Genomic DNA, 264,421 nt, shown 5'->3' with positions numbered 1-264,421 from the left:
CTTCCTCAGCGCGATATTCCTGTCCTTGGCTACGTACCAGTCGCTCTACCCTCTTACTCTCTTTGCACCAGCGTTGCTGTTCCTACTGCAGGTAAGCTGGACAGATTCATGCTGTTTAACTAGTCACTGGCACCAATGCTCTGGCCAGCTCTCAATTCTTTCTACCTCCTGTAGCACATTCACACATAAGCACACCATTGAGTAGAGATACACATGCTTATATTTGTGGTAATCCGGTACGCTGGCTTTATTGTAGTTACAGCAGGCACTGTGAATTGCTGAGTACAAAGCTCTATTTACCACTGTGGTGGAGTGCTGCAGGTATGTGTCGCAGGGTCTTCACTGTGTGTTGCTGTTCCTCTCCAGAGGCTGTACATCCCAGTGAACGTGCGCAGCCCCAGTTTCTGGCTCTTCACCCTCCAGTTCGGGGTGATGTACCTGGGCAGCCTGCTGGTCATTACCTGCCTCTCCTTCTTCCTGCTCGGCTCCTGGGATTACATCCCTTCTGTGTACGGCTTCATGTAAGTAAGGCACTCTGCTCCCAGAACAGTACAAGAAAACTTATAAAGCCTGGCAGTCTTCTGATTGAGTTTGAGAGGGGTGCTGGGACTAGAAACCACTGCCGTCATTCGCTTCAGATAAGATCTGATAGAAACGCATTAGAAAGGGATGGGTTTCCTCAAGCTGTGCCCCGCCAGCACTGTGGAATCACCCTGGATTGTGTGGGTTATCCTGGGATTGCGTTTTATAAAGAGGTGGTCTGTGCAATCCACGGGGATTCCCTGGTGCTGTCCAGTGCTTTATAGTAATCCAGCTGGTAGCTGGATATCGCTTGATCAAATAACTGCTCTGTTACGGCAGTTGTTCAGTGCCTGTTATAAGCCTGTCGAACTGGGCTGGATTTCGTTGCGAGAGTCTCTTTGTTTGATCGCAGCCTGTCGGTTCCAGACCTGACCCCCAACATCGGCCTCTTCTGGTACTTCTTCGCAGAGATGTTTGAGCACTTCAGGCTCTTCTTCCTCTGTGTGTTCCAGATCAACGTCTTCTTTTACACCATCCCGCTGGCTGTAAGGTTAAAGTAAGTCTTTCCCATTGCCCGCGGCCCTGCTGAGCTCTCATCTGAAGTATTTGTTAAATGTAGCAATGGTAGTTTATTTGTGATGTATACTTGTATGCAGTTGTCAGAGGAGTAATGTGGTTTTTTTTTTTTTCAAGTGTAAACAATATTTCTACTGTGCCTAGTAATAAACATTGATAAATAATATGTCAGCAGTCATTATAAACAGTTTGCTGTATGCACCCAGCTAACCGCTGCTTTGTTTGTATGGAGCTGTTCTGTATCGGCAGTTTCTTTTAAACAGAATGCTTGTGATTTTCTTTTTCATTTTTACCTCTTTCCCAAGCGTCCTGCTTCAATTGGCTGTAAAAGACTTGCTGAAATACTACCAGGTATTCCTTTCTTTTCTTCCAGGGAGCATCCCATCTTCCTGATGTTCATGCAGATTGCTGTCATTTCCATCTTCAAATCCTACCCCACTGTGGGGGACATCTCTCTCTACATGGCCTTCCTCCCCGTGTGGAGCCACCTGTACAGATGTGAGTAGCGATCAAGAGGAAGCACGTGGTGTTGAGAGATTTTAAACAGAGTTTGTCGCACCGAAGAAAACAGGCAATGCATTGTTTGTGCACCGAAAGACAGTTCAAACAAAGGCATGACAAAATTAGCATTCCAGTGTGGATGGATAGCTAGAACAGGACCACAAAACTGAAGGTTGCTTCTTTTTTTAGAATCCACCATAAAGATCGCATGTTTGAATTACAGTACGTGAAAATGTCTGCCTAGCCTAACTGGCTGAGGAGTGACTCCAGTAATTGTGTGGCATGCATGCATGCAGGCAGCTTGTATGTGGAAGCTGCATTATTTTCATTTTAAACTTGCGTTTGCACATGTGGATGTAGGTCAGGGTGATGAGCTGGCTCTGGTTTCGTGATCAGGCCCGCGACGGTGAAGGTTTTTCATCGTTTCTCTTGTTTTTGTCTCTTCAGTCCTGCGGAATATCTTCGTGGTGTCCTGTGTGCTGATCGCCTGCTCGGTGCTCTTTCCGGTCCTCTGGCACCTCTGGATCTACGCTGGCAGCGCCAACTCCAACTTCTACTACTCCATCACCCTGGTCTTCAATGTGGGGCAGGTGGGTTCGACCATGGGGCCACTGCAATCCGTCTACCGTCCTGTGCATTAGATAAACATGGGCTGTATGAACTGCTTTGTGCTGGAGGAACACAGAACCTGGTTTATCAGCAGTACTGGAGATGGGATGTTTAGACAAATCGTTTACCTTACCCAGTCTGGGAGTGGTGATTTGAGGCCAGAGTAGAGTTCCCTTTATGTTCTGTTGAGCGAAAGAAAGGGACTTGCTTGAAAGTTTATTGGTGGTAGTGTAATTCGTTTTGACCTGAGAATGACACTTGGCAAAGCCCAGGGCGTTGCATTCATCCACTGGGTTTGCTGTTTAATAATTCATAGCCGCTGACTCCTGGACAGAAGTATTGAAAACAAGCAGGGTGCTCTGACAAGCACAGGTCCTATTGCTCCTGGATACAGCTGATGATAGATGCTATCGAACATCATCAGCTGCTGCTAGTGAGGGAAGAGCTGTCAGTGTGGCGGCTGGGTTTTACTTGTATTGTGTCTCGCTTGTGAGTTTTTTTTTAATCTGTATGCATGTACAGGGTGGGGTTGACGTCGGGCCCCATACACTAGGTGAGGGGGGTATTTGTCCTGGAGTGCATGCTGGTACAGTATTGCCCAGCGTGTTGCCTTTACTCTCTGCTCCACGCATTGCTTCATGCTTTCTCTTTGGACCCTCTCTCAACCCCCGTCCTCGCCTCTTCTCTCTCTCTCTCTCTGCAGATCCTGCTGGTGTCAGATTACTTCTACGCCTACCTGCGGCGGGAACACCACCTGACACACGGACTGTACTTGAGGAAGAAGGACGGCACAGAGGCCACCCTGATTCTGAAATAACCCGCGGCGCACACCAGAGACGCACGCTCTTCAGCTCCATTTCTATTTGTTTGTCTTTTTTTTTTATTTTTTAATTCAGAATTGAGGTTTAAAGATTTTGATTTTTGTGCATGGAAATGAAATATCAGTGCAGTCAAAACAAGTGAATTGCTGAATGATGCTGAAGAGCTGTTCTGTTCATTTCCAGTTGGACAGTATTAAAAACAACACAGTGCTGGCTGCAGGACCTCCTGAGGGGGGGGGGGGGATTTTGTTTCTTAACTCCTTTTGTTCTTGCTTCTGCTTTCTTGAGTTGAAACCTTGCGCTCCCCCAGACAGGATAACGCAGCTCTCTATCATAAGAACAGACTCCTCTGATCATTCAAGCTTCGGCACTGCATATAGAGCTGCTGTAATTCAAGCTTCAACCAGCAGGTGTCGCCAAATATGAATGTGTAGGTGGATGCAGTGGGTAAGGAATACTGAAAGCTTTCACTGAGAAGCACAGATCTACAGTTCAAGGAGAATTTGTTCTATTGATTTATTTTCCTGAGCTGTAAAAGATCTGAAAATATAAATCTGGTTAGGGTTAATAAAATCATTTTATTATTATTATTACTATTATTTTTCCAATTGCATGGTGAAGAATAATGTAAAGTTTAAATGCTTCTGGTTTTAGAGATTAAGGATGTTTGCACTACAGTTCTAGAATGTTCGCGGCTTAGAACTAAACCAAAGTTCTGGTTTACGCTGAAAGCATTTTGCTGCAATACCAGTTGCAGTGTAAGTCTTCTGTAAATCAAAATAAGTGCAGACATCTGGGCTGGATCGCACAGTCGGCTGGCATTTGTAACTATTTGCAAGACCAGAAGATGTTCTCACCCCTGGCTGAGCCAGACAGGCAGCAGCAGCAGCAGCAGCTCTGTACAGCTCTAACATATTGGTTCAGTGCCCTGAGAACACAGACTTAGAACCCCGTGTCTGTACATCGCTGTCCAGGTTCTCAGTCATCGCTGTTCATGGTTTTCTGAAGCGTGTAGGATGGCTCGAGGCGTTGCAGGCTCCACGAGCCCTGGAACAAACCTGTTCATCAATCCTGCAGATTGGATTGGATTATTTCAATGATCGCTCAGTTGTTGTTCATATGTACTGACTCTTTCTGTCCCTATTTTTTTTGTTTTTGTTCTCCATTTTTGGTACAAAGGTCTACTGGTTTTTAAATATTTATATATTCAAGACTTTGAAATATGAAAAAAAAATTAAACTAAATGCAAAAAAAAAAAAAAAAAATGGAATGTGGTGTTCTGTTGATTTCTTCACATTTTGAAAATAAGTGTTTTACCGAAGCCCTCCTGAAAATTAAAAGGGTTACAATCATACACCTCTGTGTATTCTGCAGTATGCTGACATAAAAATAAATCTTCCTCTAGCAGGTCATTATAAAAAAGAATATAAACTGATGGTGATGTACTGCCCTACTGTCTTTGTGCAAAGCAAATACTTTTTAGCAAGATTAACCGAGCCGTCGCAGAACAATCTGAAGGGGTCCAGAATCAAAGGTTTTGAAAAACAGTCTGTGTATTGATCAAGGCTGCATTAACATGGTGAAGGGGGTAAAACTGTTTTATTTTCTTTTTCCTAAGCTATAGTGGCTTACATGTGTGCCATTCAGTGCTGTAGAAAGTGTGTTCATCAGAAATTGGCCAGCAATTTTTCATATTTTTCCCCCTTAATATGCAAAGCAGACGTGTTCCCCAGTTCACTTCATCGGTCTACGCTTCCCACGTAGCCCTCTGTGACCTGTCAGCTACTCTGTCCAATCTCGACTTGGCTGCAGTCTATCCTTCAATCAGTCACTCAGTGCTTTGAGTTTAACGGCTTGCTGAATTACCTGGCGTGAGTATAGGGCACGTTTTTTTTTTACAGCCATTAGAGGATAAGATTAGGAATTAAGCAGTTTGGCAAGGCTTTACAGATGGACATCAGGGTTAAAGAAAGACACACACATTGAATTGGCCTAAGAGAAAGGAAAATGAGGGTGAAACTATGAAGTGTTTTTTTTTGTGTTTTTTTTTTAATTGTGTCCAGAGTGTGGTCCGGTCCATGTTTCATCTCCCCTCCTTGCTGGATTCACTGAACTTCAAAAGCTGTCAAACAAATATAGCTACCCGTTCATGGGGGGAAACGCTGATACTTTTCATCACAATGAAAAAAGACCCAAAGCCAATGTCTAAGATTTAACTTTGTGTAATATTATATATAGTTAGAACTTTTGTTTAAACACCCCACCTCCTGCCCCCACATACATAGTTTTTTTTTTTTGGTTAAAAAATAAAAGGAAATACAAATCCAAAAAAATACAAGACAACATTAAAATAAAAAATAAAAACTCATTTCAGTTGGCCCTCTTTCACAGGGTCGAAACCGCATGCAGTGAATATCAAACGAAACCTTTCATTCAAAACTCAAAAACTACAAAGAGAAAGCAGGGTGACAGAATCATATACACATTAAAACACTACTTGGTTCCTAAAGGTCTAGTTATTTTTTTAAGTGCAAAAAAGCTTGTTTATTCCTACATAAAAAGCGGATTACAATAATAATAATAATAGTAATGAGATACACACACTATCCACAGCTTTTAAATGGACTCCTCACACACACACACACTGTAGCACCGAGGGCTGACTGCGCTTGAATGAAAGGTGTTGTGGTGAATCTGTTTTCAAGCAAAAGCTTCACCTTGGTTAAACATGAATGAAAAGGAGAACAATACAAGCAACTTCTCACTCTTTTCTGCAGACAAAAGTCTCCCCAGACATCTATCAGTAGCAACAACCCTACTGCATGATCCCCTGCAGTAGCTGTCCCTCGTACCAAAGCTACAAAACTACCTGCTGGGGAAACGACTGGTTCTCAAGCTAAGATTTAGTGGCCACTATACTGGCTAGATTCCTCACACAGGCTGAACAAAATCTGACCTATGTTAATCTGCCTGTCCCAGATCAGGGAGGTGGGGCTCACTGGAAAAGGCAGGGTTAGCGCTGGTGGTGATGTTCTGGGGTCCTGTTTCGTGGACTGCTTGAGTTCCCGGCTACAATTTGACCGGTAGTACTGGGATTAAACTCTTGGATTAAAAGAGACTAAGGAAATAGAGCACAGTGCCACCTGCTGGAACCATGCAGCATGTAGAAAAGTACAGTATCGTTTTACACATTAACTTGCTAGCAAAGAACAAGAGTCGACAGACACTGATTCCCCGCGACCCGCCTATTTAAAATGTACCCGTTTTTAAATTCTATTTGTGAAGCCATGAGGCCCGATCACAGCCTCACACTTTCAAGGGCCAAGGCCTTGGGCTATTTTGGCAATGACATATAAGGTTGTTGTTACTTTTTTTGTTCACATTTACAACAAGAATCGCAACAGAAAGGCTCATCTACTAATAATATTTAGCAATTAAATACGCTGACCCGAATATCCACGCGAGAAGGCCATTTGCTGGATTTTGTTTTGTCGTTAAACACAGAATGGTACACCACACAGTCACTCGGCACATGTGCATGAACAAAAAACATAATTCCTCAGTTCCGGTTTTACTACACAAGGAGTTCTAAGCTAGAGGGCACATTTCTGTTTGTTGTACGTTTGCTGTTGCTTTCTATCTTTCATCTTCCCGTTGTGCTCGCTGGCTTGATGGCTCATTTGCTCTTGTTTAACAGCCGAAGGTCTCCTGGGAGGCATAGACCATGTAGAGGAAGCCGTCCTCGTCCTTCTCCTGCTCGTAGATCTCCGAGATGGAGGTGGACACGCTCACCATGCTGTGCTGGTTCACCAGCAGAAAGAAGGCCTGCGTGGGGTTCAGCTGCAAGCGGCGGCTGTGGAGAGGAATGGAAACAGGTCAGTCCAGGGGCGGCCAAAGCCCTTCCAGTCCTGGTCTTTGTTCCAACAGTCCAGGGGCGGCCAAAGCCCTTCCAGTCCTGGTCTTTGTTCCAGCCCTTTTCTAAATTGTTTTATGAAACCAACTCAGACCCTAAAATGGCTAACTGTTTAATTGCACCCGTTAAACTGGGAGTAGAGTGGCCCGCCAGGACTGTGATTGGACACTCCTAGGGGTTCACTGGGGTTGAAACAAAAAAAACAACTGTCTGGCCCTGAGGCCTGAGAAGAAGCGCCCAGCTCTGTCTGCAGATCAGGCAGCTTGTCAGCAGAGCGCCAGGGAGCGATGCAGACACGACATGCACTACAGGAAGGGTTACTGACAGGGAAACAAAGCTGCAAGGAGGGCTGGGCTCATTATGAACTGTACATTGATCCCGCACACATCTGCAACACAGACTATATTGGTTTAGACGGATATTCGTTGGTTTAATTAAGGTGAACCTGTCAGAGCTGCACTGCTACAGCCTGTTGTATTCTTATTTCATTGTTTTTGTTTTCTTATTTAAACAGTCGTTTTCTTTTTTTTTTAATCTAAGGAGTCCAAAGTGTTTGTGGTAAAATAAAAAAAGCACATTTCAGAATAAGACGGGTGTTTCTGTATGTAGGGCATCTGTTTTTAAAGAAGTGGGAGGAAGGAGCATGCAGTTTTTATTTTTAGCCTTGGCGCTCTTGGATTCAATGCAAACCACTGGTTGTGGTGTCTGCTTGTGGACCTGCAACACCCATACAATTCCACAGTATGCGCTGGAATTCAGAAACAACATTCCCTTTAAAAGAAGCACTGGACTTTAAAACAAGAGCCTGGTTCTAATCATGTGGATCCGGGTGACGTACCGTAATACACGACCAGAACAGAAGTGAACAATAACATGGGAGGGGGGGGACTAGCATTTGAGCTCCTGGAGAATACCTTTATTTGTAAGTTGCCTGCACAGTATATTTACCAGTCGTACACAAAGGCTTACCGGATGATCTTGACCAGTTCGCTCATGTTCACGTGATCAGGAACCAGGAATTTGGTTTTGTCCAAGACGGGGAGCTGTTTCTCACCCTTGTACCTCTCGATGATTACCTGCAAAGGGAAAACAATGCTGTAGATCAACATGCTTTTATAAGATTGGCATCCTGGGCAGGGAGGCAGGAACACAGTGAGGCTGTGCTGTTGTAAGCTGTTTAGGAGGTTGGAGTCTGCAGCAAAATACACGGTGTACACAGCTCACTAAATTAGGTTTCAGCTGAAACATCTTGCGTCTCTCGGGCACTCTCAAGATAAATGTTTTACATTGCTGCAACCCCCTTGAATTTCTAGCAGTGGCACAGGTTTGTACAAGTGGCTGCTCACTTCAATGTGCGCGTTCGTCTTGAGCGACGAGGGAGAGTTATTAGTGGAAACGCACAAGTCGAAATCGAGGGACCGCAGCCAGACGACTGGCAGCAGGGATTCTGTAATGGGGCTCTTTAACTTTGTCAGTGGAAGGCTGAAATGCATGGCGAGTTTTTCTGTCTGAAACGAAACTGTGAACAAATGGATGCCCCACACACACGTCCTCCGTTTATAGCCGAGTTACAGGAACCCTGAGCTCTCGCAGGTCAGGTAAAAGCCATTGCTGTGGGTACAATCCTTGCACTGTACACAGACTACAAGTGCAAAGGCTGACCATCTACATTTAACATGACTTGTTTTTAAATGTTTAATACTTGGCTGAATTATTAAACAACCCCTATTTCATCATCTTGTACTTTACCTCCGTTATGTAATCTTCACGCCGTTTGTTGACTTACTGTTAAAAGCTTTCCACTTAGCAGCAGTCCTGCTGGCAGGATGTTTTTGATTTTTATTATCTTTATTGAAAGAAACAGAGATCAGCCAAAGGACACGTGTACTCTAATGCATGTTTAATGACCTGAATGTAGGCGTTCATAATGTAATCTTTGAAGATCACCTCTGTGAACTGGAAACAGGTCTTAATCTGGGTGTTCACACGCAGCTTGTTTTCCATACATCTAAATGAGGTCGTCTGAGGAATGGGCCCTTTTCAGTTTATTCAGAATTGGCCAGTTTGCTGGTTGCTTGACTGGTGAAATTCAGCATGGTCTGTGCTGTTCTATTATTTCCTCTTCCCTTCATGATGTCTCTGCTAATTCTCAGAGTTCAGAAACCAGACTCAGTGGTTTTAAGAGCTGCCAGGGCGCCAAGGGAGCCTGTCCAACAACGCAAGCTGCAGATCCACTTTCTGACTAATAGGAATGTAACCGAGTTTCACTGGGGCGGAGTTTTGCAGGTGCAGATCTTACTCAGAAGGACACCGCCACACCTTGCTGCTGATTTTCTGTTCTGGTCACGTCCTTTGTAATCAGAAGGTCTCCTGCCTCCTGACATGTCAGTGCTATTAATCTCTCAAGAACTGCCTATAAGCAGAACCAAGCATGCCCATTAAAACCACGCTGGAAACTTCACACGGATTCTGAACAAGCTCCTAAAAGTGTCTAATGATATGAGCCTGTAGGTTGCTGGGCTGCCAATCCATCTGCTATATTTAACCCTGCTAACATCTGAATTTGAATACTACGACCTGGATTAACAGGAATGGTAACCGGCTGGCCACATTCCTAACTTTGAACCTACAAGAGTTTCACAGCCCCAGTGTCGCACAAACATGTGTTTATTTCCACTCCTCACAGTTCAGTGAGCTGTGCTCATGTCAGGAGTGCTGTTTCACAGGACCCAAGAGGTCCCCTGTGCACCGTTACTGGAGATTTCTTGATTGACTCAAACTCAGGCTTTTGTGAAACCAGACAGAATGCGCGGAGCTGGTTTGGCAGAACAGTCCGGTCCGCTCAACGATCCATTCCAAAAACCTGCTCACATCAAACAAGAAGAATGTCCCGTCAATATAAATAAACATCCCGACCACCTGTTCCTGTTAACTGAGCAGACCTGATGAAGGAAAAGCATTACTTACTGGTATTTTGTTGGGATGCTGGTCTCTGATCTGTTGAACTTCTTTAGAACGCTCAGCTGTTAAGAAAGAGAACACGCGAAACATATTTTAAAAATGATGCAAGAAGAGAATACACATGCATTACCTGAAACAGCTATTCTGTATTGCAGCTTTCTCTACTTCCTCTGTATATTCTTGTTTCCTAATCTGTAGAGGCTCAGCCCGACACATTGGTGCACTTACTGGTAAGCAGGTCTTCAGGAAACCAATGTAGTGATCTTGGCTCGGAGCTTGTGGTGATGCCCCTCTATCAGTAAGAGTATCGTTGCCTGCAAACACTGACAACTAGGCTCTCGTTTGCAAATGTGTTTCCCCAAGTGAAAACTCAAATAATAATACTGCAGGTATACAGTACAGCTTGGCATTTACAGAGGCATAGCTACAGCACTGGAAGATTCTTTAACACTGATTCTGTGGCTAAAGCCATGTCTTAACATGTTTTTAAATTTCCTTTTGGATAGAAAGTGTCCATGCTCATTATCCCGCCTGTATTCCTGCTAGCTGTGTGCACAAGATGTTATCAAGCACAACGTTAAACAAAGCCTGTAACAGAGTGTACATTTTGGAGAGATAATACATTTCCTGCTCCGTTGTGCATTGCATCAGACTTGGTTGGAAAAAGATGAACCCTATTGACCTCTTGATGAAATTCAGGAGTCGTCACATTAGCAGCGGGCCAGACCCAACCAGTCTTCTCAGAACTCTCAATACAGGAACAGCACAGTTCTCTGGAATGCTCAGAGCCTGACCTCCCCCTGTCAGCCTGGCCTATCACAGCTGTGTTTGTGTTCTCTCCTTACTTGAGCAGTCAGCTGACCTCACTATACCATAACAACTTGCCTACAGACCTACAGCTACATAATATTATTAATATCATTTAGTATTACACATTTTGCTACAACCGCTTTTTTTTTTTTTTTTAATTGTTTTTTCTGTAATTCTAAAGCTACAGCAGCTAACTCTCTATCTTGCATCAAAACCTTTTGGCTGGCAGCACACCGACTACAGATTGAAACTTTGTACTGAGAAATTACAGAGATCTTTACTGGCTTTATCATCTAAAACTACCTGTGGGGGGTACCTAACAAGTGTAGTAGCCCATCAGAAATCTCTGCACAGATATTCCCTGATAATTCATAATGCAAGAAAAGAATGAAACAAGTTTCTAAAACTAAGCTTGTGCAGTGTGGCCGGTCAAGCACAGTGAACAGTACTGCATTCAGTGTAAAGATTTACTATATTAATGAATTAGCTTCCAACTAATCTATGATTTAACTGCAGAGCCTTAGAGACGGGTGCGCTAGACAGGGAAGGCTGTGTTAGAGTCCTCCAAAGTCCCATGTATTTTGTGAACTCCCTGACCCAGAGCGGTGGGGCCAGGTTTCATTCCAGATCGGGACAGTCCAGCAGCAGGGTGTTGGACAGTCTCAGAGGGAATCCCTTGCAGGGTCTCTTTCCTTTCCTAATTGAGGTAACAGAGGTGAAGCCCAGCGTAGACAGATTAAACTGCCAGGGTACAATGATGGGACTAACAAGAAGTTATCACACACAAGGGGCTGTAATATATATATGCAAAGCATTCTGACAATCTTAACAACAGCATTTATTATGCAAACCCAAACATGAGGCAAACATTGGCAAAACTACAAGCAAGTTGGGGATACAGCAGGACAAAAGGGCAAACCGACAAGAAAAGCTAATTAACATGCAGCACGGTATCTGTATAACCATGGTTTTATCTACCTGAAAGATCAGCTGTCTTAAATCCGTAACCCACAATTACACTGCTGCATATTTCAATAGCGCACCTGTAGTGTACGCAGAAGAAAATTAGATTGAACAGCACAATAGGTCAAACAGCAGACCTGCGTGTTCCTGAATCAAACATTCATTAGGTTCACTGTACCGTGGCTCACCCTCCATGTTTGTTAGTTTTCCAGATGTCTGTCATTGATACTACACTGTAAGATGAGACACTATTTTGACATGTGCTTCTGTAGCCCTTTCATAAGATAATTTCATAATAAAAACATGCAGTGCACATCAGAGACCCCGAAGGCACACATCTAAAATACTGTTAGTCACAAGAAAACCAGTCAAGTGAAAGTATGACCAGACTCTGCATGCCAAACAATTCATTACTGCTTAAATATAAACATTTAAATACTTAGTAAATGCATGTGTTCTTACACATGCTTACAGTGTTATTATGCATAGTTACAATGCACTTGATAAGTGCATTTTGTTGTAATGTGCTGCTGTATCGGACACATTCAGCAGGCGCAGTTCAGGCATCTTAAGGGAACTCTTTACACTGGCATGTATAGCACACTGGTACTGCAGATAATTGGAGGTATTTCATATCACGCTGCTGTGTCCATGAACACCCCACTGAATAAAACACAACGTTGATTTTTTTCTTTACACTGAATTATAGTCTTTGCTTCCTTTAAACGTTTAATTAAATACTAAATAAAAACCGAATAAGCGGTATTTTCAGCTCTTTGGATGTTGCTCTGGCTATGGGGTTTGTAAAGTTTTTGGTTTTTTTTCAGGACGTGTCATGCAAATTTTACGTGATGACGTTTGTAATCAGCACGATAGGCGGACCAGTCTTTGTTTATTTTATTTATTTATTTTTAAATATGACTGCGGTTCTGGGCCATACGCTTATGTAAAGGAAACAGCGCGTTGTTGTTGTTATTATTATTATTATTATTATTATTGTAACTGTCTACAAAAAAACCGTCATCAACACGTATCTACACTTTAATTCCTTTGTCCGCTGTCTGTTCTTAATTTCTTGTTGAGTAGAAACCGTGTTCCTTGGCAAACAAATGTGTGGCCTCATTTTAATTTGATAAAATGTGCATATTGTAGTGACAGACACGGGAAACATGTAGCAACACCGCGGAATAAACACAATCCGTGTATGTTATTGGGTGACACCCAATTTCGATTTTGCATCAGTACACCGAAGTCAATTATACGTGATTTACAAACACTGTGTTTTAAAATATATATTTTAAATATCCCTTAATATTTTAACAAAACCAGCTGTGATGACATAACCACCTCGTCTGTCCCAGCTCGTGTCCAATTTGTTCAAACCTTTATTTTTGGAAGGCCCATGTAAAATATATACTAACTAGAAAAAAAAAAAGACTTGCTTTTGAGTTATTTCAACAGCTAAACAAAAAATGACACGACCTCTAATATATACAGGCATATCAGCGAGCTGTCTTTCCGTTTTTGGTAAACAAATTATAGTTACATAAAAAATAGGGCAATGTATTAATGTAGAAAATAACAGAACAGCTTACCATAGCTCCTTCTCTGTTTAAAAGGTGTGTCAGACGGCATGTCTGTGTGAGATGTATTCGCTGGACTTGCTCGTTTTGTGACAGTGCGAGACGCTACAGTGTTGATGCGCAGCGCTGTTTCTCTGTTTGGATCTCGATGTACCCGAACAGCTTTCGAGACAATGTAACAACGCAAGGCTGTGACGTCACCGCCAGCCCTGTTAAAGGGGACGCACGGAGGGCTGGTTTGCCGACAATATTTGTCACAACGTTACATTTTTTATTTATTTATTTATTTTGTTTTGAATTTGTTTGTTTTCTGTCTGAACTTTAACATTTAGCTTTTTAAATCAGTTCAATTCATCCTCAACAAGTTAATGTTTTTTTTTTCCCTCTGTGTGTGAAAAGGACCAACTACTACGCTCTCAGTTATTCAAGAGCACCTAATGCTGTTTGTTTCAATTCTGCCCAGTTCAAGTACATTTCAAGATACCCACTGCTTACAAATCAAGCTGTAGTTTCATTGATTTTTATGAGAGCCTCGTTAGCACCACCCAGCCAAAAGTCGATGTTCAATCTTGGTAAGATCTTGGTAGTTTTGACCAATCATAGCCCGTGTCGCTACCAAGAATTGACCAGGAAAAAGCCAATCAGATTTCGTAGAGCTACCAAGAATACTGAGCGTTTTCAACGATGGGAGATTATTGAATCTTGAAGTGTTTTGGTTTATTTCGAAATACAATCAAGTACGTTTCAAGATACCCCCTTACAAATACAGCTGTAGTTTCATTCTTTGCTGTTGCGGATCGAAAATGCTCTCTGCCTAAATTTTACCAGAGCCTCGTTAGCGCAGTAGGTAGCGCGTCAGTCTCATAATCTGAAGGTCGTGAGTTCGATCCTCACACGGGGCAGTGACTTTTTTTTTTTTTTTTTTTTTTTTAAATATATATTTAATTGTCAATTTAAAAATCTTCTATATACAATCTTAACATTATTTTCCGATATATTTGCAGCACCATATAATATTTTTTAAAACCATCTAAAATGTGCATACGTCCTGATGCCTCAGCTTCCCTATAAATAACAAGCCCTGTACGTGCAGGATTATTTTCCACTTTTTCACTCTGTTATCTATTTGTTACTGAACCCGATCCTTTTTTGAAAGCAGTACAATCAAACGTGACTATTTCTAACTATAACCAGGTTGGCTGTGGCGCAGTGTCAGATTCCTGCACACAGCAGCCTGTCCAGTGAAAAAAAACATGGTAACTTTTACATCAAAGTCAAACAGCATTACTTGCTTTAAGAATACTTACAAATGGATATACAGCGCTGAACCTAGCCCAGTTGTAGTCCATTTCTTTCTTTGAAGAAAGTGGTCTCCATTTTATAATTGTACAGAGCTTGTAAGCCCCTACTTTGAGTGCCATTTATCTGTGTCCACAATGTTCTATCCAATGCACGGCCTCTTGAGCCATGCATGGTGTACTGACTTCCCCGATACGGCTCTGTATAATATCATGGCTCTTAGTGGGTTTGAAAAGACTGCAATGCTAACCTGGAGTTTTAGGCAGAAGAGAGTAGAGTCACCCGTACACTGGGGCTGATTAACCTCCTGATAAGAGATTCATACAAGACACAGTGCCTTTCAATGTCTGTGCGCTTTGTGAAACCAAGGAAAGTGACATTACACAGGTCCCTCCGACTCAAAAACATGTTGGTGTGAAGTTCATATATTTATTATTAGTAGTAGCATCATTATGTACAAAAAAATAAAATACAAAAACAAAACAAACAATTCAAATATACACACCTAGTTTTTTTAATGTGGCAAAACAGCATAGCAATTATTGTTTTGTTTATTTAATAAATAAATAAAAAGCCTAACCCCCAATGTTGTTTGCAAAGTTTGTGTATTAAGAAGACTCAAATGAAATGTCATTCCGCATTAACCCTCCCCAGGGTGTTCTTCACATCATCTCTCAAATGGTTTTAATTGTACACACGCGTGCACCAGCAACACGTGGGCTGCTGTATGGAAATGTTTACAAGTGAGTAAAACAAAAAATGACTTGACAAATGGTTTTCTGAAGAGCTGCTTCACAAATGGCTTGTTTTCTCCATGGACTCTTTCAGCGCTAAGGAATGTACATGTGTGGACATGATGACACGAGTTAACTGGTCTGCTGCTTGGAGACGTGGTAGCTTTCCTATACTGCATGAGCGTTCAACAGGTTTGAGTGGTCTTTAGGGAGGGAAAAGAGATTTGCATTTTGATCTGTTTTTGAGTAATTTGCTTCCTATATCCACATTTATTTAGACCCACATTGAATGCAAAGTTGCTAAACACAGTAAAAAAAAAAAAAAAAATGAATAAGCTAAATATGTATAGGTTAAGATTTCTGTGCAATTTTACACGTTCCTAATGCTATCTGTAGTGACATATTTGACTATCTGTTCTGCTTTCGTTGCTGTATAAGAGATGTGAGCAGCTGTGCAATCGCTTGCTGAGATAGGAATGCATCTTCAACACGAGCAAGGAGGGCATGTGGCAACGTCGTTTACTGGCACGCTGTTTAAAAATGGATATGGCCGTCAAATGACAACAAATCTTCTTAGTCTGTGGGATTCTGGATGACAATCAGGAAATATTCTTTATCTGTTTAAAAAGAAAACACATTTTAAATAAATAACATATCATGTATTTATATTACAAAGAAAAAAAAGCAATTCCTTAAAATGTTTAACCAGAAACCATTAACTTTTTATTTTTTTTTAAGGCTCTCATATTGAATAGGGTTCTAGTGTTTGGGACTTCGCGTCAGGAAGCTCTGTTTTTTTAAGGCTCTCATATTGAATAGGGTTCTAGTGTTTGGCACTCTGCGTCAGGAAGCTCCTGCATTACCTGGTGCCACCATAATCTCGTTCTTCTTGGAGCGCAGACGCAGGAACGTCAGGTCGTTCTGGGGGTCCATGTCTCTGACTGTGCTCCGGGCTTTCAGCACCAGCTGGTGGATCAGAGCTGCGTACTGGACAGTGGTGGAATTGTCCAGCGTCGTCTTGATAGGGATACCTGGCAAAACAGGAGGACGAGCAGAGGGGTCACATCTACAAAACAGGGGGAGGTATAAGAAAACCACGTCTAAATAAACTCCTGTTGCTAGGCACCCAGGAAACCACTTCCAGGATGTCTAAGAATCTGGAAGTAGGCTATACTATAATAGTTTGTGATGCGTTTCAGATTCACCCCTCGTGGCTGAAATAATGCCATATGAAGAAATTGAAGGCTTTTAGTCACTGAATTTATTCAGTTTCTTTGAGTGTTTCTAAATCTACCCACGACACTCCCAGAAAAGCAGGTGGGTTTGCACTGACTTTTACACCCCGTGACCTAGCTTTGCTCTCACTGTACCTTCTGCATTGACCACTATGATTCCTTGGACACCCTTCTGGCTTTGAATGCGCTTCAATGTTTCTTCCACTTCCGCCTAGAAAAACAGGAGACAGCACAGAAGCAACACCAGAGTTAATGGAAGAGAAGTCTCATGAATCCACGAATCCCAGCGTGACGCACAATGTCCATGCTCTGCAAAAGCATCAGGTTTATAACACTGGTGCCATTTCAAAAGCAAAAACAGACATGCCCATGATGACAACACTGAACCCTTTCATGCACGAAATGTAGTTTTGGAAACATAATAAAGGTCACCACACATGAAAGGGTGCGTGCACCGTGAGCGAGTCCATGCATAGAGGAGGAAAAGGCGGTTTGTTTTTGTGTTACTAGGGCAACGCAAACACCAACTGAACTTGTCATAAGAAATAAGACTCCTATTGCATAGCAGTTTCAGTCCCAGTGTATAGATAACAACCACTACTGTGTCATATTAAACTGGATCAAACTGCTATGCAATCTGAGTCTTTTTTTCCTTCCCTGCTGAATCCCAATGTTCTGACAGCATTGAAAATACTGCATTAAAATTATAAATAAAGAAAAAAAAAAAAAAAAATATGTGGATCATACACCATAGGACATATTGAACGCTCCAAACACTGTACCCGAGTAAAAACAACACATGCACAAACATCGACACACATTGGCCTATACATGAAAGTCAAGGGCTAGCAAAAATTATTTTATGACGCGTTTTTGTTTGTTGTATTAAAATAGACTGCTCGATCTGTCCTGCATGCACTTGGATTCCTATCACTGCACACGTAATGTCTGACAATATTAAGATGTGCATTTAGTAAAATCGTTATTTACAGACTTATGGTATTGGGCAACTTCATAGAACGAGACTGTATAGGAGTGTTACACTTAAGAATACTCCGCCACAGTGCTGTGCTGCACACAACGTAACTACAACACAAACCAACGCCCCAGAGGAACAACACAGCAAAATTAAGAGACAATTCAGTTTGCCTGACAAATGCACATAAGACCAAGCTCGTTTTTAAACTATAAGAAAACGTCTGTAGGGGGTACTTACCATTTTTTACAGCAATAACTACTTCAAATCAGAGCTTCACATATAGACCCGCAACGCAGATACACCAGACCAGACAGCACACTTCGCACATGCGCAATAGAGGGATGACATCACCAGGAAATGTAACAGACGGAAATATCGCAAAAGCCACGAGATTTCACTGGCAGAGAGTAATAAAAGGGGAGGTCGCGCTACTCTCAGTATGTACAGTATGTGTTTATTCACAGGATTTTACCACAGTTTATACAATGCAGATAAGATATATTTTGGTGGTTAACTGTTTTGAAAGGTTAGCACCAGAGAGCCAACTGGTGCTAAATTATCAAACCCCGCTCTAATCAAAACCCCCTCACAACTTCCCACACCGCACACTCATTTCTCAGTACAAAGCTTATTTCATTCCAAGTTGTGTTTCTTTCTTTTTCAGGTCCCTGACGTTTTTCTGAAGCAGTCACGACCAAAGCAGAATATGCTATTTCATTTCTGTTCGGTAGAAATGTGGAAAACATGCCGGATATGTTTCATATGTATTTAAAAAAGCACCTACTCCACTGTTGCATTGCACAGACCTCATTTGTAAATATGTATCAGATGTTTGTTTGTTATGTGAAACATGCTCATGCAACATTTTTGAAGTATGCTTATAATTCATTGTGTATGACAGGCTCCGTTTGCATTGCGCTGGGGTGAAGACTCAGTAATGTGACATCACATAACCCCCATTCTGTTAGACTTCCATTGGGGCAGCAGTGTGGAGTAGTGGTTAGGGCTCTGGACTCTTGACCAGAGGGTTGTGGGTTTAATTCCAGGTGGAGGACACTGCTGCTGTATCCTTGAGCAAGGTACTTTACCTAGATTGCTCCAGTAAAAACCCAACTGTATAAATGGGGAATTGTATGTAAAAATAATGTGATATCTTGTAACAAGTTGCCCTCGACAGGGGCGTCGGCTAAGAAATAAATAATAATAATAATAACAATTGGCTCCCTGTGACTCAGAGAATAGAGTGGAAGGTGATTTTGCTTACTTGTAAGGCTTTGCATGGCCTGGCACCTTCCTATTTGTCTGCCCTTACACAGCATTATGTCTCAAAGCGAGCACTGCGCTCTGTTGATGCCTGCTCACTTTGTGTACCTGGTATTCGGACACTTACTTTTGGTGCCCGCTCCGTTCGATGTCTCGCTCCTAAACTTTGGCACTCTCTTCAGAGACATTGGGAGCATCCCACAATCTCTCTTTTTAAAATTAGACTGAAGACTTTTTTGTTTAACCAGGCTTATAATTATTTCTTGTTTTTAAGTAGATTTTGTGACATTTTATTATGTATATGGGGCGCTATAGAAAAAAATATATGATAGATTGATTGATAAATACACTATGAAACGAGAAGACCACACTCATCACTTTCACAACCTCTCTCAAAAAGAGAGTCGTCCTCCGTTTCTGTTCTGAAAGAGGTGACAAAGAGTATTTACATCCGTCCAGGAAAGTGTAGGAGGGGAGGTGGGTCGGTTAGACAATGGGGGGGGACTCCGAGGGGGGGGGTATTGAAAAGCTGACACAGGGATGAGAATTGCTGCTGATGGGAATGGTCACAGGGTGTTTACAGCCACAGGATTCATCACCAGAGCGCCTGGTCCTTTTGTAGTCTCTCTTGCACTGATTCACAGCCCAATGTAGACCATCGTGTTGTTTGGCCAAGGAGGCCCAGTATTAGCCAGCAGCCTCTCCAATTGATATACTGTACCTCTCTTTAAAGCTCTGTGCTTTTTCCAGCCAAGTTCATGCAGCTGTCTCTCCTCGCTGTTTTCCCTGCAATCTCAGTGACTGCGTCTTACCTCCACAGTCCAAGAGGATTAAAGATTTCTGCAGCTGTGTGAAGCTTTTGCTTAATGTTTCCTCACAGGGAGCCCATTGACTGGGTATTTATGTTGCATATGTGAGTGTGCTTCACCCTTCATAGACGCTGCTACAACCAAAATAATGTCTCCTGCTGCCCTGCAGACAGAGTCTGCTAACACAGACTCAGCCGAATGGCTTCCAGGGGTTTGGATGACCTTCATACATTCTTGTATTTTCAGTTTTACCTTGTCCTTCATTGGAAGGCTGGTCTCAGTTTATCAGCGAGTAACTATGCATGCTGCTCAGTGTTTGAGAGGCTGTTACAAGGTCAACCTGAATCGCCATTCACTCCCCCACAGAGAGCTGTTCCATTGCAGCGTACTAGCGCATTCTTACACTTAAAGGCAAACCAGCGTTATTATTTTGAAAATAAAGTCTTGCAACTTATTCATTACTGCGTGCATATTCTTTCATGCAAACTCCGGCATGCAACTAAATTCAGTACCAAGGCTCCCATGTTGACTCTAGTTTTGCAGTATTTGGAGGGAGCTGAAATTTAGCTTTAGACACTTTTGGTTTAATTTTGAGGTCACACCGAGATATCATGAAACCAGCACCACAGAGGCTCAGCACTGTTGTTAACACAACACATTCGTAGAGTGTATGTTTGGGAACAATCATTAGAGCCCATGTTAACCTAGAGATTTCAGATGTTTAGATCATGAGACCTGTAGATTGCACCACCCACACAGTCAACACTGTTTATTTGTTTTCATTGTTTAGTCTTGGGGTCTGTCACTTGAACACCATGTGCCAGATCATATGGATGAGGAGCTGTGCAGAGGAACTGCATCCTCATTAGAACCCGTTTAGAACACTCACCAAACAGAATGGCTTTGGAATGCTGAAAGGCACAGACTCGCCATTAACAAAACAGTCAATAAGCTTTTTTTTTTTTTCTCAAACTCTCCAGTTTGTGTCTGTTTATCTAAGTAGCAGTCGGTGTGTTCCACAAAACTCTTGCAAGATCCTGCAGTGTATTTTTTTTAACTATGCAGCTGGCAAAGTGACTGCATGCTAAGTGCAATGCAAGTACATGAGCTGCTGTGCTGTTAGACTTATGATTGATATAACACAGTGCTGGCAGCGTCTGTGCATTTGTTAGCTTTGGGAGTTGGTTTAAATTAAAACGTTTATTGCTGCAGCTTCAGAATATGCCTAGACTGTAAAAGGGTGGTTTTTACAATGCTTAGACCTCCTGAAATGAATTTAAGTAAGGCTGCATTTAATTAAGGCTATCTAATTCAGAAGAAAGCCATGATAAGAGAAGCAGGCAGGCGAGGATCTGCATGGAGTTAATGTGCACATGACCGTCACCAGTGTTTGAAACACAATCTCAGGCATGACTGTACAAGCAGGTTAGAATTCCCCTTTTTATATGATCGTTTAGAGTTGACTGCGGGGGTTTAGGTAATTTACCATGAATAAGGCAGAGCATGAAGTGTTTCAAGCTGTGCTCATCCACATCCTAATATGCAAACTATTTTAAAACACGTTGCATACTGTTAGTGTTACCCTATAGGACAACTCTGCTATATAAACTCACATCCTCTGCTCCACCTCTTAGAGAGGGAGAAATGTACCGACAACCCACTTGTTTCACGTCATTTTATAATCCAAACCATCTTGGAAAGCTTATTTTCACTTCACAATAGCTGGCGAGAGGGCAGACAGGACTGAGTGGAGCAATCACTGGGAGTAACAGATTTTCTTATGCCAAGACAGATAAGGTACAGTTACTTGCTTGCTTGCTTTCATTTCTTTTTTTTCTGTTTCAATATTAATCCCATTTCAATTGATTTTTTTCCATCCGAGTGCTTTCTGAGAACACCAAAGTATGGCGTTTGATTGAAATGCTAATGAATTTAAAACTCAAACAGCTGACGTTTCAAGGAAAGAGGTCTGTTTCCTGTGCATTTGCTACTCTCCTGAGAGGGTAATGTAGTGCTGAACATTTGTTAGAGCTGCAGGGGATGTCTCCTCTTGGTTTGGTGGCTATAGTTTCACTTCTGGGAGAGGAAGATGGGAGACTTCAACATGTAGAATGTAGCCGTTCTTGAAGAAAAGTAAGTCTTGCTCTTTTGAAGCTAGCAGAAGAAACGCTGATGAAGTCCTGTCGTTAACAGGTTTGGTTAAGTCCTGAGGTTTGAAATTAGTAAAGAAATATATAGATTTTTTGCTTAAGGTACTTCTTGGTTAATACACTGCTTTGTTCAGTATCGCTGTGAGCTGTGGATAACGGACTAATGAAGCCTGTAGGAGGCCCTGTGAAGTGAACAGCTCTGTAATCTGTGAGTAACAACTTCTTTCTGTCTGTTTTAAATACTTGATTAGCTGTTCTTGCGTGCAGTGGGATTGGTATAGACTGCCTTATGTCCATACAAGGCAATGTAGCTGGCCTAGTGGGACACTTTTAGGGCCCATTAAAAAGGTACAGGAACATAAAGGGTTAAGGGTGTTGCAGGCATCATGTTAGTACATCTAAACAATTCATACCTGAGATCAAGGATTCCTTTTCATTAACTGTCACACTTCAATTCAATACTTGAGGTTGTTTGTGCTACCAGACAAAGGACATTTGTATTGTTTGATTTTCTTTTACATGTATTTAATTGTTATCGTTTTTGCTGACCCTGAAGACTCCACTGTAGCTCTATCTTGTAGTTGTGCCTCTTACTTTAGCCTGTGGTTTAGCCACCCAGTGCCAGCTCCCTGTCTGCTGCACTGACCACTTCTCAGTTACAACTAAAACAAGGCTGTCCCCCAGCTGGGACTGAAAGATTACCCGGGAGGATCTTGGAAACTCCTCATGAAAACAGGCTCGCCAGCCAGACACTCAATGAGTGATTTCATCTGCAAGAGAGCATGAAGCAGAATTCCTGAGCCCAGCATTCCAACGCTTTCCAGTCTCTACTTTTACAACATGAAGCAGGAGCTGAAAACTCCAGCTTAATAGTCACATTTTGCCCTGATTTATCTTTTAAGTAAAGCTCTTGGGTTGTGAATGGGCTAATTCTACCACCTTGCATGTTAAATCCTGTCCTAATGCAATAGATGAGTGCACAGTTTCTGGTTAAAGTGTGTATTCTGTATATCATACTAAACATATTAAGATGACACTGAAAACTGCTGTTTGTGTTTTTCTCAGTAGTTTTGCTCCATTGACTCTGCTGTTAGCGCCTGGTGGGGTGGCTCACATAAGCTCTTCAGTTTGATTTTCCTCACCAAGTTTGAAAAGCATCTGCAGTAGTTATCACCCATTGTTTTGTGGGACCCCACTGTGCCTCTAAGGATAATTCCATGGCTGGTAGTGACTTTTTTCCTGTGAGAGATGTAGCAGGCTGATTGAAAGCTGTTTAATGTGTTTAAAGAGGCTGTGTGGTCCAGTGGTCAAAGAAAAGGGCTTGTAACCAGGAGGTGCCCGGTTCAAATCCCATCTCAGCCACTGACTCATTGTGTGACCCTGAGCAAGTCATTTAACCTCCTTGTGCTCCGTCTTTCGGGTGAGACGTAATTGTAAGTGACTCTGCAGCTGATGCATAGTTCACACACCCTAGCCTCTGTAAGTCGCCTTGGATAAAGGCGTCTGCTAAATAAACAAATAATAATAATAAATAATAATAATGTGCATGTGTGCTTTCTGAGCCCCAGCTAAAGGATCTACTGCTGCAACAAAACTACAGAAGAGAATTAAACACATGTGCTAACAACATTCAGCCAGCTGCAGCAGCCCACAGTTTAGAAAATCAAGCATGTTTATTTGGAGGTTGTTTTGTAAGCATTTCCTGTCAATTCTCTTGCTGTTTTATCTGCCAGCGCAGCACATATCAAATATCCTTCAAGCAAGCAGCTGGTGTTGTTTGCATGCATATTAACAGCTGTCACAACATGTCGGTGTCCCATGATTGTAGATTTGGGGGATGGGGTAGGAAGAATCCCTCTCTTCTCTCTCTCACAGTCATACAGTAATGAATGTTGATTTAGAAGCTGTATCTATGTTCTGTGATGCTCCAGTTCCTACAAGATATCTCGATCAAACAGTGGTCTTTTTTAAAGTTGTATCATGTTGTATAGTACTGCTCATAACTGACAACTTTAACCTTTTGAAATCCTGCAGCTTTATTTCTGCTTGCTTTACTTGAACCCAGATCCGTGGTGTCAGTGAGTCAAGCTTTCAGACGCAGGAAGCACCACACCCAATCTAGTTTTAACATTTGATAAACGTTAACTGAAGTGTCAATGAACCGCTTTGATATGACCGGTCTATTCTATGTTAGTTAGCAGGTCAGCCTCTTCCTGAAGATGCCCATTCTCACAATAGTGTCACAATATTCTTACCCCCCCAAGCTGAACCTTAACACCCGGGGATATTGGATCTTCCATAAAGATACCCATAGCATTCACCAGAACACAGACTGCTTTTGTTTCAATGTAGAGCCTGGTATATAGTTTACAGATATCTAGCATGAGATCTGGAGGCTGACATGCACTCTGATTAAAGTGAAAGGCTGCAGTGACTGTCCCAATTACAGACATTTCCATCGCCCACACCGGTGCCTCTTGGCCCCACACTTGGATTTGTCACTGTAGCATGTGGGTCCGGTGAGTGTTCTCTAAAGAAAAGGAGCCAGGAAGGTTCAGTCATTCCCGCAATGGCAAATCAAGCCATTTTAGGGAGTACTGCTGTGAAGGCTGACTGTAAAAGGATCTAGCTCAGGAGTGTCCAGCTGAAGGAAAACAGATGCTGGGTTTGAGTAGAGGGTGGGCGAGGAGTTAATGAGTGGTTTAAATCAAGCTGAGACCAGAGTCAGGGGGAGAACTCTAGATGTGACACGTTCTGAGAAAAGTCTTAGTTTCTGGATCTCGCTTTACAACAGCATGACCAGCTCCCAGTAAATAGATTCATTCTGAACAGCTTCATCACTTCACAGACTGTCTGAAGAGAGGAGGGGGTGGGGTCTAACGGAGGTGGGGGGAGGAGCTTCTCAGATCCAGACAGCAGGGCAGCACAGCACACCACTATAGCTTTATTATTCTAGTTAACGTGACACACAGTACAGGAGCGCACTGGATATTCACTTCACCTTCTTTCTAGCTGTGTAAGTACTTATTTTAAGTTTTTGGTTTGTTTTGTTTTGTTTTGTTTTTTTGCATGTTCTTTGCTGTGTGTAAAAGGTTCAAAGAATCTAAAGCTGTTGTTGGTTGCAGAATACTTCCTAATTTTAAATGAACAAAAAATATACACATACTGTTAATGCTTAAGATTATTCAGCCCAAAACTGTAGAATAAGTGGCAGAATTATCCAGCAATTGCTATTACCGGATGCTAGCGTTAACTGGATTAGTTCTAACCCCAATTTAGGTTATCTGAGTTGGGTTTAACATTGTCAAGTAAAAACAAAAACTATTGTGCTATTGAACTGACGGTATTGTTGGCTTTATTTAATGAAGCTCTGCATCACATTCCAGAATAGCAAACTTCATTTTATTCATAAAAAACTCCTTTCCAAATCCGGTAACTTATTTTAAACCTCAGTGATATGGGCCCAGTTTCTTACTAATTTAGAAGTACATGGCATATTGTAACAGAGGCAGTTTCTTTTTGTTTTGTATCCTCTGTGCAGCTTTCTAGCAGTGTGTGTTCGGCTCTTGGCTGTTGAATAATCTCCATTGCATTTCAGCTTCTCACGTATATTTTTAAATGTTTAAATATTAACAAAAAAAAAAAAAACTGTTGCTACTATCTGGTCTTTTCTCTGAATTTTCATAAAGAGTAGTTGCTCAGTTTCGCACCACTCCGCAGTTAACAGATAAGACCATTAACCCAACTGCGTATAGCCACATAGCATTATTATAATATTTTTTGTCCTCTCTGGGTACTTTTTGTGTGTAAAACTGTAATAGGTTTGTGGCTGGGTTACCTAGGCTTGAAGTTACATGTAAACATACCGAAGTACAGTTTACGATCCAGTCTTACTGATGAAGCTCCATGGAGACAGTCCTGCGTTGGCATTTAGTTCCAGCACCCCTATGGCATGGAATAGTCTGGACCAGAGTTTCCAGGATACGATAGTAGATCAGATACATAACCCAAATGAATCAGCTAAACGTAGAACAATGACATGTATTTTAATGAGCAGGTTCCAAGAATGATGGAAGTGTGAATGTTTCTGATCCCAGACTGAATGTATGATGATGTCTTTTAGAGATGTGTTGTTTTTAATGATGTGACATCACTGCTGTCTGTTGCTGGTCATCTTTCCAGGACACTCTTGTAAACGAGGGCTCGTCTCAATGGGTTTGTTCCTGGTTAAAAGATGAATGAATAAATGGTCGCTGGTTCACACTCCGGAACATTTGCAGTAAGAACGTTCTCACCAGCATTATTTGAAAGGATACGTTCTGGGACAGGGAGAGGAGCTCCTGCTTCAGGGCAGGTATTATGTCCATGCAAAATAAGAGCTGTAGAACTCATGCAAGCCCACATGGTGAGAAAGCTTCTGAAACTTCCTAAAATACCCAATTTGTTGACCCCATTTTTCTCTATGTGACGGGGAAGGGATGTCCTAAAAAGATAACGTTGATGTTTAAATAACTTCCTCTTAACAGGAGATCTCCTCTTCCGAGATTTACTATAAAGGGGTGTTGCATTTTTAAAAACTATATTTTCTAAAAACTTAACGAGCTGATTGTGAACTTTGTACCCTGTACTCATCTGTGCACGTCCTTGGTTTGAGATAACAACAGTGATAATGACCATATCCAAACAGCCTAACTGGAAAACAAACTCAACATCCCCATGTCGTGCTTCTACTGCCCAAACTGCAGCATTAAACTAGCTTTAGGTTTGATTTTATTACGACGTTGTTGTTTTAAGGCTAGACCGCCGCATTTCCAGTACACTGCGCTGTATCATTCAGCAATGCCCCCGAAAAAAAAAAGATGAACATTTGTATTGTTTTAATTGGTCACGCTGACAGAAAATGTCACTTGTTGGAAAATAAGTAACAGCTGCCAAATGAAATATTCATAGGGGAATATCGGGTTGATCTCAAAAACAATGATCTCGTGGCTCAAGTGGCTCCACCCTGGAAATCACATCAGCTGAGGCCTGCACTGGAAAAAGATAACAATTCAATCAGGAGCCCATTTCATTTTGAGATTCGAAACAAGATTTACCTTGGCAGCAGGTTCAAACAGACCACTCTTCCTGGATGAGCTGGTCTGTGCAAGCTGGCATGTCTACTGTGTTTAATCAAGGACAGCCTGAACTGGGTTCAGTTCTTTACTCTAGTGAAGGTGTTATCTATTTCTTTTGAATGCTGAAGGCCTTTGCTCCTGTTTTCAAGGCAGGGATGGAAATAAGACTCCCAACTGCATAGCCGTTTCACCCATTCCAGATTGTAATATGGGTTTGATTAGCCCCAGTGTATAGGTAACAAGCTCAGGTGTGTCTCATTGAACACAGTAAAACCAGGAATGGATCAAACTGCTATGCACTTCTGTGTGGTTAAGTTTCTGTTTGCTTTTTTTATTTTCTTTTTTTTAATACAATACAGTAATACACTCTGACTCAAATCTCTTCAACTTTAAGGTGATAATGCTTACCTTTATCCATCATGTGATTTCTTCCTCTAGCTAATCAGCTTGTGGCAGAATAATGTAAATTATCCATTAGAATTTTTTGCACTTTGCAGTTTTGACTCCCCCCTTAAAGGTCATTGATGCAATTCCAACCTTAAGCCATGTGGGGTCGCATGTACACAACAAAGAGAGAAAGGAGAAAGGGGTCTGGTCAAGAAAAACAACCTCATATCCTTTTCCCAAACACAGAGTAATATACAGGGAGGCAAACAATGCATTAAAATCCAGATAATGAGGACTGATCTACTCGTGCAAACCACAAGCACACTGGTGTTCCAAAGCTCATTAGCTTACATTGGGTATGTCTTATATTGATTGGTCCCTTTCTAATGCCACATTCCTCTGCAGCCACTGTCTTCCCCTATCAGGTTAGAGCGTTATAATGGAAGCAGTGCAGTTGAACTGCAGTCTGGGACACTTTGCTGCTAGTTGTTGGACACAATGCAGGCAGAGCCCTTTCATGATAGTCAGCTGCTTTATCTGGATCAGCTGAAAGTCAGCTGGTTGCTCTGAATTATCGCAGGCTGACCTCTTGGCTCTGCAGGTCCTGCAGTAGTCTCTGAGTCTGCAAGCTGCATTCCACGCCTAAGACCAGGGCCTTGGCATGCGGTCCCGGCCACTCCACTGGGGCGCTTGTAATCTCCCTGTCTGTCTCTGTTCTGAAGGCACTTCACTTAGGCTGGCTCCAGTGCTGCAGAGCAGCTCTGTTAAACAGCAGAGGAGCAGGATGTATATTGATTCACATCTCAGAGACGCAGGAGAGGGGTAGGTTTACATGCATTATCGCTCTCTGGTTGGAATGCTGAAAGGCATTAGAATATTAAACTTGTTCAGTTCTGCATGCATGATGTGTTTTCCGACGGGACTCTGTGTTATTTACAACAAATGTTTGATCCATATGTTAAAATAAAGAAGCAGGATAGTAACTTTGTAACTCCCTTTTAATTTGAGATCCCCATACAGACATTGCATCATAGGCAGGGAAGCACGCTTGGAACAGGCTGTACTGTAGCTGAACCACTATAATCTGATGTTTGTTTAATTGATTCCACTTCCACTGTGGTAAACTGACTACCGGGGGCAGATGAGACTTCAGTTAGTCCACATTAAGTGATTTTTTTATGAGAGGAATTAGTAAACTCTAATGAATTGACAAAGTAAATGCATTTGGAATTGGCCTCTAACATTTTTCCATATCTTTGTTTTTTTAGGAGCAAGCAGGAACCTGTGTTTTTTGCCTTTCGATTGAACTCAAGATGATGAAATTCTGAGGAACTGAACCAACGACAAGAAAGAAAAACAACATTTTGCTTTTTTTTTTTTTTTTTTTTTCCATTTCCTTTTTCTTTTGAAACAACATGTGCAGATGTAACAATATCCGCACTAGCCAAGCAGCATGTTTACTGTGCCTTTTTAAAAATACATTGATAAACAAACAGAGCAAGAACGTTATCATAGTCCAAGGTGCCAGACAGATCGAATGAAGCTGCTCTGCATGTTTTTGTTTTTAATCCCAGGCAATGACAATCATTAACTGTTCACTGATTTTTTAACAAAGGGGCTGTTGTTATCACTGGCACTGTTGAAAACACATTTGAAAGGTGGTTTTTGAATACAGGAGAAACACCTTTGCCCTTGACAGCGTGTCCCCTGGTGCATCCCTAGGACTGGCCAGGGGCCCTCGCACCACCATGCACTGCAAGAGGAGAATGTGCTCCGGCCTGGCCATCTTTCTCCTGACCGCGGCTCTCATTGTGGTCTACATGCAAATGAACCACTACAATTTCATAGTGCACACAGACAGCACCCATATTAAAGAACTTTTATCTGAGAGCAACCAAACTTTCACCACAGTCCCCCCAGAGAGCCCCCGAGCCTGCAGCTGCACCAAGTGCATCTCTGAGAAGGGCGTGTCAGACTGGTTCGATAAGCGCTTCAACTCCAGCACACAGCCGCTGCTCACTGCCAAAGATGACAATCTCCCTCAGCCTGCCCTGAGCTGGTGGCTGGTAAGTAGGTTGTGTTTTCACAGGCATCAGATCACTGTAAACCTGCAGTACTTTGGAAGCACCTGGTTGACCAAGCTTTAGTGCCATGTGAAACAGAGTGGAATTCACAACAAAGACAGAGCCAGGCTTATTGAACATTGATGCTGTTCAGTGCTGCTACACTTGTTTAAACAAGTTTCCTAGGAGCCGCTGAAGAAGAAGTGTTATCCAGGCCCCAGCTTGAACAAGCAAGCCATCAGTAATTCTGCGGTAACACTTTACATGAAGTGTCTAACTACTGTGCATTTACATACTTAATTACACACCATTACAATGCTATTCTGCACAGTTACAATGTACTTAATGTGTATATCTTTTTGTACAATATAACCCTAATCCCCCTAACCCTCATGCAATTATGTGCTTACACATAAAGTGTTAAGTTCTTGCTACAGAAACATGAAAGTAGTTTTTTTTTTTTTCTTTTTTCTCCTCTAGGCTTTGCAGCAATCCCACATAGATGTGAAAGTAAATGAAGTGGTAGCTGAGGTGTTTGCTGTGCTGCCTGGGACAGACCAGGACATGACGGGCGACCCATCCCAGTGCAGGAGATGTGCCGTGGTGGGCAACTCGGGAAACTTGCGGGGATCCCTTTACGGCAATTTGATCGATTCCCACGATGTTGTGATGAGGTAGGTTGTGCTGGTTAGGATACAGGAAGGAATGCTGTTAAGATATTAAAGTGGGAAATGCAATGTCTCGCGCATACGTGGTTGAACCTTAAAAAGAGTAAGAAACGGGGTTTTAAAAAAAAATTGATGAACCCCCCCCCGGGATCGCTGCAGCACTCCCCCTCGTCTCACTCTAACTCTGTCACTTCATTCAGGATGAACAAAGCTGTAACCAGCGGGTTTGAGTCGGACGTGGGGCGCAAGACAACGCACCACTTCTTGTACCCAGAGAGTGCCATTGATCTCCCAGCTGACGTCCATCTGGTCCTTGTGCCCTTTAAAACACTGGACCTGCAGTGGATTGCAAGCGCACTTTCAACCGGACAGATAACCAAGTAAGCCAGCAACGAGAGCCAGATACCCAGCTTGAAAATCCTCGCGTCAAGAATACATGCGGGCCACGCTTACATTTGAGCTGCTTCTTGATTCTACACCTACCTCTGCTGAAACCACTTAACCACACTCCACAGGGCTTTGCACAGACTTCTTTTAGAACACATTATCCCACACGCTCTGCAGACCTGTCCGAGATGATTTAGCAGTAACCTTGTCAGGGGGGGTATTTTACTCACACTGACATATTCCACACACAAAGGTGTGAGGGAAATTCCGGTTTGAGGAATCGATAAGGTATAGAACGGTGCAGTTCAGGGCTGATTGTCCGGACTTCGATTCCAAACCTGTCCTGGTGTATGCAGTGCACTACTCAGCCCTCCAGCATAGGTATTTACAGAACGGCACAATATTCCTTTACGGTACAGGGGTTTCTTGATTGGGAATGCCACATTAACAATTCTCAGTAACAATCAGATTATCTGAACAGAAGTGACTTTACAGCGGGGGGCGGGGGACTGGTCCTGAAAACGATAGTGAGGTTTTTACTCTAGTGAATCCTCTTCCTTGCTCGATATGGACACCATCCACTGCAGCCCTTGAAATGTGTTTTGTATTCCCTCTCTAGGACGTACATGGAAGTCAAACAGTTTATCAAGGCTGACAAAGACAAGGTAAGGGGAAGATTTCAGGAAGCGCTTTGGGAGAGCAGTAGCCATGGTCAATTCCAGAAGAGAAAGTCATGCTCTATACACTTCTGCGTTCAATTTGACACCACTGGGCTAGATTCTCAAAGCCATTTACTTCAGATCGTCATTAGCATGATTTGTTTCACATAGTAAAAACTCACCTCATAAGAAACCAAACCAGAAACAGATAACTTGGGCATTTCAGAAATGCCAAAAACGTTTTTGTTTTTTTTTTGGATTTGGAGTAAATAAGCTTTGAGAATCAATCCTGTTGTGTTTGCTTCTTTTGCGCTGCTGAATAATGTGTTCATTAGTTGCTGACAATGAAATAATCCAGGAAGCGAATGGTCTCCCCTTCTGATCTGCAGGTGATGGTAATCAGCCCAGCCTTCTTGAAATATGTCAATAACAAATGGACAGAGCATCATGGGAGATATCCTTCCACCGGCATGCTGGCGGTGATATTTGCACTGCACACCTGTGACGAGGTGAGTCCCAACCAAACCTTAATCTGTTAGGAAATGCAATAGGCATTGCTCATGCTTCCAAAGCAATCCTTCACTGACCCGAGAGAGGGTCCTACCCTGTGGCATCAGTAATGAGTTGGGGTTGGGGTCTGGGAGATTACAGAAGCAGTTCTGAGTAAATGATTACTTTACCGGATTTCATTCTGTGACGGCGTACGCTTGGAACATTAAGCTCACCGCACACCATGCCTGCTTTGTCTCCCTGTGGTAGGTGTCCGTGTTCGGCTACGGCGCCGACGTCAATGGGAACTGGCACCACTACTGGGAAGAAAACAAATACGCCAGCGCTTTCCGGAAAACGGGAGTTCACAGCGCCGACTTTGAGACTGAAACCCTCAGGAAGCTGGTTGAAGAAGGAAAAATCAGACTGTATACTCCAGAACGAACCGCACGTCCAATCAATAAATACATTCAAAAGACATAAGCCAAAACAGCAGGGGAAGTGCAGAACTCCTCATGGACCGTTCTTTCACTACTACAGACTGTAAGCTATGGGAGGACTTGAACCCCAACTGTGGAAAACTGAAGAAATGACTTTTTTTTTTTTTTTTTTTTTTTTTTAAATAAAAATGACAAAATGACTACGCTGCTCTATTTGAAATGAAAGCAAACTCAGCGCTTTCTCTGTAATAGACCCAAAAAGAGGCTTTCTTTGTTTTACTTTCAAAAGACACTTGATCTTCATGGCTGTGTGCATTGTGATTGTGTCAGAGACTACTCTCTCAAGGGGCTGGTTCACACTGCGCTAGCGCTTCTCAACAGCGTGCAGTCCGTACCTGCTTTGTCTGTGAAGACTGGTGGTGCACATGGCTGTTTAAATGCTCAGCATGGACTCTGCTTTGATAAATCCTGTGGTGTAACCCTGTGAGGCAGGGATGGCAGAATGTTTTACTCCCTACACGAGTGAAGAATTTTTCTTATACGCTGACCGCCCAAGAAATGTGATCCCCTTGTCTACAATGTGGGCTAATTTATTTTCGATCACGTGTCATGTGATCCGTTACACCTATACAAGCTGTGTGAGAGTTGTGTGCAACAATCATGAGAAAGCAGAAGGATCCACAGTGAGTTCACACTCTGTCTATCGCCAAGACCACCATGAAAACCACGACTGGAATACACAAACCCGGTCTCAATACGTGACACAAAATCACAGTACCACGTCTTAGTTACAATTATTTAACATATTATCAAACTAGATAACTGGTCATTATACTGCCAAGTACGTCAACACATTATTTTTGATTTTGGTGATCCCCTGAAACGAGCTGTAAAATGACCCTAATGTCATGTGTCTAGCTTATCCTCCCCCCCCCCCCCCCCCCCCCCACATGGGGAAAAGCAAATGTGCTTAAAAGTAAATCAAGACTAGCATTTTTACCACCTTCAGACACATTCTCACCATGAGTGGCTGCGTGGAACCTGTTTCACAATCACCTAGTAATGTTATCTGTAATCAGCACCAAATGGAGGAACCACGCTCCAACTGCAGCTGAAATGACCCAAAAGCATTTCCTCCGAACAGCCCTAATGCTGCCACAGAGGAATCTGCCATGCAGTTCAGAGTGTCGTGTCAGTGAGATATTCAGAGACCCAGGGCGCTGCTGGGGGAAGGAAATAAGTCAGATCTGAACGTTTCCAGGTTCTTTTTTACCCGAATCTTTGAGAAGGTTCATGTATTTACTAACATTAGCATGTGGAGAAAGAAAAGCAATCTTAAAAACCCTTGCAATTCCTTTATAAAAGTCCAACTATCCACTTTGCACATGTCTGTAAATATAATCAGAAGTAATCAAATGTACCTTGAGCAGTTTGTATAGAAATAAAGGCATTCTTTGAAACAGAAGTAACATCAAAAGTGCAATACATTCAAGTACGGTTAATAAAAAAAAAAGTAATTTTTCAGTAATGTCAAACAGTCGTTTATAAATATTTCAGCGAGAGATTCTAGAACGCGTCGAGTCATTCAGCGAGAGATTCTAGAATGTGTCGATTCATTCCAGCATGAAACGTTTCTTCTTGGGTTTTGTGGAAAGGGAAGGGGTGCTATATACGATTAGGACAGTTTGCTTGGCAGGCGGAAGAAGGAAGAGGTGCCAAAATGTAATGCGGGGGAACACCAATTCCCTTCCCTTGATCGCAATCCCAACTTAATAATGAGGTTCTGTGCAGCAGATACGAGTAGCAGCCCACAACAAGCAAGCAGCACATGCGTCTCCCGGCTTCTTGCTCATTTCACTGGGAGAAGTGAATACAGCTACAGCCACCCTTATGGAAGCCAAACAAAACACTGAAATATGAGTATAAAGTGTGAAGGGGGTAGCTACAGTACAAGGGCGGGGATGTGAAAGAATGAAACAGGAAGAGGTGATATTACTTTGGACACACACGCCGGCTACTTCCTGTGTTCCAGCCGATCTGATCAGATTAAATGCGACATTATCAACCAAAATCATCCCATAGGAATGGGCCAGTAGGTACATAAATCTACCCTCTACCCCAAAACCTAATGCCTCCCACTAACATAACCTCTACCCCTAAACCTAACAGTGTTACTATTAAACTAACTGTTACTATTATTTCAGCACCGCTGGTTTAGCGCCCTCTAGCAGCTACGACACCCAGCGTCCATTAAAGCGCTTGATCCAGACCTGCTCTACCTGTTAGGAGGCTAGCAGACACCTACTGGCCCATTCCTATGGGATGCTTTTCCTTGCTAACGTCCCATTCAATCGACTGATTCTCATCAGATCAGGTGTGTGTTCCGAGTGGGAAGTGCGTCAGGAATGAACACCACAAGCGAGTCCCTGTTTACCCGACATTACAAACACTGCACTGGGGAATATATATTTAAACAATGGGAATGTTGAAGTGCTTTGCCGTTTTCTGCTGTGTGGGTAGAGATTGTGTTATAAAGAACTACACACGGTTTGTTCTGCTTTCCCAGGTCTCCAGACTTCACTGCCGCATGGATAGGTCGGTAGCAGCACTTCCCTGCGATACACAGAAATCCCTCTTCTTGTTTCTCATTAAACAGGTGGTAAGAAGTCAAACATGGTGAAGTTTTCTGCGCACTTTGAATTTTTTCTTCCCCTCTGCAAATGAATTTTCTGCACACTCCGAAAGCACTAAAGTGGATTTGGAAACACGAGGCAAAAATGAAACAGCTCTCACCTCTTACAGGTATAAGAGTTTATTAAAAAAGAAAGAGAATGATAATAAACACGAAGAGGGTGCTGTACTGGCACACAAACAAAAAGCAGCGGAAGACTGAATACATTTTACATACCAGACTTCCACCATGTAATACACAAACCCTTATCATCTCAAATAATTCATTACAAAATATATACAAATGAAAAACAAAACGACAGCACAGGGTGACGTCTCTAATACCATGTTCTTCTGAGAAAATATCAGGATTCTTAAAAAAAAACACACAACAGTATATTAGGAAAGAAATGCAGGCAACCCAAATGAAGCTCATGGCATTCTTTCACACGCTGCCTCACAGCAAATACATTTCCTCAAGCCTTATTTTCACCCTGACCTGTTTGTCTAGGGTGCTTTGTTCGATAAAGCATTTTTATTGATTTTTTTTTTTTAAATGAGAACAGCACAGGACTAAATGTGTATGTTCCATTCATAACTTTACAACAGCTTGTCAATCAAATCAGGTATTTATAAAAAAATAACTCAACCACTTACAATAGCAACAAGGACAGCAGAACAAGAGAATTCATGAAACAATAGCAATACCTTGGCACTAACCTTTCCTCGAAGTGGCTGAATTGTTCTATTCAAGTATTCACTGTAAACCAGCAGGGGTGTGTTTGGATGCAGTGATCGGTCCATTTAACCCACGCACACCCAATTATTGCACCTTGGAGAAGCGAAGTATTATTATCATCGTTGATCCTATTACCACCAAACGCTTCTCAGTATTGATTGAGATACTGGAGAGTTGTAGTGGGACTGCAGGCTTGATAAAGGGCAACACTTACAAGGAGTAGCCCTTTGTGCACAGCAGCAAACAAACACAATTCATCATGAAGGCAGTGTGGTCCAGTGGTTAAAGTCCAGGGCTTGTAACCAGAAGGTCACCGGTTCAAATCCCACCTCTGCCACTGACTAACTCACTGTGTGTGACCCTGAGCAAGTCACTTAACCTCCTTGTGCTCCATCCTGCGGGTGAGATGTTAAATCAATGTCCTATTGTAAATGACTCTGCATATAATGCACAGTTCACAGCATACCTCTGTAAAGCGCTTTGTGATGGTGGTCCACTATGAAAGGCGCTATATAAAAATAGACATTATATTATGTTGTTGATGTAAGGGTTGGAGGAGCATTTCAGCGACTGTGAAGCTACCATTAATGCACAACATGATGTCATTTAGCATGTTGCTTAATTAGATTTTTGATTATGCAAAAGCGGATTATCTGAAACTCGCTGCATTATCCAAACAAATGAACCGTCACTACAGTAATCTAATACACTCTCGATTACTGAAATCCCAGAACAAAATGCGAGCCTGGATACTGTCTGCTGCTGTTGCACAATCATTACCGTGTTATTTATTGTGCTCTGTGGTAATGAACACCAGCAACCATTATGTAAGGCTTTGTTACCTAATAGCTTTCCACTTGGTCTTGACACAGGACGGTATTTGAGCTCTAAGGGTTAAACCGATCAATATCAAACAAGAGGGCATCTGCTATAAATGTTTTTTATAAAGCAAAGCTTGTATTGTTAAATTCAAAATGCAAAATGATCCACAGGTCACCCACAGCTTCTCAGATGATCAGCACAACCAATAACAGTTTGGAAAATACAAGGACACACATCTTCCATCACAAACAACTCCCCAGTCTTACTGGAGCACACCCCCAAACCGATACGTACAGCTCTGCACCAAACTCGCCAGCGTGGGCAAAGACCTCAGACACACACCTATCTACCCAAAGAAGCAACCCGCTCGCCTGACTGCGAAACACAGGACAGGACAGGAAAGGACAGGACAGGACAGACTTCAACACACAGCTCAGCACAATGCACTTTTACACATCTCTGCAACAGGTGTGCTATTAATCTCCTTTGTTTGAGCAGAATCTGCTATAACTAAAGAAAGTGACGGATGATACTCTCCAGTGTGTGCTGTTTAACCAGCCCGTGGTCTGGTAGATCGTGCATTGCTCGAACGCTGCTCTATACTGTGTATCTTGTTGCTGTCTTCCATCATAGACAATAACAGTCAAGCCACTGTATGAGTTCTTAACTGGCACATGCAAAATGAATTATTTTGGTCGTAGCCACTGTCCCAAGGTAATTAACAGATACCAGCCCGAACCTGCTTTCTTTGATTGCCTCTAACCTGAGACAGAAAGATCCGATATGCCACTAAACATTTATGACATATCCAGTGCTTGAATAATACAAAATATACATAAACAGTCAAATTGGCTTCACATGCGCCTCTGTAAAACACCTAGCCTCTCAGCTTGTGCCTCTATACTGTGCAAGAGTGCGGTTTCAATGAAAAGTGCTTTGTTACTGCGCAGAGGTGAACATTTACAAAACGAGAGGAGGCCACTCAGCTCATCAGTGCTCGATCGCTTCCTAACAGCTGGTTGATCTCAAAACCTAAGAGATCACAATGATTAGGCAAAGGCAATGCGCACATGTAGCATGGGTTACACTGCACCCAGATTCTTATAGTACTTATTTAACCTGATTAACCATATACTGCTGGCCTGCACATGAGCCATACACGTTGCAAAGACTCAGTATCTCCACGTAGTTGTGCTGCTGCATGTCCTGTACGTTGATCTCTGCCTGGCTTTGGTCACTAGTCAGAGAGGATGTGAACAAACGAGGCCGGGAAGAGCCCTTTCTTCTGAGGCTGCTGCCCCTCGATGTAGCCCATCTGCGGAAACACAAACAGCAGGGATCAGTGGGGTTGCTTTACCATTCGCAGGAGGTGCCACGCTATTTATATTAGAAGGATGAGTTCTCAGTCCTGCCTTACACGCGGAGTGCTTTATAATCCTCTTTCAAGTTCTCCATCAAGCTGATGCATTCACCCCCCTGTGGACAGCAGTCCGACGAGTGGAAAGCATATCCGATGGAGTCATTGAATTGAATACGTTTCTTTTAGTATTTCTAAATGTAGTGCTATGGAGTGTTTAATAGTTATGGTTGAAAGATACTTTAACAAGGCTTCTTTTTTGTTCAGCTCAGACGGAGAGGGGGGTGGGGGGTGGGGGGCTGTGTTTTAAAGCCCAAATTATAACCCAGCAAAATATCCCCCCACGTAAACCAGCCCATAGCATCGGATTACAAGTGCTGACACAGCAGTTCATTCAGAAGAATGCACAGCCTGAGCCATTCTCTGCTCAAGAGGAGTGAACGTATGGGGTCCAGGACATCTGGAAAACATTATCAGCTGGGCCCTCACTGTGGGGTCATTCCTTCATGAGAAAGGGTCTGTTTTTTCATTTGCCAGGATTGGAGTCTGAAAATCGAGCCTGGGTCCCGAGATCAATCCCAGCCCATTCCAAAAAACACAAAAGGTTTTGTTTAGTTTAATTTTAATTTAGGTTTTGTTTACCCGGGAGTCGGCACGCTGGGGTGTTTTTTTTTGGTTGCATGTTTCTGAGTGGGAGTCTGATCCACCACACTTTATACAGAGCAGTCAAACAGTATTCACACTGAGATGAAACCACCCCCTCACCACTCCAGAGGTCCTTTCCTCCGATGGGAAGGGTTTGGGAGGATACCTACCCACCAGTCTGCGTCATCCTCTCCAGTCACCACAATGATCTCTCCTTCCTTGAATGTCAGCTCATCATGATGGTCTGCGATGCAGTCATAGATTGCCTTCACTCTCCGTATCCTGGGCTTGCCCTGCAAATCAAAACAGAGCCGATCACACACGAATCTCAGCTTTACACCCCCACAGTTTAAGAACCCCATTGCATCAGTTACACTGACCTCTGTTCTTGTAGGTCAGTAGGTGGCGCCACATGCTAAGGGATAATAATAATAAAACACCCACAAATCCTGGATCACCGCCTAATAATGGCTTTTTAAGACAAGCCCAAACACACATTACTGCTAAAGAGGGTAGTGATTAGCTTCAACAACAGCTTAGCAGGTGGCCCAGCATTCATGTCAAATGGAGATTCATTGCTTAAAAACATGAAAATCTGCAGCAGTTACTATTCACACAGCGATAGAACTTACTCATGGAAAATAACTCTAACCTTGACCTACCAGCGGGAGAAAGCTTGAGGCAACCACTTAAAAACATGCAAAGAATTCCAAACACCCACTTCAGATCATCTCCCAGTATGACCCCACTGCTGACCAGCACTTCTTACTGCGTGTGCAACAGCAATGCTGTCAGAACTGGGACAGTACGTAGTACTGTGGGACCGAATGAACTATACAGGGGGTAAGCTAAACAGAACGCTGCATTCTGTTTTATTTCACAGTACACGAACATAAAAGCTAAAAACAGGACTCTTATTAGCATGAAAACCCTGTTTTTCACCGGCGTCCTCACAATGCAAGTCACACGCACGCACACACGCACGCTGCTGCTCTATGCACACTGCTGATGAGACTGCGGGTGCTGCCCTACCACTGTCCTCCTGGGGAGCGGGTGGGGAGCGGATCCTTGTGGAGCAGGTTTGGCTCCATTCGCGTCGGAGGTGGAGGACCTTGCCGATGGAGAGTCTGGCTGTAAAGACCTCCCGCTGGGCTGCGGGGGCTGGTAGATCCGAAAGGACGAGTTGCTAAAGGCCTCCGGGTTATTAGGGACTCCTGTGAAGATAAAATCATTCAACTGACAGCACTGAGCGGAATATCTGACATCTATGAACTGAACTGGAGTTATCAGTTTTGAAGCTGCACTGTGTGTGTTAAGAATTAGAATACTAATACTATAATAATATACTACTAATAATATGTAGAGATTGATGAGTGTCCAACAGGATACTCAATCATTTGAAATACTTAATTAAGAAGATAAATAAACTGAAAACTCACTATTTTAATAATGAGCAACAATTTTAATAAATTAGCTATGTGAAGAAGGCGGAAGTTATCAGTTTATCAATTACTCTTCTTCTTCATTATATATATATTTTATATAACACAATGAAGCCATAGTATTTTCTTAACCGGACCCAGAAATGGTAGAATTTGCACAATACTAAGTTACGCTGTCTAGTGCAACTGTTTTTAAACTGGCAGGCAGCAGTACCTTTCTCTGGCAGCTCAGGCAGTGAGTTAAGAGGAAACACCGTGTATTTCGGTGACGCTAACCTGAAAAAAACAACACAAAACAAAGTTATATTATTATGCTGTCTGGCTCACTGTGTGAGGAGGGACTTTAAGATAATATACAGTAGTAGAATACACAGGAATGTCAGTTCAGTGACAGTTTTGACCACTAGAGGGCACAGTACACATAACATCAATTTTTACCTACTGTCCACAACACACACGCATTCTTTAACCACTGGACCACCAAGACGAGCAGAGATTGCCAGATTAGCAAAGATTGGCAGAGATTAGCAGTATCAGAGATTAGCAGAGATGAAAAGTGTCAGAGATTAGCAGAGATGAGCAGTGTCAGAGATTAGCAGAGTCAGAGATTAGCAGAGATCAGCAGATCACAACACACTTACACAGGTTTCTGGTAGCCACTCTCTGGTCCGCTCAGACCTCGAGACACCACAGGGGAGGCGTAATCTAAAAATACAAACACACCCGTTATCTGAACAGCCCTACAACAAGAGCAAGACTGCAGCTATTCCTATCATACATACATACACCCGATACCTGCTGTACCTTTACAGACGGCATGCAGGCTTTTAACAAAGGTGACCTGATTAGGCAAACTTGTAAATGTTAACCACTTGGAACAACCCACCAGAGATCTTCACAATGCCATGAAGCTCAGCTACTGTGCAAAAACGAATGAGAGAGACAGGTTATTCTGGCTGTGTCTCTGCACTCTAGACAACACCAGGTACTGAGTTCCATAGGCAAGGGGCAAGGCAGAGCCGCACTGTGTGTGGAGTAGAACGCCTGGGTCACAAGGAGCTCCCAATTCCAATTCCAATTCCAATTCCAATTCCACTTGAAGCCAATTTAATTGACGAACAGCCAGTGACTGAAATGCAAGTAATTTGTTACTAACACCACTCTGAAGTATAGAGCAGGATATCTAGACAGCCTCGCTGCTCTCACATCACTCTGAACTATAGAGCAGGATATCTAGACAGCCTCGCTGCCCTCACACCACTCTGAACTATAGAGCAGGATATCTAGACAGCCTCGCTGCTCTCACACCACTGAACTATAGAGCAGGATATCTAGACAGCCTCGCTGCCCTCACACCACTCTGAACTATAGAGCAGGATATCTAGACAGCCTCGCTGCTCTCACACCACTCTGAACTATAGAGCAGGATATCTAGACAGCCTCGCTGCCCTCACACCACTCTGAACTATAGAGCAGGATATCTAGACAGCCTCGCTGCCCTCACACCACTCTGAACTATAGAGCAGGATATCTAGACAGCCTCGCTGCTCTCACACCACTCTGAACTATAGAGCAGGATATCTAGACAGCCTCGCTGCCCTCACACCACTCTGAACTATAGAGCAGGATATCTAGACAGCCTCGCTGCTCTCACACCACTCTGAACTATAGAGCAGGATATCTAGACAGCCTCGCTGCCCTCACACCACTCTGAACTATAGAGCAGGATATCTAGACAGCCTCGCTGCCCTCACACCACTCTGAACTATAGAGCAGGATATCTAGACAGCCTCGCTGCTCTCACACCACTCTGAACTATAGAGCAGGATATCTAGACAGCCTCGCTGCCCTCACACCACTCTGAACTATAGAGCAGGATATCTAGACAGCCTCGCTGCTCTCACACCACTCTGAACTATAGAGCAGGATATCTAGACAGCCTCGCTGCCCTCACACCACTCTCCTGGTTCTTTATTCTGTATTCTAACGCATTCGTACTATTGCAGCCCTGCCATGCTGCAGCTCCAAATAAATAAAAACCCCTTTGTTCTTCCAGGGTGTTATAAGTGTCTATTCTGGTCCTCAGACAGTTGCTAGGAAGCTGGATTTAATAAAGTAAGGTCCAGGATCCTGGCAGAGAGCGATGGCACTACACACAGCCCTCTCTGAATTTAATCAACAGCAAACCTCTTGCGCTGACAAAGCATATCCAGAGGGTGTTCAGATGAGAAAGCACAGTATATATGGATATCAAAGAGCTAAAGTGCATACATCTCTGCATTGGGCACTGCAGTACCACCTGTGACCAACTGATGTAACTGCGTTTCCTTGACTTGACTTTTTTTTTAAATTTTTTTTTAACATCGGACACTGGTTAATCCGCACATCCCTCCTTCCCACCGCCCTTCTCCCGTTCAGCAGTGCAGTCCCCAGTACCCAGCCATGCCTGCACCTACCCGGGGAGATGTGGCGCTGGCTCAGGGGGCTGAGTGGCACCTGGGGGCTGGGCTCGGACAGGGTGCGCTTGTGTCTGATGACTAATGGGGGTGGGGGGGTCCTCTTCTTCATGGACATGCTGTTACAGCCAGCTACGGGGGGGCTAATGTGAGGAGGAGGAGGAGGAGGGGGCACGTTGGGAGCTGAAATAAAACAAACAAACAAATAAATTCACACACTGCCGGGACACTTTATTGACAACTGTAATGATTTCTACACGCTGGGGTATTTAACCTGACAGATTGCTGCAGCTTTGCATTGGCTGACTCCACCCTTGAATGAGTGAGGAAACAGCTGGGATCTTCAATACAATGTCCAGACAGTGCAATAAAAACAAGCCAAAAAATGTATATATATAATCCACTGTGTAGATTGTTTACGGCATGAAAACAACTTCCTATTTGTCCAACGTGTGCAGAAACCAAAGAGCAGCTCAGCACCAGACACATGGAGCCAGAAACAGTGTCAGCACAGTGGAGCAGGGAACAGAAGAGGAAAGAAAAGTGAACGGCCAAAGAGAGGAGCTTACAATGCAACTAAAAGTGAACTGTGCAGCAGGCAGCAGGATTCACAAACAGAGCTTCACGGTGGAAAGTGTTGATCAAGAGGGAAAGTGAGGTAAAGCACAGGCAAAGGGCAGAGGGAAATTGTAAAATGGCTGTATGAATGTACAGGATGAGAAGAAGCAGTGCAGGGGGAGAGCACACTGGTGCAGGTGAGTGTGAGTGGAGCTCTGCTGTCAGATTCACAGTGACAGTGTAAGAGAGAGAGAGAGAGAGAGCAGGAGGAGAGTGTGAGAGAGACGCATGTGAGTGAACGGGGTGGAACAGCTACAGTCACAGAGTCCCAGTGTGTGAGAGAGGGGGGGGCACCTCTGATGGAGAGTCGGGGGGGCAGGGGTGGGGCTTTGCAGCCCGGGGGTGTGGTCTGGGAGGAGTCCAGGCTGCGGCTCTGGTTGGTGGGGGTGGCGTAGGTGTCGCGTCGGTGGTCCTGGGGCAGCGCGGCCAGGCGTCTCCCCACCCCGGGGTGACTGGCTCCCCGGTCCTGGGAGGAGCTGCAGGGGGCCTGGTACAGGCTGTAGGGCCGGAAGGAGCGGTCCTTCTTCACAGGCCCTAACTGCAGAGGGAACGGAAAAGATTCAGATGATTACACTTGAAGTTTAACAGCTAAACTCCTCAGCCCCACTTCCGCCCCTCCCCCACCTCAATCCCCCCGTCTCTCCCCCTCCTCCACCTCAATCCCACCCTGTCTCTCCTGCCCTCTTCCACCTCAATCCCACCATCTCTCTCCCCCTCCTCAGTCTCTCTCCCCCTCCTCAGTCTCTCTCCCCTGCCCTCCTCAGTCTCTCTCCCCTGCCCTCCTCAGTCTCTTTCCCCTGCCCTCCTCAGTCTCACCTTCTCATCCAGATCATCGTCACTCTCGTACATGTCCTCCTGACGCAGGCTCCACTCGTACTCCACGTGCACATGCATGTTGAACAGGTTGCACTGCGCTTGGTTAATCTGGAAAGACAGTTTGTCACAGAGATTCTTATTCTGCTCTGAACAGGCAGGAATCCAACTGAGAGACGCACCAGCCCTTCAAGGACAGTATCCTGGGTTAGTTTGTATTTGATAAAGCTTGTGTTGCAGGGACGGTAATAAATGAACCGTCTGTTGATACATAACAGACAATAAGCAGCAGGCAAGCCCCGTCAGTCACAACCACAGAAGACCCAGACGTCTTCAGCTTGCTTACCAGTTCTTCACAGTGAGAGTTTCCTAATCTCCGAGCTACATCCAGTCCAGTCTCTCCTTTTTCATTTTCTATAATAAATAAGCAAATAAATACATGAATGCATACATACATACAAATCTAAAATACTTGTTTTAATCCCCTACCAACCCCACACACGCACACACACACACACACACACACACACACACAAACACACACACCTCACCACATGGTCTGCTAAATATTTTCTTAATGTTGGCACCTCTGCGGGAGGGAGGTGAAATAAAATGCCAAGCATTTCACCAACACATGGCAACAATAAGCATGCTTCCCTGCTTGTGAACCTGGTGGACGTTGCAACTACAAACCCTGCAACAGCTGTCAGAGAGAGAGAGAGACTATTCTGAAGCAGAACTGCACTGCACACACTGGTAAGAACACAGAGCAGGACGTGGAAATGTTTCAATCAATGCAGCATTTACCAAGGAAAAGAAAACTAACAAATAGCACAAGGGAAAGGTGCTGAAACGGGTGAATTATCAAGTTGATTCGCTTTTAAACTATAAGAGTGCAAGCAGCATTGCTACCTCCTAAAGAAGCTGATCAATATGCAGCTAGAATACACAGGAAATCAGATTTAAGCCTAATTTAGGGATTCTTAACGGGACTGCAAACAATCTGTAGAATCTGCAGTAGCTTCAGCCTTGTCAGTCAGAATATCAGGACCAGTAACAGACTGTCTGGCAAAGAGGGGGCCATGAATCATTCCTCAGTCGAACTGAACTCTCTGTTCTAAAGCCTCCGATTGGACGAGACAATCCACAAGGTTTACTACACAGGGCTTGTAAGCGATAACTACATGGAGCTTTGAGCGTACAAGGAGAGAACCGAGGAGATGAAATCTGAGAGAGCGAGTGCAGCCAGGGAGTCTGCTGTCATCCTCTAGCTCTAGCGATGACATGGACTTTCTTGCGTTGTTCCTTACTGATGTGAGTGTTGGCCTTTGCGCGGAGCAGCAGTTTGAGACATTCTGTTTTGTTGTGCAGGCAGCAGTAATGAAGGGCAGTGCTCCCCCGGACAGTCTGCCTATCCAGGTTGTTACTGGAAAACAAAACAGGCATGGTGTTCATCTGAGCTCGCTTGTGTTCGGATATAACATCTTCTCAAACAACTGCAACAGTTCCACTTCCCCTCCAAATCACATTCGCTGCAGGCTTGGCAGCATCAACACATCTCAAACGCAATACAGACAGGAAGGGCTTCGTCAACACATTACGCCAACATACTGTAAGCTCCGGCTTAGCTTTTGTTTCCCCCTCTTCATCTTTTTATAGTTCTGCACAACACTCCTATGAAAATATTACTGCTAAAGCTGAGCCCCTGCACTGGTCAGATCTTCAAACCCACATCCCCGTGGATATGCTCGAACGCTTACCAGTTTTGCACAAGGAAGTCCACCATGTGCAGGGTGGTGCGATCAGACAGCAGCACAGCGAGATGGAGAGCTGTTTCCCCTTGCTCCTGCAGACACAAAGGATGGAGCCATGTGAAGGGGTTATTATGTAGTTCTCCTGGGTTTCTAATGAAGCTGTCCCGCGCTCTCTTACCTGAGCAGGGATAGGAAGGGGGTCACTGAGATCCAGCCCCTCTGCGTACACATGCAGCAGCGTGAACACGTCCTTATTCTTCACACCTCCCAGCAGCTCCTTCCGCAGAGACGTAGGGCTGCCCCCGCCCTTCTTAGCGAACCGTTTCTCCATGTACTTGGCAATGATGAAATCTTTCCGTGCAGTCCTACCCAGATACAGAAATAATTCAGCTCAATTCATTAATACATATACACAAGTATTTGACAGGGCTGTTTGTTTACAGTGCCACGAAGCATCTACCGTAGTTAATGCCGTATTTATTTGAAATCATAAAGTTGAATTGGTTCCCATTTCTCCTGGTCTTGTTCACACCTGCATTATCGCTGTTTATTTTTCCTTCAGATCAGTCACGCTGCAGCTAGCGTGCAAAGACAGGCATTCGTTTTGTGGAAAACAAACCCACAACATCATCAACAACCATAATATCAAGTTATAATGTAAGCATGGGGAAACCATAATGCAACATCACTGTGCAAATGAACTTTTATACAGGTTTAGAAAATCACCGCTCTACCCAAGATTATTGTTTTCCTTAGAAAACTCAAAGCATTCAATTCACTCTGTGGAAAGTGAGTTGCCAGTATATCTTTGGTAATCACTTACATGTTACTTTCTGTAGACGGCTTGCATGCTGGGCTGGGTAGGCTGGCTTCCACAATCTCATTAAACCCAGAGTTTCCAACGTTCTTGGCCAGCTAGAGAAGAATCGATAATGAACAGTGGATGGAGACAGCAGCAAACTCCCCAGGTGCGCATGCTGCCCCTCGCCAGACAAAATATACAGCAGAACACACACTCGGATTTCAAGGGCTGCTTCACACATAATCTGCATTCTCCTAGCATTTCATTGCTTACCTGTTACGTGTGTTCTGTGTAATTCTCTATTGTTGTTCCTCTTAGATCATGGTTTGACACGTTTGCTTTTAACTATTCCTGCGACTGAAAAGACACCTCGAGGCAGATTTTTCTGAAGTGAGGCGGGGAAGCATATTAGCGTTGCGCTGTGCACTGCAGCCTGTGCAACGCTAATATGCTTCCCCGCTTCCTTTAAGAAAATCAGCCTTGAGGAGTCTTTTCAGAAGCAGTAGTTGCATGAACAGTTAATAGTAAACATGGTAAAATGATGTAATTGCCGTTAAATCAGCCACCCCTCGCTCTTGGAATAACTCCAGTACTCCACGACCGCTGTTAGAGTGTCCTCTATTTTCCTTATCGTTAATCCATAAGGATATCATAGCATTTAGTTCACTTGAAGTGGCGTTTGAATTTCTGCCATGTGTCTTTTCATGTAGCCCAGCAGGGATTCCGAGGGTTCAATGCTGTCAGTTATGAAATGATTAGGCAGGAGGGAGACGCACCAGCAGCTCCGAGGTCCCCAGTTTGTCGAGCGCGAGGGACTGGATGCGAGAGAAGTGCACGCCCATCTCCCGGTGGATCCCGGAGCACTCGATACAGGTCAGGATCCCCAGGTTGGTAGAGAGCCAGGTGGGATCTGAGGAGGACAGTCATATAATCAATACCAACAACAGAACAGCCTGAAAGCATGCACTGGATATTATTAATGCAAATGTTAGACCACTTTGTGCTTTGATTCGGCATCTCAACCCTAACCCTAACCTTCTCTTACTATTTTTAATTAATTGCATGCGTGACCTATTCAAGTCACCAATTAAATTAGACTATCACTAATTTGCCTATTTTACTTTTTTTTTCAGTTCCAGTAGTTTGATTTCATCTACACAACAAATCAAAACTACAGCAGCAATGTGGTGCTCTATATATATATCTGAGCTACAATTCTGGTAACATTCTGACAGCAGTCGCAGTGCAGTTGAAGCACAGGGGCAGTGCAATTACTCTGCAGTGTGACTGAGCCACGCTGTCTGTGCCAGATCATCGTACCTCCGCAGCTGCTCTTCCATAAGGAATGCTGCAGCAAGTCTACATTTCCAGCGATGAAGGGGTTAAACGAGCGGGAGACACTGATTCTTCAGGATCTCCGGCTCGCTGCTGCTCCTTTGTTTTCTGTCACGCAGGAAGCAGCAAATTCATTTTCTTTTTGTTTTTGTTTTTTTTAAGAATGTCTAGCATTTCCGTTAATCCGTAATCAGAAATTAATGACTTTACTAATCATTCCTTTTGTTTTCTGGATGCAAACCGTTTCACACACTATACTGTTATTTATGGTTATGTGATTTTAAAATTACAGTTTCTAGTACTGCTGACTATTTGATATTTTCTGATTTCTGACCTCACTGATTTCTCACTGTCTGTCACATAGCCTCTTTCTTTTGCCTCAAATGCATTTCCTCAGAAAGCAAACTCCACCTTCTTACATATTGTTGGACTATTTTTATTTACAAACAGAAATACTATTTATTAGTAGATTATTTTATTTCCTTCATAAGCTATCTAGACAAAAGCTTCAGAAAGAAGTCCTATATCCATTGACACTTGTATTGTAACACTTGAAATGTATTTGCTTACGATTGTAAGTCGCCCTGGATAAGGGCGTCTGCTAAGAAATAAATAATAATAATAATAATTGATAAACCACTCCTCTCAAGATTCTTCTTAGTACCACTATTTATTATCTTAAATGTTCAGCAGCCTCTTCAGTGGTTTACAGCGGGCTTCCCCCATTGCACTGCAATAATCTCTGAATCTAACCAGCCTGCTTGCAAGCTGTTCTACAGGCAGTACCGGAGAGTTCATGCAGAGGACGTAGCGCTGGCAGTAGCCTTAAAGAACTGAACCACTCACATTACACAGCATGCTATCTGATTCCAATCAGGGGAGAAGGGGGTGCTGGGAGATCTCTGAACTCCTTTCTCACCTGAAGCCCCGCAGTCACAGCAGACATGGTTCCCTGGCATGCGCTTGACGTCCTCGATGATGGCCTTGGTTAGATCCTCGATGCTGTTCTCCCCGCTCGGCCTCTTCTCATCCAGGGCCACGTTCAAGGCCTCCTGCTTGCTGTTGGTCAGGACGGAGATCCACCTTCCAGGTTAAACAAAAGAAACAAGAAGGAACGCTGTTAACCAGCTGCGAACCGCTGCTGCCCGTTTCATATTCCCAAAGTCTCTGACGACTTGCGCCTGGGGTTCATAGCATCGTTCAGGGTTTAGCTGGGCCAGTGTGCCGCTGCACAGACCTGTCTCTTCAGTGGAGTGTCACGCGGCACAGGACTGCAGAGAAATCAACCTGGATCAGCCGCTCAGTTTATGAAGGTGCTAAAGAGCTACTGGAGCCATTCAGTTTGCCTGCTCGCGATAGCTAATGTGTGATGCTGTGTAGCAGCCCAGTGAAGTGTTTCTCTTCCAAAGAGAGTTGTGTTCGCTACCTTTTATTAGCATTAGTGTTCGTTTTGATCCAAATCCTGTTGAGGATCATACTCACTTTACTGGTGGTGATCAGGTTCCACTGTGGAACCCATGCATCATCATTCCTTTAGCTATCCTTTCACCTTCTGGTACAGAACCATTGCACTGTCATGGGAGTGCCACCGCTTTGCCAGAGAAGGCCATTCAGTAAGGGCTTGACCAGCTTATGATGCACATCCGAAACTTCAACAGAATGATTGGGAGAGGAGTGGAAACTGTTTCATTTGATCAGAACGTGCAGAAACTGCACACCTCACCACCACATGGGCTTTCCTGCTTACAGAATAACCCGTGTATTAACCTGAATACTTTCAGAGAGGATAAAACAATGAGATTTTACTTACGCGGTACACTCCAGCTCATCCTCCGCTAGAAAGTGATATGTGCGATTATCTACACCAGAAATAATAAGAATATTGTTATTAACAAGGACAATGAACACAACTGTAGTATCAAACAGTTTACCCAGGGAACAGGGCAGGGACGTCAAGGTGTAAAAATCCACTTCTCTAAAAGCTTGTCAATAAAAAACACTTTTCTACCCACAAGGCTCTGTTCTCAGGGTTCTAGGGCAGGTTTCCATGGAAACATTTATCATACTCTTTGCCCTCTGTTTTATAATCCGCCCTTTGCATCCGTTTTAAGGTTGTTAAGGTTGCTAAGGCAACCCTAGCTCGCTAACCAATCATAAATGGTCTCCTTTGGCTTCGGTCCAAGTCTCTCCAGGCAAACAGAAAACAAAATTAAAAAACAGCCAATTAAACACGCCAATGGCTCACAGGCTGGCTTGACTGGTCCCGGGCCACAGCTAGGGTCAACACTGCAAGCCTAATTGCTGCCAATGCTTATATTACAGTATTGTGAGTGCTCAAATCAAACCCACTCCTATAACAATCAGTTTAAAGGGACCGCTCTTAAAATGGTCGTGTTAGAAACATGGTCTTTATAGACATGTGGTCTTTAGAAGGGATTCATCAGTGCGCTCTCTATAGACAGGTGATCTGTAGATAAAGGTGGTCTTTAATACGGAGATAAATCCCCGTACATTTGTTTTATTTTTGCTTTTAAATATAGATTTACCGGGTGCCAGGTTCATGCAAGTTGCATTGCCACGGATTTAAGAGACTGGACTTACGTGAGATGAGATCAAAGCACTTCTTGTCCTCCAGACTTGGTTTCATTTGACAGGTTAGAAGATTTAGCTTAGCAGGGGGTCTGTTTGGCTGAAAAGAAACAGAAAGTGGGATTGTTGGAATTTCTACAAAACATTAAGTTTCAAAACTTGTTATACTTCAATGATATTTTTTATAAAGTTTCTGTGTGTTCCTCAATATTTTTTGTGATAACACAGATTGAACAGAGATTGCCCAGCGGGAGCGGGGGTTGCAAAATGCTAAAGCAGCCCCATCCCAGCATCTCCATATATGTACAGGACTGCAATGCACTGCGTCCCAACATGCGGAATACAAACACCAAACAGATACTGTGTAACACAGAATAATTAAAAGGCAGATCGTGATACAATGGATCAGATTCCCAAGTGAATTCCAAACCAGAATGCAGAACGGAGTTGTGAAGTTTAAATCACGTTTCAGATATTCTGTTTCAGGGTGAGATAGATAAGGTAAACAGTGCAGTGCAGGGAGATGTCCCCTTCATGTTGCTGCCCTGGCATGGGGAGGTGGGCTCTGGAAACCGGTGTGCATGCCCCCTACTGCAATCTGCATAAAGGATCTCCTTCTAATCTGCATGCAGCATTCAGCTGCCAAGGGATTCTCAAGCCGTTTACAGACAAATATGTTTTGAATCCACTAAATGAATGAGTAGCAGGCATTCCCGGTACACGCTCCAGACCCCCAGTGTATAATAACGGGGGCTCCACTGCAGCGCGCTCTCCGTGTCTCTCTCTCAGTTACACACTCACTGTTCCATGTGCTATAGTCAGGTAGCAGTTCTGCACCGCACACTTCCTCTTCTGCCAAACTTTACGCAACCTGCAAATAAACACAAACAAATCCTAATGACTGCCTGAAGAGGCTTGGTTCTGGATAGACAGCAATGTCTGAAGGAGTACAGCGATCTGGGTAACGAACTGGCATCTCAGCCCACTGAACTGAATGGAAAGGCGAGTGCAGGATGTGAACCGCTAACCAGACGGTGAGAAGACTAACTGCTTACCGTTCAACTAAAGAGCAAGCTCTGGTAGTCGAGCGGCAAGTGCGGGTGCTGATGTCAGTATTATTAACTCATCAGCCGCAGGTATTATGAACTAACCTGGAAACTGAGTGAAAGCAGCTGGAAAACGGAGTGATGTACACTGCAAGAAAGCTGTTCTGACTGACAGTTAAGACCATGTGCTACCCCCCTTCAACTTGCGTGTTCATGTGAAGCACAGGGCCGCTTACCCATCACTCTTCTTGTAGAGGCACCCCGACTTCTCCGTGCCATACTGCTTGTTCCCCTGCAGCTGATGCATGCTGTACACAGTCTGCCGGCTCAGGGACTCACAGGAGGAGAAGGGTCGATTAGCGGAGGGAGGGGGACTAGATGTCGCACAGAAGTTAAACCCACAGAGAGAGAGAGAGAGAGAGAAGGCGGAGGGGCTGCAGAGCTCAGATCTGGGCTGTATCTGAGCCAGCACTAGGAGAACGCTTGGAGGAGCCGGGTGGCACAGTGGGCTGTTGCATCAGCAGTTCACCTCTGGAGTCACAGTCAGACTGCTTGTGGTCAAGTGTAATACGTTTGCTGATGTCAGCATCATAGAAGCAGCACACAGAGAGCAGGAGAGGTGCAGAATGCAATGGCAGGGGGTTAGGGTACATTCAGGATCGCTGAGGTGCATGGGCAGAGCTACAGCATGCAGGTACATTTAATCCATACAGTGTACAGATTGACCTTAACAACACAAATGGAATACAAAGATTTAAGACCCAAAGGGACACACACAGACACGCACACACTGTATACAGCACTGCGCACACACACACGCACAGACACACTCTCACACGGAATACAGCACTGTGCACACACACACAGACACACTCTCATACTGTATACAGCACTGTGCGCGCACACACGCACATAGTACTGAAGCTTTTAAATAATTTAAAATGTTTAAACCATTAAAATAGGACCACATTTCAAATTCAACTCACTCTCCTGGACTTTAACATCAGCAGCAGCAGAGGGAAAGCAGATCAGTGAAAAAGAAATGTTTAGACAAAACAAAAAAAACACACAGACAGACAGACAGCAGCTATTTCACTAAACCTCAGCGGTGTATCAGATCCCATGCAATACACAGTAGAACAACCAGACACAATGACATAAGGAATAATATATAAAGTCCTTTCACAGTGTTAAACAAAAGAGCAAGTACAATGTGTGCTGTATTTGTAAATCTAAGTAATGTCGTGCAGGTTTCTAGCAAGCATTCGCGCGGGAACCTTTGCCATCAGTGTGTCCCGTGACTTCACAAGCCTCCGTGAAGTTGCTGTTAATTTTATTTTTAAACTTTTGGAGATCCATTGCATTTTCTGTTTTCACCCTTCGTAATTAACCCTTGATTCAATGAAGAGCTCTGAATTCAAAACCTGGTAAAGTTGCTATTGTGACATCACACTGCTACAAGGTGCCCATTGAAATATGAAAGGTGCGAGCGCTTTGGAGCAGCCACACCTGCAGCACACTGTGTGTATGCCCCGTGGCGCCGGATCCTACCTCTTTCTGGTCGAGCTGCAGTGCTGGTCTCAGCTGGTCCCGGAGAGAACACAACTGCTTCTTCTCCTCGTCCTGCCTCTGCTTGATCTGAGAGAGAGGGAGAGGGGAGGAGGGCACAGGCCTTTGGAATCTCATGAATTATTATTATTCATTCTTGAACTCAGTCTGTTTTTTCTACACCCTACGCATTCTTCCCCCGTTGTGTCAGGAGTTTGTTTGTTGGTTTTGTTTCTGAACTGCGTGGTACTGCACACCCAGGCTGTTTCTACAATTGGTACAAACATTATTTTTGCTCTAGTAGTTAACACTGTTTTTCCTTTGTGCAAGTCTCTTACTAGCCTTACAGTGCCTTATACAAGTTTTCCTCCAGCATACCCCCTTGTGTGCTGAAGTCTGCATCTAAAGACAGCAGCCAAATGAAATGGAACTATTCGTGTTTATTCAAATGTGATTTCAAGGTAGTTTCAAAGAGGAGGCAAAAGGCATGGAAAGTGGTAAGTGATGCGAATCAATAAAAACAACATTTTAATGCGCGGTACAGATCAATAAGCTCTGTCAAAACACAGCATATCAATCTTTTATCAGCTGGCGACACAGCAAATAAAACGGGCGTGTCTTCATTTCAAACTACATGCAATTATTTGTGTTTTATTTTTATCCTGCTTTAAAGTCGAGCTAACGAATGTTTTAAAAGCCTCCTTTAAGTCACTTTTCCTTGCCATGTTTTCAGGACTGTGTGCTTTTATACTTCTTCCCTGTGCTTTTGCTCTTGTACCCCGCAGTAAACTCTGAGACGGGACGTGTAACAGGCCCGTGAATACTCACTCCAGTCAGCTCTGAAAGTAGAACTTCTATGTACAGCTTCAGCTTCTCTGTGGTTGCTAAACATTCCTGAAAGAAACTTAAAAAAAAAACAGAGAGAGAGAGAGAGAGAGAGAGAGAGAGAGAGAGAGAGAGAGAGAGAGGAGAGAGAGAGAGGTTTTATTTTGTGGAATTCATGTTTAACGTTTGATCATCAAAACCAGCCTTCAGGTGTTCCAAGGAACAAGTCTACTGGATACGTGCTCCAGTGAAACTATAGCACAGCTCAATTCAATTTGAAAAACCAAAAAACAAAAGCAAGACTGTTTCAACACTAGAGATAAAGCGCAGAGCGCGATGCTGATTTCAGTATGCTCGTTTTTTAAGATTGTACCACTCAAGTGATGCACAGGTTTCTCTGGAGCGTAATCTGTCATCCGTACATAATAAAGACAGCATTTTATTTCATTCAACAGTCTGGGAAGTGTTTCAAAATCCCTGACTACACCACCAGCGATCCCACCCCCTGGACAGGATCTGCTTGTCTGGCACGTCTTGTCACTCCCTCACTCCAATTCCAAGCATACTGAACTCGCTCGATAAACAGTCTGAGTCAGGAAGCGCAGACCCTCCCTCCCTCAACCCGCATGCCTGCTGGAGCAGGTTTCATTCAGGTCCAGTATCGCTAGAGATAAGGGACTACTTATTTAAAAATGAAAATCTGAATTAAAACAGGAGCTGCAGAGCAACACAAATCCATTGCATTTAACAACTACATGATTTTAACATAATTATCCCTACTGAATTATGGGGAGTGACTGGAAAATCTCTCTATTCCTAGATTTGAATACTTTGGACAATTGCTTACAAAAGGATATGTATGGCAGGCATTAAACTCCCATTTTAAATACTACAGTCTAAACAAACAGTCTGAATGATAAATAAACACTGAACTCTTGTGATATACCCATCATCAAACTGTGTCTTTGTCGATCTATTGTTTCATATTCTTTTATTAAACTTGTTCAAATTAAATTACAACATACGTCCACCAGAGGCAGTATGTGCTGTCTTAGTGTCTCGTAATATTTTAGCAGAGGAAGTGAATACAAATCATAGTGTGTGTTTTTTTTTTTGTTTTTTTTTTCAGCTCAAGGAAACAGAATGAATCTAAGCGATGATATTTACTCACAGTAAACACACTAGCGGCTTTTGTCTGTTAGATTGAAACCACAAAAGAAAACAAAAACTACTTTGTTCATGATTTCAGGACAATGGCAAGAACATTATTATTATTATTATTTATTTCTTAGCTGACGCCCTTATCCAGGGCGACTTACAATTGTTACAAGATATCACATTATTTTTACATACAATTACCCATTTATACAGTTGGGTTTTTACTGGAGCAATCTAGGTAAAGTACCTTGCTCAAGGGTACAGCAGCAGTGTCCCCACCGGGGATTGAACCCACGACCCTCCGGTCAAGAGTCCAGAGCCCTAACCTCTACTTCCACATCATAAACGACAGATAGGGTGCACTTCCCAAAACAAACTAAAAAACAACAAGAGAAACTCAACTGAAGTGGGAAGTAGCTTGTACAAACCGCTAAATCAATACATCAAGATTTTAAAAAGCAGCCTTTTGCTTTAAGATTGGAGTTCCTGATTCCAACGGCAATGGTTCTGTATGAAGGAACACTGGCAGAACACTCTGAACGGTGACATCACAATAGCACCAGAACCAGTGTTCCATGTGTTCCACTGTGTTGCCATGGCGGGTCAGGCTGTGCAGTCTGCTCATTGCTCTCTTATGGCTTGTCCAGCGTATTGCACGTTTCTGTACAGGTCCTTGTGTTTGAAATGCAATCGGCAATGTTTCCTGTCTTCACAGAGCTGCTGCGAAGGTCATGATTGAGACACAAGAGTAAGACAGCAGCGGAGAGAGTGTATGAAGTTTAGCAAAATGAAAATCAATGTCCTTACTTGCACTGGGAGTGATAGTGCTTTATGAGATTCTGCAAGAGGTCCACTCCTTTCTTTGTCTTGATCTCGTTCACTTTGATTAAGTACTGCAATGAAAAAAGACAAGAAAAGAATAGTGTGTGTGTGTATATATACAGAATTGTAGCTAATTACTAAAATAATTTTTCCATAGGACCCAGATTCTCCTTGGATATTGAGCTGTTTGCTGTTTCTGAATTCTCTCTCTCTATATATATATATATACACTGTACACACACACAAGTTAAATGAAAAACTTCAGATGTGTTTTGTTTGTTTGTTTGTTCGTTTTACAAAAAACACATTTGAGATTTCACTGGCTGAGAGCGCGAACAACATGCTTTTGAGACGTGATCATTTAAGCTTTAATATTCATGAGGAGACATGAATCGCTTGTAGATGCACCTGTTCTTGTGCTCAGAGTGCAGAGTGCAGGCGTGCGGATCCTGGACACTGAAGAGTTGAAATGCTGGATTTGCTGAAACCTCGCTCACCTCGCACATCTGCAGCTGGAACATTCTGCGCTCTTTCTCGAGCTCCTCTGCGATCTCCCCGCCGCTCACCTCGGTCCGCACCATGCCGTACTGCTTCGCCAGCTCGCGCTTCTCCTTCTCGATCTTCGTGCTGAAAAACAGCAGGGAGCTAAAACACCAGAACGCAAGCGGCAGAGGACGGGAGCCATGATCACAGAACAAGAGCACTGTGACACACAGCTTTAAATTTGCTGTTAGCGCTTTTTACTGACAGGGTGTCAAGTGGCGAGTGCTGACTGTTAAACTTCACACATATCACTTTGCTAAACCACAGAGAGAGGCACTGGGTTACTAGTTCAAAACAGAAGAGAGAAAAGGGACATAGAGGGACGGACGCATTATGTTTCACGATTATATCATATGATACTCTATGCAAAGTATGGATACAGCATGCATTAAAAATGCTGCCCCAGTACATTAAAGATTGCTTCCTTTTAAATACCACCAGGGTTTTGAGGAAGCAACAGATCCATCTCCAGTCTAGACCCACAGTGCTAGGAGCGCTGTATTCTGCATCAGCCAGTTCCCTGGGTGTGATCTGCTCTATGCACCCCTGAGGCAGCTGTGCCTTTGGCTTCATTGTGATGCACATTACTATGTGCTTTGGAATCAACAGCAGAGGCACCGCCTCCAATCACCCTGTGCTCTGTGCAACACGCCCTGGGTTGCCATGCCTCCCCCCACCCTCGCTTTCTAAAACCAGACCAGCTCTCTGTGATGTGCAAGCCTGCAGGGAGGAGGAGGAGGAGGAGCAAGGTGCTAATCCCCTCGTCAGCTTGTTTGCAGACAACAATCACCCAACCCTCGTCTCCACCGGCTCTCTAATTAAAAACACCAGCCCTGATGTTTACCACCCTGCCTTCATTAGTGTTTGAATGTGGATCTGTATGTGCCAGTGCCAGATTTTAAAGAAGGGACTGCACAATTCTGCTCCTCTCCTGACCGGGGAATTCAAGTTTCCTGTCGCCTCGCCACCCTGCGAGTGTGATCAGCACTTGGACTGGGGGACCTTGGAGAAACACAAGAGCTGTTGGTATGTTTTGTTTAGGATGGATAGTAAACTGTCAGTAAATGCGAGCCACTGGCACACTGTCTTGTTTGAGCGAGGTGTCCGTGGAATCACAGCTCTTTATCAGTCACGCCTGTGGGGAGAGCAGGAACGTGACAGTCACTGAAAATACTGCAGCGCACGTCACGCACAGAAAACTTACAACTTGCTTTCATAATCCTTCCACGATCTGTCAAAAGGCTTTTTCAAATCCTGGAAGAAAGGAGAGAACGCTTCATTAAGGGTATAGCATGGACGTTGTATTTGCATTAACCTCAAAATCATAAAATAAAGACATAATACTTAACCCCTTTTTATGAGCTTTGAGGAAGAGCAGGAGCTGCAGTAATGTGGAGTCCAAGGACAGGTGGCAGGAAGATCTACCACTCTTGAGATTATTGAAATAGACCCCAGTGCGTGCTGTATAATCTAATCTGCAGACAGCAGCCTCTTTAACTGAACAGTATAGTCTCAGTAGTTCCTGCTGAGACAAATCTATCTATTGCATTGCTGGCTCAGGGATATTCTAACAAATGCACCCACTAGAGAAGCCACAGCAACTTCAAGACTAAATCAGGAAGCACCTTCATACTGCCGAGGAGAATGTATTTGCATTCAAGCCAGAAAACAACTTGACTGGGTGGAACAGCTTTCTGAATGTAGGTAACATTTCACTGTGGGTTTTGTTATTAACACTATAGAAATGACCCAGGCATTACTTAGTGATTACAAATCTGATTGGCATGAAGCCATCGTTAATTAATGATCCGCTCCACGATGCACTTATGTTAAACTGTTATCGTGAACAGACGCGCGGTCGAGAATAGGAATAGGTGATGAATGGTTCATTAATTTATATTTTTGGAGCAACTTAATAGAAGGGAATCATACGCAATTACCTTAAAAATGACTATTTCATTCCCGAACAGTAACCCTAGCCCTAGCCCTAGCCCAGCCTTAACCCTAGCTCTAGCTCAAAGCAATGAAGCTCGATTCTCTGTGATCCACTCACCCCTTTCACCTCCTTCAGATCCCCCTTGACCAGCGAATCCAGGAAGAAGTTCAGGTTGTGATACATGCTCTGTAACTGAGAGAGAGTCAGGAATAAGGCTACATCTACATGGAGAGCATGTTCTGCACATGTCCAGCAGGTGACACTCAGGAACACAGAGATTAGTAAGCAATGGATCCAAGAGGCATAAAACAGCCCCCCCTCTCAGTGGCTTTACTCTTCAGTCCCCACACTTGCTGGAGTGTACAGTACGTGCACCAGCAGCCTGCTGACAAAGGCAGCACGATTCAAGCAGATTTGAAATGGTACGAGCCTCACCAGGACAGCCTCCCTCAGTCCTCATTCTTACCAGGTTTTTCATGGGGGTCAGCAGCTCTTTGGAAAACTCTGCAAACTTGTTGAAGCTTGCAGCCAGTTCCTCTTCTCCATTGTTTGTGAAATTAACCGCCAGCTTCTCCATCGACGTGATATAGGTTTCGAGATGGGAGATGTGGTCTAAACAGAAAGCAACAGGTTTGTTGAGCTGGAGGTTTGCCTGTATCCCTGTTTCCCTGCTCTCCCCAGTGCAGCATCGCCAAGAAACAACTACTCAAACTTGACTGGATGATTTTATCTCTTCAAAATCCTTGGCTTGGTTTCAAGACGTCATTATAGACGCCAAATAAAAAATAAATTTGAACATTGCCTTAATACATAGAAAATATATATATTTATTATAGCATCAATGCCATCCACAGCAAGTATGAAGTATGTGTTTGCTGTGGTAACTAGCCCCACAGTGCTTGAATACATTGCATGAATGCCTGCGCCCTTACCTTGACCTGAGGTATGCTTGGCTTTTGCTGCTTTCTTCATCTTCTGCAGTACAGCTCTGTCCGAATCTAAGGCCTGAGAGAAAGAGAGAGAGGAGAGAGAGAGAGAGAGAGAGAGGGAGACATAAATAGCAACCCATTGAACCAAGACTAAAGAAGTTTAAAAGACAACTGAGCGACACACAAGGATCTAGCAGTCCGCCTTAATCTAGATTTGATCAGGTAAAAAAAAAAAGGTTTAAAAGAAGAGTTTAAACTCACGATGATTAACTCTTGCAATGACAAGGTAATAACTCAAAAACGAAGCAGTATGGTTCACTTTGCTTCACTTCACTGCTCTGCCACCTTTTACTACTCAGTGACCTCCCACAGCAGTGAACGGCATTGTTTTAGGGCAGCGGTGTGGGCAACTCTGAACCTTCCCGGCCAGGTCGTTGATCCAATCACGCTCCTAACTGTTTACCAGTTCAACAGCCACCCGGGTCAGAACTCCAGTGCTTCGTTATGCCTGTTAATTGTAGTGGATAATGGCCCTACAGAACTGGGGTTGCAATGCCTGTTGGGTCACAAGGTCACAACCCCCCCACCCACTTAAATCAATTGTGAACAAAACAGTTTCTACAGTACTGCGCTTTACAGCCCTGCACCAAAATCTCACACACCCACCCAGCTCAGTGTAGAGTCTGTGCTAGCTCAGCCCTGCGAGAAGCTACAGCAACACCAACAAGGATTACTAAACTCTCAGAACAAGAGGAGTCTCTGTGCGGCAGCACTCAGCAAGAAGACTCCATAGCCTGGCAGTGTCAGTAAATGGGCAGTCAGCTTCCAATCACCGCAAACAGAAGTGATCCTACTCTTTCATGGTGTAAAACTCAGTGCCCTAATGACTGTTTTTGTCTCCTACAGTGGAAGAAACAACGACCAAAACAACCCGAGTAACAACCAAGTACTATTTGTTTTTTTAGCAAGTGAAACCGGAAGTGGCAGAGGCTGATAGCTGGCAGCTTGCCCTGCAGATTACTGTGTGATGAAAGAGCCTTATAAGGCAATGAATTGCACCTGGTCTTGACAGGGTTTCACTGCATGGTAAATAAGCCACAAAACAGGGAAGCCCACCACGTGAGGGAGAAGAGCACACTGAAAGAAAGACGTAGCAATTACAAAAATGGCATGTCGAGTACAATACATTTACAGCTACAGTACGGGAGCGACTGCAGTGAAGCACTCTGTTCCCCCCACTGCTTTTAAAAGGGTCTGTCTGCAGAGTGTTTTGATCTAGTGCTCGAACACGTCTGCACGCATTGCCTGGTTCAATCAAGGAGGCTGGGAACCACGTGTGAGCGTGCATCCCGACTCACATTATTGAAATACACGCTATCAGCATTCATTAACACACAGCCCCACAGACACTGCTGGTCTCTGGGCTAGAAGCCCAGCTCCTTGTGCCCCGGGTCCAATCCCCTTTACAGGAACACACACAGCTATCCCCTAGGTCCAAATCTAACAAGATCAGGACCCACTATTTCAGAAACTTTCCTTTGAAGATTTCCCCATCACAAAGCATTTGTGTCAAAAATGTACCAACTAATTAGAGATAATAGCGCACAGCCCAGCTTAAATTCAAAAGATAAAAAATGAGAATCTGACTGAAGATGACTGGGGATAACAAATGCAAAAATATCAAGTTTTCAACACCTTGCTCAAGACAGCCTCCCCAAAAACATCAATAACCTCATTCATCAGGGCAGACTGCAGAGTAAAAGAAATCTTTCTTCTGAAGGTGCCCTTCCATTGCAGATGAGACATGATGTTTAATGCAAACCAGCTTAGAGTTTACAGAACTCATCTCCTGAGGATCAGTTTGCAGGAAAGTGGGTTTTGCAATGAATCCAAGTGAACACCTCTATAAATAGCACAGTAAATGCCATGTTTAGGAGTGCCTCCTCAAGTCTCATCTTAGTCAGCTTTATAAACCGCCCTGGACGCTCCCAGTCGGCCGACAGGACTTCCTGTGTTTATGAAACGCACACCAGCTTCACATTAGGATCCCTAATCCTCCTATCTCCCCAACAGCCACGGGAGTGTGATGTGGAATAGCAATGAGGGAATTAAAAGAAAATTCCAGACAAATAAAAAGAAACACGATTAAAATCAATTAGCCATTCTGATTTCCCAGAGAATAGCTTCTTGTTCTACAGAAAAGGGGATTTTTGAATCTATTGACCGTTTCTGTACTCAGTGATCGTGTGTGTGTGTGTTTCTTGCAATAACAGTTGATAATTCTCTAGTTAAGGGTTTAATCTATTTCTAAAAGTGACCCAGTAAAGCTGCAAACATATGCTTCTGCATTAACACTGCTTAAAGACATTTCTTGGTAGTGTGTGTTGACTGTCTATCGCACACTAGGTTTTCAAAATCCCCCAAATTATCCTGAGCACAGTTAATAAAGACACAGTGAAAGCGATGAAAAAAAGGATCCGGCAAACTGAACTGAACTGACGAGCTAGTTCAGCAACCTGCTTGCATTTACAGTCTGCAGTGGTTTTTTTGGGGGGGGTTATGAAACCCTGCTTAGCGCTCCTTTAAAAACATACAGATGTGCTTGTCTGTTGGAAAAATGATACCAGATGACCAAGTGAAAGAAGGCATCCCTGTGCCTACAATACTACCTTTAAATTCTAATCTTCTCAGATTCTCCTACTGATTTCGAGCAGAATCTGCTGCAAGCAGGGTGAGGCTACATGGACGCTGCTTGAATAAATCACATACAGAGTGATAAACAACAAAACCGTTTTTTTCAAATTCTTACAGCTAGAAATATGCACTGGTAACACACCCTTGCTGTTTAAAAATGAAGACAGCCTGTGTGCTTTCTGTAGGACCAGAGGCTGCATGTCCTTGGGGACTGTCAAGGAAGCCACTCACTTTGTACATTTCCTGAATATCCTCTGCGCCTCCTCCAACACCACAGTAAAGACAGACAGGGCTTTTAAAGTGCCTGCGAAGGAGTCATGCAAACCTCATACCACTCTGTCATGGACCTCCCATGTGATGGTATTTCTGAACGGTATGTTACCATGCTTTCCCCATTGTCATACCATGCACTTACACTAGCTTGCCATGTTTATTAATAAGCTTTACCACACCTTGTTATTCTTTACACTGCTTTGCCATGCTTTTATAGTGTTTTATTACCCTTTGCTCTGCTGTTAGAAAGTTCAGCCAGCACTGTGCAAGCTTTGAGTAAAGGAATCTCGCACCACTCAGGACTGGAACTGAATGCGTTGCAGTGTTTACATCACCTCCCAACTTTAATTCGAAATTAAAACCGACACCTTTTAAAAAGAAATTCAGTTTGAATCACATTGTGGGGAAACGAAGGTCAGTATTGTTCTGCATTCTAAACGCGAGGCGCTGCGGATTGTGAATTTCTGCTCTTCTGGCACAGAACCAGGGAGGAACGGAAACTGATCTTCAACACTTACTGTAGCAGCTTCCCAGCTGAAATGAAAGCTGCCCAGGCGAGAAGAGACTCGGCAGAGGCCAGAGCACTCAAACCACTCGTTCAGCCTTATGATCGTTATAACATACTTGCACAATACAACCCTATCCCTATCCCGAACCCAAACCCTTTTCTGATACAATTGTGTACTGACATATATCGTGCATTGAGTACATTGTAACTATGTATAATAACATTGTAATGATGTGTAAGTACACATGTATTTACTGAGTTACTATGATGTAAATACACAGTAATTAGAGACACTTCATGGAAAGTGTGAACACTTTCATTTGAAGTTCATTTAATATTGTAATTACATACAAACTACCAAATAATGAACACATATATTTGTGCAGAATGTGTGCGTTTGTGTTGCGGATGAAGTGTTCTATACACAGTAGTAGACTATGATGTTTTATAAGGGGAAGTACACAAGACACAGTGGAGATGAACAGCAACGAAGGCTGGGTTTGTTGTCAGCCCTGTCACGCCCTGTTACATAGATTTCTGTCTCAAGAGCGCTTCACTCTAGCAAAAGTTAAAAAAAACCTCTATGTCTTGACAACACATCTCTGCTAGGCTGTGAAGAGAAGCAATCTTGAATTGAGCTGCTGCTGCTGCTGGGCTCTGGTGTTTATTTGCTTTCGTTGTAAGGCGTTGCAATAAACTTCACAGCTAGAGGTATCCCCAATTGAAATACAGGAGACACTACTGCACAGGATGTGTTCTCACAGCCCTGCACACGAGCCCAAGATCTAGCACTCAATATTACAACAAATGCAGGTCTTCTTTACATCAACGTAGGACCCTGTGTATTAAGACAGCATGTTACTGTGAATTATAGTGCAGTTTGTCATAACCCTGTTCCTATGGCAATACCACGGTATTTTTGCGTGGTACACTCACACTTTTCCCATGGGCATACTCTGCATTTACCACAGGTTCCCCTGGTTTGCCTTGTTTATTAATATGCTTTATCATACTGTGTTATTCTTTACCATGCTCTATTAAACTTTGCTATGCTTTTACTAATGGTAAATCTTTGTGAGGGATTCTCTTTTAATTTATTGTGAGTCTGTGGACAGGTTATCTGTACAACAAGAAAAAACATCAGAAAAAAAAACAAAAGTTGCTACTTTCAATACTTATTTCGCTATGAATTTACATGAACGTTTTTCACTTTACTGACCAGGGATAGAGTAATTTGTATCCTTTGAAACAATACCAGGATCTTCAATGCCTGATCTCTTTCCAGATATGAACCCCACATCACCTGCCTCCAGTCGCACTCCCCTTCCTCCTAACTCCAAACCGTGCAGAGTTCCAGCGGAGAAAAGGATTTCAAAACATGAACAGCAATCGCAGATTTCACAGCCGATCTGTTAAAGAGGCTTAAAATGTGTTTTTTTTAAGGGATTCCTTCCAAATCTCTGATCGTTTCCTTTGGCTTAACTCATCTGTCGAGTACAAACACAACACTAATAACCAAACACCCTCTCCAGGCTGCTCTTTTCATCTTAGGAACAAAAGGTTGCAAGACTAAGAGAATACTGTGTTTCTAAAGTGACAATGACATTGAATTGCTGTGCTGTTGGTACAGTATAAGTAATAATACATTTGCTGAAGATTTTATTTTGACTAATTGCTACTCAGCAATGCATGTACATGCTGTTACTGGGGTGTTATGTAAGGCCACTTGCAGTTGACTGTAATGCAATTTCTGTTTAGTTTTTTGTTCTAAAAGCTACTGCAGACACAAGCCATTCTCCTTTCCCAGCCTTTTGCCTCTCTGAACTCGGGATGCTTGCCCTTCCACATGGAAACTCTCCACAGACTTCTGGCTGCCCCTCCTGCAAGACAAGGACCTCTGGCCTGTCTTTCCTCTCCAGGTTTCCACTGATTTTCTCACACATGCAAGATCCTTCTGCAGTCTTCACAGTTATTGCGATGCGATAGATTTTATTTTTTACATTCTCCTGCAGCAGCGTCCCTTGCCAAACTGTCAGAGGCAATACAATGGCTCTGTACCAGAGGCAAGGCAATGGGGCATTGACACACGGACAGCGACAAAGATGAGAGCACTGGATACCACAATGGCACCATCTTCATATTCTGACATACAGTACCAATGGTACCACAAGGGCATGTACCATATACATTATAGTGCCATGGTAGCTTCTCATTAGCAATGTGTGACCATATACTGTGCAGTAGGGATTGCTGTGCAATAACTGTCCCTAATCCATTGTGTTGTCATTGCTGTGGTTTGCTAACGGTTCTGCAAGGGTTATTGCATGCATCTGTGTCTCTTCTCTCTTTGGGGTTTTTTTTTTTTTTTGAGAGATAGATAGATATACACAGTTCACGTTTTATACACAAATGAATCATTTTCCACTTAGCTTTGCATTGCTGAAGAGCTGCTCAGCAGCTGGTAATCAAAGACATGAGTTTCAAGCATTTCTGTTCACACTCCCCGAGGACCCTGTTGGGGAATGTTCCCACGGCTCACACAGACATGTGCTATTTTTTAAATTGTATATGCATTTGCCAAAGGTCAGATACTTCACGTTTTTTTGTTTTTTTTTAATGCAACTCCAATGCATAATTTAATTTTTTTTTTCTTTTCCTTGGCTGTGTATATAGCCAACAGCCAATAAATGATGGAACTATTTCATGTATGTGAAACCCATTACATCTCACTCACACACACACACACAAATAATTATACCACTTACAATTTTTTGGTTTAACATCACAACTGTTTCCTAAACAGAAATAAGCAATACAAAACAAACACATCCAGTATTTGTTCAACAGAGCACTAATCAAATCAGCGTGATGTATTGTTAAACTGTAGAGTCTGCTGCGTCATTTACAATAACAATAACCAGAACAGGGCAGCGCTCAATACAGACGCTTGGGCTTTATTAAAAGATTACTGCCGATTCCGATCCAGCGATACTAAGACCATTGTTTTGTGAAATCTTACAACATGAAGGTTTTCGGTAGCCTTCAAAATTGTCCTGTGATCTCTCGCTGAGATTCATGTGAGGAATGTGATTGCTAGTTGCTCTCAGGCTCCTGGAATCACAGGCGGTCTCAGCTGTCACATAGTATTCTGACCTTTAACCAAAGTAGTAAATACAGCTCTACAAGGAACAGGTTCCCTAAGCATCACTAATGAAACAAACAGATTTCACCTTTAGGCGTTCGCAAAAAAAAACCGTCATGCTCTTTTCTATTAATCTACTGGAGTTACCGTAGCTGTAGAAAAGAGTAACGTTATTTATTTATTTTTTTTAACTTTGTGTTTCTGGACCATGTTGAAATCAGTCTAGTAATCCAATAGACTAGACAATCCGACAATTGTGGACCTTAATGGCTTTCTGCGTCTGCTAGTATGTGGAAAATTGACTATCCTTCAAGTTTCGTTTTGTCTTCCTGTCTTTTCTAGATAAGCTATCAAGACATCTTTAATTCTGACACAGCACTTTTATGAATTTCTGCAAAAAAAAAACACACACAAGGCAAGCCCTGCACTCAGCTTTCATCTCTCAACTCCCGAGTGATTCTAACCAGGACACTGTGTAAACTCAGACACGCAGCCGCTTGTGGAAAGTGCACAGGGATTTTGAGGAAGTTGAAAAATAGAAATGATTGTTTGAGTAAAGTCAGAAACCTGGAAAGTGATAGAGAGTCAGATATGGTGCATGGGAATCTGAATGAGCGGAGCGCCCGAACCTCGGGGGCTGTTTAAGAAAGGGGCCAGTTTATTCCAGGTGCGCCTGTCATTCACTCGCTTTAATAAAATGAGATGCTTCACTGTTTCTCAAGAGCACGTTTCACGCTATTATGAAATTATAAATACAACGTTCTGAAGTTACAAATACCTCAAGCCTTTGGTTTTCCATACTGACGACCACTCATAACATTTTCAACAATACCAAAATAACAGAGTATTAGGGCTAGGTAACCAAATGTCTTGAACTCGTCTCTATGGCAATAATAAATGCTACTCGCATCCCAAACAGGTAAAGGAAGCGCAGTGCCTAACGCAGGAGTGCAGAGCATGCTTGTTTAAATTGAAATGCATGCAGGTTACACTGGCATTAACCTTTCCAAGGAAAATATTAAACACTAAAAGCAGTCACTGCATTACAACAGAGGGCAAAAAGAGTTCAGTTCACATTGCACTCAACACACTTTGTATTAAACGCAGACTCACGTTCAAAATGACTATTGTTATCTTTCAATCCTTGGTTTATATAGATTCATTCTCAGAAGGGAATGTATGATCATATTGTGGACTGCTGCTTCTGCTTCTCCATGCGAGCTCCAGGGCAGAGAATAACACCCGTCTTCCTGTTAGTGTGCAGTCTGAGGGGATCGCCTGCAGCGCTGTGGCGTTTAACTGGCTTGCTGTGAACTCTACCAGAAGCAAAGGCTAATTACAGGTCTCAGATTCACAAAGAGAGACCTTCAGCATCAGAACAAGATAAAAAAATGCTAGGATGGGCGGGGAATAAGGGGTCACTGGACTACTCCACTCTTTCAAAGGGGGACAACACGCATTAACTACTTGAGACAATGAATTGAAGACGTTGAAACGTTTGCCATTGAACTGAAGTTTACTTTGGTATTTCTAAATTCAGTGCTATCAAGTGTTTAATATAGATAGATGATCATTGAATTGAAGGCGTAGTTTAACTGTGGGCATGTCGTTCATTTTTGAAAGAATGGTTCACATTGTGAAGTAAAAAGCTTTGAAAATGAAACCCCTCCACATTCTTGAGTGATCATTACATGTGCAATGACTGTCCAGGATTACAGTACACGGCTGGAGCTAATGAGAGGCTGAGAGAGTCAAGTAGCACCTCTTAGTATTCTGGACCTCATGCTGTTCGGGATGTCTGTAAATTAACAGGAGGCCAGTCCTGGCATCTAAAAGCAGGGTATAAAGTGCAGCCTTGAATGCAAGACTCGAGAGAAATCAACAGCCTATAGACTAATGGTACAAACATGTCACGATACACTCTCTAGAGGACAGAGACAGTAGACAGTAGGCTATGTGCCTGGAAGCAGCACACAGTTCAGTCCCAAAGCTCTGAAATGCAAATAAAACAATCAAAATGTAAAACATGGTCATTTATATAGGAGCTCCTGCATGCACAGGGTGCAAACTAAAAAATACCCTGTTACTTCCCTTGAACCTGTCACATACACAGGGCTTCGGTTACAAAACAGCAGAGCGGTTATTACATCCTCAGCACAAACTGCACTCTGCCAGTCGAATCTGAAACAGGAATAGCTCAAGAACTGAGAAGTGGGTTAAATGTGAGTGATGCACACAGTCATAGGAGCTAATCTAGCAGTCATGTGTGGTGTAGTTAAACACGAGTGTCTGCCTTGCGTGATTAAGTATTCAAGGGAAGTATTGGAAACAGAGGCCAGCTCCTCATGTGGTGCTGCAGTTCCATTCCAGTGACTAAGGGCCTGGCTACTGCTGCACCTCACAACACAACCTCTATGTCAGTGTGATCTCTGCAGATAGGTGTTGCAGTAATTGGCTATTAAAGAGGTGCCTATTAGTGCTCTTCAAGGGTTTGGATAAGGCAGCATGCTTAGGGTGCAGAGGCAACGAATCCCAGAACAACCTCAGGCACTCACTTATCAGTAATAAAACGGCAGTGTTTCTATCTGATACCCTACCCCAGGGCCATATTGAGCATGCAGGTAGCGCATAGCTAAAAACTTTACATTCCTAATAAGCAGGACACTTTGAGAGCTCCAGGCACCGCAACACGCTGCCCGTCTTCAACCCGTCACGTTCCTGGCACGCTGCATGCAGTTTAGGTTTTGTGCAAATTGTAATAACGTTTTTTTTTTTTTTAAAGAGGATCCAGGGAAGGCAGTGGAAGAGGTACAGATTGTCTCCAGGGTTGAATTTTGATTCAGCAGAGCGTGAACTCAAATTAAACAAGGCAGCCTGGAGTTCCCCACGTTGTTATGCTCATAATACACATGCTCGATTTGGAAATAAATTTCCATTTTTAACATCGGCAGTTGCAATGGTGCAATACGTTGTACAGAGCACAGCATAGGCTGCGTCCTGCTAAAGTCAGTGTAAAAATGAATTAGCCGGGCACCAAAAGGACTTTCATGGCTGCGCTGTAATTCACTGGTATTGAAATATTGCATCATTTACACCACAGGCATAGCTGGAGTTATGGAGAACTGTGTGTCTTTGTTGTTGATGTTTTGAGCACAGCTGAGACAAAGATAAACTGGGATTAGGAGCTGCAGCCTTTAAGCCTTTAAGAACAGGCTTATAATGTTTCATAAAAAAAATATGCATGTGTGTTAACTGTCTGCCCAGTAACACAGAAGCATTATATTTATTCATCTACATATTGTTATATTTAAAAAACCGTCTGGAATCAAAAGGTTACTGGAAACCTTGATTTGTTATTTATTCATTTCTATTTACACTTTTTTTTTTTAAATGAACACATTCTGTACGTACATGCTTACTGTAATCCCACAGCTTATTTAAGATATCCAAAATAAATCTGCTTGTAACTGTTCTTGACAGATAGAAGCTGTTCCAGCACCACATTGTAATTCAAACACCAAACCGTTCTGTTTCTCCTCCTCTATATAACAGGTGCCTGTCCTAACATGGCACATTTACAAAGATAGGGCACCAAACTCTACTGCCATAAACAGTGTTCTGTTACCAAACCAGCCTGCCCACACAAAGGGCGTGCGACCTAGTCAATGCATTTATAATTGTTGTTTTGTTTGTTTGTTTTAAAGGAAGGGCACGTGAAATGTGACTGCTGTACAACTGGGAGGATGAAGAGAAAAGAAAAACAGTTCATGCAGAACCCTGAAGGAACGCTAGCTCAGTACAAACGATGCACCCTGAGCCGCAGATCAGCAGACAAGCGGAGCACGCTGAGACATACAGAAGAGAAGGCTCGGTTCATGCCACAATATAACAGGCATGCCAGCCGATTTGTTCCTTATCAGAACAGTACTAGCCTCTTTTAATATGCACAGGGAAGTGCATTGGAGTCCTGTGCAATTACAAACACAGCCATGCTTAATGAGCACAAGAGCCAAAATACACAATGACACCAATGACCCTTTTGAGAGGGTGGTCTGAACACTGCCGAGGCTGGGAATGAATTCTTCACAACAATTACAATAAACAAAAGCAGCGAGGCTTTAGTGGTGATCATGCATGTGTTTCCACTGACATCTGGATTCGAACTAGCAGAGGCAGAGCCTAGCGCAGATCCTACTGCTCCTGTTAAAGGTCATGGAACACCTTTAAATTTGGTTCACCAAAAGCTTGCTTTAAAAAAAAAAAAAAAAAACTGAGTGCAATCCATTCTGAGACTCAGCGGTGAAATTTGTACCAATTAGTTCTAGTCTGCGCTAATCAAATTGTCCATTCAGTCATTCAGTAGCTCAGACCCCCTGATCAGAAGAGGAGGCGAGACAGGACAGGACAGTCTGTCTGCCCTCAGGCTCTCTCACCCAGGGAGGGGAGAGAGCTCTGGGGGGGAGGAGGAGGAGAGAGAGACAGAAATAATTATTTCAAGTCCAGAGATTTCTAGAGGCCATTCCCCAGAAGGGCTGAAGTGTCAGAGAGATTGTGATCCACCCATCAGACAATGAGCGCCGATCTCCAGGAGCAACACAGACAATATCACAGTAGATGTTAGCCATTCTTAGGAGTGGCTTCATTTCTTGGCAGAAGAAGACTGATGTGGAGGAGGCTGGTTTACCGTGTGTGTCTCACAAGATGATCACACTACAGCTTTTGCGTGGGATAGACAGGGATGAATTCAACTTTCTGAGCATCGAGGGGGGGGGGGGGGGGGGAACACACTTTTCTATTAGGCACTGTGACTCAGTATTCAAATAAACTGTGTTAAAAAAAAAAACATCCATTGAACTTTCAATGATCTTAATCATTTGAAATCTATGAAGTCCTGCGTGGTCTTCATTGAAGTCAGGACCATAGAAGGGAATCTACTCAGTACAGCGTAACAACCACCTCGACTGCACGCCTTTATCCAAAGGACAGCAATTTTAAATTAATATGCTTTACCATACCTCGCCGGTCTTTACAATGCTTATGTATGCTTTACTACACTTTGCTATGCTTTTACTAAAGGAACCTTCTAGAAGGGTTATTCATGGAATCTGGGATTAACAGCCCTGTTTTTACAAACACCCTGCAGAGATGTGATCAGGTGCTAAGAGTCTGATCAATAATCTGCTCGGGGCTGATCAGACAGGGATCTGTTTAATTGATTACCTGACTGCAGTAATCAGTTCACCAGCAGATTTAGCATGTGGTTTATTGACAGCACAGTATCATATTACCATTTCAACAGTAGCTATTTAAAACTGGGTGGCGTGGCTTTCCGGGCTCCTGGGTGTGTCATCAGATATCAGTTACATTTCATCACTCATCACTTGCCAGCCCCTTTCATTTTGGGGGTATTAGGACAGCGCACCGATGAACCGATTTTATTCTAAGGGCTGATATTAGCCTCAGGCTTGTTATTACAGAATGGAATTTGCGCTCTTGCAGTGTAATTGTCTTGGCACGTTCCGGTACTGCAGACTGTATGTCAAGTGTATTGTCTGTAATAACAAACATAAAACATGTATTTTTTTTTTTTTTTTTTTTAAGATGTTCTTAATGTTAGGGATGCATAAGTTTGTGTAGCTCCATAGCTCCATTGTAAAGAATGCTGACATGCCGATATCAACTGTAGACGCGTACCCCTTAGCAACAGCATCACCAGCAACTGGTTTTTAATTCCCTACTGTAACAGTGACATACACTGGCCAGTCCGTGTAATTTACCGGGATGGCCGGCTGTCTGTGTTCCCATCTATAAGCGACTTGAGGTTTCATTCTGAGGCGCTTTTAACTGAAGACTGCGCTTCCGTGATTCACCAACGCAGTTATACAGTCACGGACTAACTATAGCAGCTGATCAGCGTGTCGTTACGAGAACATACGAGACCAGAGCATTGTAAACACAAAAAAATACGGAAAATACGGAAAAACGTGAAACAAGGCAACATTATTACTAAAGCAAATGAAAACTGACATAAAAATTGCAACGGCTGTTAAACATGACGTAAATCACATTAAAAAAAAAAGTAAAGGAATCTCGCTCAAGCGCGTTCATTTGTATTCCCAGAAACGAGAGACTAGACGAATGGTCAAGCAACTGGCAAGCGTCAAACCGTCCACACAAAGACAACAAACTGGTGTTTGTGATGACTGAAACATGCATGAAAATAACATCAAACAGGAAACAAGATTGCATTTCAAACTACTGGAGATTAAAAAAAAGAGGAAACTGAACCAGCCGCTGAGTTATTAAGAGAATACGTCTACACGCCGTTTAAAATCATTATAACAATAAATCAATCAGGTGCATTCTGTCAGGTTTCCCAGGTCGTCAGATTTAAAACCTCTTACTTGATTCACCTGAATTACACAAAACATACAGTATGAGATCCACACACACACACACACGCAGTAAACACAGAGACTGTGCAACACACACTGCCCAGCTCACAGCGCTGCGATAACAACACAGGACTAACAAAGGCAAGTTGCAGTATACATCGCGCAGGCTGGGAATATGACATTTGTTCCCGTACCTCCTCAATGTTGTTGACTGTGTTCCTGCAGCTTGCCATCTTCGTGGTGAAGGACGAGGTTGTGGGAGACTTGTAATCTTCATGGGTCTCGTCAATGAACTCCCTGACAGAGATCACCTCCGGCATTTTTGCAAATAAATGAGATAGGCAGGCAGCAGCAGCCTTTCCAAAAGTTACAGTGCAATAAATAACACCGCTGCTAATAATAACAATAATAATAAGCAGAGATCATCCGGTGAATTCCTGATCTCTCAGCGCAGGAACGCGCGCTCGCTCGCTCCCTCTGGCAGACCGTTTCATTGAATCAAGCTGGGGAAGGGAGGCTGACTCTCACGAGCGGGGCAGGGGCGCGCATGGTGGTGGGCGTGCATTTTAAACATCCTTATTTTCAAAGAGGAACCGCTGTTATAAAATGTGAACGGTTTGACTCGTCTTCCTTAGAGGTCTGATTTCAAACAGTCAGTCTAACAGAGTATATGCATTGAATGGGGTATTGCAAATCCCTTCAAACATCAAAGCATTTCCATGTTATAAATGCGCGCAGTTGGCAGGTAATAGTCATTGATTTATGGATTTTTATCATGACTATGCTGGACAGCACGTTTGTAAAGTCCGTTCAAAAGCAGCTCCTTCATTCGTCCCAATAGACTCCGTAACCTGTAAACTGATCATCAGAAATTGAACATTTCGCATTTGTGGCTCCTGCATACACATCCTGGGTTTTACTGTCTAGAGCAGGGGACTCAAAACACATTCTTAGTAGAGTTCCTGGATAGATAACTGTTCTGTATGGTTCCTTTGGGTCTTCTCCAGAACTCCCTTTCAATATAAAACCAAATGCTTCTAAATGTTTGAAGATAGGAAAGCGTTATGTTTAATTATGCAGTGCTTCGTCTATATGGAACCCTTAATGGGTTTCTTTGAAACGTTGCACAGAACCTGGACTAGCACAGTCTCACTCTGCCCTGCAAACGCAGACACTGAGCATGTAAAGGCTGGCTGGACTACACTGTAGTCTGTATACTACAGAACACTCCATTGTTGAGCAAAGGTTCTTTATAGAATCTTAACACAGCAAGGGTTCCGGAGAGAACGCTGAGGAACGCCGTGATTCTGCGCAGGACACCCAGAGTGATACGAGAATGCATACTAGTTTTCTTTTACCATTAGAAACTTTTTAGAATGAAGCCTCGTTAACCCCATATGGTGAATACGATCGGATTTAATAGTCTTGCAATGTTGCAAAGCTTTCATGAATACAATCCCAGTATGGAGCACACCGGAGTAATATCTTGTGGGAGTGAAAATATCACAGATTGCTAAACAAGGACTTCCTGTGTTTGTGGGGTTCCTGTGTTTATGAAGGATGTTATCGCCGACACTTTATCATAACAAGTAAACAGAATGTAATTAACATACATCTGTAGCTTGTCTAAGCACAACGCCCGTGCATGCGAGTTATTCCAAACTGTGCATGAATCCCAAATCGAAGTAGGCTCATCTGACACATGAATTTAAACTGACAAATACAGCGTTGTGTGGAAATGCATTTATAAAGACAGAGGAAGTCAGCTTGTGTTACGCAAAGCAAAGGGCAGAGACCGACTGTGAATCAACTGCAGTGACTGAGCGACCGCTGTGAGGGTGTGAGGGAGGGGTTAGCTTCCTCTTTAACCCTTGTGTAAACCAGGAGGAGGTCAGCCCTGCTGAGAGAGGTGATCCTTCAGGGACAGGAAACAGCCCTGATGAGGAACCAGACCCAAGGTCTGCTGTACAACTCGGCCTTGACCTGTCCTTTAAAAATACTGTGCCATGCATGCACCAGATCACAAAACACACACTCAAAGAACGGCCTAATATAAATGAAAAAAGAAATGCCAGTACGATGCAGTGAGTGATCAAATACTGTCTGGCATTCTGATGTTACAGAACACAGCACTTACTTGACTGCATTGAAAACACAAGGATGTAATGGAATGAGGCTTGATAAGCCTCCATCGTCCTAGCACAGCTCTCACTGGCTGTAATCTCCACTGGCTCCTCTCCTTCCAGTGAATCCGCCACTCCGCGTTTGCTTCATGACAACACGCGTGTCTAAAGGACAACACAGTATCTATCCACAAGCCTCGCTGTAACAAAAGAAGCACACACTTTGCATCAAGTTCTAGCGAATTGCAAACAGGCCCACACTGGATTCGAAAGCAAATAAGGTTTTCATAAAGCATGTTTGACCAATCAGGTCCAGAAGAGAGCTGTTGACCTCAAAATGCGAGTTTGCAATAGCCGAAGTGCAGCTCAAGCTGAAACGCAGGCGTTTATTTCAAATTGAAACTATTTCCAATGTATTTATTTTACCTTGAGCTGAGCATCAAGGAGGCTACGCTGTCACTGGAGTTCAAATTGATTTTCATATCACCAGCCCAGCTCATAAAGACAATAAGCACAGTACACTGCAAGGGCTCATCTGAGCTTTCGCATCGTCACTCCACTGTGAATGGCATTTTCATTTCAAGACTATCTGAAAACCGTTAAAGGCACAGACGTACGTCTGACACACACACAGACAGACCGGGATGGCATTTGGATGAACACAGCATTAATAGGGGTCTCACATCGTCAGCAGAATACAAGAGCCTGATAAAAAATGCACGGCCATTCTGCCAGAAAAAAAAGGGATAAAAGAATCACACTTTTAAAAGGTGACATTTTACTCTGCTGTCTGCCTGCAGGAGGCGGCTGCAATTCTAGGTTTTCCTGAATTTCCTGCAGTAATAATGGAACTCCCACATACCTGTTTGGAGAACTCGAATGATAAATAATGATAAATAAATCACTAGAATAATAGATCATGATAGTAATAATGCACTGGACGTGCTTCTGTGTATTAAAGTGCTGCAATGTGCACCAGCAGGGTGCAGTGCAGTACACTTAGAATCAGGCATCTACACACTATACTGTACAGGACCACATGCATTCTATAGGAGCCAGAGATCTGAAGAGTTTGAACTGTATGCAGCAGTATATTTATTGATGAATGCATCCCTGCATCATTCCGTGTGGGTCAACATTAAAAGAGTCTACATACAGAACAACAGCATTAGCATGCTCACACATTTTTATACAAAGGCCAGGCGTCGAGATTGATTGGATTAGCCCCCTCTGTTAGCTACCTGGCTGCCACACAAACGGAAGAGAAGCACATGCATGTTACACCTTGATCTGCATCGTCCTGTGTACAATAATTAGTATTTTTAATTTCTTATCTAATACCTTGATTGCTTTTTTTTTTTTTTTTAAACATGTCTCCATGGTGTAATATAAAGGTGCTACAGCGTACACTCCATATGTCGAATGTAAAAAGTACATTTAAAAAATAGATTGAACCGTTGACTAATCCAACATACAACGTTACAGCTGAATGCGTACAGCATCAGAACGCATTCGATTTCATTAAATTCAAGAACATTTTAACATTTTGTAAAGATGCACTTATATACAAAAAAAAGAACGTTTTGTATGTTCTAGCATTTGATCAACGTTTGTAGTGATTACTATAAGTAACACAGATATTAACAGATAACCCATATTTTACATGTAACCACACACCTTACAGTGCAAATACAGTGCAGTTAGAGAGACACTTAACGCAAAGCGTTACCTAATGGAAGCGTCTGCCACTGAATATCTCCCGGTTGTGTTTGTAAATGCTCAGTGTTTGATAGTGGAGGATGGATCTGAGATAACAGAAGCAGCCCGGTGTCTGTCCGTGCCAGTATCTCTGCTCTTTCTCTTGTGTGAGTGCAGAGGTCAGCGCTTCACCCGTTGATGATCTTCTGGCTGATCTGCCCCGGTAGAGTGTAGAGGATCAGGGCCAGGAACAGAGCCAGGACGACTATGATGAGCAGAGCGATGATATACTTCTTGTATTTCTTCCAGATGAAGAAAACAAAGGTCTTCAACGGGTTGACGAACCAGTTGAAGGACGTCTTAGGTCGACTGGAGGTAAGAGAAGAAAAAAAAAATGTCTACAATTGTTCTGTTGAACTATAATCTAAAAATGCCTACAGATTTTTTTTTTTTTTTTTTACATAAGAGACATGCTGTCATATTTCAATAGCCAGACCATAAGGGTTTGGGTGGTTGCCTCTCTATTTAAACACACGATGAGTACGATCATCTTGTTCTGATGTTCACTCTGATAGCAGGTGGCTCAGAAGGGCAGAGCGTCCGATTGAACCATGCAAGGACAGATGGATGCATCTTGTAGGATGCAGGGCGAGCAGAGCAGTAAAGCAGTGCAGTCTCAGGGGCAGCAACACTTACTTGGGCTTCTCCAACGGCTCCGGCTCCTTGTGTGCCTTTCCTACCGGGTTCTTCTCAGCTTCCTCTACAGTGACCAGCTGCAATTCGGCTTCAACCTTACCCTGCGGAGAAGAGGCGAAGTCTTTACAATGAAATGCATTTATAACTCCAGGTTTAACACGAAATAAAGGGCATTCATAGTTCTTTCTTTTCTTTTTATTTTAACCATCCTTTTTGCTCAACAATTAATAATGACCAGTAATGCTGGATTCTGCATGATCAGCAGTATTGAAGGGCGGTGGGTGTTTTATTTTAAATTTCAGGCACGATAAATAAACACAGCAGGATTAATACAGAGTTAAAGTGCGGTGGTATTTAGATCCGCCGGTGTTTAGATCATTAAAATAGACCCCCCATCATCATAACTGTTGTTCTGTACATTACATACCATCAGGACGAAGGTGTTTCCACTGGCATCCACAAACTGAATCTCATCCGGCTTCATTCGACTCCTCCTGTCCTTCTTCTTCTTCTTCTTCTTTTTCTTCTTTGCCTCCTCCTCGGCCTCTCGCTCCTCCCTCTCGATTTCCTCCTGGCTCTTCAGCTTGATCAGGGGCCACCAGCCCTTCATCCTCTTGCTCCTGAAGATGGAGAAGCGGGGGCTGGCCTTGTCCTTCCCCATCTTCACTGAGCACTGCTCTGAGGTCTTGGCTGCTCTCACCATGTCGTTCAGCTTCAACTCAATGGAACCTGAAAACAGCGTTGGCTGTGTGTTAATCAAGTTAACACCGCAGTCGATTTAACACCAGGGTAGTGAACCAATAGGGGTGCACACCCCATATCCTGTCTCATTATTTCATATACAAGTGTAACAGGGCAAAGGCTGGGTGCGAACCGGCAACCCCGCGCAACGCAAGCCAGAGTCTTAACCACAATGCAAAAGAGCCAGACTCGTCTGCGTTGGTTTTACAGCTTTTAACCTCTCATCTCACCGACAGGACAGGACAGAATCCGTAACGGCAGTGTGTCACAACAGCACTGCCCGTTCCACAAGCAATCCAAGCAAAACAATACGGAATGTGACCCTGGCTGGTGCAATTATTGACGACACAAGGACATTCAACAATTGTTAACCTGAGCAACAAACGAAGATTTCTCAAACGAAAGCTTGTAAAAGCCCCAGCAGAGCGCAGCGCCGCAGAACCCTCACCGAGGAAGTCGTTGGCTCCGATCCGGTCGTAATCCCAGACCTGCAGCACCAGGTAGGCGGGCTGCCGGAACTCTGTCTCATCGATGGAGAAGATGGACTCCTTCTTCTTGAACGTGATCTCTTTCTCCGTGGGGAGGTAGTCAAAGCGGAACACAAACCTCCAGTTGAACATGCCTTCCCCGGTCAGAGAGTTGAAATGAACGTCCGTCTCCTGCTTGTCATCCTCCAGCCCCTTTATCCAGCTGGAAGGGACGAGAGATCCGTGTTTCACGTTCATGTTACTGTCCATGTTTATTTTCAAGATACAACATATACTTGGATTTTAATTCACCCAGAACAATAATCCCATCAAAAGCTTTCAGGTTTTTTTCTGTGCATATACTGACCTGATAGTATACTACCCTTATAAAAGTTTACCACAGTAAATTTGCTCAATAGTTATGCTATGAAATCATCATAGTTTTTTTTTCAATATGCTTTACCATATCTCTATAGGCTTTGCAATGCCTACCTATGCTTAACCATGCTGTCACTATGCTTTATTACACTGTCCTATGATTTTACTATGGGAAACTTTTATAAGGGTCTGTATGCATTGCCTATGTTTACAGTACCCTTTGACATAGATGTCACTGGATAGCGCCCCTGTGAATGGATTCACATCCTCAAGGAAGACATCATCGGTGTTCCAAATGATCACACGCAGCTCATAGCTGAAAAAGAATAAAATCTTCCTTATAGTCCTGATTTTTATACTTAAAAAGGACAGCGGCCAAAGGAAGCCACCTGTAGACATTTATCGGAAGGAAGCATTCAGCTAGACATGTGAAAAAAGCAATATACTTTCTTTCACAAAGAAGCCTCCTAGCTATGAGGTGTGTTTGCATTACCTTATCGGTAGCCGGGGTTTGATATTGACAGGGGGCGGGGCTGGTACATCCACAGGGAACATGTCGATCCACATATGCACATAACCCTTAAAGAAAAAGGAGAAGAAAACATCTCTGAAGTTCATTGCAAAGAACCAGAAGAGGAGTGCAGGTGGAGTCAAGAATGAGCAGATGGAGTGCTGACCTGTGCCAATCCGGGCTTCTCCGAGTTGAGCAGGGACCTGATCTCCACATGCTCAGGGACCAGCTTGCTGCCAAACCCCAGCATCTGCTCCCAATGCTGCAGGACGAACAGGGCTTTGTGTTCCTCCAGCTCGCTGAGATCCTCTTCAGTCTTCTTGTTCTTCTTTAACAGCTCTTGGGGGATCCAAGACAAAGAAACAGGTTCGTTTTGCACTGTCATTTTATTTAAGACACGTGGTCAACTTCCTTGCCTTCAAATGCAAATGAAGGCTGCATTGCAGTGCAGCAGCCAAATGCATTGCTGCACGATGCAGCGCCAGCTGGGATGGGATTGCTGGGTTTAACCCTTCCTTCTCTGGACTCTGTGCGATTTCTGATTACCCTTTAGCATTTCTTCTCTACCACAATGCAAGCTTTCATTCCTGAACCACAGCACCGCCACCTGTAGATTCTGTGTCAGGATGATACAGCCGAGTGCTTTCTGTTGCACCAAAAAAGAAACAAACCTTCTGGAAACGCCTCGGTGGGGATTTTAAAAAGTTGGTTGACGACTTTGACTTCGAATGGCCTGTACTCAGGAGCAGGGACCCCGTTTTTGCGGCACAGGTTGGCTAAGATGACTGTGGGCTTGCGAGCATCCCTCCACTTGTTGTAGCCATCCCTGCAATCGAAGAAGACCAGGCAGCATCAGCAAGGCATGAATTATCACAAGCACCGCTAGGGTGGAACTGGTGCTGACACTAATGTTAACTAAGATTTTGTAGCAAAAGTACATAACGAAGGGATGAACGTGCTGAGAAGGTGGGATGCACCCAGCTTTCCTGTGTATAGATCTAAATGTACAGCAATGTGAACCTGTGTGCTTTTATAGGGAAGGAGAAATCTTTGAAATGACAATAATAAAACAATATCATGTCTGAAAACTTTCATGCACAGATTAAAAGCACACCGAACCTCCTGGTATGGGACGGTACACACTGCATGCAGTTTCTGTAGCGGCACAGCCAGTCTGTTTTATCATGTGATACACGATCCTGTGGCACTCGTGGAAGTCAGAGACAAGGCTGCGAACTCACGTATCATACTGGGACGCCAAGCCGCACAGCGCCCGGTGCTTGCTGTAGAAACGGTTCTCCAGGTCAATCTTCGTCTCTCCAATCAAGTCGTCAGAGCCGATCATGTCGTGATCGAACACCAACAGAGAGAGCTCAGTCTCCAGAGGGAAGGAGACCGTCAACTCAAACACCCTGAGAGGAAGACAAGCAGAGGACACTCAGAGACACAACCTGAGAGAAAGACAAGCAGAGGACACTCAGAGACACACCCAGAGAGGAAGGCAAGCAGAGGACACTCAGAGACACATCCTGAGAGGAAGACAAGCAGAGGACACTCAGAGACACATCCAGAGGGGAAGATAAGCAGAGGACACTCAGAGACACACCCAGAGAGAAAGGCAAGCAGAGGACACTCAGAGACACATCCAGAAGAAAGGCAAGCAGAGGACACTCAGAGACACACCCAGAGAGGAAGACAAGCAGAGGACACACACAGTATCTATTGTAATATGGTGTGTTTATTGTAATACAGTATATATAATTGGTGTGTTTAATCTCCTGTAGAGACAGCAATACTGGAAGCACTCACTCTCCGAAGACTGGGTTCAGTTGCTTTGGTATGTAACGCTCCCTGCTGTCCATATGCTGCTCCCTAATCTTCACAACCACATAGGGGTCCGACTTGCCATTGGGGTCTGTAGGAGCCAGGTTGGTAGCCTAGGGATCGAAATCAAGCCACAATCCAGTACGGGTTTTACATTAAAAGCCATTGGGATCCTGTTCACAAACCTCTGAGGTCACAAAGTATTTTTTGATCAGCAAGAGAAAAAGAAGATCTGAATTAAGCAACCTAGCATTGTGATTCAAGCATTCATTTCCACTGTAAGACTAGTTAACAAGCAACAATAGTAAATAAAGTAGGGTAGTCTAGAGGGTTATAAAATCACCCCAAACCTGAAGGGTGCTCTCTCAGGTGTTCTGCTCCTGGATCTTTGTATAGCTTGTCCCTCACACCTCTGTGAAGGCTTACGCAACTTTATCAGATCAATCCAACAACACAAGCTTTAACAGAAACAAACATCTTGACAAGAAATCTTATCAAAACAGCGAGTGCGCTATGAGCTCACACACACACACACACACACACCCCTACCTGTGCTGTCCTGCCCGCTACACTTACCTTCACCACATAGACTCTCACAAGCACTTTGATGGGCATGTTTTTGGGGGCTCCCTGGATAATCCTGCACTCAGGCTCCTCCTCAGCCTCCTCTTTGGGGTAAATTAAGAAAGAGCCCTGGAGGGACAGGGGTAAGGACAGTGAGCATCACAGAAACAAGAAGGGATTATCAATCAGAAACCAGTATGCTAACTTTCAGAATACAGTCCGGTGCAGCTGCAAGACACATCCTAGCTTCTGTTCTTTTTTTTATATATAAATGAATGCAGTAACCCCACGAGATGCCCTGGGGGTGACAGACGGAGAGACGGAAGGTTTGAAAGGGACGTGGTACCTTGTACTTCCCCATGGTGCGTTCCTCATCGTCTTCATCCTCTTCATCGCAGTTGGCCTTGCCTTTGTAGATGGGGAATGTGTGCAGCCAGTCCATGAAATCCTGGAACTCGTTTTCTAGTTCTGATTTATAGAGCTGTGAAAAAAAAGAGCCGATGTCATGGAGGACAAAAATAATGCTGGAATAAAAAATGAATAAAAGGCTGTCTTATACACGTTCCTCCTTATGCTCCTTATGTTATTACGGGGACAACAGGAGCCATTTTACTACACCGTCTTATACAATCTGTATTCCAGGTTCAATTATCACTGTGTCTTTTTGCTCCCCTAGAACAGTTTGAGATACCTGTAAAAACTAAAAAACATGCTTACTGTAAGGACTGCTATGGACTTCCTCTTTGGTTTCGGGGGCTCTGGTTCAGTATTGGCAGTTAAATCTTCTTCCACTACGTCTAGAGAATCAGCATTTAAATTCTCACCATCTACAACAGAGAGAGTTCAAGACAAGATTACTGAAGGCCTGGAGAAAGTGGCTGCCTGTGTGCATGAGTGAATGTGGTCTGGAGCACGCTGTCCAGCTCCTAACAGAGTCTGGATTACTAATCACAAACGTAATACTGGCAAGAGCAACCAGATCTGTCAGCCATGCTGTAGAGCTGACTGCGGCCAATATGGATCTAAAATCGAAAGGGTTTTCATGTCAAGTCTGACTAAAGAAAATCCTGCAGGATGTCTTTTTTAACGGAAGAACACGGTCAACTAAAACATAATATTAAACAGTATATTTATGTGCAGAAAATAATAAGCAACACATTTTGATTTTTTTTTTTGTGAAACTTGCAAGCCAGCCGCGGAGACGTTACCTGCTTCCTGATGATCTTCATTATCATCATCCTCCTCTGTATTCTGAAGCAGGAAACAAGGAACAGTTTAGTTACAAGACCATAGAGATTTTGCTTTTATTGGATTGGATTGGATTAAAAGGAATAAGACTCACTCGACCAGAATGAAGGGTTTTACCATTGTAAGAAATATGTCTTCAGTGTTTAGTGAACTGCTGTGAAAGGCCTCTTGACAAGAGTATTGTGCAACACTAACACACATGACAGTCCAGAGTCAAGGGACCACATTGGGACTGGGAGGAGGGGTGGGCGGGTGCATCACTGTGGTGTCCTTCTCATTGGTGTAGTCTTCATTACATCAATAGGACTGAATCAGAAGACAGTTGTCCTGGAGATGCGAGTCATGTGACTTAGCTAGCCTATCATGCAAGTTTCCAGTTTGACTCTGCTTTCTATAGGAAACCATTGGTCCTTCTATATCTGCATTCCAGGTATGACTGGTTAGTTCAATAATAACCTTTTTCTCCAGCTCCTCCAGAGAGGCATAGTACTTGGACCACCAGTCGAGCTCCTCCTTCTCAGGCTCCTCCTCTTCCAGCTCCTCCTGTTTTGGGATTTTGAGGGGGACTTTACTCACGGTTTTCTGGGAGAGGAGGCACACAGACATAGCGTAAGCACAGGACTCACCCATATATTACAGACCTGACAGATTCAGAGTGAAATTCGTGCGAGATCACAGCCCTGCAGAATAAACAGTAACCTGTAAAGGAACTGAAATGGTGAGAGGTAAGAGCATCGACATGGGGGACACGTTCAGTGTCTGACGATGTACTTGGCCATGCAAAGCTTTTTGCTAAGGCTATGTTTGAGATTAGGTAGGCGAGTGGCAAGGTCTTGGCATGGATTTCTAGGTGCAAAGGCACGTTTTCAGAGAGGAATCTGAACGGTATGACAACTCAAGGAGGAAGCTAGCCTACACCTAAGCCTTCAGACTGGCTGGAAGACGAGGCCCTGGCTGTGCTGGACCCAGACGGACTGTGTCCCCAGTACTTACTGACACCAGGTTGATGGGGTTGATAGGAATCTTGGAGGCTGCCACAGGAAGGGAGCCCAGGTCCATGTTCTTGACGGTGTTCAGCGGGTTCACTATCTTTTCAGGTTTCTTCTCTGGAGAGAAAAGCATGCAAGCAAGACTTAGTGCTAAAACAATTTCAAGCTCAGGGACAATTTTAAAACCGAGTGATCCTGGGTCACACCGAACACATTTCTAATGTTATAATATTATTCTGACATTGTGGCATATTGATTCTTTCAGACAGAGCTGCCTCCTCATCCCAGCTGCACTCTCCATCCCTCTTGATAGTTTGCTACAGAGATTTAGGGACTGTTCTCTAGGCTCTGCACTCAAACAACTTCCCTGGGACCTCCTGAGACTAGATGGTTGGATTTGCCTTTCTTCTGAATATAATGCAGTGTTCTGAAAGTACGGGATGAGCTGAAAAGCACAAACTAATGCCTGCTGACTTTACAGTCCTTGGATAATTCAAGCCTGCAAATAACACTCTGCAATTACAATGGCTTCGGCTGTACTGCTGCTGATTCAGCTTCCATCCCGCACAGGCTCCTGAATTTCAATGATGCATTGAAACGTGTAATTCATTCCATTGTGGAGTTTTTAAAACCTGCTAATTCACTGTCAGTGTTCTTGAATTTGTTGACTGGGTGGGGGGGGAGCGGGCTTTGTTGGTTAATTGAAAATAAAACAAAAAGAAAAAATATTATTTAAAAATAAAAACGTAATTAAAAAAGGACAGAAACAATCACAGCAGTAATAATATGCAGCTCGAGCGAGTCTGCTAACAAGTGGCAAACGCTTTGTATTGATTTTTTTTTTCTTAAAAAGACTTTATAATAAACATCAGCAGTATTCTATTACATATAACATATGTTTCAAGTGTTCAGCGACTACATCTAATCAAGTTGAGAGCGTCAGTCTGCCATACAAAGAGTGCAAGAGAAAGTACTCTCAGCTTGATCAGAGGCAGCCACTGAACACCAAACACACTGTAAACATTTCTGAAGGCAGCTCTCACCCTTCTGCTCCGGCTCCTCCTCTTCCTCATTCAGCTCCTCCAGGTCTTTGGGTGCGAACTGCATGAGACTCTGCACCACGTGCGTCCCCACCAGCACCATGCGCCCGAAGGCTCGCTGCTCCAGGACGAAGATGGTGAGCGGGGGGTGCAGGTACACCAGCTCAGGGAGCTCCTAAAGGGATAAGGGATATATTCACATTCACCCAGAACGCATCCTTCCTGCAGCCTATGCAAGTAGTCACCATTGTCAAATTGTTGATTCGAAGTACAGTAGATCTATTTTATTTCCTGCTCGTCGTGTGTTTAAAAGTCTTTTGCATTTGTTAATTCTTAAGCATTCTTCCAAGCTAACACACATGTTTCAGTATGGACCTCTATACACATTTAGCCAACACAGAAAAAAAGTAGCATAGCTTGAATGATGACCTGTAACACATTGCCATGGGAGCTTTACTTTCCTAATAAATAAAACTGAGATGAAAAGGGAATGCGCTTGTGCGAATCTTGTTGCTAATTAACAAGGTTCCTGACAGCAGCAGTGAGTCTGTGTGTTTTTACTAATAGCCAGACAGTGTAGGAACGGGACTGGGGTGCAGACTCACCACATCGAAGTGCTGGACGAGCTCAGTAAAGTTGGGGTTCTGCTTGTAATCAGTAATCTCCTCGGAATTGATCATTTTCCCAGCACACTCGATCTTCACCTGAGGCCTCTCCACCTCAAACAGGTTGACACGCTTCAGATCACGCAGCCCCCAGTACAGCACCTGAGGAGCACAGCATGAAGCAGGGACCCGTTGCACAACTGTGACACAGACAGGCAGGCAGGCAGGCACACACACAGGCACACAGACAGTGCAGACTCACCTCAACCCTGAATGGTCTGAGCTTGGGACGAACCCCCTCAGGGATCGGGTAGTAATTCTGATCCACCAGGTAGTCTGGTTCTTTTGGGACGACATCCGCTGAGACACTAGGCTGTTAGAGAGAGTTAAATAGCATGTGCACCTGCGAGGAGCTTTGACTCAGCACAAATAATGTGTCATTAAAATGTGTTTGTAATACTGTTATTCCTTGTTATAAATCACATTTCTAATTTGAAGTCTTTCTTTCTTTCTTATTCCTAGATGATGTATACCAGCTCTGGAAATAAATCCGGCTACACCCCTACACCTCTCCCCTCTGAGCTGCTCCAATGCCAGCCGGTGCTCGTGTCCCTGCTCAGTGCTTGTTAACGGAGGTCAGGTTGAAGGGGCTCTCACCTCCCCGTATCCAGAGTAATCAAGCTCGATGAGTTCAAACGCTGCCAGCAGCTCCCCTGCCCGGGTCTTCCCTTTGGTGATGTCATAGAACTGCAAGGCTGGCTTACTGTAGGGCTCATCGATCAGCTTGACCTCGGGGCCAGCAAAGGCACGGCCGATGAACTCGGGACTGCCCTACAGAAACAGCAGCACAGGGGTTAGGGTTACACAGGTATTTTGGGAAAATACAAATGCATGCGTTTTTATTATGATTCATTATTGTATTACATGTATTAGATTGAACTGGACCCCGTATCTTTTTGAACCGGTTGGTGTTCTTACAATTTTGTCGTAGTCGTAGAGGTTGATGACAATGACAGGCGGGTCTCTCCTCAGATCCTCCTTGCTCCCCTCCATCAGGATCTGATCGAAGAACAGCAGCTCACTCCATGTGGGGGAGAGGGTGCCCTCCAGCATCTAGAGAGGGAGAGAGCAAGAGTAGCAGGGGGTGAGACAGGGCACAGGAACAGCACCTCTCCTGCTGAATCACAGCATCACTGCTGTCCTGCTGAATCACAGCATCACTGCTGTCCTGCTGAATCACAGCATCACTGCTGCTGAATCACAGCATCACTGCTGTCCTGCTGAATCACAGCATCACTGCTGTCCTGCTGAATCACAGCATCACTGCTGTCCTGCTGAATCACAGCATCACTGCTGCTGAATCACAGCATCACTGCTGTCCTGCTGAATCACAGCATCACTGCTGTCCTGCTGAATCACAGCATCACTGCTTTCGTGCTGAATCACAGCATCACTGCTGTCCTGCTGAATCACAGCATCACTGCTGTCCTGCTACACACCTGCACAGCCAGGTTTAGGGGGTCTGAATATTCAGTGTTTTAGGAATCTTGTCCTTCTACCTGCGCTAAGCAGCACAAGCACAGAAACATTTCAAAACCTCTCTCCCCGATGATTGTGTGAGAAGGGAAACCGGAAAATGAATGAAAGGCATGTTTGCAAAATGCAATATAATCTATTTGTTAGCGCAGTTCAGCGCAGTTATTTAATATAAACTCTTATGTATTTCATGCATCTGCTTTGCACCCTTTGTTGCTTAAAATGAAAAGTGAAACCGGCTGCTTCTACATGCATTGCACAGTTAGGAGTGTACAGTGTACTGCGCTTCTTGCCTACCCTGGTAACCTGGCACTGGGTGGAGAACACCACTTTGGCGAAGGGGTCTGACAGGCCGTTGTCGTCCGCAGCCAGGATCCCCCGCGCCTGGTACAAGTGTGCCCTCAACTGGAAATAACGGCTATCTGCAGGGAGAGTTCAGAGAGACACTGCAGATCAAGGGATCCATTCAAACATCTAGACACCTGTTATTACTGTACGGTTTCAATTTCAATGACTAGGCGATGTATATTGATATATAACTAGTAAAGGTTACGGGGTACGCTTAGTAAAAAAAAAAAAACTCAAATCATGCGTCATGGCCCTGTTAACTGAGTGGAGCTCAACAACTTCTATAAAAGCTTACCACAGTATTTTTGAATTTTTACCTTGTTTTTTCCCATGGTTACCTTATGCACTTACCATAGTTTGCCCTGGTTTGCCATGTTTATTAAGATGCTTTACCAAAGCTCGCTGGTCTTTACAAAACCCCTTCTAAAAGTTTCTGACAGTAAAATCACAGCAGAGTGTAAACCATAGGTAAGCATTATAAAGCACAGAAAGGTATGGTAAAGCATATTAAAAAAAAAACATGGCAAACCAGGGTAAATGCTGTAGTTTCACCACTGGAAAAGCATGGGAGGAAAACTGCATAGCCGTGCAAAACCTGTATAAGAGCCACTTTGCTGTGCATTTGCTAAGGGAGTACATGGCTCTCGGTGGAGCAGAGCTTCCTGGGACCCCTCACCATCGCAGCACAGCTTGGACGGGGGCATGTTGGACGGGATGGGGGTGCTGAAGCTGGCCTGCTCGTATAGGGGCTTGAACTCCTCCGGCAGGCTGCTCAGGTTGTTCTTCACATACTTGGTCACCCCGAGCCACATGTACACCTCCAGCTTAGCAAAGACCTCTCCCACAGGGGCCCCGGGGGTCTGTCATCGAGGAGGGGAAAAGAAGGGGTTTGCAATGAGGATCAGAAACATGCATCTTACACTAACCGCACAGCTCTTCCACTGCAGGGCTATTGACCCTCCCGAATGTGTGACAGTAGATGGAGGCCGGTACCTTCAGGTAAAGGGTGTGCAGTTTTCCGCAGTCCTTTCCTCTCTCCTCCTCCACCATCGAGAAGAGGATGGTGTGAGACGGGATGCGGGCGTACGCCACACGCTTGTTGTTGCTCAGCATCCATATGAATACGTCAGGCAGGGTGCTCTGGGGCTGGAGCCAATAGCAACACACAGAGCGTTAGGAAGGGATGGCTGGGAGGAGGCACGCTGACATAATTCATTTATAAATGAATTACAACACTAGATCTATGATCAATATCACTGTTGGCTTATTGCAGTGACTCTTCAACCATGACATGTGTTGTCATGCTGTTCCTGTTATGTAATAATTATCACTGAAGGTGTGGGTTTAGATTTAAACAGGTATGAATGTTAAACATCTATATTGGAGAATATGCTTGGATTATAAGATTGCACGCATGTTATTTAAAAATGCAATAAAAATATGCATTTAAAAAATAATAATAATGCAGTCATCCCGTACGTCCTACCTGTGGTCTCGAAAGTGCAGTTTTGAAAGAAACACGTGTATTTTTTATTTTCTTTTACTTTAAAACAAGGAGACACATCCTACTACAGTAGACTTGGTTAAAGAGTTCTGTTTTTGTAAGCCATGCTTTCAGTTAGTGTTGCACTCGCGTGATCGTTTCATAAAACTAAACCTCAGCCAGCTACTGCAGACAGACCTGCTTTTAATGGCTGCAAGACAATACTTCAGACTGTGCATCACTCCGGCAGTGAAACAGCATTGAAGTCAGTTTACCTCCTTGGCTAGAAAGCGCAGTCTTTTCAGTTTTGTCCTCGTCTCGTTCAGTTTTTCTCTGGTATTCTTTTTGGTGATTCGGTGTCTGATTCTCAGGACCTGTTTGGCCAGCATGATCTGTGGAGACCCAGTACAGACAGGGCATTGGTAGCAATGATTAGAGAGACAGAGTGCACAGAATGGAGCTTTGTACTGAGGGTTCATTCCACCCGGAAACATAGCACATACCATCCCATGTCTGTACTTACAATGCTCTGTTTTAAAAACTTCACTCTGCATTTGTCCAGGTTGTTTGGCCTGGGCATGGTCTTCTTATCTGCATTTAAACTGTACTGCCTGGAATGTGGGACAGAAAGGGAAATGGTTATTGAGTCTCTGAAACTTAATGAGGGAGCACTTCATATCACTCTGAGTCTCTATGCACTGTGCATTTACATAGCAAATACATCCCGGTAACGACAATGTCACTGCATAGAGATAAACCTAACCCTAACCTCCCCCCAACCCTTTTCTGATGCAATTGTGCACTGACATATATATCGTGCACAAAGACTTTTAGTGCATTGTAACTATGCATAATGACATTGGAATTACTGTATGTGTAAGGACCCATGTAATTCCTAAGTGAGACCCTTAATTGAAATTGTTACCCTTAATGACACCCCCTTTTATATATCAGCCCTTTTCTTTTACCATAACAGAAACCCTTAAACACCTGCAGCTTGCCACGAACTCGGCAAGGACCTCTTTGAGACGCTCCTTTGCATGGCTCCTCGGCCGCTTGAGCAGCTTCTCCACATCATCAATCCCGTATTCCTGAGAACACAAGAAAACACGCCATCAGAAGAGCACGGGAGCAAGCGCTGTGCCTGGAAGAACAGATTACTCTCACCCGGACATCTTCCTGGCCTGTGGCAGCATTCAGTCCATTTTCTGGAGACACACAGTAGAGTATTCATTTAAACACAAACACCGAAAGGGTTATCAAATGTTAGCAGAAGATTTCACTTTTGCAAATGCAACAAACTGAATTGACTGAATCCACCCTTTGCTTGCATGTTTTACAGCACTGTAAAGGTGACGTGTGTGCACAAAGCTGTTATCCTTGCTGAGATTCCAAGTGCAGAACTAAGAGATTCATGCGGTCCTAACTGCAGCCGGTGCCCCCCGCGTGTGCCAGCCCAAGCTTACAGGACGGGCGCTGGTACGCTGTGCGCACAGAACATACTGACCAGTCTGTCTGCCATCTTTCCAATCCAGTTGGTATTATAGAGCCGGGCGCTGTGGTCCTCACAGTAGTTCCAGACGTAGAGGCAAGGCTTCTCATGCAGCAGGGGAATGCAACTGAAAGAACTGCAAAGCAGAGCACAGCGGTTAATACAGCATGCGCCAGTCTAAATGGCAGATGGGATTACACTGGGAACTGCCATTGCATTCAGATTACATGTACTGTGTTTTTTACCAGTTAAGCAAGCGTGACAGTAGTAAACTATTCACAACAAAATGAAGGCAACAAATAAACAAGCTTGTCATTCATTGAAGTCTCTTTGGGCCTGATCTAACTATGATGAAGCACGCAGACGACAGATCAGATTGGTCTTGATAAATGCCTCCTGTTAAGAGTCTCCCTCACCGGTCATGCTCAGTTGGCTGTGGCTTCTTGGGCTGAGTGACAGACTTGTCTCTGCTCCTAGGCTCCTCCACGTCTACTTTCTCCAGCTCATCTTCGGAGCTCTCCATCAGCGGCTGCATGTCCTCTTTCAGCTCCTCCTTCGCCGCTGTCTTTTTAGATTTCACAATCACGTCTGCGGCCTTACCGTAGTTACCTGTTAAAAAAAAAACAACACATGGTATCTCTGTATCGCCAAGAAAGCACGTTTCCATCGTCTTTCCTTTTGCACAGGAACGTTTATTGCATTTCTCTTTTTTTATGTTATTAACATTTCAATTCCAGTACCACCAATGCGCTGGAAAGAATGGTTTCCAGTTTTACATTGGCCCGTCTTTATGCACCAGGGGAAGAGAGTGGCCCGTCTGTCTGCTCCTACGCCTTATTGTTTGTAATTGAATCCACCTCTAAGTGAAGTAATAGGCAGAACAAACACTGCATGCTTCCATACCAATAGACAGCTCAAACGTGACTGGCTTGGATCCAATGGAGGGGTCGATCATGGTGGCTTCAAACAGGGAACCAAACAACAGGAACTCCTCCTTTTCACCCACGAAGTTCTGCAGAGAAACAAGCCATTCGCACATTACATACAGCACACAGCGTGCCTGCCCTGCTTTATCAATGCTTAACATTCAAAACCTGGGGGGTTCTCAGTTCAATCTGGGGGTGGGAGGGATTGAGTTTTAGTTATGCTGTTGTCATCTTTTAACAGGGGTGGCCAACCCTGGTCCCGGAGAGCCGCAGGGTCTTCTGGTTTTCATTCTTATTTAACTGAACCAGAATTGTGACTTTCCAAATCTCAATACTTTTCTGCTTCTAGAACTCCAATAACAGAACAAAAAGCATCTGTTTTTGCTTGTTTTGTTATTTAAGAAATAAGTTACACCAAAATACAGAACTGATCATCTAAAAAACAAAATGACCATGGTTATGTCATAGTGGTACTGACAGAAGCTGCATGCATACGGGTCACTCTTGTAAAGGAGATGCTTCAACAAGCTGCAGCAATGAGTATGGGTGAGATGGTTGACCCTGCCCCCTGACCTCAGGCAGCGGGTGGATCTCTTCCATCTCCACGGTGACGGCGCTGGGCAGCTCCATGCTCTCCTCCTGCTCCGCCCCCTCGCTGCTCCCCTGCGGCGCTGTTTCCTCCTTCACTTTCTCCTTGGACTTCTTGCTCTTCTTCTTCTTCAGCTTGAGCTTGCTCAGGGCGCTCTTCATGGCCTTGGCTGCCTTGTTCTCGGTGGGTCCGGGCGAGTTGTACAGCTCCACGGAGAGAGAGAGCAGGATGCGACCCCGGTAGAAGATGCCCTCGCCCAGCCCCTCGTTCAGGTCCCGGTGAATGTCCCGCAGGACCGAGTTCTGGGGGGAGCCATACAGGTTGATCCAGCTGGGTCCGAACGTGGGGTGGAAGCCTGCGGAGCACAGGGAACACCATGAGGGCAGTCACGTCATGCCACAGATTAGGGATTCTCACTGCTTAACTAGTGCACCACGGAATGACACTCTTGCGTCGCTGATCGTCTCTTAGATCTTATGAATATTTCTAGGGGTGTGCTGCTGAGACTCGTACTTGGAACTGCCTTTAAGAAGTATTTACAGACAGGTAATAAATAAATCCATTCATTAATGGGTTGAGTTCAAAACAAGATAGGATCAACATTACAGTATCAATCCGTGGCAATTAACTCAGTGTTTTACCGTTCCTTGTGGGGTTCGATATCTGCTGCAAGTCTAGAAAGTGTGTCGCGAGGGCCACATCGCCGATGTTGGCGTCATCCAGGACCTGCACCTTGATCCTCCGGGCGAGGGGTGGAAACTGCTCGATGAAGGAGATCTGCTCGTTCCACTCCGGGGCGTTGGTGTTGCTCTCCACGGACGTCTCTCCCTGGGACCGACAAACACAAGAGCACAGGTCTAACCACAACGGTGGAAAGGGAGCACAGGAATGCATATCAGAGAGAGGGACATGCAGCTGAAAAGAGGGGGTCTCAACAGAAAAACACTTGGCAGGTCTGTGATCAGTTTCATCAGGGAGAGGCTGTTTGTTAGCAATCAATCGTTTCTGTGAAATGCACTGCAAGAAAAAAACACGCTTCAAAGCAGTTCACAATGGTTCGGAGGTTTGATAAGAATTTAAGAGTGGGTGGATTACGCAGCGGTATGAGGCTCTGCCTAGTAAATAAATACATCTACACTGGGAGGGTGTGAGGGCAGCGTGCAAGGTGTGCAAGGTGAGCACACACAAATACAATTAAAAAACGCACAGCCTTTTAAAAAACATCATCACGTGATGGAATCATTACACATTAAAATATGACAGCGAGCTCCTTCTAAATGGAACACCATAGAAAGAACACAGTTTAGAAAAAAAAACAGTCCAAAGAAATGTAATCCAATGAATAGTCCATTGGGATTCCTATGGAGTTGCACACATTTCTTTTTGAAGCGGAACCAAAAGTGCCAGGATTGGTCTCAATAATATTTTCACACCATAAACATGTGCCCTATTTATAAAGGGTTTGTTTATTAAAGCTTGGTGTCATGTCATAATGACATTGCTTACTAATGCCTCAGTTACATGGCAATAACAGCTGTCTTATATCGTTGCTTATTGTTATGGCCTTTATAGCTTGTTTATAGATGCATTATTGGCTATTTATAACAGATCCTTTAACAAAGGCGTCACCCAAAATTCTCAACAAGGTAAAACCACATGGTAGCACTTGAGTTTAGGGGGACTGTTCTAATAACTAGTTATATGCAATCATAAACATTGGTAAATATCCAATAACCATTAGTTAGGTAAATAATATATATATATATAATATAAATATGAATGTATGTAACCACTAATCAGGAACCCTGATGTAGACTGCTCCTTCATTTTCAGCAGTGGGTGAAGGCACAGTAGGTGTACCTGCTGCCCTGCGAGGGTGACCTGCACGTAGGGGTCGATGAAGACCTTCTTCTCCCCCATGATCTTGGAGAAGCTGCCCATGAACCCTGCGTTCATGCTGGGCAGACCCTCAGCCTTATAGACCTTAACGAGGAACTTGGCCCAGGGTCTCTCCGCCGGCATCCTCTTGGGGAGCATCAGGTTCCTGAGAAGAAAAGAAGAGCAGCTTCAGGATCCAGAGCAGATTTCAAAACAGCAGAGCGGCACTCCCCACTCTCGTGACGTGGCTCCCCACACCCCGACTCCCCACTCACTTCTCGATGTCGTCGTTCTGGCTGCCCGTCGTGGGGATGCTGGCCATGCCCATGCTGTCCCCCTTCGCCACGACGCTGACGGTGCCCTTCACGTAGCCCTTTATGCCGCTCCGCGTGTCTTTGGGATCGGTGAGCACCGCCCACTTCTGGTAGAACCGGTGATCTGAATCGGGACAGAGAGGAGGGGGTGACATGAACAGCTGTGTGTCTGCAACGCAGTGTCTGCGACTGGAGCTTGTGGAGAGTGGGGGGATGTCTGTAATGTTAAACCCAAACAAGACAGACCCACCTCAGCCCTCTCTTTTTGCTACAGTAGGCAACGCATCATACAGTAATATGTGATGGACAGGTTCCAAGACCCTTATAGGAGTTTACATGGTATCTTTGCAGTTTTTCTTTGCATTTACCATACTTTGCAATGCTGGTCAATGCTGGCCCAGGTAAGGGAGCTTCTGCAAACCTGGTCAATGCTGGCCCAGGTAAGGGTGCTTCTGCAAACCTGGTCAATGCTGGACCAGGTAAGGGAGCTTCTGCAAACCTGGTCAATGCTGGACCAGGTAAGGGAGCTTCTGCAAACCTGGTCAATGCTGGACCAGGTAAGGGAGCTTCTGCAAACCTGGTCAATGCTGGACCAGGTAAGGGAGCTTCTGCAAACCTGTTCAATGCTGGACCAGGTAAGGGAGCTTCTGCAAACCTGGTGAATGCTGGACCAGGTAAGGGAGCTTCTGCAAACTTGGTGAATGCTGGACCAGGTAAGGGAGCTTCTGCAAACCTGGTCAATGCTAAACCAGGTAAGGGAGCTTCTGCAAACCTGGTCAATGCTGGCCCAGGTAAGGGAGCTTCTGCAAACCTGGTCAATGCTGGCTCAGGCCCTGGCTGGCAGCTGAGGAGCCTCACACACACTCACCAGGCTGATTGTAGACGGTGCTGATATCTATCTTGAATGTGCCCAACCGGGTGGGAAAGAACGAGAACCTCTTTTTGTACGCAACCTGTTCAGAATAAAAATACATGCGTTTACACAGGGCTCGGGCAACAGCAACCCCAAGAACATGAATCCTGATCACACAGCAAAAATGTATCAATCGCAGTGAAGGTAACAGTAAATGAAGAAAATGAGAATGAGAAACTTACTGAAATTTCAACAACTTTATCAAACAAAACCTCTTGGGGTTCCTGGAACTCGAACATAAAATTCTGAAAGAAAGAGAAAAGATGAGAAAACACAATAGGAGGCGGGTTCAAACACTATAGGGTGCGGGTTCAAGGGTTTCATTTCAAGGTGTCAATTCTTCTGTTCTGTGCTTGGTATCTGCAGTGTTTTCATTGCCTGTAATGGGTTTCTGAATGGGTGTATCCGGTATGGCAGAACTCTGCTTACTTCATTGTAGAAAGGACAGTTTGTTGACTTCTGTGTTGCCGTGTGTTTCTTCTCGTCCCCCACCTTCACGTAAACCAGGGGGTCAATATTCACCCCGATCAGCTTCTGAGCCTCCAGCACATTCACATTGATCTGAGACAAGAAAAACAAAACTACTGCGGGGGAGCAAAGAGTAACAGAACGAGAGAGACAGGGAGAGAGACACAGAGAGAGACAGAGAGAGACAGAGAGAGAGAGAGAGAGAGAGAGAGACAGAGAGAGAGAGACAGAGAGAGACAGATACACACAGAAAGAGAGAGAGAGAGAGAGAGAGACAGAGACAGAGGCAGAGAGAGAGAGAGAGAGACAGAGAGAGGCAGTGACAGAGAGACAGAGAGAGAGAGTGAGAGACAGAGAGAGAGAGACAGAGAGAGAGACAGAGAGAGAGAGACAGAGAGAGAGAGTGAGAGTGAGAGTGAGAGAGCTGATACTGAAATAATCACACGCTTGAACCCTTTTTTATTGACCTCTGCTACCCCAGTGGAGCAGGGGGCTCGCTGCCTTACCTGGAAACTCTGCACTTTGGGTGCGGCTGCCAGTTCAGTCTTTAACAGGAATCGGCAGCGACTGTGAACAGAAAGACCAAGCAGCTAAAAAGCAGGGTAAGCACTGAGTGCACACAAGCAATAGAAATCAGAGCCCCCCTGAATCACTTCAGCCAGCCAGGACATTGCCCCTCATGTACCCTTATAAAAGTTTCCTACAGTAAAAGCATAGCAAAATGTGATGAAGCATAGCAAAAGCATGGCAAAGTATATGTAAACACTGTAAACCCAGAGATGTATGGTAAAGCATATAAAAAAATTGCAAACCATTGTTAACTATGGTAAGTGCCGAGTAGAACCATGGGAAAAGCATGGAAAAACTGTGAATTGTAACAGACTTCAAAAAGACTTGCATACAAAAACAGTATTGTTGGGTTTCCAGTATTGCACAATAATCTATAGCTTGTAGTGCATCACTGCACCTCTTGATGTGTGTGAAGCTGATGTTTGAGAACTCGATTTCTGAGACATCGTAGTCCTCGTCATCATCGTCCTCATCTTCCTCGTCCCCCTCCTCTCCGCTCTTCACCAGGCTCTTCCCCAGCCGTCGAGCCTCGCGGTCCAGCTTGTCAGTGCGCTTCACCTCCCTCGTCCTGCCGGGACAGCCAGGGGGTCAGTAACACTGCAGCTCATTATTTATAATCAGAATCTATACCTATTTATAGCTTCATTAATAGCGGGTTTGTTCATAGGCTGCATATAACGGATCGCAAAGCTAGTGTTAACAAGGAGTTTACATGGATAAGCATGTCTAATAATAATAATAATAATAATAATAATAATAATAATAATAATAATAATCAACGTTCTTAACATCCTTTGTGTATCATGTGTTATTACATATTTAGAGCATATTCTTAATGTAACGTGAATTTCTCCACACAACCCAACGGGACACTTATCAAGCAGCACCACACTTACTTTGGGTCGAAATAGCCGACGTTCTGTATAATAAGTCCAGTCCTGCAGGAGGAGACAGAAGGGACTACATTAGTGGGAGCAGAACTGAATACACCAGGGGGCAGCCCGATGCAGGCAGAGCAGAGTGAGGACAGGGAGGCACTGTGCAGACATACCCGTCATCTTCATCGTGGGAGGAGAGGAAGTCATCTTCCAGCCAGCCCCCCGCTGTGCCTTCCAGCGGCTGGTACCGGATATCCAACTCGATGAAAATCTGGGAGAGAGCAAAACCAGCCTCACTCAGCCGTGTAGCTTCACACAATCACCCTGATATTACTGCAGAAATATCTTACTGTAATCTATCATATACACCTCGTGAATAACACACACCTCGCGTATATGACATGTAGAAATATTCTATGATAGTGCAGAAACTAAAACTAAAAGGGGTCCTTTTTATTTGTAAAAGGTCAAGTTTTACATCCGGACAGCAATTGACAATAGGGTATATAAAACAACAGCAACGATTCAATTAATCTGAAAAGCAATGAATTAGCATGTTTGTAAATATGAGGTAGCAGAGCCTGGATTGCAATCTTAACCAGTAAAGGAAAGAGAAAGACGTTTCAAATCATTTAAAACCATTCCTTCCTTGTTTGATACAATACAAGTAATAATAGACTTGGCGTGAGGGTAAAACAGTTCCAGTTCCTCGTTCCAATGACTAACAGTGGCTCAGTCAGCGTTCACATCAGGGCGGTGTGCAATGGCTCACTCCCCTTTAACAGGATTAATCAACCTGCAGCAAGATCTCTCACGGTATAGAACAGGATGAATCTGAGGCAGAAAATGTAAAGAGTGCCCACCCTCCGCGCTCCACTGCGCTGGAAAGCCTAGCCTGCACACCTGTTTGGGATCTGAATCACAAGCGAAGAATGCTGTTTGACCACTTCTGTGAGAGCGGTACCATGCAGGGGCATTCTGGGTGCTTACAGGAGCCTCTCACACAGAGATTATCTGTCCATCAAGTTCATTTTACATATCTCGGCACTACAGCTTTTACCACTCGTCTCAGTAATACAAAAGGTCAATTTCTTTCAGTTAATCAAGAGGTCTGGAGGGAGCGATGCTGTTTTCCGCACTCTAAGTGTCTGAACCTTCCTTGCTTGTCTGGTGTACTGTCCTTCCCCCCTTTACACTTTTTTGTTGATCTGTTTTGAAGGTGATGTCATGGCTCCAGGATATGGGTTAAGCAACAGCCTCTGTGATGTAAAGAAAGCAAACAGGATCCTGCTGGTGTGCAGACTGAAGCACTGATGTCATGAGGGATTACAGCAGACCCCCTCCTGGCTCCTGGACTCTTTACAGTGACTCCAGGTGTGGGCTGGCAGCTTTGTGAGTCTTACAGCTATTACTTATCAGATCCAGAGTGGTTCAGTTTAACAGGTGGCTCTCAGTGGCCAGTCCTCAAGTACCGCTAACAGTCCAGGGTTTTTTTTTTCAACCTGTTCCCTTCTTTTTTTGGTTTTTATATTCTTCAATGGAGAGGCATATTCTGCCGACTAGGATAACGCACGCTCATAGTGACATGTTATATTAAAAAGTTAAAAAAACAAAAACAGAACAAAAAATGTTAACAAATGAAGCCATCAGGGCAAGTAAATGCCCCTCCTCCCCCTCCCTCACTATTCACTCTCATTTCAAACACGCCCCATCAGAAACAGTAGCGGGACTGATCAAGGACTTGCTCTGATGGCTCCAGCTTGTCACAGCTAGCCTCCCTCACTCACATCGGTCAGACTGTAGTTCTTGTCAGTAAGAGCTTCTCTGAGGACCAGCCTCCCTGCTGACACCAGGTGCTGCAGACTGATCTCCAGCTTCCCCAGGAGCCTGCGGGAGAGGAACATCACAGGGATTACAGTGGGGCGCACTCCCCCAGCACGCAACAGCAGGACTCACTCCCCCAGCACGCAACACCCAGGAGAGGGTAACAGCAGGACTCACTCCCCCAGCACGCAACACCCAGGAGAGGGCAACAGCAGGACTCACTCCCCCAGCACGCAACACCCAGGAGAGGGCAACAGCAGGACTCCCTCCCCCCCAGCATATCACACCCAGGAGAGGGCAACAGCAGGACTCCCTCCCCCAGCATAACACACCCAGGAGAGGGCAACAGCAGGACTCACTCCCCCAGCACGCAACACCCAGGAGAGGGCAACAGCAGGACTCCCTCCCCCCAGCATAACACACCCAGGAGAGGGCAACAGCAGGACTCCCTCCCCCAGCATAACACACCCAGGAGAGGGCAACAGCAGGACTCATTCCCCCAGCACGCAACACCCAGGAGAGTGCAACAGCAGGACTCCCTCCCCCCAGCATAACACACCCAGGTGACAGTAATTGAACCCACTGACAATCCTTTCATTACCACCCATGAAAGGCTTCACCTGGTATACTTGCACAGCAATTTCTGATGCTTTTGCTCATGCTCATTACTATGCATTTACATCACCCTCAGCACAGAGCACAAAGCTACACTTTGCTGTTGTCTGGGTCCCTGTGCCTGCTGCTCCAAACCCACCTGCTGCTGAAGACCTTGCTGCAGTTGTAGACTTTGATGGACAGCATCTCCTCTCGGATGAGCTTCCCATAGTGAGGCCAGGTGAATTGCTAAAGAAAGGAAGGAAGGAATCGAATGTTTAGAGAGGTGTTTATCAAACTGGACCCTCGCACAGTGCGCTTTCACAGTCTGCTGCTTTTGACTCTGAACCTACATCGGAAGATCTCCAGAAGAACACTTTTGTCTGTATTTTTTCACTGTGAACGGTGACACTTTGACAGTGCCTCGTACAACAAATCAATCTGACGGCAAACTAATCAGATGGTGTTTGTGGAGGTTAGGAATGAGGAGAGCGCTTGCAGGAGGGCACTTGTTAAATGAAGCACCCCAGGAATGTGCTGCATTGTAATTTCACTGCCATACATGTACTTACTGTGTTATAACATGTAGTTAGAGACATCACGGAAAGGGTTAATTAGAAGGTCAAGTAGACAAATTCCTATGCCGCTGTAATTCCTTTTTTAAACATATGAACCTGTTTGACTGCAATTCACAATACGATTGTGTGCTGAATAAGAGATCTCACAGCCTCGTGTTGACAGAGATCAGGCTTTCACTAGACCCTGAGCTGAATGCACATACTGTACATCGTGCATGCTGGGTTTCATCTTGCTTTGCCCTGCCTGAGACCGGTGCTGTTTGACCCTGCTGCCTGATCCCCTTGTTTGACAAGGCATTACTGACTGCAGCGTTGAGCTTCCTAGCTGCTCTTCTGAAAGGGATGTGGTCGTTAGGTCAGCACAGCTTGCAAATGCTGAACCCAAACCGCTAAGACTCCTGGGTAGATCCTCCCAGAGAGACCACTTTACCCAGAAATCCTATTTGAAACTGCAGCACCATTTCTAGGGGAGGGTTCGTTTGACTGGGTTTCTTTTGCCTGGCCAGTGTTTGTTCTGTGTAGTGAGATTCTGTGATGGCAGCTCTGACCTTCCCATCCAGAGCTGGGTGGGTTTGTGTGTGTGTGTGTGGGAGGGGGCTCTAATAAAAAGGTTCGGGTACATTTGCATTCCTGTGGTTTATCTTAGCTTTCCTTTGCTGTACTTTCACTAGGCTTTACCACTAAGCTGTAGCCCACGCTTGTACTACACGTTTCCCATTGTCTGTCCCAGGCGACAGGAACGCGTTAGAGTCTTAAATCTATGTTGAGAACTGCCTGACTGTGATGAAACATTCTCAGAAACTCATGTGCCAGCTTCAATAGGACCCTTAAAAACAGCTCAGTGAGTTTCAGTCCAGCCCTCGTCTCTGTATTATTTATTTAAGCACAGGAATGTTACTTGGTAGGAAGGGAAACACCCAAATGGATGACTCAGTGCCCAGCCTGTTACTGTATCAGATATCAGAAACAGAGCCAGGGAGCAGTGGGCAGGATGACTGTGTTCAATACGAGCTGGGCACTGGGAAAGCCCTTTAGTGACCACGGCACTCGGTAGCATTGTGTGTGTGAAAGTATCAGATTCCTCCGAGCAGCATTAGCATGGCCCAGTCAGAGCTGGAACCTGTTAACCTCTGTTATATTAGAATCTCAACAGCTATTCAGAAACACCTCGGACTTCCTCAAGGCATTAATATATTACAACCAGCACTGAGAGCTCTAGCATCTACAGTGTGTTAAAGACCTAAATAAGAACACATTGAACCTTCTAGAACACATGATGCTTCAGCTCCAGTGTTCCAAAAGCATCTGCAATCCTGTCTCCTGCCCACATGTTCAGAGCTGATGCTCAGCCTTGCTTCCAAGTGCCCCAGCTAGTCAATTACAATAATGATCATAACTCTAATCCTCCCTCCCTCGATCCCACAGCAGCTTCAATGCTTGAGGGACCCCGGATAGAGAAATCTTTCAGCTCCATCTCCCTCCCTGTCAGCTCAATGATGCAGGATGCAAATGCATTGTTTTTAAACCTGTTTCAATAGGAAGTAACTTGAAAACACAGGGATGCATATTCAGAGTCACTCAGTTATGAAAATTAGAATGCATGTAAAAGCAGACGAGAGAAGCGCATCTTGATAAGCCATTAAACAATAATCTTTATTATTATTATTATTATTATTATTATTATTATAATCATCAAAGCCTTTACTAACACACGCGTTTTAGAAGTGATAATCAGAACACAATGCAAACGCAAGCTCTGTGTTTACTTTCTTCTATATTCACTTGTTGTTTGTACGATTGTGTTTACATATCTTTTGTTAACACCAATGTATATATTGTAACTAAACTAAAAGGACCGAATCAACCTTCTTCATTGAGCACATTGTTAAATGAGGCTCAATCACTGAATGCTCCATTCAAAGCTATACCTATTGAACAATGGCAGACAGGTTGCCAAGATATGCGTGCCGTTGTTTACCAATGTGTGTTCAATGTTCAGGCGATGTAGTCAAGGTTTAAGTATCACAATTCAACGTGTTCTAACACAGTACAGAACACAAAGAACATTCTATACTGTGGCTCTAGAACCTGCTAATGAAGTCAGTAGAAAACAGCACTGAGACGGATTCTTACCTCGTTGAAAACAGCTTCGTTTTCACATTGCGTTTTCTTTATCTTGTGGGTAAACCCTGAAAACAAATAATGAGTAAAAGTAAGGGGTTACTGCAGGAGTATCAGGTGAATTAAAAAAAACCTCTGGAGTCATGTCCATGGAACTAAAACAGTCTCTCCCTTGAGAAGTCAAGAAACAGCTTTGGGTATACCCAGGGAAAAGAGGAGGAGAACAGTGTTTAACCACCACATCATAAACAATATTACCAATGGGCTTTGTAAACGTAAGGCACATTTGTTTTATGTTCCCCCAAAAAAGTAACTATGGCTGATTTGCCAGTGCTTGTTTCTTTACTCACAGCATTCCAGCAACTAGGAAATTCTACACACCTGCATAGTTTCCATCTGCAAAACAAGGACTTCAACCAACAATAATGCAACAGCTTCTTCTCGCTTGAAGCCATGTTAGTGAACCAGGATGCATTCCCAGTGTGAACAGGGTAAGGGGTTCCCTGAAGCAGCCAGCGTGCTGATCTGTGACAGTCAAGTTCCTGTCCTTTCTGTGGTGCAGTTCAGATTGAACAGGCAGCCCTTCAAAGTGCTTCAGTGCAGGGCATGTAGCAGAGACACAAGGCATGACTGGGGAATGGGATGCTGTCCTACCTTCCAGCCAGGCATTGGGTTTAGGATTGTAATGCTCTGCTCCCAGCTTGCTGTTCCAGGGTTACTGCTGTGGTATGTACGTACTATATTTTATCAGGGAGCTCCCCTAAATCCCTTGCTTAGAAGGACACAGGGTATTAATGCCTGTGTAGCCGTCTGCCACATTCGCTGCTGAGTGACAGGCAGGAGATCGAGATGGAGGTTGAGTGGATAGGCCCCGCAGGGGAACAGGATTCATTTACATATCAACACACTGAACAGCTCACCTGACACTACCAGCAATGGCAGCGCATGGAGCACATACAACACAGTGTACGAAAACTTTGGTAGGATCTACAATCTCTGAACTAATCTCCTCTGTTCAATAATAAACTAACGTTGCTGAAGAGGTTGATCATGGTGGATAAACAGCTAGGGTGGATACCTGACGGATTACTGTACTGGTATCGTGGCTCGCACGATCCCAAGTGAAATACAGGAAGCTGCCAGTCAGCATGCAGCGCAGCTGTCTTAGAAAAGTTTCCTAATGTAAAAACATAAAGTGTAATAAAGGATAGGTACTGTAAATGCATAGTGCAAAATGAATGTGCAAAATGATCTTTTAAAAAGGCACTCGCATGGATTTCTAGAATTCTAGAATTCGATTCTTGAAAAGAACTGTATTTAAAAGATTGCTGTGCCCTTAATACAATAGGGTAATATGCACAGTTCAGAGTCTCTCATTTGTGTGTCTTTGAATCTCACTGTGTGCTTCATGCTCTGCATTCCCAGGGTTTAGGATTGAAAGATGAACGTAAAAGCTTGAGAGATCGGATAACCAGGCCAGCGAGTCCAGAGAAAAGCTTCAGCCACTCAACAAGGATACAGTATTTCTGCTCAGCCCTTAAACTACAGTGTGCTGCAGAATACATGCCAGGACTGACACAGCTGATTATAAATTAGAAGAGCAAGCACAGTGTGATATACAGTTTCCCACTCTCCATTGTGACGAGCACAGCGATTGTGAAAGCCTCCTGTTTGGCTGCTCCGAGAGAACGGGAATGGCTTGGGGGAGAGCGGTGTCTGCTTCTCCACCACTGACACCGTCTCATGTGATCATGTTTCAGGTTTTTCTATTGCTATATATGAGATCCCCAGGCTCCAGGAATTGCAGCTTATAGTCAGCACAATATTCTTGTTTTTCAATAATAATCTGTACAGCACACGCCACTCCACACAGACTCACTGCATTAAAGATAACTTTAAGGATTGTAAAGTCAGTTTTGAATAATTAAGTTCAGAGACCTTGAAACCCTTTCTAAGGTTCTAGATTTTCAAAGCATTGTCTATTCTTAAAAGAACAAAACACATCCTAAAAAACAATATTCCTAAAAAAGATTCCTTGAAACAATCTTTAAAGTTTTGTGAATAGGGCCCTTTCTGTGTTTGAAAAACAAAGTGGGAACAAAGTTTTTGGTTTTTTTATCCTTCTGTCTTATTTAATGTAGTAGCAGCAATTAAAGAATCGCACAGAGACCAGGAGAAGACTTACCTCTGAATATCAGCTCCACTTGTCTGTCATATTTCCCAGGCAAGTTGGAGATCTTCTTCAAGTTGACAGCGATGGACATTTTGCCGGCGTTTACAAACTAGTTTGAATCGATATTTTACCCTCCCAGGCAGTTCTCGGGTGTTTCATGTACTCTCCATTCTTGTTTTACTGAAGGCCCCTGTGAGTTACCTGCGGTCCGGCGTGAGTGTGCTGGTACAGGTGCAGATTCACAGAGGAATCACGCTGCTGCTGTGGCTATGGAGGCTCACTCAGGCACGGGAGCAGCGTTGCCTCTGGCAAGATCGACAGGTTGCACCGATTCAGAAGTCGACTCACCCAGCAGGTTAGGGCACAAGGAACTCCCTATCTGAAGTCTGCTCAAACACTCACACACAGAGCACAAGGAGGGGGGCCCAGGCTGCACACTGCTTCACTGCTTGTGTGGCAGGACCTGTCGCAGGCTAGGCAAACAAAACAAACAGAGCTATTGACTGAGAATAGGGAGGTGTTTGTAATTACCTGTATTAAAATGTACATTTCATTTATAAAAAAAATATATCACTCTGGATCCATTATGAGAAAAGATTGTATTATTTTTATTTAAGGCACATCATTTACATGGCTAAATGAAGGTAGTAGTCAAAGATGAAAAAGTCTAATTATTTTTGCTTGCATTAGCATAGACCTTCTAGCCTTCTCTTTCATACAGGAAAGCAAGCCTGCATCTACACTTGCAATCCATCAGCATTATTACTGACACATTCATCTGCAAAAACTAGCGACCCAGTCTGCAATGCTGCGGAGCAATGCATTCAAGATAAAAAGGCAATGATACTGTGACTTGATTAGTTTAAGAATAAATCTGCCAGGCGGTGAGCAGTCAAATTACAGTTATTTGTTTCCCAGCGAGTGGCTGCAGTGCTGCCTCTGTGACACTTAACAAAAAGTGTCAACAACGAACAGAAATTGTATTTAAAGAAAAACACTTTTATAAGTTCTTGCAAAGAACTTTAAGCATTTCACCCTACTGTCTAGAACTGAAGTCATTGTATTTATCTTGCTCTTAATTGTATTATTACTTGTACTGTGATTATTGAAATGTATTTGTTTACGACTGCAAATCGCTCTGGATAAGGGCGTCTGCTAAGAAATAAATAATAATAATAATAATAATAATAATAATAATAATAATAATAATACTGCTTCCTGCACCAGATGAGCACACACTAGCTTTCTGGATAGTATCCATTGCCATCTACTGGCGCCTTGGTGTCATCACACATGGCATACCCACAGTGAATATGCACAGCATGTGAATGTCATCCCTGTTAGCAACTACAACCAAGTGCGACTGTGCTTTCTATTGTATCTGGGACAGCTCATTCATTCTGACTCACAGCATGTCTGCAGAGATGCCAGAGGAGAATCAAAGCACATTGCTGCAGGTGCTGACCGAGCCTCCTGGTGTTCCTGTATTAAAACCACAAAACGATTACATGAAAGAAAAAGCCAACACACATCTGTACATTGTTTTCTTTTTATTGATACAATACATATATTATTATATATATTTTTATAGCAGCGTTCTGTTGCATTCAAAGCAGGTTGTAAAATTACACTCTACTTTAGCAGGGGGTGGGGATGAAGCTTTCAGAATCAGAAACTTCATTTTATCCCTAATCCCTCCGAAAGGAAGTTCCAAAATATCCCAACCCTAAATCTGCAGAATTTGCAAAGCAGCACGGTCCAGGAATTCAAGAGCAAGTTAGTGCTAGTCATTTATTTCATAGTGCCGGGCACTAATGCTTTGTGTCTCACTACTGTACAAAGTGAATTTGCAACAATGCAGGGTTGGGTAAAAGTACTCAATGGCACGCTTGTACTGGCTACTCATCTGTTGAGAACAACACCACGAAATAACACTGCCTGCGGAAACTGGTTTTTATTTTAAGTTCAACACTGGTTTGGATGCAACAGAAAATGCTTACAATCAAATCATCTGCCTCGCTAAGCCATAGATTAAAGAAAGAAAGAACAGGAGCATATCTACGGCATATTGTGCAAGACATTATATTTGCAAGTGGCACTTAAGCAGAATACCTGCATTTTAAGAACAATGCATATCATTACTATTGTTATAATTTGTGGTGCAAAAACTACTTGATATCAAAGTGTGTTTGTACAGGAGATACAAAACAGAAATCTATGAATTACACTTGTATTCCAAGAATTACATCAGAAAAGCCTTGCCCAGGTGCACAGCTCTCCTTCAGCCACTGCATTGTGTTTATACCACCAGAGCAGAAAAGCTAACATTGTGAGAAAACAGGGACCTGATGCTTTTACAGTGACGCTTTAGAGACTTTTCTGTGGACTCGTAACTTGTGCATCATCTTTTTTATTTTTACTTTCTCTAAAAGGTGAAGTCATTGTAATGCCTTTTAAAAGAGGTGTTCTAGAGCAGTTGCTCCCAAGTTAGATGGCTCCAGTTTGATTTGTTTTCATCCTGTACACCCAGCACGCTAGCAGTACATATTTAAAAACAAGCTCCTACGTTGTTGGAGAGGAACGATCTCAGATAAACCAAGCTGCTATCGCAGTGCTATCCAGGAGAAAAGGGGGTTCAGAACACTTTTAAAAAGGTCTCAAGTGGTACAAACACAATGCAGAGGTTGTTCACATCCAGATCATAAATTCAATAAACGCTTCTTATTATATTTTAACATGATTTTGCAGCCAAAGCCACCTTCACATGCACAGGCTATATTAAACACAGTTTCACCTGTAACAGCAAGTGACGGACAGCCAGGATGGGAACCCTGATCTACATCATTCCAGTAAGGCTTAGCAGTTCACTTTGGTACAAGATACGTCTCTTTAACACACATAATGCTCACATCCTTTATAGAGAAGTGCAAATAACTTGCATGCATAATTCTACAATTAGTTGACATCTGTCACATTGCACAGTTTAAAGAAAAACTAAGGAAACTATAAGCAGGTGCAGACCGGAAGGCATATAGTTTGCAGATACTGGCATCACGGCCAATAGATTACATACATTAAGAAGGTAGGAAAATGATTGTAAGTGCAATTGTTTATAGTGCACGCTAAGCTGATAGTCATTTCTATTATAAGTTCTGTGAAAAAAAAAAAAAAAAACACAACACATGAATACAAGACAGGACAGAAGTTTATATTGTAAACACAGGTCTTTGTTAATAAAATAAGGGCTGGCATTCTTTGAAACTCCAAAGTGTATTTTTCTAGGATTGTAATGATTAAACTACTGGTCTATTCTATTAGATTGGCTTCATCTTTGTTATAATACAATTACAATTTTAAAAAAGTAAAAAAAAAATTAAAAAAAAATTAACTAAAAGAAAATATTGAAAAAAAAAAGTGGCAACTTCCAGAATGAGATTTGGTCTAACAGGGCAGCGCAGCCCCTCCAGCTATGAGGCAGAGCTGAAAGGAAAGCTCCTGCTCCTCTGGCTCAGGGGATCGCCTTCGCCTGAGGCTTCGGGGGCTGCACTGGAGCCAGCCGACGCATCTTGAAGTAGGAAACAGCCTGGCTGGGCACCTCAGCCAACACAGCCTGGGCAAGGGCTTCCTTAGGGGCCTGGGGAGAGGAGAAGCATAGACACCAGTGAGGGGGGTGCACAGCACTCGCTACAGCATTGCTCCAGGACAAACTAAACAAAAAGCACCATTCAAAAAGGGAACCGTTACTGCATTCAGACATCAGATTGCATTTGATGGAAATATCCTGTTCAAAAGAAATCCAATCCACACAGCTGGGTCATTAGAAGTAAAGAGGATGATCATGCCTATTCTTTAAGAGCACACACATTAGCAAGAGTACTTTACAAGGAAATAATTCTCCTTCTGATCCTGCAGAAGCACCAAATAAATTAGCACAATAAGCACTAATCCCCAATATACACTCCCCCATTTTTTATATCCTTTATATCCACACAAATATCACTGCTTTGGCACTCACTCTCTCTCATATATATATATATATATATATATATAAATAAATACACACACACACATATAAAGCCATGTCAAAGGAGTCTGACTAACGCACACTATTCTGGTTTGCTATAGCAGAACAGAGGACACCCTTACCTTCACGAAATCTCTAAAAGGTACAAACTGCACAACATCCCTGGCAGCGCTCTCTCCAGTCAGAGATTTCAGAACACCGTTATCTCCATCCAGGAACTCCATGGCTTTGAAGTCCGCCTCTCCCACCCCAATGATGATGATGGACATGGGCAGCTTGGAGCAGTTCACAATGGCTTGTCTGGTCTGGTCCAGGTCAGTGATCTCCCCGTCAGTGATGATCATCAGAACAAAATATTGCTGCAAGAAATATTTTTTTTATTTAGAGTGAAGGTCAGCTTACGATGACAGGCCAAGGGACTGCCTAAAAGTGGGCAATATACACACACACACACACACACAGATATATGTTTGCATTCCCATATTTGTGAGGACTTCTCATTGACTGTCACTATATTATTATTTACTATTTCTAACTCCAGTCAGACAGAACTCCACACAGGGTGAAACTAAATATTTTGGCACTTTGATGGTAATACCTGCCCACACACACACACACACACGTACGTGTAACACGTTTTATTACAGACAACCCCAGGCAGACAGGAGGGCCATCATTTTCTCTAACTAGTATTTTTGCGACCTGACATGACAAGACACAGCTTGTCAAAGTGCCCACCTAGTCCGCAGTGAAACCGCATGTATGTCTCTTAATAATAATTGCAGAGAGTCGATCAGATGCACTTTGTCACAGTACTCCGGACTCCCACGAGCTCGCCTACAGAACGGAGCACACTCTGAACTTACACCTGCTGTGTTCTGCTGTGCTCCTCCGGACGCAATCCTGGCTACATGGTTTATGATGGGGGAGAAGTTGGTGGGTCCGTACAGCTTCACTTGGGGTAAAGCCGCACGATAGGCTTCCACGATGCCGGTTATGCCTGAAATATACAGCGGATACAGACATTTACATTGCAACAGTTTCTTGTGGCTGTAGTAACACTAGGGATAAAAATAGCATGTTTTAAAATAACACGGGTAAGAATGTACGGCATATTAAATGAATGAAGCCGTTTACCTTGGCAGTAAGGGCTGCTGGGGTTGAAGTTGAGTGCAAATTCATGAGACACCTTGAAGAGAGAGTGGAAGGTATTACTATTTACTGGGAACAGTCCCATCTACCCCATCCCCTGAACACCCCAAGAAGGACGTCTCCTACAGGAGCAAGTCTTACCTGGAAGTTCGGTGGGACCTGGGCTCCAAACCCAAAGGCAGGGAACAGTTTATCTCTGCAAGGCAAAACAGAGGAATATGAGGTTAACAAGACTTGAACTGAACTGTTGCTTAAACACCAGCCTTCTTGGAAATTTTTTTTTTTTTTCGGGTTAAGTCAATCAACTCGAGCTAAAAACTCGCCTTTTCTTGACTAGATTAAAATTCTCAAAAAAAAAAGGAGCAGCAGTGTCAGCTGCATAATTAATTTAAAAATGTAGGTGTTCTTACGTGTCATAATCTTGAATCACCTGTCCCACGGACCAGAGTGCTGTGAGGTACTGGTTCAGCCCGTTGGGACTCATGTAGTGCAGGGAATCTGGGGATTTGGGATCCCCGTTGGACCCAGTGAAGTCAATACCAACCTGGAAGAAAAAGAAAATAGTCAGACACGGATCAAAGCTCCTACGTGAAGCAAATGTTAACTATGCGAATGCCAAAAACAACAACGGCAAGGCAGAACGTACTGTGAAGTTAATTTGGCACCCTCCCATGACGTAATCCAGGAACGAATACTCGGCTTCAATCTGTTTAACAAAAACACACATGTACCATTTTAAACTCATCACAACAAGAACATGCATATTTAAAAAGCACACTGTATAAAACACTTGCTACTCTCTTCCCTGTCGTCTGCCAGTGACAGCAGAGCAGGCATGCCAGTAAAGCTGGTTTCTGGTAAAGACTAGTTACACATTACATACAGGGCTCATCCACAGCATGTGGAGCAGGCTGCTGTACCTCTGAATGATTAGCGCTTAAAGTTAGACAATGTACAGCTGCCTGAGGATGCAAGATCAAGAAATAGTAAGCTTAATGTCTTACCGTACAAGACCTGATCTTCACAACGCCAGAGTTTTTGTAACTTTTCTTCTTCTGTTTCTTCTCAGGGTGAATGCAGTCATATTCAACCTTTACAGAGAGGGGTAAAATAAATATTAAATTAAACCTCCTTAGTAAAAATAAATAAATAAATAAATAAATAAATAAAAACAGGAACACTGGTCTTAAGAGCATTAAGGAAGGCAAGACGATATAATCTTTGAAAGAAGTGGGGCAGAAAGGTAAAGAGGACATTGCAGTGACAGAGTTATCTTTGGTCATAACTGCTCGGGCTGAATTGACATGTGGATGGTTGGTTCTTTAAAACTGTGCAAGGTTCGAGCCCGTTTTTCTGTCTCTAACTCTGAATTGATCATGAAAGTGAATTTTAGGGCACAAATAGTACAGACCCCAACATGGGTAACAAGCAGTACAAATTGAGAATGTCTACGTATTTCTATACAGAAAACTGTGGCAGTTTTACACCTCCAACAGACAGCTGAGCCCAAGAACACAGGCATGACATTTAGTTTATTTTTTTGTGGAGAAAAAAAAAAAAAAATTCAAATCTCACCGGTGAGGAAAGGCTTGCTTTCTGCAGTTCTGCTGCATTAGTTTCAAAATTGCCAATCAGGTCATGAGACCCATCGCTATCATAATCAACGCAACTGACCTGAAAAGGGAAAAGAGAGGATCCAGTGGGAAAGGGGTTAGCACAGGGAGCTTGCTCACCGCTTGGTCTTTCACTGCCAATAGCTGTGCTGCTGTGGTTGTACACTCCCCTATCAAATCAGAACTGGTGTCTTCATCCTTATCGTAACAAGCCACCTGACAGTGAAACAGACACTGCGGTCAGTACAGGTGCACAGTCAGCCCAGTCAGAGGCCGTACGGTCCAAGAGCAGCCGGTTACTCTTCCAGGAGTGCGTGCAGTACTGCTGCACCGTGACTGTGGCTGCGGAATCCACTCCACACTGTATACAGCAGGGTTGAGGTCAATTCCATTTCCAATTCCTTTTTAAAATCAATTCCAATTCTCATTCCATTTTCAATCAATTCCTACACATCCTTGATCAAAATCGCAGGACACCGCAGGAACTGGAGTTGAAAATCAGGAAGTGACCCACCAACCCTAGTATGCAGCAGAACACAATATGCATTAGGCGAGGCAATAGAAACAGACAGACAGACAGACGCATAACTGCAGCAACATTCCACTTTGCTTTAGTGTGCAGTACACCAATCACAGTATTGTAAAATATTTGCTTCACTGTTTTGTGTCGGCTTTTATTTTGTACTTTAGATCCAAAAACATTACATGGCTCATCACTGTTGCTTGAATGTGGCTGGCTATGGCATGTTAATTAATGAAAATAACTCAGTAAACTTTGCATAAAAATGTATATATCTGGACTTAAACTGTGTAATGGCAGTGAAAACCGTATTCCAGATGTTCAGAGTTAGGGTATGGAAGACAGCAACTCATCCTACCTTAATTGGTTTGTTCAAATCGCTATTGCAGAATGTTTGAAGGGAGACCGAGAACTTTTTCCAGGAAGGATTCAGGTTGTTTTTGATCACCTTAAATAAAGTTAGAACATGCTAGAATGAACATGCCTGCTTATGTATCTAAGCATTTCACAATGACATTGCACTTCACACAGACCATCTATAAATATGAATTTTCAGAATAAATTAAATAGCTTTCTTGAAATTCTAAAGTTAGGAGTGTTTCATTCCCTTGCACAAAATGATGATGTCGTTAGCCAAAAGCCCAGCACCAGGAATGTACTGTCCACTTTCAGTTCATTAATAAAATGATTTAAGATAGTATTTCCAAACCTCTGTTCTGTGAACCAGTTGCCACTTGCCATCTTCTCCCTGCTTAGAAAACTCCAGGAATGGATCAGATTTGCCAAAAAGGTCCTACAAAAAAAAAAAAAAAAAAAAAAGAGGGTAAAAATAAAAATAAAACAGAGTCAGGGAATGCAATAGACACAGACTCCATACACCTTTAGGAATAATAATCTAGTAAGTCATGATAAAGCCGATGGTAATTGCACTGCATTTCCCACTTGCACATATCAAGCAGTGTTGCACATTTCTCGTCAGCATGCACACACACACTGCTTCACTGCAGTATAACATGTGAGATACCTTCTTATCCAGGCTGCGAGCCTCCACTTCCAGAACAATTGCCCTGTTATCGTTGATCTCCTCTGCACCAATCTGCAAGCAGAGCACACATCAAAATACAACTTAGAAACAAAAGGACGAGTTTGTTGAATAGCAGCAGCAATACAATCATGGAAACAGTTTACTGGCAGCCACTGATGAAAAAGTGAAAAAGAAGAACTGTAATTTACTTCATAGTAACTTCTGCAAACATGCAATGAATTACAGAACTGCAGGCCTCACTTCACCAGCAAGAGGTTTTCAGCTACTGCTGCTCTTAACCCCTTAAGGTACACAAGGAATTGAGCGCTTGTTCAAACGGTTTCTTCTCAAGCATCACGGAGGAGGACACTCACAATTGAAACCTTGCTTCGTGCGCCTCATTGCAAAAGGAAGGTTAGCATTACTGAAGACTTACAGTGATCATGCCTTTGCCTGCAGGCTTTCCTTTCTTCAGCTCCAGCGGCCTGATGAGTTTCCGACTTGACACAATCTAGAATTGAATACAAATCCCATCAGTACAGGAAACCCACTGAAACATCCAGTCCCAGAGGGTGCCACACCTTCAGTGATAATTATTACATAGAAGGAACAGCACGATAACAAATGCTACATTTTCTTTTAGAAGTCACTGTAGTAAGAGGACAGTAATATATCATATCTAATTCTGAAGGTGATTTATTCTGTTGTGTTGATCGTTTCCATTACTGTACCTGCCCAAGTGTACACTCAAATCCTCCCAGATAGTCATCGTCACCCAGGTCCACAGAGTTGTTGTCTATGTCATAGACTCCGAACTTGAGCTTCTGCACCTTCTCAAAGAAATAATCCACCCGCAGCTTCTTTGAGAACTCAGGACTCTGGCAGTTCTTCACTCTCTCAGTTCGGTCCAGCTGTTGCACAACAATACAATCTTAAAACATGTTGTGGGCTACTTTCAAAGGTCAGATAGATTACACCATACAAGTCCTGCATATCACATGATATGATAGGCACTAAATTGTAATAACCTTGGCAAATGCCAATATTGTTTGCAAGCGAATCATCATGCAAGCCACGCACTGACCACATTAACCAGGTGGTAACGCACAAACATTAGCCAGTGGTGGCTTGCCGCTCTAGTTGAAAGGGGGTAAACAGGATCTCCCATACCTCGACCCACTTATCTTCTCCTGTGCTCTGCAGTAGCACGCACAGCGGGTCTGACTTTGACCCCACATCTTTGTCAATCAGATTTTGACATGAAATCGACAGCTCCACCTTGGTTACACACTGCACCGCCATCTGAAAAACAGAGGAGAGAAAGAAAACGAAAACAAAATTAAAAATGCAGTTCATATTAATCCTGCACAATGCAAGTACAAAGATATTTCGGAGCCTCCCCCTTCACCCTGCCTTAACGCACGTGGTCTTTGAAAGCAGTTACCGTAGCACACTGCAACATGTCCTAAACGCATCAGCAACGCAAATACCTGTTACTGCTTAATAGTAAATAAGGCTTTAAAAAAAAACTAACGAGATCTCCTCACGTTCCTAGAAGTCCATGTAACATGCCCTCACACTGCAGACTCACTCCCTGTCCCAGCTGAACCTTTGCACTCATTTGGCAGCTGTAACACAGACTGTGGCAGGTTCAGTAACTGCCCTCCGGGGCCCATAAATACCCAACCGCACAGGGTGCGAATCTACAGTGCGACAGCAAGTTAAAACAGGTTTCGCTAGAGTCAAAAAGTGAAAACAGCCTCCTGATCCCACAGCCTCCTCCCCAGGCAGTGCTTCCAGACAACCACTGCCTCCTCCCCAGGTAGTGCTTCCAGACAACCACAGCCTCCTCCCCAGGTAGTGCTTCCAGACAACCACAGCCTCCAGGTCATTACTCGAAAGTTTATCCCAAAGTGGTTTTACCTTTATGATTGGGAGTGTTTAAAAAGGAATCTCAGAAAACCTTTTGCACAATCGGTTGTTTGTATCAGTGTAAAACACCCCTCAAAAGGTGCACTTTTATTTAAACACAAAATGGTATTGACCACATACAATACAGTACTAAACAGGCACTAGAGCGCAATTACACAGACACCATTTGAGGGATCTCCCAAGTCTCAGCTGCATTGCCTAGTCAGGAAAAACCTGTTTTTACAGCAAATGGAGGAATAGGCAACCAAAGAGCAAATACAACGACAGACAGGTTGAAATTCCAACAAAGAGCAGGATGCTGTTATTCTCTCTGCCCCCTTAGTTCAGGTCATCTGGACAAAGTTTTCAATTGAAGCACAGGAAAGCCTGAAAAAAAGACATTATTTATTTTGTATTGTGTTTGAATTCCGTTGATCAGCCACAGTCTTTGCACTTTGGTACTGGGCAAGTGAAAGGTATTGATGCAAGTCATGAGAACAGCTAGGGGACCCTCCACCCATCTGAAAGACTGGCGTTTGTAAAGAATACAGATGTATTCTTTCGAAGATAAACGCATTGTACATGGAGATTTTATGATTTGTCAAATCCACACTCTCTCTCTCTCTCTCTCTTTCTGTAAAGAGGAAGTCCAGGAACCACAAGATTAAAAATCAGGTCACAGCAAATTAAGCATATCTTATTTAAAACAGTGTGTGGTACAATACGAAAAGCGTAATCAAATGCCATAGCTTCAGGAGCAAAAAAACCAGGAAAGTGAATCTGGCATCACAATAAAGCAAAGTGATTTCAAACATTGCTTTATTTAATTTTAGTGATCAAACTTAACACCTTAAAATATTCAAAAGTAGTGTGCGATACATTAAAGTACGCTTAATTTGAAAACGGTATGGCTTTTTTTTTTAATCCAACTTAAACTCATGGAAAAGTGGACCATTTCAAACAAAAAAACGAGAAGGTCGGACACATTAATAGTGAAGGAATCCCGACTGCACAGTGCAAAGTTATGAATGGCAACAAACATTGTAGTATTAAACATATGGATGGCGGTTTCCATTACCGACTTTCTCTGTGTTGTCTGACTCATCTCGTAAAGGAGAACCATGCAGTTTGTTTTTTTTTTTTTTTTTTTTTTTTAGCGAGTGGTTTTCGTAACGTATATCAAAGTGTTACAATAATATCTAAATTAATGCACGGTTCTCTCGTTCTCGCAAGGGACGAGGTACAAAAAGTATACATTATTCTTACAGTAACAATAATAAAATACAAATAGCAATTAAACAAGTCGAAAACTAGGAAGGGTTGGACCACAAGAAAGCTGCAGACACGATTAAAACACGTCGCCTTTGCTTTTGGGCAGGATTTGCGGACAGATCTACAAAAACACTAAACCAAAAAACAGTTGAAAATGAAAACAGTCAAGGAATAATTTTTAGGAGATAAGTAGATAAAAAGTTTTGAGGTCGACATTGTCTTCAATCTTTTTTTTTTTTTTTTCTTACGCAATCGTGCAATCTCCACCCTAGATGATGTTCGTTTCTGTCTCCCATTTACTATTACAGACTACAGTACGAGGCTAGTGGCCTGCTAATGCAATTCCTGATCCAAAAACAGAAAATGTAAGGTTAAGGTATTTGTTCGTTTAAAAAAAAAAAAGTTTAAAAACACCACATGCAATCAATAGATCTTACCTGTACAAATGCTTCAAAAATCAAGAAATTCGACAGGAAGGCAAGCTTCAATAAAAGCAGCTACTGACCAGCACAGGCGCAGCAACGCACGATGGATCAGAACTCAACTCTGTGCAGCAGCAGAGCAAAGGGTGTGGCGATCCCGCCCCTGCTTACAGATTCACATCGATTGGCTGCAAACGAACAATAAGAACACTGCTATTCGACCAGTCGGGATGTCAATTAAACTCTGACAGTATCCCTGCACTGCAGCGCCAACCCCCAACTAAGCAGAGTCAGCGAAGACAAGCAGCCTCGCATTCCAAGCCAGATATGAGACTGCAAGCCATTCTCTGATTGCAAAACATCACCCAAACCAGTCTTTACGGCATGCATGCTTTCAAAATACGCTCGCCCATAATGCATTTATTTAAAATAACCAAAAAATCCGCCGTATATGCAGTAACATCTGACACAAATTACAATTACACACAAACAGAACAGAAACATTAACACGAAGTTCGTGAATAGTGAAACTAAGCCGCCTAGTAAGTTCTGAAGACACCTTTGTGTGTAGCGTGTGTTTGTCATCGCCACTGGTACGAAGCAGATTAGTGATTATCACCACATCATTATGCACAGCCAATACAAAGCGTCATACACTAAAACTGGACCATATAACCCCAACATACACAACACATTTATACCAGGAGGTAAGAATTACTGTACCTGCCTTTCTCCACTCTCCAGCAATGGCTGGGTCACGTCGTCCAATGTGTAATGTATTGAACTGTTAACTGTCAAGGAGTCGCCTTGCAAAGCACAAGGGGAAGCGACATCTCGACCCCGCGGGAGAAGCGCAATCACATCTTACACAAAATGCAAAACAGATACAAATTAAAACACACAAAAATGCACAACACAAAACCCAGCTCTCAGCACACATAAATCACACAGACCAGACACGTGGCTTCTGCAGCGGTGCGATCATTTACAGAATCTTTGAGGTCTTCAGTGTGTTTTGCAGCCGCTAGTGCAGGTTACCAGGAGGCGCTTCAAGCACAAGTTAACTGAAGAGGCACAGCTTTGTGTACTGTCTTAAACGAAGAGTTAACCTTGTTCCTACTTGCAACAGGACCAGCACTGAATACATATATATTAAAAAAACACCCAGTGTTAGTGAATTCATATTTTCTAAACAAACCAGCGGACTACAGGGCCCTTTTCATAAGAGTGAGCACATTTCAGCAACTTGCTCATTTTGTTTGTAACTGTAGTAAACCAAACACAAACTGTATATAGCTGAAAACTGTTGGGCAACTGTGCAACAAGCTGCTTAAAAAGCAGCATTTAATACCAGATCGAGGGGTACAAGTCTTTTAAAAGCAGAACCCTGCTCCACTGTTACCAGTTGCAAACTTCCAAAGACATACACGCAAATAGCTGAACACAAACTCTTACATGAGCTAAAGCACGAACATTTATGAAAAATCCAGCCCGATCTGTAGCAAAAGCCTGTAGCACTGGATTCACAGGCACAATCACAATGCCACTTTATTTCTAAGTCACACTTGGTGTTTGGTCATGTTGTCAGGTGCAAAGAAAAAATAAGACTTCATAAACACACCATACAAAATTCCCACTGTTAGGATACACCTCCAAACTGTCTGCCAGATTCCATCAATTACACTGCTACTGTACCTGAGCAAGAGAACACAGAAGCCTTCCTAACAGTCTATTTTAATAGGCACACAGTAAAACTGCGGTAGGACCCCAAGTGGGTATTTACTTAGTAAATGCACAAGGTAACATTGTTTGTCACATCCAGGCTAACGTACAGAACCCACACAGGCTTGGCTGAAGGAGTTTCATTTCCAGTAATTCTTTCAGGTGATAGTCTTCGCTTTAGAGTAAAAAGGCCACAAGTTCAAATCCTGAGATCCCCACTGCACAAGGATGCAACAGTTTAGCCCTCAAGACCACAACATACAAACTTTTTCAAGCAATGAATCGTAAAGGAGATGTTTTCATGCAAATTCAAAAGCAACATCAAGTCAAGTTTGATACAAGCATTTCTGAATTGAAAATCATTGGTTTTACAGCCTTTTTCTTTACTTTGGGCTGCAACTCTAGATTTTTCTAAAGATGCAAGGGTGATGTTTATTCAGGTCCCTCTACGAAGTGGACCCTTGTTCCTGGGGATATTATTCCTCACAATGGAATAACTAGTAGCAGCATTAAATCAATTTTACATCTGGTGTAAGTTGTGGTTTTGTTTTTGTATTATTACAATGTTGATTATACTTTATACAGTATAGCGTATTTAGATGGAATTAAGGACCAAAGGCACTTGTTTTTCTATTCCAGATTATAGGCTTTCTGTTGTTGCAGACCTTACTGTGCAGCATTCTTGCACTAAAATCTGTAGTTTACATTTGACAATTCCTAAATCAATTTTATGAAACCGTTTTCATACGTGCACTGTGGAATAAAGAGTGCTTCCGTTAAACATGAAAATGAGGTTTAATTACGGCTCAGGAAGCTTGCCATCTAGGAGTCAAATATCTTAGAAATGTGTCACGGCTTGGTTTTTATTTGAATGTATTTGAAGTTTAGCTGCTGAACCCTGTACTTTAAATCCAACCACTAAATTGCACCTACATTAAAAAGTATTCTTTAAAACATGGCATGTGTATGTTGTGCCAGGTCCTCTAAGTCTCAAACTACACTCACAACCCGTTCTAACATTAGCCACAGAAGCAAAACTATTCTCATCACCAAATCCAACAGAATGAGCCAGGAACATGTGTCCCTGCCACAAGCTTATTACACTTTTCTGCATTAAAAAACATCTTGTGTGCTCATACACACTGTATAGAGGAGGTCTTGAACAGGTAATATTGTGAGAGTCAAATCAGTGTCTTTAATGTGATTGTTTTACCACACGTGGTTTATAGTACTGCAGACTTGCACAGAGCAGCTTAACTACGCAGCAACACAGTGATAGTTCCATACCCTTTTAAAAACTTCAAACAAAAAGTATTGAGTGGGAGTGCCAAGGCTTTAACCCAAGTTTGTGATTTCAAGTTTCATTTACTAGATGCTGAGAAAGTTCTTCAGGCAAGCAGCCCTTAAAATCAGGTATGGTGATAATTACTCGTCATGTTAGGATAGTGTTTTAGTGAAGTTTATTGCATACAAAAAAATATATACATATCTTTATTTCATTGCCATGAACAGGTTTGTAAATATGTGACAGCCACTACAAAATTGCTGCATCTAAATTCATAACCTTCAGCTGTCAATTACTATTCCAAAGCATGCAGATTCCAAAAACCTGCAGACTGCTCGGAAGGGTTTACGTTCCTTCTTTTCCATAACTCTGGTCTTGGGGAGCAGACCCGCATCCTTACTCACTCAATCTCCTTAACCAGAAATCATGAGTTTTATAACCACCAAGCTTACGTGGAACACTTCCAGAAAAAAATAAAACACTTACCTTGCCCCAAACATACAAAACAGCATCAACGATAAAAGTATCTGGGATCCAGTGTCAAAAGGCAAAACGGACATCCGTTTTTAGGTGGCTCAAATTATAACCGCAGAAGACCCATTAAACCATCAAGGGCTGCTTAAAAGTGGTTGAGAACTGTAATGAGCCAGCAGTGGCAGCGTTAACTATCCCCAAAAACACACTTGCAAACAAACCCAACCCCTTATCAAAGCAGACATGTGTGCATGTGATGGACCTGCATGTTGAAATACCAGGTCAGAAACTTCTCTTCAAACCATTACCAGAACAAAAAGACAGAGCCTTAAGTTTCTGGTCAATTAAAAACAAATGTCTTATTAAAATATGCATGCTATAAACCCCATTAAAAAGTAGATTCAACTTCAAGGACAAATACATATTTATGTATTTCTTTTTTAGATCACAGAAGTATAAGATTTATTTTACACTGTTCATTATTAGTCTGCTGCAGAATTGTGTACTAACTTTGTGCATTGTTTGGGGTTGTCATGAACTCACAGACACCCCCACAATAAAAAATAAAAACACAATCAAATTTATTTTGTATAGCGCCTTTCATGCCAAGGCATCCCAAAGCGCCTGCATGAAACAAATGTGTTACCTTTCAGCAGTGTTGTATGTAAAGCACAAAGCCCCATTGCTTTCTATACTATGCTGATTAAGTTGAAAGTATAGAAAATGCATTTGCCCGTGCCACAATATAAAATAAGAAAATATATTAAATTATGAAGTGGCTGCCGTAACAGTTGACATTACAACTCAAAATCTCAATGTAAATGGTGAAATTACTAGGCTTTGCTTATAAGCGCATTTTACATAATGTTCAAAAATACAAAACACAACAGCAATAGAAAACTAGCAGCTTCCCAAGTAAAACAAAATAGAGCATAAATACAAAAATGTGGTCTTTGATCCATTTATTGTACTCGCAGTACTAAATGTGTGTACAAACCTTGCTGACCAATGTGATTGTATTCCTTGACATCCTCTAATGATCAGATGAAGAAATACAGCAGCACAATGACAAGTAAACATTCGCATTTGGATCATTTCTTTAAGGAATGCAGTTTATTGACAAAGATGTGTATGCTGAACAGTATATACAAATGCAAATAATGAGCAGGAAAGTCATAAGCAAGTCCAAAAAAAATATTCAACCACACTACAGTTACAAAAGCACTCCAAATATGGATCTACATCTTCGCAAAACATGATGCATTTTGATTTGCACGTAGTGTACACAGTTGTAAAATGAAAAAACAATTCCAGGGATCCACCATTTAAAAGGTTCTGAATCAAAGTTAAAAAAAAGAATCTTCAAAAATCTCAAATATTTCTCTGTTTAACATATGAAATGGGAATAAAACACCATTTCAAATTGTATTGAATTTAAACAGATCTGTCTGGATATTATCCAACCAAAAAAAAAAAAAAAAAAAAAAAGAAAACACCATTCTAAATTTTGGGCTTAGCTTTTATTCTTTTACATTTGGACTTGTAACAGGAACCATGTAACAAAAAAATCATCATGAGAGGGAAAAAAAGATTTAAACTAAGTCACATGTTCACAAAACTAACAAAGAGCTCTAATGCAACTCTGGCGTTGTTAGTTTGTTTGTTGCAAACGGCAGGCATGTCAGCACTATTGAATTACAGTACTCTTAATACCTGCTCCAGTACAAAACAAATCAGAAGTGATACAGGAGGAAGAAACAGCAATAAACACAAACACATACACAGATGCCAGTGCCTTTAACAAAGCTATCACATGCTTCTTAACACAAGAAATAAATTCAGCAACAGACTCTACATCAGAATCTACTTTTTTTTTTTTTTTTTTTTCTTTTTACTAAGTTGCCTTAGTACTATACATTATGGGATTTTCCATTCATTTGTTACTCCCTGCACTAATCAAACACAGGAGTTAAATTCACAAGTGTTTAATTTGTCATATTATCTATAAAAAGTGTTAAGTACAACAGGAGCTATTGGCTATGAATTCAAAATCCACAGGTTTTAAAAACAGGTGAAATATGGAACACGTTTTCTTTCAATAACTTAAATGCTGCCTGGTGTTAGTAGAATCTTTAGTATACAACCATTCATTGTATTCCACAGGGTTATCCCTAGAAAACAAAAACACTAAGGCTTTACATCTACCCTAAAATAAGCTTCACTTTTCTTGAGCCAATAGGTCTGTCATTGAGATCTAAGACTGCCGACATTGCTTCATCATGCGATTCAAAAGCAACCATTGCTTCTCCTGTTGCCATCCCTTTATCACTGTACTGCAGGCACACAGAGCCTGGCAATACTTGGTAACCATAAAAGAAATCTAAAATTTCATCAACAGAGACTGTGAACGGCATGTTATGTATCTTAACTACCGTAGGCCTTGAATTGCCAGGCCCGCTACTTAAACCGGGGGGCCCTCTTACATTTTCAGAGCCTGAACCAAAACCTTGTGAACTACCCAAACGACTCTGGCCATTTCCCCGGCCTGGAGGGCCGCTATTTTTTCTAGGTCCATTATCAAAAGGTGGAGGACCCATCATCCCTTCAGGGGCTCCCCCGAAGCCTGGAGGTGCATTGGTATTGCCGGGGGCAGGTCTGAAACCTAGCGGCTCGTGTGCTGGACCAGGCATGTGGCCGCCAACCCCAGGTGGGGGAGGCGGAACCCCCATTGGTCCATCACCTAGTCCTCCTCCTATTGGGGGCAAGGGTGGTGGCAGACCACCAAACCCGTTACCTGGGGCGCTGAACGGGGGATTAAACGGAGGACCATTGTTGATACTCCCTGAATTTCCTCTAATAAAGGAAAAGTCGTCTCCCACACTGGGGAACTGGTGCCCTGAGGGGTTCCCCTGCACTTTGTGCCCCCTCTTAACTTGAGGCGGTGGGTTGTTCTCTATGTCTTTAACGTGTTCACTTGTAACAAGGCGTACAAAAGCGTCTCTTCCATTCAACTTCCTGCGATGTAAACGCTCAGCTTTAAGCGCTTCCTCTTCTGACCTGAACTGCACCACGGCTTGCCCTAACCCTTGACCATTAGCATCTACAAGAACTCTTAAACTGTCTTCTACAAGCTGAATCCCCTCTAAAAACTGTTGCACTTCACTCTTGGAAACATTGTATGGAATATTCGAGATGTGTGCACAAATCTTGGCAGAGTTATCTCCACCACTTTCCAACGAATTACCTTTTTGATCATTCTGCTGCGAGCCTTGCATCCTTTTCCTAATAGAGTCAATCTTTTCAAGCATGCCTTTTTTACTGATGGGGTGAACCTGAATGAAACGGCTCCCCATGTACTGCATGTGGCGACCCAGGGCCAATTTATAGTCAGCTTCATTTCTGAACTCAACAAAGCCTTCTCCTGTTGCTCTGCCATTAGGTCCATAAGCTATGTAAACAGTGTCATCCATAAACTCAATGTTTTTGAAAAATTCAAAAATCTCTCGCTTTTCGGCTTCGTATGGCAGACCTTTCAAATAGACACAGTACTCGTGTTTATGAGGAGAGCGGGATCTTGCCCGGTCCTTCCCTGAAGGAGACTCGGATCTAGAGTGCATGTGATACTGGTCTTGCTCCGGGTGACCACTGCTGTGTTTAGATAGTCCTTGATTTGTGCTGCTCATTCCCGTGCATGAAACCATCCACTGCCTTTCTGTTGCAGGGGAAACCTCAATATAACGCTGACCCATCATTCCTGTGTGGTGTTTCAAAGCTTCATACGTGTCCTGAGGGGAGAAGAACTTTACGAACGCTCTGCCACTCACCCGACCCAGGTGATCTCTCAGAAGATTTACCGCATCCACCGGCAACCCATGGAAAAAATCCCTCACGTCCATCTCTGTGGCAGAGAACGGAATCCCTTGCATATAAACGTACAGTTCATCTGGATTGACCAAGGGAGGCTTCATATGACTGGGAGGATTCATTTGACCCAGGGGGTTTATAGGAGTCATAGGACCTAAAAACATGTGGTTTGGGTTGCTCATGGGCATTGGTGGACCTGAATCACCCATGCCACTGGGCATAGGACCAAGTGGAGGAGGAACCCCTGGATTAAATGGTGGCAAACTAGACATGTGTGTAGGCATGTGCGTCATAGGTGGCACAGGGGGGACTGCTGGTATTGGGGCAACAGGGGGAACTGGAGGCAAAGCGGAAACTGGAGGTGGAACTGGCATTGGGGGGATAGAAGGCATGGGTGGTAGAGATGGCATTGTCGGCAAAGGTGGCATTGGCGGCACAGAGTTCATGGGAGGCATGGCAGTCGCCATGGTGGATCCCATAGTGAGGTTTGGGCTGCTGAAGTTGTTGAAGTTCGGAGGCATGCTTCCCATGCCGGCAGTGGAAAACGTGGGCATGTTTTTGTTACCTACAGCTTCGTGCACCGAGGAGGCTGTGGTTACCACACTAGGAGTGGGGCTGCTAAAACCTTGCATCGCCGGTAAACTACCCCTTCCACTTCCCCCTGTGCTGACAGGTGGCCCTGCCCTACCAGAATTTGTTGGCGGGACTTCCAAGTTTCCAGTTTCAAAACGCCTACGGCTAAGCTCGATCATATTCTGCATTTCTGTCTTGCTACTGAGCAACAGTGAAACTTTTGACCCTTTTATTGCACCACCAGTACGCATCATGCCAAGCCTGGCATCTTCATCAGTGGCAAACACAATAAAAGCCTCACCATGTTCACCCCCTACAATATGTACACCACCATCCGGAATGATCAGTCCAGAGAAGAAATGGCGTATGTCCATGGTCCCCGCCATAATCGGGAGACCTTGCAAACGGATGACCACAGCCATGCTGAGTCGAACCAACACACACCTGCAGACGAAAAAAGGCAACGACTGTATCAGACTACTGCGTTTACTGTAGCCAAGCTTCTTGCAACTTAGCAGCACAAATCACATAAAGAAAATAATAATAATTAAATAATTAAAATGAAGATACCATTTTGGTTTCGTTTCTCCACAAATCAGTTGTGGCATAACATTTTTGGGGCGGTGATGGCTATCAAACAAAGGGAGCTTCTAATAGTTAGAAGCCGTGTCTACTTCATCAGGGATCATAACATGCACCTTGTTCCCAGGTCTGGTAATTACAGAGGTAGCCACCATGATTTGAAGATAATGCTACAACAATATTGGGTTAAGTATATTTCACTGATAGTCGGTAGAATTTATGTAAAAAAAAGTTCAGCAACAGACTTAAATCTTTGTTTACTTCTTACGTTGCAGTTGATAATATTTTAAGTATATAATTGTCACAGAACTATTGTCTTTGCTACCGACAGCCTAACTGACAAACTATAATGCAACTAATTCTGCTGATTATCAAAACAGGGCTGCCGGGAGTGAAACCACTCGGTAAATGTCAGGACCAAGGAGCATGGCACAATTCAGAGTATTTTAAATTTCCATTAAAGACAGAACAAAAAAACTCACCCCCACCTCATTTAAAACTATACACAAATAAATAAATGAAACTACTGCACACCACTTTCTTTTTTTTTCCAACCACACAATAGTGAATGCCCAAAAAGTAGCAAAAAACAAGACATGAAAATAAAAAAAAAATACAAAAAAGTACATTTGCAAATAACATTCAAAACCAAGTAGAAACAATGCATATATTGCTGAAATATTATATATACATATATATATATATACATATATATATATATATATATATATACATATATATACATATATATATATATATATATATATATATATATATATATATATATATATATATATATATATATATATATATATATATATATATAAAAATAGGCAAAACTATTGCAAATTATGAACTGTCAAACACACCCCAGAGGAGCTGTATATGAAATGCACATTATATTTATAAAGATGCATTCTTAGCCAAAACAAAATTCATCCAGCTAAAAATTAGCATTTTTTTAAAATTGAACAAGCAGTAAAAATAACCAGTCTGCAATTGCTCTAAAATCAAGACGTGTAAATGAATTCACAAAGAAATCAATTAAACTGGTTATTAAGGTTTTCCAAAAGGGAAACGTGTTGGTCTTGTATCTCCAAAGCAGCCTTGAACATTTATTTCCAAATGTTTTGGTCGACTTAAATAAACACAAAATAATTTTAAGAAGGAAGCCAAGATACTGTACTGATAATGTCTTGTATTAAAATAAATAAAAATTGGTTGTGAAAACAAAAGACCTGATGATCTTAACTACAAAACACGTGCCTGAACCATTTCAAAAGACTCTTACCTGCAATAATAAGTGGTGTTTCCTTAAAAGTAGTACAGGGTACCCAAGCCAATCCTGAAGGCAAGCAAATAAAACCAACTCTAGACTGTAACAAAAGAATAAATGGAAGCAAAACATGAATTCAAGCAGCAGGCAAAGACAAACAAAACCCTCATGTCATCCATGAAAACGCCTGACCAGCTTCAGTCTGATTTCCACTGTTTCAGTCCTAGCAGCAAACCAGGTCTATCGCACGTTTGTTTTTTTGTTGGCTTTTGTTTTTTTTGGTGAGCTCTAGAACTCTCAAATACCTGAACCCAAAGCATTTGACAATTCTACTGTATTTCCAAGCAAAAATAAATAAAGATCATGCATCCAACAGAACATTAAAAACTGAGAAAACAGTAACTATCAAGTACATGTAATGCAAGGGGAAATCAATTTTAAAATTCATGCTCTAAAAAAAAAAAAAAAAATTTGCTTCAAATCAGACCACCATATATATATATATAGAGCAAGATTCAAATTCAGACAGTGAAGGTGCAAGATTTATTTCTCAGAAACATGTGCTCATTAAATGCTCTGTGTATTTTTAGTATTAAATAGCAATGATTTTTCTTCTGAACAAGAAAAATAAAGGGAGTTACATACAAATGATTTACGCTGTGCTTTCAAGGTTCACACTGGACAAGAAGTTTATATTTCAAGTACAAAGTGTCCTGTTTAAGAAAACATAATAAAATAATCATTGCCTTTGAAACTTTAGCTATTATAGTACAGGTACTAGAACACAATGTAAAATGTAAATAAAGTGATGCTTGTTTTATACAAATGAGAACTTTACTCAGCACCCCATGCAAAAACATCACAAAAAAGATACATTGCACTGTTAAACAAAACAGTATCCCCAGTTCATGGCCAACATACTCTGAACACCTGCATTTCGATTTTGAACTAGGCTACATGAACACAGTTACTGTGAAGCTAAAAGCACTCCATTGCTACCACTGTTTTAATCCTCTGCCTTCAAACATCAATGTGTCACTTGAATTGTCATTTATAGGTAGAGCTCAATGCCTACACACTGTAAAATCAGAAGCCCAAACAGCTGAATTTGCAATTACAAAATAAGCATGCTGAATTAAGTGCATCAAAAAAGTTTCAAACCCTGTTCAGTTTTCGCAGCACAGAGAACCCAACTTGAAGACAATTCACAATGCAAGACAGCACATCATTTCTATTACAAAAAGAATAACCTCAAGTGAATGAGGTCCTTGATTTATGCATTAGTATGTATGGACTTATTAAGTCAAACAAGCCTGTCTTTGCATATTGTGTTTTTTTTATTTACATACTGCTGTAACAGGTGCTCTTCAGGGACAGTTATTCAGACACCTGTTTGTTTCACAAGATCTGTACAGTGAAGCTGAAAAGTTTCAGAAATGACTGATCTGGTGCAAGACAATCTCTCATAGACCAGGTAGCCTGACGATACATCCCCAAACTCCAAAACACATCTTGTATGTAGATTGATACAAGTATGCTGCCAACACACCACTGAACCAATCTGCAATCTGAGGTTATCCTCAGAAGCCAAGAAAAGTGGTGTTTCCCATACCATAAACAACCACATTGCAAAATAACTGCAAGACAAGCAAATCATTCATGAGACATTAAGATGCACAATCGAGACAATGCAAGAATAATTAACAGCACCGATTGTATTAGCCTAAACCATGTTATCCAGTTATTGTTTTGTAAACTGGTATGCGTTTGACATACCTGCAGCAAGACAAGCCAGGTTTAATAAGAACTACGCCATAACAGCCAGGACCTCCACCCACCACCTCCCGGATGCGCATCCAAACCATACCTCGGAGGCATCTTCAATGCACGCTTGTATTTAGCAAAGGTTTGTTTTAACAGCTCAGCAAAATATAACAATACAAATCTTTAATTTGCAACATTAAAACATTTGTTTGCAGATTAAAACAATGAGATAATTGGTTACGCAAATATTAAGACCCATCCTAAAAACAACACATCTGGATCTTTTCAAAACCATCAAAAGTTCAGCTTTGCAATAAATGAAGTAAAAAAAAAAAAAAAAAAAAAACAGCTTTAAAACAGTACTTATTTACCCCAACACTAAAATCTAAAAGCAAGTTCAAAGTTGAGATTCACTGGGAAGGGAAAATGAACCTTATTATTACTATTGGTCTACACAACAGTACACTAATAAAACTCCACAATCCTGCTTCAAATAAACAAAATGTATAGACCAGTCATTTAAAAACCAATCACTTTTATCAAAGTCTTCGCCATAAACAATACATACCAGTGGTATATCCTAAACATGGACTAGATGGGCCATGTTGCTACTGTGTGATGAATGCAGTCTTTGTTTTGGTCCGTTACCACCAGTAATAGCAAAAGCCATATTCCACAAATAAACAACTACCTTCAAACTGGACAAACACACTCAACACATTTCAACGTCTAAAAAACACAACTATTAAGCATTTCCCACCACCAACAGTGCAACAAATAGCGCTGTGATCTGCTGCAAAGATAGCTAGCGATTGTATGGAAAAAGGGCCTACATTAAAACACGGAGCCTATTCTATAACACTACCGCACATCTCCCGTCCTGTCACTTTCCTTTTTTTATTTAATTTGGCCAGCGGAACCTTGCTGTAACAGCCCTTTGTGAATGTTTTTTTTGTTTCTGTTTCTTACCGAAAATATCTGTACACAAACAGATTTTACACAAATAAATGAGCCGGTGTCAGTCGCTCCCCTCCTGTCTGTCTCCCTCTCTCGCTTAAAGTCTGCGGTACAAAATGGCCGCCGTAAACTCAATCTGCACGGCGGACCGGATGACGTAATGCGCACAGGACACGCCCCTCCCTAAACGCTAGTCCGCACTGTGCAAAAGTGTTCTGCTTTACTTCAGAAAATGCATGACACGGAACGCAACAATACTGTACATATGTAATCAATTTATGCATTATGTTTTGGTAAATACTGTACTCACTTAATGTACTTATACAAAGCTACTGTATATCTTGAAGTTGTTTTTGATCCATGCATGCGTGATGTAAGAGAACAAAATACTGATTTGAAATACCTTTGCAATACGTTGCACATGCTTTTTCGCTTTTTTTTAAAATCATTCTTTTCTGGTTTTCTATTATAAATACCATTTTGACTCTCCTTGTTGCTTGACACCAGGTCGGTCAGACTTGAATATATGGCGCTTGGCAGGTGCCTCTGTATCGAGGGCTGTGGTCAGTGCGTCCCTGCCTTCTACAGACACTGTAACAGCACGTACTGTTTTTCTATTAGCTATCGGGGCAGCAGTGTGGAGTAGTGGTTAGGACTCTGGGCTCTTGACCGGAGGGTCGTGGGTTTAATCCTAGGTGGGGGACACTGCTGCTGTACCCTTGAGCAAGGTACTTTACCTAGATTGCTCCAGTAAAAACCCAACTGTATAAATGGATAATTGCATGTAAAATAATGTGTGATAAAAACTTTAACACACGTTTATTCACTCTTTCTCCACCCACACACTCGTGTTTTGTCTTAGCAGCATTACAGTACTTGCTTCTCAAAACACAGAATTGAAAAGACAATGATCACATTACACAAGTAAGCATTATCAATAAGGCAACATGTGACAGCGAACAGGTCAAAAACAACATGCAGGCACACCTCCCAGCCCAAGTAACATTATTTACTGATACCCCCTCTATTTGTGGGGCTGATTTCATGTACAGCTGCTGAACAAACCCTTTGGGACAGAGAAGAAAAACACTGGCTTCCCATGTAACATAGACTGTGTGTAGCACAGATAAATAAAGACATCGACAGACCAGTTAGTTTGCAATATATATTTGAACAAAACAACGACAAAAAAAACTCAAACATGGAAACAAAAACACCTATTTAGCTCACAGAAAGCATACTGTAAGTTTTATAAGGCAGACACATAACAGTGAACCCTTTTCCTGACTATAGGAACGCACACAAAAGCCCTAACAATTCAAGGTTGCATTTCATAGGTGGTCATGAATATAAACTGATGTTTTCAAGTGCCTCATCAATCCAAAACCAATTATACATTCACTTCCTTTAAAAAAAAAAAAGACATGTATGTATGCATATATATATATATATATTTTTATTGCAACCCTGGCTGCCACATCCTGTTGTGTGTGACTGAAGCACTCCATTTGTACATCATCTTTATTGATGCAACAACTCTTCCACCACACACACAAAACCAATAGGCACACATTATTCTCCTCAGGAATGGAAAGACATTATTAATATTATATAAGCTGCACTGCGAATGCCTTCCAGATGGATCTGTACAGTGCATCTCAGTGGTCTGCTGTGCACAGCTCTCAGTATCTGTACTTCAGAACAACCCCCCCTAACATACTGAGTGAACTGGGAATAGATCTAAAGGACTGATGGTGCAAGTCACCCAGTCACACTGCCTCACACCGGAGTGGAGGGGGGCCTTTGGACAGCGAATGGACACGTGAACAAGGAAAAGGTTCTATTGAGATTTTACAGGGTAATTGGTCAGCAGCCTGTTGTGAGTTGGGAGGCAGTCTCTGGTCCACAGCGCAACGTTTCCCATCACCATTGAATCCTGCTTCTTGCATCCTCAGTGCTGGGTCCATTTAATGCTCTTCAAGTCAATTCCCTCTTGCACCATTTCCCACAAAGGACTGGGAAGAAAAGAACAGGTCAGGGAAAACTTTGAGTCACAGAGCAGAACTCTATAGATAAACTGCAGCGGCCTTGGCTGCAGATCACATGGTCTGATTACAGGTATACCGCTACAGTGTGGACGCAGCAGTAACTATCCGTAGCATTGTCTTTGCAGTACGTGCACACGCCAAAGTATAAAAACAAAAACAACAAAGTCCTCAACATTTGAAAATGGTATTTTAACGTACCTCATTTCTCTTAGCCGCTTGACCTGCAGTATGCATTTCTCTGCCGTATAATCCACCTCTTCCTCTGTGGTGAAGCGTCCAATGCCAAACCTGCAATCAACCACAGCAAAGCTAAAGATCATGCTTCGAAAGCAGATGGCCTTGTTGAAGGATTAATGAGATACACAATACAGTCATAAAAAAAATCTACTTTACAAATCTCTGTGGCTTCTTCCACCCTTTACCTGATGGATGAGTGAGCCAGATCTTCATCTGTTCCTATGGCTCGGAGCACGTAAGACGGCTCTAATGAAGCTGATGTGCAGGCACTAAAAAATAAAAAGCAGAGAGAACAACTGTGCTTGCATGAAAGCTAAGCGACAATGTGTTCGGTTGTGAGAACTGGACAAGCTTTCTTACCTGCCTGACGACAGGGCAACATCCTTCAGGGCCATCAGCAGACTTTCCCCTTCCACGTAAGCAAACGACAGATTGATGCAACCTAGGAGACGACAAGAAAGGATTTCAAAACTGAAACTCATAACAAATAAGAAGTGCTAATGAGGTACGCAGGTTTCCAGCAGCTCTGTACGTGGGCTTGAAAAAATAAATCCAAATGTTTAAACATCTCACCTGAATATCTCTTTTCAGGGTCTCCGTTCATTATAACATCTGGGAGCCCCGCCATGATTTTATCAATGAGCCGTTTAGACAGCATAGATACTCGGTGCTCATCGTACTGAAAACAAAAGAAAAGATCTCCTTCAAACTCAAATTTAAAAATCTCCTCTCTCACTAACTTTTCAGTCGTTTGCTTTTGTGTGATTATAAAGTAAATACAAGTGTGCATGTTTTGAAATATTATGTGTTGGATTTTCACAGCATTGTCTGCACTCACGTTGAATATCTGAATTGCTAATGTTCAACGACTGCATCCTTAATTCACTCATTGAGGTCAGGTGTTCATGTATTTAATGTCTAGTCATTGCAAACAGCCTGATGAAGCCAGTCTGGCTGAAACGTCGCTTTGTTTTTGATGAATAAATAAATAAATAATGGAAATGTATTATTTCGTCAACTGATTTTTTTAAACTAATACCAATATAAAGGGTACTGCAGCCCTGTAAAAAACTGTAAAATGACTGCAATCATACAGAAGGGTTCCTTAAAAGCTTAAGAAAAACTCTTACGAGGCAATGAGACTCTGCAAGCTGTTAATCCACTTTATTTTTCAATGGCATTGCAGTGAAATACGATTGGGAGAGGTGCCCCGTTCTGTACCTTCATCTCCTGCCGTGCTATTTCACAGGCCGCTCCGAGGCCGACTGCTAAAGGCGTGGGCACGGTGCCCGAGCGCAGCCCCCTCTCCTGCCCCCCTCCGCTCTGCAGGGGCTCCAGACGCACTCGGGGGCGCCGCCGCACGTACACCGCGCCGACTCCTGCAAGCAAACACACAACGAGAGAACGCTGCTTCATTCTGAATGCTAGACAGCACAATACAGCTGTGTACCAAACGTGAAGACAACATCTCAGTGCGCTGTCTCCGTCCAGCAAGTCACATCACCTCACAGGGATGGCAATCAGACTCCTATTGCATAGCAGGTTCACCCATTCCAGGTTTTACTACGAGCTTGACTAGCCACAGTGCATAGGTAACAAGCTCGGGTGAGTCTTATTAGTAAAAACAGGAATGGATCAAATCGCTGTGCAATGGAAGTCTTATTTCCGGCACTGCCTCAATACTGCAGCTATTTTAGGTCAGAGGTCAACATCAAGGTCATCAATTGCAAGGCAGTGTTTAAGTAACCCTGCAAGCATGACCGTCAGTAAAATCGCACCACGAGAACAAAACGATGTACCTTTCGGACCGTATATTTTGTGACCACTAATAGACATCAGATCAATCTTCATGTCGTTCACATCAAGGGGGATTTTTCCAGCTGCCTGTGCCGCATCCGTGTGGAAGAAAATCTTACGGGACTGGCAAAGATGACCTGTTTGTTTAAAAAAATATATATACAAGTGAACTGGTTTTCATTTGGATGGACACTTATAACCAACATACATACATATATGCATACAAACAAAGCCCCTTTCTGCATACCTATTTCTTTAATGGGCTGTATCACTCCAATCTCGTTGTTGACAGTCATAATAGACACCAGGCTTGTGTCCGGTCGAAAGGACTCCTCCAGTTGCTAATCAAGACACAGTATGAATGACACAGCATTTAAAAATGTAGACCAAGAAATCTGCGTGCACAAGATCAAACTTTTGCCAATTGAAATACACAGAAGGGTTCCTCCCAAAGGCCATGCATTGCTACAGATAAAGTGCTGGTACTTGCCTGCAGATCTACCAGGCCGTTGCTCTTGACTGGCAGGTAAGTGATATGGAACCCCTCAGCCTCCAGTGCCCGGCACGAGTCCAGCACACACTTGTGCTCTGTCTGCGTGGTGATCACGTGCTTCTTTTTGGTTTTGTAAAACCTTCCCACTCCCTAGGTGCAGCGCATTTTAAACAAGACTGCGTTAGAATTTCACAAATCAATCTTCTGATCAGAGTTCTTTCCAGTCATTCATTTAATAACCAATATATGAAGATATGTCTGGGTGTTTTGGTGTTCTTAAATCAGGTCATAATTCTGTTATGAGACGCATTCAATTTTTTTTCTATAGATTTTAATCTCAGCAAAAGGACTCGGGACCATGTGTTTCCAAGCATCATAAATAGTGACTGGAAGGGTAAAGAAACACAGCATCATGACACTCTCTCAATACTGATGCCTCATACCAAAGAATCACCCACTCCACATAGATTGTTCAGTGCAAACCAGTGTGATAATAAACACAGGCATGATTGGACAAAAGACACACTGACACTATTTCTGAAATCTCAGGGATGGAAATAAGACTCCCATTGCACTGCAGTTTGGTCCATTCCTGTTTTTACGAGGAGTTTAATAACACACAGCTGAGCTTGTTACCTCTGCACTGTGGCTAATCAAGCTTGTATTAAAACCTGGAATGGGTGAAACTGCTATGCAACAGGAGTCTCATTTGCATCCCTGAATCTGACAAGGCTTCTTCTGAGACAAGACTTACTTTGATGGAGATGTTGTTGGACTCAGTAGCTCCGCTGGTGAAGATGATCTCCCTGGGATCGGCTCCAATAAGGTCTGCCACTTGCTATGCAGTGAACAGAAAATAAAACCCATGTAAAACATGCAGCCGCACTGTATTTGTTTGGTGTGCATTTGATGCATGTTGCACAAAAAAAAGACTTCTAAAACTAGCATGAAATAAAGCACTCACTTTTCTTGCCAGCTCCACAGCACTTTCACTTTCCCATCCATAGGCATGTGTTCTGGAGTGAGGATTACCGTAGTAATTCACCTGATAGGGTAACATAGCGTCCAGTACTCTGGGGTCCTGGAAATAAAACAGATACCATTACTTACAAGCAAAACACACACACACACACACACACACACACACACACACACACACACACACACCAGGAGTCAGCAAATTACTTTGAGTTCACTAAAGTTATTTGATGTTAGTCTTGTTTTTCAATTCCAATTTCCTTTTATTCAATCCCATCATTGATGAAAATTGCAACCAGCGGCATTCTGTTAAAATGAGCTTCTCGGAGTGGCAACACATTACTTACATTTGTAGTGACTGTTAAAGTCAATGAAATTAGCTTCAAATGAAAGCAGCTGAACAAATCAGAACAATTATTATTGAGTCTCTAAACAACCAACAGCTTTATATAAAAGAAGAACCAGGATCTGACAGGATACTCATCAATCACTCGAGATACTTCATGAAGAAAAGTAATCGATCAAATGCAAAACAGTATTTTAATAATTAGCTACAACGTTTCGGCTGAACGTTTTGTAACAACTTACGTACCATAGGGGTGGTGGCCTGGAAATCCATATACAAGGGGCGAGGCTCATTTTCATTCATTTCTCGACTCCTGATCACTTTTAAATTGAAAAACAAAATAAAACGTTCATGCAGTACACAGACATGCGGTGGACTTCTCAACAAACTACAATAAAGCTAAAGGTAACTTAAGCTTGATTAAAAACTACACAATGAACCACTGAACTCCGGGGTCGCTGTTACAAAACAGAAATATTGTTTATTAGTATGTGACGCACTACAATAACAATGCATTACAAAACCAAACCACTAGGAAGATATACTGAATATAATGAATGTGCGCAGCACAGAAACCGTGTGTAGTAGTATACTCGATGCTATGTCAAGAGAATGCAATGTGAAAAACACATGCACCGTGTATTGCGAGGTCTCTGAACTTCACTACTGCGGTCATTGTCGGTACAGACAGCTATTAGACCACACTTGTGTTTGCAGTTTTCATGATGTTACCTTTTTCTCGTTGCGCAGCTTGCGAGGACAGTCCACATTCCTGAGAGAGAAATACCCTCGACCCCAGCACACGCCGCGCTACACTCCTGCTCAACATTATTATGCAAAAAAACGCAACCTCGATGTTCTGTACTGCTATCCAGACACCTTCTTAACTTTAAGATAGATCGGCGCTCCTTTTGCTCTGCGATTTGACATAAAAATCAACACAAACGCCGCTGTCCGCGGACTGGAAAGTGTCAACAACTAACAAGAGCTCAACTCCGAACTTCACCGGCGGATGTGATGTCACTGAAGCCAGACAGGAGAGAAAAACAACCACACGGGCGAACGTGATCACGTGATTGGTGAACACCCCGCTTCAACACAGTGCACGCAGAGTGAAGGGAAGCATGTAACATGTCTACTGACTGCTGTAAGACTTTCTTTACACGATACACGCCTGGCATCAACCATCAAGTTAAGACTCTCCATATTCCAGGAAATTGATATTTTTTTTTGTGAAAGACCAGCATGCATTTTTGCAAATAATCTATATTATTACTGTGTTTTTGTATTTGTTTACTTATTTTAAATGCATTCATTATTACGCCGTAGTTGTAATGTGTTATTTTAAATAGACATATTTGCTCTGTTTCAATATTATTATAAGCAGATTCGTTTTTAATTATTTCAAAAACATGTTCGGATATGCTAATGCCATGACAGTGTCAGTTTCTATACTGAGTTAGGACTGCAGTGTTTTTTTTTTTTTTTTTTCTCGCTACGTTCTATAAACGCCCTTTTGAATTTTAAAAACGCAGGAAATATTGTTAGGCGCCTATGATGGTTTAGTGGTTTACAAGGTAGTTTGTCAGAAACGCAAGGAACAGACTGGTTACAATGTAACCATGCACAAGCGAGCTCTGGGGAGATGTGATGCTCACGCTGGAAGATGTAACTTCTGCACACCAGCGACCTTCTTCCGTTATTGATTAGGGAAAAAAACAGCTCTAAGTGTTCTTGATGGGAGTCTGTTGGAATTTTTCTAGAACAGTAACGCAGAAAGCACCGGGTTTCTCAGGCATAAACAACCAAGAAATATAAGTCAATATAAGCAGTTACTACGATTGCTGTATATTTTGATGTCAGCTTTTATTGCTTTTTATTATATGAATGTATAGCAATCGATTATTAATAATAATAATAATAATAATAATAATAATAATCCAAACAGGTAAGGGGTATTCTGTAGCGTGGTGGTTCCCACACCTTTAACACAGCGTGGCTGTTGCTTCACAGACAGTCTGGTATTAAGACCCTAGACTCTAACCAGAAGCAAACCTCTTTAAGAATCTCTGTTTTGTGGTGAGCGGGCCAGTGCTATGTATGTACTTGGCGGCGGGTGAATGGGAAGCCTCTTGGTTTTGTATTTCAGTGTACTGCTCTGTTCTGCTCAGTGTATTGTTCTGTTGTTTAAGTAAATGTGCACTCAACACAGTTTGCTTTTTTTTCAGTCCCAGAACTTTAGTATTAGAGATGTACTCAATTTATCAAGCTTTCGGAATACCCACTAAATCATTTTTTGTAATACAATATGTAAAAATAATAATATCATGTCTTTTGTGCAGGTTGTAGGTTACTGGAAGTGAAGTAACATTAAGAGGAACCTCTCCCATGCAGCAAGGATGATTGGTGTAAATGCGATACACCCCCTACTCCAGGTTGAGAGAGGACCACTGTGCGGTGCAATGTGCAGACTGCTGAACCGTTCCACCAAACACATACACCAGCGCTGTGCTGCTAGTGTCCTCACATGGGCATGCTCACACTGCGCACCCGTTTCAGTGACGCCATACAGACAGTACAGATCGAAAGCTCACTCAAGTCAGCTCACCTTGGCTCAAATGAACCGCATCTTAAAGGCGAACGAGTACAGTTATAAAGTCCACGAGTATGACGGGAGAAACATTAGTTCTGTCTTGGGGTTCGACAGCAACCTCTTGGCTTCCAATGTCCCCGTCGAAGACCGCAGGAGTGCAGCTACTTGTCTCCAGAGTAGGGGCATGCTTTTTGGGGTTTTCGACGGACACGCTGGCTACGCCTGTGCGCAGGCAGTAAGCGAAAGGCTGTTTTACTATATAGCGGTCTCTCTGCTTCCTCTAAAGACCCTGATCGATATCGAGGAGGCTGTGGAAAACAAGAGGCCCGTGTTCCCTATTCTGCAGTGGCACAAGCACCCAAACGACGATGTCAACACGGTTGCCGGGAAGCTTTACTTTAGCAGCCTTAGAACCTACTGGCAAGACCTGATTGAACTGTCCGGCGGGGATCAGACCGACACCGAAACTGCACTTGCCAACGCATTCAAGAGGCTAGATAACGACATATCTCTTGAAGCCCAGTTGGAACACGGAGACCCGTTTTCACAGTACACTCCGCTCAGGGTTGCTGTATCGGGGTCAACTGCTTGTGTTGCTCATGTGGATGCCGTGGATTTGCACGTCGCCAATCTTGGGGACAGTAGGGCAGTGCTTGGCGTTCACAACCACGACGGCACTTGGACCGCGCAGACCATGAGCAACGATCACAGCGCTCAGAACCCAGAGGAAGTGAGAAGAGTTCTCTCTCAGCACCCCAAATCAGAAGAGAAAACAGTGATCAGGCACGACAGGCTGCTGGGCCTGCTGATGCCTTTCAGAGCTTTCGGGGATATTAAATTCAAATGGAGCAGCGGGCTTCAAAACAGTGTGTTCGAAACCCGGGCGGAGCTGCTGTCTGGGATAGAGTATACAAAGTCACTCCCGACCAACTATCACACCCCTCCCTACCTTACCGCAGAGCCGGAAATCACTTACCACAGGCTAAGACCCCAAGATAAATTCCTTGTCCTGGCCACAGATGGTTTGTGGGAGCAGATGCACAGGCAGACTGTAGTGCGAGTCATAGGCGAGCACCTAACAGGGATCCGCTTGCATCAGCCGCTGTCGGGCCTCTCTTTTACTTTGGGCCAGATGCACAGCTTGCTTGCTGAAAGAAAGGCTTGGGTTTCTTCTGGTTTCGATCATCACAACACAGCCACACAGCTGATCCGACACGCTTTGGGTAGCGACAAGTTCGGTACAGTGGAGCACAGTCGCTTATCCAAGATGCTAAGTCTACCACAAGAGCTGGCAAGGATGTACAGAGATGATATAACTGTTACTGTGGTACACTTCAATCCCCAGATTGTCCAAGCACATTATAAAGGAGATAGTTTCTGAAAGCCAATCATGACAGTCAGTATTGCTAACTCATCAGTTACACTCTACAGCTTGTCCAAGGTAGACTACAAACTAGTAAAAATGCTAACTGCTAGTTATTTATTAATGGCACTTTAACTTGTTTATCTAAGTATGGATCTTTCTTGTGTGTTTCCTTTTTTAGATTAGGTAACTTGGTGAAAAGGAGGTACTTTAAATAGCATTCAAATACTTTGCTGTAGCTGATTTTTCAAATGTTTTTGAACTGTAATTGGCTTGTTGTTTCACAAAACGCAGTGCAATACCAAAAGCGAAATATTGGCGTCTTTAATTTATGTTGTGTTTATGAATGCTTATCTTACGTGTGTTATAGTCAAAATTAAATACAGAATCTAACATTAAAAAGCATGTTGTGTATTTTAATTGAAATCTTCTAAAATGTAATTCTAACCAGTAACAAAGGTAGAAAAATATATAATCTTTATTTATATATAGCACCTTTAATAGTGGACCATCAGCACTTTAGAGGTAGGCTGTGAACTGTGCATTATATGCAGTCACTTACAATAGGACATTGATTTAACATCTCACTTGCAGGATGGAGCATGAGGTTAAGTGACTTGCTCAGTCACACAGTGAGTCAGTCAGTGGCAGCCGTGGGATTTGAACCTGTGACGTTTATCCACTGGACCACACTCCCTCCTAATATAATATGGCCTGGTATATAAACAGAATACAGAACTTGTCTGTCATTGAACAGACTTTCCTCCAAAATGCCTCTTGTTAGTTATCAGACCTGCCCAGACTTGTGGTGGAAAAATGGGGTGCATTACTGCATTCCATCACCTATATATACACACACTGAAATGGATGTGTACAACAGAGTGCAGCCAATTACATAAAAGAACGTCCCCTCTGCCACAACGTAACCTCACATTCATAACTTAAGAACCATTGATTTTAAAACACCAAATAAGATCCGAGGACTGAAGGGCAAGTCAGGAAATGGCTTTCTACTCCAGGACCACACTAACTTTCAGTGTTAAAACAGAACAAAAACCTTCTTCCCCCTAAGCTGAAACCAGGCTCTCTCTACCACTTTACTTAATAAACACTTCCACTTCCTGTTTTGACAATGAAGTTTCAATGGCATGAGAACACTTTAGTAAGCTGACAGAATCCATTATTCACAGCATTACAGAAAGATCACTCTGGAACATTAGCCTCTTCCAAAGTTTCAACTGCTGTTCTGCAGATGCCCCAGCAGTAACTAAATAAAGAACACACCAGCCAAGATGGCTTTGGAACTGGTCCACTGATACCATAGTTTCAGCAATCAGGTGTGGCATGTATGCTGTACGCAATGTTCTTTTTTCAACACTCTTCGGTCCAAGTTGTGCAAAAAAAAAAACAAACAAACAACACAGAAGACTGAGCAGTACTCATACAAAAGAGGATTCTTGGCCCAATAAGCCTTGTGGATGTTAACCTTCCAACAGATTTCCACATAGCTTCACATGAATGATTAATGTTAATTCAACAGATTAAGAATGAAAGTAATGACTTTGTTTTAAAAGGTCATACTGTTTCTTCATGGACCACAACTTTGTTATTTTAAAAGGAACTTTAATCAAGAATTCTTTACAAAATCAATCTTGATTACAAAACCAGTTGTTCAATAGAAATACCAGGTGGTCTCTCTGAATTACACAAATGTGTAATTTAGCTTTAAGAGCTCACAGAGCTTAAAACATTAAACATAATATGCAGACAAACAGTAATACTGCACTTCCTTTTCTTAAACTTTATTTAATAGCAGATGTTTGGCTTTACTTGAAAACAACTTACCCTTCCAATATTGCACACTGTTCTGCAGTAAAGAAATGCAACATTATATCTGCCTGTCAAATCTATAAAGCACAAGACAACTGTATGTACAACAAACATTTACAAGGACATATGATAAAATGGCCAATGATAGACAAGACCCAACATTAGGCAAGCTGTACATAACACAACTGTAGTCCCTTTATTATGCATGTTGAGTGTTCACGCACAATATCTACCAGAATATTCAGACATGGGTTTGAGATGTAGTTACTTAAATCAATACAGTTTAAATAAGCCCCTTTTATAATTCATATAGTCCTATGAAAATAAAACTCCACAATCTAACATCTCATGTCATGAAACTTTGCAAGGACTGACTCCTTATCCTTTTAATATATTTATATAAAAAAAAAAAAAAAAAAAAAAAAGGTGTAAAAAAGGACAGGGCAGCAATTTGCTACTCAAGTTCACGACATCGCTGATCCAATTTCAGATCAGCAGAACTATTTTCAATTCAGTGAAAAAGAATTTGACTGCTCTCTATTATATACAATCCAAGATTGTTTTCATTTTCAACTACAGCATTTTCCTGGCTTTGATCAATCATCGGCGAATAGGCATCAGCAGCTGAGTAGCCATCACAGACTCTGGGAAAAGGTTGTGGTAGGTTGCGAGTGGAACATAGGCTGCAGTGATCATTTTACCTGTAAAAACACCGAAGAAATTGAATCAGATACTTTTACAGTTTAAGAAAAACCTTTCAAGTTGGCTAGCTTTATTATATACAAGCTCACCAAAACAGGCACTCTTTAAATTGTAGAATTACAAGAAACATTTAATGTTAGTACAGATGTTGTCACAGTGAAACAAGTTTACCTACCAGCAAACCATCGTCCATGTAATCCACTAACAGCAGCCATGGCAGCAGAAATAGCAGGACATTTCACATAAATATTACCCTAAAAAAAAAAATAGCATATCAATTGAGTACTGTAGTTATTGAAAGTCAAAATGATCAATGCCAAAGAAGCACCAAAGAATGGGTTGTCAGCACTTGATAACTTACTTGTGGTGAATTTTTATCAACATAAATGTGTACAACGCCTCCGTGTTTGTTGCATTCTTCAATTACATCATCTTGAATCTCTACATCCCATTCTGGATCATTCTCCCTATGAAAACAAGTAAATAAAATGTACCAATTTCTAGTACTTGACCATATTCTTGTTCTTTAGATTTAATTTACAATGTTAGAACAGTGTTCAACAATACTTAAGACATAGCTTATTGATAACACCAACTTTTCATTTTTATTAGGGCATTGTAAAAATAGCAACTTACGACTGTGGGTTGAACATATTGGACAGCTGGAAGCACTGTGTTGCAAGAGGCTGTGTCGGTAAGGTCATAGCAGGGTTCAGGTTCAGGGCTAAGTTCAAGCCAGGATTCATAGCAGCTAAACAAATACAAATTAAATTAATTCATAGCAAAAAAATACAAGAGTTTAGTCACTTCTCAATAAAACTGGACTACAACTTGCTGCTTATTTAAGTATCTCACATTGGATTTTTTTTTTGTTTTTGTGTGTTTAGCCCACTTCAGAGCAGAGTTTCTGAACAGATATTGGGGACAATTGTTTAATTATCATCAGCTTATCCACAAATTGACAAAAATAAATAAAATATTGCAAATGAAAATGTGTATCAATAGTACTGGAAGAGTTTAAGAAAGCAAAGCTGATAAATCTCACCGTCAGGTGGTTGGGTAAGCCTGGCTTGTAAATCTTAGAAAGAATAAGAGAGAGAAAGAAAGGAGAGACACACACACACACACACAGAGACACAGAGAAAGAGAGGAATGAGAAGGATCAGTTATATTTGAAGCTGCAAGGAGGTGTGTATTTGTGTACATACTTAAGAGGTTTTCAAATAAATAATGCAACTATATCTATAAATCTTAGGAGCTTTCAACAAGCAGCAAATCAACCAAGTTCTACTAAGTGAATGTTTAATTTGGAGAAAAACAAGCACTTACCTGTTACAGCTGCCATAGCACCAAAGGCGATTGATCCGCTCATCTGAAGTGCCTGCTGAGCTGCTGGCGGGATCTGTAAACCAGTACCTGGAATACCAAATAAGACATAAGAATAATGGCAAAAATGTACCAATAAATCTGAGACCATGGGGACGGGAGAAAATAGAGAGACATTCAGCACTTGCATAAAAGTAGCTGACGTTTCCCCCATTGTACTTATATATTTAAATAAACCACTAGGACTGTACCTAAAGCCCCCATATATCTCTCCATGATCATTTGCAAAACTACTTTGTGTTTATTTCTGCCTTAAACCACAGTCCTTCAAAATTACCTTCTGCGAGCCTGGCCATCAACTGCAAACGACCAGTAGTTCCAAGGTCAATCCCAGTTCTTTCCAGCTCGTCACTGTCAAGGAATGAACTTGCATTTGATGCGTCAGTGCGCTCAGTGACATGTCCCACTTTCATAGGTCTGCCAGCCAGCTCAAATCCATTCAACTGTTCCAAAGCCTTTTTAGCACATTCTGCATCTGAAAACTAAAAAAAAAGCATCAAGTTTAAAAAGCCAATTTGTCAGCACTTCCTTTGAAAATAAAAATGACATTACAATGCAAGCTTACTGTAATGAAGCCATATCCTTTTGATCGTCCAGTTTCACTGTCCATCATCAACTGAATACTTTCAATCTATCAAAAAAAAGATCAGTTTCATTAGTTTACAAAAAAAAAGCAAGTGTGTTATTCAAATTGCTTTCCAGGATAATATCCAACTCATAAAAACAAAACAACTCCCCCTTACCCTGCCAAAAGGTTCAAAGATTCCTCGCAGCATTTCCTCAGTGATATTGAAGTGCAGAGATCCCACATAGAGTCTCATTGGTCCAGCATTACCCTTTTGTAAGTTGTTGGCTAAAGCTGCTGCCCTGTTCTTCTCAGCCTAAAAGCAAAATACATAGAACATATTGTAACATGTTTGTTACAGCTCTTTAGTACAAATTATGACCACAAAACAGTAGTTCTAGTGGTTCTCATTTATGCGATAAATGACAGGTGTATTTTAGAGTTGATGAGAAATGCGTTAAGCAAATCAAACCCATTTACATTTTACACATAAGATTTCCTGATGATTGAAATACTAAATCACTTAGTTTTATTTATATATATATATATATATATATATATATATATATATATATATATATATATATATATATATATACACACACACACATATATATCCTACCTGTGATGCTTGAACAATGATTGGAACTCCCAACAGCCTTTGACCAGTAAGGCCAATTGCCAGTGGCACAGAACTTGCTTCCACAAATTCTATGTAAGCAATCCCCTTTGATCTTCTTGAGTTCCTGTCAGATATCATCCTCACATCTCTCACCTGTGTTTAAAAAGGCAAAATATTACTTCAAAAGATGCATCTACTTGACTTGGTTTGACCTCAGACTTGAAACAAGAGTATCATTTGTAGCACTACAACACAGTTGGAGGTTCTTGCCTTTCCCACTGCTGAAAAGAACTCTTCCAGATCTCTTGGTCGAATTCTGGCTGCCAGCTGCATACAAAACACTGTCCGTGCATCTCTTTCTTCAGGGGTTAGATTATCAATAGGCTCCCTAAAAGACAAGGCAGACAAACTTCATTCAAGTAAATGTCTTGGTAGGAGAAAGAAAAAAGAGATAGATACACACACCCCGGTAAAACATGTTAAAACAGGCATAAACTATCACATTTTACCCACCTCACTGGACTCTTGTCTTTCTTAAATGGGCTTTTGCTTCTAGAACGTCTCCTACTGAAACAAAAATATTTACGGTAAATTAAAATCCTTGAGGGTGTAACTGTATACATCAAAATCACTTCACACATGACTGTGACCCCGTTCATACTACTGGGCTGGCCCAGGGCCGACTCAGATTTAAGTCTGCAACCCCGTTCACATTTGCGGTTTAAGGCACTGTCGCGCGTTCACGTGACTGAAAAGCAGGCCTAAAATGTGGCAAACTGCTTTTTTCTATGAACGATAGACTGCACTCAGAATAGAAGAGCTACTGGAATATACAGTAATCCTTGATTTGTAGCAGATGGTTCTTAATATATATTTTTTCAATGCAGCACAGTAGCAATTGTATGGCATATATTAGAAAATAGACTATTTTGACGTAACGTTATGGTGTGTAATATGGCAACGGTCCAAGCTTAACCTAGAATGTGGGGAAACAGCAACTTGCCAGGTGTTGACAGGTATACATATTTATTTTCGTAACGGATACTTCAGATTGCAAAGGACTATCAGGTTGCAATTACAATGACTTACCACCTAATAGTACTACTGCTTCCTCCTAAGGAAAGGCATATTGCACGTTTCTTATTTATACGTATTTGTTTAACCTGCGTGAATACCGTCTTGTTTACAAACACGACTGTTAAAGTATTCTATTGTTTACTTGTTATTTTCTAGTCCCTAACCATTACCACTTCATTAAGGGAAGCTCCCTAAATACAGCAATACACTCATATATAAAATACACTTTGCTCAACATGCATGATATACAATAAACCACTGCTCTATCGCCAGTAGAACATTAATAATACTCACAACAGTCATTGAAATATTACAGTGAGGGTCTCACCCTCACATGGTGCATCAATCTTTATTTGTGGATGAGCACAGTATTTGGTTTTGTGTGTAAAAGCAAACAGCTAAAGAAATGATCGGCATTTTAATGTAAAGACACACACTTCTGAAGCTGTGTATATCGTTGCGTGCAAAATAAACGGTAGTTGAATATGCCAAGTCGCCAGCACCATTATTGATCACAGAGATCCACAATACTGCAGTTTTTATATTTATCGCTTTGCTACTACATAACAAACAAGTTAATTGTGACAAGCACAATTATAAATGCACTGCAGCTTGTATATTATGTGAAAGAAACAACCTGAACGTTAACCCGCTGGATTTTATTTAATATTTTTCTAATTAGTTGTATGATGTAGAATTAATTACCATTCAATATTGATCCACTGCCATCTTGGCTAGCAGAGCATTCAGCTTGATTTACCTTTCGAGCGCGACAGAGAGAGTATGGAGTGTCTACTGAGCCATGCAACCACATTGGTCGCAAGTGTGAACGGGGTCTTAGAATAGTTTTATAAAAACCTTAGTTTGATGGTAGGTGGTGGGCCAATCTTCCCTCTGGTGCCACCGTTAAATTTCGGCCCAGCGCTGCAATTAAAAACAAGGTTCATCTCAGTATCCATGCCTGTAATCCTTCTACTCCTGGCATGTGAATAATTTTCATTGACACTGGCGATGGTCTCTTGATACTTAGGTTTAATTACTTACTTCTAATTATGGATTTGTTTGACTTTGTTCAATTATACTTTACAGCACTGCCAACACCATTATGTTGGCAATACATTTCACTCCAGCTTTTCCAATACACTTAACAATTTGAATGCGACAAATACAAATCTGGAAAAGACAATTCATTTGGTTAGTTTAACTGCAACCATGCTTAAGATTCACAACTAGCTATACTTCAGTGGAATTAATTTACTGCCCTTAAAAGACTTGCAGCTCTAACATTTTTACAAACCATTATCTGCTTAAATGGGTAAAAGGGTTAAGACAGACATACAAGTTAATGTATTCCAATCCCTTCTCCCCATTTAATGTTATATGGTTTAAATATGTTGGCACCCCAATTGTGCAAAATTGAGAGACGAACGTGAAGGCACGAGTTAAACTTACAACGGACTCCTGCGTGCTCTGTATCGGCCTCCCCTCTCTTTGCTTCGTGACTTGCTGCGGCGGCGTTCCTTGCTCCGGCTGCGCTTCCTCTCATGACTCTTGCTCGTCTTTCTCTCGCGGCTCTTCTTGCGATCCCGGCTTTTGCTCCTCTTCTTGTCGCGGCTCCTGCTGCGACTTTTACTTCTACTCTTCTTTTTCCTTGGGGTAAAACAATTAAATTTGAAAAATACCGAAAGTACAAATAAACAGAAGCACAAAGAACGTCAAAACATGTTTAAGTTATTGCAGTAATGACACTCAATCTGGGCAAAACTGGTCTCACTTGTTTATGACAATTACAGACCTACAATTAAATTATATTTAGTAACAGAACCAAACACTTGCCAAATTCACAAGTTTGCTTAACTACAGTTTCATACACCACATTTACTATTGCAAATTAATACATTTTAGGAACTGCACTTACTTCTTACTGCGCTCCTCATGTCCATTGGCACTACTTGACTTGTTCTCATCCTAAGCAGGGTCGATAGAAGAACATCATGAGGACGAAGAGGAAACATTTCAAGTCGTCAAGGGGAGGGGGGAATGGGAACAAAAAAAATATAAAATGCAATGATTTAAAAAATTATCCAAACATATATAAAACAGTCCTTTAATCTCGGACAAACTTAAGTTGGGTCCTTTAACCACTTTGCTGGCCACCCTTTTGTTTTTAAAAGTACATATTACAGTACCAATACTTAAATCAAAATCAGTGACAAATAGTTTACTAAATGTATCTTTAGCTCAAGTGGTTGAATATAAAATGTGGCACTATATATTACACAGAAAATCTGTTGAATGTTTATGTATTGGTTGAGCAACCCCTCCTGATCAGTACCAAGGCTCTATCTTTGCCTAAGACCAATGTGGCCATGCTAGCAGACAGCCACTAATCGAGTTCCTGTGTTGGATGCCATTCCAGAGATCTTCACCCATTTTCGTTCGAGGACTGTAAGAGCTCGATGCCACCTCTGTCACACATCTCGCCCTGAAGCAAACAGGGATTCACACTGCTTAGTAACGTCGACTCCCAAAAAAGTCATCAAAAAAAAAAAAAGAATCCACCAATTCTGCCAAATAAAGTTCCAATTTCAAATCTCTTGCGTGGAAACTGTCCCTGCTAAAGTCTGAATATACATAAGTCGTCCTGTTACACAAGTTAACATTAAAATGCTTATCAGCAAATTGACTGACAATGTGGTTGCAAATTCCAGTCTGCAAGACAAAGCATAAAGTATTTTCTTTTTACAAAGACAAACTATTTCATAGAAAGGGCAATAAAGTGCTTCTAATTTGAAAGACTTCGTACTTTTGTTAAACTGGTATTAAGACATGCAAAATAGACTTCAAAATTGGATGAACCCTTTTACAGGTATAAACTTTTAAAAACGTGGACTTAAGAATATACCAATGAAAGGGTTAAAGAGACAGTACCCAGTAGTATTTGAGAAAAAAAAAAAAAAAAATCGGCCCTTTGGAAACTATAAAAAAATCTTAACTTTCTCTACCATTCTACCAGTCACTTACATAGACCATCTAAAATGTATTTGTCAGTTGCTTTTAAGCATACCTTGATTCATGCAAATGGTCACTATTGAAATAAGCATGTAACTAAATATTCGGAGAACTACCTTAAACAGATTAATTGGTCAATTTAGGTTGTATATGTAAACTACACAGTATAGTTATTCACCATACCTCCTATAATTTTCTAACCATAAACTCTTATTTCAACAAAACAGCAGCAGCCAATTCTAAACTATTAAAAAAAACTGCATGGCATCAACTATACCATGTCTACATTAAACATGAATACTGTCTCTTTTTTAGTTTTTTCAGCTTAAATGGGTTTTCCTCATCCTTTGCATTCACCTTGTTGCTACCAAACAGGTGCTTGGATGTCATGAGTCGAGGTTCTGTTTTTACTTTGGGGACCACAGTACAGCGATACGTTGCGCAATTACTACCTTACTGTTTGACAGTTCACACTGGAATCAAAGGTGAATTCATGGGAGTAGAGGTGAGATATCGTTAGGCAAGTCTACAAAAAGAGATAGATGGGCGTTTATTCATAATTCTGAATTGAAACTACTGCAACAAATCACATCTCATCAGCAAATTTAAAAAAAAAAATGCATTAAAGTCAACGTCCAACAGTACATTATATCTAAAAGAGGGTTTGGGGATAGTATTTGATAATACAGCAGTAGTTTCAGGTGTAGTGTATTTTTAAAAACTCACCACCAAACCTGTGTTTACCCACCTTCTTGTAAGGAGCCTCAAGCATGGCTTCAATATCAAAATCATCTGCCATTTTGTCTGTCAGTCAGTCAACCTGGAAATTAAAATGTAAAATACTAACTTAAGCAAAAATAATAATAAAAAGGGCTGTTTATTTTGCAGAACTTTAGATTGCACGTGCATTTAGTATTTACTTAGATTTTGTTACTAATTTAAAAAAATTATATTATATATGTGCTCAGTATTTGAGCTCACTGGCAACATAACCCTTTTTTTGCAAATACCTGCCTTGTCAACTTCAACAAATCAAAGATTTACACAAACCAACCCTCCCACCAAAAAACTACAGTTCAAAACCCATACATGATTAAATTAAATAAGCAAATGCCCAGTCGGTTTCACTTTGGTATTACTGTCATTCTTGGCCATGGTCCTTGGTTAATTGACTTAGTTTTACATGACCTTTCAGCAGAATGCCTGTCAAAAAAAAAGCAGGTGGTGAGTTCACTTTGTATGTAGAACCCAATTTCTCTGGAATGCAACATTTTGTTTTTCTTCAGTCCAAGTACACAGAAACATGGACTATAGACATGCAGTGATCGTGACGAAGTAAGTTTTTTTTTTTTTTGGTGAGATGAATTAACACTAATTTCACAATAAAACTTCAACATAGTGCAGCACAATATGCAATTTAACAAATGAATGAATCATGAGTGGAACTGTGGTAGTGATCGTGTTTTAAACAGGTTCATTTCACCAACGCATTCTTGTACAAAAAAAACAGTTTCAACATATTTCGACTTTGTTGTATATAGAATTTCCGCGGGGGGGGGGGGGGGGGGGGGGTAGTTGCAAACTACATCATGCAACTTACTGATGCTCAGATATAAAGTTGTATTCCGCAAAAAATGACCTGCTTTGTCCATTTAAAGTAATTGGTAACTCCAAAGTGACCTGTGTGCACAAAAGATTCCACGTGTATTAGTGTTCTGATAGATCAAACATAACCAGGACTTCGACTGGGCCGAATCGTGAGAGGACAGTGGTTGTCTACTATTTCAGAATATATGGGAAACAATATATTTTATATTTAAAAAAACAAAAAAAAACTTTATTAATGCTAAGTGGCAAAGTATTAGACTGCATTACCAATAACGTGCATTCCCTTAGGAGGAATTAAAAATCAGAACGGTCAGTACAACCCATCTCCAATTTATATTACCCCTGAAAGGATAGACCAGTCTTAACTCAGGACTATCGTAATGCTTCTCTCGAGTAGAACGGCGCTGCCGTGGCCCTGGAGAGAATTCGGCTTATCTGACTGCGTCAGCGGCGGCTCGTGTGAACGTGCCCGTACGATACCATTTGTCGTCACACTGGTTGGGTTTCCATCTTGCTTTCGACATTGAATAAAAAAACTAGCTCAAAAGCGCGTTAGTCCGACATTATAATAAAAAAAAACAAAAAAAAAAACGTTTTATATTGTAATACAATCCAACCTTTGTTTATGCTCAAACTGTACGTTTAGTTGTTGTAGTCTGTTATTTACGTAACAACGCATTCCGCCCTCCCTTACATTGATAAATAAACAAATACATGTTCTCACTATTAACAAAACTTCGTTAAAAAAATATAAATTTACATCTTTAATTTTTTTTTTTTACCTTAAACACAAAGTACTCGATGTGTTATTGACTCCGACCCCCTTCCAAACCGTCTCGTCTCGGTGATGGGTCTGTTTCTAATTCCCAGGCCTCTCCTGACCTCGACTCGAAACGTCCTTCTGTTTGAACGGCTTCTTCGCTCTCTAAATGAAACTATAATGTATCTACAAAACGAGTCGTGATTAACTGATACAACAAGTAGAAAAAGTTAGTTATAATTTGTCTAAAGTTACTCTCTCGCTCTCTCTCACACACATAAAACCAAACCTCCGCTTCTCCAAAATGGCGTCTGCGAGTGAGCGATAAAAAGGGGTTTCCAGAACTGAATGTGCAGGGGCGCCGGTCTCGCCCTGAAACCGAAAGACCGCGAGACCGGCTTGGTTGTGGGCGCGTCAAGTTTTACAAGCCAATCACAGACCAGTACAACTCCGAGGAGCGTCTCACGCACTTGTTTACTGAAAAATCTTCAAATAAAAAATATATATTTGACGTGTGATGTGTTGGAAAGTGTAACTTGATCATATAGTTGTATTTTATTTTGATATGTACGGGGAGAGTGTAATCTAAAGAATGTATGTGTAATTAAGGGTAGTGTTTTTTTACCAGCAGCAGTGTGGAGTAGTGGTTAGGGCTCTGGACTCTTGACCAGTGGGTTGTGGGTTCAATCCCTAATTAGGGGGCACTGCTGTTGTACCCTTGAGCAAGGTACTTTACCTAGATTGATCCAGTAAAAACCCAACTGTATAAATGGGTAATTGTATGTAAAAATAAATAATGCGATATCTGTATAATGTATAATGTGATATCTTGTAACAATTGTAAGTCGCCCTAAGGACTATGAAATAAATAATAATACCTATGTAGGGGTGAAAAAGCATTGCTGGAGTGTTTTGTATACCAAGCTTACAGCACATCATGACTAATTCATAGTAATGTTATACTGTGCGGTAACTTTGTTGTGATGTTAAGTGAAATGGCGTTTTTTTTTTTTTTAGTAAGAAAACACATACAGTACCTTAAAATGAAGTTTAAAAGCAGACTTCCAGCAGGTGGCAGTAGTGACTTACTAGCAGGACCGGTATGGTCCTCACTAAAACTTAAAAGAACAATGCGGTCTCAATCTTATGAAAGTATCTCATCATCTTGTTTTTTTTTTTTTTTTAATTAGATCCAGTCTTAGATGATCAACCTTCATTTAAAAACAACAACACAAACAAAATTAACAAAATCGCGCAAGCCAGTCGTGTCATTGAAGTTAGCTAACAACAAAACACTTTTTGTTTATCAAGTACTGTATATGCTTTCAGTACTTACAGTAATGATGGTATGCTTCTGTATCTATGATAGCTGTTTTGCCAGCGGCATCTGAATTGGAATTGACGGTTTAGTGCTATTCTTTCACTTCAAAACTGCACCAGCTCCTGCCGTGCCATGTTAGTATCGATCGTAATGTTCATTTTGAGAAGCCAAGCTCACGCAACACTATTTTGAAACTTCCAGCTTGCCTCATCATGCACTTGTAAATTGAATAGCAACCGTATCAAAGCGACTCTTAAACTGAACATAACTTTTGGAGTTTTTTGTTTTTTTTAAACTGTTCTCTATTTGTCTTTCTGGCGCTTTGGAGCTGTGCCTGTTCCGTTTTTGGTATTTTGTGAGCCAAAATAAGCATTCTTTTGGTGCTGCTGCATGGCAAGCCATGCTGCATTCCCAGCACCAGCACCAGCACCGAGGGACTGGATCACATTCCATATTCCTGAATCTAAATGTGGAGGAATGTGCTGTTCCATCCAAAGACTGCTGTAGCCTAGCCATGGCGGGTCTGATTTATGGAGCTCTGCAGCGGTCTGGAGTTGCCACTTTCCCTTAGTTACATATCCCAGTTTAAGGGCCATGCGATATGAAAATAACTGTACTTGCAGAGTAAAGGGATCACATGAAATGGGTGTAATTACTGAAAGTGAATAAATCACCCTAGTCCAGATTAGTCATGACTTATCATAGCAGCGCAGTGGAAACAAGGCCCATTGTTTCTCACCCTAACACCCTATAGTTATTGGGAATGCGATGTCCAGGCTGATGTGAAGGGTATTCTGGGGTGTGCTGACGTATGACGTATGCATGTATCTGTTCACCAATCCCCAAAGTTATCCTGTGAAATGAAAGTCCAGCAGGACCTGTGGAAGCGTGTTTCCATTGCCGGGGAATGTTTACGATGGTATTCAAGCTCTGTTTAAAAAGCCCTCCTGTCACCTTTACCAGCAGCAGTTAATGGCTGGCATTAGCAGCCTAATGAGCTGAGCTCTGACACAGATCTGTCTGGTAGCTGCTTGTTAATGTGTTACTGTCTAAATGTTAGGGCCTGGTGTCAACTTCGCTGTATACAACTGACATGGATAAAGTCTTAATATGGGACAGCTTCATTTTTCCAAACCCAAACTAAACAATATTTGGCAGCACCAAAATGAAGCCTAGATATATTATGGGAAAGCACTGGTGACATTGGTGTAGTTTCCTTTTAGGGTGATTTTCCATTAAACCACATACTACTACTGCTGCTGCTGCTGCTGCTGCTGCTACTACTATGACTACGACTATGACTACTACAAGCTGACCAATTTAGCATTGAATAAAGCATCCACCAGAGGGACATGTGAACAAACACAAGGCACACCGTTTTTCAGTGGACAGCAAACTAGTTTTAGATGTGTGCCGCTGATCGTCTCCGTTGTTCTCAGCCCAGCATCCCTCAGTGTCTATCCCTGCCTGACACTCTCTGCAGGAGTGGAGTGCCTCCCATTGCCTACAGTAATGTGTGCCTGCAAGGGGCTCAGGTATGATATCCCAAGAGGGACAATCCCAGCTCTGCTTTCCAAAGCAAACGACATGTTGCACAAACAAGCAAAGAGACCAGATAATACAGTTCATTTGTTTCAATATGAAAATCCCCTCCATGTGACTCTAAGAAGAAATGAAATGCGAGTGAAGTTCTAATGAAGTGGTGCTGGATTGCGTAGCAGGGAGGAAGGTGGTGATACAGTGAAGTAGGGAGGGGTGAGGGGAGGTGATGCAATCAATCCAATAGCCCATGTTGTTATGATTGGAATTAGAAGAGGGTGTATTTTATTTAATGAAGGTTTCATTTAATGCAATGCTTTTTTTGCCAGTATTTTCTTTTCAGCAGAGCCCACGATACAGCAGTGCTGCTCTGAACCTCTTTTTGAAAAGCAGACCCATAGCTGTCAGTCTGAATCCCATCAGCTTGCCGCGTCGCAGATAACAGCTATAGGAACACTGTCTGCTGTTCAATTCTATTGATGTCATTTAGCACTATATCGCTCAATAAAACCTTATTTATTTTGTTTGTGTGTTTGGGATCTTGCCGCTGGGTTCACATTTCAATATGTTTTCTTTCATGATGTAAATTACAGGCTGGCTGCTTTCAGTAATACTCGTTTACAGCATTATTAAAAGCTAGATCAAGAAAGATTTTGGATTTTTTAAATTTGTTTGTGTTATAAGTTTGAATAAGAGCGTCCCTAAGCTGTCTGCCCGTCCTGTTTCCTCCTCTTTCTGATTTCACACACCCAGATTAGCACTTTCTACTTCCATCACTCTGATGCTGTACAGTGAAGTGGGCTGACAAGTCTTTTTTATAAGTTGTGTGGTGGGTGAAGTGTTACAAGATAAATACATCAGTCTCAAGATGAAGAGCTGTATTCCTTGAAACTATGTAAAGACATGCAAGTTTGTAAACTGCAATACCGGTGTTCTTCTGCAGATGTCACTGTTTCTCACTTCTCTGTAAATCCCAGGTATTACTAATTGGCTCTGTAATCGAAGCAGGTGTTGCTAACTGCTAAAATGATTAGTGAATTGGTTGTTAACTAATTTCGACACGTGTGTAAAGGAGGCTCTGTGGGTTTGTCTCGAGGGAAGGCGTGTACGAGTCCATGGAGCAGACGTGTGGTTACGTTGCTGAAGCTGGCTGTGAGAAAAGCGTGTCAGAAAGCAAGATTAATTCAGTTTAATTGCAAACAACATGTCCATGCTGAACCAGCAAGGCACTGAGAGCATGGACTCGTTCCAAGACCCATCTGGCTAGTTTGCTGAAACACACTGAGTTTGCGTTTTTTTTTTTTTCCTGGCAGATCGTTTTGTTATGAAAGTTCCCAAGACGTACTTGTTCTGGATCGTCTGAGCTGTGTGTTGGTGCCGCAAATGTAACAGGATTGTTAGAAAAACGGGCTGGGCTGGACTCCCAGTATAGTTTATTATATATAAAAAAAACAGCACAAGCGCTTTTAATTCAGACAGCATTACATTAATATAAAATCAATTTCAATAATGATTTACAATGACATCGGCAACAGTGGAGCATGTGTGGGCAGATACTGCAATCGCAAAGGTTCATTTCTCTTTAAGTGAAAGTGCAGTTTCTGAGTCTGTTCATTTAGGATAAAGCAGACTAAACCCTGGGAAAGCAGTTGTATTTTCTCTGCCCTCTTCAAAATGCTTTGTCAGTATAACACCTCCTTCAAAACATGCACCCCGTGTTTAGCTGCCTAGATAACGCAAGGCTGTTTGCGTCTGGCATGGCAGTATTATTAGCAGGAGCTCAAGTGAAGACACGTGTGAATTCTTGTGATGTGCGCAGGATTGGCGCGGCTCTTCTGCTGATTTGAGAGATTTCAAAGTCGCTAACACGAGTGTGAAGCCACAGAGATCAGTGCTGTATCTCTGGCCTCGGACTGGTTCTCTGAGCAGCGGGAACATCGTTTAAACTGCCTGGGCACCGCTTGTCTTTATCTCATCCTTGACATGACCCCACAAAGTGTTAGAAGGTCATTAATATATCAGACTTGACCAGCCTCTCTAACCATCCCCCTCTATCCATCTCCTTGTTTTGACACGTTCATGTGCTGAGAGAACCTGTTTGAGGGATCTGGATCTGAAGGAGGGGGAATGAAGTGGATGTTCTGCAGAGAATCGGAGCACCAGTCAAGTGTTTACTACGTTGCTATGCCTCTGTCATCAGCTCTATGATAACGGATGTGTTGGCTACAATTGCCAGATTTCAGAGGGGTTTGCGATAAAACATACAGTTAATACATTCAGATGCAGTTAACGATTTTACTGGTGAACCACAAAGAAAACTTTCTTCCAGTATAACCTACCAGCCACTCCTGCGGACTGTGCTGGGGCTCTGCTCTCACTAGTTTATTAGACTGAAGTGCTGTGTCACTGCGGCTCTGCTCTCACTAGTTTATTATTATTATTATTATTATTATTTATTTCTTAGCAGACGCCCTTATCCAGGGCGACTTACAATCGCAAGCAAATACAAATACATTCAAGTGTTACAATATAAGTCATACAATAAGAACAAGAAATACAATAATTCTCAAGTGTGACAAACCACAATTCAATAATACAGCAGATAATAGTGAAAGTTACATCAGGATATGATTAAGTAGTGATAGTTACATCAGGATATGATTAAGTACAAAATACTACAGATTAAACACTTGGGAGATTACAATATTCTGAGGTACAGGATTAAATGCAGTAAAATAGGGGGCAGATAAGAGCAAAATAAAGCTCTGCTCTCACTAGTTTATTAGACTGAAGTGCTGTGTCACTGCGGCTCTGCTCTCACTAGTTTATTACACTGAAGGGCTGTGTCACTGGGGCTCTGCTCTCACTAGTTTATTACACTGAAGGGCTGTGTCACTGGGGCTCTGCTCTCACTAGTTTATTACACTGAAGTGCTGTGTCACTGGGGCTCTGCTCTCACTAGTTTATTACACTGAAGGGCTGTGTCACTGGGGCTCTGCTCTCACTAGTTTATTACACTGAAGTGCTGTGTCACTGGGGCTCTGCTCTCACTAGTTTATTACACTGAAGTGCTGTGTCGCTGGGGCTCCTCTCTCGCTAGTTTATTACACTGAAGGGCTGTGTCACTGGGGCTCTGCTCTCACTAGTTTATTACACTGAAGGGCTGTGTCACTGGGGCTCTGCTCTCACTAGTTTATTACACTGAAGTGCTGTGTCACTGGAGCTCTGCTCTCACTAGTTTATTACACTGAAGTGCTGTGTCACTGGGGCTCTGCTCTCACTAGTTTATTACACTGAAGGGCTGTATCACTGGGGCTCTGCTCTCACTAGTTCATTACACTGAAGGGCTGTGTCACTGGAGCTGTGCTCTCACTAGTTTATTACACTGAAGGACTGTGTCACTGGGGCTCTGCTCTCACTAGTTTATTACACTGAAGGGCTGTGTCACTGGAGCTCTGCTCTCACTAGTTTATTACACTGAAGGGCTGTGTCACTGGGGCTCTGCTCTCACTAGTTTATTACACTGAAGGGCTGTGTCACTGGGGCTCTGCTCTCACTAGTTTATTACACTGAAGGGCTGTGTCGCTGGGGCTCTGCTCTCACTAGTTTATTACACTGAAGTGCTGTGTCACTGGGGCTCTGCTCTCACTAGTTTATTACACTGAAGTGCTGTGTCACTGGGGCTCTGCTCTCACTAGTTTATTACACTGAAGGGCTGTGTCACTGGGGCTCTGCTCTCACTAGTTTATTACACTGAAGTGCTGTGTCACTGGGGCTCTGCTCTCACTAGTTTATTACACTGAAGGGTTGTGTCACTGGGGCTCTGCTCTCACTAGTTTATTACACTGAAGTGCTGTGTCACTGGAGCTCTGCTCTCACTAGTTTATTACACTGAAGGGCTGTGTCACTGGGGCTCTGCTCTCACTAGTTTATTACACTGAAGGGCTGTGTCACTGGGGCTCTGCTCTCACTAGTTTATTACACTGAAGGGCTGTGTCACTGGGACTCTGCTCTCACTAGTTTATTACACTGAAGGGCTGTATCACTGGAGCTCTGCTCTCACTAGTTTATTACACTGAAGTGCTGTGTCACTGGGGCTCTGCTCTCACTAGTTTATTACACTGAAGTGCTGTGTCACTGGGGCTCTGCTCTCACTAGTTTATTACACTGAAGTGCTGTGTCACTGGGGCTCTGCTCTCACTAGTTTATTACACTGAAGGGCTGTGTCACTGGGGCTCTGCTCTCACTAGTTTATTACACTGAAGTGCTGTGTCACTGGGGCTCTGCTCTCACTAGTTTATTACACTGAAGGGTTGTGTCACTGGGGCTCTGCTCTCACTAGTTTATTACACTGAAGTGCTGTGTCACTGGAGCTCTGCTCTCACTAGTTTATTACACTGAAGGGCTGTGTCACTGGGGCTCTGCTCTCACTAGTTTATTACACTGAAGGGCTGTGTCACTGGGGCTCTGCTCTCACTAGTTTATTACACTGAAGGGCTGTGTCACTGGGGCTCTGCTCTCACTAGTTTATTACACTGAAGGACTGTGTCACTGGGGCTCTGCTCTCACTAGTTTATTACACTGAAGTGCTGTGTCACTGGGGCTCCTCTCTCACTAGTTTTTTACACTGAAGTGCTGTGTCACTGGGGCTCTGCTCTCACTAGTTTATTACACTGAAGGGCTGTGTCACTGGGGCTCTGCTCTCACTAGTTTATTACACTGAAGTGCTGTGTCACTGGGGCTCTGCTCTCACTAGTTTATTACACTGAAGGGCTGTGTCACTGGGGCTCTGCTCTCACTAGTTTATTACACTGAAGTGCTGTGTCACTGGGGCTCTGCTCTCACTAGTTTATTACACTGAAGTGCTGTGTCACTGGGGCTCTGCTCTCACTAGTTTATTACACTGAAGGACTGTGTCACTGGGGCTCTGCTCTCACTAGTTTATTACACTGAAGTGCTGTGTCGCTGGGGCTTCTCTCTCACTAGTTTATTACACTGAAGGGCTGTGTCACTGGAGCTCTGCTCTCACTAGTTTATTACACTGAAGTGCTGTGTCACTGGGGCTCTGCTCTCACTAGTTTATTACACTGAAGGACTGTGTCACTGGGACTCTGCTCTCACTAGTTTATTACACTGAAGTGATGTGTCACTGGGGCTCTGCTCTCACTAGTTTATTACACTGAAGGGCTGTGTCACTGGGGCTCTGCTCTCACTAGTTTATTACACTGAAGTGCTGTGTCACTGGGGCTCTGCTCTCCTCTTTACAGTCACTCCACACTGCAGCTGCACAGGAACCCCAGGGGGAGAAGGCCACGGCTCCCAGCAAGCCGCCCTGGGATGGAAGTGCGGAGGTTTGGCAGAACAATTGGAAAAATACAGAGTGTTCAAGTAAACCGTTTTAAAGGTTGCGTAATTTCCATTTGCCTTGTTTCAATTACCTCTAAAAAAAACAATTATGTCAGTCATGGTCAACAGGGAGAAAAAAAGAAGAAAAATTTAAACAAAAAACACACAATCAGTGTCCTCTGTAGAGACGTCTGATTCTGGGGCTGTTTATTAAACACATTGACGAGAGCAGGTTCAATAAGAGAGGCTGGGAATGATGTGGAAATAAGTCGTTTGAAGACGAACGAAAGAATCTTCTGGTTCTTCAAGGGGAGAAACACTCCACTTACTGTATAGCGGCGCAGAAACATTAAGGGTTTGCTTCACAGACATGGATTAGGATGAGTTGTGGACAACCTAATGCTATCATAGATAAGGTAGCCTGATTAGTGCTAATATGGGTCTGTGAAAACATACCCCCTGCCCACTGCAACACGTTTGGGTTGAATTCAATAATTTTCATTCAAACACTGCTGTACACCCCATGTCTGCATGTGCAAAGGACTGGCTTGTTTAAATACCTCCACTTACCCTGAGCTTCTCGTACCTCTCGGTACCCAAAGGGGTTCAACGGGATTGCTCCTTTCCAGCTGTTACTGCGTGCAAGGCTGGGAAAGGGTCTGAGAAGCGAATTCATTACTCATCCTTTGTCGTTATAAACTTTATCACCCTGCATTTTTTTGGAGTTTAATCTCATTCTTTCCGTTGTGTTCTGCAGTGGCTGCTCTTGCCAACTTTCCGTAATTAGCGCTCCTTCCTCTGGAGGCTGAGCGGCGAGCAGCGAAGTGTAGATTTCTCTGGGGGATTTGGACAGTGTAAACATGACACACATCTGGAGGATGCAGGATTCTTGACACTTCACAAGGAACAGCCTTTAAATGAGTTCAGGCTGACATCTCCCACGAAGCACAGGCATTCGTCTCCCAGAAACTCAGGCCAGGCTGCTTTCCTCTGTGCATTGTCTCTGTTCCTCTTTTTTACTTTTTTTTATTTAGTGCCCAATTATTTTACCCCCAATTTTCTCCCAAATTTAGAATGTCAATTGGGTTTTTTTCCCCTCACCACATCAATTCCCCACGCAGTTCAGGGGAACTGAAGGTTGCGTGGGCTCCCTCCGATCCCACCACCAAGCCAGCTTCCTCTTCTACACCCAGGAACTCGAGAGCAGATGTCAGCAAGCTACCGCCCTCTGGAGGACAAAGGCCAGCCCTGCAGATGTCGCCCAAACTCTGTGGGTGCCTGGCCGATAGGGTCCGCTGTAGTGTGTTGAGGAGAAACAGCCTCTGCAGGTTTGGCTTCCCTAACCCGCAGGAGCGCCAAGGCCAATCCGGAATCTCCAGCGCAGACCTGCGACTTCACACAGCCAGGACGTGAACCTGCGCTCCCCAGACTGTACGACTCCTCCTGCACACCACGCGGCCAGTGAGCCACTCAGGGACCCTGTGTGTCCTCCTTTTATACATCTGAGCCGTCCACAGCCTTCCCAACACCCCCCAGTCTCACCCAAAACAAGAGCCCTCTGTCTTCACTGGTACACTGAAACTGCGCTCCATTCTGCAATCATGTTGTACACAATAAAAGAGAAGTGATATTATCCACAACATTAAATTCCCCTTTATGAACTGGCTGTCTATGAAAATTTTCCGACAGGAAATTAAAATACTAATGCAATAAAAACAGGATTCATTTTTTATACGATCGCACGCAACACATTTGTTCAGCAAACTAGCAATTTTGCACACGGTTACAATCTGGAAGCTTTACAAACCTGGCTGTGTAATAAAGAAGCATTGCTGTATTTTTGGGATTGTGGGGGGGTTATCGGGGTGCTGCGCTGCGGTGTGATGAATTCCTTCCATTACCCAGACGGAATCGATGCTCTGTGCTCCCAGCTGGCCGCTGCATCGCAGGGAGAGTGGAAACTCCTGACCCGACCCTGTCAAGAGCACACTAGCTCCTTCTAATGGAGCTCTGGCCCTGTGCCTGTCGCTCCCAGCAGAATGAAGTGTTTATCTGTGCACATGGACGCTGCCCGGCCCTTTCTCGTTCTGTTTGTACAGACAGGGTGAGAGACCAAGTCCGTGAGAGAGCTAGGCAATGAGAGCAGACTGGGAATGAGAAAGACTTGGGAGATGTTTCTATTGTTTCATGTGTGCGACTAAACCCTGTCCGTCTTCTCTGATTCTTATTAAAATCCATGCCCAGTGAAAAGCAACTGCACCCCCTGTGACCTGCAGGAGCTGAACCCCCTTTCATGAGAGCTGGAGCCCTTTCCCCCAGCTTCTTGTATCAGTCTCCTCACCAGCATGTGTTCTGTAGGGGGCAAGAACCCAGTGGAACAATGAACATATCCAGTGGTGCCTGCTGCAGCTGACAAAGTGTTTGATGATGCAGCCGTGGAGTTTCAGTGTAAACAAAGCATTCTATTACCGACTTTTTCCACGTCCCTGGAGCAGCTTGCATTAACAGAGTTCCAGGGCAGGTTTGTCCCAGAGTTGATCTTTACCCTGGTAACACACAGCCCTCACACTGACACTGAAATGGCACAAACTCATTGCAACCAAAGTGTTGTGGGTAAGCTAACCTTACAGGGGCAGGACCACACCTATTTAACCAGGCTCATTTTACTGTGTGCTCATTCAGTATGTCATTGTCTCTTTGTATCAATTGTACTGCATACCGTAGATACTGTTTGCTAATAAGCGTGTGTACAGGTGTATACAAACTCAGCAAATAGACGGAGGAGTTGTACGAAATTGTAGGGCAGAAAGTGGGCAAGAGAGAATCAGCTGCAAAAGAACAGTCTCCTGGTCGATGGAGTGTCTGCAGCTGAGACATGGATACAGCAAACAGTGTGCTGTGAAGGGGACCTCAGTGGAGCAGACAGAACTCTGTGGTGCAATATCTCTAAGCCCTTGCATTGAACGCCACTTGTATTTATAAATCCGAAGGTTTCTGCAGCCCTGACTGATATCGACATCGCCATCAACGCTGCTGTACGCCTGTCTGAACTCAATCAGGGTCTGAATTACTGCACTGATGAACAAGCCCATTAGCTATAGATCACCTCTGCCTGACCTCCACTGTCTCATCACATTCAGGCTCTTTACAGCCATCCCAGCTGGACAGAATCACTGAGCATCTGAGGTTGAGCCCCGCAGACTCCAGTGAGGTTAAAGACCTTCAAAGCAGCTTAGCATTACTTTACACCTGAATGCACCTGCAACTGTGGAATAATGACCCTGTGTTCCTTCTGAATTTCTCAGTGCCGGGCTCAGGACACAGCTGAGATTACAGCAGGCTGACAATGCGCTGTACTGTAACAGGTTTCTAGCGATCTGTCACGCTCTCGGTTTCAGGTGGTTCCGTCTTTGCTTTACTGAAACGCTAATTGAACTCTATCACAAAGACAATCGCTGCAGTTGTAGGCTATTGCCTGGAGCTGTCGTTCTCACACCACTGTGGAAACAGATGCCACGGGAATGAGAAATCTCAAGGCTCCCTGCCTCCACCTAGTCCAGCAGCGTGTGTGTGTGTAAGCGGATCGCTGATTACTTCATTCTGTAAATGTTTTAAAAATTCATTCCCAGCTGACCTCGACCATGGCTTGTATAATGTGATGTGGGTTAATTTACAGTGAATATTTCATGAGATGATTATTAGAGCACATAATCCTAGTCTTGCATAGGATTGCGCAGATAAACACATTGAAAGGACTCCAGCGTGACAAATATAATACAGGACAGTAGTTTATTATTATTATTATTATTATTATTATTATTATTATTATTATTATTATTGTAGAATTCATTATGTAAGCTATAGGACACTGGGAACTCCACATAAACCTCACAGGTTTGGATTGTTATCAACCTTGATTAAAGAGAACAGTTGTATAAAAGCCAGCTGTTAAAAAATGTTTGGTATTAATACTGTTAACTGTGAACATGAAGATGTCAAGCAACATACTATAGTCTTGTTCCTTGTAGAGTCTTAACACTGGTCATAAGATACTGTGTCATTTATCATGCTGGCTAATACATGGCAATAACACAAGGCAATGATATATATATATATATGTATATTACCAATACAAATACTGGAGTGCTGAGGTTTGCAGCTATGGCTACAGTCACTGGGCACATTCAGCACCATGTTCTCATCGGTGTAATTGCATTCCTTGCTCTTCTGCATAAACTGCATCTTATTTCATTGTTTGAAAAAACAACGAAGCAAACAAACAAGGAAGGACCCAGCAGCTGCTTTGTGAGAATCCAGACCTGGGGTCACAGCAGCATCTTTGTGAGAATCCAGACATTTCACAGGGAAACCCCTTCTGCTTGACTCGCAACGAGGCCCATTTATCCCGGCACCTCGGCCCGTGAATGTGCGGTTTCTCAGAACCCTGGTAACAACCCCAGCTGGTTTAGTGTGTGATGTTATGTTATTCTCAGAGCAATAGTATATGTGTTTAACGGTGTTCAGGACCCCCATGAAAAACAAGCCTTTGAAATCCCAAACTATCCTTGTGCTCTTATTAAAAGACAAATTCACTGCAAAAAAGTGCCACTAATAGTTTTTATTATAACCCCCCCCCCCCCCCCCCCAAAACATCATATATTTACAAAATGTGTAGTAGCTCCACAAATTGTCTTTCATTTGTATCCATTTTATTGCTCGTTCCTTTCACAAGCCGCCTCAGTGAAAGCACTGGCTGGTGTGTGTCCAAGGAAGGCCTGCAAACAGGCTGGCCATCGGGGGGGGGGGGAGCAGAATCTCACTTCTGCACAAGCTCTGCAAATAAAGCTGCCATTTATCAGCCCGCCATCGGTCACACAGACACACAGACGGGTGTGCTGCATTGTGGATGTTACACAACCGTGTGCATTGCTTTTAAGACAGTGACGCGGGAAACTAAGAGAACATTATAACAGGGATTGTAAGCAGCTGCTGGGATGGTAAGTCAGGAGTGAGGGACTAACGTGCTGTCTGATGGGCTGTGTGGAGCACACAGGCTATTCTGTACAGTTACTATTAAACTCAGTCAGCACCTCAGAGCTTTTCATAATAGCCCCCTCCCCATTAAGCCCCCTTATTTGCATGACATAAACACTGTGCAGTAGCCTGCTTGTCGGCTCGTGTCTCATTTACTCAAATACAAACACCCAAGTTTGTAGAGACAGGTTTGTGAAGACTGAGCACAGTGCAGGAGAATGGACACTATTAGCAGCAGCGGCCAACGCGTCATACAATCTGATAAACCAAAATGTTAGCATATGAATGATCAGCACTACGATCTGTATTATACCATGCGACTTTTTCTAAAGGTTTCTGCTTCATTTGGAGAGAAAAGGCAGATGAAAAACCGATCAGAAACTATTTAGCGGCTTCTAGTTTTTCAGTCCCATAACTCTAGAAGTGAAAAGAAAAAAAAAAGAATCACACTCACTGTAAAATACTTGTCTGTCTCAGTTTGGTTAATCTGTGGAGATGGTTTCTGCTAATCCAAAATCACTGACCTGACAAGGCAATTATTTTGTGACATTTGTGCATAGGTCAGGCTTTGGATGTCTTTCCTTGATCTGATTGAGACTCGAGCTGTAGCTGTGAAATTAAACTGCTGGTTCACAAGAGTGACACATGGGAATGGCTTTTAAGGAGTCCAAAAAATACAAAAGTTAAAAAAAAAAAAAAATTCAAGAAAAGGTCTCTTTTCCTCGAAACCGTAAGGCTGCCAAATATCGCTTTGCTCCTGGAAAAATAGAAAAAGGCCATGAAAGTGAGCAGCCGCGTCTCTGCAGCGTTCACGTAGTCAGAGGGTCGCTGCTTTTTTAAAGAACGGACAAGTCATGGCAAGACTTGGAGCGCACCTTCAAGGCCATCTTCTTGTTGTTTTTCGCTACCAGTCTGTCGAGGAACCTGCGCGCTTTCTTGGTGATGCTCTCCTTGCGCTTGTAGACAGACATCCTGCGCTCGTTGGTCTCCTTGCTGTCCCTGCGCAGCCGGATCTGCCGCACGATGCCCTCGAAGAGCTCCTGCACGTTGTGATGTAGCGCCGCCGACGTCTCGATGAACTTGCAGTCGAACACCACAGCGCAGCCCCGGCCCTCTGAAACACAAACACACATGCGGGTTCTACTGCAGAGCCTACAGCACATTCTGTACAGTAAATCAGAGCACGCACTGCTGGAAACAACAGCCGCGCTCGTAATCGTTCATACAAGAGATTCGACGTAGCAAGACTTCATGCAATCAGAGATCAGCCTAGTATCAAATCAGAGATCAGCCTCCAGGTGGTTTTTTTTTGTATGGAGTCATGCAGATGTTACTGCGCTCATCCAGTGACAGCACGGCTCTCATTTCCATTCGCACAGTGTTTAGAAAAACGCACGAGACTGCACAGCGCTGTCAGTGTTTTACTGTCGGAAACATCCTTGACTTGAAGAACTAAGACGGTGAGTAAGAACATATTGAATCAAACTGGGGGTCAGCGTGGGGACACAGGAAACAAGCTGGAGGCTGGAAGGAGCTTGTTTTAAAAACAACATCATCCCCAGGCAGGGATTTTTAATATCGTCATGACACTGAAGCTTCTGCAAGGCAAGGGCAGAATGACCTGACATCCCTACCTCTGTCCCTCTGGCACACCCTGTACATGTGATCTCAAGCATTCTAACTGCCACACTTCCTCACAATGGCAATGGAATGTTAGGTTAGTCATGGGTTTTTCTGATTGGTTCTGGAGCAGGTACCAGCGTTCTAAATTATTCCCATAAAAAAAAAAAATCACAATCACCTTCCACAGACACCTCTCGGCAGCGGACCAGGTCACTTTTATTCCCCACCAGTATGATGGGGATGTTTTCGGCTTGCCTCGCCCTGCGCAGCTGGATCCTCAGCTCGGACGCGCTCTCGAAGCTCGCCCGGTCTGTGATGGAGTACACGATGACGTACGCGTTGCCAACCTGCATGCAGTAATCCTGAACCCAATTCTCAGCCTGCTCCTGAAACAACAAGATGTGAAACACAGGCAATGCAGTCTGTCAGTATCTCTCTGGAGGGAGGGAGGGGTAGGGTAAACTGAAAATGGGTTATTTGGCAAACACTGTCCTTTTCAAAATGCTTGGATTACCATCAGAAACGCATACTCTGAAAATAAGCTTGAACTTAAAAAAACAAAGTTCCTACTGCTCAATGACATTCAATGCTAAGTAATAACGAAATCCCATTGGTATACAGTATAACAAAAACAACAGTGTGTTTGTACTGTTTCTTTGGACAAGCAGTCAATATCAGAGCAAAATACCAAACCCTCGCTGAGTAACTTTCCAACTAATAAAACTCTAATTAGGCCCTGAAGGCACCAGCATTGAAGCCGAGGTTGTCTGTGGCACTGCACTGCAATAATGAGAACTCATTTAGGAGGGGAAACAGAGAGAGAGAGAGAGAGAGAGAGAGAGAGAGAGAGAGAGAGAGAGAGAGAGAGAGAGAGAGGGCGAGAGAGAGAGAGGGCGAGAGAGAGAGAGAGAGAGAGAGAGAGAGAGAGCGAGAGAGAGAGAGTGCGATAGAGAGAGAGGGAGAGAGAGAGACGGAGAGACGGAGAGAGAGTGCGATAGAGTGAGGGAGAGAGAGAGAGACGGAGAGAGAGTGAGAGAGAGACGGAGAGAGTGTGATAGTGAGTGAGAGAGAGAGAGAAGGCGAGAGAGTCTGTATTGTGTGCACAGTATTGTCAATTCTACAGTGTGAGTGCATGTATATCTGGGGTCTATCAGCACATGAAGACCTGCTGGGTGTTAACGCAGGGAAGGGATTACCTGCTTTTCAGTTTCCCACGTGTCCATCACAATCAGAGTCGTCTCCTCCCCGTCTACTGTTAGCGTTCGTTCATAGGACTCCTCTGAAACACATGGACAGAAAACATGCCGGTGACACACACCGCACTGCAGTTACACATGAACCCACTACACATTAAATGGCAACCTCATACAAGGTCAGCATGCAGTTGCATCTTCCACATGTAAAGACCACAAGTTTGTTTGTTTTTAATCCGCCCCCGTATGAGGTCGCCACGCATGAAAGGGTTAAAGCAGCGTAATTACTGTTTAATAATGACTGCATAATAAAGTACTGCATGTGCTTAACTACAAATCATTTCTTCCACTCTATTAACACCGACAATGGCAGTAAAGCCTAAACAGTAAAGACGAGGAGACTGTAGACTTGGTACTCAGGGCTGTTCTCAAATCTGGACCTTGACAGCGAGCTTCAAACCAGCTGCAATCTGATGACAGCGGTGCACAGGGTCACTTGTATCATGTGCCAGTATGGATAGAATATATCCTCAGAAAATCTCTCTCTTCAGCAAGTTTATAAGATTCGAAGCAAGGACAAAAAAAAGTTTTCTGTGGCTCGGGAGCGGTCCTGTTGCTGATCGAACCGTGGAGCAGACATAACGTTTAAAGTTCCTGCCGATCTGAAGTAAAACGGGGAAACACTGCTCTTGTCTGGAGTGTACATTCTGGAGGAGATCCATCCTTCCAGCAACACTGGCATCCTGTAATTAAGGAATCCCATGCTTTAGAAATCTGACAACAGGGTCATTGCATGCTAACCAGTTAGAGCTGTGTAGCAGGCACCCAGGCTTTAACTGCTTCTCCTATCAATCAATCAATCAATCAATCAATCTTTATTTTATATAGCGCCTTTCATAGTGGACCACCATCACAAAGCACTATCGGTATGGTGCAGTAAAAGCAACACGTGGGGCTGGAACTGTCAAACACTGTCTTGTATAATTCATCACCCTTCTGGGTTTTTTTTTTTTTCCAAACGCGCTAGGCAGATCAAAAACACACTTCATAAAACATCAACAAACTATCTTATTTTCCACTTTCTGTACCAAAACCAAAAGCAGAAAAATCTAGACTCTGCCGTCAGAGTTTAAAAAGTCCCAGACAGATGCGTTAAAGTGGTCTGATACAGCCACTCATCTTTCATACAAACAGGCTAGACTAATGCGTTTTAAACGAGTGGTTTTCATCTATTTTCCCCATGCTCAGCACTGCTAATTTGCCATGGAAACACTGCCGGTGCTACTGTGGGAATCAGCCACCTTCTCACATAATGTGCTAGGGCAAGCCGTTTATCAGTCACAGTACACACTGCATGCAGGGTCATTTGTGAAATGATTGCAACAGTCCACCTGTAATGTGACCGCACGGTAATACTTTGCTATCCAACACTGAACCCTGTAGTATTTCACAGGCAGCTGGGGTGGATGCTTGGAGGTTGGGGTGCCCTGTCAATGCAGTATGCATCCCCCGTCCATCCAAGCTCTCTATCAGAAGTCACTAGAATCTGGTGGCTGTTGCAATGGTGCGGCCTGCATTATTTCATGCTGTAAAATGTGCCGTCAGTTTGGTTCGGTCTCAGTTTAGGCTTGTTACGGGACATGTGGTTTGCAGTTTAGTGGTTTTCTGTGCCTGCTTTTTCATCATGTGTACAAAACAGCATGTTCCTTTGCTGGGTAATAGGGCCGTGAAGTCATAACAGCACGGTTTGGGGTAATGGATGAAAATGCCAATTGCATCAAGATTTCATGGTCATCTGTGGTCTTGCTTACCACAGTACTTTTACAGCGCTGTATATCTGACATCTTAGTCATAATGGTATTTATACTTTAAATTATGCATGCAACTGTTGAAAGTTCAGTAAACTCCCCTTCACTGCTGTAAGAAAACATACTACTTGCACGTTTCATTTAAGTTTAACTTTCCCTCACTTTACATGAGTTTAGTGTCATTTTTAATTTCCTTTAAATGTCCCAAACTTGAATCAGAGTCCTCAGGGATGCAGTTTGGAGATGAAAAATAATTGCTGCCTGTGTGAAACACAGATGTGGATTTACTTTCCCAGAGACAATCAACACAGCACGCTAACAAAACACAGGACGACTGACATCAAATCACTGAGCCCGGCCAGCCAAGATATCAAATGACATGCATGTGCCCTTAGGAAAGTGTCCTGCAGTAACAGCATACCAGACTTTTCCATGGTAATCCTGCAGTTTCCCCATGCTTATGCTGTGATTCTGCAGTTTTCCTATGCTTTTCCCATGGTTTACCATGTTTTTTGAATATGCTTTACTATACCTCACCTATGCTTTGCCATGCTTTCGCTATGCTTTATTCCACTTTGCTATGCTTTTACTATGGGAAACTTTTGTAAAGGGGTGTAATTGACACAAATAAACTTTCCTCATGACTGTTTTGATTGTGTTGCTTGAAATGAGCTCTTTAGAGATTAATTTAAAACATCTGGTTCATTTGAAACGTGGCCACAAATAATGTTTTTAAAACAAAATACCTGAAGAAGAATGCCTGGGTAATTTTATTTTGAGATTTGTTTTACAACTTGGAAATGATTATTAATTGCAAATGCCATTATATTTCAAAACCTTATTTGTGTTTTTTCGCTCTCTAGAGAACAGCTCCCACTAGTGAGTCTGTCACATTGAGATGCCATGGACCCCTCTCTTTGTATGAAGCAGCCACACTGCCATCAGCCTCACTGGCCTCTGCCACTACTGGCAAAAATAACAAACACAAATCAGACAGCTGACATTTCAACAAAAGCACCTTGTTATTTTTGCTGTTTGTTTCACTCTACAGTAGAGTGCTCAGCACTGACCTTGTCATTCCGTGTGTTCTGCTGCTCTGTTCTAAGTTCCGAGCTTCTTTATGATTAAGGACTGAGTTCGGTTCTATTAAACAAACTTTGAAAGGGACTGAGTTCTTTAGGAGGATTCACGTATGCTTCCAAAACGTACTGAACCGAAAATAAATCAGCCCAAACGAAGCAAGTGTGTCTGGCCCCTTACTGTAACTGTCTGATGCATGTTCTGTATTTTCAGCTGGACGAGGATGATCTTTTTATAATGAGCTGGTCCGACTGCATCAGACCTCCCTCTCAGAGCCTGCCCGGTTGCCTTTGGTGAGGGAACAAATGAATGGCTTCATTATTGACCGGTTCACTCCACACCACAGTACTTGGGCTCGTTACTGTCAGATCTGAGCAAGTCAAGCTGTGAAAAGGACATGGATAATTGTACAAAAATAGCTTTGATGTTAAAACTTTTTGTAAAAACAACTTTGAAACATTTATGATAACATAAGCCATCTGTTGGAAAATTGGCAAAAGCTGCTAATTATTTTCAGTTTATACCGTAGTGTTTTGCAGCTTGTGGAGTATCTTGTAACTCAAAAGTAACTGGTATGACACAAATGTCAAACTATCGTACACAGCTATAAACAACTGTGAGTGTGCAGTCTTCACCCCACAGTCATCATAAGATCATCTTTATCCACATTATCTACACATTGTAAAACAGACTCTTTTAAAAATTCACCACGGTATACTTTATTTCTCAATGCAATACCGTTCTTGCAACTTACATGTAAACCACACAAACCAGCCCGATATAAAGAATAGGTGATGAAGTGTGTTACCCGATTTTGTTAGGGAGTGCGCATTATGGAGAGCGTGTGAAAGGCTGCAGATCCACTGTTTTGTTGATACAGGCAACTCGATCCCAGGGACAGTGAGATTAGCAAGGCGTAGCTTGTTTCACAGCCTTGCAACTATTCAAACTCTTCACACTGGTATTACACACATCACATTATGCAAGGTACACACCATGGGGTTCTTGAAGCATTGGTAAACTAAAACTATGCACGCTAAGTGAGTCTGTACTGCATTTATTCATTTTCAAAGCAAGACTTTTGAACAAAAACAGAAGTTATGTAGGTTGCCCTTAAGTACACGTGCAACGTGAGCCCCCAAATCTACTAAGCACGGTCCCGCTCCTACCTCCACGATGTTCATTAGCATCCTTCTCCTGTGTCCCCGCGTAGATGTTAGCCAGGCTCGACTTCCCCACGCCGGGGTCCCCCAGCAAGACAACCCGGTACAAAGAGTCCGCTCCGGAGCTGTCGGAATCCTCGGAATCGGATGACCAGCTGGCCCGACTCCGGATTGTTTTGTCCCCTGGGTGATAGGAGGCGGAATGCCCGAGTGCGGGGTGCTGTGGGTCGGCGGTCGTTTTGCGGTCTCCGGGTCCGGCTTGGTGTGAAGCAGGGAGCGGGGTACTGGCCCTTCTTCGTAGTGTCTCCTTGCTGTCTCTCTGTGTGTTCAGAGTCATCTTCTTGAGCCCTCCCCCACCCCACCTCCCCCCCAAATAAATGCACCTAAAAAGCACAGAGACTCCGTTAATGTAAACTTTAAAAAACAATACAAAAAAAGAGAGTTGATATATAGTCATGTAGGTAGAATATTTAAAGTTAAAATTGTGTTTGAGGGGAAACGTTCAATGCTGTTTAAAACCTGAAGCGAATGTGCAAAAAAATATCATATGAAAAATGTGCAAACATAATACACGTTATACAAGTTATGAAACTGCCTTGTGGTGGGTTTTAAAATAAATAAATAAATCTCTGCTCTGTCTGGTAACACCGCGAGTTACAAATGTTGCAAGATCGGAAGCTCCAGCCTCTTTTATGAGATGCTGATTAAAGTTTCTCGAGTTTTCAGGGGCAGTCTGCCACCATGTCCTCGTCGTTCGTTATCTGATGAACCCGACTGCCTCGATCACCAGTTTTTACACATGTCAGTGGGCCGTGAGCCCCTGTATCATACTGAACATCCAAACAGCTATCGGATGTTTCTTTCCGCTTTGTTGCGATGGTATAGAATGGCCGGTGGAACAGTGCAACAATATACCCTTGGAGCCATGACAACAGTTCGCAAAGTTCCAAAACACTGTTAAAAATTTAAACAGCGCTCCCCAGCTCTGCTTCAGTACCTTCTCTGTGCGGACGCCACTGACATTGTGCGCATCCTGCAAGGAGATCGAGCTTTTGAAAAGAGGACAGAAACTCCACACTGACATAGGGCGACCAGAACAAACAATATTAACACTTCCAGCCACAGCTGCATTATTTAAAACACACTTGGTCAGTCCCGAATTAATATTAACATCAAACCTCAATAACAAGCAACGGAGAATGTACAGAACGAGAGCCCGGGGGTTTCCAGACTGAAGTGCTTACTTACCGCTCTCTGGCTGTTTGAGAAGTTGTGTTTCCAATGTTTCTTTCAGCACCGTCTCCCTCGGCGCCTCTTGGCTGCGGTGCGGTAGCTCTCTGCGTGTACTGTACTGCACTGTGTCAACCGGGTCTGACTTCTGCGTGTCAACCTTAATCTTATTATAACTGTACAACTAATGACGTTGAACGCAAGTCACTTCCTTTACTCCGACCCCCTGTATCGATTGTAGGTTCATACTTTACAGCTACTAACTGTATTATTATTATTATTATTATTATTATTATTATTATTATTATTATTACTGTATTTTATAAATAATGCAGTTTTAAGGTATTTTTTATTTACAAGGTAGTTTAGGAAACATGCAAAAAACCACAAACACACACACACAAACACAAACACACGCACACACAAACACACACAAACACACACACACCCCTGAAACAGAACTTGAGCATTGTGTTGCACTGAGTACAGCACAGAATGGAGCTTGATCAGCCACGCCATGGCAAAAATGATTTCACTTCAAACACCTGTGCTTTCCAAAGCCCTTCTAGGGTAACAGGCTGGAAATATCTCATGTTTCTTATCTCCTGTATTCACACAGCTATCGGGCTGAAACTTTGATGGATCAAAAAATAAATAAATAAATACACCACCTAGTGGAAATAGTTATAAATAATAATAATAATAATAATAATAATAATAATAATAATAATAATAATAGTAATAATAATAATATTAGTAATAAGTGTTCGCTCATCAAGTTTCCAATGAAAATGTTTCTGTGCTTTAAATTTATTTCATGTTTTTCACATTGAGTTTCCTTGCTGATTTTTTTTTTTTTTTTTTTAACCAAGGTCAGCGGAGATGCAGAATTTAAATAATTAGGCTGATGAACCACATCGTGTGCCATACTTCTAAATGATTTGTGCACTGCAGCACTGTTAGGGGTACTGCAGCCCTGAGCATTACAGTGATACTAAGAACTTATTGAGCATTTACTAGCTTAGCTATTCCTACATGCATTTTTTGTTAATACACAATACAAATCTATTTCACTGTGTGGTTCTACAGGAAGTCAGTACAGGGCACAGTTATTATTTTTTTTCAACAGGTAGCAAACACCCTACATTCCCATTGCTTGTGCCAAGACAACCCATTATGGGGCGTTTTGTTTTTGTAAAGCTTGGCGTTCCATCCGAATGTTCCGCGGACAACTACGGTTTGGCAGTGTCCTGCAATGGAGTTACCTGATTGGTGCGTGGAAGTTCTGAGATTTCAAATAATACAGAAGTATATTGCTGCTGCTGTTGGTTGTTTTTTTTTTATTTTTTTATATGAAATTCTGTTTGATAGATTTAATTGGCTGATGTCTGAACTGAATCCGAGTTCTACAGTACAGTGAGAAAAAGATAATGTTACAGTATATACACTGTTTTACAGTCTGGTGTTTACCCTGAAATATACAGACAACTGTCTACAGACACCTCCTCTTCACTGAGCAGCTAGATCGGAAGCCACTCCTCTCTCGGGAGGTTAAGGATCACATCCATATCTGGAGTACATCTGAAATTCAAAATTAAAATATACCATTACAATCAGGATACACACATAACCCCGGATTGGGAACTTCTTGTGCCATCAACGAACCGCCTGTGTTTTTGTTGGTTAAAACTGAAATAACTACTCCCCCCCCCTTTTTTTTTTTTTTTTTTTTTTAAAAAGGTGTAATAACTAAAGTTTATGTGTTTATGCGTCCGACCGTTAATGAGTCCCTAACAAGATATTTGTAATCTGTAATCTGCTATGTGCTGCTGCCATCCTAAGAAGGGTTTGGGGGGTGGAGTGGGGGCTGGGGGGTGGAGTGGGGAGTGGAAATCTAAAATCCATCAGCACACGTTAATCTCTCAAGTTAAATACATAAAGCACGGGTCTGAATGATTCCAGTGACAGCGGTATGTATTTAGATGAATTGATTAAAACCATTCATCCTAATGGGTTCATGTGCAGGTACATTCTATGATGTACGAGACTCCTGGCTTGTTTTTCTCTCCAGGGGTTTGAGGACCCTATTTAATCTTAGAACTCTGTCAAGAAAAAAAAAAGAAAAAAAGAGAGGAAACTGAACTTGTTACAGTCCAATTCAAATAAATCACAGTCTGGTTTATATTTCCAGGAACTTGGGTATTTATTGTCACGCTGAACTGTGAGATGTAAAGGGTGTTGTGCTAAAGAAAGCCGTCTCAAATCTCTAGCTTTACTATTAATCACCACTATTCACTGCTGACGGTTAGCTTTTACAGGGAAACTGTACTTTTTCATTGGAACAGTATTATTCCCCTTTTATTTCACTGAGAAACAAAAGGCTTTGTAGTTGTTTCAGACATTTGGTACTGAATTCAACCTCTGGAACTTCTCTCACTCTGCTGTGTTTATTCCAACTCCACTTTACAATATCTATCTCTCTCTCTCTCTATATATACATCTATATATATATATATATAATACATGGATGAAGGCTATATTTGCATCCTGAGCCATTAAAAAAAGGCATAATATCACAGTAGGGACGACAAAAAAGTGATAATTCCTCTAGAGGAAAATATACTTGAACTTTGACCCATTCGACTCCTTGAGACCATCACTTTCAATTCAAACACAAAATGCCTCGTTTTCAATCACTCGACAGCACCCACAGTACAGAAATGTTCACAAAATGAGAATATGTTAAAAAAAAAAAGATGTAAAGCTGGTACCGTAAACAAAACAATAAAACAGAAAACCACTGATGAACTGATTAAATGTAGAGTTCCTAAATAACAACTGATTAAACATAGACTTCCTGTGAAACAGTTAACTCACTGTATTATTAATTCAATTTGAGCGACGAGTTTTTCATGCCTGGGCCGATATTAAATACCATTTTTTTCTTTTTTTATGCAAACATACTTTGATTTTGGCAGTATATTGAAAATTTCCATCCTGACGTCTTTTCTGTTTTGCAGGAGGTGCGTAATATTTTCTTCCAGTTCAAGATTTTTTTCTTCCAGTTCTTTGGCCACCTGCAAGTTGAAAAAAAAAAAAAAAAAAGTTGAATTTAGTTTTTATTTTCCCCATTTTGAGGACAGGCATTATCCCTATTCAAACAAAATGTTTTGTATTGCTTTTTATCTACCGGTAATGACAATGTTGTTAGGTAAGAAACACAGTGCTGGGCACAATTAAACTGCACTACCTTTGGTATGTTGTTTAACAAACCCTTACTAACCAAGACCTGTTACAATAGTACATGCTTCACTGCCCAGTGCAGTATTTACAAGACACCTCCAAACAGTATCATTTACAACAATAGATTTATTATAGGGTCATTATTCCAGGGTCCTATGCATTTCAATGATTGTGAAAAATGTATTTAGAAAGAAGTACGACTACGACTAATAATAATAATAATAATAATAATAATTAAAGTAGCACCTACTCGTCTGTGAATTTCAATTTCTTTCTTCATCACGGTATTGTGAAAGGCCATCTCTTTAATAGCAGCCGGAACATAACTCATCTTACCCTACAGAAGGTGAGTGGGGGGGGGTGAGAATTTTGAAATAGTACAATGCGTTTCTATTGCATTAGAGCGTCGTGATTCACTGTACATCTCCGATGCCTTTTGCTATCAGCTTGAAGACTAAGGAAAGCTCTGTGCTCTCTGACAGCTCTGCACATTTTCTGTCAGGCAGCGTCACTGAAAAGCATATTTCAGTTACCAGCAGTCGCTGGTGCTTCTTCAAGGAATGCACCTGGCTTACGTCCATTTACAACTAGGAAACACGCTATTGAGCCTGGTGTGCATTTTACTGTAGTCTTTAATTCAAGTTTTAACAACCACTGCCTTTTCCCTGGGTTTATTTTGCTCCGGCCAGGTTGATTCCTTGCCACGTGCTATTCACAATAAAACAATATTGGTTTGTTATTTGGTTTTGAATGCACAGTGAAACATGCATGAAACTCCAGGTCTGCCCCAGCTCTGCAAGAACGTGCTTACCTCTGCAATCCCTGACAAAATACAATCGCTTTTGTTCTTGATCAGTTTCTCTAGCTTGTCCCTTTCACTCTGCGCCAGCATTTCGATGTCTTCCTTTTCATCCTGTTGGAAAGTGTTGCCGTGATTTACTAGGTTGCTTGTTACTGATTTAAAGACATGTGTTCGTGACCCTCAGGAGCCCCTATACTGCACAGCACCTCATGGGTCTCCTTTAGTTTATTTATTTCTTGCTGTATCTCCGCGATCCTCAGGGATTTCACAGGATACTTCTTGTCCTTGTAGGTCTTCAGAGTGTAGAGATCTCCATGGGCTGTCCTCACTTTAGACATCATTCCTTTCAGTTGCTCTGCAAGCACTTTCATTGTGTGGTGAAAAAGAAAAACAAAAAAAGAGAAGCATTTTAAATATGAACACAAAAGAAAGTTTGGGATTAGAAAAAATGCCAACTATCTGTGCGCGACGGTAGATCGTTATTATTATTATTATTATTATTATTATTATTATTTATTTCTTAGCAGACGCCCTTATCCAGGGCGACTTACAATCGTAAGCAAAAACATTTCAAGCGTTACAATACAAGTAATACAATAAGAGCAAGAAATACAATAACTTTTGTTCAAGCAAAGTACAAGTTTGACAAACCACAATTCCATAATACAGCAGGTAATAGTGATAGTTACATCAGGATATGATTAAATAGTGATAGTTACATCAGGATGTGATTAAATACAAAGTACTACAGGTTAAAAACTTGGCAGATTACAGTATTCTGAAGTACAGGATTAAATGCAGTAAAATAGGGGGCTGATAAGAGCAAAATAAAGCACATTTACATGAAGGGTGATAGTGTCCCAGTTGGTTTGATAGACTATCTAGCTGCTGCCATGACAGACACACGTCACATTCTAACACTGGCTTTGCGTTTCATGTTTGTGTGACAGTCACAGACGTGTATACATGTGACCTGCAAAGGGATTATTATTTATTATTATAAAAGTACAAAGTTAGGACCTCTTCTAAGACGGCACACGCACGCACGCACGCACATTTTGTCATACTGACCATCACAATCTTTCTGTGCCATGCTCTCTTTATCCTCAAGGTCAGCTCTTTTTTCCTTAATCTGTCTGCTACTCCACTCACTGAAAGCTGAAATGTAGCTCTAAAAAGCAAAGAAATCATTAGCAGTTAAAGCTCAGCACGCTGAACCAGCAGCAGATATCAAGAGGTGAAGCTGAGGGGAACAACTGGCTGCTGCGCTGAGTGCTCGTCACATTTAGTAAAGTCAATCATAATACCCTGGAGATCTATTGTAATAATCTAAATACCGGCAGATCTAAACACTAGTGGTGTAATAGGATCAGCTACGTTCTGGTTGATTGAAAGAGACTCCCTCCTTTGTCACTTTCTGTATTAGCTGGCCCAGCTGCTGGCAACGGCAGGTCCCAAAGAGGGCAGCTGCATGTACTGTTCATAACTAGAGGCACACATGGAAACATTTCTGGATTTCCTGACTGTTTTTAGGGACGGAGATCAGCTCATTCGTAGACTGTTGTGGGTAGCGTTGAGATGCTCTGCTACAGTCAGTGTTGGCACGCTTACCCCAAGTCTTTCATGCTGAACCAGGAACTCTCTGGCATTTACCACAGCATTCCCATCCTTGGTGTCTAACTCCTCCGCCAGCCTCATGTTGGCGTCCTGCAGCGCTGCACAGTGGGCCTCATACTCTGCAATCGCTTGCTTCTTTGACTTAATCCGCACCTAAACACACGTCCAGCAGAGCATGCCATTAGAAACACAGAGCCATCTTCACACAGCATTTCCTACCCCCCTCACTACACTTGTACTGTCAGGGTTACAGAAACTGCTCACAGATGTAAAGTGCATCACACCTGCTGAACTGAAGTAACTGGTTCGGTTTGTAACGATAAGTACAGTACACCTGGATAAGCAGCGACCCGCACACACAGAACAAAAACAACAGTGAAGCGCACGCACACACAACAACAGGGTATTAAAAACTGGTCAGAAATGAAACATTAGGAAAAGGCAGATGTATCTTTCATTTACAGGTGTGTCACGGTGGAAGCTTCAAAGCCGTCTCTCTGCTCCCTATTCCTGGAATCATTACCTGGAGCACTCCGTAGCTCTCCTCTGTGTGAAGACCACTGGGGTCGCTCCTAACAGTTTTTTTCTTCTTTTTCTTACACAAAGGTGTCCTGACACGTGTTCTGGTTGTTGTGGGACTGGATTTACCTACAGAAATGATACATTGCAACAGGGCATTTCAACAGCGGCTGTCTAATATTAGACCCAATAAAACAAAGACTTCAGTCAAGAACCCCCCCTTGTCTTCATTCAGACACTTAAAGGCGGTCCTCATCCTTATGCAAACAGCCTTTTCTCACCCGATACGGAGGCAGTCGCTGTAGAGACGGTGTCGGCAGAAAGAGGTGTGGAGCCGTGCTGCTGTACTGGGGGGAGAGAGGACTTCCGCCCTGTGTGTTTCTTCACCGCTTTATCTTTCCTGTCCTGGCGCTCCCACTTGCGGTAATCCTGAAAGTATTGTTACAATCTGTTAATGCAAGGAGGAATTTCAATGCGTATTGTTTCGGTATGTATTGCTGATGCGCCAAAAGGTACTTGTAGTTCTAAACTCACCGCTGTATTGAAATTCGCATGTAGAGACTCTGCAAGTTTGTTGGGGGCTGCAGAAGTCATTATTTAAATTTCCATAACGGTAACTGCAACGAAAACAAAATACACTTTCACTAATTATTACACCAAAATAAACACAATGAATGGGACTTTGAATGCAAAAAAAAAAAAAAAACACGTTTTCTTTAACATCTAGACATTTACATCATAGAACAATGCCTTAATGAAAGATGTGTTAATTACCAATTAGCACGTCTTTATGTGTTGAACTGAAATTCAGCTGCCGAGTGAGTGATTCGGTTTGTAATAATTAGTACAGTAGCGCCTCCACACATGTACAAGCAGAGGTGAACCAACAAGAACACGCTGTTCTTAAAGAAATGATGTCTGATGAATGGTCTGCAGTTTATCAAACTGTCACAGCGTGTCATGTTACAATAATATAATAAAATGCACGTACCTGAACCGGCATTCAAAAACAAGGACAAATAAATACATTTAAAAAAAGATACAGTAATATCTCACACAGTCCCGTTGTGTTCTGTTTAAATTTCAAATTCCTGTTCAGAAACCCAAAACAGAAAACACGACACTCGCTTCGCTTAAATTAATCCAGCATTGTAATTATATATATATTACGTGGCTCAGTGTAAGTTGTGGGCTGTGGGTTTTTTCAGTTCTCGAATGTCTTTTGAAGAAAGGGGACAAACAAACGAGTTTGAAAAGATAAATTACTCAAGCTATATAAATAATAATACACAAATATTCACTTAAAACACGCGTGTGTTGGTTTACCATGGCAACGACTGACGTGTGCTTCCACGCAGTATTTTCTGCCCCCTGCTGGAGAACTGGGCAATGACATTTGAAAGTAAAAAAATACATTTAGTATTTAGATTCAGTTTTAAGAGGATCCATTCGTCAAAGTCCGGGATTGACAATACATGAAGTATTTTTTTTTTTTTAAATCCCACAAATTGTAACCCTTTCATGCTTGAAATATTGAAAATAGCTGAAAAAAGTCGTTTTGAACACACAATAAATATATCTTTCATTTAATTAAAAAAAATAAAAATAAGTTTGCCATTGCATTAGTTTATAGGGCGTGGATAGCATCCTCATATGAGGATGACAGGGTTAATGCTAGTCTTGACATTGGCATCTCTTTGGCAACATGCTTGATTATGCGCTGCAGTATGGAGAATGGTGCAGTTAATTAGATGTAGTTAATTAGATCAGTGATGAGGAGGCCACCCAGATGAGATGGTAGGGCTGTGGCGTGTTTCTGCTTTGGAGCTCTGAATGTGACGCTCCCGAGTCAGACGCATCGGGTAGCACGGGCAGCAGTGTGGCGTAGTGGTTAGGGCTCTGGACTCTTGACCGGAGGGTTGTGGGTTCAATCCCTGGTATGGGACACTGCTGCTGTACTCTTGAGCAAGGTACTTTACCTAAATTGCTCCAGTAAAAACCCAACTGTATAAATGGGTAATTGTATGTAAAAATAATGTGATATCTTGTAACAATTGTAAGTCGCCCTGGATAAGGGCGTCTGCTAAGAAATAAATAATAATAATAATAATAATAATAATAATAATTTACACCGGCTCTCGAAGCGCCCATTTGACAGCCCTGTTACAGACAGTGAACGACTCGGGGCGTTTCTTAAACGATGATGACTGTTCCTACTGGTACAGTTTTTATTAGTAAAAAAAAAAAAAAAAAAAAAAAAACCAGGCAAGAAAATTGTGTTAATTATTTTATTTGATACAGATATATTTATTAATGCAGAGAATGTGTATATATATATTTTTAAACTTTATTTTTTTCATTTCAGCATCACCCATCCTCATAATTTTGACAAGATCTGTCAAACTTTCAGCTAATCCACGAAACCTTGACTTGATTGTAAAGTGTACTGTATTAAAATAATCCATTAATACATGGGAAACAAACCAAATGTTATACATAATAATAATAATAATAATAATAATAATAATAATAATAATAATAATAATGATGATGATAATAATAAAACAGCTCAGTATTGGATGTTAATTGAGTGGCCCTGACATAGCGACGGCTCGCTTGTTCTTTTTCCTTTCATTTTGAGGTGCTGTTAGTGCGTCACACTCTGACGCAGTGCTTCCCAGGTAACCGTGATGTGGACAGGTCGATAGAGAGAGCTGGATATCTTTGGGAATGCATGGACCTCTTCACAGTAATGCCTTACGTGTGCAGTCTCCTGTTTGAAGAAGCTCTAACCCTAATCACAGAAGTCACCCCAGTCTGAGAGATCGGAAATAAAAAAAAAACAAGTGGATATTATTGTGTTGTAACCCGTTGTAACAACTACAGGATGCAGGGAGCACGAGGTTTGTGGTTACCCAGTTTGAAACTGTTTATTTTCACCTGAGCCCCACTGCGCTCGATGTAATCACACAGGAAACTATGATTTCCTGACACGTCCTCCTCCCTCAGTCTGCAGTAGGTTGGCCAGGACCTCTGAACAGAACAGGGTTGTTAAAAGTGCAAACTGACTTTAGAAAAATCTATATTCATCCAACAGGAAACACTGATGAGATTAATACTATTGACAACCGATTCATATAGTGCGTGTCTGTGGTGGTAACATTGTAACCTGATTTATCAGACTCAGTTTACAGTGCTGACAGTGTGGTGCTGCTGTCGTAATCTACATGGATGTGGAAGCATAAGATTACAAACTGTGACCTTTTAATGACCCGGGAAGGCACCCTAACTGGAGCGATCCAGGGTAGCCAGGGATGTGTGGCAGCCCTCGTCTGCAGCGTTGATGCTGATGTCAAGCTGGCCCACGAGCTCCGTCACCAGAGCCTGCAGCGTGCCGGCCCTCGTCTTGCTCACCCCCAGCACCCCCTCGTGGTTCACCATCTCCTTGTCGTTGTACTCCTTCTCTACCTTGTTTGTGATGAGGGAGAGGCCAAAGACCTTCAGCCCGCAGTGCTTTGCCACCAGCACCTCCGGGACCGTGCTCATGCCTGGAAAACAAACCGGTCGGGAAAAGAAACAGCCAATCAAGAGACGCCTCCTGCTGTAGCGCAGGGTGAAGAGAACAGAGGGGCCACGAGGCTGCGTCTGGTGCACAGGAACGCAGCACGTCAGGTGTGTAACCAGCCTGGCTCGTTTGGTTAGGATCTGGGCTGGCAAGCGCAAGGTACCCGGTTTGCACCCCAGTCTCCAGCTCTGTAATGGGTAGCCTTGCCCTGTCAATCCCACCGCTACCACCATATGTGTCAAATTCCAGCGGGCACCAGGGGTTCCTAACTCAGAAGAGACTGGGGCTGAATTTAGGAATATAGTTTAGATCAATATGATCTAAGGGTTATGTTTGTGTGTATATATATATATATATACAGTATATATATATATATAATATAGCTAGAGAGCTCCCACTTCATAATCATTGGGAGCCATAGTTACGAGGTCGTGCTCTCTGTGTTCTGCCTTGTAATGAGAATGAAAGTGCCAGTGGAGTGGCATTATGGGGCAAATGGGAGCCGTGACCATGCTGTCTCATAACCAGTTCCGCAGTATATAAAGGGCTGTCCCTTCTCCAAGATGATCTGATTACGGGACCCCTCTGAAAGTGAGATGAATAGTATCTGTATGTGGTCATGTCATACCGACTGCATCGGCTCCCATTTTGTGAAGATAGCGTGCCTCTGCTACTGTCTCGAAGTTAGGGCCCCCGACCATGCAGTAAACCCCCTCCTGCATGAAGCAAGAGCAGTCCAGCTTCTCGCAGATGTCCAGGGCCAGCTTGCGCAGGTCTTTGTCATAGGCACTGGACATGGGGGGGAAACGGGGTCCAAACCTCCAAACAAACAAAAGAAAAGGACAGGACCCATTTTTTATGCAACAAGAAACAATGCAGGGGACAGGGCAGGAGCGGTTACACTAAAGTTCTGAGCTGGTTTTCCAGGTCAAAACAGAAATAAAGTCAGGCCTAAATGAAGATCAATAGGCTTCTGCCTCTTTATGACAATACTACAGCAGTTGTGTAATGCTCGGCCCCCCTTGTGTTGGAGCAGGGAGTCACATGCAGGGAGCCCCAGTAGTTGTGCCCCATTCAGACTCCACACAGTGTACAGCAAGTGCATTAACGGAACTCACTGTTCATCGTTGGGTCCGTTCAGTGGGTGCTGGCCAGCGAAGCCCAGCAGGTTGATGTGATCTTTAATGATCATGATGTCTCCGGTCTTGTAGCTGTCTGACAGGGACCCGGCTGCGTTCGTCACGATCAGCGTCTCGACCCCCAGCAGCTTGAACACACGCACTGGGAAAGTCACCTGCCAGGGGGAGCACAGAGCGTGCAGAGCTGAGCAGGGGTACGGACTGGGGGCACGTTGCATTGGGTGATATGGCATGCTGGAGAATCAGTCACCTGCCAGGGGGAGCACAGAGCGTGCAGAGCTGAGCAGGGGTACGGACTGGGGGCACGTTGCATTGGGTGATATGGCATGCTGGAGAATCAGTCACCTGCCAGGGGGAGCACAGAGCGTGCAGAGCTGAGCAGGGGTACGGACTGGGGGCACATTGCATTGGGTGATATGGCATGCTGGAGAATCAATCCTAGAGTAGCGGGACTCAAGAATGGGATCTACTATACACGCCACTAGTCTTGGATAACAGCTTGTTTCTACTGTAACGTGATTTAATGCTTCAATTACATCATTATCTAAAACCATGAGAAGGGTATTGATTCAAATCTGCCCCCTGGTATCTGGCATGCGCTGAACCCATCGTGATCACAGTCATTACGGAATCCGTTGATTGCTGCTTCGCTCTGACTTGCACGTGGGAAAGGGTTGTTTTACTTTGGGCTGACCCTGCAGCTGAACCGGCTGAGAGCAGTTTAACCAGGGAAGACACCCCAGAGAAAAGTTTCCCATAGTAAAAGCATAGCGAAGTGTTATAACAAAGCACAGTGAAAAGATGGTGAAGCATAGGTACGCATTGTAAACCCAGAGAGGTGTGGCAAAGCTTATTGAAAACCATGGCAAGCCATGCTAAACACAGACACCGTGACACTGATTAAACACAGGTAACACAAACTAGACTAAAAGTTCAGCCTGTGCCTGATAACACTGTCCCGATTCAGAATGACTTCAGCGTTAGTTCTGAAAAAGTGTGGAAGGGATCAAAGAAATGAATGATTACCTACTGATTGAATTCTAATTGCCCAGCAGTAACACTGTAAATGCCATCAATGCCAGTGTAATTACACAAACGAGTTGATTTCAGTGACCAGGTTAATTGAAGATAATGCATGCTGTGAAAAAGCGTGCCACAGTGCCTGGTAGTTTTCTCAGTCTGGGACACTATTGCATAATTGTTTTCTTTATTAAGCGAGGGTGATGAGGAATGAATGCTCCTCCCCGGCTGGCTGTGTGCTTCATGCTTACCTTGCAGAGTGGGTATCCTTCGTACGTGTGGAAGCGACCCTGCATGCAGACGCAGGTCTTCCCTTTCAACTCCCCGAATACCAGCCTGCCGGCATGACCCTGCACTGAGAAACGAGACAGGAATGAGATCGCTGGACTCTGGGGCATAACCGTCTTCCTTAAGTCATGCTGTGGGTTTAATAAGCTGTCCTTGCAAAGTGAAATAGCTGTCAGAAGGTTAACACATTGCTGAGTCTGTTACCTGTGCTCTGTGGAAAGCTGGGGATGTCGGAATAGTCGAAGGATTCCTGACACTTGAGGGTGTCGGCCAGCAAGCCCAGCCCTGAGCCACAGATGATGGCTACCTTTGGCCGGTGTTTGGTGTGGGACAGGAGCCAGTCCGCAGTCTGCTGGTACTCTTCATGGCTGGGGAACGAGAGGCAAAGCTTATTGAAAACAGGTCAGCACCAATCTTGGACTGCCTAATGTTAATTAGGTTACGTAATCTAAGATTAGTGCTAGTGTTGCGAAACAAGAAAAGCAGTTTTTGCAGCTTCAGTGCACCACTTTTACTAAAACTAGAAGAAACAGCCAAGGATGATTAGCAAAGCAAGCATGCAGATTCCAGTGCGTCTCAATGTATGTGGCACACTCATAATCCAAGGGAGCCGTTTACAAGGAACATAAAGATGTTTAAAACTCCTTTAACTAGTTTGTGTACTGGCTTACAGATATTAGCATATCCAGACAACTTTTAAGCAATCAAGAAAAATCACACGGACTTGGTTTATTTGGTTAACGAATCAGATTATATATATATATATATAATATATATATATATATATATAATCCACTATTCAGTGAATCACGCACCTCACTGTGACACACACAATGGTTGCTGTACACTTGCTCAGCAGCCGTAGCTTTCAGAGAGGACATTCTTACTAAATTAGCCTCAAACTGTTAAATTAGTGTCAAGAATGTAGGTTATTTCCTGTCAAAGCTGCATTTGTTAGATCAAACTTTTTGAAATACTGGGCATGACGACTGCAGTTATCCTTGCATTCTTTGTAGGAGTTAAAATCCGACATGCCAGTTTCCATTCCAGTAATTTTCCTAGCCTTGACAATACTCTACCGCGCATCACTCCGGAGTCCTTCGTGTGTTATATGCTGTCTTATTCTGAACCTCGGCATTCACAAACAATAAATGGCTCATCTTTGAACTATAAGTAGCGACACGTGCAGATTGTATAACTCTTCGGTTTCAGAAAGCTAATCTGCAAAGTGAATGCTTTGTTATTGTCCTTGTGCTGTGCAGGGCAGTAATAAAAAGCATCTCTTACCATATTTGTTCCTTGGTATGCATTGTAAAAGCTAACCAAGAATTCCTGACGTCCTGAATGTTCTGCTTTCCAGACCCTTCTCTGTGTTGAACAGCAGCACTCAGATGAACTCCCCTGTGAGTGGCTCGTTGAGTCTTCCAGAAGATCACAGGCAGCATCAATACATGTCCTTATAATGGGTCTAGTTACACAGAGGAGATATGATTGGTTATTGCTTATGATGTAAAAGGCCACTCCTAATATAATTAGGGATGTGATGGGGGCGTGATAGTTCAATTACACTTCTCAGATTCGTTTGGCAAGTTGCATGGGCATTTTGATGTTTGTTTTCGATAAGCGTGACCGTTTTCATGGTTAGGTATGCATCTTGTAGTTGGTCATGCGTAAAACTTAGTTTCTGATTCTAATGTGTGTGTGTACCCTATAGAATTCATTCATTTTGCTTCATAAAGAAGAATGAAACCATATACTTAACAAAAAACTTACAAAAATGGAAAAATGGAAATCTAACATGAAATACTGTACTACAATTATGGCTTCCGGTAGATTATGTTCAGACATTAAAAAAAAAAAAAAAAAAGTTTCAATCCTAAAATTGTAGGTGATGCAAAACTTTTGGCTATATCTAATTCTAAATTAAGCAACAGCTGTTCTCTGTAGCCTCTGCCAGGTCTGCTCTGTGCTGTTCTCTGTAGCCTCTGCCAGGTCTGCTCTGTGCTGCTCTCTGTAGCCTCTGCCGGGTCTGCTCTGTGCTGCTCTCTGTAGCCTCTGCCAGGTCTGCTCTGTGCTGCTCTCTGTAGCCTCTGCCAGGTCTGCTCTGTGCTGTTCTCTGTAGCCTCTGCCAGGTCTGCTCTGTGCTGCTCTCTGTAGCCTCTGCCAGGTCTGCTCTGTGCTGTTCTCTGTAGCCTCTGCCGGGTCTGCTCTGTGCTGTTCTCTGTAGACTCTGCCAGGTCTGCTCTGTGCTGTTCTCTGTAGCCTCTGCCGGGTCTGCTCTGTGCTGTTCTCTGTAGACTCTGCCGGGTCTGCTCTGTGCTGCTCTCTGTAGCCTCTGCCAGGTCTGCTCTGTGCTGTTCTCTGTAGCCTCTGCCAGGTCTGCTCTGTGCTGTTCTCTGTAGCCTCTGCCAGGTCTGCTCTGTGCTGTTCTCTGTAGCCTCTGCCAGGTCTGCTCTGTGCTGCTCTCTGTAGCCTCTGCCAGGTCTGCTCTGTGCTGTTCTCTGTAGCCTCTGCCAGGTCTGCTCTGTGCTGTTCTCTGTAGCCTCTGCCAGGTCTGCTCTGTGCTGCTCTCTGTAGCCTCTGCCAGGTCTGCTCTGTGCTGCTCTCTGTAGCCTCTGCCAGGTCTGCTCTGTGCTGTTCTCTGTAGCCTCTGCCAGGTCTGCTCTGTGCTGTTCTCTGTAGCCTCTGCCGGGTCTGCTCTGGGCTGTTCTCTGTAGCCCCTGCCAGGTCTGCTCTGTGCTGCTCTCAGCAGCCATGCCTGTTTCGCTCTTCAATCATCCCGTGCAGAAACGAAGCAGCATGTGAGGTGAATTACCAGCAATGTCCAGTGGAGAAATCTAAGGCATGGGACTAGAAATTCAATTTGCTACCTTGTAAGGTCAATGCAATTGCAAGCTATTTCCCCCAATCTATCCAAGTGATGCTTGTTAGCTTTATTGAATCAGCTGGAAGTATGAGCAAGCGTGGGCTGCCTAGTCCCATGAACTCAATTTCCCACGAGCATCCTTATAGAAGCATAACATTGCATATTAATGATCTGATATGCAATGTTATACATGTTTACTTGTTTAAAATTAACATACTGCACTTGATACAGAGAACTAATATTTTTTAGCTGCAACATTATATATATATATATTGGTAGGTTTTCCTGATGCAGCTGGGCAGTGTCCCGTTGAGGTTTCGAACATGCTGTGGTTGGTGCAGTTTTGATGACATGTTTTGTCAGTTTATTGAGTGTTCTCTCCTGTAGTAGTGTAATATTAGCAGTAGCACAACAACAGATCATTTGATTGCTGTGCTGTCCCCTTCTAACCGTGTCCCATAGTAAAAGCACAGCAAAGTGTGATACAGCACAGTGAAAGCATGGGAAAGCATAGGTAAGCATTGCATAGCCCAGAGAGGTATGCTGAAGCATATTAATAAACCTGGCAAACCAGGATGAACTGTGCTAAACTTTTACAAATGCTATTTTTGCTTGCTGTATTAAGTTTACAGAGGTGCTGTGCTCTCCCAGTCTCCAGGTACAGCTGTCCAGCAGTGTGTGTGTGTGCGTGTGTGTGTGTGTGCATATGCATGTGCATGTGTGTGTGTGTGTGTGTGTGTGTGTGTGCGTGTGTGTGTGTGTGTGCGTGTGCGTGTGTGTGTGTGTGCGCGTGTGGCAGTGCAATAGGCACTGAATGCCGCTCTGGTTAATCCCATTAAAGATGGGCTCTGGACCAGCTCTGGTAATCTGCAGCACATGAGATCCATGTGACACTGTGTTCGTTGGTACAACCTTAGAGTAGAGCACTAAAACTCTGCACAACCAAACGCCAATCCAAACGCACTGGCTCTGTTTAGTAAAAGACACGAGTTTAAAGGATTGTTACCCGGCAGCAAAGGCATTCAAAGTAAAACCTGACATGCACGTATTCCATTAGGCAAATTAGTATCCATTGAATCACACTTAACAGACTGGAGGTTTGAAGGCAGATGCCCTTTGCTGTCTCTTACAAGTCCTGATTGGAGTGTGTTTTCCTCTCTCCTTGGCATTAAGACAGCCAGTGTAAAGGCTTCTGAAGCTTTGATTTAGCAGCTCAGTCATCGGAATACCTCTTCTGTAAATGCACGTGCCATTTACTGTCATGAACACATTCTGGGATACATTTGTGTTACTTTGCACCATTAAATAACTTTAACTCCTGGTGCAAACAGAGTCACATTCAGCCGTACTGTAGTGGGATTGTTAATATTCAAACTTAAGCAACACAAATGGTGCATTCAGTCATTCTGTACGGAGTGAATGCATGACACGCACAGAATTTCATTGGTATTCAGCGTTGAATTACTTGACCATCATTAGCCTGACATCTAGTGGACAGTTTGGTGAACTGTCCCCAGATTCTGATGCTCTTAATAAGTTGTTCAACAGAATGTCCTTACCAAGTTTCATCACGCTTTGATGAGCAAGGGAGAGATGAAGAAGAAGCAGTCGGACAGTGTTGATGAGGGGGTGTGTGAACTCACAACAGGGAGAAATAACTGCTTTATAATATTCCTCTTTTAATCAGTTCAGGGTCACGGGAAAACCTGAAGCCTTCAAACTGGTGGATGAAAAATGAAAGCCGAATCTGCTGCCTCTTTCTTTCCAGTTTGCCTTGGGCAGGGTCCACCTTTCTGAATCTGTTTGCCTGCTTCGTTACTAAGGTAAAGCCATTGCTTTTCCATACTGACACAGTGACACTGAGGTGCAGTTTACAGAACTCAATCCCGTCCCAGAAACAATTAGTGGTAAGACTGAGCTGCCACTGGTTTCATCGCACACCGACGCCTACTACAATCCATCCTTAACACCAGATTTATGGGCTGTGTAATAAATTAGGCTGCATTCATCTTCCTAATTTATGAAGGTAATGAATCAGCAGCAAAGGTTATGCATGAGGCTCAGACTGAGGCATCTTTATAATTAGAGCACATCACACACCCGGATCATTGTGTGCTCCCCAGTTCACACGAGTGAAGTTTCGCTGCACTGTACTGCTGTGATGGGGGCACCTACGGAATAATAATATATTGAACTCCTAAGTGTAACCCCCTTTGCTGAGAGAGATGTTCCTTTGGCTCGCTTGGTATACAAGTTTACTATAGCAAAGCCCCAGCAATGAAGTGCACTAAAGCACAGTGAAAGCATTGGGGCGGTTGTGGGTTCACACCATTAGATCCACGGTGCAATAGCGGAACCACACAGCAGGATTCATTGGGTTTAATTCTCTGTGTTATTAAGAGTCTAAACATGAGATGATCTGCAAGTGCTGTCTGCACATCACACTGGGGCTGGTTTGGGGCTCATCAAAGGTGATCCACTTATACCAGTATATAGGATGGTAATGCGTGTGCTGGTCATGCGTGTGCTGGTAATGCATGTGCTGGTAATGCATGTGCTGGTAATGCATGTGCTGGTCATGCGTGTGCTGGTAATGCATGTGCTGGTAATGCGTGTGCTGGTAATGCGTGTGCTGGTAATGCGTGTGCTGGTAATGCGTGTGCTGGTAAAGCGTGTGCTGGTAATGCGTGTGTTGTGTTTTGTGTCTCTTTTTTCTACCGCTCCTTTCCTTTTCTGTGCTGTTCTACTACACTCGTACATTTCATCTACAGGACAGATGTTTCCTCAGGCATGACAAACCCCCTTCACTGAACATGCTGTGTGTAACAACATGCACACTGGCTGTCTCTCAACACTGTGCTGTAAAGCTGGAATAGGAGAGAAGTAGAGGTCACTATGTTTAACCTTTACTGTCTGTTCAACAAAAAGACTAGAAAGTGTACTTACCAAGCCTTGCTGTAGGTGCTCTATACATTGTGATTGCAGGGTCCTTTTCAGGTTTCTATACAGTAAGTTGTATTATGTGATTGCTGGCGTAGTTAAAAAGAGCACAGGAAGAATGCAATTGACCCTAACGATCATCAGGGGCTGGTTCACGAACAATATGGGGAAGGGTTCACCTTAATAATTACGATGAAGATTAAAACAAACGCAGAAACACTTCAAAGCAGTCATTAAGAACTAATGGCAGCAGAATACAGATGCACATTCCATTCACATATTAACCACACACACACACACACGCACACGCACTACCTCCTCTGAGAGAGCCAGATTGCTGGGCATGAACTTCTCACTGACTGGAAGGAATGTCAAGGTTGAGATGAAATTAAAGAGATGACTTGGCCATCCCTGACCACCTGACCTCAATCCCACTGAACACATGTGGGGCTATCTGGAAGAGAAGGTATATCTGGCAGCAGTGCGCGGAGACAGGCTGTGGGAAGCAGCCTTGCCAACTCCATGGAGCTGCATCACGAAGGTCATTAACGCCTGGAGGTAAAGGACTGCTTCTGGGAGCGGCTGGATCGGAGAACTGGCAATTGAGGGGGTAGGGGAGGAAGTCCAGTCCGGCTGAACTGCAGCCCCACACACTTTGATGACGGCCAGTGGTCAGTAGTGTTCATGAAGCACTGCCATCTCTGGGCTCTAGGGGTCGCAGAAAGAGAGAGTATTCCTAGCAGTGTCAGCCCAGCTGATAGCAGGCAGGTGTCGGCATCACAAAGCCTTCATCATAACTGCCACTAATCGGCGTCTTTGCTGCCAGTCTCGCAGGAGGGGGTCCAAGAACTGGATAGACATGGAGACTGATTTATCACACACCATGGCTATCAATGCAACACGCTGCACCTGGCTGTCCATTCTACACTGCCTATGTAAACTGCCTTTCACAGAATTATTATTGTTTCTTTCTGGTGGTTATATGCTATGCAACACAGTTTATATGCTTCGACGTCACCAACTAGGCGATTGACACATTTATACCAACCATGTTAAAAACAGAGCAGAATTGCAGGCAGTTCCCACTGTCTTACCTTGCTGAATCCCCTCGGTTTCCCTGTGAACTCTTGCTGTGACCTCGTTATTTCCTTACCGCATGACCTTTACCTCTATGATCTAATCCCATTAACTGCTAAACGTGTCTCGATTGCATGAGCTGGAACTCATCCCACGCGATCTGATACATGTTAAGACTGCAGGCCGACCACCATTAAACAGACACACACAGAGCTAGCAAACCATTGCAGTTATGTCCCCATTGTAATCTGTCAGTTTGCACAATGCATTGGCAGAGTGAATCGTTAGATGTAAAGTGGAATCAAGGGGGGTGACTGATTCCCCTACATGCTGAAGTAGCTGTGTAGCATTGTTTCACATGCTGCTGGGGAACCTTCCGCGCAGTGCAATCAGACCTGGCTGTCCTGGCCATGCCCCGACACCCTTCATGACTTCATTTACCAGCCTGATTTCAAACAGTGCTGATAGAATATGGTTCCACTGATGCGGCTTTTCTAAAGATTCAGTTTAGGGAGGGGAGGGGTGGGGGGGGGGGTCGGAGTGCTGGGTAACAACTGGCTCTGTCAGCCTGGATTATGGCAGTTTTATTGAGGTTCTGCTGCCTCGGTTTGATAATGGGACCCCTGCTGCTTTGCAGGCTTGGGCTTGAGGTCATGGTCGGATAATCACACAGTGGGGGGCTGCACACTGTCAGTCTGAGATATGGAGACATTTCTGGGTTTATTCATGAGAGTCTGTGGCCAGAGGCAGTGAACGCTTGCGTGGAAACAGGAGCTGTGACACAACACAGCGCAGAGCATTAACCCTTAAAACACTGCAACAGCAGACCCTGGGAAATCCCATAGGGGTAAACACACACAAGCATTTGTCTGCCACTACAGTTACAAGAGATGGTGTTTTTTCTTTTGTTTTTACTCGTTCGAATGGTGACACGTTGTCTTCAGTTATTCTGAGCTATCAGCAGATGTCAGTAGAAATGTAGCTGGGAAGTGCAAAGCTACAACAATACGCCTGTATTAGAAAGGTTTTAAAACACATTTTCTTATCTCTTACTGGCATGAGCAGCGTTATCACTGCCCCCCTTTCTTGTGTTGGCAGTCCTAATTTTCTTTTTTTCTTCTTCTCTTTTATACTTTCATTTGAGATATACAGATTTTTTCAAGATAAAAAAAGACCTGATTGTGTAACAAAGTGGTATCTCAGCCCATTGAATTCAATGGAAAGGCATGGGCTGGAAACAAACCACAAACCATACAGTTCAAAGAAGAACGTCTTACCATCCAACTAAAGAGCAAGCTGTGTACTGGAGAGGCGAGTCTGTGTCTTATGCAGATGTCAGTATTATTGACTCATCTGCTGCTAGGATCCGTTACAATGACAGCGAGACCACTGGAGTGAAACTGAGCCACAGCAGTACAGTATACCCCTGCTGATGGCAGGAGCTGCATGTCAATGTGTCCATCTGGTTCAAGGTTGATAGCTAGGGTATCTGCAGATCAAACTCCCCCTGTGCCTGTGCGTACGGGGAGGAGGAGGAGGAGGAGGAGGAGGAGGGTCCTGTCCAAACTGAACCAGGATATAACAAGGCCAGCCCGACTCCAAAAATGTGTGTCTTGGTTGGCTGATTGGAAGCTAACCCAACAGACTTATCCTGTCCTATTCTCGTTGCCAGAAGGGAAACCAGTCTTGTAGAAGTAACGGATTAGACAAGTGGGATGATGTTTTTTTTTTTACAATAATTTAGATGACTCCGAGATCTGACATTTGCTTTTTTTTCGGGCCCTGATCATTTTTGTAGATTCTCCCCTAAATAAAGGTTGTGGATTTACCAAGCGGGTGAAGGGACGCTGTGGGGTCAGCTTAGTTTAGAGTCATCCCTTATACAGTAATTGTGTACCACAGTACAATTGCAATGTACTGTCTGCATGCACAGCAAGAGTACCTCTTCTAATTCAAACACGAAGAAAGCCACTTCTTCCTCACTGGAGCCCAGCGTTGTTGGTACAAGCCCATGATGAGTGCTCTTGTTCACAATTAAGCAGGGCCCTCTGCGCTCTGAAAAGCAATACATGCCACGCAGAGATCTGGTGCCTGACAGGCATGAGTCCCTGAGACATGATCAATTATTCAGTGCACACGGGCTCACATTCAGCAGCAGGAGCGTATCCAAACATCCTCCAGCTGGCGGGGTGTGCGATTTTAAATAAGAAAAGGGGACTGAATTCAAGCAAGCATATTGAATGCAATCTTCCAGGCTTCTTAAATAAATGCATGCTTAAAACTTGTTCAGGGATGAATTATTAACCGCTCGGTTCCTTCAGGCTTGTAAATCCTGAAAATGAATGTGAAAATAACCCTACAGTGAGGTGGAAATAAACACCTCACAGCCTCAGTGGCTACAGTTACCCTTCTGGACCTGCTGCATTGAAACTGTGCAACTGGAAGCTGCTGCTGCTGTCTGCCAGGTAATTAGATCTTAATGTGTTCTCATCACAGCACAAAAATCAGTTCCGTTGACTTAACTGACTCTTATTTATTTAAAAAAAAAAAAAAAACAGTGTCCTTAAAACAAGACCAAATCCCTTGTCACATAATTTGGGAAAAAAACGTAACTTTTGCTCGCTTATTTATCCTGGCTGTAATTGCGTCTGTATGTAAATCAAAATGTAAAGGAGGGTCAGGCCATGTTTCCAGATATTCCTGACATGTTAATAATGTTCCCTCAGCAGCATGATTTCATTTACACCAGGATCCCAGTAACACGGGGACGTGTTCGGTACTGTTAATCATGAAGCCTATTGAAATGAGACACATTATGCCATCTATTCCAGCGCTCGATAAGGCTGTCTCTCTGCTCCTGTATGGCCCTGTATCACCAGCTGGTAGATGTATCGCACTGCCCAGCATTGTTACAGGGATTTACACACTGAATAATAACTAACCTAAAATAGATGGCTCTGTGCGCCTTTATCCAATTGCAATAAAGAGGAATAATATCTATTGAATCATCTGAAGGGATGGGGACTGGAGATTACAGAGAGGCATCGGGATTCATACAGCAAGGCTGGGAGAGTCATGCATAATAATATAAATCTATACAAATGAAATCTAACAGACAGGCGGATACAAGCTGAAACCTAAAACAGAGTGGTCTGCTTTGCAGGTTATTGACTTTTATAAAGAGACTGGGAAGCACTGAGAGACTTCACCTGCTTACCCATCTGCGGTAACTCCTGCTATTTGATTTCCATCGGACCCCAGTGGAGCACATCATTTCCAAGCGGCACCACAAAGTACGGACCAAAGTCCCAGTATGGACCAAAGTCCCATGTCTCTGTTTAATTTAAACAGGACAAGTCTGGGAGCCAACAAATATCCAAACTTAATTAAAGGATTAGACTATTCCAGTCGAGGAATTCATACAACAGGAAATAAGAAATTCCCCAGAGAGATAAGACGTTTTTCATTTTAGATTTGTCTATCTTAGACTTACACATTCTTATCCTCTCCCAAATATGGCCTGATTAATATATTCTGCTTTCAAGAGTCAATATTAACAATCCAGCACACCTACAGAACTGAGTGCAATAGTTTATCATTTCATTTAACCATCCTTCCACACACGCATGCTGTACAGAACACGTTTCTCTTCAATATATACAATTATATATTTCAAGTCATTTACATTATTATCCACAAAGGAACTCTTGCAGACCCAGTTGCAGAGCGCAGCATTGCCAGCAATGGCAACACAATGCAGGTGGCACACAGTAGCTGTGACGTTTTTTTTGTATAGCGGTTAAAGTGCTCGCTTGGGGAGTTCCCCTGCTAAGCCTCGACCCCCCGGTCTACCAGACTGTTACAATACTGATACCCCCGATTATATTACAGTAGGACCTTTGTATCTTTCTCTAGTGCAGGAGAGATATATTGCTATTGTAAAATAAATGATAACTCTTTTGCCCTTTGGGAGTGCAGCAATATAAAGGTTAATAAATGAATTCATGGCTGAGCCCTCTCTATGCCCTTCAGGCTAGGAGGCATGTCTCGTGGGTTGGTTAAATTGCCAAGGATCAGTTGGTCCACAGTTGAAGAGTCCACTTCTTATCTTAAAACGTGACATTTATCTTTCCAATTACCCTGTGCTCCAGGTTTGTGGTACACGGACACACGCAGCTACATCCCAGTGTTGCACAGATCAGATTCTACATTGAAATGCAGTGCAATTAGTCTGGTGCATGGCTGTGATATTTGCTTAGGGATAAGTAAATGGCATGGGAATTAGAGCTGGGGTCTTACGCTGTTGCCAAGGCGAAATATATGCAACTGCAAGAAAGAACGAAAGAAAGAAAGAAAGAATTGCTTATTGATCCCTCTTCCATTGAAAAAGCAATATCTGTCTGCCTCGCAGTCACTTTGCCTTTTAGTTTTTCTTTGTAGAATTTTAAACAGGTGCAAACATTGCAGTGGAGCAAAGCCCTTGCGAGTCGGGGGGGGGGGGGGGCGGGGCGGGGGGGGCAGTGAATTCATTAGTGGGTTTTCAGAACTGGCTAATATGTAATATTGAACTTTATCAGTTTCAAATTCCTTTTAAAAATCTCCACCTTCGCTCAGCACACACCCGCTCCCCTTGTGTCCTCAGCCATCACAGACAGACAGATAGACAGACAGACAGACAGACAGACACACACACACACACACACACACACACACACACATAGTGCTTGGTAGTCTTCCATCCCAACAGCCCAGTCAACAATACTGAAGTTTCCACGGGTTCTGCTGTCAGTTTTGTAATTGATGACTTCATGCAAATGGCAGACTATATAATCTCGCTAGAGGCTGGACTATGTTAATGAGGTGCCCCGTGAAAAGACTGCCAGACTGCAATTAAAATTACAGGGAATTAGTATTCATCCAAAGAGAAACAGAAAATACAAAATGAAAAAAAAAAACAAATCTTTAAAGCTGGGTCTCAGGCCACCTGCATTAGTCTTCCGCTGTGGTGTGGATTGGAGCGTGCTTGCTGCCTGCTGCTTGCTGCACGGCAGCCTTGTTTCTGGAAGGACGTCATTGACGTCGCACCACAGTGTGTGATCTGTCGCGGTCTGGTCTGCCTTCACCTCTTCCACACCTTGTCTGTGTACTGAAGCCTTGATAGTGTGAACACCAGGGAGTGGAGTGGGAATACTGCGGGAGAGCGCCCAGAGATGAACGCCAGACGCTGTTCATAGCGTGAGACTGTTTCAACGAAAAACAAGTCATCGATCACTAATAAAACTGCTTGCATGCTAAAATGAGCTCCCAGTTGCATAGTGTTTGATGCTGTGAAGGATGTATTACAGAGCGTTGTTAGCAAAACTAAAAATCACAACAATTTCATAAAGGTTTGAGAAATACCATAGCGGTCCCCTAATATCTGTGTGAATATTACTGAATAAACCCCAGCTGCAGTACCACTGATATGTATGAAAATGAAAATGACAACTTCTCGGCACTGACACTGAAGATCAATAAGAAAATCTATTGTGGATCTGAAAACATTTTCATAAGAAACACTGCATACGTTACCCAAAACAAACTGTTAGGTAAGCAGCACTGGTCCAGAGAGGATAAAGAAGACACAAAACTGTGTAACCTAGTAAAACAGAGCTAGGAGTTCCACGTGCGGCTCACAGTACCGTGTTAATAAACTGCACCCGTTCGTCTAGTGCTTGTGTTCACAGAGGTACTCCTGCGCGCCTTCGCCTCTCTGTCCCGCACTGCTCTTCGGTGGGAATGCACCTGGGACCCTGCTGAAGGTTGTAATTCAGGAGATAAAATGTATCGCTGGAGGGTTAATGAGCAGCTTGTGATTTTGTTCCTAATTAACACATTAATCATCAGAGTATCTGTCGCACAGCTCTGTACAGCTGCGGTGCAGAGAAAGGGTGGTGCCCAGGTCATCAATCACTGTAACAAGCACGGGCACTGCCACCTCGCTTTCTGGGAACCCATGCCTAGTTCAAACTGTTCACACTGTCACTCATCTGCTCTGCTCTACTGTAGCCCTTCACAGAATTGCTGGAGCTGCGAAACACAGATGATAAAATAGACGCTTTGCCTTTTATTTGATTTCATGTGCTGTTGTGAATGGCCTCTTTGCAAATATGAATAAATATGTATTTATGTTTGCATACTGTATGTTACATAAATATAACTGACGTCCTCGTTTAGCTGAACTGCATTTGTGTTTTCTGTTTTCACTGTACAAAGTAGAGGGCGAGATTGTATTTTGGTTAAGGTAACACTTGACACTGTTATTACATTTCACTTGTGATCACCTGGTCATCACATTGTCAATACACAACCACACAAGCGTAAATGCTATGTAATTGCAAATTAAGAACTGCTTCACATTTTCATTTTGAAATGTAGTTGCATTGTAACTACAAAATGATACATGTCGTTGCTGTGTTCTGATCCAATAACTAACTGTAATTCATCAAGAGACACTTAAATGTAAAGAGATATTATTCTATAGTGTGTTTACTGAAGCCTGCATTCGTCCAGGGCCACGACGAGCAAATATTACAATTACAAATTAATCCGTTTTTTGTCTGTCCACTGTCCCCGATTCTGGCCACACACTCACTGAATGGAAACTGTCTCTGCTCCGGGTGACAGGAAATGAACGGCTGGCATGTGCTGAGTAACCAAAGGGCCCTGACATTTTTATCGCCATGGCTACAGTTCCTCTGCTCAGACATGTTCCACTCAAGCAGCATTTTCAGCTTGACAGCCTGACTCCGATTTATTTAAATGAGCCCAGCTGAACTGCATTGGATCTAGAAGTGAAACAAGAATATGTCAGTTAAACAGCGAATTCAATCGGGAGATTCATTTCAAAGCCTGCCGGTATCGTTTTACACTGACAGGATCAAAACGTGAAAGGCATTTTGTTTTAACAGCGATTCGTGAGAAATTCAGGAAAGGAGCTGGAGCATCGTGTGCCTTTAGTAGAGTTCCCATATGACTCCCATGTGCACTGGGACAGTTTGGGACAGTTCAGGACTTTTCAACTCCCACATCGCTATGCATTCTGGTACATTTGACCGGTGTCAGGTACCTTTCACAGCAGGACTACACTCTGTAATAAATAAAACCCAAAGCATTCCCAGGTGCGATAGTGCAAATTCATTTTGGTGCACGTGACAGGGAGGGTGCAGAAATCATTAATCGTGCGTCGGATCACGAGGCACACAATCTTTTACGAGAGTTTTCTACCCCCGTAACGTCCCTAACTTCATCTGCATGAACCAGAGCAGACGGTACGATGTTTAATGGGATATGCTGAGCTTATTGGGGCAGAAGAGTTTTATCAAGTTTTGCTTGGTGCTCTGGTCCCTGTAGTGCACTCACAGGCTCAGCCCAGGGTTTAGGGCAATGCAGCTCAATGAGACGTGACGTCCTTGTAAAACAAATCAAATTCTGCACGTCTGCCATCTAAAAAATAAAATAAAATCCTACTTCTGAAACATTTTGTCCAGCGACTATAGTTGTAAAGAAATGCTCAGTGCGTTTGAAATCTGTTTTATTTGGTGTTGTATATACTGCACAGAAGCATTCTAAAGGAATGCACACATGCATTTCTCTCACACATCCTGTGTGCAGCGTACATTCAGAAGTATTTATTCATATCAAGTTTTCTGGCAGTGCTGTTCATTTGGATGAATTAAACAGAGTGACCATGTGAGTGATTCATGAGCACCAGAGTGCGTTTGTTTTCAAATCAGTGTAAAGCACAGTCATTGGGTTGGGTTGAGGAGTGAAGAAATAAAGATGTTGAAATAACTGTACTGTAATGAGGACTTAGCACTGCTAGCAGAACTGAACCCCCTCTGCACACTGCCCAGTCCCACACAGACTCCGGAACGATCAGCCCATTCTCTTGAACAAAGAGGACGAAGCCCCTGTATGGAGCTCATGAGAGAATCACAGCCAGCAGCTGATTCACTTCCAAGAGAAAGGGGTGGGGTTTCATGCGATGTCAGTCTTATTTGCAGCCTCATTAACTGGAAAAACACGCTCCTCCGCTGTGGTTCATCTGAGCGCCTCTCCAACTGCGCCCATAAAATCAATGCTATTAGCAAGTTAACAAAATATGTGTGCAACATGATATTACACGCTTGCCTGTTTTCACTGCCTACTGCACGCATATTTTAACACAAGAAAGTTTTTATTTTAAATGGAAATGCCTTTCTGTAGATCCTCTTATGGACACCTGACACTTTGTTAGGAGGATCAGGTAGCTGGATACAAACCTCCTATCACTGGCATTTCAGTTGCAGTCCTAAAGACTAGGCTATACGTTACCAGCAGCATGAAGAAGTCATTGAACTCTAGTTGTTTTGAATGGTGAGGCTGTGGGGTTGGTGCAGGGGTATGACACCTACTCTAGTTAACATTAAGAAATCTGATCGATCGGGATTTCCTGTGTGAATGTGACAGCGCTTACATGATACCTACTCTACTTAACATTAAGAAACCTGATTGATCGGGATTTCCTGTGTGAATGTGACAGCTCTTACACTTGCTACCCATAGTGTACAACAGTAATGCAGTATCAGCTGGCCACTGTGACTGCAGGTCGTGCACACAACTAAAAACTGTACCTTCGCATTTAATACAAATAGATCTGCTGTTATGAAAATGAAATTAGCCCCATTTTTGGAAATTAGCCTGTTTTTTTTTTTAATCGATAGCCCCGTTTTTGGAATCGATAGAAAGTCATAAAGCGCTTCTTCCAAAAATGTGGTACCCCCTGGACCAAACACTGAACTCCAGCTCTAAAATGTTTTTGAAAGAACAAGCTGGGTAAACCTGCCTTCTGTTTTGCACGTTAATATCTGGAAAACAGTGTGAAAACCCTGCTTGTTTCATTATTTCATAGTAAAGTCAGTTGCCACTGTGAGTCTTTTTTTCCAGATTTGACCTTACATGAACTCACATCAGTGGACTCAGTCAGTTTCAAAGCCATGATGATATATGTGTGAGCCCATACAGACTCTTTCCTCTCAGCTGTCTCTCTGTGTTTCAGGAGCCCTGTCACTGAAGAACTGAGCGAGCGAGGACTGTGAAAATTTAAAAGCTGGACCCTGACTCTGCCACACTGCAATAACCGACTGCATGCACCATGCTGGGACAGATTGCTTCTGTGTGCGTGCTGCAAGCAGTGAGGTTGCCCTCCGAGACGGGGAAGAAAATGTGTTTGTGTACTGATTAAGAGACTATGAAGAGAAGCAGCTGGAACGCAGGTCTGGGGAAAGAAAAAAGAAAAACTGGCAGAATTTCAAATGAAGGAATAAATAAGAAAACTACATATATATATATAAGAATATCATGCAACACATGCACACAGAGCGACAATACACGTGTTACAGATGCAACGGCACAGTAAATTACACTCACTAGATGGTGCTGTGATATTGCAGCAGGAAGTGACTTCACACCGTGCAAGGATGGCGATCTGAATTTCTAAAGTGAACGTATCAGTGCATCTCCCTTACACAGGTGTTCAGGGAGTGACTGCAGGCTTACAAACACACACTGTTCTGTGCACGATAGCTCAAAGCAACATTTTAATAACAGTCAAGAAAAGTGCCAAGATATTCAAATCAAGACGTTTTCGAAGCTTTGCTTTTTATACTAATTATCTGACAGGGAGGCAGACAGTTACAACTTGGAGCGAAACCCTTTGAGGCATCCCTGTCTGCGATCAGTACGTTATGATGAAATGTTTTGAAATGTTCCGAGTATTTGTTTCACATTTTGAGTCAGCTTGTTGACTTCCCCCAGCCCCACTGTGGTTGGAAACACCTGCCAGTGCTTCCTTTTTCTATTTCATCTCGGCTTCGAGCCCCTCCGTGTGAAAATCACACTTTCTGAGAAGATAAAGCCAGCGTCACTGAGTGAACCGCAAACAAGACGGGCTGCTGCTGCTGCTGCTGCGTTATCTCAAGAAGAGAAAAAACACAACAGGCCTTCGTATTCCACAGCTTTAAACTGTTCTCCAAAACCATTTCCTCCACACCGTGCAGCGTAGGCTGGTTTTGAGGCCCCAGCAAGGGTGCAGATCTGCACAGCTTCTGTACTGAAACCCTATAGGGCTTCCTGCTTCCCCCCTGTGAGCGTCTGTGTGTCTGAGCTCCACCGACGTCAGAGATGGCTGCCCTTAATTTAAATGAGGGCACATCCACTGCCTCTTATGTGTAAGTAGGTGCTACTTGAAGCAGACTCAAAGCAGAAACTGAGTACATGCAGTCTAATGAATCGTTATAACTGAATGCTAATACACAAGCAATTAACATTTCACCTGCATAATGAGTACCCCAGTCAGACAAAACAAAGAGCTGAAAATAGCCATAATAATGAAACCGTCGAAGGACATGGAACATTCTTCAAAAGAACATGAAGCACGACTAGAGAATGCACAAGCAACATCATTTAGCTGCACGAAATCCTGGCCTGTAAACTGAGCACAGTCACAACCCGCACCAAGGGTGCTGAGCCACAAGGAAGTCGAATATCGGGTTTCTTAAAAATACAGAAACGTATCTCCAAAAAAAAGATTTACGAGACAGCCATTGCAATTGTAAACATTCTGATATTTTGTTTTATGGATATCCGTCTAAGGGCCTCGTTTTGAAGACAGATAAGTTCCCTTAAGATAGATTTAAAAAAAAAAAAAAAACAGTATGCTGTACAACTACCAAGAAACACTGCTCCATTACTACTCAGAGCAGCTGTGCTGGTTTTATTCTGTTAAAATAAATTGTGTTCCAGCCGACATGTTTAGAACATAAGTATGCTTATAATAATTGCACAGTATAGAGTGTCATGCTTCTATGACACTACTGGTGATAGTGTCTTATAATGAAGGCCGCTGGAGGCGTTAATATCGTTTATCAAACTATTTATTAATAAATCTATACACAGTTACTGGATAGGAGGAATGCAGCACATCTCTGATGCACATCTTTCAGTAACTAGCTCACCAACTCTGCCCCTTGAATATTAAATGTGTCCCTTATAGCGTCCTCTGAACTACTCCTCTCAGACACATTGGTTCCGGATACAATAGTGCTGTGCCTGTCATCACAGTGTTCGGATCAATTCTTTTTTTTTAAAGGTTCCTGTTCGTACAGAAGGGACACTGTGAAACAGGGTCAAAGCCGTGTTTTATTTGGCAGCTCGGTTCAATCTTGCATTATTCACAAAACATTTCCGCAAAGAACTCTCCAGACACGTCTCCCCTAAACCTTTCAGGGAGCGACCCCCCCGAGAAAACTTTAAAAAAAAAAAAAAAAGGAATTGCTGCATCTTTAATTTATTTATGGAAATAGTAAGTGAAAAGTGGAGTGTTAATTAGATCAAGCGTTCCCATGGCAACAAGGAGTTAATGAGAAATGGTTTGGGGAACATTATAATCACAGATATTTTTTTTCCTTCTTTTTTTTTTTCAAGAAATGCAAATGAACGTTACACCAGGCAATTAGATTGCAATTCCTCCGAGATTTACAGAAAGATTATTCATTGCTGCGTGCCACGTATTTAAAGATATATGTAATCCTGGATGAAGCACAGTTCTCGTTAGAGCAGGGTTCTGTCTGTGCCCATGCGTTTCAGATGGAAGAGTAACAGTGGCGATTGTAATAGTAGTTGCATGTGTCTTAGACTTGGCATACGTCCATAGAAAAGTTTTTATTAATGATATGCTGTGAGTCCTTCGTCATGCAAAAAAACTAGATGCAGTCTTTTAAAAGCAGCATTATAAAGCAACGCAGAGAAAACAAATGACGTGCCCCGATAAGGCTTGCAAAGGTTACTGCTGACACAGCAAACTATATGAAAGAAAGCCCTGAATATGTAATGGGTGGTGAGATGAGAGGAGGTTAAAAGCTCTATACCCACGAATGCAGACGAGCCCGGCTCTTTTGCATCGTGGTTAAGACGCCCGCTTGCAGTGTGCGGGGTCCCCGGTCCCACATTGCACAATTAGCAGCAGCTTAAGCAATTAATGGGCATGCCGCTAACAACGCTCCAGCTAGCGGCACGTGACTAGCATGCTTCCTCTCTGCATTCCCAGTAAACAACACAGCGTTTTGGTTTGTATTTGTTTTTCAATTTCACCGCCACAGGGCTGTCACAGAAAGTCTCCACGCTGAGCAGGACATCAATCCCGCTGACTGGCTCTGTGATGAAGTGAATGCAGATTTGTGCATTATGTGCCTGTTGATTGATAGCAGCACACTGCCCTGCTGAGGTCTGGGAATACAGGGAGGAAGCACGGGGCCAGGTGTTAGCTGTCTGTGGCAGACGGAGCCTGGAGGACACCTGGCTGGGCGCGGTATCGAGAGATGGGTGCGATGAAAGCAGTGTGCAGTACAGATTGAGGAGCCACGGGACACAGGCGCGAGGATCAAGGGCTGTTGTGAGTAAGGGGCTATGGTGTCAATATAATTTGAAATGCATGTGATGGTAACTACTATACTCTGTGTACCAGCTGTAAGCATGTAACGCTGTGCGCTACTGGTGTACTTAGGACATGTAGAGTATACTGATTGTGTAGGTAATGTATACTAGTAGTATACCCATCAGCATTTTGTATTTGTACCTCACCTTGCACGGGCCCCCTGTGTTTTTAAATCACTGCAAATATAAAGCAGCTTGCATTCCCAAAAGGCAGCGCAGCACGCTTTAATTTAAATGCGTACGGAGTGCTTTCCATGGATTACATTTTTATTTCCCCAAAGTATCACAGCTGTGCACATAGCGCACTTTATCCTGTTTCTTAATAACTTGTGCCATGCAGAGATTATGCAGCAAAGGGTTCTGGATGTATCAGAAGCAACCGTAGGCATGTACCAAAGATTATTAAATGCAAATAAATGATGAATTGTAATTGTTTCCACACTGAGATTGCACATAGATAGGGGGTTTCAGTATCTCATTTTGACAAGTGCGTTAAGGGTGTTCAACAGAGTCTGCTGTTGCCAACGGGCGGCGGACGTTTCCTTCAGAACGCTTCTTGCAATGTTGTGGCTTGTTTGTTTTACGGCTCCTATTTCTGCTACATGTCTCAATACCTCACAGTGACCTCCTGCTGAGAGGTACAGCACACTGCACGAGGTCTTTGGAGGACAAAGGTAAGAACAGAGTCAAAAGAACAACTTAACTTAGAATGTCCTGTCAACAGGAGGTTGATCTGAAAAATTTATAATTATTGCTAATCTTCTCGTTTCTGCATTGTGTATATATATAGTGACATTTAATGCACGTTTTGCTGTCACGCTCAGATTGTATTTGAATCTCTTCTGGTTCATTGAATTACTACTGCTGTGACTCAAGGCATGCAGGTGTGTAGTATATCAGTATACCATATGGACAGGCCTGCCTGCCCAGTAACAGCATGTGACACAGTGCACACCTCACCTTCCAGGAGCACCAAATCCCCAAGCACAAGCACAAACATTTTTTTTTTTTGTTTTAAAGAAAAAGGCGGTGCACATGAGCCAAGAGGTTCCCTACCAGGCCTGTCTGCACAATTCAAGGGCTCTCCTGTCACTGGCAGAACATTCGGAGAGGTCTCCTGCCTCGCATTAAATTGCTGCTCATTTCCTGGTGCCTGTCATTCTCTCATGTAATGGTGTCTGATGGTGCGAGAGCAGGGTGTGATTGTGCTGTCTAGCTGTCAAGTCTGCTCGCTCGACCCGACTGCTGATGTACTGTAAATTGGTAACCCTTTCAACTCAAATCAGATAAAGATCTTCGGAGCAGCGGAAGCAGAGCCCTGCTTTACATCCAACAGCAGCAATCAAGGCAGGCAGGATTCCTGTGGAATTCTTCTGAGCTTGTCTGCCTCCACATCCTGCTAACTTAGTCCAGATATGCATACAGCTGGCTTGTATTCTTAACCCACATTATCACACAGTGATAGAGGCCATGAAGGTTCATTGAGAAGATGTTTGTGAACCTGGTCGGTTTGGACAGTGAGCTATATCAAATAAGAATGTTTCTCATAAACAGAAACAGGGGCTCACAGTACAGTAAACAGCGCTTCTCTAATTGCGCTGCTCCAACAGAAAACTCATTTGTGAGGAAACTCTGGGGCCCTGCAGGGCAGACATGAAATGATTTATTAATAGGATGTGTCACTTTTTTTTTTAATTTAACCAAATAGAGCTATTGGTTGCAACTGAAAATTGAATCCTCTGATATTCAGCCCTTAATCTCTTATCTCCTTTATCATTTAAAAAGTACTTAAAGGAGAAGTGTGCTCCATGCTGGTACACCACTGCCAGACCGTGCCCTGTCAAATTGTCATGACTTTCACACAAGCAGACAATTGCTCCTCCTCGCTTTAAAATTGCAGTTTGGTGTATCTGCGTCTCTTGGTGCGTTCAGCTGCATTAAATAATAATACTGTATATGAATGTATATGATCACAAATGCAAGTAACGTATCTCCCTTCTGAGTTATCATGCCATGCAGTCATGGATTATAATGTGCTATGGAACCCTTACTGTACAGAAACAAATCTAACCGCAGCAGTGGTGGATTTGTAACATGGCACAGGGTGGGCTGAAGCTGGCACCCACACTCTCACCTAGAGAGCATCCTGGCCACAGCACAGAAGGCTTGTTTGCAAAAGGCTGCTTCCTCCACACAGCCTACGCCCCTCTGCTTTCAGCAGATAGACTGTGGTGAGAACGCAGGGTACCCGAGGGAGTTCAATAAAGTCTCTGTCACCAGGAGAATGAATACAAGAAAGCTGGGAGCCATGAATCACTGCCAACAGACTTCTGAGTGTGATGGAAGCGTTTTCTGTTGCTCAAAAGCATACGAGGGAAAGAGAGGATATTAATGCCAGCAAGTCCCTCAGATTCCCTTTGACAGTAACAATGACAATTACATCCCAAGTAATGTATCATCACACTATGATAGCAGTAAGATTTATTTCTTTAAATTAACTGGACGCCTGGGGGCTCTTCTGCATTCTCATGGAACTGCTCCCTGCTCTAATTTGCATCTGTAAATGTACTGCTTTTTCAAGTATATAATGACGTTCTGCATTTATTTAAATCCGTCTAGCCCACAGCACTTGCGTAAATGCATGTCAGTAAAAAATAAAAGTTCTATAAAATGTAGTGTGTTTCTTTGCTATGTGTCGGTGAGATGAGCTGAAGATGTAAACCGCGAATGCAGACCAGCCCGGCACTTTTGCACTGTGGTTAAGATGCTTGCTTGTGGTGCGCGGGGTCACCGGTTCACACCCAGCCTCCACCCTGTTACATCAGCGTCTCTTAAAGAAGGGGGCTGTCTGGTCTATTATTAGCATGCCGTGCCTGCACTGTAAGTGAAAACCCCTGTTCTTACCCCTCGGAAATCTGTTTTTTATAACATTTGAAAATATAATTCAAAACCGTATACAATGTTCACTGTCAAAGTACCCTAATCCAATTACCTCTATCAGTTTTAATAAGGAGGCTATGTGGTCCAGTGGTTAAAGAAAAGGGCTTACAACCAGGAGGTCCCCGGTTCAAATCCCACCTCAGCCACTGACTCATTGTGTGACCCTGAGCAAGTCACTTAACCTCCTTGTGCTCCGTCTTTCGGGTGAGACGTAATTGTAAGTGACTCTGCAGCTGATGCATAGTTCACACACCCTAGTCTCTGTAAGTCGCCTTGGATAAAGGCGTCTGCTAAATAAACAAATAATAATGTATGTATGTATGTATGTACTTTGTGCAGTTTGCCATTGTTAATTTGGCAAGTCACAATACTTTTTCCGTATTTACAGCATACTATTTAAAATCAATGTTTTTACCCTGCTTTAGCATTTTTGCTTTGTTTTCATTCGCTGTTTATTTGACAGGTGTTTGCCATGTGTGTCCGATTGCGAGCCAAATTGTGGGCAGCCTAGCGCATTTAGCAGCTGATTTGCTTGATACGGTTTGTGAAGCAGTTATTCACTTTATCTGCACTGTTCTCAGTTAGCATAGCCCTGAGTTAAAACAACTGAAATGTCCTAATAAGAAACGGGAGAGAGAAAGAAAGGGGAGATACAGAGAAAGAGAATAGGGAAATAGATGATGAAGCATGCATCAAGTTTCAAATAGGCTACCATGTGTCCATGTGTTAGGAGCTTCAGCCACAGGGCTGCAGCTTAATTACATGTACAGAAAACAATGCAAATTGGTCGTGTCGGTTCATTGCAGAGCTGTATCCAAATCCACATGGAGTTGTGGGCATGAAGCTGAAAATGCACAGAAAGAAAGAATCCCTGATTTATAGAATTCCAAAAAATGAATTGCTGCTGCCTTGTAATTGAAAGGGATCATCGCTTACTGACAAGGTTATGTGTGATTATTAGCATATATTACTGTGCCTGTGCTTAAACAGCCATTCCTCAGTGCAGACACCTCACGCAGCCTCCAGTCACCGGACTGGTTAGCATTCCTCTCACATTCATCAGCTGAAGCTTTTTATATCACCGGGGTCTGCAGGAAATTGGTCTGCTTTACAGTTCCTTGCCTGGATTAGTTTACACAAGGCAGGCAAAACAATGCAGAAACGACACAGAAAAAACGAGGCTTCATTCAGTGTTCTTAGGGGGATTGGGCTGTGTTGGTTGCTGGTGCATCGTTAGCTAAGCAGTTAAACAAACAGCCAAGGGGTTGGTGAAGATTCCTGCCTTGTGGATATACTGCAATGCCTCAATATAATGCCTATAATAGCTTACTCAGCCAACCTCGAATGGTTTGCGGTTTGAGCAACACAGTAAGTGATATTGTGAGACTGATATAAATGTTTTAATTTAAACAAACACGTCTCATGTACATTCCCGGCTGGTTCAGAGTATACGGAACCTCCTGTTTGATGACATCAGGACCTACTGCTGGCTTGCTGAGGTGATCTTTTCCCATTGGCGTGATCTGAGGTGTCCACAAACCTGAAGCCAAAACACAAACCATACCCGGGCAGTTGGAAGTTGTATTTTATTTAGTTTGTTTGGTTGATGTGCATCAGCACTAAAAGAAGCAGCTCCTGCTTGTTCAAAACCCTTACTGATAAGTAACCCAACCAGGAATATCTGGAACCTTAAACCCAAATCAAATTCCTAGTGTTGCTCCCCGCCATTGCTCCCCCGTTACTGGGATACAGCGTTTCCAGGCTCCCTCCTTCACTGCTGTCCAGGAACACGTCTCAGCAGAGCGCAGTGTCCTGCCCTTCAGTCCTAAATTTACTACTAGGAGCTAATGAAACGATGCAAGCTCTACTGACAGTGTCAGAGTCGTGCCGGTGATTTGTATGAGGACGTAAAAAAATCTGCATACCCCTCAGTGAAATATTACACTTTCACTGACCTATATTTTATAGCTCTTTACTTTCCTCAAAACATCAATAGATCTATCCATTTTTATTTCTCATTTCCTTGATAAAGGATTTCATGCAGTCAATGCTTGGCTTGGAGTTTGAATATTAATAAGGAAACACATGCTGGGTTCTGAAAGACTTTTTCCATGTACTGGGCTGGTAATGCTTGGCTGGTTCTTCTGTAACTCTCCACATTCTTGCTCAGTTGCTCTTAGCTGGCTTGACACAGGCAAGGTTAATTCTTTAAGTGCTTGGATGGGACCTTCAGTGTTTGATGGGCCAGGTCTTCTTGTATCATTTGTTTAACTTTCTGATCCATTAAGAAATAACATCTTCAGGCTGGAAGATTTTAATGCTTCACTGGAATAATCCCACATGGTTCTGAAGTCTCAGCTACAGAAAGCACTTTATGGAAAGAATGCTAGTAACTAACATACTAACATAACAATACTAAGAACAAGAACAATAGCAATATTACTACTACTACTACTACTACTACTAATAATAATAATAATAATAATAATAACCAGTGCAATGCCCTGCATTATACTGCATGTGATGACAGCCTGTATCAGTCAGACGAAGCTGCAGAGGGTGTCAGGGAGCAACAAAAATCACCATGTGCCGTGCAGACCACTCACACAAAGAGTGTGCTGCATAGGGCAGGTGTCACATTTTAAAATCACCCAGCCATGTGCCGTGCAGACCACTCTCACAAAGAGTGTGCTGCATAGGGCAGGTGTCACATTCTATGTCAAGTCCTGGTATATATGGACGTTTATTTATTTAGTAAGAGACTTTGGTTTACATAAGCGCTTCACCACAGGTAGTTCACTGATGCAGTAGAAATATTTTACTTAATATCAGAAGATAAAACAACTGTGAAGTAAGATGAGGTGCTGCTAGAGTACTGGCACTGAACGGAAAGAAACTCAGATGTATGTATTGTTATAAAAAGCATATGCTCTAATACAGACCTACAGTAATCAGCTTGCAGCAGTATCATGCCAAGTACATAAAAAAGAAGGTTTTACTCACATGCTTCCTTTCCAGTCTGCCTCGCCCTGCACATTTCATTACTTACAGAGTCTCTACTGCTCTGCTTCACAGTATTTGTACAGCCCGGCAAGCTTCACCTCTGCTTGGGCACGGTGATGCTGGCTGGAGAGACGGGCAGAGTCCTGAAACTCTGTAAACCGAGAGAGAGGCGTGCGCAGGAGTGAGGAGCGGAGATCCAGGGGGAGGGAGAGAGAGAGAGCGAGCCTGGCACAGAGAGAAAGGCAGTGGAGAGGGACTGCTGAGACAGTATGCCAAGCAGGATGAGGGCTGTCTGTGAAGCTGAGGACCCGCAGCACAACTTGATGAAGGCAGTCACACCCAGAGGTGAAAGGCAGGGGTGCATGGCTAGTGATTTAGTCTGCTGCACCAGCTAGCCCCTTCCTCTGTTAGACAACGTTTGTACAGGTTGAATCAGCTTAGTAATAAGATGTAAGTAGAGTATAGTGATAGTGTGGGAAGGGAAGAGGGTTTCTTGACCATGGATAGAGGGATTGAGAAAGGGGAACACCTTCCTCTTCACTGGTGTAGCTTCACATATGTATCAGTGCATGTTAGTGGCACTGTTATTCATCTTTATTGATACTTCAGACTTTAAAAGAGTATAACTGAATGCACTGACACAGTAACTGAGTGACCAAATTACCAATTATTGTCTGTCCTGCGCTCTCCTTGTATTTCCCCAAGCAAGTCTTACATCACTGATAAAGTACAACAATGGAAGCTGCCATCACTTATCTGGACAGCACGGCAGTTAGATGGATTTGTTACCTCAAGGCAACCAGAACTTCACTGTGAGTTCTAATGCACTGTGAGTTCTAATGCACTGTGAGTTCTAATACACTGAGTTCTAATGCACTGTGAGTTCTAATGCACTGTGAGTTCTAATACACTGAGTTCTAATGCACTGTGAGTTCTAATGCACTGTGAGTTCTAATACACTGAGTTCTAATGCACTGTGAGTTCTAATGCACTGTGACTTCTAATGCATTGTGAATTCCAATGCACTGTGAATTCTAATGCACTGTGAATTCCAATGCACTGTGTTTTCACATCTCAAGTAAATATTGTGAGACAAACTGCCCCATGCAATCGCCGACTGCAGACTTGAAAAGCAATGCTTACCATTGTGAACACCGCATTCTAAACACCACCTAAAGAAAGAAACAAAAACACAAACACAAAAATACATCACCTGATCCCCGACCCTCTCCCAGACCTTGCAGGTTCCCAAGATCCCACCAAGCTCACTGGGGTTCTCAGTGTAGTGTCCAGTGGCATTACTATGACTGAGCTGCATTCAGAACCATATATCATTCCCTGTAAACTGCTACTACTGAGGAAGGCGAATGACTACTGCAGAAATATCATGAACAGCGACTTGAATGCCCAGACACAAGTACAACTATGCCTTGCCCTAAGGGACTATAGTGAAGGACAGGAGTCTGTGTTGATCGATGACCAGCTTGTGGGAAGAACAGCACGTCACAAGGATGAAGCCAGCGGCACGCAGCTGCACCTGGTTCAGCTCTGGGCTCTGTGTGTTTGCTTTGTTTTTATAAAGACAGCTATTGATTTTTAAGTGGGACCAACAGTAAACAAACACCATGGTTCTGCATGGGTTACAGTCATGAAAAATACAAAGATCTGCGAGTTAAAGCCATGACTGTAATAATAACACCAGACTAATGCAAGCAAAAAAAAAATACAGACATTATTACTGGTAATAGCAATATAAGTAGCTTGAAATACACCATGCAATATATATGTGTATAATAGAGCACAGCTGATAAGCAGTTAAGTTGCATGGAATCACACAGAAATCTACAGCAAAGTCTTACTGAATAACCTGCCACTGTAAACTAGGACCCCCATCTGTCAAGACAGGACAAGGGAAACTCATTGTGATTCCGAGGCTGTCCAGGTAAGGTCTTTGCTCCACTAGAAATACTTCCCTACATTCCTGAAGCTTCAATGAGCCCCCAATGTCATGCTCAGGACGGCAAGTTCCATCTCTCATGGTTCTGTATGTTTGCTGATTTGCAATGTCTGATAATGACTTGGCACAACTGTATTATTCTTGTGCCAACAATTAGCTCTTAATTGAAATCCAACATTGAAAACTTAAATCACGTTAATAGGAAGGGCTCCAGGAAAAGAGAAACGGGCGACCAGCGGACAGACGCTTCCAGATGCAAAGATAACTCCTGGGCTTGGCTGGACTCTTCTTTAGAATTATTTTTTCCCCCAGCATATTGTCTGCACTTAAGCTCATTACAGATTCTCTATTACTCAATGCCAATGCATTTCAGAAATCCCCATAACCAAACCAAGACTCCTATCTGCTGTCAGGGTGAAAATTCATGACAATCACATTTAGGTGAAACAGCATGTGAATACCACGCTGAAGCAGTATTCACTATACAGTGATGATCAGTGTGTAAGCATCCTATATGCAGTGCACATGTGTTTGTTTTGCACTGTATTCAGTCTTGCAGCAGGAGGGCCTGTTTCAAGCGACTCCAGCTCTGTTGCAGAAACTTTCTCCCCCACATGCAGCGTTGAAGTGGGAGGAGCTGGCGGCTCCTCTCAGACAAGGCTGAGCTGCTCACAGGGAGGGTTTATAGGAAGGCAGACAAAGGGGCTGGACCTGCAAAGAGGCTGGAGACAGACAGCAGGCAGAGAGAGAGGCAGGGCTGCACTCACACGCAGACACAGAGGCTGGGACAGCAGGACTAAGGCAGGCACAGACACTGGGGCATTTACATTTCCTCTCTATGCCAGACAACAGTACTTCAGCATCCCCAGTGGATCTCCTGATGCATTAGAACCCATGCTGGTTCACTGGGGAGGGCACGGACTGCCAGGAGGGTGCATGTTATAAAGACGAGTTCTCCAGCCCTGCTGAGCCACTGGTAAGGTTGCATTGGGTGCATTACTGTGTTTTATTTTACAGATGATGTTACAGATGTCTTAGATGTTTATGTATGAAAATAAAGTAGGGAGAAGAGGTGCTGTGGGCTGCATACTATGTGTTGTGTGGTCTATGCAGAAAGTAAGAGCAGAAAAAAAAGACTGCTCGCTTCTGAAAAGAGAAAATGCATGAAGTTCTTTTCCAGTTTGAATGTGTAGGATACTGAATCACTAAGAGTTTTCATTTGGAGGGAAGCAGGGGTGATGTAATGACATTGAGCTTTTCTTTGATCACCAGGGGCAACTTTCTAATATGAGAAGAGACGGGAGGGAGAGAGGACACGAGCTCGGATACCCCCTGCTTTGCCTTGCTGAGTAGAGACTAGCTGTGCACCATGGTTCAGCAAAGAAGACAGAAATACCCAACCATGATGGAAAGAGATTTTATCCAGGACGCCTGTGCAGGGCTGAGCAGTGAGGAGGGGGATGATGTTTTCGGAAACGTTCCTCCCAATAAGGACCCCAACTGGTGCAAAACCCCCAGCGGCCACATCAAAAGACCCATGAACACCTTCATGGTGTGGTCGCAGATTGAGAGGCGGAAGATCATGGAGCAGTGGCCAGACATGCACAACGCAGAGATCTCCAAACGACTGGGCAAGAGATGGAAGCAGCTCCCAGACTACGAGAAGATCCCCTTTATCAAGGAGGCGGAGAGGCTGAGGCTGAAGCACATGGCCGACTACCCTGACTACAAATACAGACCCAGGAAAAAGAGCAAGTCTTCCAGACCCTCCAAGACCAGCGAGAAGATGCCCTTGAAGAGCAAGCCATACCCAAGCCGAGCGAACGCAGGCAAGGTGCTGAAAATCAAAACCACTGCTGCCAAACACAAACCCAGCAACCCCCTTAGCAATAACAAGTACAAGAGCTTCAACATGGATACAAGCGAGGATGACACTTTGGATGTCAAGCTGCAGAGCCCCGCTGGGCTCAATGACAATCAGGACACTCTGACCCCAACGCTCCACTCCTATCACCAGCAGATCAGCCAGCCAGCGCCAGACATGGCAGCACCTGCGCAGCCTAAGCTTCCTGTGTCTCCACCCGTCAGCCTTGTCCCCTCGTCATCAGAAGTCAGAGCAGTGAAGTACGCGGGTCAGATCTCTCCTGACCCCGAGCTGACTGAGCACAGGCAGTCAGTGTCCGGCAGGTCCTCCACGCCGGACTCCACCAGCTCAGCCTCCTCTCGCGTCGCGTCGCCTGCTTCTTCGGATGGGGAGCTAGAGGAGGAGATCCTGCATATCATTTCTAACGCAGGCATCAGCAGCGTGCCCCCGGAGTGCTCTTCCTTGGACAAGGATTTCGACGTATTACACGCAAACTCAGGATCCCACTTTGACTTTCCAGACTACTGCACTCCGGAGGTGAACGAGATGATCTCTGGGGACCTGTTAGGACCCAGTATTTCTGACTTGGTGTTCACTTACTGAACCTTACCTGCCTACGTAGCGACAGTAATATTCACCGGTCACGGCAGCGCCATCGACAGCTGTTGCGCTCTGGTGCGGTGCGTTATTTCCTCAATGAGTCCCGTAAGTGCTATTGATTATATGACACAAATTGCCAGCTTTAATTATGACACTGAAAAAAAGAAGTCATTGAAGATATGTAAAGATAAGGAAAAAGTATTTCCAAGTTCAAGCATTGTGTGAACCATACACAATGAAATGATAGCAAGTGAAACAGGGGAATTGAATCCATAGTTACAGTGAACTCAATTCGAAGCCTACTTTCTTTTTAACATACACATGGGTTGCTATGTTGGTGTAAATACATGTATAGTATATGCTCTGTGCTCTTAAGGAGAACAGTTGCTAATATCCTCACAAACATTCAGTGGATATTTAGGGTGCTTCTCAAGGATGAACAGCAGTGAACCAGCATTAATAAAAGGGCATGGGATTTCAGGGTTACTCTCTTCAGACAGAATGCTAAATTCAAATACAATTGAGGGAGGAGGGGAGCCCTCCTATTCTCAAGTTTGCAAAGCTGATAAGAAAAATAAATGTAGGGTAACACTTAAGCAAGGATAATACATCTATAAACATGTTTAAAAACAACCAGGGACTAATAATGAAATCCTGTGTTACACACACCTAACATGATAACAAACGTTGGATTCGCTTTGTAGCCTGACAAAACCTTTGCAGTGTGGGGTGACTACATTCAATTGGTTCTAAACTGCCGTCTGCGTGCTAATATAATCGTCATAAACCTTTAACAAGCTGTTTATAGATGCGTATCGCTCTATCCTTAAACCAAAGTGTGTCCCGGCAACCACAGCTGTCAGCTTGGACTGTCAGAATGCTCTGCAAGTCCAGTTAAGTTGAGCGAGAGAGGGAGACCGCCTTTGTGCACAGCCTGTCCTCCACGCTCCCTGTCTGTCTCCTCAGAGACGCTGGTAAAATGCATGTCATGTCTGCAGTCTAGCTTCAGTTGCCTCATCATGCTCATCGGTGAATGAAGAGAAATCTGCAGGCTGCCAGCTGTCTCCATTGACTCCGTCTCGCTCGCTCAGGGATCAGTCTCCTGGGTCCTAGTGCCCTATCTAGAACATTCCGTCTGGTGGATAGGCAATGGTGAAGGGAGGAGGGCAGCTGCTTTCTTCTCTGCACACAAGGAAACAGCTGCCCTGTTTTTTCGAGTATACAAATCTGAGCACTTATCTTTTTTATTAAGATTAAGGACTAAACAGTTACAAAACTGAAGCTCTACTAAGCATGGGCATCAACGAATAGTGGTGTGTGTGGATCTTAGGTAGAAGACACCAGACTAGCCAATACTGCAAACAATTACAATTATTATTATTATTATTATTATTATTATTATTATTATTATTATTATTATTATTATTTATATCAGAATTTCTTATTTTTATTTATTGCAGCAGCCAAAATGAAGATAAAAAATAAATACATAAGAAAACAAAACAGAAATTACAAAACTAATACAAAAAGCAATTACTTTTTAAGGTGTAATTGATTCTCACCTACAACCAAACACACCTTTTTTAGGAAGGTAATACTGTGAAACCTTGCTGTTGGAAGCTGGTTCAGCCAGTCTGTGTCTTTACTGTGTTGCCTGGACTGGACAATAACAATGCAACAGCACTCTTATTACTGAATGTGAAATGGTGGCCGCTTGCAGCATGGTGATTGTGTATTTACAGTGCAAGGAATACATAACCACATTTTTTGGACGCTTACTGTCCAAAAAAATAAATGTACACATAATTAGACAATATTGGACAGAATACATCATGCATAAGGGTGCATCCCAAATATGTGTGGATGCCCTGGAAAGAGCCTGCCAGGGCTGTTTGATAGTAATGCCCGTTCGCACTGTGCCAGTCCTGCAGAACACAGGAATGCCCTGCAATGTCTGAAGCCCCATGAGTTCAAAGCAATATGGCTTTCCTCTGAATATCTAACATGCAACTCTCTTAACAAGTCATGCTGGGGGATATCTCTTGTGTAACTTTCTGCAATCTAAAAGGATCTTTATTCACAGAATACAAAAGAGCAGCATATAGGAAGACACTGGAGCTCCTCCACCGTTTCATCAGCACTCCCACTGACCTTTCAGAGAAACTCTCTGGATTTCAGCAGGAAAGCAGTAATCGTATTCAAAGCCATTCATGAGGTGGTTCCTGCTTCAAAAAGTAATGATGCTTTTAAACCAGGAGACCGTTGACACTTATACAATTCACAGAATAGCCTCGCTTCAGCTTGAGAGCAGCGACCAGAGGAATTCCCAGACTTACTGTATGTTACAAGCTACAACAAATACAGAAGAATTATTATTATTATTACTGTACTTTCCGAACATGCATCAAAACGAACAGGAATATTTAAATAAGTAGCCTCTTTGTGTAGCTGTGTTGTTGTATCAATCAGGGCATATCTTTGTTAAATTTGTAGACGGCTGGAGTCACCGCTCGGAACAGCAAGTGACAGATACTGGTCAAATATTTCAATGCAAAACGTCACTAAAACAATACTGTGCTGCAATAAAGTGTTCGAAGCCCATGCAATGGGAAGCTGTATTACACAGTTTGCAGCTCCCGGACTCAGGAGAACATCAATAAAGTCACCGTTTGTTTGTTTTGTGTAGAATATGTAGCTTGTTAAACGATGTGCTGTTTATGGCTGTGTGTCCGAGGTGCAGAATATGAAACTATTAACGTAGCCTCTGCTAGTGTTTCTCTCCAAAAGAGTTTTAAAAGAAACCTTGAGAAAAGAAAACATGAAGCTAGTTTACTGTCGTTGATGTGATAAACTTACTTTCTAATCACCCTATATATATATATATATATATATATATATATATATATATATATATATATATATATATATATATATATATATATATATATATATATATATATATATTTTATGAAAATCCGTAATAACTCAAATACGACAGATGTTTCCCAGATGGGCTAAAATAAATGATTGTCAGTGTTATAAAATAAAAACTGCATATGAATTAAGCCCCCCATCTGGTCGGAGCCTCCCACTTGCCCCGCTGTTTTGATTAATAGGGCGTCTGCAGATGGAGACACAAGCACGAGAGAAACGTTGCTTTCATGCGTAACACTTCAAGTGCGACACCTCAGAGACCGAGCCATGCCCAGCACGTCTGGCAGCTCTCCATCCAATCACACGTGCGTTTTAATATTACCACTGTGATTCATCTGAGAACTAGACCTCGGCAGTGAGAGTGACAAGATCAAGTGACGTTGTGTTGTAACCATTTTTGATTTTATCATACAGAGGAACAGAAAACAAAAAACATTGGATCGCATTACAGACTAAAAACAGCCAAAATCCAGCCACGGTGCCTGCGTGCAGTGTACACAGGTTAGCTGCTAGTGCTCTGGGCAGGACTTTGCGTTGTTGCAGAGCAGCATCTGTGTGTGTTTGTATCAGCTGTGTTAACTCCAGACTACTGACGCAAAGCATCTATTTCCTTACTCTGGGAAGCTGCTGTATAAAAAAGATGCATCCGCTTGGATAATATAAGCTGTTCCCAGGTATGTCAGGGAATACACATGTGCAGAGAATTCAGGACCCCCCCCAGAAACATTTACATTGCTCTATTAAAATAACTTACGACATCTGGCCACCAGACAGCACCAAATTCTAAGCAAACATTCCGTTAGAGTTCCAGGGGAGTTATGAGTGCAGTACACAGTGAGTGATTCACATATTCTAGAATCGCTCATACAGTGCAGTCACAATGTAATTACAGCAGCTGACAGAATGATGTTCCCAAACAAGCCCCTGTCTTTGTAGGTACAGAGCAGCTGTGGTGAAGGAGCAGGAACTGTTGGTAATTACCCATTTATTACAATGTAATTAACTGGCTAGTCCTGCTCTGTGATCTCAAGTGTTACAGCCCATTATAGATTGTGGCATTACTGTCCTCCCAAAGCAGAAACCCTTGCTTAATAATTTAAAATCTTGCAAGATTTTTTCTCATCAGGAAATGCTTTTTCCCTTTTCAAGTTCAATCTCTGACAATAGGCCTAATTCAGTGCATGCGACAAACACAATCAAGGAGGCACATACAACTGAAATGTCACAAACAACAGACCTCATACAATTCATGGCTGTCTGACCTGCAACATTCTGCACAGAGCGCTCAGCGCTAGCACGGTATGTATGGTACATTTTTGTATCACACACTTTTTTGCATTACAGCCAGCCAACCCGTTCGAATCGCTCTGTGTGTGCAAGGCAGTGGAAGTGTGTTTTTTTTATTTCTTCTTTTGTCTTTTTTTGTAGTAGGCACTGCTGTGTAGACAGCAGCTTTGTAAACAGGAATGAAAAGCACTTTGTTTTGTAAATATGTAGAACTGACAGATGAACTGCCCTGATCATTTTTGTTATAGTGCTTGGTATAGTGGGACTCCGTCACTGAATAAAACGTTCTGGTCCAAAGCTAACGCCTGGTCTTTCTTATTGATTGTACTACACACGATACAGTGGGTCCTTATTCCTAAAACACTACCTCGCTTTACATTTAAAGACCCTTTACTTAAACCCCTTGCTAACCCTAATCCTAACCCTAACTCTAACTCTAGCCTATAATCTTATCCTTTACCCTCTAATGCTTGAAAAAAAAATCCTAACTCTAATATGCAACCCCAAGCCCAAATGTGTAAACCCTGCCATTTATACAAGTGTAATACTGCAGTAAAGCCGAAGGGAATCATGTGAGATGAACCATACTGTAAGTCAAAGTAAATGCTTGGAATAAGCTAAAGAAAAGCATGCACTCTGATGTCCTGGAACATAACATTGATCTCTGCACGTGAGGGAGGCTGCGTGTCCCGAGAGGAGAGAGCGGTTTCACCTCTTGTGAATTAGAAGGACTTCTTTTTCTCGTTTTTGGAGAGGAATGTGATTGAACGGTACAGCCTAATTACTTGTGAGAGGCTGAAGTGCAATCCTTATCAGCCTGGGAGATCGATTGCACTGAAGAGCGTCTCTGCGGATATTGATACAGTTGAGTTTCAATGAAGGGCAGAGACAGGGCTGGGCAGAGCGGAGCAGAGCACACATGACCCCCTGAGAAAAAACAACTAAACCACTGCAGGAGAAGCTGCCGGAGCGATCGCAGCTCAATGTAGTCACTTTCTTAACATCTACAACACTACAGAGCAGACATGTAGGAAACATTCAAAGGTGCAGTGCTCTGATTAGAGCTCTTATTTCTCCTAAAGCAGTCGAGCAGCAAGCTGTGTTATGGGCAATTCACCATCCGCCTGAACCTAACATGTAAGCAATCCCATGCCTTGGGACAGCCAGTTAACCCCTTTCTTTTACGACAAGAGAGTGAAGAAGAGAGATCACTTTAAATCACCCGTCTGCAGGAGAAGCCAGTGTTCAGTCCAGGCTACACGTTCAGTCAGTATTCAGAGTACAGAAAAAGTACCAGCATATCCAACATGTCTTTGCTTGAATGGTTTAAGATGCTTCCTGCACGTACAATAGAAGGCTTTCTGCATGTTATCTATCCATCGCAAATGTAGCAAGATCATGTTTTTGTTCTTGCTTGGAAGGATATGTCTCCCGCACAAACAGCTAATTGCGTCAGACGTTTCCCTATCGTGCCTCTGATCAGGTTTCCTGTACAGTATGCCGTGCACTGATTGCATCTTCCATTCTGACGTCAACCCGCTCCCTCAGAAATACACAACTGGCTGTGATTGAGTGTCCCTGAAGTACTTCCATACAAACCCGTATTGGTTGCAGATTAGGACTGGACAATACAAGATGAATTGGACACACACCGAGAGAGATGAGATGAGAGGATGCAGATTTGAATATATGCTTTTATCATTTTAAACTGATTAAGGTACAACATTTCATTTAATTCAATTCAATTCAATTCATTGATTAATCTGCATTCATTTGAACCCCTGATATAAGCATAGACAACTAACAGCTAACTGCTCAGGGCCTTTTTTTCACTGGGCACTAAGAAAGTGGCTTGGCATGCATCTGTGCACACGTGTGTGTGTGTGTGTGTGTGTGTGTGTACGTGCGTGTGTGTGTGTGTCAGTGTGTGTGTGAGTCAGGGAGACACTTTGGCTCTCTAATAATAAACTCAGAATGAAAGCACATTTAAAAGGATGCCAAAGAGGATAATGTAGGATTACTTGGAATGATCCTTAGATTATTAATTAGCTTTGGTGAAGTTTACCCCAGTCGACACTTTCAGAAAGGTGAAATGCATCGACTAAACAGCGAGGCAGGAGAGTGTCAGGGTCCACTTTTCTATTTTCTATTCTTCAGCAGATCCCCTTAATGAATAATACATCACCGCTGAGCTGGGTAAGCAGACAGACCTCCTAACACCCTGTGTTTAATATAGACTGTCTCAGTGTGCAGGCCCTCTGTAGCTCTGAGACTGAAGTTTTTTTTGCTGTGTATCACTTTGATCGAGGAGGCCGTGAGAGAACTGCACTCCTCCACATTCGCTGCCATAACTCGCCATTTTTTTTTTTTAAGACAGCTGCTGAAGGAGAGTGTTAGTAAACTGCAGAGGCATTTCCTTCACAAGAAGATCAATTAAAGCAGACTAATTGCTCCAATTATGCAGCGATAAACAGCTGATTTGATTACAGCTGGAAGAGTCTGACAGTCGTGGTGATGGCAGGTCAGTTCCTCAGGATCATCCAGTGAGGCTCTTCTCTCTGCTCTGTCTCCTCCTTCTGAAAAAGGAATTGCGTTTGACACCCGCCTCAGTGGCATCATCAGGGCTTATCGGGGGAATTTTTAACATTCACTGGGAATTCCTCAGCATGACTTTATTACCTTTCTGTCCATGAAAAGAAAACACCAGGTCCCTAAGGTGAATGGTCCCAGAGTACCGAGCATCATTTACAGTATCTTCTGTGCATCTGGTCTGTGCCTTACACTATTCATTCAATGATCACCATTAACCAACACCAGAAATGCATTAATGGAAGTGACTGGACAGACAGGGCTCTCAATTCACGCACGGTAGGTTCTTGTGACTTAGCAAAGTTCCAATGGTTTTAAGAAAGTGACAAGCAGTGTGACAGTCTGCTGCCCTCTTATATAAAAAACATTCACAAGCCCAGCACTTTTCCACATTAATATTCTCTGAATGTCTGTCTGTGCGAGCCCAGCCTCCCTCTCTCTCTCTCTCTCTCTCTCTCTCTCTCTCTCTCTCTCTCTCCTCTCTCTCTCTCTCTCTCTCTCTCTCTCTCTCTCTCTCTCTCTCTCTCTCTCTCTCTCTCTCTGTGGCATCAGGATTATAACAACCAATCTGGCACATTTGAATACAGCTTGCTGATGGCACTGACCCGTTTTTCTCAAACTGACCTCACACTGTCTGCGCTTGGCTAGCAAGCTCCTTAATTGCACTTTTAGCTGTTGTTTTCATTTGAGAGTATTGTACAGCTTGTGCAGATTCCATCTGCTTCTCGTGTGGACCCGAATGGAATATGGAGCCTCACAATGCAGAAAGCTGCATGCTGTATTAGGGCTGCAGTAAATGCTGCTGCACAGGCATAGAAAAGGCAACAGAACCCTGATTAGAAGGTTGAAGTTAACATTCGGAGCTGCACAGGAGCGTGCTTACCCAGGCAATGCCCTGGAATCACAGTCTCTTTGCAGCTAGAAAACCAGTAAGCAAGACTGGAGCTTCATGAGTTCTGAGGTTTCCAGCGTAACCGCATAAGAACTCCCAGCTCTGTTATTTTGTGCCAATATGCGTTGCCTTTATTGATTAATCTAATGAACTGGTAACACATCCAGACAGTGGAGTAATTGATCGAGGATCTGAAAGTGCAGGGTGGCATTACTCAGTGACTCCGCTGTGTACAAAACCAACACCCATTGACCTGCTGTTCTTGTTTCACATTCACATGGACCCCCAGCCAGCACTTAGGATGTCACACAGGGGTTCTCAAGTAGTTATTGATACGTTTGGAATGTAATCTGCCCCCGGCTGTGACTCCTGCTTATCCTACGAGCCACGGGAGCCTTTTTAAAGAAATGAAAATAATAATAATAATGAAAGCATTACTCCATTTGAAAGGAGACAGGGTCATCATGATCTAAAACCTATCCCAATCTATGTATCTATCCATCTATATTAAAACATGTAGAAAATGCTATATATATATGGATTCTTTATATATGCCAGCCATTTCATAAATGTCAGATTAATATTAAATGGAAAGCACCACTGAAGCCCTTGCAAGTGAATTAGGATTCAGCAAAGTAATTCTGTAATGCTGTTTGCGCTGCCCGAGACTGAGCGGCGACACTGATGTGAAGCATTGCCTTTCCACTTGTGTAGGGTCAATATCACCATACAGCTCCGATGCTAATGGCACGTCTAAAACCTGCAATGCTGCTGTTATTCTGAGTCAGCTTTACTAAGCCTCCCGCTGGCTTGCGTCTGTGGAATCCTAGAGGGATCCTCCTAATCCCTCTCACTCCTGCAGATTTGCCTCATCCCTGAATAGATTTAACTTTAGAAATGCAGTGTTGGGATCAGTTTAATTTAAGACCATGAAAACTGATGCCCTGATTTCTGATTCCGCTCAAATGTCCCTGTAATTCAGCAGAAGAAACAGGAATATTCTGTTATACAGAACATTACAAACTACTAAAAATAAACTGTTATAACATTAGCCAGTGTGTGCATGCGTGCGCGTGAGTGTGTGTGTGTATGTGTAGTGGTGGGTGTGTGTGCGTGTGTAGGGCTGCGTGCGTGCGTGCGTGCGTGTGAGAGAGTGGTTTCTAGGACAGTTTGATAACTTTCATCAGGCTGCTAGTCCCAAACAACCCCAACACTGTTTGGAACAAGCGTTTCTTATATAACTGCAGCAGAGCAGCATTGTGAGACCCAGCAAAAGCACAAGACAAGTGAAGCTCCCACAACTATTCAGCCCACACACAGCAGCTTGAATCCACTAAGCCAGCGTGTCAGCTGCAGCTTCTCAGAAGAATGTGTCCCAATGGGAGGACAGTTTCAATAAGGCAGCATGGAGCTCCTGGAGACTCACCTGTCTTTATAAGCTTTGTAACCCCACTGTCTCCTACGGGGGCTCCAGAAACCCCAGGGGTCCCAGGTCACTTACCAGGGATCCCGGGTCACAGTAATGTGCAGCTGACAAACAGGTAAGTGACTTTGAAAACTTCCAGCAATCTACAAAGGGAAATTCAGATGCACACGGGCTGCTCTGTATAGGAATACTTGGCTCAGTCCACACGCTCTGTTAAATGAGGGCCCGTTCAGAGTGAATCACGTCTAGTATTAGGGTTGGGGTTGTATAGGTGTGTACTACATATTAGTTCAATACGAGCTCCATGTCATATATTGGTTGAAATTGCATTTTAATTGAATTTACTGGCATTTGCTATAAAGGTTGCATTCGCAAAAGTATGTTTTACATATGGCAGGTGTTTCAATTTGTTGGTCCAGCCCCAATGTATGTCTGCATTACCCAGAGCTGGCTACACCTGTCATGTGTCTTTCCTTTTAAGAGCAGGGCCTACAGTATCATGAACAATATTTATTGATCATTCTTAGATCATTTTAAGCTACTGCTGAATAACTGAGCTGGGTGTTATTTAAAAACCTTTGACAGTGTTTTTTTTTTTTTTTTTTTTTTTTTTTTAAATTTAGTCGTCACCAATTATTTTTACCCCGGTTTTCACCCCAATTTAGCATGCCCAATTATTATCTGTATCCCCGGCTCACCGCTCGCAACCCCCCTGCCGACTCAGGAAACGGAGGCTGAAACACGTGTCCTCCGAAATGTGCTCCTTCCAAGCCGTGCTACCAGACCTATCGTGCCGGAGGACAACACAGATCTGGCGGCTCCGCTGCAGAGCCACAGGCGCCCTATCGGCCACAGGGGTCGCTGATGCGCGGTGAGCCGTGGATTCCCCTGCTGACCTAAGCCCTCCCTACCCGGGCAGCGCTCAGCCAATTGTGCGCCGCCCCCTAGGAACTCTCGGTCACGGTCAGCTGTGACATAGCCTGGATTCGAACCAGCGATCTCCAGGCTATAGGGCACATCCTGCGAGGAGCGCCTTTACTGGATGCGCCACTCGGGAGCCCCACCTTTGACAGTGTTGTGCTAAACCATGTATTCTGATGGAGAAGCTGCAAACAGATTGATACTAGATGAACATAATCTATAATATCGGGGTGTAAATGAATTATTTTAAGATCTTAAGCCTCTTAAATGTGAAACCAGGTCAAAGATTACAATGTGCATTTAGTAGAAGGGATTATTAGATTCGATATTTTAAATTTATTTAACAGTTCATTTTCTGCTACCTGCAGCAGCAGAGTCACTGAGCATGGCTCTTCATTCATGAGCAGTGCTTGGACTGTGTGCCTGCAGACTGAGGGCCATCACTCCAGCAGTGCCGATGCACAATAAATAACCTGCAGACCTCAGAGCTCCTCTCTGTGTTCAGTGCTAGACTTCTGCAGCCTGCACTCCTCTGGCACAAGCAGAGTTAGTGCCAGCTGCTCTGACTCTCAGTAGGGCTGTGATGTCACACTGCTGTCACGACAGGACGTGTGTCACAATGCAGTCCCGATGAGCTGCATGTCTGACGCACAATAACATCACATATACAGTATATATATAGATTACATTGCTGCCACACCACAGCGTGTGAGTTTTCAATTCCTTTGACTGCAAAGGCCTGAGCAGCTGGAATAACTTGACCTCTGACCTGCATGTCTGAAGGAATAAGCAGTTTCTCGAGGAGATGATCCTCGCACACTGCTAGGCAGAAGAACATATTAATGCCCAGTACAGCAGTGCACTATTGTAGGAGTCGCTCAGTCTGCAGTAAACACGTCTGGCTAACGGGTTAAAGACGCTGGAGCCCAGACTGCAGGTGTAGATAAGGACTGCAGGGAAGGGGATATGAATGGGGTAGCTTAGCAGAGGAGCTCGAATGCTCTCAGAGATAGGAACAGGAAACAGACTGCAAAGAGCAGGGAAAGACTGCAGCTTTCCCTCGCCACCAGCACAGACTCACTGGCTTGCACGGCGTGTACTTTTTTAATGGAAGGGTTGCTAAACAAGTCTATTCATGCACATTTAACTGCAAACAAACCTTTCAAAATACAGGAACAAATCAAAGAGTGGTACTCCTCTGTATTGACAGAGAAGTCATGCTTCAGTAATTATTCATTTTCACTAAAAACCCTTCTCATGTGAAACATTAGGGGAACTATAATATTCTTGGTGTGCTCCGGAATGCAGGATCCTACAATGCTTTTAACTCACAGGTTATTTAAAGAATAAAGATTCATGTTCACAAAACTGATTGTGTGTTTCTTAGCAAAACCAGGCAGGGATCAATTGAAAATAGTCAATTTTTGCACCAGAGCGAGGAGTCTATTGATCTCTTCAGGGCTCTATTTACTTTGGATTAAATGTATCAATACTGTGGTGGCCTCAGCCGTGCTGCGCATTAGAGCTCCATTCATCAGACAGTCCCTACAGCACAGCATGCACTTCTGTCTAAGACAACAGCACTCCCTACAGGTCATACATGATATTGCAGCCTCTGTGTGCTCTAAGCTGGAAAGGAATCTAAATTCGTTTCATGTTGCATGGATGCCTGGATTGTGTCTGGACTGCTCGTTGTAACAGATTCTCCTTGCACATTGCTCTTTGGTGGCCTGGCCGCATTGTCTCCTGGCTTTCAGACATCGCTGAGCTCCTGAGTTAGCTTTCTTGTTATGTTTGGATTGCCCACTGAAACTCCCCATGTTCATCTTCCACAGGTCTGACTATCTGTCCTGTCCTCTCCAGATTGACCTCTCTGCAGGATGCAGTAACAGGTTCTCCGGAAGCATTTCTCAATATTAAAAGCATCGCTCAGCCTCTTGAACAGGTGTGTGTGTGTGCGTGTGGTCCTTATGTGCTGTGATAGGGTGGCAGTGTTCTGCTATTAATAATACGACTCCATATTTTCTGCATCTCCCAGACAGACGAGGAGAAACAAAGAAGCTCTCTGCTGATTTAAGATTTTACACCTGTTACGGCTGAAAATTGAAAAGGAGATCTCCTCACATTCATCACTCACCCTGGTGTGGGTTGCTAAGAGATGAACAAGGGCAAGTTGATCTGAGTAAGCTATGAGTCATATTTTATGAGAAAACTCAGAGGCGCGCAGAGCAGAAGGTATGCAGCAAACACTGGGCAGCCTTTCCTGCTCTTCTGTGCTCTTGTATTCGTCCCCGAACCCCAAGGCTTTACGTCTTTCTAGTGCACTGACCCTGCCCCCTATTCCTGTGTCTGTTTGTTTTTTAAAAAGTCAAATATATTCAACACAAGGGATCAATGACAATGAAAATGCATTTTTGCAGCGTGTTTAAAACGAGACACAGTTTCATGCTCACTGAAACAACAAGTGTGGTTACAAGAACCCCATTTGAGTCTCAATAGACCAACGTGAGTGTATTAAAGGGCACACGAAACCATACGTTAAGTGTACAGACTTGGAAGATAATTAGCCATGTGCACATTCGGTCTATATATGAGACCTGACACATGGTATTTCATGGATTTCACATGTGCATTTATGAAATCAGCCAACCATTCATGCAAGCCTTCAGCAATAAGGGAATCCGTATGCATCAGTCCAGTGGTGCATGCTAGTGATTGCACAGGGCTTCTCCTGAATTAGGAGGCCATGGTGTATCTGGGGATTCACTCTGTCTAGACATCTAGAGGCAGGACCAGCCCAGTCTGTCGATCCCCCACGTCCGCATTATGAAACTACAGCCCCCCCCCGGGAACACGTCAATAAGCATTGTGCCGTGCACACGTTTTCAACCTGCTGTCGTCTGTGTTTTAATAAAAATGAATGAAAGGTAAAATAATTAGATGAATAACAGAATCCTCCTGCCCTGTGATATTTAATGCATGATAAAGACGAGTGCCGGGGGGTGGGGGGGGGGGGGGGCGGGGGGGATAGCCTAATTAGCATTTACATTGCAAATGCTAAAGGTTAATTTGAAAGAACTCAACTCATTACCGTGCAGTTGAGCTTTGCAGAGCTCTCCTTTGTTCAGCAGCCTCTCCCTGCCTGCGCTGCAGCTGCTGAGCTCTCCAATGTGCCAGTCAGCCGGCTGGGCTGCTGAACGGGACGCTCTGTACCGCCGCTGGTTGCGAGACAGCAGGGTGATTTGTTTTGTTCGAATGGAAAGCAAGTTGATTCAAAGCATCTCACAGTAGCAGCCTGTGCCTTTCTAGGAGAGGCTTGGCAGCACGTTGCAAGGTGGGAGTGATGAACGTGTCTGTCTCAAACACCCTGCAATGAGCTTATAGAGCCGGGGCTGACGTGTTCTGTAACATATAAAAGCTGCATCTCCCTGCTGTATGTCTGAAGACTGTGAAAAAAAAAAAGATTCCTCTATGTGCCATTCTGAATACTTTGCTGCAGATTACCAGCCCAGCTCACTGCCACTGACTCTGTGCCGCCCTGGCTCCACCATATTGACGGTGTTATGGCAGGTGTTTCTGATTCTTCAACCCCGCAGGTATGAACAGGAAGCACTTGAACTTCAGTAAGCTCACCCGTCTGATCCCTGCTGACGAATGCAGAGGAGATCCAGTCTCCCTGTCACTATGGCAACACGTTCAAGGTCAACACTAAATTGGTTTCAGCCTTCCGAGTGAAGGTTACACGCCGAGAAACCTCATCTTCCAAACGTCTGTCTTCACTGAAAGCAGAGCACGCTGGTGGGGATTTCTAGCTGCAGTGGAAGGAGAGTATCCCGGCAGACTAACACAGAGCTGGGAGTGCTGGTGATGCGGTACAGCTCTATTATATGAGCCTGGCCAGGTCAGAGCACTTTCCTATTGTAAATCCTTCCAGAGATACTGATGAGCAAACCCGCTGCGCCACCTTGTCCTTGAGATGCTGTCTCAGTGCCAGACAGACCTGCAGCTGGGATGCTTGGGAATGCTCTCTGATTCAACGTGCTGCTGCTGCAAGTTTCTATGAGATGAAGAGGGCTGGTCAGGCTCTGGTCGGCTCCCAGCATCCTCTCAAAAACAACCTGGTTGCCGAGCAAAGGCTGATTTATACACACACAGAGACACACACACTCACATACTCGCACACACTGGCAGCATTGATTCTGCTGGGTCAATTCAGCGGAGACTCGCTCAATAACAGCAGGAAACCTGTCTGACTACAACAGGTAAGCAAGTCCTCTTTCCTTTCTTCTCATGTTTAAAATGCTCTGTATGGGGATACCAGGGCGTAGGTAAAGATGTTTCTAAAGAAGCTGTGGAAGAACCCAACACCGTGCTTTTGCATCTGCTGGGCACTTCAGCAAAGACAACAAGTACACAGGAGCGTGTGCTGAAGAGAGGTGCTGCTCCACACAGAGAGGAGTACGTGTGACTGGGGACGTCTAGCTCTACCAGGGGTGGAATACAAGCAACAACAATGTTCATCTTGGTACCTCCTTTTCAGACCTGGCTTGTGGAGGTTTGGAAACAGGTCTGAGGCTAGGAAGAAATAACATGGTACAGCACATAGCAGATCCGGATCTGGTTTCCGTGGATTTGCACTGCACTCGGAATGCTAATCGATATTTGATTATTTCTGTGAGGGGCACAGCATGTACTCTGTAACAGGTGTATCATTCTTTTAGAGAGATTAGTCATTTATTCATGAGCCTTCTGTGCCTTAATAATTATTCAGATGTATTAATTATATGGATATTAATATGTACAGTACTGAGACATAGGCTGTTCAGATGGTATACCAGCCTCTCTGCAGCCCAGAGCAGAGGGAGGCTGTTCAGAGAATATACCAGCCTCTCTGCAGCACAGAGCAGAGGGAGGCTGTTCAGAGGGTATACCAGCCTCTCTGCAGCCCAGAGCAGAGGGAGGCTGTTCAGAGGGTATACCAGCCTCTCTGCACCACCAGCACAGAGCAGAGGGAGGCTGTTCAGAGGGTATACCAGCCTCTCTGCAGCACAGAGCAGAGGGAGGCTGTTCAGAGGGTATACCAGCCTCTCTGCAGCACAGAGCAGAGGGAGGCTGTTCAGAGGGTATACCAAGAATGTATCTATTAAAAACGCTGGCTGGAAATACACGCGCCTACTGCTTTCAATGACATGCCCTTTGCACAGGCATTGAGTCACTGAATGAGAAATCAGCAAGGCCTTTACTGGGCTGTGTTAGGACCTCTGCGCAGGAAGCATATCCATAGCACCCCTCTGCACATCCCTGTGTCATACTTGCATTGTCAGCAGCATCTTGAGAACCACTCACATTAAGCTTGGTATGGGCATCCCCACATGTTCAGATGGTGTCCAACATTTGCATGAACTCCTATCTCTAATCTAATGATGGTTCACACTACAGGACCAACTTAGATGAGACTCTGCAAGGACGTTACTCCAGGTACTGCTAATGCACCGTGGGTCTCAGCCACTGGAACCTGACTGGCATTGAAGGCTATATCTTGTGAAGCCTTCGTCAGGGGTATTGATTAACAGCTCCTGATCCCTGGCTGTGCCTGCAGGTCACAGTCTCATAACTGTGTCTAAGTGGCTATATTACAGAGCAGGATGGAAAAGAGATCATTTGGATGACTTCAAAGCAGCTCAGCGAAGATCAAAACTTGTGCTGGGTTGCGTGAGAAAGCATTTCTGCTGTCTCATCTGAAGCTCTTTTGTTACTAGGTGTAGGTATGTTATTATTATTATTATTATTATTATTATTTGAATGAGCGCAGCACTGGAGATGTAATGAGAGCTGCGCTTCACCCTGTATGACTCAGACGAGCCTCTCTCTTGCCAGTCCTGTTTTTCACATTCCCAAAGCGTTTGCTGTCTGCATCCTGAGTGATGCTCGCTTGCTGTTCTCCCTATCCTGTGCCGCTGCTTATTATACAGACGGAATTCTCCTCGCGGCCCCACCAGCACAGAATGAGATTCGCGATGACATTTTGCAACAGAAATGCACACATTGCCGTAAGTAATTGCTGAGCACATACTGAAGGTCGCTGCCAGTTGCTATGGGAACCAGACCCGCGGAACACTGAAAGGTATTCCTGGGAGCACTCAGGGTTCAGTGTTAGGGCTTTCCCTAAGGATTATTTAAGGGATTTTGTGTGGTCCAGTTGATAACTAGGACATTTCTTTCCCTGCAGTTTCTTCCAGGATCCATGGCAGCACGTGGTGACCAGTCTGGGATGTGGGGTACGACGACAGGCCAGCGGTTCGGCGTGCGCTCCTACCTGCACCTCTTCTACGAAGACTGCGCCTTCTCTCAACCCAAGGAAGATCCAGAAGAGCCTGAGGGGACTCTGTCGTCCTGGGCCAGCTCCCACCCCCTTCTCTGGAGGGTAGGACGCTGACACTTAAAAATGCACGATTGTGGGTGTGGATGTGTTATCACGGTTTCATGCAGACGTATTTAACAATAAGAAACTACGTGCATAGTTTACTGCTCAGCGCACACACACGTCATACCCTTTCTGAAATCACTGGCATGTTCCGATCCCCATGTCTTGCTCACGGCTCGTTTGCTCAGACCATATAAAGCATGTGACAGGTTTGGTTGCTGTGTCCCTGCAGGCCAGTCTCACCACAGGGATCCTGGTTCTCCTGATGGGAGTCGCGGCCCTGGGCACGGGGCTCCTCGTCCCCCCGAAGATCGAAGGCTTTGGGGAGGGAGAGCTGCAAGTGGTGGACCAGCAAGCCATCGAGTACAACCAGGCCCTGGAGCGCTGCGCCCTGGCTGGGGGGATCCTGCTCACGCTGGGGGGCACGGCGCTGCTGGCCTGCGTTCTTATCTGCCCGCTCCACAGGGTCCTGGAGAAACCCAAGGGTGAGGACGCTCAGCATCTCCTCCTGAGGACGGGAGGACACTCGGAACCCAGATCCAGAGCCTCAGTACCGACCGTGTCCTCTCTCGATTCCAGACTCCCCGTCAGCCTGGCTCACATGCAGAACATCCAGCCCAGACCCAGATCATGAACCCGGCTTCGCTGAACTCCTTCTGCGTTCCAGTGCGGCACAACTTTGCCTCCAAGACGCCATTGTCTGACAGGCCTGTCGTGAAAGACTTTTAAGCCGTCCCTTAACTGAACTTTCTTTGCTGAGGGCAATCGTCCTGTGCGTCGTAGTGTCATTGTTCCTGTAAGGTTGGCTTTGTTTCCATCTGCTGCCTTATTTGTATTAAAAGCAGTTCACATGACTCTGTGTTTTCTTATGAGCTCCTCCCTGGTGTCTCATCTCTCTCTTTCCTTTAAATACAAATATCTTTCTCAGCAACACAATTTGTAATATCTTTATACGTTTCGCAGAGCTGAGATGATAATAATTCTCTTGTTGCTTTCTAAACATAATCAACCCTGCTGGAGCAGGAGAATAATTTCATTAAATGTCTAGTATTGGAATCCCTGCCTCTATAATGCGTGTGGATGAATGCCCATTCCTATGACTCGTGCACAGCAGTATTTCACCATCACATGCCTGTAGAAAGCCTGGTTTGTATTGCGTGTATTGCGTGTATTGGAATGTCATTACGCAACAGTAATGAGATTCCAAAGCAGTCAGAGGGGGGCTTGCAGCACTTTTAATGAGGGACCATTCAAGGTCAAATCACAACACTAGCGCCTGGCCTCTCTCTTCATTGCAGTGCAGTGAAGAAGTAATGCTGCCACAATACGCTCCATCAAAGATACACATTGCAAATGCTGTGGCAGATTTACCATCAAGCTGAATTAAAGACGAGCATTATGGGGTACAGTAAGTGAGCTCCAGCAATATCGTTTTCATATTCACTGCAGTCCTGACTTCTATTAATTTTGCTTCCAATGCTATATTTGGATTGTGTGTTTCCTGTGATTGACTGCCTTGCTTCTTCAGTGGTTTGTAGAATTACAAGATGAATATCTGAGCTCACACTGCTAATAATTTCATTTAGAAATAGGGACATCCCCTTTAAGATCATTCCTTACAGAATCCACACTAAATTCAATGGGCAGCGTGTGGCTAAAATAAAGGTAAATTAAAGGGGGATTATCCGTATGTTTTTGCATGAACCTATTGGAAAGCATTTACTCGAAGTACTACGTTAGACTTTAATGAAACCAGAGACCTGGAAATGCTAAGGCTTCTTATCGCAGCGGCTTCCCACTGAGTCACCCAATATATTACTAAACACATTACTGCCAGATTACAAATCTGTGTTAAACGGCTGTCCACACTTATCAAGGAGTCCTGCTAAAGAAAAAAAAAAACAGCTACGCAAGTATTCTTGTGAAGTGGTCGTTCTGTAACAGTTTAAAACTTGACCGAAGCCCTAAGGACACACAGTGCTAGATGTATACAGTAACATATCCAACGCAAATGTGCAGTCATTATTTTGTAATTGCATCATTTGACCACATGGTGGCAGCACAACTCAAGTTTTCTGTTTTCCAGCCTCAGTATTCACTGTCACAGTGAGTACAATGTAAATGCCTTCAAGAAGGACATTAGTATATCTTGAGTGAGTGTACAATTTTGTGGCAGCAATACATGCATACATCATAAAACACGTGAGAGATGCTTAATAAATTATGTAAAATTCATGATTATTTTATTAAACACACGCTGTATTAACAGTTTGCAATAAGTCTGTAATTGAAATGTAATTACACATGATTTGCTATCTCCCTACACTAACATCAGCTGATGATGAGCAAGCACGGGTACATGCATGAATACATATTGAAGGAATCCTGAATTGAAGTCTGCTCCAGGTGGGAAATCGGTTGGGTCTTGATCATATATTAAATGCTGACCTTATCATAAAGTGTAATCCCTCCTGTTTCAAAATGCGCCAGACATGGCGAATTTCCCAGCCAGCTCCCCACACCCTCCCATCGGACCAGGCTGCATCCCATCCCTCTCCTGGAGTGTTCATTGCATCAGCAGCGTGGCTCATGATTTCGCAGCACGCTGCCACTTCTCGGAAGCAGGCTACAGTACGCTGAACGCACAGCTGTCTCTCAAAAACTGAAACCATTTCCAAGTACAAGGAAGGCACTCCCCAAGTCATTTCCTCAAAATAAAATGAAAAAAAAAACCTGTGGACGGGGTCCAACTCTAAAACAGAGCAAGAGCTGGCAGCCTTCTCCATAGAGCGCTGCACTGCAGCCTCGAGCATCCAGTGTGGAGCTCTCTATAAAGAGCTGGCAGCCTTCTCCATAGAGCACTGCACTGCAGCCTCGAGCATCCAGTGTGGAGCTCTCTATAAAGAGCTGGCAGCCTTCTCCATAGAGCACTGCGCTGCAGCCTCGAGCATCCAGTGTGGAGCTCTCTATAAAGAGCTGGCAGCCTTCTCCATAGAGCACTGCGCTGCAGCCTCGAGCATCCAGTGTGGAGCTCTCTATAAAGAGCTGGCAGCCTTCTCCATAGAGCACTGCGCTGCAGCCTCGAGCATCCAGTGTGGAGCTCTCTATAAAGAGCTGGCAGCCTTCTCCATAGAGCACTGCGCTGCAGCCTCGAGCATCCAGTGTGGAGCTCTCTATAAAGAGCTGGCAGCCTTCTCCATAGAGCACTGCGCTGCAGCCTCGAGCATCCAGTGTGGAGCTCTCTATAAAGAGCTGGCAGCCTTCTCCATAGAGCACTGTGCTGCAGCCTCGAGCATCCAGTGGGGAGCTCACTATAAAGAGCTGGCAGCCTTCTCCATAGAGCACTGCGCTGCAGCCTCGAGCATCCAGTGTGGAGCTCTCTATAAAGAGCTGGCAGCCTTCTCCATAGAGCACTGCGCTGCAGCCTCGAGCATCCAGTGTGGAGCTCTCTATAAAGAGCTGGCAGCCTTCTCCATAGAGCACTGCGCTGCAGCCTCGAGCATCCAGTGTGGAGCTCTCTATAAAGAGCTGGCAGCCTTCTCCATAGAGCACTGCGCTGCAGCCTCGAGCATCCAGTGTGGAGCTCTCTATAAAGAGCTGGCAGCCTTCTCCATAGAGCACTGCGCTGCAGCCTCGAGCATCCAGTGTGGAGCTCACTATAACCCAAAACGTGGGAAGGGGACCAGTTTATACAAGATCTATATATAGGAGTGATAAAGGTCTAAAACTATATAGCTGCAGGAATGGTTGACTTCTTATTTGTTAAGTAGCACGTGCGGTGCTTGTGTCAATATTAACTGGTCTGTCACCATGGCAGGCTCATCGCTCAGCCCAGCATTCTTTTTCAATAACTAATCTAAATATTTAAAGAGCACCCAAGGCTGGGCTGCAGGGCTCATGCTTTTGTAGTTTGTCTGCTGACAGAGAGCTGAGAGCTGCTGTGTGTTTTCCTGGAGATTCGAATTCCAGTTGTTTTGTTTGCCGGCTCATGTGTTCTCCAGTCTGCTGTACAGTACAGTACAGTACAGCACAATAGCTCCCATACCTGTCATTTCTTTTCCACAGGAATATGACCACTGTGAGCTGCAGCTGTTTACTCACTGTGTTACCGAGCTGTTTGATTTACTGCCTGCAACTCTCTGTAAGGTCTCGTAGCATGAGGAAAAAATCAAACGAAAACAAAAAAGAGAAAGCATTTCGCAGTGTCTCCCAGTAGCCAGTATCCTAGCTTCAGGAGGACCTGGCCGTTCCTAAGCGTGGGTTTGTTACTTTGCATTTCTACTGGAAACAGCTTAAGTTTCTTATTCTGAAAAATACTACAAGGCATAGATATACATGCCAGTGTATTAGATTAGCTCCCAGGTGTGCTGTTTTAAGTGGAGGTGTCTTGGAGAGACAGGTTTGGAAGTGTGGGTGGTGAGTGATGCTTCAATTGTTTGCTACCTGTCTCTTCGTTTTCTTTTCTGCTTTCGTGGGTTCATGACGTCATTGCTTAATGCTGCCATCCTCGTCGCTGCCTAGCGGTAATATGCTCTTTTTAAACCCATGTGCTCTTCTTTGGTGTCAGGAGATGACAGCAGCAGTCCTGTCAATGGTGTGCCTGTTGTGTGAGCGTGACAGTGACGTGAACAGGATAGGAGAACTGGCTCGCAACGCTCCACAGCAGCTTCCAGGGAACACACAGAGAATACAATGCGCTCTCGTAAACATGCTTCCTGTGTGGCAAGATGGTTCTTTGAAGCCTTGTGAAACCTCAGCTGGAAAGCACCGTGCGGTCCTGCGTTCACACATCTATCCAGCTGTGCCACGTGTGAAATAAAAACAGCGTGGGCACGGGGGTCAGCCAGTGGTCAGCGTATAGCGCCTGCGTTCACACATCTATCCAGCTGCGCAGATAACAAGGCATGTAGAAAAGCATTCTGTGAACAAGTACACTTCTTCTCAAGTATGAACTAACATTGGTTTACATTTATCTTATTATATTATCTGTGAAAGATAATACTGCAGCTCATCTGTGGCACGCAGAGGTTATAGAACCGGGTGCCATTTTCTCACGTCAGCAGATTCACCAAACGTTTATTGAACACAATCACAGCTCCAATAATCAATAATATGTGTCAGACTATGAAGTTTTTTGAATTGCTCAGATGTTAGGGTTTGTTCAGAATGCGTGTATTTTGGGATATTAGTATATTCAAGGCATTCACATCCTCACTGTTATTTTTACGCTGGCGAGCACTCTGGAACAGCTGCACATTTGAATCATTTCATCAGTATTATTTCTATGTGTAATATGTAACTCTGTCCAGCTCCCATTGTGTTATTTAATATTCCTTCCTGCAGGATCCCCAAGCTGATCTGACACACTGACAAAATTGTTACAGCCTCCTTGTGTTGCTTTTGATACAATGTGTGGGACTGGGGGCTTTCTGAAGCATTTAAAAGTGCTTACTAATTCACTGGCATGATGTCACCCTGCCTGGGCACTAGCTTTAGACTTGCAGAGGGCGTGCAGGTCTGTGTAGTTTAGCCTGACAGCACAGACCTGACTTCCTGTGGTGTTGCTTCACTGAGGAAATTGTGCAATGGAGCAGGCTGGGCTGTGCTATAATGGAGAGGATGTGAGCCGCACGTCTTAATAAAGCACACTGCTTCACTACCATGAGCTCCCTGTGTCCAGAGTCCTGCCTTATCTACGACAGGCTTCATAAACAGAGCCGTGTCAGCAGGACCACATTGCCACTTCCTCTGCAACAAACAACTACACCTGTTACTGGAACCAGAGCTTCAGACATCAGACACAGTGTTAGTGTGTAAAACCACGCATCCATCTTCCACCGGGCCCACGCTGACAGAGGTTCAAATCAGTGTCATTGGTTTCCAGCAGAAGCAGACAGAGATGAAACTGGAAGAGACCTAATGTACTTCCAATGCAGAGCGTAGCGTGGTACTAAGAAGAAACGTCTATCAGTGCTTTTATATGTTAGAATGATGCTAGAGGCGGGTGTTCAACCTGGAACTGCAGAAAAAAACCATGCAGGCTAAACAGAGTGCTGACAATGACATTTAATATCAGGGAAGTACCGCAGGGAGGTGAGGGCATTCAAAATAAATGGGGATTTCACAAAAACCTTTTAAGGTGCAAATGAATAGTTGAAAGATACATGTGCTACACATTGGTGCAGTTTTTGACAGTTCCTGACCTGTATTCGTTACAAATCTTTTACTCATGCGACCATGCCTCATGCATTCAGCTTTTCAAAGCGCAGTGCTTTTAAACTGCCTTTTCTACAGATGATTTACATTGATTGCACCACAAGCAGAAGGGAGATATTCAGTTTGATTTACATTTATTTGCACACGTTTGCATGTTTGCTAATGGTGCTGCAGGTGTGGATGAATTTCAGACGCTGGAACAGAACTAGTGGGAAACGAAGAAGCTGTTTCATTTAAAGGTTGCTTTAGTCCCGTAGATTTCATTGAAATATTTATTTATGAATGTACTTTATTTAGGTTGTATACTCAACTGACTAAGGCATCTCTTAACTCTCTTAACTGTGAGGTGAGTCACCACCAATCAAAATGATTCATCTGTGCAAGCCTGAATGCACCTTTACAATGTCCGTTTAAAACAATAGCAATGGTAAAAAAGAAAAATGCACGACGTATGCAATTGTAAAGCGCTTTCTAAAAATAAGGAGTGCGTGAGGTGGCAGGCGGGCGTGTCACCCCTCATGTATTCCGATGATAAAGGTGACCTGCCACCAAGAGAATGGATTACTAACGAGGCTGTGAGTCAGCAGTGCAGCCCACAGGCCATTCCATTCCACTGGTGTAGGAAACAGGGGCTGAGTCATTCCCAGCACACTGAAACTCTGAGGGCGTTACTCCCTCCTAGTGCATACAGAGGACAACAAACACACTGAAATGACTACTGGAGCTTTTACATTTACAACAAAATATATTGCAAACGGAAGATTGGCTATACTGTAATTCTCATTAAAATGTATATAAGGAAAAATATACTGTAGTATTGGGGTTCAGTGCAAGACACAAGCTGCACAGCACCCTCTGCTATAGTATACTGGATACTGACTTGTGTCGTACAGACACTGAATCATATTCTATGTACTATAGGGTGCTGTGCAATACAAGCCCATATCCAAACACAAACCAGAAAAGTAGATGCTTTTAAAACCACTGCAGCAGTCAGGGTAGCTCAGGACTGTATCAGTGCATCTCACTCCTTTGAATGTTCCAGACTGAATGTACAGTTCAAACCAGGGGGGCTGCTCTGTCAGTACATGTTGAGGTTAGAGATGAAAGACACGAAACATTCCAGTGAGTTCACATCAGCATGCAGGGCTCACAAACACACAAGCTCAGCGATCAATTAGCTATTGAATATACTTTATACAATAGCTTCCCAAGCATTAGCAACAACAGCGATTAATAAATAATCCTTTTCAGGCTCCACTGACCAAACCCACACTGCCAAACACAGGGTATTTCTCACAGGCAGCAAAACAAGCTTCTTTTTTTCCATTTTATTCCCCCCCCACCCCCCCACCCCCACCTAATTGTGAGAAAGTTCCCTGTGAACTTGTGTTTGTGCTAATAAATGACAATGTGTGTTGTGAAACTCCCAGCCAGCATGTTGCAATCTCTGAGCAAACTGGACCTGCCTGCCTGCCTGGTGTAATTTGTTGCAAATCAGCCGCTGGCATTCTTTTCTGTTTTGGAATAGGTTATCCCAGATACTCTGGTGAGATTGATATTCTAGAACTCTTTCAATAAGGCAGATCTTAGGTCTAGGGAAAGATAACTGAAAATAAGAACTGGAGACAGCTCTAGTAGTACAGAAACGATAACGTCTCTGAAAACTCAGCCAGGGGGCTGGAAAATGCAGGTGTAGCAACTGCAAGCAGACTCGACCCTGCGAACGTCACACAGAGTGTACGCTGAGCCGTGACTCACTGCCAGCACGGACACAAACGCACCTTATCTTCTGGAAGTTTGCCTTGCAAATGTAGGATGAACGTGTCGTCCCTTTATAGAGTTAGGATTTGGTCCAGAATCGTGGGGTAGGTTCGGTCTTCGTGGCTCAATTCAGTTTTGCCAAACAAAACCGTCAGATGTGTTTTCAGGGTCTTGCGAAACATACCCCTTGGAATAGGTTGCTGCGGGCTGGAACACAGGAAGCTCTGTATTGAGAGCAGGGGTCATAGCGAGGGGATGACCGCTTGCTTTTTTTACCGTGAATGTCTGGACATAAGAGAAACTAAATGTATAACTATGTATGGTTTTAAACACAAGGTAGGCACCGATACTCAAACTGGGGTACTGCACCTCTCTGTATAGGTACCCCGGACCTGCGTTGGTTTCTTTCTGCTTCCCAGAGGCAGGGGATGTGTTTATTGAATTCCTTTAACACACTAAGCTAGCTTTGAAGGGATGCCATTTCAGGAAGGGATGCCATTTCAGGCACAGCCCATTGATAAGCAAGTGTGTGCTACATACCCAAGATGTGTCCTGTGTTTAATTCCTCTCCATGGCCTAATCCTACAGCAAGAGGGGTACTGTAAGTACAGGGAGTGAAGCCGTGCTTTTCCACCTGCCTGTCAAAAGCCTTCGTTACATCAGAGAAGGGAAGGTAACTGGCTGAAAACAGCAATAACCATCATGGCAGGGTACAGCCCCACTTCTTATCCACTGTGTTTTGTATTCTTCCCAGGATGTAGCCCGGGGGTCTCTATGCATTCCAAAAATTAAACCTAATTGTGGCAGGATGTCCTTCAGCTTTTAAACTCTGAAAAAGTTAGAGAACTTCCTTCCTTTTGTTCTGAGTGAAGAAGTCGTCCTGGATCCTTTTGAACTTTGGGAAAGCTTTAGAACAGCGGACTCGGAAATTCACGCTGAATTATAAAATTCATGTCACGACAGCAGAACCCTAAATGCCTGCCTGGGTTGAAATGCTTTATTTGAATATAAAATGCGAGGCGTTGGGTTCATTAACATGTGGTGGGGATTCACACTGAGTGCGGCTGGGATCGGACTAAGAAACAAACTGTATTTCCCTCATGGGGAGAGCTGGTTGTTTTTCACGCTCTTGAAATATTGTTGCACTGCTTGTTCCACTGTGAGCCGCTGTGCATTCATTTCTCAGCATGCATGCAAATACCTTGACGTACATTCTGGATACATATATGAGTCAAAACCACAAACACATTTTTTGTTGTTACAACACATAGTGCCTTGGCACTGACTACAGAGTACAGTAGCTTTTCCTTGAGATAAGGCCGTACAAATCATTCACGTTTCTGATCTAACGTGTGATCGAAAAACCTCCCGGATCATGATGTTTGTTTGGAGCACATGAGGGCGGACTGCTTCTGCTCCTGCTATCTATTCTGCTCCTTGGCTCATCAGAGAGGTACAATCTGCCTCTGGCTGGCACATGTTTCCAATGACGCTCTCCGCTTACTGATTTGCATGTTGTGCTACACCCCGGTGCCCTCCACCTGTCCTCTCTCAGAGGTGAAAAACAAGCTGGGTTGCACAATCCTGCCTTTTTATTTGAATGCCAACCAAGCTAATGTAATCTTTTCCATGCACTCAAACACCATCAGATACTCTGCAGCCCAAGCCAAGCTGGCAGAGCGCCCAGCTTCAGTATTACAGGATGCAATAGTATGTGAAATGTGTCTGCTAACCAAGGCTTCCTCTTTTCTGTGAAAAAAACAAACAAACAAATGAAGGCCTCTGTGTTTTCGGGCTCAGTTGAGGACTGCGTGTCGAGTCACAGTTCAGGTGTGGTCCTGCCTGTGCTGATGCTTCATCGGACTCACTGTCTTGCACAGGTGCTTTGCTTATAAGACTCAATGGAAATGTCATGCTAAGCCTTTCACTTGCAGGTCCCTGTGGTAGTTTCAATACTGATTGAAAGTCATTGAGATGTGGGGGGTGTTTGTGTGATTCCTGTTTTATATCACAGAAACAGTTTTTTTTGTTGTTTTTTTTTAAAAGGGCACTAAATTCCTCCCAAAATTATTTTGGCGTACGGTTATTTCCGGTATAACTGCTGTCTTTTTAAAGACCTTTCTCAGAATGACTTCACCTCCTGTGCACAAGGAAACATCTTCAAAGGGCAGCGCAGCATTCGCATGTTCAATGGGTTTCACTTCCTGTTGTTGTGTATTCATCAGGTTTTTTTTTTCTTCACTCTGAAGGGCTGCATTTGAAAAAAAGCTCTCTTTAAAAACAACGGCGTGTTACTTTAAAATGAAATCCGACGCGCACCTGTTTTTACCGCTGAAGGCGTGCAGTGGTGTCTCAATTTGTATATTTTTGGTTTGCACAGTGCAGTGCATGCTTTCTCAAGGAGCTGAAAGACTGCGGTGCTATTTTTGAAACATTTCAACACTGTTAATCACAGCATCAAAGACGTGCATATGAGGGGAGCAGGGCACAGTACTGGAAAAGCTCTTGTGCTGGGGACTGCATTCCAGAACAATGTGTGTTCAGATCCCTCAGGGCAATATCCACCACCACCACTTACACCCGTTAAATCCAAGGGCTCTCTCTCTCTGTACAGTGCAGTACAGGTATCAAACACGCATCTCTGAAATGCATCACAGAAATATCTATAAATAAAGGATTTTAGATTTGTGTACCGATGACTAGAGTTTTATAATCTAGTAGTAAATCAGTCCTCCTTTGTATGTATTGATGATAGAGTGCCACTCTAGAAGCTGCAGTCCAGGCTTGTCCACAGTCACAGGCATTGCCAGTAAATACAAACAGCGTTGTCCGAACATAAACAGAGATTATCAAGGTTAAAGATTCAACTATAAACACTGAATGTGAGACAGCGACAGCATGCACACAGTGCACGACATGGTGTAGTTACCAGTACTGTTGATTTAAGGGACAGTTTAAGAGTTAGTAATGTATATAATCTAGTAAGATGTATACATCGTATGAGTCATTGTGTACAGTGTGACGCACCACAAACCAACAATCCTCAACTATATCAGCTGCACTACAATGAAGAAAAGTACCGAGGCATCGCAGACCAGACGTGCGGCCGATACTTCAGTCTGCGCATGACGCACAGCGTTCCTTTAAACACGTCTCTGTGTTTTATTTTGCATTCTTGCGTTCAGCTGTATTTTCAGTCTAAACATGTGGCCCCAGTTTATCAAAGGTCTTTTTTAAATCTGTCGTGCGATTGGCATCATTTCTGCAAAGCAACACAAACAGGGAGTGCTGCATAAGAAGCAACTCACTGAGCAGGTTCACCTCCGGACATTAAAACACTTTCATCTCAGAGGATGCATTCAAGATAGACCGTCCCAGAGCAACCCTCTTCTGCACCGCCTCAGATTGAAATTAACAATGCAGGTCTAACTAGGGCACCCTCTTAAAGCTGTACTGAACTCTGTATGTTTTTTATCTAATCTCTTTTACTGCCGGCCTGTGCTTTACAAGGTGAGGTCACACTGCTCCTCTGCAGCTGAGGCAAAACTTCCCTTTATACCCTTTCGATAACGCACAGGCTGCTCAAGTCCCTCAGGGGGCAGGCGACCCTGTTTTAATCTACTTTATTTTATTAATCATGCTTTCAAGGTTTGTGTATGCTTTACAGGATTACTTTCCTGGCGATTCAAGAGTGAACAATCAGAAATGAACTGCAAGCAGACATGCTGCCCTGCAGGCACTGCCGGGCTTTGGAATTCAGAAGGGTCAGTAAAGCGCTCTGGAATTTAAAAGGGTCAGTAAAGAGCTCTGGAATTTAGAAAGGTCAGTAAAGAGTTCTGGAATTAGAAATTTGGAAGGGTCAGTATAGCGGTCAATGCGCAGGCTGTCTCTCCCTGGGAACTTTTTCCGTGGCTGAGATGTCAAAGTAGGTTTTGGGTCACTGGTACACATGCACGGTCCTGTGACATTCCCACTGGAATAATGAGCTATAATTACTATAACAAAACCTGACCTCTGGTCCATGGGAAAAAAAACACAAATAAATCTATAATTTTAATAGCGCGGGCAGAAAAGAATGCGTAAACAATAGTTTCCTTCTAAATACATTGAGTAAGAACAGACATCACTCAGAAACATTGCACAACAGGACAGAGGGTCAGGGGTCAGCACAGATATACATACAGCTAATTAAACACCCAGCTAATTACCACACGCAACACAGGGAAATATGAACCTTCTTTTAAATGAATTTAAGCTTGCGCTTCACCCATTTGGAGTTAGCTGATACTCCTCAATGGTAATAATTGGTGTTTACTGTAACTGCAGTGCAATCACTCTGTGTTCGAGGTCAATTACAGAGCAAGGGCATTTATAATGGGAGGAGCCACGCCATGCACTATAGCAACACAGTTTCTGTGCAGGAACTATCTCCGGTCCTGTAATCGACCTGGCTCATTCCAGAGAGGCTTTCCTGCTGAGACACTAATAAATACAGGAGATCAGCAGATAGACACAGCCTACTGGTGGAGCTGCCTGCACTTCCATTGCACTTTCAAGGGGAGTGGTGCTCCACAGTGCTGCTTCCCTTTAAAAACATCTAGTCTAACTCCATGGAATTTCATGTCAAGCCGCCTCGGTCTAATCTCTGTTGAAATGAATTTGTCACAGGCTGAGCCACGTCTTTACAGAGTGAGTCACCCGGGTGGGAGAGAGGAAAGGGAAGAGAAGCACTCTGAGCTGTGCTTGTCCCTGCATCCTGCTCTCTGACAGTTTGCCAGGTGAACCACCTCCAGTATGTCAGTCCCACCCAGCGGTGACTGCTCCTCAAGGGAGTGCTCCTCTGGAAACCACTGCTGGAGGCCAGGGCAATGGTGATGTGACTGCTATAGGCTTTTCTGACAGAAGTGTAGTAGCCAACAGTATTCTTTTTGCAGGGGTCATTGCTTTACAGTTTTACAGCTGTGAAGTATTGAGGCACAGGGAGGCAAACGAGGCAAGACTGATTCGAACCTGATATCAGAATGTGGGTATCACATGAAATCCCTCTCCGGACTGTGTATCGTGGCAGTAAGCAGAGTCTTGCTACATATTTAGATGCAGGTACACGGCACCTGGTTCATCTCTGTGTTGGTGCAGGACAGGCGGGCAGGCCTGGACAGCACAGACATGCTTCCAAACCCCCGAGTCCTGCTTGCTTCGTCTCGCTACCTGTTCAGAAGCACAGCAGGCAGGCTGTAAACAGAGCTGCACAGAGCTGTGAGCGGTGGCAGTCGGCTTCCTCTTTGTGTGGGAGACAGCTGTGGAAAGTGAGGGGACTCTCCCAAAGCACTGTGCCTTGCACACTTTCGACAGACACTTTGAAGTCCCTGATGTTGAAATCACAAAACCAGCCTACGCACTGCCTTCCCACATTTCCACGGCAGACTGCGTTTGCAAGCACAACCATCTTTTGTTGTACTGTTGGAGATTACTGTATCTGACAAGTCACTGTTTTACCTGCTTAGTGCTCACAATAGGGTTTTTCTGACACAACTCTATGGTACTGACTGGTTCACAGTTTTGCACAGAACACTATGGTACTCTTTCACATGGGTGACTGGTTCACAGTTTTGCACAGAACACTATGGTACTCTTTCACATGGGTGACTGGTTCACAGTTTTGCACAGAACACTATGGTACTCTTTCACATGGGTGACTGGTTCACAGTTTTGCACAGAACACTATGGTACTCTTTCACATGGGTGACTGGTTCACAGTTTTGCACAGAACACTATGGTACTCTTTCACATGGGTGACTGGTTCACAGTTTTGCTGCACCAGTATTGAGATGCAGGAAGGTAAATGAAGCTTATTTTTGGTTAGATGGGGAAATCACCTGTTATGCATTATTACACTTTACAATGCGTTTACCACGGTATGCCACTTTTACATTGCTTGAGACATGTTGGATTCCTGTTAATCACTTCTAAAAGTGTCCCACAGTAAAAGCACAGCAAAGTGTAATAAAGCACAGTGAAAGCATGGCAAAGCATTGTAAAGGCTAGAGAGTTAAAGTAAAGTATATTAAAAAACAAATCATGGAAACCACAGTAAATGCACAGCATAACAATATGAAAACAGCAGTGCTGCCGTACAAACGAATGGAGGTCAAGTTTTGCAGCCCTGCAGAGCGCACTGATAACAGCCCTTTAAAGGTGAGTGGAATTTGAGGAAGCTGCTTGCACAATCTCTTGCAGAGTTGTTTATACAGCATTACCTCACACGCCAGGCTGACACGCACTGCATTCTTAGAAGTGGCTGACTTACAGGCACACAGATTTGCACCTGAAACGATTGCCAGCTGGTTACGCAACCGGCAGAGCTTGAGCAACAGCATCTGAGTCTCTTTCCCAGGCTGCTTGGAGCCCTGCCGCACCGCTGTGCAGTCTGCCAGCAATACTGCACTGCTTACTTTTTTTCTGTTCTACTTCTTTCTCTAAAAGTGCTCTTCAGTGCCCTTGCCCCCTACCCTGTGTGTTGCCAGGGGCATTTCAGATCAGAACAAACTGCAGTCGTTTTTTGTTAACTGTTAAAAAAGCAATCTCTCTTCTAGTCTTCATGAGGGGACATATGGAATAAGCAACAAAATGCATTATGACCTCATATGTGGATGCAATTGTTTTCCTCATATAAAGAAACAAAAAGCATACTGCATTTTAAAGCTGCTTGATTTAGCTATTTTCAATAGTTCATGCATGAAAAGGTGAATACATTATATGAATAATGAAATGTAAGGGCTTGGGGTTGGTGGGGGGTGCCTGGCATTGGGAGTCAATGTTGTACCTGTTGTACGAAAGCTTAACAGAGGTGGTCAAAGTGGGCTCTTCCACGCCTGGTCTTTGTTCCAACCCTGTTCTCAATTGTTTACTGGAACCAATGAAACTCTGAAGTAGTTCATGATCTCATTGTACCTGTTAAACCTGGAGTGGAGTGGCGCTCCAGGACCGGGATTGAAAACGCAGCCATGCAGCAGTGGTGATCTGTATGCCTCTCTGAAATCCTACCAAGTGCATTAGAACCCAGGTGTACCTGAAATCCTACCAAGTACATTAGAACCCAGGTGTACCCCGGATCCTACCAAGTGCATTAGAACCCAGGTGCACCCCGGATCCTACCAAGTACATTAGAACCCAGGTGTACCCCGGATCCTACCAAGTACATTAGAACCCAGGTGCACCCCGGATCCTACCAAGTGCATTAGAACCCAGGTGCACCCCGGATCCTACCAAGTACATTAGAACCCAGGTGTACCCCGGATCCTACCAAGTACATTAGAACCCAGGTGTACCCCGGATCCTACCAAGTACATTAGAACCCAGGTGTACCTGAAATCCTACCAAGTGCATTAGAACCCAGGTGTACCCCGGATCCTACCAAGTACATTAGAACCCAGGTGTACCCCGGATCCTACCAAGTACATTAGAACCCAGGTGTACCTGAAATCCTACGAAGTGCATTAGAACCCAGGTGTACCCCGGATCCTACCAAGTACATTAGAACCCAGGTGTACCCCGGATCCTACCAAGTGCATTAGCTGCTCACGCTGTGCGTGCTGGATTTAAACGCTGGGGGTGGCACCTCACATTATGTTGAAACAGTGACAGCAGCAATGTTAATTAGTGACAGAGTATTTCCACATCGCATGTACTTGTAATTCCAAATATAAACTTGTGTCAATCCATTTGGTTGCGTAACAGTAACTAAATGTGTTTTCTGGGGGTTTTTCGGGTAAAGATTTTTTTTTTTTTAATGACCAATATGACCAAACAGTTTTTAATTCTTTCTTTAAACACTATGCAAAAGAGGCGGGCTCGTCTGTGTTCTTTAGAGCTTTTAAGAAATGCTTTGCATTTTGGCTTGTGGCTCGACACAGCTGGGGCAAAGCTGTCAAAAGCAAAGGAGAACTTTAATGGTCTGGAAAACACCTGGGTGAGAGGAGGGGAGTTTCTTATCTGCACAGCAACACAGATACCAAGAGAGAATCCCCACCATCACAAAGCACAAGTCTTTATTTCTAACAGGCAGCAGCGTTCCTTCCAGTGGCTTGCTAACCGTTTAACAACTTGTTCTCTAGTTTGTTTGTTTTTTTCATTATCTTTAAAATATTTTAGTAACTTTAAGTACCGGTTAGCAGCTTGCTTACGAAGCGATTAAAAACAACATGAAAACATTGCTTCGCTATGCAACAGCTGCTGGGATTCAAGTGGAAGGATGTGGCCTCTATCTTTAACTAAAAAAAAAAAAAAAAAGATTCTCTGATTCAGATATTAATATTGACACCCAAAAACTTCCTCTGTATGTTGTACTGACTTTAGAAGGTAATCTCTATAAAACGGCTGCAGGATCGGCACAGAGTTAAAGGGAGGCAATATTGTTTCAGTTCATTCAAACAGACCCGCTCACAATATTTGAAGTATGAACAGGGTGCGGCCTCCTAAAGCACTTTGCCTGCATTACATAAAGATGTGTATATATTGCATCAGTCGGGAAGGCAGATGCACAGCACTGATAGCAATGCAAACCCAGGCTATCATTGCTCTCCTACACGAGCCTGGCTGTGCCACATGGTGTTTACTGACAGTCACTTCAGCCTCCTGTAAGTCATTACAGAGTAACTCGTGACCAGCAGCAATTCAACTTTTGTTTAAAACCTTATCTTGTGCTGGATGTGTGCAAACACATTACTGTGTTGGTTTTCTTTAAAAGCAGATATTCAGAAACTGACTGTTCCTAGAAATGTGAGACTTTTTAGGAAGAAGCAAACAAAAGAGGCTGAATTCCCCGAGTTTGCCAGTACATGACACTGGAGGGGTGACGCAGTTTCACAGAGAACACAGTGAGCCTGTTCGCTCGGTTACACATGGCTGATCTCTGTGTAGAGCATAAAACACGTTCATAAGCTCTTTGCAAGAATCCCAATTCGCAAGTAGACATGAAGTATTACACAGTACAGCACCCGTGTGATTCTCCTCCACCACCCTCGCGGCAGCCTTTCCCATGAGGCAGTGCTGCATTGAACTGGTGTGAGAGAGGGAGCGTGGGGGCAGAGAGGGAGGTGAGGGTCTCTGGGGTCAGCTACACCGGTGAGGGTGGTGCACGGAGAGGAGAGGCAGGAGGGGACAGGCACAGCACTCGCAGTGCTCAGCTCTCTCTGTTAAAGGCTCTCGCAGTCAAGCACAAGCAAGACAATCAGGCTGCTAACCCTGCCCAAGCATGTCAACATTCCCGGGAGGAAATCCTCTGTGCTGCTCCGGGTGGGAAACGTCCCAAACTGCAGACATCCTGACTCTAGGGTTTGTCTCTGAAGTCTGAGAACATGCCAGCACAGCATGTGATCATTCAGCTTGGTAAAGATACCCAGCTTTATTCATCAGCAGAGGGCAATTTCTTTCACAGAGCATTGGGGCAGCACTGAGAGAGTCTGAAGCAGTACTGAGGAACACAGAAACACACTGCAGCCCTGTGTATTTACCAGTGTGCTAACGCTCTGTGCATACTGGACTGCAGTCTGGATTACAGGGTGTGTGAGGAGGGGGCTGGTATCCACTGTTACAGCAGGGTGGGGCAGCACCACATGCAGGTGCGCTGGTGATGTTAATCTCCCCCTGCCCAGGGTTAGAGGCAAGAGAGGGAGATTAAACAATCACAGCAGAAAAACAACAAAAGCGAGGCTAACACCTGTGTACATACCCAGAAATCTAATAATACATGGGCTGTCTGATCCCCTGATTTAAAAGCACACAATGACGCTGTTTATCTATTTTAATGCTGTCTATACTGCTTGTGAGGTTTACTCCCAGTAAGCAGGGCTCGCATTGGTGTTGTCAGAAACAGAAAGCAGTAAGCACGTTGTCAGAAATGCAGTGCATTCGCCAGAGTGTAACAGTGAGGGGAGGCTGGGCACGGACCGGCGACCCAGCACACCGCGAGCGAGCGTCTTAACCACTGTGCAAAAGAGTCTGTGTTCTTTAGAGCTTTTAACCTCCTCTCATCTCACTGACCGGCGTCACGGCCGCGCATCACACAACGCATCAGGGCAGCAGTGTGGAGTAGTGGTTAGGGCTCTGGACTCTTGACCGGAGGGTTGTGGGTTCAATCCCCAGTGGGGGACACTGCTGCTGTACCCTTGAGCAAGGTACTTTACCTAGATTGCTCCAGTAAAAACCCAACTGTATAAATGGGTAATTGTATGTAAAAATAATGTGATATCTGTATAATGTGAAATAATGTGATATCTTGTAACAATTGTAAGTCGCCCTGGATAAGGGCGTCTGCTAAGAAATAAATAATAATAATAATAATAACGCGGCCCGTTACAAACACAGTGAGCGAGACAAGCTCTCAGGAGCGTGGCTTAACAAAGCAGACTTCCACAGCCTCGCATTCCCTGAAAAATAAGCTCTCTGGATCAACCCAAATATCTGCACAAGCCTTTTACAGCAGGGCGGCCCGGCTGGGATGTTAAGCCTGTCAGGTGGGGGGTCCTGCTTCCGCCCTCTCTAATAGCGGGGGGGGGGGGGTCTGGTCACGTGACTCGCCCTGGAACCCAGATATGCTTTATGACTCCCGTTACTGCCCTGTAATACAGGTCTATTCAATCAAATTGGTTGACACACCCCTAGCATTCTCATGGTGTTTACTGAGAGTCAGTGCAGCCTCCTGTAATTCATTACAGAGTAACTCATGACCACGAGCAATTCAGCTCGGCCTAACATCCCATCTTGTGCTGCACTGTATGTATGCAAACACTTCACTGTGTTAGTTATATTTAAAAGCAGCTACTCAGAGACAGCTGCTTGTGTTGCGCACAGGAGGGACTGACTGCTCCTCAAAAGGTCAACGAGACCTTTTAGGAAAAAAAAGGTGGAAGATTCTGTCACGGAGGCATGAACACAGTAAATACCGTCCCTGCAGAAAGACTGTGTGTCAATGACTGAGCTGGGATCAGCACCCTGAATACCTTCAGCTCTATCTCCTCCACTATCGCTCTCTATTCAACGACAGCGAGTGCAATGATCAAACATCCACTGAGATGTCCCTGCCTAGCCTGCGGGCTGTACTGTCGGAGCTGCGTCTTCATGTGCATGGAGTGAAGTGGCCCCTGTCTAGTCTTACTGCCCATACACTTACCTATGGCTGCTCATTCAAAACTGTGAAGGTCTGAAAGATTCTGCACTGCTCTCCACAGCTCCCTGGGACTGCCTACTCAGCAGCGGTTTATAATACAAAGTGTGGAAGCTGCGCGCGTGCATTTCATTGTGGAAGTGAGCTGTCCGATCCCATGAAACTTGATTTCAACATTGATCACAGGGCACTGACAGGGAGAGGGCAGCTGGGTCAGCAGCAGTAGGCTTGCTGGAGCTATACCCCCCTCCCCCCCATCCCTCACTGCTTTACGACTTAATTCCTGCAAACCCCAAGCTGTGACACAGGAGAAGGACACAGATTAGTGCTGTTTCCTGCTAAAGTATCGCATGGTGGAGCACATGGGTGCCAGCACATAGGGCCCCCAGTTGAACTCCAGCGCGAGTTCCCTGAACAGCAGGGAACAGAACAGCACAGCCTTCCACTGCAGGCACGTCGCCAGCGGTGGCGCTGTCAGTTATCAAGCACAGCTGACTTGCATGCTGGGTACTGAAGCTGAAACTAAACTAGGTAAGGAACACTGCAGTTCATTGTTCAGTTCTACAAGTCTCCTGATCTACTCTGGCTATTCGGGTTAGACGAGTAGCTGCAACACCTCCATTGGTTTGAGGTTTTCTGCAACAAAACAAACAGCTCATTATACCCGAGCTTTAAAAGCAGATTGCCATTATTTGATGAGCAGTGCACACCACATGGCTCTCATTAATCCCCATTGCCTTTATCTGGGGGAGGATGGGGGGCATTAAAAACTGTTGTATTGTTTGGTGTGGTTAGACATGTCTTGCAGAACTGTGGCGTTTGAATGTCAAACCACAGTTGACTCAGAGCGCTGGGCTGCTGATTTCATCACACCTGTGATGAAATGCATGTGATTCAGAGAGAAATAGCTGACTCAATGGACTGACAGTGCCCGAGTTTCTAAATGACACCTCTTCTTGCAGGCTGTCCTGAGAGCGAGGCTGTGAATCAGCAGTGAGGGGGTTAGATATGTGTTCATCTGTTTTGAGATCTCAAGAAACTTTGAGCATCAACTCAATCATGAGATCTTCAGTGAGACCACAAAGAAACTAAACTTTTAAATCAAACAAATGTAGAAGAAGAAGAGCCAGCTGAAACAGTCAAAGCCTTCAGCTTTTAGGAAATCCCACACGATTCGGCCCTTAAACACAGTATCATTATAACCCTGCTGTTGGTTGTTCTGTAGATGAGATCATGAAAACCCCTGGTGGTGCTGGTAAATCCACTCCAATCGTAGCAGGAAATGGAGTTTAAGAGAACACAGCCTCTCCTACCTCCTTCCCGGAGAGCTGGTTACCGACCCTGCTGTTTACACAGCGAGGCGCAAGAATCAGTTCAACGATCGCCAGCAATGTGACCGATTCAGAAGGAAGCATACCTTTAGCAATGTGTGTGTCTTTAGCAATGTGTGTGGTGTATAGATCTGGTGCAGGAGGTAAACCATTATTAAAGACTGGTGCAAAGTTATTATTGCTTAACGATAACACACACATGCACACACACACATCGTACGTGTTATATACCAGGTCAGAAAATCATTGGGAGAGGCAAATCATCTGGAATTCTCCAATTAAATGTCAAGAAAAGTCATGGTATGAATATTCAACACTTCCTGTCCCTTTACCACACTACACAGGGCACCTCTTTTGTTTTCCAATCCTACCCTGCAGTGGGTTCCTGCCCGGGAGAGAGTATGGATGGTCATTCAGATCAGCTGGTGCATTGTGGGGAAGCTTGTGGTAAATTTGCACGGTCATTTCAGTTTTTCCATTCCTTTCCGTAATTAAAGTATTCTTTACAATGCTTTCGCTGTGCTCCTGTGCGCTTTGCTGTGCTTTTTTCTCGTGCTATGGTATGTTTTTCTAAGGGTCGTGTATATGCAGCGCACTTGACTGAGCTGCTGGAAGAGGCAGGGTCCTCAGGACTGGACTCTCGTGTTGTGTAACTTTGCTTTGTGTGGAAACTGCTGAAGTGGGGTTTTCACTGTCTGGTCCTGACTTTGAGCTGGTTTGTGATGTAATCATTTTGTTAAACAAAACAAGAGGCAAGGTTTCAGTCAAATAGGGAAGCTGGACTATGAAGTAATTCCGTGAAGCATGACTGTGATTGCCAAACTGGCTTCTCGTGGAGGCTGTGGTTCCACTTTCTTTCTTAGAAACGATGAAGGGGATTTTCCCACGGAAACCAATCCCATTCTTTACATTCATTTTTTGTTGCATGCTTAAAAATACGAAGAAAAACAGGTTTGTGTTTCCCTTGGACAATCAGGTTTGATTAGTCTTATTTCATATATAGTGGTAGTCAAAAGTTTACATACCTCAATGGAAATGTATAATGTCTAGAAATTTCTATAAAACAAATCATTATAGGAAAAATCTTTCGTAGCCAAAGTTTTGCTTTTGTGTATGAGGAAAAAAAGTTACAAGAAATAGAAATAGATTTTCAAAACTGAGAAAACGCTAATCCAAAAGCATTCATACCCTGACAAGGAAAATGAAATGAACAGCTAGCTGAGGCACCTTTAGCAATAACCTCTTTTAAACAATTAGGATATTTGTCAATGAGCTTTTGGCAGATTCTTCAGTGATTTTTGACCGTTCTTCAATGCAAAATTGTTCCAGTTCATTCAGATTCCGAGGACTTCTCTTGTGCGCAGCCTTCTTCAACTCATACCAAAGATTCTCAATGGGATTTAGATCGGGACTTTGACCAGACCCTTCCAGAACCTTGATTTTATTCTTCTTTATCCATTCTGAAGTAGATTTTGACGTGTGTTTTGGATCGTTGTTGTGTTGGAACGTCCAGTTGCGCTTTAAACCAAGTTTTGTAGCGGAGGGTTTCAGATGATTGGTCAATATCTTTTGGTGTGCTATGGAATCAATTTTCCCATGTATCGGAACTAAATTTCCTGTGCCATTAGAGGAAAGAGGTCAATCTTCTTGCGTCCTTCTCCAGCTTTATGACAATAAATCATTTTCTGCCTAAGGTCTTCAGATAGCTCTTTACTTTATCCCATATTGACTTATTGGTAATGACAGCAATCATCCTCTGACTAACCCTTTTTATACACTCTAAGAATGTTCACCTACAATCCAGCATTTTCTAGACTTTTCTAGAATTAGGTTCTGCTTTATCATATTGAAATTTCTAGCACCTTGTAGACAATACTATCATAGCATCAAGGGGCCTGAATACTTTTGAACTAGCATTTTTGAATCATTGTAGACTCTTTTTTCAAAACTTTTGCTACAAAAGATTTTTCCTAAAATTCTTTGTTTTTGAGAAATTTCTAGAAATTATACATTTCCATTGGGGTATGTAAACTTTTCACTACAACTGTGTGTCTATATATATATATATATATATATATACACACTTTCCACATGCCTGAGTCCTGCCTCGTGACATGTATCAGGGAAGGGGGATCTCTGATGCACGTGTGCAAGTAATATTGGACTTAGTGCAAGCCCTTAATAACGTATACTGTGGCATACCGTGGTCAGATAATGAAAGCCTGGTAAAGCACAGGCGAGCATGCGAGGATGGTGAAGCATGGGAAAATACTGACAAAATAAAAAAGAAAACATTACAGCAGCATCTGAAAGACAGAGGAGATCCAGCTCTGCAGTGCGTGACTGTATCACAGAGCTCACTCCCTGCAGGCGAACGTTCATGCACACGGACTGAAACGCACAGGACTGTGGCAGACAGGAGCATTGCTTTACTGTTCTGAGCACTCTGTTGCTATGGTTATATATACGATTTTATTCCTCTCTGAAAACATCTTGCTGTCTCCACGACCGACACCCCTAAGAGTCACCGTTTCTGCAGAAAGAAAAGAGACTTTTAGAAGAGTCAGGATGCCCTGCCTGTGCTGCACGTGGCGCCTGTCCCTGGTTGGCAGCGTGTGTGTGGGTGTGAGTGTGCGCAGGGTGGAGGGGCAGGGGGTGGGGTACTTACAGCACCTGTCCTAATGCAGATTGGCAGTGCCTGTTGCAGCACACATCCGGTATTGCTAATAACACTCATCAGGCTTCCCTCGGCTTTCTGAGCCTAAACCAGACCAGCTGGACAAATAAGAAGGGGGGTCTGGGACACGTCCCTGAGAGGGGATCTGTGGAACTGACGAGGATGATGATAAACCAGAGGGCAGCTCGTCCAAGTCTTCAGGTGTCTAGCCACGGCTTGAACCCTTCATTCATTTCGATTGCATTTTTCAACAAGTATACCATGCTTCTCAGACCTGCCCCAGCCAAAGCTTCAGTACGTTCAATAAAGTGTGCAGATCAGCAAGAAAGGTAGAATCAGGCTACCAGACAGGCAGCTTCTAAACCCTTCTGGAGGGAGGGGGTGCTGTTATTCTGGGTTGGTGATCAAGCCAGACGGTGCAGGGGCTGATCTGCACGCAGGCACAGGGAATCTTCAGCCTGGATGTTTGAAAGACTAAGCTCCGGCCAGACGGAAGTATTCTGAATATTCCACAGCCGGAACAGCTGTAGCCAAAACTGAAGCAAAAGATCTTAACATAGAACAGAAGCGTTGTGCCCCCCCCCCCACCCCTTGAGATAAAGAGCCCATTTAAAACAAAATGACTTTATTAACGTGCAAGACAAATGAGCAAGCTTAATGTTGCACGTCATCAGTCCAGAGTGAAACTGGAGAATGTTTTATCATTCTGAAGCCATTCATACCAAACATGGATGCGCTGTGTGTGCGCTGTGTGTGTGTGCGGTGTGTGTGTGTGCGCTGTGTGTTATGTGTGTGCGTGTGCTCTGTGTGTGTGTCTGTGAGTGCATTGTGTGTGTGTGTGCTGGGTGTGATGTGTGCGCGCGTGCTCTGTGTGTGTGTGTGATGTGTGTGCGTGTGCTCTGTGTGTGTGTGCGGTGTGTGTGTGTGCGCTGTGTGTTATGTGTGTGCGTGTGCTCTGTGTGTGTGTCTGTGAGTGCATTGTGTGTGTGTGTGCTGGGTGTGATGTGTGCGCGCGTGCTCTGTGTGTGTGTGTGATGTGTGTGCGCGTGCTCTGTGTGTGTGTGTGTGTGAGTGCACTGTGTGTGTGTGCGCTCTGTGCAGCAGGTATCTCTTTGCAATAGTGATTAGTGGACTGTGTGCTGTTTGTGTGATTGCACACGAACACATTACCTCTATTACAGTACTGTGGTGTACCTTTTATTACAAAATAATACTTCTTTGGTCTAACTGTAGGGGGTCACCGTAAAGCATAGGTTGGTATATAAAGCATGGAAAACTAAACATAAAAGCAGGGGAAAACCAAATGTAAACGTACCTTTAAAAAAAGCTTCAGTTCTACTAAAAGAATCTTAGCTTAGGCAAACTAACGGTAAGACCGAGTCAAATACTACAGTGCACACCAGGGTAACCCTCCACAGTGCTGAGGCCTTGAATACAAACAAGCACACAGCAGCCTGGCCCTGACCACACACCACACAGCTAGGAATAACACGGCTATGGGAGTGACACACAGAGCAGACACTGGGACACTGGCACTGTTACTCACTGTGCTGGCTGGCACGGTGGGGTGGGGTGGAGTGCTGAGCCTCTCTGATAAGCGAGAAAGCGCTGCACAAACACACCCTCCACACCCACCCCACTCAGCTCGCTCTGCTGACCCTGCTGCTGGGCTTCTGTGCTTTCAAAACCTTCAGCTGTACGGAGAGTAACTTTAGATAAACATCTATTCACACCCCCTTCAGTTTAAACCCTCCTAATTACTCTGATCCTTAGAGACAGCATGCTGCAGTGTTTCTCAACTGACTTTGTAATGCAGTACCAATGCTTTCCAGCTATACACAGAAGCTTTTTCAATTAGACACGTTTCAACAAGGCTTCTTACTTCAAAATGCATAAACTGCACCATGTACAAAGTATACAGCAAAGTGCGTGTGTGTGCGTGTGTGTTATTACTGTATTCAAGCTGCATAGAGTCCATAGGGGGCCTGCTTTCAAAGTGTATTCATCTGTAAACAGAAAGTTTGCACAGCAACTGCAGGGTTACTGTGCAAAACAGCAAACTTTAATGCCGTGGCTCGAGGTCCATCCTGTCAGCGCTGATAAGATACTCTGTTTAGATCAACTCTGTTTAGCCACTCGATTATCTATCAGGTTCAGTATTATCTCTTATAATGCAGCCGCCACTTAACCCCAGTGATCCCAAATCCAGGATTATCCGAACACATTGCAATGCCTTACATGGTACGTATTAGGAGGATTCTCCAAGCAGCCAGTGTCTTCTGTATCTTAATCATCACTGTCAATAAGCCCTACAGCCACTATGGGAATGCTTTTTGTTCTTTGTGGGGCCTCTCCATTCACTTCAAAGACGTTACTGGACACCGGGTTCAATTCCATTGCTAGCGCCACTTTCTAATTTATGAATGAGCATTCCATTACTGAACTGATGAACGGATGCTAGGCTTTAGAAAGTGCTGCCACAGCTCTGAAGAAGCACAGTGATTGATTGCATCTCCCTCGTGTTAATGGTCCTGGCTGCCTCACATCCACACAACAGAGGCCTGCTGACGTAGCTGGGAGCCGCTACAGACTCCCCGAGGGTGGGAGGCTCCTCGAAATGTTCAGATAAAAGAGTAGGAGGGGAAACAGTTTAACACCCTGTACCAGTCAGGCGTGCTAATGAATGCGCTCGCTGCTTTAATTAGCACATGTCGTTGGATACTGCTGCTCTTGTTAGAGTCGGGGACGTTCTTTCCTGTCTGTAACACGTCGCTGAGCAGTTACTCCAGAGCACCACTTTGTACCACTGTTTTCTTCTTGGAAAAACAAAATCAAGTGATGTCGCAAAACTTGAAATAATCAGTGTGTCGAATCAGGCTTTGCTGTTTCTGTCTCAGTGTGCAGCTTGTTTTTCCAGTCTCGCAGAGATCTGATTCTAGCCCCTTTTCAATGGTGAAGCCTGAATAAAACTGAGAGACTGAACAGGTACAAACTGAAAATGTAAATGTAGTTCAAGCATCTGTTTGAGTTTTGTGTGTCTGAATCAGCCCTTGCAATGACTGTTTGATGCCCTGAAATACCTCATAATGTCAGTGTGAGTGATGAAATGGTAATATACAGCACAAACCGAAGACTGGAGACATGCTGGCAGGACGGCAGGGGTGTCACGCCGGTGTGTGTGTGTGTGTGTGCGCGTGTGTGTTTATTCAGTTTAGGAAGCCTATCCCTGGCTGGTTGAGAAAGTTTCCCTGATATCCTGGTCTCATTCATGTGTTTAATAGGCATGTTCCACTGAGCTGCCTCCTCTAATCAGCCCAGTGCACGGGGGTCTCATTTGATGCTCAAGGTGTGCTGCAGTGCTGTGCTGCTGACAAATCTAACACAGGCTTCAGGGGTAATTAGGTTAGCATGTCTGCCTTCTGATAGCTGGAAGAGAGCTTCACTAACGCAGGGGTGAAAGGTGTGAAATGCAGTCTGTAGGTTCAAGGTGTTGCAAACAGACCCATTAAAAGAAGCAAGGCAAATGTCTCCCTGCTTAAGACTGTTTATTCAGTTAGGATGCGTACTGATGAAGCGTTTGGGAAGAAGAAACAGGACGGTTGCTTTAAACTCAACCCTCTGATTAACCCTAGAAAGTGCCACCTCCACCCAGACACACTGCCCCTCTCCTGCTCTTTCAAAGCAGGTCTGACAGAAGAGATACGCTCAGCCACATCTGCTTATCCAGCAGACTGCAGCAGTGCAGATCGCAGTGAAAGAGGACACGACCTGCTGCACAACACCTTGACACGTGGCTGAAATGACCAGAAATCAAAAGCTATTGCTGGGAAATTAAACTGGACTGACCCGCCACCTTAACCTGTTTTGCCCCCTCCTGTCCTGGATCGCCTATTGTTCCAGTGCAATCAGAATGCTGTTTTAATTTATTTGACCTGTTGATTTGTTGCACAGCCATGACAACAAAGTAGGTTGCCTTAAAACAGATATCTTCAAAAGCCACCCCGCCCCCCTCCCCCTCCCCCTCCCCATGTTAGATTGGGAAAGCTTTGAGCATTCAAACAGGCATCGATACCCCTTCATTTCAGAAAGCCGTCCCTCACCACATCCTGTCACCAGACTCAGAACCTCCGTCCGTCACTAATCCCATCACACTCCAGCACCTGAACTCGATCCTTCTTCACTAATGGCTGCATTTCCTTAAGTGATACAGGATCCCCCCAATGTCTCTTTGATATCACACCAGTCTACTGTTAACAAGGCAACCTAATTAGCCAATTGAACAGCCCTCCATTGTGCAGAGGGGGCAGGCAGCTGTCTGAAGGGGACAGTGCTGTCTCACTCAAACAGGCCAGCCCTGTGGCTATCACTTTAGGCCGGCTCTCTGCTCCACTGCGCAGCAGAACAATCACTTCCATTTACTCAGAAGGGGCTCTTCCTACCTTTCAGTTCCTATTACAGCTGGTTTCTGCAGCTTTTAGTTTTCTACTGTTGGCAAGCCACTTCCCAGTTCCCTATGGCAAGCATGGTTTACCGCAGTCAAAGTATGGTTCAGCCCACAGGGGAGAGGAGCTGCAAGGCAAGCGTTTCATACAGTGGGCACTGCGGGCTGCACCGTTTCAACAGCTGCCAACGTTAGTCTGAACACTACTAATCTCCTAAAGCACAGACGATGAGCAAAAGCAAACTGATTCAAAAAAGCAAGCCAAGAGCATAAGGGGGAAGCAAAAAGAATGGGCTCGCTTAGCAAGAGCAGGCTGGTGCAAGCATAGCAAAGCGGAGGGGAGCACAGCAAAGGAGCGTGAGGGAGCAGCACCATATCGTGAGCACGACAGTGCATTGGTCATGCAAAGTCAACCGTGACTCTGCAGGGTAAAAGGACCTTATTTATCAAGGAATCTCAGTGAGCAATAGTGCACAGATACAGCCTCTCTCTTTTGAGTGATAGCAAATGCTGAATGAGACACTGCCAGTGTAACACTGCACAGTAATTCATTCCACCCAGACCGAGGGGGGTGGGGTCTGTGAGTAATCTTCCAATGAGGAGCCGCCCTCTTACAGCCCAGGAAGGTTCTTACAACTACATACCGTGCCTCACAGACACACCGTGTAAACCACACAGATCCACCACAGAAGCACACTTTGCAAAGTGCTGCACACATGCCCAGGCTGCAGGTAACCTAAAACAGCATGCCCATGGGATTCGTGTTTCATTCTGAAAGGCGATTTTTTTTTTTGCAAACACACAGCTTATTTTTTGTATTCACTTCAGCAAAAAAAAAAAAAAAAATTGCAGAGTTAAGAAATACAGCAACCAGATTAAAAAAAAACACCCTGACACAATATGCACAAGTTCCTTTAATTTGATACAGTCTGGTCTTAATCAGTTTGCTTGCACGATTTACTCATGTCTGTGGAAACAGCTGTGCTGCTTCCTTCTCTGTGGGAATCGCTCGCTGTTAGGAGAGGTTGTTGCTTTGCAAGGCACCTGCTGTGCAGCCCATCCGTTTCTCAAGAGACCTACAGCGGCAGGCTGCTTTTAGTCCCAGTTCTTCTTTCCACCCATAGCAAGACAACACAGAGCTGTGTGGTTTCAAAGACTCACCTGTGAAAGAGGAACACTAACCCCAGAGCTGTGCTGTGCTGTCAGGTGTGTACCAGGCAAGAGAGGCAGGAGCGTTCACTGCATTCAGAAAACAAGAACAGATATATTACGTGTGAAATGTCTTTAACCCTCATGTGGGGACGGATTAAAGTCTTTATAAGGAGACATATGGAAGATGCAAATGCTTCATAGAACGATACCAGGATGAGGGTTCTTTCCCCCATATAAAGCAATGGAAAAAAAATATTTTCAATGAAAAATGCGTTTACTATGTGTCCAAAACTTTCAATATGTTCACTATTTCATGCATGAAAGGGTTAATCAATGAGGAGCGGATTGAGATCACTTTGAAGTGAGCTTGCGCGTGCAAACTGAAGGCCTTTACGTTGAACACATGCTGTAAATACTCCTGCATGGTGTGTGATGTTGCGCGATCACAAAGCTTGTAGTTATTAACATTATTTAAAGGCATGCCCATTACGTGTCTGGATCAGAATTAAATGGAGAAATCCACAGAGATCACAGGCTGGTGATGACGAGGACTCCACGGAAGCGTCTGAAGGGATTAGACGATAAACAACCCCGTAAGAAAGAGAGCCGACGGGCCTCGTGTTACTGACACAAGGTCGCCTTATCCTTTAATGCGTGTTCCGGCTCTAGACGCTTCGTTTTAATCAGTGCTAATATGCATCGATTGCATTATACGTGCTATCTTACTACGACAAAACAAAAAACATGTTGCAAATCCATTACTGTACAGCTCCAAATCACCTTGATCGTAATGCTTCCTATTACTGCAAGACAGAGGGTCGTTTTCACAAATGCAGCATTACAGAAATGACAGGATTGTTACTAGTTATGTCTTTGAGGTTTTGTCGCATTCAGTTTTTTTTTTTTTTTTTTTCATTACATACGTTGTGAATGTGGCCACACCTGACGACATCCACTGACGAAATATCCGAATGATTGGAATTCTTTCGTTGAGGTCAGCGGTGGGTCGCTCCTTGACCACGTGATAGGCGCTGCCTGCAGCCTCATCGTCGACACGTGGTGCAGCTGAGACCTGCAGACAGTCACCTTTGACCTTTAAGAAAGGCATGCAAAATAAAATAAACTATTCTGGTCTGTAACTGCAAATGTAATTTCCAAAATTTATATTTGTTTTCTTAACGTGTTAGGCACACACACACACACACACACACACACACACACAAACACACACAGCCTCTCCTTGGGACAGGCTAGGCAGGGGTAGAGTACTTCCCCCAGTTACCCCCTGGCTGCTCTCCAGTCCTGCTGAGAATCCCCTCCAGTGCTTTCCAGTTTGCTGTGTGGGTGGTGCAGTGTGAGTCACCTCACCTGGCTGATCAGAGGAAAGTATTTCCTCCTGTTCACCTGTGGATTACTGTACACAATAAATGAGGTCATAGCTTTACAGTAAACACACACACACACACACACACACACGCACGCACGCACGCACACATACACACACACACACACGCACGCACGCATGCACGCACGCACGCACACACACACACACACACACACACACACGCATGCACGCACGCACACACACACACACACACACACACACGCACGCACGCACGCACGCACACACACACACTCACACATACACACACACACACGCACGCACGCACGCACGCACACACACACACACATACACACACACACACACACATGCACGCACGCACGCACGCACACATACACACACACACACTCACACACACACACACACACACACACACACACACACACACAGTGCCATGGCCCATTGCAATCACAGCATGTCCTCCCGCGTCTACTTTGAGAGCTACTGGATGCAGTTACTTGTTGCACATTTTCTTACACTTAAACAAATTTGAAGAAAAATATAATAAAACGAGGACTGGTTGTGTGAAGTGGTTTTGTGGTTAGAGGAGACATGACATCATTTTAATTGTTTTTTTTTTTCCTCTCTATCACTTATTAGCAACAAACTGTAATCTTATGAAAACAAAAATCAAACAAGCATAAGTGCCTGGGCTGGCTGCCTGGGGCACAACCACTGGTCATCTCCCCCAGCAACCCCACCCGGGCACGCTGATTATCTTTCACAAAACTTTAGCAAGCATTTAGAAATGCATTCTCTTTTCTCAGCTCCAACATCTCCATCAGTATGCTTTTGGTTTCAACGCGGTTTATTTTCCCTGGATAAAAGAGAGAGAAAGCAAAAAAAAAAAAAAAACACAACAGGAAGCCATTGACTTCATAGTGCAATCCATTGGGATGCATCAGCAGCTGATGTGCTAACAGCACTGCTGCAAGACCTCCAGCCTTCATTCCACAGAACTCGTTTCTCAACGGGAAGCAGAGCTGCTTGGAAATGATTCATCCGATCCCTGCTGGGAGTCGATACGGAGCTGGCAAAGCGGGTAGCTTTCTTAGAATACCAGCTGTCCCAATGCCAACCCTGAGAAAAACAGAGCCTCCAAAAACACAGCTAACGTAACCAGGTGCCACTGAATCAGGCAGCGTCTGTGATCAGGCTGTAAAGAATGCAGTGCTAACCAGTGGGTCTGTGCTGATCTGCAGGGAGAGGAAGGAGAAGGGGGAGGCACACACACACACACACACACAGATAGATAGATATAGATCTTTGAGAGGGTTGCTAGATTCTTTGCAGCGTGAGAAAGAAGAAACCACAGTCTTCATATGAGAAACGATGGTGTTGGATGCTGATCGCTATTATTGGATCAGGGTCTATAAGTTCCACTCAGCAGGTGAAAGTGGGTGTTAATCATAGAATCCTATTTAAATAGCACATGAAAACGATGAGTGTTTAGTTTACTAACAGCATCACAGCTGCATTGGAAAACCACTAACACACCTGAAAAACTGGTAAAGACCTTTGTGTAGTAGTTTAATAGCTGTGCTCTTTGAAGGCTTTGTTGACTGCCCGGTTTGTTCGTCTATTCAAATCTGATGTAGGAAAATGGGGAGGCCATCATTCCTCCAGAAAATATTGACAGTGTTAAGATCATACATATTTAAACTAAGAATACCTGTAATTGAAATGAATTCGCAAAAATGGTGATTCATTCAAGTGTATTATTTTGAACCCATGTTTAAAGTGATTGAGCCACACAGTTGGGGTTTGATGTCTCTAATGCAAACAGCTATAGGACACAGAGCATGAGATACCCATGAATAGGATCCAGATAGGAAGCATTCCACTGTGGAACCCCTGGTGGTTCTGTTTAGAACCCTTCGTACAGAACCCTCTATTGTTCAGCACACAAGACGGGTTCTATAGAACCTTAAACACTGCAAGAGAACACCCTTGTACTGTATTGAGAAATGCAGTGCCCAGAAGCCTCGCTTAAACGTGTGTCTGGTGTGACCTATTAATAATGCCCCTAAGCAAAGAATTGTATTGATTTTCTTGTTTTGCCATAGCAACGCATTTGTTGATGCTGAGTAAACTCTGCCCGCTCCCTCTTTCATTACAATTGCTGAATGGTGCAATGCTATCGCTGTGATTGCGTCATGTAAAGGGGTGGGGCTGAGCCGTTTCACCGCTGAGTGAATCTGCACTCGTTCTAAATTTAGGAACATTCCATCTGCGATGAGCGCGCTGCTGAAAATTTAAAACGCATTTAGCAGAATTACTGAATCAGACTGGATGATCAATTCTCAGCTGCTGTAATATCTCATATATTGCGTTGAAATGACCAAGGCAGAGAAGGAAGGCCTCTCTCTGTTTGTGTTACACAACGCTGGCGACACCGCTGCACACACGGGCCTGGCACACAGCACCTCTCTCCCCTGGCATTGCAGTGTGATCGCTCGCATGCAGCCAGACTGCTGTTTACCAAACCGTGTTTCCAGCAGCATTGCATCATCATCATCATTATTATTATTTGAAATGACTATTTGAAACAGACTTGCTTAACTTTTCTATATCAATGATTCATTTTTTTTCCAGTAAAATATACAATATACAATAATTATTTATTTTTTTAGCAGACGCCCTTATCCAGGGCGACTTACAATTGTTACAAGTTATCACATTATTTTTTACATACAAGTACCCATTTATACAGTTGGGTTTTTACTGGAGCAATCTAGGTAAAGTACCTTGCTCAAGGGTACAGCAGCAGTGTCCCTCAGCTGGGATTGAACCCACAACCCTCCGGTCAAGAGTCCAGAGCCCTAACCACTACTCCACACTGCTGCAATAACTGTTTACCCCCCCCCCCCCCCCGCTGTAATGATGTAATGCGGGATGAAGGGGTGAAATTCACCGAGGCAAACCGGACACGTTTATTTTTGTGTGTGCACATACATCTTCAGTAAACTATACCGCAGCCACAGTATTGAGCTGAACAGCACTGTCTGCCTGCCTGCGTGCGTGCGTGCGTGCGTGTTCGGGCAGGGGTCCCTGCAGAGGCAAGCCCACTCGCCCGCGCGCTGTTTAGTAATCCCCGGGCAGGCTGACGCGTTGCGAACGTGGTGGTGATGTCGCGTCAGGCGCAGCTGGGCGTGGCCTCCTGGATGTTGCAATCGAGAGCGGACTCCTCATCTGCACAGCTCGCAGTGGAAAGCAGGATATTATATTCTATAATAAAGAGCGGACTCCTCATCTGCTGAGCTCGCAGTGGAAAGCAGGATATTATATTCTATAATAAAGAGCGGACTCCTCATCTGCTGAGCTCGCAGTGGAAAGCAGGATATTATTATATTCTATAATAAAGAGCGGACTCCTCATCTGCTGAGCTCGCAGTGGAAAGCAGGATATTATATTCTATAATAAAGAGCGGACTCCTCATCTGCTGAGCTCGCAGTGGAAAGCAGGATATTATATTCTATAATAAAGAGCGGACTCCTCATCTGCTGAGCTCGCAGTGGAAAGCAGGATATTATTATATTCTATAATAAAGAGCGGACTCCTCATCTGCTGAGCTCGCAGTGGAAAGCAGGATATTATATTCTATAATAAAGAGCGGACTCCTCATCTGCTGAGCTCGCAGTGGAAAGCAGGATATTATTATATTCTATAATAAAGAGCGGACTCCTCATCTGCTGAGCTCGCAGTGGAAAGCAGGATATTATATTCTATAATAAAGAGCGGACTCCTCATCTGCTGAGCTCGCAGTGGAAAGCAGGATATTATTATATTCTATAATAAAGAGCGGACTCCTCATCTGCACAGCTCGCAGTGGAAAGCAGGATATTATATTCTATAATAAAGAGCGGCTCCGACGCGCAGTCCGGGAGAGGGAAGGACAGACAGGGGCTGTGTGAAAGACGGAGGAGGAGAAGGAGGAGAAGACACGTATTTAATACAAGGAATAGAACAGCCAGGGTTTATCTGCTTAACAATACTGTCGAGTCGAGCAATAATTAAACCGAACGAGGAATTCAAAACGCTGTTTTTTTGGTGTGGAAAATAATACAACTTCAAGACAAAGAAAGAAAAAAAAGGGTTGTTGCAGTTAATTACAAGTGTATTGACTCAGAAGAGTTTCTTTATCCAAGACGCACACCGAGGAGACCGGCTGCTTCGACACACAGACACGTACAAACCAGAAGAGCCCCGAGACTGTGTCTCTGTCCTCCAATACTGTTGTTATACTGTTAGTTTTATTACACTGGCTCCCGTGTCTGTTGGAATCCGTTTTCCTTAAGTAAACCGACAGCTTTCACTTCGAATCGGCTTCGTTTCTGACAAAGGATTTCTTCCGTGGGGATAATAATAGATACACTTAGCGGGAATCGAGAACAAAAGAAACCGGGCTGGTGGTATACCCGGCGCGACCCTCTGCAACATAACACCATACCAGCGGGTTTGCGCCTGCCTCTCTCTCATCTGCATCCGTGGAATTGAACTGGAAACCCCGAACACCGCTTTGGACGACTTTTCTTTGTAATGATCGGATTATAATGACGACGCTGTAGTCGCATTCACCCCAGACGGAATAGCTGCAGTACTAAGATGTGCCTCTAAATTCGCCCACAGAACAGCGTTGCGTTGTTTCTGTTTGATTTCACCCCCCCCTGAAACTGGTTTCCTGCATTTTTTAATTTTTTAATGTGATTGGACATTTTCCGACTCCTGGAATACTTTGACGTCACCGTGTGCCAGAGACAGACAAGGCGGCCCTTTGAAGTTGCAAGGCTCTGTTTCCCTGTAGACCAAGGTAACGTGTTAATGTCTTTCCACGGTTATCTCTCCTGTGATATGATCATCATTCTAATCTGGTTTCAGTCTCTGCGTGTGATGTCATACCCGGCTTCAAAGTTGATTAAACAATGCATAGCCAGAGATTGAAACAGATTTTCCTGCGATCGCAGGATTACTGCGTTACATAACTGATGTGTTAATCTCACATTTACTGTCTGTGTTTCTCGTAGTCTACGCTTTCCTGACCTTCTAAAGGTTAGCTCCGCATTTTCTCTCTGTTTAAATGTAGTTGTGTCGGGGGATAACTAATAGCTACTGTTCTCTTACACGTGTGTGTTACAGAAGATCATGATACCCGCTACAGCTGTGTATCTCTCCAGATCCTTTTCATACGGTTTATATGTGTGCAGGCAGGCGGTGGTTTTTGCATGTGGTCTGGCGTTTTCAACGGGTCTTTTTTTGCTTCGCAAGGTGATGCTATTGTTTGTAGCGCGTTG

At 43.4% G+C, this 264,421-nt stretch overlaps 17 protein-coding genes and 1 non-coding gene across 43 annotated transcripts in view; 7 read left to right on the top strand and 11 right to left on the bottom strand.

The window, feature by feature from the left end:
* The window catches only part of LOC117429162 (phosphatidylinositol glycan anchor biosynthesis class U protein-like), a 7,356-nt gene extending 3,062 nt beyond the window's left edge, over positions 1-4,294 (top strand). The window contains exons 7-12 of the mRNA XM_034048391.3: positions 1-91; positions 367-521; positions 935-1,078; positions 1,472-1,596; positions 2,047-2,189; positions 2,912-4,294. The exon at positions 1-91 is cut by the window's left edge and continues 7 nt beyond it. Coding sequence (XP_033904282.3) covers positions 1-91; positions 367-521; positions 935-1,078; positions 1,472-1,596; positions 2,047-2,189; positions 2,912-3,025 — 772 coding nt within the window. The 3' untranslated portion in view covers positions 3,026-4,294. The remainder of the gene's footprint in view (positions 92-366; positions 522-934; positions 1,079-1,471; positions 1,597-2,046; positions 2,190-2,911) is intronic.
* A 941-nt stretch (positions 4,295-5,235) lies between these two features.
* Positions 5,236-13,432, bottom strand: LOC117432654 (microtubule-associated proteins 1A/1B light chain 3A). The gene is made up of 4 exons (XM_034054632.3): positions 13,272-13,432; positions 9,910-9,965; positions 7,912-8,018; positions 5,236-6,882 (listed from the first exon to the last, which is right to left on the bottom strand). Exons 1-4 carry the CDS (start codon positions 13,309-13,311, stop codon positions 6,720-6,722), a joined length of 366 nt encoding a protein of 121 aa, XP_033910523.2. The 5' UTR covers positions 13,312-13,432; the 3' UTR covers positions 5,236-6,719.
* A 656-nt stretch (positions 13,433-14,088) lies between these two features.
* trnam-cau (transfer RNA methionine (anticodon CAU)) lies at positions 14,089-14,161 on the top strand. Its single transcript has one exon. It is a non-coding gene; the product is annotated as a tRNA-Met (tRNA).
* An 806-nt stretch (positions 14,162-14,967) lies between these two features.
* On the bottom strand, positions 14,968-17,879 carry LOC131702139 (dynein light chain roadblock-type 1). Its single transcript, XM_059004215.1, has 4 exons — positions 17,744-17,879; positions 16,663-16,738; positions 16,156-16,323; positions 14,968-15,909 (listed from the first exon to the last, which is right to left on the bottom strand). Exons 1-4 carry the CDS (start codon positions 17,744-17,746, stop codon positions 15,866-15,868), a joined length of 291 nt encoding a protein of 96 aa, XP_058860198.1. The 5' UTR covers positions 17,747-17,879; the 3' UTR covers positions 14,968-15,865.
* Positions 17,880-21,248: 3,369 nt separating this feature from the next.
* Positions 21,249-32,111, top strand: LOC131702157 (CMP-N-acetylneuraminate-beta-galactosamide-alpha-2,3-sialyltransferase 2-like). Of its 4 annotated transcripts, XM_059004335.1 has the most exons (8): positions 24,686-24,744; positions 27,955-28,054; positions 28,501-29,298; positions 29,776-29,969; positions 30,164-30,343; positions 30,970-31,015; positions 31,399-31,518; positions 31,769-32,111. In XM_059004335.1, the coding sequence occupies exons 3-8, from the start codon at positions 28,981-28,983 to the stop codon at positions 31,979-31,981; spliced, it is 1,071 nt and encodes a 356-aa protein (XP_058860318.1). In that variant the 5' UTR covers positions 24,686-24,744; positions 27,955-28,054; positions 28,501-28,980; the 3' UTR covers positions 31,982-32,111. The 4 variants fall into 4 exon arrangements, with proteins under 4 accessions (XP_058860316.1, XP_058860315.1, XP_058860318.1 ...); XM_059004333.1 differs by lacking the exons at positions 24,686-24,744; positions 27,955-28,054 and adding an exon at positions 21,249-21,375; XM_059004332.1 differs by lacking the exon at positions 27,955-28,054 and having other exon boundaries at positions 24,624-24,744.
* A 2,616-nt stretch (positions 32,112-34,727) lies between these two features.
* LOC117431414 (arf-GAP with SH3 domain, ANK repeat and PH domain-containing protein 2-like) lies at positions 34,728-72,322 on the bottom strand. The gene is made up of 28 exons (XM_059004336.1): positions 71,994-72,322; positions 58,791-58,863; positions 58,325-58,470; positions 57,976-58,050; positions 57,127-57,176; positions 55,877-56,006; positions 55,365-55,450; positions 53,403-53,478; positions 52,578-52,664; positions 51,263-51,360; positions 50,782-50,851; positions 49,993-50,080; positions 49,202-49,250; positions 48,311-48,474; positions 46,833-46,966; positions 46,078-46,169; positions 45,433-45,619; positions 45,261-45,346; positions 44,811-44,926; positions 43,847-43,914; positions 43,504-43,611; positions 42,982-43,225; positions 42,070-42,252; positions 40,255-40,318; positions 39,828-39,889; positions 39,204-39,385; positions 38,342-38,464; positions 34,728-37,484 (listed from the first exon to the last, which is right to left on the bottom strand). Exons 1-28 carry the CDS (start codon positions 72,117-72,119, stop codon positions 37,407-37,409), a joined length of 3,045 nt encoding a protein of 1,014 aa, XP_058860319.1. The 5' UTR covers positions 72,120-72,322; the 3' UTR covers positions 34,728-37,406.
* A 2,668-nt stretch (positions 72,323-74,990) lies between these two features.
* LOC117425820 (fer-1-like protein 4) lies at positions 74,991-103,685 on the bottom strand. The gene is made up of 45 exons (XM_059004331.1): positions 103,381-103,685; positions 101,208-101,263; positions 98,657-98,745; positions 97,866-97,965; positions 96,252-96,349; positions 96,097-96,138; positions 95,598-95,768; positions 95,137-95,197; positions 94,592-94,723; positions 94,345-94,407; positions 94,118-94,202; positions 93,211-93,373; positions 92,918-93,101; positions 91,699-91,885; positions 91,042-91,412; positions 90,446-90,554; positions 89,959-90,151; positions 89,558-89,678; positions 89,041-89,141; positions 88,574-88,661; positions 88,326-88,442; positions 87,561-87,713; positions 87,244-87,427; positions 86,517-86,641; positions 85,662-85,796; positions 85,341-85,514; positions 84,946-85,056; positions 84,684-84,845; positions 84,082-84,253; positions 83,043-83,155; positions 82,506-82,631; positions 82,010-82,052; positions 81,519-81,628; positions 81,148-81,282; positions 80,814-80,930; positions 80,223-80,350; positions 79,655-79,825; positions 79,085-79,239; positions 78,580-78,752; positions 78,396-78,481; positions 78,120-78,218; positions 77,506-77,747; positions 76,744-77,045; positions 76,317-76,417; positions 74,991-75,989 (listed from the first exon to the last, which is right to left on the bottom strand). Exons 1-45 carry the CDS (start codon positions 103,457-103,459, stop codon positions 75,809-75,811), a joined length of 6,108 nt encoding a protein of 2,035 aa, XP_058860314.1. The 5' UTR covers positions 103,460-103,685; the 3' UTR covers positions 74,991-75,808.
* Positions 103,686-104,903: 1,218 nt separating this feature from the next.
* LOC131702177 (copine-3-like) lies at positions 104,904-127,917 on the bottom strand. 3 transcript variants are annotated; one of them, XM_059004456.1, is made up of 16 exons: positions 127,816-127,917; positions 112,872-113,003; positions 112,433-112,612; positions 112,138-112,212; positions 111,702-111,773; positions 111,387-111,470; positions 111,036-111,125; positions 110,278-110,373; positions 109,549-109,635; positions 109,191-109,250; positions 108,955-109,088; positions 108,686-108,740; positions 108,530-108,581; positions 108,259-108,392; positions 107,515-107,751; positions 104,904-107,002 (listed from the first exon to the last, which is right to left on the bottom strand). In XM_059004456.1, exons 2-16 carry the CDS (start codon positions 113,001-113,003, stop codon positions 106,877-106,879), a joined length of 1,614 nt encoding a protein of 537 aa, XP_058860439.1. In that variant the 5' UTR covers positions 127,816-127,917; the 3' UTR covers positions 104,904-106,876. The 3 variants fall into 3 exon arrangements, with proteins under 3 accessions (XP_058860439.1, XP_058860437.1, XP_058860438.1); XM_059004454.1 differs by lacking the exon at positions 110,278-110,373 and adding an exon at positions 110,120-110,218; XM_059004455.1 differs by lacking the exons at positions 110,278-110,373; positions 127,816-127,917 and adding exons at positions 110,120-110,218; positions 115,322-115,456.
* Positions 120,655-127,921, bottom strand: LOC117427716 (RNA-binding protein 12-like). Of its 2 annotated transcripts, XM_034045948.3 has the most exons (3): positions 127,816-127,921; positions 125,098-125,182; positions 120,655-123,668 (listed from the first exon to the last, which is right to left on the bottom strand). In XM_034045948.3, the coding sequence occupies exon 3, from the start codon at positions 123,644-123,646 to the stop codon at positions 120,989-120,991; it is 2,658 nt and encodes an 885-aa protein (XP_033901839.3). In that variant the 5' UTR covers positions 123,647-123,668; positions 125,098-125,182; positions 127,816-127,921; the 3' UTR covers positions 120,655-120,988. The 2 variants fall into 2 exon arrangements, with proteins under 2 accessions (XP_033901839.3, XP_058860436.1); XM_059004453.1 differs by lacking the exon at positions 125,098-125,182 and having other exon boundaries at positions 127,816-127,896.
* A 1,033-nt stretch (positions 127,922-128,954) lies between these two features.
* LOC117431663 (cysteine desulfurase-like) lies at positions 128,955-134,729 on the bottom strand. Its single transcript, XM_034052880.3, has 13 exons — positions 134,435-134,729; positions 133,949-134,022; positions 133,343-133,459; positions 133,133-133,216; positions 132,376-132,528; positions 132,133-132,226; positions 131,888-132,022; positions 131,310-131,467; positions 130,662-130,767; positions 130,449-130,530; positions 130,274-130,357; positions 130,050-130,139; positions 128,955-129,818 (listed from the first exon to the last, which is right to left on the bottom strand). Exons 1-13 carry the CDS (start codon positions 134,529-134,531, stop codon positions 129,755-129,757), a joined length of 1,338 nt encoding a protein of 445 aa, XP_033908771.3. The 5' UTR covers positions 134,532-134,729; the 3' UTR covers positions 128,955-129,754.
* On the top strand, positions 134,021-138,305 carry LOC117431657 (pyruvate dehydrogenase [acetyl-transferring]-phosphatase 1, mitochondrial-like). Of its 2 annotated transcripts, none has more exons than XM_059004312.1 (2): positions 134,021-134,107; positions 136,045-138,305. In XM_059004312.1, the coding sequence occupies exon 2, from the start codon at positions 136,102-136,104 to the stop codon at positions 137,674-137,676; it is 1,575 nt and encodes a 524-aa protein (XP_058860295.1). In that variant the 5' UTR covers positions 134,021-134,107; positions 136,045-136,101; the 3' UTR covers positions 137,677-138,305. The 2 variants fall into 2 exon arrangements, with proteins under 2 accessions (XP_058860295.1, XP_033908757.3); XM_034052866.3 differs by lacking the exon at positions 134,021-134,107 and adding an exon at positions 134,766-134,849.
* Positions 138,306-139,444: 1,139 nt separating this feature from the next.
* Positions 139,445-149,566, bottom strand: LOC117431612 (RNA-binding protein 39). 13 transcript variants are annotated; one of them, XM_059004300.1, is made up of 18 exons: positions 149,243-149,566; positions 147,601-147,672; positions 147,310-147,378; positions 145,759-145,808; positions 145,293-145,490; positions 144,699-144,764; positions 143,277-143,327; positions 143,034-143,151; positions 142,764-142,916; positions 142,320-142,457; positions 142,142-142,207; positions 141,854-142,058; positions 141,520-141,606; positions 141,236-141,268; positions 140,827-140,941; positions 140,552-140,657; positions 140,366-140,444; positions 139,445-140,189 (listed from the first exon to the last, which is right to left on the bottom strand). In XM_059004300.1, the coding sequence occupies exons 2-18, from the start codon at positions 147,649-147,651 to the stop codon at positions 140,089-140,091; spliced, it is 1,686 nt and encodes a 561-aa protein (XP_058860283.1). In that variant the 5' UTR covers positions 147,652-147,672; positions 149,243-149,566; the 3' UTR covers positions 139,445-140,088. The 13 variants fall into 13 exon arrangements, with proteins under 13 accessions (XP_058860283.1, XP_033908623.1, XP_058860291.1 ...); XM_034052732.3 differs by having other exon boundaries at positions 143,277-143,330; positions 149,243-149,565; XM_059004308.1 differs by lacking the exon at positions 149,243-149,566 and adding an exon at positions 146,176-146,325 and having other exon boundaries at positions 143,277-143,330; positions 147,305-147,378; positions 147,601-147,674.
* An 11,650-nt stretch (positions 149,567-161,216) lies between these two features.
* On the bottom strand, positions 161,217-169,690 carry LOC117425578 (GTP-binding protein REM 1-like). Its single transcript, XM_034042600.3, has 4 exons — positions 169,334-169,690; positions 165,280-165,362; positions 164,262-164,469; positions 161,217-163,574 (listed from the first exon to the last, which is right to left on the bottom strand). The coding sequence occupies exons 1-4, from the start codon at positions 169,662-169,664 to the stop codon at positions 163,297-163,299; spliced, it is 900 nt and encodes a 299-aa protein (XP_033898491.3). The 5' UTR covers positions 169,665-169,690; the 3' UTR covers positions 161,217-163,296.
* A 2,192-nt stretch (positions 169,691-171,882) lies between these two features.
* On the bottom strand, positions 171,883-177,780 carry LOC131702111 (uncharacterized protein C20orf96-like). 2 transcript variants are annotated; one of them, XM_059004032.1, is made up of 11 exons: positions 177,730-177,780; positions 177,273-177,355; positions 177,020-177,167; positions 176,743-176,867; positions 176,214-176,372; positions 175,674-175,773; positions 174,809-174,966; positions 174,612-174,713; positions 174,051-174,137; positions 173,522-173,634; positions 171,883-172,138 (listed from the first exon to the last, which is right to left on the bottom strand). In XM_059004032.1, the coding sequence occupies exons 2-11, from the start codon at positions 177,330-177,332 to the stop codon at positions 172,078-172,080; spliced, it is 1,113 nt and encodes a 370-aa protein (XP_058860015.1). In that variant the 5' UTR covers positions 177,333-177,355; positions 177,730-177,780; the 3' UTR covers positions 171,883-172,077. The 2 variants fall into 2 exon arrangements, with proteins under 2 accessions (XP_058860015.1, XP_058860014.1); XM_059004031.1 differs by lacking the exon at positions 177,730-177,780 and having other exon boundaries at positions 177,273-177,431.
* Positions 177,781-179,018: 1,238 nt separating this feature from the next.
* On the bottom strand, positions 179,019-208,234 carry LOC117433529 (purine nucleoside phosphorylase-like). Of its 2 annotated transcripts, XM_059004325.1 has the most exons (8): positions 208,090-208,234; positions 184,038-184,218; positions 182,955-183,118; positions 182,714-182,817; positions 181,422-181,597; positions 180,932-181,122; positions 180,000-180,286; positions 179,019-179,555 (listed from the first exon to the last, which is right to left on the bottom strand). In XM_059004325.1, exons 2-7 carry the CDS (start codon positions 184,193-184,195, stop codon positions 180,024-180,026), a joined length of 1,056 nt encoding a protein of 351 aa, XP_058860308.1. In that variant the 5' UTR covers positions 184,196-184,218; positions 208,090-208,234; the 3' UTR covers positions 179,019-179,555; positions 180,000-180,023. The 2 variants fall into 2 exon arrangements, with proteins under 2 accessions (XP_058860308.1, XP_058860307.1); XM_059004324.1 differs by having other exon boundaries at positions 179,019-180,286; positions 208,090-208,231.
* Positions 208,235-210,758: 2,524 nt separating this feature from the next.
* LOC117433512 (transcription factor SOX-12-like) lies at positions 210,759-215,391 on the top strand. The gene is made up of 2 exons (XM_034055832.3): positions 210,759-211,022; positions 211,319-215,391. The coding sequence occupies exon 2, from the start codon at positions 211,416-211,418 to the stop codon at positions 212,511-212,513; it is 1,098 nt and encodes a 365-aa protein (XP_033911723.3). The 5' UTR covers positions 210,759-211,022; positions 211,319-211,415; the 3' UTR covers positions 212,514-215,391.
* A 6,102-nt stretch (positions 215,392-221,493) lies between these two features.
* Positions 221,494-229,942, top strand: LOC117398715 (neurensin-1-like). Of its 2 annotated transcripts, XM_059004397.1 has the most exons (4): positions 221,494-221,753; positions 224,395-224,504; positions 228,789-228,983; positions 229,216-229,942. In XM_059004397.1, exons 3-4 carry the CDS (start codon positions 228,804-228,806, stop codon positions 229,615-229,617), a joined length of 582 nt encoding a protein of 193 aa, XP_058860380.1. In that variant the 5' UTR covers positions 221,494-221,753; positions 224,395-224,504; positions 228,789-228,803; the 3' UTR covers positions 229,618-229,942. The 2 variants fall into 2 exon arrangements, with proteins under 2 accessions (XP_058860380.1, XP_034761134.2); XM_034905243.2 differs by lacking the exons at positions 221,494-221,753; positions 224,395-224,504 and adding an exon at positions 226,253-226,821.
* A 32,280-nt stretch (positions 229,943-262,222) lies between these two features.
* LOC117964509 (tribbles homolog 3-like) overlaps positions 262,223-264,421 on the top strand; it is a 6,698-nt gene continuing 4,499 nt past the window's right edge. Inside the window, exon 1 of one of the 4 annotated variants that reach the window (XM_034908290.2) lies at positions 262,223-263,940. Coding sequence is in view for 1 of the 4 variants with exons in the window: in XM_059003509.1 (XP_058859492.1) it covers positions 264,273-264,395 (123 nt within the window). In the remaining 3 variants the exon portion in view is untranslated. The other 3 variants (XM_059003511.1, XM_059003509.1, XM_059003510.1) reach the window with 3 other exon arrangements.

Source organism: Acipenser ruthenus, chromosome 29 (genome assembly GCF_902713425.1).
Source record: "Acipenser ruthenus chromosome 29, fAciRut3.2 maternal haplotype, whole genome shotgun sequence".
Classification (NCBI taxonomy): domain Eukaryota; kingdom Metazoa; phylum Chordata; class Actinopteri; order Acipenseriformes; family Acipenseridae; genus Acipenser; species Acipenser ruthenus.
This window is presented reverse-complemented; position numbering and strand designations above follow the sequence as displayed.

Bases quoted from the DNA above. Each gene is read 5' to 3' on its own strand.
- LOC117431414 (XM_059004336.1), bottom strand. From the start codon at position 72,119: ATGCCGGAGGTGATCTCTGTCAGGGAGTTCATTGACGAGACCCATGAA. The intron at 48,475-49,201 runs GTAAGTAAAATC...TTAACCTGGAAG, and splicing joins GATGAGCTGGAGTGTACCGC to GTGGATCTCCGTCCTGACCA. The intron at 39,890-40,254 runs GTAAGTGTGTTG...TGTTTTTTTCAG, and splicing joins AGTGGCTACCAGAAACCTGT to GTTAGCGTCACCGAAATACA.
- LOC131702177 (XM_059004454.1), bottom strand. From the start codon at position 113,003: ATGGCGGTGCAGTGTGTAACCAAGGTGGAGCTGTCGATTTCATGTCAA. The intron at 112,213-112,432 runs GTACAGTAATGG...ATTCAATTCTAG, and splicing joins TTGAGTGTACACTTGGGCAG to ATTGTGTCAAGTCGGAAACT. The intron at 108,393-108,529 runs GTAAACGGCTTC...TGTATATTTCAG, and splicing joins CAGCAGCCCTTACTGCCAAG to GCATAACCGGCATCGTGGAA.
- LOC117433512 (XM_034055832.3), top strand. From the start codon at position 211,416: ATGGTTCAGCAAAGAAGACAGAAATACCCAACCATGATGGAAAGAGAT.
- LOC131702139 (XM_059004215.1), bottom strand. The intron at 16,324-16,662 runs GTACAGTGAGAG...CTGTTTTGCCAG, and splicing joins CATAGTGGTCAATGCAGAAG to GTATCCCTATCAAGACGACG. The intron at 15,910-16,155 runs GTAATGCAGGAG...CTTTTTAAACAG, and splicing joins CGAGATTATGGTGGCACCAG to ATAAAGAATATTTCCTGATT.
- LOC117431657 (XM_059004312.1), top strand. From the start codon at position 136,102: ATGATTGGTGTAAATGCGATACACCCCCTACTCCAGGTTGAGAGAGGA.
- LOC117398715 (XM_059004397.1), top strand. From the start codon at position 228,804: ATGGCAGCACGTGGTGACCAGTCTGGGATGTGGGGTACGACGACAGGC. The intron at 228,984-229,215 runs GTAGGACGCTGA...GTGTCCCTGCAG, and splicing joins CCCACCCCCTTCTCTGGAGG to GCCAGTCTCACCACAGGGAT.
- LOC131702157 (XM_059004333.1), top strand. From the start codon at position 28,981: ATGCACTGCAAGAGGAGAATGTGCTCCGGCCTGGCCATCTTTCTCCTG. The intron at 30,344-30,969 runs GTAAGCCAGCAA...TTCCCTCTCTAG, and splicing joins TCAACCGGACAGATAACCAA to GACGTACATGGAAGTCAAAC. The intron at 31,519-31,768 runs GTGAGTCCCAAC...TCCCTGTGGTAG, and splicing joins CACTGCACACCTGTGACGAG to GTGTCCGTGTTCGGCTACGG.
- LOC117427716 (XM_034045948.3), bottom strand. From the start codon at position 123,646: ATGGCTGTGGTCATCCGTTTGCAAGGTCTCCCGATTATGGCGGGGACC.
- LOC117431663 (XM_034052880.3), bottom strand. From the start codon at position 134,531: ATGTTGAGCAGGAGTGTAGCGCGGCGTGTGCTGGGGTCGAGGGTATTT. The intron at 131,468-131,887 runs GTACATCGTTTT...GTTTGCTTGCAG, and splicing joins CAAAATATACGGTCCGAAAG to GAGTCGGCGCGGTGTACGTG. The intron at 129,819-130,049 runs GTACGTTAAAAT...TTTTCTTCCCAG, and splicing joins AAGCGGCTAAGAGAAATGAG to TCCTTTGTGGGAAATGGTGC.
- LOC117433529 (XM_059004325.1), bottom strand. From the start codon at position 184,195: ATGCTGCCTGTGATCTTCTGGAAGACTCAACGAGCCACTCACAGGGGA. The intron at 182,818-182,954 runs GTAACAGACTCA...CTCGTTTCTCAG, and splicing joins CAGCTTTCCACAGAGCACAG to TGCAGGGTCATGCCGGCAGG. The intron at 181,123-181,421 runs GTGAGTTCCGTT...GTTTGTTTGGAG, and splicing joins AACGGACCCAACGATGAACA to GTTTGGACCCCGTTTCCCCC.
- LOC117425578 (XM_034042600.3), bottom strand. From the start codon at position 169,664: ATGACTCTGAACACACAGAGAGACAGCAAGGAGACACTACGAAGAAGG. The intron at 164,470-165,279 runs GTAATCCCTTCC...TTGTTGTTTCAG, and splicing joins CGTGGGAAACTGAAAAGCAG to GAGCAGGCTGAGAATTGGGT. The intron at 163,575-164,261 runs GTGATTGTGATT...TTTGTGTTTCAG, and splicing joins CCGAGAGGTGTCTGTGGAAG to AGGGCCGGGGCTGCGCTGTG.
- LOC117432654 (XM_034054632.3), bottom strand. From the start codon at position 13,311: ATGCCGTCTGACACACCTTTTAAACAGAGAAGGAGCTATG. The intron at 8,019-9,909 runs GTAAGTAATGCT...TTCCCTTTGCAG, and splicing joins AGCATCCCAACAAAATACCA to GTAATCATCGAGAGGTACAA. The intron at 6,883-7,911 runs GTAAGCCTTTGT...TCCTCTCCACAG, and splicing joins GAACTGGTCAAGATCATCCG to CCGCCGCTTGCAGCTGAACC.
- LOC131702111 (XM_059004032.1), bottom strand. From the start codon at position 177,332: ATGACTTCTGCAGCCCCCAACAAACTTGCAGAGTCTCTACATGCGAAT. The intron at 174,967-175,673 runs GTCAGTATGACA...ACACAATGAAAG, and splicing joins GGCACAGAAAGATTGTGATG to TGCTTGCAGAGCAACTGAAA. The intron at 173,635-174,050 runs GTAGGTGCTACT...TTCAACTTGCAG, and splicing joins AAATTGAAATTCACAGACGA to GTGGCCAAAGAACTGGAAGA.
- LOC117431612 (XM_034052732.3), bottom strand. From the start codon at position 147,651: ATGGCAGATGATTTTGATATTGAAGCCATGCTTGAGGCTCCTTACAAG. The intron at 141,607-141,853 runs GTAATTTTGAAG...TTGGTATTCCAG, and splicing joins GATGGCCAGGCTCGCAGAAG to GTACTGGTTTACAGATCCCG. The intron at 141,269-141,519 runs GTAAGTGCTTGT...ATTCTTTCTAAG, and splicing joins TGCTATGGCAGCTGTAACAG to ATTTACAAGCCAGGCTTACC.
- LOC117425820 (XM_059004331.1), bottom strand. From the start codon at position 103,459: ATGTCCATCGCTGTCAACTTGAAGAAGATCTCCAACTTGCCTGGGAAA. The intron at 97,966-98,656 runs GTGGGTTTGGAG...CCTCTCCCGCAG, and splicing joins AGCAAGGTCTTCAGCAGCAG to GCTCCTGGGGAAGCTGGAGA. The intron at 80,931-81,147 runs GTACCACGTCCC...CTGTCCCTCCAG, and splicing joins GCACCATGGGGAAGTACAAG to GGCTCTTTCTTAATTTACCC.